The sequence below is a fragment of the Erinaceus europaeus genome, chromosome 7 (assembly GCF_950295315.1).
Source record: "Erinaceus europaeus chromosome 7, mEriEur2.1, whole genome shotgun sequence".
NCBI lineage: Eukaryota > Metazoa > Chordata > Mammalia > Eulipotyphla > Erinaceidae > Erinaceus > Erinaceus europaeus.
The window spans coordinates 28,529,090-28,817,447 of NC_080168.1; the positions used below are offsets into that span (position 1 = coordinate 28,529,090).

At 43.6% G+C, this 288,358-nt stretch overlaps 1 protein-coding gene across 2 annotated transcripts; it reads right to left on the reverse strand.

The window, feature by feature from the left end:
- Positions 1-77,016: 77,016 nt before the first annotated feature.
- NRP2 (neuropilin 2) lies at positions 77,017-220,546 on the reverse strand. Of its 2 annotated transcripts, XM_007520196.3 has the most exons (17): positions 219,390-220,545; positions 201,751-201,928; positions 175,114-175,295; positions 167,998-168,228; positions 166,566-166,721; positions 164,152-164,321; positions 162,143-162,298; positions 145,789-145,933; positions 143,874-144,223; positions 139,810-139,954; positions 134,887-135,003; positions 131,594-131,734; positions 118,757-119,019; positions 116,771-116,867; positions 115,661-115,681; positions 85,826-85,876; positions 77,017-80,322 (listed from the first exon to the last, which is right to left on the reverse strand). In XM_007520196.3, exons 1-17 carry the CDS (start codon positions 219,460-219,462, stop codon positions 80,018-80,020), a joined length of 2,781 nt encoding a protein of 926 aa, XP_007520258.1. In that variant the 5' UTR covers positions 219,463-220,545; the 3' UTR covers positions 77,017-80,017. The 2 variants fall into 2 exon arrangements, with proteins under 2 accessions (XP_007520258.1, XP_007520261.1); XM_007520199.3 differs by lacking the exons at positions 77,017-80,322; positions 85,826-85,876 and adding an exon at positions 102,161-105,820 and having other exon boundaries at positions 219,390-220,546.
- Positions 220,547-288,358: the final 67,812 nt, after the last annotated feature.

A 288,358-nucleotide genomic window follows, 5' to 3' on the forward strand; every position in this document is an offset into this window, starting at 1 on the left:
TGTGGCCCTAGAGGCTATAGGTTCAGTCCCTGGAACTACCTTATGTCAGAGCTGAGCAGTGTTCTGGTCTTTCTCTTCTCTCATAATAAATGAAAAAAAACCTTTGAAAGTCTTGTATTTGCAGCTCTTGCCTAGCCCCCTTCATCATTTTAATTAGGACAGGGATTTGACTTATCTACCTCCTAGGTTCTATCTTTAGAAGCTAGTTTTCAGGGCTGGGGATGTCTCTGATATCTGATTACTGTAAAAAATGGCGACTAATCCCTAGCACTGCAAAAACGGTATCATCTGTTTTCCATCTACACCATGCCTCGGCCTCGCGTGAGCTTAATGTGCAGCTTGACGATACGAGAATCCGGCTTGAAGCCCAGCCAGTCTATCTTGGCGTTACTCTTGATCACACTCTGTCATTTCACGAACATCTCATAAAAACTGCAGCAAAGGTGGGCGCGAGGAACAACATCATTGCAAGACTGGCCAGCTCCTCATGGGGCGCGAGCGCTTCCACACTACGATCATCATCTCTGGCATTATGCTATTCCACTGCAGAATACTGTGCCCCAGTATGGTTCCGTAGCCCCCATGTCCACTTGGTCGATTCCAAATTATATTCCTCCATGAGGATAATTTCTGGAACCATCCGTTCCACCCCGGTTCCATGGCTGCCAGTTCTTAGCAGCAACGATCCGCCAGATATTCGTCGGGATGCGGCATCATCTAAGTTCATTTCCCACGTCTACGCTCGAACGCTCGACCGGACCTGCCAATATACACGGATATCTTCGCCCACCCTGTCCGTTTGACATCTCATCATCCAATCTGGTCCCCTACGCCTACACTGAACCTCTCTGTTCCAGACTCTTGGAAACAGAGTTGGCAGTCAGCTGAGGTAAAGAACAAACACCTCATCACAGACCCCTGCAAGCGTCAACCTGGCTTTGACCTAGCACGTTATGATTGGGCCCTCCTCAATCGCTATCGAACAGGCCATGGCCGGTGCGCCGCTATGTTCCATCGCTGGGGAGCCAGAGACGACCCGAACTGCCCCTGCGGCTCCAGACAGACTATGACCCACATAGTCAACGACTGTCACCTCTCCAGATTCAAAGGAGGTCTTGAAACTTTACATCAGGCTCAACCTGATGCTGTTGACTGGCTACGGAAGAAGGGCAAACGCTAGAAGAAGAAGAGGGCTGGGGAGTTAGCATAATAGATATGCAAAAAAGATTTCTCTGCCTGAGGTCAAAAGTTTGAACCTTTAAGCCACAAGTGAGTGGTTCAGGGATTAAAAAACAAAGACAAACAAGCAGAGAGTAGATAGTTTAGTAGTTATACAAACATGACTTTCATGCCTGAGGCCCTGAGGCCTCAGGTTCAATCCACAGCACCACCATAAACCAGAGGAGGGCAAAAAAGTAAAAAAAGCAAGTTCCTTTTCTCCTTCTTTCTTTCTTTCTTTCTTTCTTTCTTTCTTTCTTTCTTTCTTTCTTTCTTTCCTTCCTTCCTTCCTTCCTTCCTTCCTTCCTTCCTTTCCTTCTTTCTTTCTTTTTACCAGAGCACTACTCTGCTCTGGTTTATGGTGGTGCTGGGGATTGAACCTGGAACATCAGAGCCACCTTGGGTATGAACTCTATTTGCATAATCATCCTGCTGTTTCCCCAGTCCGGTGCATGCTCAACCAGGTGCACCACCACCTGGCCCCCTCCCCAACCCTAAAATCCACTTGCATAACCATTACACTGTCTTCCCAGCCCTGTGCCTTTTAAATTTTATTTTTTTAAAGAAATGTAGCTATTCTTTAATTCTTTGGTAGAACATATCAGTAAGGACATCTGGGATGCTTTTAAATGGGAAATTGTAAAATGACTAGTGACCTGACATGTTTGGATCTATTCAGAATATTTATTTATTTTTGAGTAAGTTTAGATGTTTATGTCTTTCTAGGAATTTCTTCCATTTTGCCTACTTGTGACCTACTTGTGGGCAAGTAATAATTCATAATATTTTCTTAATGTCTTCCAGTTTCAGGTCTAGGATGAAAAAGAGCTTGGAAATTCCCTTTGCCATCCTTACGAAAATCCAACAAATAGAACAAACTGAAATCCTACAACTCTTCTCATGTGTGTCTCAGAACCAAGGCCACAGGTATGGCTAAAAAAAAAAAAAAAAAAGTATTGGTGGTGTAGAAACTTGAAAAATTGAAAAGCAAATCTAAAAATAAATGAAAAAAATGATACCAGAATATTCAAGGACTGAGACATTGTCAGTGATGTAACAAAAATTACTTTATAATTAGTTTTTATTTTTATAAAGTTAGCCAGTGCCAGTAGGGCCAGGCCAGGCTGTAAGGTCCAGGTTCATTGGGGGCTGTGGCCAGCTCCTTCAGGCCCACCCCCATTGGCTAGGGCCACTAGGACCATGACAGGAGCCTGAGGGCTGGGAGCTGGGGGGATGGGGGCATGGCTAAGGCCATTAAATTTTAATCATTAAGTCTCTTATCCCTAGCTTTTAGTCAGGGCTGGTAAAGGTTTATCAATTTTGTTGTTCTTTTCAAAGAGTCAACTTTCGTTTTGCTGATTTTTTTTTTCTTCTGTTGTTTTCCATGCTCTAGCTCATTCATTTCTATAAAATCCTTTGTTGTTGTTGTCACTGGGGCTTCACCATTCTCCAGCCTAACTATGGGGGAGGGGGAAGGGGCTTCTTCTTCTTCTTCTAGCGTTTGCCCTTCTTCCGTAGCCAGTCAAAAGCGTCAGGTTGAGCCTGATGTAAAGTTTTGAGACCTCCTTTGAATCTGGAGAGGTGGCAGTCGTTGACTATGTGGGTCATAGTCTGTCTGTAGCCGCAGGGGAAGGGGCTAATACCAAACAATACTAAAACTGTTTCTAGTGTGGTGGGGGCCAGGCTTGAATCTGGGTTGAACCCATGGCAGAAAAGCAGGTATACTATCCAGAAGTAAGCTGTTCAGCTACCTGTATATTCTTTATACTTCTTTCTTTCTTCCTCTCTCTCTCTCTTTCTCTCTCTCTCTCTTCCAAATTCCCAAGATGGAAGTCTAGATTGTTCATTTGAGCTGTTATTTCACATTTACCTATATGAAGATTGCTTTATAAGTTATATAAAACTGATATCTATAAGTTTTAGGGTGTTGTTGTTTTCGCTGGGCTGGCTTCACAGGCGGGCAACAGACGACCAGGGACTCATGACTGGGTCTTCTTCTTCTAGCGTTTGCCCTTCTTCCGTAGCCAGTCAACAGCATCAGGTTGAGCCTGATGTAAAGTTTCGAGACCTCCTTTGAATCTGGAGAGGTGGCAGTCGTTGACTATGTGGGTCATAGTCTGTCTGGAGCCGCAGGAGCAGTTCGGGTCGTCTCTGGCTCCCCAGCGATAGAACATAGCGGCACACCGGCCATGGCCTGTTCGATAGCGATTGAGGAGAGCCCAGTCATAACGTGCTAGGTCAAAGCCGGGTTGACACTTGCAGGGGTCTGTGATGAGGTGTTTGTTCTTTACCTCAGCTGACTGTCAGCTCTGTTTCCAAGAGACTGGAACAGAGAAGTTCCATGACAGGGTTGTACGCAGTATCTCTTTATTCATGCAGGACGCAGCGCAATCTATACCAAGCTAAGCTAAACTAACTACTACAAACTATCTTGTCCTTATAAATATACTAGCCCAGTAGGGTGGGAACAGGATGCGAAGCAGAGAGGGTGGAGAGAAAAATGACCGGTGAAAATCAGGGTATGACAAGGAGAGGGGGCGGAGCAGGCGAGAATTCTATCACTGAACCACCAATGCCCTGGAGGGAGGGTGGTGCTTGTTAACAGCAGTTATGTAAATAGAATGAAGTGGTTATGTAAATAGAATAGTGTTAAGCAGGGGGGATTAAACCAATGAAACAGAAGGGGCTTTTAGAAGCATACCAACAGGGTGTTATGTTTTATTTTCATTCATTTCACTATGTTTCCTTATAGCTCTTATAATTCATTTCTTTGATCAATTATTTAGGAGAATGCATTTGATCTCCACATATTCATAAAGTTTCCAAATTTCATCATATTAGTAGTTTCTAATTAATTTCATTGTGACTGAAAATATGTCCATGTCTCATATAGCCTTCCTTGTTAAGATTTCTAGTTGTAGATCCATTACTGAGACTGTACTGCTGAAGTTTGCTGTTATTATTGTTGTTATGGTCATTTTTGCTTCATGTATTTTGAGATTCTGTTGTTACATGCATACTGTTTTTTTTTAATTATCTTTATTTGTTTATTGAATAGAGACATACAGAAATTGAGAAGAAGGGGGAGATAGAGAGGGATAGAGGCAGATATACACCTGTAGCCCTACTTCACTTAGAAAGCTTTCCCCAGCAGGTGGGGAAAAAGCTTTCCCCCAGGTGGGGACCGGGGCTTGAACCCAGGTCCTTACACATGTAACATGTGCATTCAACCAGCCATGCCACCACCCAGCCCCCCTTTAGCTATTTTCTTCTTAAAAAAATTTTTTTTATATTTATTTATTTATTTTCCCTTTTGTTGCCCGTGTTGTTTAACATTGTTGTGGTTATTGATGTCGTTGTTGGTGGATAGGACAGAGAGAAATGGAGAGGGGAGGGGAAGACAGAGAAGGGGAGAAAGATAAACACCTGCAGACCTGCTTCACCGCCTGTGAAGTGACTTCCCTGCAGGTGGGGAGCCGGGGCTTGAATTGGGATCCTTACACCAGCCCTTGTGCTTTGCGGCACATGCGCTTAACCCGCTGTGCCACCGCCCGACTCCCCTTTTAGCTATTTTCTTAGCCATACTTTTTAAGGTATTTTTTTCCCCTAGTAGTTGTCCCAGGGTTTACAATATGCATATTATATTAAGATGTTTTAGATTTTCTTATATGAATATTTCTTTGGTTGATGGAAACCCCTAAGAAAATGTTCAGACTTTAAGTGACGATTTTGTGATTTCCAATAAATTTTATTTGGGAGAGTCTTTGACACTCCTTATTTATTCACTAATGCAAAAGAGCAAGAGAGAGAGGGAGGCAGAGAGAGAGAGAGAGAGAGGGAAAGAGAGAGAGAGAGAAAGAAATGTCACTCTAGCACATTTGGTAGCAGGGCTCAAACTTGGGGCCTCATGCTTTCAAGTCCACTGTTGTGCCACCTCCCAGCCTGCTACATAATATTTTTAATCTGTTTTATGTAGCAGCATCCAATATGGGAGCATTTGGGGACAATTTGAGCTGATTTCTGTATGTTTCTTGGTAAGAAAAGGTAATTTATTGTTCCACAGAGTAGAGTCTCCCCCTATCCCAGCTAACCACTTCAAACTAAAAATTTAGGACCACAGCCAAAACAACATGGTGATAGATGGTTTCTTCTGATTATTTCTTCATGATCATAGGTCTCCAGTGTTACCTGTTTTTACATTCAGAGGCATACTGATTTAGCTTTGTTTTGATCTTGAAGATTCCTTTCTGAGAGCATTCTGCATCTACTCCTTGCTCTGTGGATATTGAGAGGGTCTTTGTATATTAGAGTTTAGATCTATGACAAAATGCACATGCAAGAAACAATTAGTAAATAGTTAAGGAAAAAAAAATAACAGGCCCTGGTATGCTGGAGTGTAGTAGGTATTCAGATAAAGGAAATGTTAGCATAGGTTATAGTTGCTCATTGAAGCTCTAGAAGGTCTCAAAGTCAGGTCTTGAGGAGGGGTGGCATGAGACCACGAGTGTAAGGTTAAGATAAGGACTTGAACCGGATCCATCTTCTTTCCTGGAGAATATTAGTTTCCAACTGATGTTCATTATTAACGTGATTGAAGTGAAAGTTATGACTTGACCTCTTTTGATAGCAATTCCTTCAAAAGGAGGTGCTTTACTCAAATGGTAATTTGCTGGTCATAACTTCCACATTACGTTGTTATTATAAATGTGATTTCTGGGAGTCTAGCGGTAGTGCAGGTGGCATAAAGTGTAAGGACCAGCATAAGGATCCTGGTTTGAGCCCTGGCTCTCCACCTGCAGGGGAGTCGCTTCACGGGCAGTGAAGCAGGTCTGTAGGCGTCTATCTTTCTCTCCCCTTCTCTGTCTCTCTGTCTTCCCCTCCTCTCTCCACTTCTCTCCGTCCTATCCAACAACAGCGACAATAAGAATAACTACAACAATAAAACAACAAGGACAACAAAAGGGAATAAATAAATATTGAAGATAAATAAATAAATAAATAAATGTGATTTCTTAGAAATACAGACCCTCGGAATGAAAACCTGACTTACTGAATTAGAATTGGGTTGGGGGTGGTGGTATAGCAGTGTGCACGCCATCAAGTTCAACAGGTGGTTTCTACACATGCTACAGACTGAGAAAACTGTTCATCCTCAAGTGCTTGTTTTTTTCCCCGGGGCAGTAAGGGCATATTTGAAAGAAATAGCCAGTGGCTGCATCTAGGTCCTCACGGCATGACCCAAAACTGGACAGGCATGGATCACCCATTAGCAAATCAGGTAAATGGCAAACTGTGTGATGATATCCAGTTAAGTAAATAAATAGAAAGACGCCTGGCTTTCATCTCACACAGCTGCCTCACATTTTTTTAACCTCAGGCACTGGGCAGCAGAAGTAGTGGGGGGTGGTACTGGCTCTCTGGGATGAGGCAATTTGGCTATCTAGGGAGAAGAAGCAGTTCATTTAAAATGCTTTCATGAAAATAACTCACTATCAGCAAAGTTATTACTTAATGCTCACTCCACTGACAGCAAAACAGAACCATGACCAAGAATCTCAGTCATCTTGTCAACCTCATTTCATACTTTCCCCTTATTCTTTTCATTAACATTAGTTTGAGGGAAATTTTCCTTGATTCATTGAACCTTCAAGCCCACAAATCAGTCTTCGCTCTAACTCTAAACAGAATTTGCAGAGTGTGATGAGAACCACTCGAGTACTCTCAAAATAATATTGGTTTCTTCACAGTCCTCTTTAGCACAATAATGTTAAGAAGGGCTTAGAGGGGTGGGTCTCCAGGGGAGGTCAGAATTCCTTAGAAAAATGGCCTGCTCAGATGGATGGACTGGGCTTTCCGAAGCCTGGAGGTTTGGTTTCCATTGGTGGTTGAATTTTGCTGCCAAGAACTGAAATTAAGTAAGGTTTTGTTGACAGCCCATAAGAGGACACTCTGAAAGGCTGATTGAAAGGTACTGCCAACCCTAGACAACAAATTGACTTATATATATATGTATATATCTCCAGGAGAAATAGCATGTGAGAATGTGTGTGTGTGTGTGTGTGGCTATGTGTGTGTTACCCAAATAAATGTGTTTCTCACAGTCTTTGCCATGAACGCGGTGATCAAAACCAGCTGCTCAATGTAGTTCTTCATTGACAGGACTAGAGGGGTGGAGCTGGCAGTTGGGGGGACCTGCAGACACACTTCAGCATCAGGCCGACTTATCATTCTTCTGGAAATAGTTACCATGCCTGGCTCAAACCACCCGTCACATGGACGTGACGTGCCTCTGAGCAGTTCTGTAGATGACAGGTATTTACTTCACCCCCAGATCTGAGGGGCACAGGGTCACATCACAGGGGAAGCCAGTATACTTCTGAGCCAGTTCATTTGCGTTTCTCATTAATCCAGGCTAGACCCTTTTTCAAGTCGCTACCATAATCTATTCAGAACAGTTCAAACATTTGACTTTGTTTTGGTTGAGTTTACTCTAATGTGGTTTCTGCATAGCTCTCTCTTTTATGGTAATCAAATGTTCTGCCAACATTTCTCCCGCTATGTGCACCAGCTAAGGAAACCAGATGCTTTGGGCTGGTCTTTTCAGTGGATCTGAGTGTTGTTTTTGTTTAGAATTTCAGAGGTTTGGCGAAAGAGCGTTGTTTTATAAATCTGACCCTTGATGCACCCCATTTCCCAACCTCCTAATAGCTTTGGCTACTGTTCACATCTTGATTTGAAATTGTTCCCCATCACTATGCAGATTAGCATGTGGGAAGACAAAGCTCATTTAATTCATCTTCTTTGATTCGCTTAATTTTCTGTTGATCATTTATTCTATTTTGTAGGTTAAAGAGGATGGGTAGTAAAGGCGCATAGGGGGCCCAGAACCACACCCGAAATAGTCACTCAACCAATCACAGCCCAGAGAATTGTTCTTTGATGTGTGGCTTACTCCCCCCACCCCAACACCATCAGTGTGGGAAGGAAGCAGGCCAGCTCTCGTGGGAGTGTTGGCTTAAAATGCAGACTGAAAGTGTTTCAGAAAAGTAACTTGGCATTGAATCAAACTAATAAGTGGAACTGCCTGTCTGTATGGATTGAAAGAAGACTTACTCCAGAGTTTGTGGGAAAGGGCTGAAGTGAACTATGTCAGAGGGAGCTTTGTAAAACACAGGGCTTGAAGTCAACCTACTAGGAACAACCCCTTACAAATGTATGACAAAGCATCATAACAATTTGAGACCTTGCACCCTTTTTAGTCCTGGACTCTCTTACTTGGTTAATATGATTCTCTAGGGAATCGGGGGGTAGTGCAGCGGGTTAAGAGCAGGTGGCGCAAAGTGCAAGGACCAGTGTAAGGATCCCGGTTCAAGCCCACGACTCCCCACCTGCAGGGGAATCACTTCACAGGTGATGAAGCAGGTCTGCAGGTGTCTATCTTTCTCTCCCCTCTCTGTCTTCCCCTCCTCTTTCCAGTTCTCTCTGTCCTATCTAACAATGACATCAATAACAACAATAATAACTACAACAACAACAACAACAACAATATGATTCTCTGGTCTGATTGAAGACAGTAGATGAAACTAGAGATCAGTAACCAAAAAGATAAAGTGGTCCCTTAAGCCTAGGCATGGGGGACTGGGAAGCATATAGATAGAAGTCATGTCAAGGTTAAAATCAGGTAGTTAAAAATAGTTTTGTGATGGAAAGCAGAGAGGGAGAAATAGACCTAAAGTAGACTTCTAGGTTTTCTTCCAGCCTAAGATCCCTGATCTCATCTGCTGAGTTCCTACTTTTTGGTTCCTGTTAATTAACTATTTTGTCTTACTTTATGTCTTTTCACTTTCCAGACACCAAGTTGCAGATGTTACCTTGATTCCATCCTGACTTCTCTGGGCAGACAACCTCACCATCGTGTCCTGGAACCTCGCCTCTGCCAGAGCCCTGCCCCACTAGGGAAAGAGAAACAGGCTGGAGATATGGATTGACCTGCCAACGCCCATGACCAGCAGAGAAGCAATGACAGAAGCCAGAACTCCTACCTTCTGCACCCCCAAAACAGCTTTGAACCATACTCGCCGTGGAGAAGTGATAGGAGGAAGAGCATAAGAGGGCTCTGAACTCTAACTCCATCAGGTCCAGAAAGAGAAGATGAAAAGGGGGGAGATATAGTAATAGGGTTATGTGTGACTTGGAGTGAAAGAAAGGATTGGACCTGGAAGAAAAAAGAGGCAATTATGTACAAATGTAGATTTAGAGATGACAGTTCACCCATATTTACAACACTGGGAGAACTACAGTGTTTGCAATGGAGGGATTTGGGATTCAGAACTCTGGTGGTGTGGAATTTTGCTCCTGTTGACATATAATTAAGGCTTTTTTAAAAATTATTACCTTTACTTATTGGATAGAGATAGCCAGAAATCAAGAGGTTAAGGTGAGATAGAGAGGGAGAGAGACAGAGAGATACCTACAGCACTGCTTGACCACTTGCAAAGCTTTCCCTCTGCAGGTGGGATGGGGGCTCAAACCCAGGTCCTGGTGCATTCCAACATGCAAGCTCAACCAAGTGCGCCACCACCTGGCCCTTGACATGTAATTTTGTAAATCAATATTGAATTGCTAATAAAAATTTTTTTTAAAAAAAGAAATTGATCTGTTATAATCTTGTAACAAACTATTAACAACACATTAAAACATTATTAAAAAATACAGTAAAACATAAAAAAGAAAGAAAGTGGAGAGGAGGGGGTTGGATAGCGGCGCATCACGTTAAACGCACATAGTACAAAGAACCTGAACAAGGATCTGAGTTCCAGTCCTGGCTTGCCACCTGCAGAGGGGTCACTTCACAAGTGGTAAAGCAGGTCTACAAGTGTCTCTCTGTCCCTCTCCCTTTCTATTTCCCCTCCCCTCTCAATTTCTTTCTTTTTAAATTGTTTTGTATTATCTTTATTTATTTATTGGATAGAGACAGCCAGAAATTGAGAGGGAAGGGAGGGATAGAGAGGAAGAGAGACAGAGACACCTTAACCTGCAATACTTCTTCACCACTTTCAGAGCTTTCCCCCTGCAGGTGGGAGCTGGGGGCTCAAACCTGAGTCCTCGAGCATTATGTAACTCAACCAGGTGTGCCATAACCTGGTCTCCAATTTCTCTCTGCCCTATCCAATAAAATGGGGGATAAAAGGCCACCTGGAACAGTGGATTAGTAGTTTGGGCACTGAGCCCCAGTGATAACCCTGGAGGCAAATAAAAAATAAAAAAAAATGAAAAAAGAAAAGGAAAGAAAGCAGGTAGGGCAAAGGGCTAGACTTGGGCTAAATAAAACTGAAGTGCGATGAATGAGACCAAGTTGAAATTCTAAAAAGCATAAAGTCAAAAAGTATAAATAGGATAAAGTAAAAAAAATGTATGGGGGCGACTGTTAATGGTTTAAATATCGTTTAGGGCTATGAGTCTAAAGTCCAAATAAAAAGGGCTAGACATTAGTTTTTCTAGAACAATAGCTATAACTACATACACAGAAATTCAAAAGAATGACAAATCTGAACTCTTTAGGGAAGAGTGTTCAGAACAGTCTTGGCATTTGTTCCAGATGTTCTAAAGGCTGTACTTTTCCATTCTAAGTTTGTATTTCTGTGAATTCCCTTGACAATGAAGTGGGACAATTGAACTATGTCCCACACTACCATCACAAAGGGTAAATACTTATTAGGTTCCAGTTATATGCCAAACAACGTGGAAAAGCTTGGAGAAAGAGTGGTAGGGATGAAGGCCTTGACCTCTACAAATGGGTATAAGAAAAGGTAAGCAGAATTATAGATATTTATTTGGCAAGCAAGGTCGGTTAAGGATAAAAAGGAGAAGACTCACGGTTCCACTTATTTTAAAACTAAGTGAGTCATTATGCTTCTAGATTTTAGTTCTAGAAAATATTGACTGAACTCAGATCTTGTTAGACTTTTCAAGTATACTTTTGAAAACCTAGGCACATTTTATTTTACTCATGGATTTTAATGAATTTAGCAAGGGAAACAAACCTATTTAGCTTGAGAAGAAATGATGAAGTCTGACACTACCTTTATCAACAAGATCTGGATTAATGAGCTTTCAATAATTATATATGCTTAATATAAGTAGTCAGAATTGACCACACAACATGAATGGGTGGGCTCTGGTTTATGGTGGTGCTAAGGACTAAACCTGTGACCTCAGAGCCTCAGGCATGAAAGTCTCCCGGGTTGAAGATATTAATATGTTATTTTCAGAGTTTTCTAAGTTTTGTTTAATAATGGATAATTGATGGCTATTGTGTTGTTCAACTTTGCCCATTTTCTGTCTTTTTAAAACATTTTTATTGATTCTTAAGATGTGGCACACCAACCTGTCCATATATGTACAAATATTTGTGGAGTAACAGGATCAGAGATTTTTACAAGGGGTTGAGAGTGTCAAGGTGACATTTACAGAAGGGAAAAATAGGTCTCATTTAAGATGACTTATAGGAAGAAACTAATTCCTAGAAATGTAGAAGTTTGAGCTGGTGAAATAGCTTCTTGAATAGTGTGCTGCTTTGCCATGTGCTTGACCCAGGGTTGAGCCCAGCTTCAACTTCAGTGCTATGGTATCTATCTATCTATCTATCTATCTATCTATCTATCTATCTATCTATCTATCTATCTATCATTTATCTAAAAAATGTGCAGGTTTGTAAGGAAATGATTTTAGTACCATAATAGAGAGGAAAAAAAGATTGAGATTAAGTTGAGATTTTAAAGAAGGCGAAGTTATGGTTTTAAAGTTTTAATTTTAGGCCACCTAGGGTCTTGTAATGCTGACAAAATCACTACCAAGGCCAAGTAAAAGGATCAAATTTTTCTCTACATGTACATAATGTAACACATTATGCCCAAGTGTTGTGCTGGATTGATTGGGAGATTGGCAGATGCATGAATATTCCTACACGATATCAGTCAAGTCAGAACTATATAGATATAAAACTATCCACAGTACTCATAGACTCTGAACATAAAAGTTGGTTAGTGCTTTAGATCTAGTGTTCAGATAATCTGCAAGCTATTATTACTGTGACAGTGGGCCTATCTCTTGCAAGGAATTAATATGTAAAGAGACAAGAAGAAGCTGGAACAGTATATATTGTTGATAGGAAAACTACACGAATAGGTGATCCATTTATTGGAAAGTCTGTCTAGAGAATTAAGAGGGGTGGCCATTAGGCAGGAAGAAAACTAGGAATCTGCAAGAGTTCATACTGATGGGAAGGTGGTGGTGCACTTGGGTGAATGCACCCATTGCCATTCTCAAGGAACTGTATATTTTTTAAAATTTATTTATTTTCCCTTTGGTTGCCCCTGTTGTTTTATTGTTGTTGTTATCGATGTTGTTGTTCGATAGGACAGAGAGAAATGGAGAAAGGAGGGGAAGACAGAGAGGGGGAGAGAAAGATAGACACCTGCAGACCTGCTTCTGTGAAGCAACACCCCTGCAGGTGGGGAGCCAGAGGCTCCAACCGGGATCCTTATGCCAGTACTTTTGCTTCGTACCATGTGAGCTTAACCTGCTGTGCTACCACCCAACTCCCAGGACCTGTATTCTTAGCCCTGGCTCCCTACTTGTATGTGTGTGTGTGTGGGGGGGGGCTAAATAGGAGGGGGGCACTTCATTAGTGGTGATGCTGGTCTGTAGATGTTTATCTTTCTCTATTCTTCCATATCTCTCTCCCATTTTTTTTTTGTCTTACCTTATTAGAAAAAAAAAAAAGCACTGAGAGTAGTGGATTCCTAGTGCAGGCACTGAGCCCCATCAACTCTGATGATGATGAAGGAGAAGGAGGAGAAAAAGAAGGGGGAGAAGGAGAAAGAAGGAGAATGAGAGAAAGGAAGGAAGGAAGGAACGAAGGAAAGTTGGTTGGCTGTAGATGATTTGATGCATGGTGGCATCTCTGAAGTCATGTTGGTTTCAGCCCTAGAAAAAGTGGTAATAAAATCACAGCTTTGTAGGGAGATTTTTACATAGGAAAATTATTAAGTCTGACCCAAATGAAACCATATAGGATGATGATTAAAAATCATATAAGATGTTAAAGATAGAAGAGGAGATAAATTAAAGTCAACAGAATTTCTTATGTAGTTAAAGCAAAGATGACAATACAAGGCCATTAATGAAGTCTTTGTAATGACAATGTTGCAAAGTCAACACTTGACCTGAGATCCTTCAGCATTTGTAGATATTCATTAACTCTGTGAAATTCCTCTGTGAGATAAAGTTACACATTCAAGATTGGGAGCAATTTATGAGCCAAAAATAACATGGCTATCATATTATTTTACTTATGTTACAGATGAATAAGTTTAGATATCAAGTAGTTATATAACTTGCCCAAAGTCAAACAGGAAACCTGTAATTGAATTGCTGAAAGACCCCAGTTATGCAAATAAACTTCTAATCCACTAATTTTTTCATCTAATGAGTTAGTTAGAAGTCAGATTAAGTTCACTTATTTATTGATCCTTTTACTTAAACAAAACAAACAAAAAAGTTATGGGAGGTCCTAAATATCAAAATTTTTTCACATCTGATGTGTTTACTTTTCATCTTTTTAATTTAATTTAGTTTTTCCCACTACTTTCCCCCTATTCTTACCTTAAAAAATATTTTGCCCTTTTAAATTTTGATTTAATATTGACTTATAGGACTCAATTGGAGGTGGGGCTACAGAGCAGCAGCAGCTGTGTTTCCAGCCTGTTTTACCAACAAAAAGACTGCTGAAGGGAGGAGAGGACTTCCCTAAGACTCACCAAATGCAACTGTGAGTCTCCAGTGCTACTGCCCTCAGAAGCTGGAGACCCTGTGCTGACATCAGGACAGAGAACTGACCAAGAAATTCAGGAGAAGATCAATACCTCAGTGGCCTAGGAGTAAGGCTGTGTGGTGGGAGCCTTTCCACACTGTTCTCCTGATGAGAACATGATGAATAATTGCCTCAGAATCTACAGACTATAAACGGGATTTGTTTGAAACTCACAGGGCCCTGCAGTGCTGCCCAGCTTGGGAGAGAAGCTGAATTGAGCCCAGAGCTTTGAATTCTTGAGGTGTGAGAGTCTCTTAGATTTTTCAGGTGTGGGAATCTCTTTTCATAACTACTATATTATCTCTCCCCCTACCCTGCTTTATTTCTTGGTCAGGAGTGAGTGATTAAGCTAAAAAGCCTACTTATAGTTTAAAAGCCCTCAGGATCCCATAGCCTACAGGGAAAAAAAAGAACAAAAGAGGCTTTAAAAGACACTGTGCTCCAACTCAGGGATTGAAATAATATTGAAAACACTGTTAATTTCCACAACTGTGGACTCTTTAAGTACTTATGTAGACACAAATCAATCCAGGCAAGAGTGATAGTAATTTGAAAAGTACTAAGAGAGGGACCTCATAACATACTATTTAGAATGGTTAAACCAACAAGAAGAAATATTGGAGAAATGAACCAGGATAAAAGTCCAGCTAAAAGCCCTCCAAAGGTGGAAGTACAGAATATTGATGTCAATATCCAAATGATAGTTAAGGAAATAATAACACAAGTGAGTAAAGAGTTTGAAAGAATTGTCATCAGAAATGCAGAAACAACAAATGAGACTGGAAGAAAACACTAATTATCTCAAGGTTGTTAGAGAGCTGAAAGCTAAAATAGCTGAGCTAAGAACACTATTAGCTGAACAAGCTAAAACAGTATCAGAACAGGGTAACAAAATAGATGAACTACAGAAAACAATAGAGGGGAGAGACAATAGAATAAATGAGGCTGAAAGCAGAAATAGCAAGATCGAGGACGAATTAGAGACAATTAAAAAAGAAGTAAGAGATCTCAAAAAGAGATTAAGAGATACTAAAAACAACAACAGAGACCTATGGGATGACTTAAAAAGAAATAATAGACACATTATTAGCTTACCAGAGGAAGGAAGAGAGGGAGGGGAAGAAAGCATTCTACAGGACATAGTAGTTGAAAACTTCTCTAGTCTAGACAACATAAAAGACATAAATGTTCAGGAAGCCCAGAAGGTCTGAAATAGAATTAACCCAGACTTAAGAACACCAAGACACATCATATTTAGAATGAAAAGGAATAAGGATACAGAAAGGATCCTGAAGGCTGCAAGAGAAAAACAGTCACCTACAAAGGAAAACCCATAAGGTTAGCAACAGACTTCACACAAACACTACAGGCCAGAAGAGAATGGAAAGATATATGTTGAGTGTTCAATGAGAAAGGCTTTCAACTAAGACTGTTGTATCATGCTAGACTGCCATTCCTACTAGATGGAGGCATCAAAACCTTCTCAGACAAGCAACAATTGAAGGAATCCACTGTCACCATGCCTGCCCTGAAAGAAGTTCTGAAAGGTCTCCTATAAACAGTCAGGCCACCATAAATAGACCATATATCAGAACACTCTAAAACTCTACAAGAATGGCATTAAAATATCTTCAATCTTCGATATAAATAAATGTCAATGGCCTGAATTCACCTATTAAAAGACACAGAGTAGGAAGATGGATCAAACAACACAACCCATCAATATGGTGTCTACAGGAAACCCACCTAACTCAACAAGACAAAGACAGACTCAAAGTGAAAGGATGGAAAACTATCATACAATCCAATGGCCCACAAAAAAGGGCATGTATAGCTATTCTCATATCTGACATGGTAGACTTTAAAATAAATAAAATTTAAAAAGATATGAATGGACACTACTTAGTGCTCAATGGATCAATCAATCAAGAGGACTCAAAAATTATTAACATCTATGCACCCAATGAGAAGCCATCTAAATACATCAAACATCTACTGAAAGAGCTAGAGCAATATTTTAACAGCAACACAGTCATAGTATGGGACTTCAACACCCCACTCTCTCAACTTGACAGAGCATCCAGGCAGAAAATCAATAAAGAAATGAAGGAGCTAGATGAGGAGATAGATAAACTAGAACTATTGGGTATTTTCAGAATCATTCAACCCAAGAAACTGGAATACACATTCTACTGAAGTCCATATGGGACATTCTCAAAGACAGACCATATGTTAGGGCACAAAGACAGCATCAGCAAATTCAAGAGCATTGAAATCATCCCAAGCATCTTCTCAGACCACAGTGGAATTAAACTAACACTTAACAATCAACAAAAGATTAGTAATAGTCACAAAATGTGGAAGTGCAACAGTACACTCATTAAAACTAGTGAGTCAAAGAGCAAATAAAGGAAGAAATCAAAATTTTTTGAGAGTTCAATGAAAATAAAGACACAAGCTATCAAAATATTTGGGACACAGCTAAGGCAGTACTGAGAGGAAGTTCCTAGCCATACAAGCACACATTAGGAAACAAGAAAAAGCACAAATAAGCAACCTGATTGCACACCTTAAAAACCTAGAAGAAGGAGAAGAAGGAGGAGGAGGAGGAGAAGAAGAAGAAGAAGAAGAACAACAACAACAACAAAGGAACCCTAAAGCAACAGGAAGGATAGAAAAAATTAAAGTTAGGGCAGAAATAAATAACATTGAAAATAAGAAAACCATAGAAAATATCAATGAAAGTAAATGTTGGTTCTTCAAAAGAGTGAACAAAATCGACAAACCTTTAGCCAGACTCACAAAATGAAAAACGGAGAAGACCCAAATAAAATGGATCATAAATGAAAGAGGAGATATCACAGCAGACACTGCAGAAATTCAACATATCATGTGAGGTTTCTATGAATAACTATATGCCAACAAGCTAGAGAACCTGGAAGAAATGGATGATTTCCTAGATACCTACGAACTTCCAAAATTAAATAAAGAAGAACTAAATAACATAAACAGGCCCATCACAGCTAATGAAATTGAAATAGTTATAAAAAAAACTTCACAAGAATAGAAGTCCTGGACCATATGGTTTTACAAATGAATTCTATAAAATCTTCAGGGAAGAGTTAATACCTCTACTTTTAAAAGTCTTCCAGAAGATTGAAGACACAGCAATACTCCCTTCCAGCTTCTATGAAGTCAACATTACTCTGATATCAAAAGCAGACAGGGACACAACCAAAAAAGAAAACTACAGACCAATATCTCTGTTGAACATAGGTGCTAATATATTGAACAAAATTCTAGCCAACTGGATACAGCAGTATATTAAAAAGATTGTTCACCATGACAAAGTGGGGTTTATCCCAGGGATGCAAGGTTGGTTTAATATACATAAATCAATCAACATGATCCATCACATCAATAAAAGCAAGAAAAAAAACCACATGGTTATATAAATAGATGCAGAGAAAGCCTTTGACAGAATACAATATCCCTTTATGATCAAAACATTACAAAAAATGGGAATAAATGGAAATTCCTTGAGATAGTGGAGCCTATATATAGCAAACCTACAGCCAACATCATACTCAATGGTGAAAAACTGGAAGCATTTCCCTTCACATCAGGTACTAGACAGGGCTGCCCACTATCACCATTATTATTTAACATAGTGTTGGGAGATCTTGCCATAGCAATCAGGCAGGAGTAAGGAATTAAAGAGATACGGATTGGAAGAGAAGAAGTCAAACTCTCCCTATTTGCAGATGACATGATAGTATACATAGAAAAACCTAAAGAATCCAGCAAGAAGCTTTTGGAAATCACCACGTAATACAGTAAAATGTCAGGCTACAAAATTAACATTCAAAAGTCAGAGGTATTCCTCTATGCAAACACTAAGAAGAAGATGAAATCCAGAAATCAATTCCTTTTACAATATCAACCAAACCAATAAAATATCTATGAATAAACCTAATAAAAAAGTGAAAGACTTGCATACTGAAAATTATGAGTCACTACTCAAGGAAATTGAAAAAGACACAAAGAAGTGGAAAGATAGTCCATGTTCATGGGTTGGAAGAATTAACATCATCAAAATGAATATATTACCCAGAGCCATCTACAACTTTAATGCTATCCCCATCAAGATTCCATCCACATGCATGAAATGTCAACACTTCAGCCTCATTACTCAAGTGAGACCTTTCTTTTCATAGGATTCCCTGATTCCATTTCAGGTGGTTCACTTCCTAACAAAGTCTCAAAACCTAGATATAGACCAGGTCTCATGAGATAGATCATACGTTCACATGTATCCATAAATTATTGCAAAATATATACCTGAAAGCAAAAGTACACAATAGTCTGCAGTGAGTCAGTATAAAGTTGATAATGAAATAGTGTCTACTTAGACTTAAATACCCTCCTCACCTACTTCCTATTACATTTCCCTCACTCACTCCAAACCTAATTTTATCAAAGTAAGGACTGCAAGAGCTGAATAAGGGCAAGAGACTGGCATACTTTAACTATGACTCTTAGTCATTATCAGGCCATTCCATCAACTGGGGCTCTATTCAGGGAGTCCTGAGATTCCCAAAGAGACATGATAGGACTTGACCTTGAATAAATCCCTCTCCCCAATGTTACCAGTCATCTTTGTCAGGAACAGAACAGCACAATAGACCCCTTTGTGGGCCCCCCATAGGATCTTGCCCTCAACTTGGATCAACAATGGTAGAGAATATTCCATCCTCTGAATGGAGGCTGGATAACATACCCTACCTTCCACCTGAGGAAGATGGGTCCTTAAATTGGGGCATCTTGGAATGTTCCTACTCATGACCACAGAATGTGTTAACTCTCTTCTCAGCCACCAGGTTCTAGATGCTACCATGATGCCAACCAGACTTCCCTGGATAGACAATCCCACCAATGTGTCCTGGAGCTCTGATTCCCCAGAGCCCCACTCCACTAGAGAAAGAGAAAGACAGGCTGGGAGTATGGATCCACCTGCCAATGCCCATGTTCAGCAGGAAAACAATTACAGAAGCCAGACCTTCTACCTTCTGCACCCCATAATGACCTTGGGTCCATACTCCTAGAGGGATAAAGAATAGGAAAGCTATCAGGGGAAGGGATGGGATACGGAGTTCTGGTGGTGGGAACTGTGTGAAGTTGTGCCTGTCTTATCCTATAGTTTTGTCAGTGTTTCCTTTTTATAAATAAAAAAAAAATAAATGTAAAAAAAAAAAAAAAAAGAGATTCCTAGTCACAGATGTCCTGGGTTCCAGTGGAATTTGGGTTCATCCCTTTGGTCATCTTCCCCTAACATTTTCCCCTTCCAGAAACAAGGGCCCTAATTCTTTTTGGAGTGCAGAAGGAAGGAGTTCTGGCTTCACATATTTTACCTTCTATATGAACATTTTTGGTTTCTTTCTGTGTTTCCAGAGAGACCACACTAGATCCAAGTCACAATAGCTACTAGATTCATATTGACTTTTCATATGCAACAGTTTAGGGCAATTTCTTAGGCTCTAAAGTCTAAGATTTGTAACTGTTGGGCAATATTCCTTTGATTTATAGGTAAGTCTAGAATGAGTAATGTGATCATCATATTTGGGAAACACTCGGGTTAAATCCCTTCCTGATGTTGACAATTATATTTATCACTTTGAGGATAAATTTATTTTCCAAAATAAACTTAGACATTTGTCCATTTTTCCCTATTCTTGGCTAGTCTTATTAAAGTATGAATCACCTCAGAGCTTTCTACCTTCAGATACTCTGTTTTATACCTCAAATAAATGTTTTATACCATGATGAATGTTTTATGCCCCCTAAAAGTACTGTCTAATCAACCAGTCTGACAGAGAAAGTTATCAGTTTCTTTCCCTATTTTTACTAGAGATTAAGTAAACCGATGAATATTAATGGCCATATGTACTCATCTGTGAAATGACATTGCATGTGAGGTGCACTAGTTTTGCAATCTAGTTTTCAAGGCAAATGACATCTTGAGAAATTATGGGGAGAATCAAAATGGTGGAAAAGACAGTGAAGATGGTAGTTAGGCAAGAAAGCAACCAGGAATTTGGTAAAATTTCTAGGAAAAAAAAAAAAGAGAAGAAATGCCAAAATAGAAAGCAAACAAAGTGGAAAGGCTTGGCAAAGGTGTATTGATTTTCATATTTCAAAACAATTTAAAAGTTACAAGTAACTAGATGTGCCTCATACATAGACTATGTCATTATTATTGTGATATGAACAGCTAAACTAATTCTGAAGGGTTGGAAATACATCATGAAAATATAAATTTAGTGGTCCGGGAGGTGGCGCAGTGATAAAGCTTTGGACTCTCAAGCCGGAGGTCCTGAGTTCGATCCCCGGCAGCACATGTGCCAGAGTGATGTCTGGTTCTTTCTCTTTTCTCCTATCTTTCTCACTAATAAATAAATGAACTCTTTAAAAATATACATATATTTTTATATGTATATTTATAATATAATATATAATGTATATTTATATAATATATTATACATGTATTTCCTGAAACAGATCTTGTAACCTCTTTTCCAATAGGGGAAGTCAAGGTAGAAAATGGGCTTCACTCTAGGACATGAGTGAAATTGGCATGAGTCCGGGCGATGAAAATGACACCTATTCTGCGTTTCCAATTGCTTCTAGGGGAAGACCACTTGTGCTTGGTATTTTAATAATAATCCGTGGTATGTTATTTCCTTATTCATTTATTTTTTAAAAAAAGTTTTACTTATTATTATCTAGGGAGAAAGAGAACCAGAGCATTACTTTGCACTTGCAATGCTGGGGACTGAACTCAGGACTTCAACCATGAGAGTTCAAGTCTTGAGAGTCACACTGCCATCTTCTGTGGCACATGAGATGCCAAGGATCTAACTTGGGACCCCAAGATTTTAAATCCAGTACTTTCACCACTGTACCAAGTTCTGGGTTACAGATGGTGTGTGATTTTCAGTTGTAATGGCTTTATGTATTTTCTTTTATTATTATTATCTTTTGTTGCTGTTCTGCATTGACATTTTCAGATTCAAAGAGAGAAAGAGAAAAATAGAGAGAGATGAAAGCTCTGAAACTTGCTCCAATGTGGTGGGGACCAGGCCCAAACCTGCTTTAAGCATTTTAATTGGCGTTGGGATGTGTTTTTTCACTTGGGCTGCAAAGGGCATAGTTGAATGTAACAAAAAAAGAAAGTGCAAAATTACACAGAACGAGCAAATGAAAATTAAAGGTGGGAGCAGGGAGTAGGGTGGGCTAAAGCACACCTGACTGAGTGCATATACAATACACAAGGACTTTCAAGCCACCAACCCCCATCTACAGGGAGGAAGCTTTTGGAGAGTGTTGGTGCCACTCTTTCTTTTCCCCCCTCAACCTCCTCTTCCCCACCTAACTTCTCTCTGTCTTATCAAAAATATACAAATGGAGGAGTTGGGCAGTAGTGCAGTGGGTTAAGCGCAAAGTGCAAGGACTGGCATAAGGATCCAGGTTCGAGCCCCCAGCTCCCCACCTGCAGGGGAGACAATTCACAGGTGGTGAAACAGGTATGCCGCCGGTGTCTTTCTCTCCCCCTCTCTCCATTTCTCTCTGTCCTACCCAACAACGACAACATCAATAACAACAACAATAACTACAATAATAAAACAAGGGCAACAAAAGGGAATAGATAAATATTTTTAAAAAGTAAACAAATGAACTAATTAATTAAAACAAAAAAATAAAATGAAAGGCAACCCTGGAATGCTTGTCTTCCCATTGTGTGCTCTAGCCATTGGAAATTAATGCCTTTTCCAAGCTCCCTCCACAATCTTCTGATTCCTTTCCTCCAACCCCACCCCCCATATTCTGTTGTCCCCAGCTGCCTGGCGTTTTGTGTGGATTTGGGCCACTTACAAGTTTGCTTTGCATTCTATCTCATGCCCGCCTCAAGTAACAGCCATATCATTTCTGTTGCTTTTCTCTGGAGATGAGTTTCAAAGCTACCCCCGTAGTCCAACGTGCGTTGTGTGTTGTTGGTGTTTGTGTGGCGTGCTCAGGCACGTCTCCCCTCCTCCCACCCTGAGAATCCACTGCTCTTTTCATTCCTTACATGCAGTGCAGTCCCCAGTCTGCTTCCTCCCTGCCCTGCCTCTGCAGCCTTTTAAGCTCATGTTGGAATCTTTTCATCATATTGCCTCCATCTGAAAGGATGCCCATTTTTTTTTCCTGCTCCTTGCTTTGATTGATGGTTCTTGTCAGGCCTTCCCTCCATGGCCTCTGACAGCCTCTGCTCTTCCTAACATCAGATTCATTGCTGTTCCTAAGGTCCTTTAAGATTTTAATGCTAAGTCTATAAATTTAGCTTCCTTTCAGCTTTAACCTTTCTTTAGACCTTCCCATTGTCTGATGGGATGTCCCCAGGCGTTGATTTGCAGCTCCATTCCTGCACTGCAGGGAGAGATGGAGGGGGTTGGCTCAAGTAGATGGAGGGGGAAGAGGGGAATGCAGCTGATGAATTTAGATTTCCATCAGCTCCTCCAATTCTTCGGGGTTTGGTGGGGATTGACATTTTCCTTCAAAGCTATGATTTGCTGAGGACTTGTGGTGACTTTTCATTAAAATCGTATCTGAGAGTTTTTTTTTTTTTTTTAAAAAAGGGTTGGCTGAACAGATATTCAACCTCTCTTAATAAATGCATCTGAGCTTACATTTTTCCTCTCTGATGTGTCAGCTGGGGATTCTCTTCCATCTCCAGCACACATGGGCACTGCTTAAATCACTCTGATTCCTCTCCCAGGCAGACTTCTGCACAAGAAACTTTTCTCACCTTAAGATAATAAAGCCCCCAGCTGAGAGAAGTGGAAATGGCAACCCACTTGAAATTTCAGGGGAGAAGAGTAGGTCATGCAGAGAAAGGAGTCTCTAGTTCTGGCAAGCACAACGAATCCATTGGAAGTAGGATTTTTTAATTCATTTTGTCAGTTCGTTGGTCTTGGAGGTGTTAACAGTGTCGTTGCTCTAGCTTTTTTTTTTGTCTTTTCTTTTCTCCTTTTTTTTTTCAGAGCAGCTGTAATGAGAGGGAAAGTTGGCATAAAGGAGTGGAAGAGAAAGAGAAGGAAGACCTTTGTGTCCAGATCACTTTGATTACATAGCCTGTTCAAACTCCGGGTAACAGTAAAAGTCTATGGGACAAGCCAATGGAACAGTGAAATCTCACCTCTATGGAAGTTTGCTTCCCTAAGACAGACTTCAGTGAAGTCAAAGCCTTTATCATTTGGTAGTTGATGTTCTCTAAGAACTCAATTTGCTTTCTTTTTCTTTTCTTTCTCTCTTTCTTATTTTCTACTATATATGTAAAAAATTACACCTCGGGGCTCAGTGGTAGCGCACCTAATTGAGAGCACATATTGAAATTGCGCAAGGTCCCAGGTTCAAGCCCCATCCCCACCTGCAGGGGGGAAAGCTTTGTGAATGGTGAAGCAGGGATGCAGGTGTCTCTCTGTCTCTCTCCGTCCCTATCACTCTCTCCCCTCTCAATTTCTGGCTGTCTCTATACAATAAATAAATAAAGATAATAAAAAAAATTACACCTCCCATGACATTTTCCCCTCAGGTTCTGATCAAGTTTCCCCTTTCTTTGAGCTGGTTTTACTTGTGTGATTGTCATCCTCACTTCCCTGTTTTCTCACTGTCCTAAATGTAGTGTCAGGTCTCCACTCCAACTGCAGAAGCGGTTCCCCAAACTCCCACTAACGAAAGACTAGCACTTTGGGGGTCCTGATGGATGATGATGGGAAAGGACCCAAGTTGGCTGTCGGAGTGTTCTGCAGACACCTACCAAAGAATCTGTCTATACTCATGTGTCAACAACCAGACTGCAAAACCCTTAGCTCCCCAATAAAATAAAAGCAGGAAGCCAGTTTTGGATAATTGGATGTACAAATAAAGGTGGCTTTGTGTAGGCTATGGCAGAACATGGTCGATTATTCACTTCACCCAGTTTCTAGCTTCTCTACAAACTGCAGTTTGTGACCAGGGGTCTTGTTCTGACCGTTGGAATGGTCGTGATGTCTGCTACTGGTAGGCCCAGCCCATGTAGTGTCTACACAAAGGACATGGAGATGTCCTCTCACTCCCTTTGGCTGATAGTCGGATTTAAAATCTGCCAGCAAGTGTTGTGGCACACCTGGGAACGTGCTGTTTGATTCTACACACCTTGCTGCTGTCTCCGAGCCAAACCATACCATCTGCTAAGCAGTAGAGAAACCCAGCTCAGTTTATAACTATCCACTTTGATCTCTGTTCTCTACAATTTTATGATTTACCTTGAGTAAGTTGGGTGATGTTTCTTAGAAAAAGGATTGTTTGGGAGTTGGGCGTAGCGCAGTGGGTTAAGCGCACGTGGTGCAAAGCACAATAACAGGCATAAGAATCCAGGTTTGAGCCCCCAGCTCCTCACCTGCAGGGACGTCTATTCACAGGCGGTGAAACAAGTCTGCAAGTTTCTTTCTCTCCCCTTCTGTCTTCCCCTTCTCTTTCCATTTCTCTCTGTCCTATCCAACAACAATAATAACTACAACAACAATAAAAACAAGGGCAACAAAAAGAAAATAATTATTTAAAAAAAAAAGAAAAAGGATTTTTTTTTTTTTAGAAAGAGGTTCTTTACTCTAAAACACCACAAAAAGTAGTTGGAAAGGATGTGGAGGAATTCTTGCCATTTAAGGAGTGAAGAATGAAAAGATACATTGCAGGGTTGTCGCCAGTGTTTTCGCCCTTTCTCTTATCTTTGTATTTTACCATTCACCTATTCATTTACTTATTTATTCCCTTTTGGTTGCCCTTGTTGTTATATTGCTGCCCAGGCAGCATGGCCAATGGAGGGCCTGTCCCTTTCCCCAATATTGGAGCTGAGACTGAGCTTTGAGTCTGCACTGCATGTTCCTCCAGCTTCTCCAAGTCCTCTGGACAATGATGGAGAGATAAACCACTCTAGAGCCACCTTGCTGGGTCTAGATGGTTAAATTAAACATTTCATTTCATATTTAATCACTTTTACTATATTGCTGGATCAAACCCATTTATCTAAAAACAAAAAAAGCCTAAGAGTTCTACCCTCTTAGTTAATCTCAAATAAACTATAAGCACCATGCTGTACATTAGATGCCTAGAACTTCTTTATCTTATAACTGAAGGCCTGTCCACTTGGACCGGCCTTGCCATGTTTACTCTCAATCTCAGGCTCCTGACCACCACTGTTTACTCTCTGCTTCTGTGATTTTGACTTTTTTTTTTTTCTATTGGAGGATTAATGTTTTATAGTCCACAGTGACTACAATAGTTTGTACCTGCATAACATTTATCAATTTTCCACACAACAATACACCCCCCACTAGGTCCTCTGAGTTTGACTTTTTAAGACTGTGCATATAAATGCGGATCATGCAATTTTATCTTTTGGTTCTGTTCTATTTCACTTAGCATAATGCTCTCCCGCTTCATCAATACTGTCACTCGACTTTGCAGTTCCTTTCTGTGGTGGTTGAGTTCATTTCTCTCTCCTTTGTCCTTGAGCTCAGTAGTGTAACTTACTTTGGCCAAAGGGATGTTTGTAGTCATGATGCCAGCCAAGGCTTTGGATGTGTTTGAGCTCTGGGCATGTCCTCTTGTGCTCCTGCCACAACCCTGAGAAGAACATCTCCTGTCTAGTTTTTATTTATTTATTTATTTATTTACTTATTTTGGGGGGCTGGGGTGGGGAATGAGAGGCATGTGGGGCTGAAGCAAACACAACCTGACCAAACAGGGTCATCAGATGACACACAGACATCCATGGATGAGGATACAGAATCATTTTATGAATCTGTTGACTACTTCAGTATTTTAACCATTTTTAAAGTATACAATTTGGTCACATTTAATACACTTACAATGTTAGGCAACCATCACTACTCCCTAATTCCAGAGCAGTTTTATTACATCCAGAATATCCCTTATACCTACTATTCCCTCTCTTAGAGGGAACCACTAATTTCTATTCTGTCTCTATGGATTTGTCTTTTCTAGATATTTCAAATAAAGGCAATTATATAATATGTGCCCCTGAGCATAATAATTTGGAGTTTCATCTTGAAATAGCTCCTTTTTTATGCCTGACCAATATTCTATTTTCTGGGTATACCACATTTTGTTGTTCAGTTGGTGGATCTTTATTTGTATTGCACCTTTCAGCTATTGTGAAAATGGCTGTTATAAACACCTTCACAGGTTTTGTTTTAACACCCACATTCAACTACTTGGGGTATGTATCTTGAACTGGAATTGTTGAATCTTATTAGCTTTTGTGAAACTACACAACTCTTCTCTATTGGTCCCGCCTCCCACACCCCAGGTGTTTTCTTTTTTAAGCCTCCCTCCCTCCCTACCTCTCCCAGATGTCTTCCTTCTCCCTTCTTCCTCTGTGCCCATGGGTAGTGAAAATGAAGATTGTTTGTTCATGTGGCTGAAACCAGGTCACCAGGGCTTTTCCAGACCTGATTTGTCTCTAACATTTCTCCCTTTGGGCGGGGGGGATGTTGCAGAAGGAAGAAGTTCTGATTTCTGCATTGGGGCTTATGAGTCACATTCCCAGGTCTCTCTCTAATTTTTCTCTAGGAGAGTAAGTCCTTGGATAGGTGCACTTCTAGAACATTTCAACACATGGTCTGTCTGACTTAATCTTCTTTCTCTCTCAGCCTTTCCCATAACTATGTTGTGCCAGGAGAGCCTGAGGGTGCTTCTTCCCGAGCAAGTGCTCTCTGGGTTGGAGAGAACTCAACTGGAGCCAACCTAGGCTGCTGCGTGGGAGAGGGATCAGGAACTCGTGTCACAGGAGATAGCCTCTGGAACTCTCAGAGCCGGAAGCAATCCCAAGTGTGTTAAAACAGAAGAGCAGCTGTATATATACTCGCCAAGTAGGGTGGAAACAGGATGTGACATAGAGAGGGTGAAGCGAAAAGAGACTGGTAGAAATCAAGGGTGACTACTAGAGGGGGCGGAGCAAAAAGACATCATGAACCAGTGGGGATTAAACCAATGCCCTGCAGGCAGGGTGGTTCCTAGGTAACTGGTTATGTAAATAGATGGCAGGGATAAGCAGGGGGAAGCTGGCGTACTGCCCAACAATGTTGACTCTTTGTTGCTAGTAGGTGCTGGGACAGTTCTTTCCTTTTTTTCTTTCTTTCTTCTATTTCTTTTTCTTTTCTTTCTCTTCCTTTTTTCTTTTCTGATAATTTTTTTTTTTTTTTTACCAGAGCACTGCTCAGCTCTGGCTTATGGTGATGCAGGGGATTGAACCTGGACTTTGAAGCCTCAGGCATAGAGTCTTTTTGCATAACCATGATGCCATCTACCCTTGCTCTTCTTTTTTATTAAAAAAATGTTTTTATTATCTTTATTTATTTATTGGGTAGAGACAGTCAGAAATTGAGATGGAAGTGGGTGACAGAGAGGGAGAGAGACAGAGAGACACCTACAGCACTGTTGCACCAATTGCAAAGATTTCCCTCTATAGGTAGGTAGGGACTGGGGGCTCAAATCTTTGTGCATTTTAGTATGTGTGCTCAACCAGGTGTGCCTGGAACAGTTCTTTCCTTATAGTGGTGTGGAAGGATCCCTTTGTTATTCCTCCCGAGTGTTCCCTTCCTCCTATTCAGCTCCAGGGAGCCAAGGAGGCAGATTCTTCTCAGAAGGTTTTTCACTGGGACAGGAGAGATCCTGCCCAGGCTCCAGGTCACATCAGAGGGTTGGCATGTGGCATTATTAGAACACTTAAAGGGTGAGTCATACATATCCTTTACCTGAGGTATAAAATAAGGAAAGGTTCACATCAGAAATGGAATCAAGTCACTGTTTTCCTCCCCTGCTCATTCATTATAGAAACTGTTGTAGAACCACATAGAAAGAAGACAAATGGTCCATTCCACCTCTTCCCATTCCTTTATTTTTATTGTCAAGGTTTCATACAGCAGCTCTGCTTTCCTGTTCCAGCGTTGACATCTGATAACAGCACAACTGATTTATAGTGGGAGAGCCTGGAGGTGAATTATTTATTCGCTCCATGTAAAGGATTAGTTATTTCTACTTTTAATGGATTTTTGTTGCAGTGTGTTTATGAATTTTTAGATGGATTGAGAAGTCCTCTGACCTCTAATATCATATCACGCAAAGCTATTTGCAAATCACATTCAAAGTCTGAATTTAAACCGATGAAAGCAAAGAAATGAAGAGCTGTAATATCAAGTCTGTGACCTAAGATATATTTTTTCCTAATTTATACTTTTATGTTCCAGAAAGAATAGAGAGATGTGGAAACAGGGCCACAACCCAATAGACTGCTTTAAGATACTCAGTACAAAATCGGGTGAATACTCTTACTAGGTTATTAGACTAGCTCTTCTTCTTCTCCTCCTCCACTACCTCTTCCTCCTCCTTCTTCTTCTTCTTTAGTGATTTAATGATTGACAAGATTGTGGGATAAGAAGGGTACAATTCCCACCACCAGAGTTCCATATCCAACCCCCTCCATTGGAAACTTCCCTATTCTTTATCCCTCTGGGAGTCTGGACCAAAGATCTTTATGGAGTGCAGAAGGTGGAAGGTCTGGCTTCTGTAATTGCTTCTCTGCTGGACATATGTTGCAGGTCGATCCATACCCCTGGCCTGTTTCTATCTTTCCCTAGTGGGGTAGGGCCCTGGGGAGGTGAGGCTCCAGGACACATTGGTGAGGTCATCTGACAGGGAAGACTAATTCTCCTTTATTCCTCGAAATAAAGTTGTATCTATCTATTTAAATAAAGGTGTGTTATTCCTCGAAATAAAGTTCTATCTATTTAAATAAAAGTGTATTCTATTTTTTTTTGCCTCCAGGGTTATTTACTGGGGCTCGGTGCCTGCACTATGAATCCACTGCTCCTGGAGGCCTTTTTTCCCCGTTTTTGTTGCCCTTGTTGTTGTCGTTATTGTTATTGTTGCCATTGATGTTGTTGTTGGATAGGACAGAGAGAAATCGAGAAAGGAGGGGATACAGAGACGGGGAGAGAAAGATAGACACCTGCAGACCTGCTTCACCACTTTTGAAGCGACTCCCCTGCAGGGGGCAGGGGGGGGGGGCTCGAACCGGGATCCTTATGCCAGTCCTTAAGCTTTGCGCCACGTACGCTTAACCTGGCTGCACTACTGCTCGACCCCCAGGTGTATTTAAAGCTTTTCATCAATACTTGCCACCTTTCCTCTTTATGATGGTCATGCCTCTTAGCTTCCTCCATATCTTTCCTGAGTAGTTTCTTTCTCCCTTTCTCTGATAGAGACAGAGAAGGCAGAGACAGTGAGACAGATCACTGCACCAAAGGTTGCATCAATGACGTGGAGCCTGGGCTCAAACCTGGGTTGCATACACAGCAGTGCAGCACACTATAAAAATTCCAACTCAAGGGAGTCGGGCTGTAGCGCAGCGGGTTGAGCGCAGGTGGCGCAAAGCACAAGGACCGGCATAAGGATCCCGGTTCGAACCCTGGCTCCCCACCTGCAGGGGAGTCGCTTCACAGGCGGTGAAGCAGGTCTGCAGGTGTCTATCTTTCTCTCCTCCTCTCTGTCTTCCCCTCCTCTCTCCATTTCTCTCTGTCCTATCCAACAACGACAACAACAATAATAACTGCAACAATAAAACAACAAGGGCAACAAAAGGGAATAAAAAAAAATCCCAACTCAAAAGGAAGGAGTTATTATTATTATTAATAAATTATCATTAGATAGAGGTTGAGAAGCAGAGGGAGAGACTCTGAAGGAGAGAGAATAAGGAGAAATGCTTAAGCACTGAAACTTACCCCACTGCAGGTGGGGACCAAGGGCTTGAACCCAGGTCCTCATGCATGGTAATGAATGCAGTACACCAGATGAGCTAACACCAGGCCTCTATCCCCTTCCTGAGTTTCTAAGTGTAAAACAAATACAGGTATAATTACAAAAGTTGGAATGTTTTAAATACTTTTTTAAACTTGATATGTTTTGGAAATTTTCTTGTAAGAGAATATGGAAACTATTCTCATTCAAACTTCATTTATTGCTATTATTCAAATTCTATGCTTGACCAAGTTTTATTTTTTGTTTTCATTTTGCCATTTCAAGTAAGACTGCAGTAAAGAACTTTGTAGATCTTGTATACCACATGGGTGTGAGTTTTTCTGTTGGATGCATTTTCCAGTATGACATGCTGGGCTGAAAAGAATTTGTAATTTTTATTCGATGTGCCTAAACTTACCTTTTAAGGAATTGTAGTGATTACACTCCCATCAGCAATGCCTGGAAGACCATCTTCTTATTATGTGTGGGAGTGGTGGTGATGATAAAAGGTATGTTTTAAATTTTATTTATTTATTAAAGAGAAAGATAAAAGGAGAGAGAGAAAGAACCAGACATCCCTTTGGTACATGTGCTGGTATGGATTGAACTCAGGACCTCATGCTTGAGAGTCTAATGTTTTATCCACTGTGACAACTCCTGGACCACTGTTTTAAATTTCTTAGAGAGCTGGCAACAGTTCTATTTTTATTAAAGGGTGGAATGAGAGAAGAAAATGTCAGAGGCCTTTAAAAAGTACTTTTATTTATTTAATTTTAATGACAGAGAGATACAGAGGAAGATACTGACAGAAAGACCAGAACACTGCTCAGCTGTGGCTTATGGTAGTGCTGTGGATTGGATGTGGGGCCTCAGGGCCTCAAACATGTTTTAAATTTCTTAGAGAGCTGGAAACAGTTCTATTCTATTATTCTGTCCATTCTGCTGCATCCCTGGCCTGCATAGACATCTTTGAGTTTCCAGAATGTGAATGAGAAGCAATGGTGACACGAGGTGACAGCATCAGAATGGCTCATCTTTACAATATTAAGTCACTGTTAGGTATGATTCATTGTGACTTAGCTTGATTTTGAGTTTCTTCTTTTTTTTTTCAGGAACAAGAGCTACTCTCTGCCCTAATCCAACTTAAAAAAAAAAATTTCTTTATTGGGGAATTAATGTTGTACATTCGACAGTAAATACAATAGTTTGCACATGCATGCATAACTCTTCCCAGTTTTTCATATAACAATATCACTAGATCCTCTGTCATCCTTTTTGGACCTGTATTACTCCTCCATCCCACCCCAGAGTCTTTTACTTTGGTGAATATGCCAATTCCAGTTCAGGCTGTACTTGTGTTTTCTCTACTGACCTTGTTTTCATTTTTTTTAAAAAATATTTTATTTATTTATTAATGAGAGGGATAGGAGGAGAGAAAGAACCAGACATCATTCTGGCACATGTGCTGCCAGGGATTGAACTCGGGACCTCATGCTAGAAAGTCCAACACTTTATCCACTGCGCCACCTCCCGGACCACATGACCTTGTTTTTCAACTTCTGCCTGAGAGTGAGATCATCCCATATTCATCCTTCTGTTTCTGACTTGTTTCACTTAACTGTTTTTGAGTTTCTTAAAAACAAATATTGAGCCTTTACTTGGTGTCCCTGCTAGTTGTCGGAGGATGTAATTTCTCTTGACAGAAATCCTATCAAATGTCAACAGAAAGGGAATGTGGGAGGGGAGAAGGGAAGCTCATCCCTGTGTAGACTGAGATGACATGGAGGATACCACAGAAGCCCTGCAGTGTAGGTACTGTGCAGTGTCTCTTCAAGGAAATTTGCCTTGGACTTGCCACACAAGGCAAAGTGTGGGGTGGGCTTACCCAACAGATGCTGATGCAGAGAAATGCTTTACTACATATGTGTGCTGATGGTCTGCTTTGCTTCCTGTTTCTTTGTTTAATAATTACAGTTGGGGGCCCAAGGGGGAAGAGGGGGAAGAAAAGTGTGATTGTGTGTGTTGGTGTGTGCATGCTCTGTAATACTGAACTAAGAAATAAATCCAGTTTAACTACATATAAGATTTAGTCAATAGCTGGCAGTTATAATTAGTACATGCAATGTATTACTGCAGTAGAATACTGAGAAGGCAAGAAAGAGAGAATATAAAATGGAAAATATCCTCCAAACCTTCTGGCAAATAGACTATTGCCGAGTGGCAAAAAATAAATAGAAATAATAATAGATCAAAACATAAAATAGGGAGCAGGGCTGTTGTTAAAATTTCCTGAGGCTCTGGCCGGGCTGGCTTCACGGCGGGTAACAGAGACGCGGAGACAACGGCTGGGCAGGGCAGCTGTATTTCTTTATTCAGGAACAACGATTCACAAACTAAGACAAACTAATCACCAAACAGAACTCTGCTGTCTCTTTGCGGCGGCGCAAGCACTCTCTCTTACTCTGGAACTCAGGAACCCTCTCCCTTACTCTCCAACTCAGAAACTCTCGCACCCTCGCACTCTCCAACTCCGGAACCCAGGAACTCTGTCACTGGGGAACTCAGGAACTCTCGGACTCAGGAACCCTCTCCCAGGGTCCCTTGGGGCGGGGCCAAGCAGGCCCGCGAAATTAACAGGACTCATCCAATTCTCTTGGAGGGGGAGGGCTAGAACAAGTCAATGTAAAGCATACGACAATTCCCCCTTTTCTTTTTAACTAAATGACTATAGTATCAAGGGTGTGGGGTGAACAGAAACATATATAACCAAAACCAGCATGTTGCCAAGGGAAGGCCTGAGGGGGCCATATCTGAAAAAAAAAACATTTCTTGCCTCTGGGGGGCTACTTGCCTCGACGGGCATTTGCATGGGGGCGGGGAACGGCCTAGGGTCCCACAGGCAGCTGGCTGCAACTTACTTACTATGAAACAAAACTTGTTATTAGCATATCTACTGCAGGATCCAACGTTTCTAATAGAGAAGGAATTTGAGACTTTTACATATCAACAACGTCTTTTAACCTTTTGTTACACCCATTCAAGATGGAGACACACCCTAGGTGTGGGCCAGAGAGGAAACCTCAGGCATGAGAATAATTAGCATAGCCATTGTGCGATCTACCATTTCGAATAGAGAAGGTAGTGTTTTACATATCAACAAATCTATTTAACCTTTTGTTTAGACCAACTTAGTTGAAATATATTGATTGTTAACTAATTTTTACCTCAGACTTTAAATGTAAGTTAATTTTTATCTTTATGAGAATTACGTTGAAAACCTTTTTCATTTATCTTTGACTAGTAAGAATTTAGCCTTAAAGCTACTGTTTACCAAACTTTAAACATACACATAAACATAGTCATTAATACACGAGGAGAGAAACCTTTGTTACGAAGACATGTCATTTTAAACACGAATTTAAATCTATATTGTCTTAGTTGTTGGGGGGGGGGTTCACCATCCGGAGGTGGCTTCCCGCGCAGCTCCACTTCTAGGAATTGCAGGTTGCGATCTCTGCACGAATCTCTGCGTACTCCAGCTTGTCTGTCTTCAGACCGGACCGGCGGCTGGAGATCTCGTGTGCCCAGTTTCGGCAGGGAGCCCGGGGGTCCGGGAGGCCCGGGATGGTTCCAGAATTCATAGAAAGAGGGCAGGCAGGCCATCTTTGTAGAAGGCGTGGGCCTAGGTGCCCAGGGGTGGCGGCCATGATAGAACGCCGTGGCCCTGCCCCATGGCCCTGCCATGTCTGCTGCCCTGTTCGCAGTGGCCGAGCAGCGTGGAGGGATCACGCGTCCAGTGCCCTGCACCACGCGGTGGAGAGCCGGCTCCTGTGGGCTGGCCTCAGGCTCCAGCATGTTGGCATCGGGCTCCAGCATGTTGGCCTCAGGCTCCAGCATGTTGGCATCGGGCTCCAGCATGTTGGCATCGGGCTCTAGCGAGCTGGCATCGGGCTCTTGCATGGTGGCGTAGGCCTCCTGCGGGCTGCGGGGCTGCGGGGTTGCTGGCGCGGTGCGCGGGGTTGTCTGGGCGCAGCCGGCTGGCTGGCTGTTTGACCAGGTGGAAACAGCAGCTCCGTGCCTCGCCTCCCGCCCGCTGGCTCTTCCCACTGGCTGTTCTGAGTTCGCCCGAGCGAGTGGAAACCACAGAGTGGTCCAGAGATAAATGTTCCAGAAACAGCAAAACAGTCTCGTGAAGAAAGAGCAGAGGCCTTTGGAGATCTCTTCACAAGCAGAAGAGAAGGCCATAGTACATAGGTAGCCAAATTGTCTTTACTTATCTGAGAGATGTGCAGGTCAGGTCCACGTGGGCGCCATTTGTTGTTAAAATTTCCTGAGGCTCTGGCCGGGCTGGCTTCACGGCGGGTAACAGAGACGCGGAGACAACGGCTGGGCAGGGCAGCTGTATTTCTTTATTCAGGAACAACGATTCACAAACTAAGACAAACTAATCATACCCTATATACATTTTACACAATTTTGAAGCAGCTTATTTCCCTTCACGCTGCTGGTTTTTCATAGACTAATCCTGAGTAATTCATAGACTTTACAGACTGTTGCCTTGAGGACTATACAATGCCAAATAGCCCCTCTGTTTGGTGGGTCATGCCTCCTGCCGCCCCCTCACTATGTACCCTTGCCCTTTTCCCCACTCAAGCAGGGAATGTTCCTTTACACACCAATCCTTCCCTTCACACCCCACTGACTTTTACTTCTCCCCTTCGTGTCCCTTCCTATTTTGTTATGTCATTTAGGCTTATGTCCAAAAGGTTTCTGCCCCATGATAGTCTTTTATAGACTTTGTACATCTTATGCAATTACTAGATAGAAAGATAGAAAAGATGTAGAGATACTGTGAAGAGATGGTTGAGCAGGCTGCGCTTAAACCTATGAGATGAGTCTCTCCAGGTAAGTCTCTCTCTCTGAAGAGGGGTTGAGCACAGGAGGACATTTAAATCTCACAAGGTTGGCAGCCATTTAAGCCTTCCCTCCTCCACAGAAAGTCCTACATCTTCCCACCTGAGCATGGCATTCCTCTAAAACATTTAAGCATGCTCCATTTTTCTTTACTGTGTCCATTTAGATATAAAGGGATAGGAGGAGATGTTGCTGAGGACTTATTCTGATGCAGTCTCCGCCCCCAGGTTTTTCTATGCCCCGCTAAATCCTAGAGTGCCCCCTTTCAACCAATCCTGGCTCCGCCCCCAGGTTTTCCTATGCCTCGCTAAATCCTAGAGTGCCCCCTTTCAACCAATCCTGGCCCTACACGTCACCCCTGGTTGTCGCCCAATAAAAAGCCCCCTCACCCCTCCCCTCGCTCTCTCTGGGCTCTCGGCTCTCCCTCTCTGAGGTCTCGCTCCCTGCTCTCCCCCCGCGGTCGGCCATTGCTGGCTGGCTCCACGTGGTCTGAACCAAACCTCCCCCCCCATCCTATAATAAAGATCTGTGTACCCCTTTGCTCTGGACGTCCGCTCTCTTCTCCGCGGTGCAGCCCGACACCAGACCACCTCAACAACAAGGGCAGTGGTGTAATGGGTTAAGCACACAAGGCGCGAAGCGCAAGGGCTGGTGTAAGAATCCTGGTTCGAGCCCCTGGCTCCCCACCTGCAGGGGCATTGCTTCACAGGTGGTGAAGCAGGTCTGCAGATGTCTATCTTTCTCTCCCCATCTCTGTCTTCCCCTCCTTTCTCCACTTCTCTCTGTTCTATCCAGCAGCGACAGCAGTAACAACAACAACGATAAACAACAAGGGCAACAAAAGGGAAAAAAAATTAAAAAATAGCCCTACCATACCACCATAATCCAGAGCTGAACAGTGCTCTGGTATAAATAAATAAATAAATAAATAAAATCAGAAGCCAGAACTAATTAATATTGGAAGCTGGTTCCTCTCATTATTTTCTAGTTTTCCTCACTTTTTTTTTTTTTTTTTTTTTGCATTTGCTTTAGACAGTCTTCAGCATTACTCCAAAATGTCTTTACTGCTATCTCTGGTATCCAAGGACTTTACCTCAACTGGTCAAGCTTCTTGGCTTCCAAACCCAAGCTATTTTCTGGTTCTGGAAGATAACCCCATCCCACCCCACCCCCCTGCTGCGAGCTATGGCAGTTATCCTGATAGGCTACACTTGTACTCAGTTAAGCAGACAAACAGAGCTATCAAGAGTCAGATGCAAATGTTCTGCTTCTAATTGGAAGCCATTTTCAATTACCGTGAATTATTCTCCCCATTAACAATCCTTTTGAAATACAAAATTCTTTGCATCTGACTCTAAAAAACTGGGTTAAGTAGTACTTCAGTCAAGGTCCAGTCAGGTGGATATAAACCATGGTAGTTATTTCAGGATGAGAGGTCTGGGGTTAGAGAGATGGTATCAGGAATCAGATCTGGAAATAGTTTGCCTCAGGTTAGCCTCAACTCCCCATCTAAATGGGACAGGTAACCCTCCTGTGCCAAAGATCTGCTTGTCTCCTTAACTGAGTAGCAGAATACCAGGGGTGCGATCTTGAGGTCCCTATGGAAAAGGAGTTTGTAGCAATGGGATGAAGAGATGTTTCTTGACCGGAAGCATTTCACTTTGCAGCTGTTTTATAGGCAGGTCGTAATTAGCACTGATGAGTGTCTCCTAGAATTTCGGGACCTATGTTTTTTACTCTTTAAGAATAGGTCAAGGTCGTCCTTTCTGCACTTGCCTTCATCACGGGGGCACCAAGCAATCAATCCCTTCACCTGAGAACAATGCTGGCAAGTTCACGGATATGTACATGCCACGAAGGGTTCCATAATAACTGCACCGTTGTCTCCAAGGACACCATTCATCTTGATGGAAGTGTCCCTTGGCCAAGGCTGACAGTGTGTTGTCTCAAAGAAGTTCTGAAAGGAAAAATCACAGAAGTGGAATATTCGCTGTCGATAAATACCTAACCTCCATAGGTTCAAGGTCTTCTCTTGTTCTCAGGTAATATTCTTTCTCATTTACACAAGGGCCTTAATTGTGCAAAGACTATTTTATGCCAGCAGCCTAGTCTTCTGTTCTGAGCTCCGGGCCTCATGAATGTTTTGAAGACAACATATTTAAGCATATGTCCATGATGTTCTTATAAAACCTGATTTTTTCCTAATATACTCCCAGAGACAAGAACAATCACTTTGCCAGTGGTTCATATCAGACTTCTGACAGTCATCTATGAGCCCTGCTCATTACCCCATATCCAAACCATTGCTAGATGCTCTTGATTTTTCACCTCCTCTCTTGAGTCCATCTTATTCTCCTGTTTCTCTCCCTAACACCATACTCAAAGCTACCATCAACTCCTCCCTCAGTTAATAGTGCTGACTCCTAACTGGTCTGTCTGCATCTGTCTTGACTTCCCTCTAGTTCATTTTCCAACTGAATCTAGGGTACTCTATTCAAAGGGATATCTCATGTAAATGCATTATTCTCTCAAGGATGCTTTCTCTGAGCTTCACATCACTTATCACTGTGACAGCTTCATAGTTCTCAGTGTGGTTCTTCAATTACTGTCTGCCTTTCCCTGGAGACTGTCAACTCCTGGGAGGTGGTGGCTGTGTCTGGTTTTGCTTTTTTTTTTTTTTTTAATAAATTTCTCCACCCTGGAAGGGTGATGTGCAACACATAGCAGGCTCTTATTTAGTAGTTTCCAGAATACTTAGTGTAGAATTTTGCATATTTTGCATTTAGTGCTCAAACATGGAATTTTTTAAAAAAAATTTTTATTGGGGGATTAATGGTTTACAGTTGACAGTAAAATACAATAGTTTGTACATGCATAACATTTCTCAGTTTTCTACATAACAATTCAGCCCCCACTAGGCCCACCTCTGCCATCATGTTTCAGGACCTGAATCCACTCCTGGCTCCAGAGTCCTTTACTCTGGTGCAATACACCAAAATCTTTCTAAATCTTATCAGTTGAGTACATTTAATTTGGAAAAGAGGTTAATAATCGGTTACCAAATTTTATGAAAACAGGTTTGTGGATATTTATTTTCCCCCTATATAAAAGAAGGCCTATCAGAGTTTTTAACAGCAAGTTAGAAGATTGAGTTTGGGGAGTCGGGCTGTAGCGCAGCGGGTTAAGCGCAGGTGGCGCAAAGCACAAGGACCGGCATAAGGATCCCGGTTCGAACCCCGGCTCCCCACCTGCAGGGGAGTCGCTTCACAAGCGGTGAAGCAGGTCTGCAGGTGTCTATCTTTCTCTCCTCCTCTCTGTCTTCCCCTCCTCTCTCCATTTCTCTCTATCCTATCCAACAATGACAACAACAATAATAACTATAACAATAAAACAACAAGGGCAACAAAAGGGAATAAATAAATATTTAAAAAAAAGATTAAAAAAAAAAAAAAAAAGAAGATTGAGTTTGGCTGACTGTGCAAAGGAGTTTGTTAAAAGGCTTAGGGGCATTCATAAGCTCATTGATGAGGCCAAAGATGTATGTGGGAGGCTAACTTCCAGGAACACAACTATAACTGTGCTGTCACACTGGTCTGATGAGAAAGCCACATCTATCCTACCATAAACTTCACACTATAGTTGGCTCATCCAGGGATTAGACTCTCTCTTCCTAGCAGCACATCTGATTGACAGACCAGATATCATATGTTTACACTGCAGCTGTAAAGGAGACAGAGTCAGCACCTCCCTAGAGGTAGGAAGCATATCTACAGGGTGTCCGGCAACATGACCCATGTCGTCTGACTAATGGACAATCATAAAGTCAGTCTACATTTGCTCCCAGCTTATAACTGGGCATCTGAATATCGGCAAGCACCAATAAGGGTAGTTTTATAGATTAATGGCAAGAGCTTGACCTAGAATACCTTAAGGTAGAGGATTCTACCATTGCAGCTGATTTTGCATTTTGCCATTAGATGCTTTAGTTTAACCACCTAGAAAATTAATGTAATATTACCTAGCAAGTGCTGAGAATCAGCAGTAATAGTAATGTATTTTGAAGTTCTTAGATAAAAAGCACTCCAAAGATTTACTGTATCATTATTTAAAATAGATGATTTCTAATGAAAATGCTAAGTTCAGAGAGCTTGATGGCTTCTCAGAATGCAAAATGGGCAATGCCTGGTATGTTAGCTTAATAAACCAGTCCTGATGATGTTTGCCTAACTCTGCTGCCCGCTCCTCTGTGGGCATTAGAAGGCAGAAATATGCAGGAATGGTAATGGGTGTAATCAGTCACAACATGGGAGCTTATTATATTGGCTGCTGGCACAGTTGGAGTCTTCCAAAGCTAATCACAGCCCTTTTGTGAAGTTCACCAGGTTGGGCTTTCTAATACATCCTCATCCCAGGTAGGCTGAGTGGTAGAGAAATTCCCAATGAGGCCCCTGATAGCATCATTTACCCATGTGTTAGTCAGTGTGTAAGAATCATGTGTGAGGCACATAAACCTCTTTTACTAAACACTGGGGTCTCGATTTTTTTTTTTTTCCCTCAACAATTGATTGCTTCTTACAATCCTCCTTTCTTTTTTCTCTAGTCTCCCTCGCCCCTACTTTTGTCAGTCAGTTCTTTGTCACTGACTGGTCCATGAAGAATAGCAAATCCCAGCCTTTTAATCCCTCTTAACCTCTTGCAGTTTCTGCCTTCTTCCGGGCATTGCTCTCCACCTCAGAAATGCCCTCATGACCCTTCTCCTTCTCCTAAACACTCTTCCCTTCTTCCTCTATTCATCTGTCAAGTCTCTGCACATTTCCAGGATCAGGTCACAACACATCTGTGTTTCTTCTTCTTTTGGTGTGCAGCAAACCCTCACCATTTTCTCTTTCACCTTATCTCTCCTCAGTGGGAACAGAAGCATTTCTCTCTTTCTTCCTTTCTTTCTTTCTTTCTTTCTTTCTTTCTTTCTTTCCTTCTTTCTTTCTTTTGAATTGGGAGGATTAATGGTTTACAGTAAACAGCAAATACAGTTGGTGGTACATGTACAAATAAATTCTCTGTTTTCTGCCAGACATACTAATCCTTCACCTAGGTCCTTCTCCACCATCATGCACCTAGACCTGAACCCCCACCCCCATCCTAAGACTTCTTTACTTTGGTGAAAAATAATAAATCCAGTCTGAGTTCTGCTTTGTGTTTTCCTTTGTGTTCTTTCTTCTCAGCTTCTGTCTATGAGTAATATTATCTCATATTCATACTTTCCTTTCTGGCTTCTCTCACTTAACATGATTCCTTCAAGCTCCATCCAAGATGAGGTGAAGAAGGTGAATTCATTATTATTATTTTTTATATTTATTTATTTATTCCCTTTTGTTGTCCTTGTTGTTTTATTGTTGTAGTTATTATTGATGTCATCATTGTTGGATAGGACAGAGAGAAATGGAGAGAGGAGGGCAAGACAGAGAGGGGGAGAGAAAGATAGACACCTGCAGACTTGTTTCACCACCTGTGAAGCGACCCTCCCTGCAGGTGGGGAGCTGGGGACTCAAAATGGGATCCTTAACGCCAGTCCTTGTGCTTTTTGCATCACGTGTGCTTAACCTGCTGCGCTACCGCCTGACTCCCGAATTCGTTACTTTTAATACATGAGTAGTATTCCATTGTGTATATATACCACAGCTCACCCAGCCACTCATCTGTTGTTGGGCACCTGGGTTGCTTCCAGGTTTTAGCTATTACAAATTGTGCTGCTACAAACGTAGGTGTATACAGATATTTTTGGATGGGTGTATTTGATTCCTTAGGCTATATCCCCAAGGAGGAATTGTAGGGTCTTAGGGTAGGTCCACTTCTAGCCTTCTGAGAGTTCTCAAAACTGCTCATCACAGTTAGGGTTGGACCAGTTTACATTCCCATCAGCAGTGCAGGAGGGTTCCTTTGCCCCCACAGCCTCTCCAGCATTTGTTGTTGCTATTGTTTCTGAAATATGACATTCTCAAAGGAGTAAAGTGTTATCTCATTGTCTTTATTTGCATTTCTCTGACAGTCAGTGACTTAGGACATTTTTTTCGTATGTCTGTAGGCCTTTTGGATCTCTTCTTTGGTGAACATTCTGCCCATATACTCTCCCCACTTCTGGATGGGATCATTTATTTTTTTGTTGCTGAGTTTGGAGAGCTCTTTATATATTTTAGTTATTAGCCTTTTGCCTGATGTATGGCATGTAAAGATCTCCTCCCATTCTGTAAGGAGTCTCTTTTGTTTGGGTGGTAGTTTCTTTTGCTGTACAGAAGCTTTTTAGTTTGATGTTGTCACATTGGTTAATTTTTATTTTAGTCTTTCTTGCAATTGGACTTGTATCACTGAAGATGCCTATAAAATTTAGATAGAAAAGAGTGCTGCAAATACTTTCCTCTAAGTATTTGCTAGTTTCTCATATAACATCCAAGTCCTTGATTCATTTGGAGTTTAATTTTGTGTGATGAGTTGCATTGGTTCATTTTCATTCTTCTGCACATTTCAGCCCAATTTTCTCAAAACAATTTGTTGAAGAGACTCTCCTTTCTCCATTTAATAGTTTGGACTCCCTTGTCAAAAATTAGATATCCATAGGTGTGGAGAACAGATTCAATTAACTCTCTCTCTCTCTCTCTGAAGTAGACTAAGGCTCTATAAGCAAAATGAATCTAATAACATGCCATGTTAAGAGGTGCTTCACATGCACTGTTGTCTTTGTCTCTAAAATGGGGCACATATGCATTGAACACCCAGTACATGACAAAAGGGCCAAAACTATCCATTGGGGGAAAATAAAGTCTCTTTAATAAATGTCACTGGAAGAAGAGGGGTGGCAGTGCACCTGGTTGAACATACTTGCTACAATGTGCAAGGACCCAGGTTCAAGACCTTGGTTCCCATCTGCTGGGGGAAAGCTTTACAAGTGGTGAAGCAGTGCTACAGGTGTTTCTCCTCTTTTTCACTCTTATCTCTTCCTCCTGTCTGATAAATAAGTAAAAAAATCTTAAAGTAAATAAGTAAAATCTTAAAAAAATAAATGGTGCTAGGAAAACTGGATAGTCACATTACATATATAAAATGAACCTAGACCACCCCTTAACACCATCTACCAAGATTAACTCAAAATTGCTCACACTGCCTCACACTCTCTGAAGGGAGGCTGGGTCATCGGATACTGCCACTATGGGTCATCCGATTCTGTCACTAAAGGAAAACTGGCCATGAAATTATTATAGTCTAGAATGTTTACAACTATGACCATGGTCTGTGGACACAGATTGACAGGGACTCGGAGGTTATATAGGTTCCTGTGTTAAATACGAATATACATGAGTCCCAGGTCAGAATCATGTGGTAAACACAAGTTAATTGTATTTGCATATTTTCTTCAAGTTTGCGAGCTCCTCTCTGCCATGATTCAGCTTTCTAGTCCTATTCTCAATTCTGACACCATCTTCCCAGACAATATTTTTAGTCCACCTGCAAGTTAGCTATCAAGCTCCAACAAAAATTACCAAAGTCATGGGCCCTAACATATCTAAAATAGACTTCCTAGCTTCTCTCCACCCTAAAATCATTATTCCCATCTTCTCTATTCCTACTTTATGGTTCCTGTTCATTAAACCTTTTGTCCTGCTATATATCTTATTGCCTTTCAGTCACCACTTTATGGATGCTACTGTGATTTCGTCCTGAACTTCCTGGGCAGATGACCTCACAAATGTGTCCTGAAATTCCACTTCTCCAGAGCCCTTCCCCACTAGGAAAAGATACCAATAGGTTGTGGGGAAAGATCAACCTTCCCATGTCCTGCAGAGAAGCAATTAAAGAAGCTAGATCTTCCTCCTTCTGCACCCCGTAAATAATTTTGGTCCATACTCCTAGAGATGTAAGTGTTAGGGAAAGATGACCAGAGAGTTCTGAACTCCAATTCCATTGGGACCCAGAAAGAGAGAGAAGAGGAAAAAAAGGGGGGAGTGCATGGGTGGGGGGGAGGGTAGTATAACTACTACTCAGAAATAGTAGATGTGACTTAGACAGGAAGAGAAGGCAGGACCATTAAAAAATGGGCAAATACATATATGGAAAGATATACAGATAGCTATAGAAATAATAGTCAACCTATATATAATTTTGGGAGAACTATTGCAGCTTCCAATGGAGAAAAAAGGAACACAGAATGCTGCTGGTGGGAAAGGTATGGAATTATACCCCTGTTATCTTATAATTTTGTAAATCAATATTAAATCACTAATAAAAATTTTAAAAAATTGGGAGAAGGTATTCACATATCAAACATTTGACAAGAGACTGATGTCAGGTTTCTCATATGATTCAACAACAAACAACCAAATAATTAAAATTTGGGCAAAATGTCTAGATTAACAATGATAAAAATTCTCCACTTCACTTATCATAGAAAAATTCAAATTAAAACCACAAAAAGATATCACCTTACATCCACGAGAATGACCTACATCAGCATAGCAGGAAATGCTGCTAAGTGTGGAGATGCAAACAGCCCTGTATGGTAAATTCTCAAAGAAAGAAAAATGGATTTACTTTATGCTTCAGCAATACTCCTCTTAGGCATATATCCAAATGACATGAAAACATTAATTCTAAGGGACATATGTACCCATATATCATAGGTGCATTTGTCACAATAACCAAGGAATGGAATCAACCTAAATAAATGTCCATCAACAAATGACTGGGTAAAGATGTTATGGGACATATATTCAGTAGAATCATACTCTGCAATTAAGAAAAAAGATACATTATGTTCTTTGGGGGCAAAAGGGAGGGAACTGGAGCTGATTATGCTTATAAGTAAGTAAAAAAGTGAAAGACAGCTACCAGCTTGTTCTGTGCATATGTCCCGGCTCTCCACCTGTAGGGGAATTGCTTCACAGGCGGTGAAGCAGGTCTGCAGGTGTCTATCTTTCTCTCCACCTCTCTGTCTTCCCCTCCTCTCTCCATTTCTCTCTGTCCTATCCAACAACAACATCAATAACAACAATCACTACAACAACTTAAAACAACAAGGGCAACAAAATGGGGGAAAAAAAGAACTGAAACACAGCAGCCTGCAAAAAAAAAAAAAAAAAAGAAAGTAAACTCTCTCTAAATCTTTGTAAGAACTATGTTAATTATATTTGGATGGGTGGAAGGGGGAGCACAGAACTTTGGCAGTGGTTGTAGTATAGAACTGTATCACTGTAATCTTGTAAACCATTAGTAAATAATGACTATAAAACAGAAAAAATAAAATGGGGCACATACATGTACCACACTGTACTAACTGAACAGATTTCAGCCTGGGAATGATTTGGACAGACTCTATCAAGCCCAGTGCACCTAAATTAAGTTGGTGGCATGCTTATTTGAAGAGGAAAAATCCTCCCCTCAAGAAAGGTGATTCCTTTTTGTCATTAGATGCAGGTGCTTACAAATGATTTTTTTTCTGAGCTGTATCTGGCCTCTGATCAGCCCCTGATTGACTATGACAAGAAAGGAAAATGCACAAAGCCTCCCCAAATGGCATACAAATCACAGTGGAGTGGCCATAGACTGAGAGGATATTGGAGGAAGATTGAGTGTTTATTAAAATATCTTTTGTCAGCCAGATTTATTTTCATCTTTCTTTATAAGATGTGATAGTTTTGCATCAGTGCATCTAAATGAAATAATTTGCTAAAGGTTAAATGAAATTCCCTCCAGCCAGCTTTCATTTACCTTCTAATTAATAACTAAATGTTCACACATACACTAGCCTAAGGTTCATGCATAAAATAATAACTACCATTTATTGAACACCTATTATGTGGCAGGCATTTGGAATACATTATCTCAAGTCCTCACATACCCAGAAGGTAGGGATACCCCTTTGATAGGGGAGGAAAATGATACCTAGAAGGCTAAGTAATTTGCCCTTGGTCATGCAAATTAGTGTCTGAAGCCAGATGCACAGTGCTCTCTCATATTGTGCTCTAGGGCAGAGTCTACCTATAAAGGTTTGGTGACTTGTGTCATCTACTGTTACAGATGAGTGGAGAAACGAGTGTCTGATACACAGGACTGTGACTTTTTGTATCAAGCACTTACCCACTGGAGGAAGTTGTGTTGTCCAAAGACTCCTGAGGGTTGACTTGGTGCTAATAACTGGGTAATTGAGCTGGAAACCATGGAGAGAGGGGCCAGAAAAACCTAGGAAGTGATGACAGCTTTAGGAAATAGGTCCTCTTAGAGTCCTTTAGCTCCACTGAACCAGTTTGGATTAATTTTCTCTTAGAAAGGATGTATCTTCAGTTATGATCTAGGTACATTTTACTTCTCTGTGTGAATGGGTACATTGCTGGGTCAACGAAAAATGGATCTTGTTTTGAAGAATTTTCTCTAATCCAGCTTTCTAGCCCTATTCCCAACTCTGACACCATCTGCCCAGACAATATTTTTAGTCCACTTGCATTTTAGCTATCAGGCTCAGGAAAAAAAATTACTAAAGTCATGGGCCCTTTGGAATATATCTAAAATAGACTTCATAGCTTCTTCCCACACGAAGACCCTTAATTTCATCTGATATATTTCTACATTTGGGTTCCTGATTATTAATCATTTAGTTCTGCTTTATAGCTTATCACCTTTCAGCCACCAAATTGTAGACATTAGTATGATGTCATCCTGACCTCCCTGGGCAGCTGACCTCACCAATGTGTCCTGAAGTCTCACCTCTCCAGAGGCCTACCCCATTACGGAAAGATAGAAACAGGCTAGAGGTATGGATCCACCTGCCAACATCCATGTCCAGTAGAGTAATAATAAAAGAAGCCAGATCTTCCATTTTCTACACCCCATAAAGATTTTTGGTCCATGCTCCCAGAGGGATAAAGAATAGGGAAATTTCCAATGGAAGAGATGGGATATAGAACTCTGTTTGTGGTAACTGTGTGGAATTATAACCATGTTGTTAATCTTAATGATTAATGTTGTTGATTAATCATTATTAAACCACTAATAAAATTTTTAAAAAAGAAATGAAGGCAAGATCATAGAAAAATAGCAAATATATAAAAATAAAGACATACAGTTAGAAATAATAGTCAACCCATGCCTGTGATCTTGAGAGAACTAATACAGTTTCCAATTGAGGGAAAGAGGACACAGAACTCTGGTGGTGGGAAATGTGTGAAGTTATACCCTTGTTATCATATAATTTTGTAAATCAGTATTAACAAAAATTTTAAATAGTCATCCTTCTAACTTTTCTGTTGGTCTACAGAAGCCCTGGAATTCTACAGGGGGAACTGGCAAAATTTCCTGATAGTATATGAAAGTCTCATACTTATTGAAGAAAGGAGAGAAGATTTGTGCATATATGGGAGTGGGTAAAATGTTGCCTTGTACAAAGATCCATTTCATTCAATTCAGTTTCCTCCCATGTTCTCTTAGCTGTGAGGCAATGCAGTTAAATTAGAACTTGATTTGACCTAGTAGGGCAAATTTGGACACGCCTCATTCAGATATGGATAGGGGAAGGGAGAGGTTTGCAACCAAATGGTGGCTTCTCAGTGTAGGCATTAACAAATTGGCTTGGTTCATCATCGGGACATCCCTGTCAGAGAGACACTGGCAGAATTGAAAAGTAGGTAAAATAGATTCTTTAGTTCTCCTACCTGTTTCTTAAGGCCTGATTCCATGCCTCTTACATTTTGAAACTGTAGTAAATTAGTCACACTACAAATCTTATTTTTCTCCCTACAGTATTTTCTGAGTATTTAGTTTGTAAAAGTCATCCAAATCTCTTCTCATGCTCTAAATGCTGGAAGTTTGAAAAAACAAGTAAGCCTTGAAACATATGTTGAGTTATTTAATTATATGTCAATGACAAAAATCACTGCCCTTTGACCTCTCAGAGTTCTTTTCATTATGCCTCTAATTTTGATAAATTTCCATCTGGTGGTGATCCCTTGCTCCAGCTGTGTAATTCCAGGATATTGCCTGACACATAAATCATAGAATAGCACCTTAAAAGTGAAATGTAAATCCTCTGCATCAAACTATCTAGGACCTTTGCCTTGTTAGAATAATAGATACCTGAACCCCAACCCTACACATACATAATTATCTCCACTTCCATCCCCACCAATCTACTAATTTTAAGAAACTTAGTTCAGGAATCTGCTAGAAATCCTGCCTGGTGATTCTGATGCAAATAAGTCTTGAGAACCACTCATTTCCAGAAAACAGAAAAAAAAAAAAAAAAAGAAATACAAATAATAAAATCTAAATAGGGGCCGAGTGGTGGCACACCTGGTTGAGCACACATGTTACAATGCACAAAGACCCAGGTTCGAACCCCTGGTCCCCACCTGCAGGGGGAAAGCTTTGCAAGTGGAGAAGCAGGGCTATAGGTATCTCTCTGTCTCCCCCTCCTCTATGTTCCCCTTCTCTCTCAATTTTTAGCTGTCTCTGTCTGTTATTTATTATATAAATAAATAAAGATAATAAAGATAATAAAAAAATTTAAAAAGAATATAAAAAATTAAAAAAAAGAAAATCTATATATAACTCAAGACAGTAAGAACACTATACAAAATGATACTCAGTTTAGAACAAGATGCAGAGAACTACTGTAGAAAAATCTGTGTTCAGGATAAATTCTCTGTCCTACTTGATTTTGATTACTGTCAATCATTCTTTAATTGTAACTGCGCATTTATTTATTTTTCCCTTGAAGATTTTTTATTACTAACCCCCCAGACCTAGGGACAACTAAGGAGGCCCAAAACATTAAATGGAGAAAGAAGAGCCTTTTCAACAAGTAATGCTGTAAAAATTGGATTGAAATGAGCAGGAGAATGAAATTGGACCACCACATATCACCATGCACAAAAGTCAGTTCCACATGGATCAAGGGCATGGGCATTAGACCAGAAACTATCAAATATTTATAAGAAAACACTGACAGAACTCTTCATGAACTATTATTCAGAAATTTCTTCAAAGAGTCACATCCAACAGCAAGGAAAACAAAAACAAAAATAAACTAATAGGACATACATCAAAATGAGAAGCTTGTACATAGCAAAGGGACCATTGCTGAAACACAGACACCCTACAGAATAGAAGATGTTTACCCAACTTACATCAGATAAAGGGTTAATAACCAAGATACATAAAGAACCCACTAAACTCAGTAAAAAACAACAAAACAACCACATCAAAATGGAGTGAGAGCATGAACACAATCTTTTTTTTTTAATTTCTTTATTGGGGGATTAATGTTTCACATTCAGCTGTAAATACAAGTTTGTACATGCATAACATTTCTCATTTTTCCATGCAACAATACAACCCCCACTAGGTCCTCCTCTGCCATCATGTTCTAGGACCTGAACTGCCTCTCCCCCGCCACACCTACCCCAGAGTCTTTTACTTTGGTGCAATCTACCAATTCCAGTCCAAGTTCTGCTTAGTGTTTTTCCTTTCTGATTATTTTTTTCAATTTCTATGAGTGAGATCATCTCATATTCATCCTTCTGTTTCTGACTTATCTCACTTAACATGATTCCTTTAAGCTACATCCAAGATGGGGTGAAGATGTGATCTTCACAGAGTTTTCTAAAATGCAAAGTTTCTCAATTGGGTAGAGCTGGAGGTCTGGGCAGAGTTGTGGTCTCTGGATGTTCTGGTGATTTGGTTGGTTACCAAAGTAATTCTAGTCTTGTCTTGTTGCAGTCCCAGGTGGTCTCCTCCATAAATAGAATCTTTAACAAAAAAAGAGAGCCAGAGGGCCAACAGACATATGAGAAGTCAGTGACTATCAGAGAAATGCAAATGAAGACAACAGTGAGATACCACTTTACATATATGAGAATGTCCTACATTAGAAAGGACAGAAACAACAAATATGGATGAGGATGGGGGGGGGAGGGGCCATTCTATACTGTTGGTGAGAATTCAAATTGGTCCAACTTCTGTGGAAAACAGTCTGGAGATTACTCAGAACTCTAGAAATTGACCTACCTTATGATCCAGTAATTTTCTCTCCTGAGGATTTAACCAAATGAAACAAAAATATCTGTCTAGAGAGATCTATGTACACCTATGTTCATTGCATCACAATTTGTAATAGCCCAATCTTGGAAGCAACCCAGATGCCCCAGAAGAGATGAGTGCTAAGAAATTTGTGGTATATGTACTCAGTGGAATACTACTCAGCTGTTAAAAATGATGAAGTCCTCTGCCTCATCTTGGTAATATGTATGTTTAACCACCTGGGTCTTTTTGCCTTACCTTGGATGGAAACTGAAGATATCATGTTAAGTGAGAGAGATCCAAAAAGAGAAGGACAAATACTGGATGGTTTCACTTATAGATGAAACTTAAGAAATAGACAGGGAAAACAGGAAGTGAAACCTGGTCTGGGCGTGGTTTATAGCACCAAAGCAAAGGACTCTGGGGAAAGTGGAGAAGAGAGGAAGGGGTATAATACAGTTGTTGACACACAGGTTCTCTTTTCTCCATGACAGGTGTCTCTGCACACTACTGCCACCCTCTACTTTGGTCCTTCTCTCTTAATACTCTGACCTCCTTGAAATGCCTCATCACCTGACCAACATTCAGTGAATCTCTTTATAAAGAAAGCTTGGTTTTGCTGGTCTCAGTGAATCCCTCAAACCACCTTTCTCCAGTTCCCTTGCTCTGAAATAGGGGTGGAGATAGAGGAGAGTATTATTTGCATAAAATGAAGCCTTTCTTTTTTCCTAATAAGTTGCTCTTTTGGCACCTAGGTCACATCTTCCCTCTGTAACTGGGTTCTCCAGATGTGACGAAGGGATCCTTTTTGCTTAGATGGGTGATTATTCTTCAACTAAATCACCAACTCCATAAACCCCAGCTGTTTCCATTTCCTTTATCCCTACTTTGGGTATTGGATTTATAAAAATGACCAGACCTCTATTCTATCTCTTAATATTTTAAACTTGAAGAAACAAAGTAGGCTTTAAAGCATTTATTGAATAATTATCTAACATTACCCAAATACATTTAGGGATTCAAGAGCAATATATTAAACTCATCTGCAAAATGTTCCTCTGTTACTGCATGAGTGACATTTTGTTTTCACTTTCCAATTCTTGATGAGGAAATTTGATATTGATTCTGTTTCATCTCCAGCCTCTGCCTACTGGGGATTGAAGATCTAGCAATGATCAAAAAGTGTCAATAGAATAAAAATCATCTGAATATTTCATGGGTAGGCTGCATAAAGGGTTGAATTATCAGAGAGAGCTATTACTTGCATAACGGGGCTACTGAGGAGTACGCTTGCCTATCATTGACTGACGTCCTTTATCATTTCAGCAAATATATATATGCCTATGTCTTGAAGGGTGTTAGGCTCTTGTTGAGAAAGACATTTAAAATGGATACTCGCATCACAGTAGTCACCACAATTATTTAGTGAAGGACAAATATAAGACAATATTGATGGCACAAACATGTATACAGCTCTTTTTTTTAATATAGATTTCTTTTTCTGATGTCTCAGACAATCCAGCAAATGAAAAATTTCTAAGGGAATATATAAAACTGGCCCTACTTTATAATATATATATTATATACATTTTAGCCATTTAACATTGTTTCACAAAATTATAAGATTTTAGTGTGTGTGTGTGTGTGTGTGTAAGGCACCACACCTACCACCAAAATCCTGTGCCCCTACCTTATTGCAATCTTATAAATTCTAAGATTAGTGATTTAATATTGATTTACAAAATTATATGATAACAGGGGTATAATTCCACACCATTCCCACCACCAGAGTTCTGTGTCTTTATTCCCTCCACTGGAAACTGCTTTCATTCTCTCAAGATCACAGTAATGGATTGACTATTTTTTTTTAAATTAAGTTTTTATTTATTTATTTATTTATTTATTTATTTATTTATTTATTTTCCTTTTTGTTGCCCTTGTTGTTTAACATTGTTGTGGTTATTAATGTCGTTGTTGTTGGATAGGACAGAGAGAAATGGAGAGAGGAGGGGAAGACAGAGAGGAGGAGAGAAAGACAGACACCTGCAGACCTGCTTCACTGCTTGTGAAGCGACTCCCCTGCAGGTGGGGAGCTGGGGGCTTGAACTGGGATCCTTACACAGGTCCTGGCGATCTGCGCCACGTGCGCTTAACCCGCTGTGCCACCGCCCGACTCCCTGACTATTATTTTTTTAACTATCTATAATTATATATATTTGCCCATTCTTCCTATGGTCCTACCTTCTCCTCCTTTCTTTTTTTTTTAATATTTATTTATTTTTTCCCTTTTGTTGCCCTTGTTGTTGTAGTTATTATTGTTGATATTGATGTCATCATTGTTGGATAGGACAGACAGAGATGGAGAAAGGAGGGGAAAACAGAGGGGGAGAGAAAGATAGACATTAGTCCTTGCGCTTTGCACCACCTGCACTTAACCGGCTGCACCACCACCTGACTCGACCCTTCTCCTCCTTTCTAAGTCACACCTACACCTGTTACTACTTCTGGGTGTCCTTCCTTTTTTCCTCTTCTCTCTCTGGGTCCTGATGGAGTTGGAGTTCAGAGAGCCCTCTGGTCATCTTCCCCTATCATTATTCCCCCTTTGGGAGTATGTGCCAAAATTCTTTTTTGGGGTGCAGAAAATGGGAGTTCTGGCTTCCGTGATTGCTTTGTTGGTGGACATGGGTGATGGCAGGTTAATTCTAAGAGATATTTTGGTAACTGTTTTTCCACAAGTTCATTTGTTTTTAGTCATCTGTGTTCCAGATATAAGCAAAATAGTAGTTGCCTTTATATCTTTACTTAATTCATCTAGCATGATATCTCCATTTCATTCATTTTGTCCCAAATGGCACAATATCATCTTTCTTAAAATTAAACAATTAATTATCAAGAGAAAAACTAGAGGATCACATTAGCACATGTGATGCTGGGGATTGAAATTGAGACCTAATACTTGAGAGTCCAGCATTTTAGTCACTGCACTACTTCCTGGGCGACAAATATCTTTTTATTTCATTATTATTTTAAACATTATCTTTATTTATTTAGTGGACAAAGACAGCCAGAAATCAAGAGGAAGGAAGAGATAGAGAGGGACAGACAACAGAGATACACTTGCAACCTTGCTTCACCACTTGCGAAGCTTTCTTCCTGTAGGTGGGGACTGTCATTTTGAATGTGGGTCCTTGCACATTGCAATATAGTGCTCTCAACCAGGTGCACCACCTTCAGTCATCAATTGTTGGGATTTTAGGTTGATTCCATAATTTTTGTACCTAATTTTGAATGAATCTAGAATTTATCCTCAGCTAACGAATGCCAATCTCTGCTTCCTTTCTTAACCTTTTTGACTGTCGTTATTTTACTGATTTATCTGTACTATTGGAACTGATTGTACATCACTCTCTTCCTCCTCCTCCTCCTCTTCCTCTTTTTTAGTGCTAAGAGTAAAATTGCTTTTTAAAAAATTTCAATGATTGTTGGTATTATTGTTAGGGTTCAGTGCCTTCATGCTAACTCCACTGCTGTCACTCACTACTTTTCTCCTTTGTGTGTGTGTGTCTGTGTGTGTGTGTGTGCTTGCTTTTGTTTTTCCTTTTTTTTTTTTTCTCATTTGATAGGGCAGAGAGAAATTGAGAGGGGAGGGAGACGTAGAAAGGGACAGAGAAAACGAGATGCCTCTAGCACTGCTTCATCTGGTCCTGGTTCTTGGTAACTATGTGCCTAACCGGCTCCCACCTCTTGCCCCGTCCTTCTTCTTAATTGTCTTAACTTCTTGACTCACTCGGACAGCCTGCCAGTAAATCTGGAGAGAGTTTTTCCCAAGAGCTCTTAAGTTTTCAAAATTTAAACAATGTCTTCCAGGAAAAGGGGGTGCAGGGCCATGATGTGATCTCAAGTGGCGAGGTCCATTTTACTTGATGGAACAAAACATTTGATAGTAACATTTACCCTTATAAAGATCCTTACTTCCAGATCAGCCATTTAGTGTTCTGTACTCCAGAAAACTCTGTCGAGGTCTGGAAAAACAGCCTAAACATGTTAGAGTATGGGGTCCACATGCCTGTACCAGCGGTCCCAGGTTCAATCATAATTCAGAGTTGAATGATGTTTTGGTCTTTGTCTCTCTCTTGATTTCTCTCAGAATTATTTTTTTTCTTAAGAAAAAAAATTCTGTAGAATGAAACAGTTGACAAGAAAGATAACACTTTTCTTTGACATTATATAGAGCATTTACAGACGTGGGATTTCCCTTTTATGTGGCTAATGGCTAGGAATGTAGATGTTGGAGTCAGGATGTCTTTATTCCAATCTGGCTCTGTCCTTTACTCACAAGGTAATTTTGGGCACTTGTTGACCTTAAGAGACTTCAGTTGCCTTATCTATAAAATGAGAAGCATTTTCTCAGGAGAAACCAGGAGAATTCAATGGAAGATTCACCTAGCTAGTTGTGGGTAACTGCTATGCTTATTTGGAGTTTAGAAACATCTCATATTCTGTTTCTATTTCACTGCACTGCACCATTCTGGAGAAATAAATGTGTTTTGTTAAGATTGAACCATCTTGTATTTGTTGATTAGAGAGTAACATTCATTTAACCCATGTGTTTAGGGAGATGTAGAGTCCCTTTGCCCCCAAGCATAATACTCATTAGCCTCTGGGGTAATTGTGAAGGTTGACCCTAACTCGTGTTCCTGAGCAAAGTCAAGGAAGGTGAGGAGAAGCTCATGGAGATCACAGAGCAAGAGAAGGTTTTCTAGCTTATTTGGTTTCATAGAATTCTAAGCTGAATGGTGTAAATCGAGACAGCTGTAACTTTACTCATTACAATCAGATGCTTTTGTTCTCTTGGCATCTTCCCATCCCAGGGGCCTCCAGGGAAGAACATGTAAACTCTGAAGATATGTGACTGGGGGTCCATATCTTATTTAGGGTTTTATGGGTCCTTGAAAACACAGCATGGATTATTTCATTCCTTGAGTGGGTAACAGACACAGATTTGAACAGAAATAAAACTAGGTGTGTAAGTGTAGTGGGGATTCTTCTCCTTTGACCCTACTCCTTTCTCTGAGTTCTCACTCCCCCAAGGTCAGCCTCATTATTTGTGTATTTTCTTTTGCCTCCAGAGTTATTGCTGGTGCATGGTGCCAGCACTATGAAACCACTGTTTGCAGTGGCCATTCTCCCCACCCCCATTTTAGAGAGAATTTGAGAAACGAGGGGGAGGTAGAGAAGGAGAGAGAAAGATTGACACCTGCAGACCTGCGTCACTGCTTGTGAAGTATTCCTGCTGCAGGTGGGAAGCGGGGGCTGGAACCCAGGTCTTTGCACTGGTCCTTGCATGAAGTACTGTGTGTGCTTAACTAGGTGGACAACCACCCAGCCCCCTCATTATTTATGTGTCACCTGACATTCCAAGTGCATTGCATGGTGCACACTCACAGGAGCATGGGTATGGAGGATGACTACACGGTCATGCTGGACCCATGTTGTAGAGGCCCCATGTGTGGTTTAATGCTTTGCTTCTCCTGTCTGGAAAGCCTTGCCAATTTTTGAAGCCTGAAATTTCATTTTGCCCTGGGCTCTGCAAGTTATATAGCCTGTACTGTGTGCTGGACAAGATTTTTGTCTTTGCTTTCTTTTTTTTCTTTTTTTTAAAATATATTTATTGGGTCTGGGTGGTGGTGCACCTGGTTTAGCACACTTGTTATGATGTGCAAGGACCCAGGTTCGAGCCTCCATCCCCTTCTGCAGGGGTGGGGGAAGCTTTGTGAGTGGTGAAGCAGTGTTGCAGGTGTCTCTCTGTCTCTTCCTCCTTCTCTATATTTCCCTTCCCTCTCAATTTCTGGCTGTCTCTATCCAATAAATAAAGATAATAAAATTTTATATGTGTCTGTGTATGTATATGATGTATATATGTGTGTGTGTGTACATGTATATGATGTATATGTATTGGATGGAGACAGAGAGAAACTGAGATGGTCTTGGGGTGGATAGAGAGGGAAAGAGAAAAAGAGATACCTGCAGCATTGCTTCACTGTTCATGAAGCCCCCTAGCCCCTGCAGGTGGGACTAGGGCCTTGAACCCAGGTCCTTGTGTATAGTGTGCTTAATGGGGTGTGCCACTGCTGGGTTTCTGTCTTCTTGCTAAATTATATATATATATATATGTCTTAAAAGTCTTTTTATATATGAATATTAAGAATTTTCTCACAGTTATTTTTTTCACAGTAGCTCAGTAGTCTGTACTTGAGCATTTTAAAATGTCTGTGGCTACTTTAGAAAGCCCTTTAGGGATCCCTTCTCTGACTTTCCAATCCTTTAATGCTTCCAGACTTGGGAGAGAGACAAAGATTGATGGAAAGATGTACCAGAAAAATTTCCCTCAGACTGAATGCCTCATTCTCCTGGCATGATTTTAGAAGCTCCCAGAAGCAACTTTTGTTTCTTCACTAGCTTCCTGACAGGCTATATCCCTGTGGCTCTTCCCCTGAGACCCACACCCCACTTCAAATTTCCACTCCTGGTTACTGAGATGTTTAACAAGGCATCATCTGGGCTCATCAGTCAGATGAAACTCCTTCTGTTTTTACCCAGATCTGGAGACAAACACTTTGGACCAAAGAACCTAGTGGTCACCAGAGACCCACTGTAACATTTCCCTTCCATTCTTTCTTTTTTTAATTTTGCCTCCAGGGTTATCTCTGGGGCTGGGCGCCTCCACTGTTCCTGGAGACCATTTTTTTCTATTTTATTGGATAGGAAAGAGAGAAATTGAGAGTGGAAGGGGAGGTAGAGAGGGAGGGAGAGAGACACCTGCAGATCTGCTTCATTGCTTGTGAAGTGACACCACTGCAGGAAGCAAGTCAGCAGCTGGAACCCAGGATCCTTGCATGGGTCCTTGAACTTTGTATTACATGTGCTTTATTAAGTACTTTGTACTTAATCTGGTATGCCACTGCCTGGTTTTCCCTTCCATTCTTTCTTCTTTTTAAAATTTTTATTTATAAAGTGGAAACTGACAAGACCATGGGTACAATTCCACACAGTTCCCACCACCAGAACTTCATATTTAATCCCCTCCCTTGATAGCTTTCCTATTCTTTATCCTTCTGGGAGTATGGACCCAGAATCATTATGGGGTACAGAAGGTGGGAGGTCTGGCTTCTGTAATTGCTTCCCTCCAGAACATGGGCATTGGCAGGTGGATCCATACTCCTAGCCTGCCTCTCTCTTCCCCTAGTGGGGCAGGGTTCAGGGGAAGCAGGGCTCCAGGACACAATAGTGGGGTTGTCTGTTCAAGGAAGTCCAGCTGACATCATGGTAACATCTGGAACCTGGTGGTTGAGGTTCCCAGTTTGAAAGCAGCTTCCTTGCAGAGCTCACATCAGGTGTTGCCTCCAAGCCGCCATCTTGGCTCCACTTCCTTCCTTTCCTTCCTTACTCCAGCCAATAGTCATTTCTGGAGAAATCGGTGGGCAGAGTTCAACAGTTTGATCTTGAAGAGATACTCTAACTTCTTCCTTCTAAGGCATCTCTTCAGTGCCAGCAGACACTGAAGTGCATAACTCATTCTGAAGCTGTCAATAGCTCTACCTCCACCACAGTCCACAGACCTCTGTCACCCTTACCTTCCAAGTCTTCCCTTGGGGTAAGATACAACCATTCACTCCTTTAGACAAGTCCAGATTCCCCAAGAGGCTAGTTCTGAGGATCTGGTTCATGAGTCCCTGGCTTGTCTGCCCATGCTCCCATGGATGTGGTGTGGTTTGAGGGCCTGGATTAAGGACTAGAGCACTATACTTTGCTTTTCTGGTGTGAGCAGCAACTCTGATGGTGGCCCTCCCTCAGAGTCTGGTGTCATGCTGGTAGCTGAAGCCATGTGGCCACCACTGGACATAGGCCTGTCTAACAGGAGGTGATGCACCTCAGGCTGGGTGTCTGTGGCTTACATGTAGAAGTAATTGGTGTGGCAGGTGGGTGGGAGAAAGTCCACAGCCTGGTGGTGTTGCCATCTCTGGCTTAGAAGGCAGAAGACACGACCAACCATCCCATGGCATATGACTCCTTATGTCAATCAGTCTCTGCACTAAGCACCTGGGAGGAAGATTAGCTAGATGCCCAAGGTGCCCTTTTGGATTCCAACTCCACTGCCAGGGAAAGCCTTCAGGCGCCCTGAAACTCCACCCAGAGAACACAAAACTGCAATTCCAATCAAGCACCATATTGAGTCCTTTGGTCTCTATACGCTCTATTTGTTTAGTTTATTTGAATATTTGATAAGAGAAGTGCTGGTGTGGTAAAATAAAAATTAAAATAAGAAAGCTCTTAAGAGAGAAAGGGGGGCTGCTAAGAAGCTATAGATGGTTTCTCTCCACACCTGCCAGCAATTAATTAATCACTAATCTATGGATTATTTTCAATTTAGGAATGTCTGTCCCCTGGACAAAAATGAAAGGTTTATTATTATTATAAATTTTTTATTTAAGAAAGGATTAATGAACAAAAACATAAGGTAGGAGGGGTACAACTCCACACAATTCCCACCACCCAATCTCCATAACCCACCCCCTCCCATGATAGCTTTCCCATTCTCTATCCCTCTGGGAGCATGGACCCAGGGTCATTGAGGGTTTCAGAAGGTAGAAGGTCTGGCTTCTGTAATTGCTTCCCCGCTGAACATGGGCGTTGACTGGTCGGTCCATACTCCCAGTGTGCCTCTCTCTTTCCCTAGTAGGATGGGTCTCTGGGGAAGCTGAGCTCCAGGACACATTGGTGGGGTCTTCAATCCAGGGAAGCCTGGCCAGCATCCTGGTGGCATCTGGAACCTGGTGATTGAAAAGAGAGTTAACATAGGAAGCCAAACAATTTGTTGAGCAATCATGGATCCCAAGCTTGGAATAGTGGAGAGGAAGTGTTAGGGAGGTACTCACTGCAAACTCTAGTGTGCTACTGCTTTCAGGTATATATTTTGCAGTAGTTTATGGATACGTGTGCACATAAGCTCTCTCTCACAGAAACTGGTGTATATCTAGGTTATGGGACTTTGTTAGAAAGTGAACTACCTGAGATGAAATTAGAGTGTACTATAAAAGGAAAGGTCTCACCCGAGTAATGAAGCTGAAGGGTTGTCATTCCACACGTGAAGTCTCTGGACACAGTCTGAAGTGAAGCATGTTGAGGTGGCAATCGTTGCGTTGGTTAGGTTGTGATCGGCGGATGCAATATTATTTGGTTTGGATTGGGAGATGCATACGGGAAAGTGGGCCCTATCCAAGTTTTCCAGGACTGGGGGAAGTAGGGGCTGTATAGTGGAGATGTGAGGTTCCTGCTGTCTTAGGGTTCAAAAAGACAATCCATAGTTAATGTTATCATCACATTATTTGTTAAGTGGGTTAACTTTGAAAAGTCCTTTTGTTATGGTTTGCTGTACAGTATCCAGTATCTTGTATATAGCTGTGCTATTGGATGCTTCTAATCTACTTGGTCTAGGCTTTTGAGAGAGTCCACATATCAAATACATAGCCTATATATTAAAAGGATTCAGTTTGTGATTTGAGAAACTTTGAGACATACAATTGATTTTCCCCCTCTCATATTAATTAACTACTGATTTATAAGGTTTATTATTTTTAAGTGGCCAATGAAAACATGTTGGAAGACAATCTTTAAAATGGGTTTGGTCAGAGCTAATCACATCCATGCCATGGCTGGCAGTTGCTGAAGTGCTCTCGTGGGGCTCCTGGCTTTGGGGATAATTTTTTCATCTTTTCTCATCACAATGCTGAGCCTTTGAGCCCTGTTTTTCTTCCAGGCTCCCCCTGTGCTGCCTCTTGCCCCGGAAGCAGTAAGGACAGGGCAAAAGACCAACACACTTCTGCATCTCATCTGCTTTCTTGCAGTGGAGCTTGGGCAGGAGGGAGAATTTCCCTTGCCAGTGGCCTGGGCTGTTGGTTGGAATATACATATTTATGGCAGCCTTATGAAGATATTAACTCACAGACTCTAAAGTTCACCCTGAGTTACACTGTCACCCTCTCCAATGAACTCAGGGAAGTTCTGCACCTCCCCTTGAGCTGAGGACAGAGGGACAGGCTTGTATGAGCAGCTCTGTGCTTTTCTATCTAGTCCAGATGCCAAGTGCCTTGTCCAACCCAGAGCTAGTGGTCTACACAGCTGCCTTACCCACCCTCCTTTTTTTTCCCTCTCTTTTTTCCCTATTACCTACTTGTGCTGCTTCTCCGTGTAAGCAGTTGAGAATCTTTACCCCAAGTGATTTACAGCTGTGTGTGTTGGACAGGTGTGACACTGATTGAGTCCCTTATCTTCCTCCTGGGTCCTCTCTGGTGACAGACTCCCCCAGGGGGCAATCATTGCATCAGTGCCTACTTCTGGGTGAGCCCAGGGCTGTCAGAGATACCTTGTGACTAGCATCTTCATCTGAACTACCAGCTGCCCTTCATGGCTTCAAGCATCTTTACAGGGTGCATGGGGAGAAGGTGTGTGCATTCTGGTCCCCAACCAGCCTGTCCTGATGTGGGACAATTCCATGAACTCTGGCTCCATTTCAGGAATACGGCTTCTGAAAGGCAGTGCATTTCTGAAAGGGAGACATTTACTTGTATCAGATGCTTAACTTCCAAACAGCTGGCAGGAAGTAGATGGGGTTTGATGGCAGGTTCACTTGACAACCCCTCTTTCACCTCCCCTCCTCCTCCTCCTCAAAAAAAAAATCAACATGATGCTCTCTTAGCAGGGGTAGCAGTCACAAAGCAAGCTTTGAGTTCTAAGGCTGATGCTTTAGAAGGCGAGTAAGGGACAGACAACAGAGGGGAGACATAAAGATGCCAAATGAACACAGGAATGGTGGTAGTGGGGCGGGAGAGGAGACAGTCCCAGAAGGCTCCACGGGAGATGAAAACCCACAGTGATGTGGGGAAAGTGAAATAGAACATCCGTCTAAGCCTGGCTTTTGAATTGGCCCCAAATGCAGTGACATTTTCTTTTTTGGCTGCTTTGAAAAAGGAGGAGAGAAGAAAATGTAGACTCTGACATTAAAGATGGATGGGGCTTAGACAAATTGAACAGTTTTGAAGGTTTTCCCAGTGCTGGGAAGGCCGAGGGCAAGACTCTTTTGGGAGAGTCAAGCTCTTCTTTTCCTTAAGCCCAGAGAAAGCTGCACAATGAAATGACAGCTTGCAGCCCAGGCCGACAGCAACAGGAAAGTTTAATATTTAACATCGTCCTGGCTGGTGAGCGTGCAGGGGTTCACTCATCCACTTTAGGCTGACATTTGCAACAGGAATGGGACCTGGACTCTTCTTGGTGAGAAGCAGGACTCAGGGGTGAGGAAGCCAAGGCTGGTGAGTGTGCAGGGGTTCACTCATCCACTTTAGGCTGACATTTGCAACAGGAATGGGACCTGGACTCTTCTTGGTGAGAAGCAGGACTCAGGGGTGAGGAAGCCAAGGCGTGGACCTTCTGGTCTCCAAAGAAGGCACCTGTGGGGAGCCCCCTCCCTGGCAGAGTCTGGGTGGCCTGAGCCTACCCCTGCATTTGACTTTAAAAGCAGATTCAGCTGGCTGGACCCTCTGCATGTGAACGGCATCTAGACGAGCAGAAATCCCATTAAAGAAGAACTATTGACACAGCTGTCTGCGTGCTGTTGACTCGTGGCTAACCTTCCATTTGTGGCTTGTGATTCTAGAGTGTGGGAAGTGGTAATTGGAGAGGAGAGATTAGAAAAAGGACTGAGGCAGTGACTGCATGGGGGACGCTGAGTAGCAAGGACCTAAAGGTCACTTAAGGGCACTCTGTTGCTGTCGCCCCAGAATTTGTTGATCCACAGTGGTTCCCAACCCTCTGTGTTTTCCTAATCTCAACCAGTTATTCTTTGTTCTGTCTCCTTCATAGTTTCTCTCTCCCTCTCTCTTTTAATAATTTATTTATTATTGGATAAAGACAGAGAGAAATTGAGAAGGGAGGGGGACAGAGAGGAAAAGAAAGAAAGAGAGAGAGACACCTGCAGCTCTGCTTCACTTTTCGTGAAGCTTTGCCCTTGCAGGTGGAGACCAGTGGCTTAACCTGGGTCCTATAATGTGTGTGTGCTCAACCAGGTGCATTACCACCTGGGCCCCCTCCTTCATAGCTTCTCTAGCCATACCTATCAATTGTATGTCTAGGTCTAGGCCAGCAGAGGTTAGTTAGAATCCAAGTTTATCCTGATGGGGGGGCACAGTCAATGGGATAAGGACCAGACACATCAGCATGGAAACACATGCGCTAGGGTGGGAAGTAAAGTAAACATATCAGCTGAAAGGAAGGACTCACCGGTCACACAGGTGACAGATGACAGTGGTCTAAACCCACACAGATGGGGTAGAAAGAATTTCCCACAGCACGCAAGTCAGATTCACCTTTGTCGGCTCAGGCTGGCCCTGGTGACCTTCTTTTTGATTAGTCTAGCTGAATTAACTTCCTCCCACCTTGGGCTGTGCTCCCACCAAGCAACAAAAATTGAAATATAGTGGGGTGGCAGGCGGTGGCAGTAGAGGCTGTGCTGGGGGAGGGACCACAGAGACCTTCCATCTTGTTAATGTAACACTTCCTCGCGTGATGGGAGCTGAGAGCAGCCTGTAATGAATTTTTCCTCTGGTAATCATTCACCAGTGCATTGTGACCCATGTGTTTTTTGCTGTGCTCTACATTTCCAGGCTTTAGCAGTGACTTGTCAGCACCTCGCAAAAAAAATGAATTGGACGCGACCCATCCCTTCGTGCGATGCCCTCCCCAGCTGCCTTTTGTCTCGCTTGAGAGAAGGAGTAGGTGGGACCACCTGTAGTGGCAGCCAGAGACTCTGGGCCTGTGGTCTGCTTCCAGGCCCATCTCACAGGCAGATTGTGTAGGCATGGCCAAGTCTGTGGGCGCGCCTGTTAGGCTGAGCCACGTTGGCTGGTCCAAATGGTTCCACAGTGGCCTTTGCCTTTTGCACCTGTTGTTTCTCGCTGCACGATGAGCTGTGCAGGCAGTTTCTTTCATTGAGAAGGCATGGGTGCAAATGGTGGTACAATTAGGCATCTGGGCACCCCATGGGTTCTTACCAACTCTGGTGTGAAGATGCATCGATGGCGGGGGCCAAGGCCATGCTCTGAGTCACACACACAAACGTCGCCATCTGCAACTGTAATTTGAGCCACGTGGTCAGCCGTAAGAAGGGGTTTATAGCCAGCTTTTACTGCATCTGTGGCTCATGATGATTAGACAACAGATGGAAACCCAACCAAGATTTTTAATCTCTACCTCTTCACTGATGGAGTGAGCCAGGGCTGAGGGTGTCACTGTGTGGCCTCTGAATAGGATTGACTCTCTAATTAGGACAGCATCCCCTCCTGGTTTTCTGTATGCCTTTATGGTACATTCATTCTTCTCAAGACCCCAAGCACAGATTTCTAGCTTGGAAAGGGTGGTCTCTGAATCCTGGAAGGGTCCAAAGAAGCCCACAGGGAAGAGAAAACCCCTCAGTTAGAATTAAGAATACCCAGTACTGTTTGGATTTCAGAAAAACACAGAATACAATTTCAGTTTAGGTATGCTTCAACTACTACATAGGACATTTTCTTTAGATATAAAAAGGCAAGCTGCTTTTTAAAATGAAGACAGAATACACATAGCATAAATTTAGCATTCTAATCATTTAAAAGTATAATTTAGTGAAGTTGAGTATATTTATAATATTATGAAACTAGCACCATGATTCATTTCCAGAACTTCTTTTCTTTAAATCATCAAAAACTTGTACTCATTCAACAATAACTCCTTAGTCTGCCTTTGCTCAGCCCATTAGTGGTATTTTTTTCTTTTTGTGGTCATTGGGGCTTCACTGCTCCAGGCTGGCTTGTTCAGATAGGAAGACAGAGACAGGGACTGGGTGGTGGTCCTCCTGGTTGAGTGCACATATTACAATGTGCAAGGAAGGACCCAGGTTTGAGCCCCGTTTCCACCTGCAAGGGGAAAGCTTTGTGAGTGGTGAAGCAGTGTTATAGGTATCTCTCTGTCTCTCTCTATCTCTCCCTTCCTTCTTGACTCTGGGGTGGGTGGGTGGGTGGGTGGGGAGAATACAGGTCCATGAAAAATGATGAATGAAATAGTGGGGGTTGTATTGCTAAATGGGAATCTGGGGAATGTTATGCATGTAAAAAAAAAAAAGAAGTAGAAACGCAAAGCAGAAATTGACTGAGTTTGGAGTATGGCACCAAAGTAAGAAAGCAGAAGTATACTAGAGTTTGCAGTGAGTACCTCCCTAATACTTCCTCTCCACTTTTCCAAGCTTTGGGTCCATGATTGCTCAACAATTTGTTTGGCTTTGTATGTTAACTCTCTTTTCAGTCACCAGGTTCCAGGTGTCATCAGGATGCCAGCCAGACTTCCCTGGATTGAAGACACCACCAATGTGTCCTGGAGCTCAGCTTCCCCAGAGACCCATCCTACTAGGGAAAGAGAGAGGCAGACTGGGAGTATGGACCGACCAGTCAACGCCCATGTTCAGCGAGGAAGCAATTACAGAAGCCAGACCTTCTACCTTCTGAAACCCTCAATGACCCTGGGTCCATGCTCCCAGAGGGATAGAGAATGGGAAAGCTATCGGGGGAGGGGGTGGGATATGGAGATTGGGCGGTGGGAATTGTGTGGAGTTGTACCCCTCCTACCCTATGGTTTTGTTAATTAATCCTTTCTTTAATAAAAAATAAAATAAAATAAAATAAAATTAAATTAAAAAAATAATAAAAAAAAAAGATATACTTGTAGTTAAAAAGGCCTCAGGCTCCCATAGCCTTCAGGGAAGATAAAGAAGGTAAGAGGGTTTAACAGCCGTTGTAATTCACTTCAGGGATTGAGATAACAACTGTTAATTTCCACTTTGGTCTTTGTGTTCTTGTAGGTGTTCTCTGCTGGGTCCTTGTGGGTTGTAATGTGTGTGCTCAACCAGGTGCACCACCACCTGGTTCCCCTTTGTGTGTGTGTTGTTGTTGTTTGTTTTTAACTCTGTCACTTCACTTTTAATTTCTTTGAGCACTATTGCAGATTTTTAAGTCTTTTTATTTTCATTTATTGGGTAGAGACAGAAAGAAATTAAGAGGGGAGGAGATACAGATGGGGCAGGGGAGAGAGAGAGAGAACCCTTCAGCCCTTCTTTACCACTTGTGAAGCTTTACCCCTCCAAGTGGGTACCAAGCACTTGAACCTGGGTCCTTGCGCACTGTAATGTAAGTGCATAAGCATGTACACCACCACCTGGCCTCAAGCACTATTGCAAATTTATCAGTAAATTTCCTCATTATTTTTCTAAGTCTGTTGTAGTCCTCCATACCTCTTCTCAATTCAGTGAACACATATCTAGGACCACAGTTTTGAGGTCTTCATCAGAAGGTTTATAAAGTTCTGTTTAATTTGGAGCTGTCTTTTAAATTAATTTATTATTATTATTATTTGCCTCCAGGATTATCTTTAGGGCTCAGTGCCAGCACTATGAACCCACTGCTCCTGGTAGCCATCTTTTCTCATTTTACTGGATAGGACAGAGAGAAATTGAGAGGGGAGGGGGAGATAGAGAGGGAGAATGATAAATAAACACCTGCTTCACTGCTTGTGAAATTGAAAACAGGAACTCAACAAAAGATAATTGTATACCAGTGTTCATAACAGCATTATGCACACTAGCCTAAAGGTAAAATCAACCCAAATGTTCATCAACAGAAGTATGGATAAACAAAGTGGTAAGTACACACAATAGGATATTATTCAGTCTTTTTTGTAAATATTTTTAATTTGTTTTAATGAGAGAGAGTAATTGAGGCAGGGGAGAGAAAGAGAGGGAGAGAGAGAAATGAGAGCACTGATGGTTCAGGAGACTGAATTTGGGACCTCAGGGCCTCAGGCATGGAAGTCCTTTGCATAACAATCATGCTGAAGATAGCTCCATGTACTAGAGCACAGGATTTGCATGCCTGAGTCTCCAGGTTCAATCTTAGGAACCACCATAAACCAGAGCTGAGTGGTGCTCTAATCTTTCTCTCTCACATAATAAATTTAAGAACTAACAATAAGGAGAGATATGTTACCACAGAGGTGAACTTTAAAAAACAATTGTGCTAAGTGAAATAAATCAGTTACACAAAGGACATATGTGGGGTTGGGTGGTGATGCACCTGGTTGAGTGCACGTGTTTCAATGCATAAGGACCTAGGTTCAAGCCCCCGTCCCCACCTGCAGGGGGAAAGCTTTATGAGTGGTGAAGCAGTGCTGCAGGTGTCTCTCTGTCTCTCTTCCTCTCTATCTCTCCCTTCCCTCTCAATTTCTGACTTCCTTTATCAAATAAAGAAATAAGATAGTAAAAAATGTAAAAAGTAAAAGTTTCAAAGGACATATGTTGTGTGATTCAGCTAACAATAGATATTCAGAAATGCAAATTCCTGGAAGGAAAAAAAAAGGCTGATTAGACGTTATCAAAGGGGACCAACAAAATAGCTCAACAGAATAGCTTACCTGGCTAATGGGCTTGCTTTGGACTTTCAAATCAAGATGGTGCTGGACTAGCAACCTCTGTTTGCTTTTGTCATTGCCAACACAACAAAAACTACTATATAAATATGAGTTTGGTTCCCAGATGAACGAGCACCAGGCCAGAATCTAGGTGCCAAGGACAGATGGACTCATAAACAAGGGGAAACTTGGCTCTTTTCATAGTCTTCTGTTGTTGGGCCACAGTCTCTGTAGGCTGCCACCATAGTCACTCACTGCGCTTTGGGTTAGCTCATCTGCTGTGGCTGCTGGCTTTTGCCCACTCTAACCACCCAGTATAAAAGTTGGCTTCCTGCTGCTGGATTCAAATTTGTGGCTTACTCAACCCACATGACTCCATCTTGCACAGCTCTGGTTCAAGCACCCTCAGCCCACTGTAACTCCACCTTGTGGAGCCGTCTGCCCTCCAGTTAGGTCCCCTGTTGCAGGTTCATCCCAGCCCTGGTTCGAGTTCAGCTTATTATGCTCAGCTCAGACCATGCTGAGTCCAGTTGAACCAGTTCTAGTTAAGCCTCCTGTTGCCTGGTTCAGACTACACCTGCTCCAGTTCGCCCAGTTCCAGCCCCCGCCCCCAGCCTCTGTGTCTTCATCCAGTTCCAGTTAGGGTCCTGCTATCCACTTTTAGTCACCTTTGTGGGGAATCAAACACAACGGGAAAATAATATAACTAACCTGTGGTGATAGACTAAGACAACAGTTCAGAGACAAGTCTGGTCTAGAGTGGTAGCATAAAGATTATGCAAAGAACATCTATGCCTGAGGCTCCTGTGTGCCACATCCAATCCCCAGTACCACCTTCAGCCAGAACAGAATAGCACTCTGATGAAAAATTAGTGGTTGTCCTGGAGCTCCGCTTCCCCAGAGCCCTTCCCCTTTAGGGATAGAGAGAGACAGGCTGGGAGCATGGATTGACCTGTCAATGCCCATGTTCAGCGGGGAAGCAATTACAGAAGCCAGACCTTCCACCTTCTGCATCCCACAATGACCTTGGGTCTATATTCCCAGAAGGATAAAGAATAGGAAAGCTATCAGGGAAGGGGATGGAATACAGAGTTCTGATTGGGGGAACTGTGTGGAGTTATACCCCTCTTATCCTATGGTTTAGTCAATGTTTCTTTTTTATAAATAAAAAATTAAAAAAATAAAAAATAAATAAAAATTAGTGGTCCTGGAGGTAGCACAGTGGATAAAGTGTTGAACTCTCAAGCAGGAGGTCCTGAGTTTGGTTCCCAGCAGCACATGTGCTAGAGAGATGTCTGGTTCTTTTTCTCTTCTCCTATCCCTCTCATTAAGAAATAAATGAAAAAATATTTTTAAAAAGCTACCTTCCTACTGAGGAAGCCTTGGTTTTTTTTTTTTTTTTTTTTAAATAATAAGTTAACTTAGGGTTATAGGAGAACATGGGGAACAGGAAGGCTTGCTTGCTTCTCCCCCCATTCCCTAAATTCGTCATGCCAGTGTCAACAAAGAATTGATGGGGAAGCATGATTTTTCAGGTAAATTAAACTTTATTGAAGACAAAACATGTTAGGGAAAGAGAGAGAGAGAGAGAGAAAGGGAAGAGAGACTTACATGGATGTGGTCAGGGCCATAGAATGCAAACACCCTCAGTTTCTGGGTTATAAACTCAAAACCCCACCTACACCTCCCAAGCCACCCCTGTAACCACTCCCATTTCCCCCATGGTAACTTCTGTGACTTCTCCCTGAGCATCAGGGGTCCAGGCGGTGGTACACCTGGCTAACTGCACATAGTAGGAAGCACAAGGACCCACACAAGTCTTATTAAACATGGTGATTTCTACATTTAAAATTTTGAGGAACTGCTGGATTATTTTCTACAGTGGCTGAGTGAGATATTTTAGTTTCTTAAATCTGGCAACCTTCCAACTTTTCAGCAGTATTTTTATCTCAATATGATATTTAACCTACATTATGATATTTAAGCAGAAATGAGTGTCGCCTATCTTTATATTGGAATTTGTGGGACATAATTTCTCAGCTCATTCTCTAGGAAACATCCACATTTTGTTTGTTTTGTTTTTTGTTTTTGTCATAGTGAAGCACAGGTAGCAGTAAAGGGAATTAAAATCTTTTTCTTCCTTCCTTTCTTTCTTCCTTCCTTCCTTTCTTTCTTTCTTTCTTTCTTTCTCTCTTTTTTCTTTGCCTCCAGGGTTATTGCTAGGTCTCAGTGCCTGAACTACGAATACACAGCTCCTGGAGGCCGTTTTCCCCATTTTTGTTGCTCTTGTTGTTGTCATTATTGTTGCCATTGCTGTTGTTGTTGAATAGGACAGAGAGAAATGGAGAGAGGAGGGGAAGATAGAGACGGGGAGAGAAAGATAGACACCTGCAGACCTGCTTCACCATCTGTGAAGTGACTCCCCCGAAGGTGAGAAGCTGGGGGCCTGAAATAAGATCCTTATGCTGGTCCTTGTGCTTAGCACTGCGTGCACTTAACCCACTGCACTACCGCCCAACCCCCTAAAACTCTTTTCATCTCTGCAAACTGGGCCATTTGATAAATGTCAGAAAGGAATTACATGACTGATTTAGTCACATAACGGAGGTTTAATGTACTCTTGGAGTAGGTGCTGCCTGTGAACTGTGGTTCCATTACCAAGGTGATTAAGAACAGGAACCTTTGCCCCATTTTTTGCTCTATAGTTTGGTTCCTTCTTAGTCTCTGAATCTGACTCTTGCTCCTGTCACTCTCAGTCATCCAACTAACCCTGGGATTTCAGCTCCCACTGGAATCACGGTGTTTGTGGAGCCTCCCCACCCTCACTTCTGCAGTTTTTTGCCCTTCGCTTTATAATGCCTGCTATGATTGCCATCATAGGCTTGTGTGGTTATCTGACTCATTTTAACTTGATATTTATTTATTTATTTATTTATTTATTTATTTATTTATTTATTTATTTATTTTTGCCTCCTGGGTTATCGCTAGGGCTTGGTGTTGTAGTTATTATTGTTGTTGTTGGATAGGACAGAGAGAAATGGAGAGAGGAGGGGAAGACAGAGAGGGGGAGAGAAAAATAGACACCTGAAGACCTGCTTTACCGTCTGTGAAACGACTCCCCTGCAGGTGGGGAGCCGGGAGCTTGACCCAGGATCCTTACACCAGTCCTTGCACTTTGCGCCACATGTGCTTAACCCACTGCACTACCGCCTGACCCCCTCTTTTTCTATTATTATTTGGATGGGACAGAGAGAAATTGAGAGAGGAGGGGGGAAGAGTGGCTGGTGGTGACACACGTGGTTGAGTGCACATGTTACAGTGCACAAGGACCCAGGTTTGAGTCCTCAGTCTCCACCTGCAGAGGGAAAGCTTCACAAGTGCTGAAGCAAGGGATGCAGGTGTCTCTCTGTCTCACTCCCTCTCTATCACCACCCCTCTCAATTTCTGGCTGTCTCTCTCCAATAAATAAATATTTTTTAAAAAGAAATGTCTTCTTTAAAAAAAAAAGATGTGACTGTATGGATGAATACATGCATACATTTCTCTCTCTGTCTCTCTCTCAGACTTGCAGGAGATAAGCAAGTCAGCATGTCAATTTCCATGTAAGTGGCCAGGAATGAAGTCTTCTGGTGGGGAAAAGAGGACTTCTGCTGGTAAGGAAGTTTGAATTTGAGTCAGTTTCACCACTGTATCCCATCCAGAAGATGTGGGCTCTGAGCTCTGCAGAAAGGACATGGTGGGGGAGTTGGGTGGTAGCACAGTGGGTTAAGCCAGGTGCCACAGAGTGCAAGGACCAGCGTAAGGATTCCAGTTCGAGCCCCTGGCTCCCTACCTGCAGGGGGGTTGCTTTGCAAGTGGTGAAGCAGGTCTGCCGGTGTCTTTCTCTCCCCGTCTCTGTCTTCCTCTCTCCATTTCTCTCTGTCTTATCCCATAAAAACAACAATAATTACAACAATAAAAAAACAAGGGCAACAAAAGGGAATAAATAAATAAATATTGGACAAAAAGGAAAGGACATGGAGAACACAGGGAAGGGGGAGCATCTGCAGAATTTTATCACTACTGTGCTGTACAGTACAGGTTCAGGTCGAGGTGGTGGCACTCCTGGTTAAGTGCACACACTGCAGTGTGTAAGGACCTGGGTTCAAGCCACTGGCACCCACCTGCAAGGGGATAGCTTCACAAGTGGTGAGACAATGTGCCTCCTTTTTCCTCTGCCCCCCTTCTCTATTAGTTTCTGCCTTTGTCCAATAAACAAAGAAATACTTTAGAAGAAAAAAAAAGGTCGGGGAAGCAATTACAGAAGCCAGACCTTCCACCTTCTGCATCCCACAGTGACCTTGGGTCCATACTCCCAGAGGGTTAAAGAACAGGAAAGCTATCAAGGGAGGGGATGGGATACGGAGTTCTGGTGGTGGGAATTGTGTGGAGTTATACCCCTCTTATCCTATGGTTTTGTCAGTGTTTCTTTTTCATAAAAAAAAAAAAAAATTCAGACAACCAAACAATCCTTCCACTAGATTATTACAGTTTCATATGCAAAATTATTTAGCCTACGGCATACATTATGGCTGAGAAATTTAAGAAGTGTAGGACAATCCAAGGTCACAGGACTCCGGGCAGAACAGAGAACCCTGCTTGGGGAACCCGTGTTCTCCCATCTCCTCGCACCTGTCCAGGTTCAAGGGAGAGAAGAGCAGTGATAGATTTCAAAACTCTCTGAAGGCTGCTTTGAACTCTCACAGGATTTAAAAATAGTTGGCTGGAAATAGCAATGCTAATGCTCAAGGAGAGGTGAGGTGAGGGGGTAGGAAAAAAGGTGAAGAAAGAAGGCCTATCAAGAAAAGCGTCCTGCCATGGCTCTGGTGTCTAGGTCCTGCCAGGGCAGTGATGTGAGAGGCTTGGCAATGCAGCCTTGGCAGCCCGTGGTGCTGGGAAAGGCTGCATTTCAGTTCCCAGCGGAGGCAGTCAAGGGCTTCAGAACTCAGATTTATTAGCAGAGCTGAGCTCCAAACCGCCACAGCCTGGCCCTGCACACGCTCTGAGGAGGACTGGGGTGGCTGTGGAGGCTACAACCCGTACCTCATAAACAACACCCAACAGCCTTCCAGGGTGAGGGGCTTGGATCCAGGCTGAGGAGGGTCCATGCCTGAACACAACTTCTAGGCCTTCTGCTTTGCTGGGAGCACTCCAAATCTCCACTCCCCATTCCCCCTAGTGACCAGCCTGAAGCTTCATCTCTGCTCTGGGAGGCCTTTTCTGAGTGTCTCTGTGTATGTGGGTCAGGCTGGTCCTCAGATCAGGGCTTCTCACCCCCTGGAGCCCTGCTTCCTCTTGGGAACTACCTGCTTACCAAGTGCTGCAGGCAGGAGGAAGGATGAAAAAAGGGGAGCACTATCTCTCAGAGGAAGGGTCTCTTTTCTTTCCTTCCTTCTTTTTAATTTTTTTTTTTAACCAAAGCACTGCTCAGCAGGGGATTGAACCTGGGGACTTAGAGCCTCAGGCACAAGAGTCACTTTGCATAAACATATGCTATCTACCCCTGCCTCAGGTCTCTTTTCAATCATGCTTGAAAGCTGCCAGTGTATTTTGGGTTCCTGTTTATTAAACAATCTGTCCTGTGTTATATCTTACCAGCTTTCAGTTACCAAGTTGCAGATGCTATCATGATTCCATTCTGATTTCCTGGGCAGATGACCTCACCAGTGTGTCCTGGAAACTAATTTCTCCAGAGCCCTACACAGGCTCCTGTGCTAAATACGAATATATATGGGCCACAGGTCCAGTCAATGAGGTAAACAGTTAATGGTACTTACGTACTTTCCTCATGCTTGGGAGATACTCTCTGCCCCAGTTCAGCTTTCTAGCTCCACTCTCAACTCTGACACCACTTTCCCAGACAATATTTTTGGTCCACCTGCATGTTAACTATCAGGCTCAGGCAAAAATTACTAAAGTCATGGGCCTCTTGGAGCATGCCTAAAATAGACTTCCTAGTTTCTTCTCACATAAAGACCCTCATTTTGTCAGCTCCATTCCTACCCTTGGGTTCCTGCTTATTAAACAATCTGTCCTACTTAGTATCTTACTGCCTTTCAGCCACCAAGTTGCAGATGCTAACTACTATCATGTCATCCTGACTTCCCTGGGCAGATGACCTTACCAGTGTGTCCTGGAACCTCACCTCCCCAGAACCCTGCCCCACTAGGGAAAGATAGAAACAGGCTGGGGGTATGGATCTACCTGCCAATCTCCATGTCCACAGAGAAGCAATTACAGAAGTCAGATCTCCCACCTTCTGCACCCCATGAAGAATTTTGGTCCATACTCCCAGAGGCATAAAGAATAGGGAAACTTCCAATGGAGGGGATGGGACACAAAAATCTGGTGGTGGGACCTTGTGGAAGTGTACCCTTGTTATCTTACAATCTTGTTAATCATTATTAAATCACTAATAAATTTAAAAAAATAAAAAGAGAAAGCACAATCAATTGGTTGGGGTTGGGGGAGGCGAAAAGAAGCTGGGGAGTGAGGTGAGTGCAGAAGTTTCTAATCCTCCTTTTTGGTCTTGCTCCAGTTATGGAAAGGGCAGCTCCCCTATCCTTGCCCCCTGCTGGCCAGCAAGGTCACCACAGTCAAATAAATCCCTGCAGCTCACTTTGCGGCCGCTTTTATGATCTTTGGGCTCTCATATGCCTCCCGAGATGCCAGCTTCTAACACTTACTGACCCTGGCAGCAATAACGGAGGTTAAAATGAAAGCAAATTTCTCCTTTGCTTCAGTTGAGCTATGGGGTATTTTTTAAGAACCTTAATAAACTAATAATATCTTCTGGTCTCTAGCCATCTACTGTTTACATAAGATTTTTCCCCCCTCTTTCTTTCTTATCTGCATCCTTCTGGAAATGTTTAGACAATCCTTAGGGGAGCCAGTGAAATGAAGTTGGAATGAATCCCACCCTTGAGGGAAACAAGACCCACCTAGATGGAGAGGCACCTTGCCCCCTGCCGTAGTGGTGATGGTGATGAGGGCGGGGTGGGGAGTGGAGTGGAAGGGAACCTGTGGAAGAAATGGGGCCATGACTCTGTTCCAGTTCTTCCAGGCTCTAATCCAAGGACAAGCAAAACAAAACTCCTGAGGAAAATGTTTCCTTAGAGAGTTAGGGTGTGAAGTGAGGGGGTGACCATCAGAGAGGAGATGCTCCCCATATGGGCCCTCAAAGCTACTTTTTGTCCACTCCAGGGTTTTACTTAACACCTATTCCCACTACCAAAGCAAAAAGGGTCCTACCCTAAGAAGCATAAGGACGGGGCAGAGGCTCAGCTTGACCTTGAATTCTTGGCCTAAGCCTTACAGCCTACACCCACTCCACCTGTCACGCCTGGTCCTCCTCATTCCTTCCTCTTCTCAATGGCCCTGAGAGTTGCTCCTGGTAGGACATGTCCTCCCTGAAGACTGGAGTGAGATTTCTATGGGCGCTGTGAGCCAAGATGTTTCTGCTGCTTATCCAGAGAAGGACACCTGTTTCCTCCCCTTCGCTGCCTGAAACCCCCAGAGGGAAATTGTGTGTGCAGGAGTGCCACTCCCTACACCAGCAGCTTTCTTTCTTTTTTTGTTTTTTAACAGTGGTTTGATAATGATTAACAAGATAACGAGGGTACAATTGCAATAACTAGGGTACACTTCCACAAGGTCCCACCACCAGATTTTTGTGTCCCATCCCCTCCATTGGAAGTTTCCCTATTCTTTATGCCTCTGGGAGTATGGACCAAAATTCTTCATGGGGTGCAGAAGGTGGGAGATCTGACTTCTGTAATTGCTTCTCTGTGGACATGGAGATTGGCAGGTAGATCCATACCCCCAGCCTGTTTCTATCTTTCCCTAGTGGGGCAGGGTTCTGGGGAGGTGAGGTTCCAGGACACACTGGTAAGGTCATCTGCCCAGGGAAGTCAGGATGACATGATAGTAGTTAGCATCTGCAACTTGGTGGCTGAAAGGCAGTAAGATACTAAGCAGGACAGATTGTTTAATAAGCAGGAACCCAAGGGTAGGAATGGAGCTGATAAAATGAGGGTCTTTATGTGAGAAGAAACTAGGAAGTCTATTTTAGGCATGCTCCAAGAGGCCCATGACTTTAGTAATTTTTGCCTGAGCCTGATAGTTAACATGCAGGTGGACCAAAAATATTGTCTGGGAAAGTGGTGTCAGAATTGAGAGTAGAGCTAGAAAGCTGAACTGGGGCAGAGAGTATCTCCCAAGCATGAGGAAAGTATGTAAGTACCATTAACTGTTTACCTCATTGACTGGACCTGTGGCCCATATATATTAGTATTTAGCACAGGAGCCTTTGTGACCTCTGAGTCCCTATCAGTCTGCTTTCATTGCATGGCTCTGAGTTCCTAGGAACACAACAAACTCTTAGCTGACACGTTATCTTCAGGCTTTCAGGTTCACTATGGATGCCCCAGAGAAGTTTTGCACAATCCTTCTTTTCAAAGAAGTGACCCTTGCCAAACTTAAAAAGAAGTTTCTAAGATGGAGAAGACGGTTCTGTGGTAGAGTATGCCCGAGGTTCTGAGTTCGATCCTCAACATCTTATGAGAGCAGCAAGAATTCCACAGAGGGTAGAGTGGTGCTTTGCTTTTTCTCGATTTCTCTGACCCCTTTCCTTCCTTCCTCCCTCCCTCCTTCCCTCCTTTCCTTCTTTCCTTTATTTCTTTCCACCAGGGTTACCAGTGGGTCTTGCTGTTGGCACTACAAATTCACAGCTCCTGAGAAGCATTTTTTTTCTTTCTAATTTTTATTAGATAGGACAGGGAAATTGAGAGAGGGTTGGGAGATGGAGAGAGAGGCAGACACCTGCAGACCTGCTTCACTGCTTGTAAAGTGGACCCCCTGTGGGTGGGGAGCAGGGGCTCAAACCCGGGTCCTTTTGCTTGGTAATATGTACACTTAACCAGGTGTCCCAGCCTTCACTCTTTCTCATTCTAAAACATATATATATATATATTAAAAGTCGGGCCCAGTGTCACTGTGCATTCATGAGACTGGGTTAATTTCCAGCAGTCTGTAAAAAAAAAAAAAAAGAAAGAAAAGTTTTCTTTCCGAGAGATGCTTTGTATTCATTATGCTGTATTCTCAGTGTGGTTTACTAAAAAAGCAGATATTTTATTTAATATCCTTAACATAATCCTCGCACATCAGAAATAGCCAAGTTTTGTGAGTATGAAAGCAAGTAACATAAACATCACACCTTTTATATCTAGTAATTTTCTACCAAAGCTACATGTTTATAGGTTTCCTTGTTATGACCAGTCCTTCTTATTGTATGTGTTTGATTTTATCTTTTCTGTCCCCTTCATTGGGATGTTAAGGTCCTAGAGCTAACAAAACTAGGATGTTATCAAAAACATCTTTTAAAAAGGTCTATTTTATGGCAGAGAGACAGAGAGAAGCCAGAATACCATTCTGGTGCACAGCTCAGGGCCTTCCATCTGCAAGTCTAGCATTTTACCATGGAGCCACAGCCTGGGCTGCTCAAACATTTTCTTTTTAATTTTTTTTAAATTATTTATTTATTTTCCCTTTTGTTGCCCTTGGTTTAATATTATTATTATTGTTGTAGTTACTATTGTTGTTGTAATTCATGCCATCGTTGTTAGATAGGATAGAGAGAAATGGAGAGAGAGAAATAGGATAGAGAGAAATAGGATAGAGAGAAATAGGATAGAGAGAAATAGGATAGAGAGAAATAGGATAGAGAGAAATAGGATAGAGAGAAATAGGATAGAGAGAAATAGGATAGAGAGAAATAGGATAGAGAGAAATGGAGAGAAGACACAGAGGGGAAGAGAAAGAAAGACAGACACCTACAGACCTGCTTCACTTGCTGTGAAGCGACTCCCCTGCAGGTGGGGAGCTGGGGGCTCGACCTGGAATCCTTAAGCTGGCCCTTGTGCTTTGTGCCACATGTGCTTAACCCACTGTGCTACCTACCGCCTGACTCCCTCTCAAACATTTTCTAATCGCTGAACTGAATTTCCTTTCTGTGAGTGAGCAGAGTATTAGGATGGGGGCATGTTCAACTCCTGTTCATCAATTTTCACTAATTTGAGTCTCTGATTTGTGTGTGTGTGTAAAGTTTATAACAAGACTTTTTCCTTCTCCTCACTTGCGTAGTATACCATTTAGCAATGTATTTGACCTGCTATCTTTCTCTGACCAAATTATAGTTCGTTTTGAATTCAATACTCAATAGGTGGAAAGATTCTTATCACGTTATGAGGTCAAACTTTTTTTCCTTTCACTCAGATCATAGATGTATTGCTATATATCTCTCTCTATATATATGTATAATATACTATATATTGTCACCAGGGTTATTGTTGGGACTCTGTGCCTGCATAGTGATGGCACTACTCCTGGTGACCCTTTGTCAGTCAGAGTTCAGGGCACCAGTATGTAGGGCTAGCTTCGCGACGGGAGACAGATGACCAGGGACACATGGCTGAGCTGAGCAGCAGTATTTCTTTATTGACGTAGAACACAGTGCAATCTAAGCTATCTCTAATCACAATCTTCTCCTTCTCTATCTTTCCTCTCTCCTCCAGCAGAAGAGTCAGGCACCAAGGAAGTACTTACTATATGGGGCGGGGAGAAGGAAGAAGCTCGAAAAGGCAAGGACTAAACCAAAATCTCCCAGAGGCAGGGGGAGTGAGACCAAACCAATGTAACAGAATGACCATGTAAAAAGACCACAATGTCAAGCAATGTAACAGAAGGGATCCCAGAAGCAGAACTAGAAGCATACCTACAACCCTTTATTCCTTCTTTTCTGATAGAAACAGAGAGAGAAACTATAGCACTGCTCTACTGCTTGTGAAGCTTCCCCTCTACAGGTGTTGGTGGACTTGAACCCAGATTCTTGCACCTGATGTGCCATCACTCAGGCTCTACACCGGAAGTTCTGAAACATTAAAATGCATTAGAACACTTTGGAGGGCTTGTTAAAACACAGCTCCATAGGGCAGTCTTCAAGATCTGGGCTGCAGCCCCAGAATACTCATCAAGTTTCCAAGTGACACTCATGCTGCTTGTCTAGGGACCTCACTTTGAGAAGCCCTGTCATGAACCTTGTTATCACCAGAGACATGGACAAGCAAGTTCTGAGTAGAAAGGAAGTGGTAAAGAGTTTAAAGTTGCAAGGGACTGGAGATGGTGAGGAAAGTACTCTATCTACTGGCCAAGTCTTTGAGTTGAAGCAGCCCATTTGCTCATGTAATGTAGTCTGTCACCCGCCCTGATCATATTTTTGTTTCTTTAATAAACTCACTGGTCAGTCAACCTATTAAATCCACTTTGTCCCAAGAGAATGACCAAATATCCTGGTTTCTTTGCCACTGAGTGTTTTTTTTTTTTTTTTTCCGACTTGGAACACCTCAGGCAAGTTGAGACGAGTGGGATCACCTTGGGCCTCAAGTATTTTTGTCATCAATAACACACAGAAAAAAATCTCTTCTGGTATAATGTTTATTTAAATAGTAATCTTAAAAAGGCTTTATACAAATAATATAAACACAGTTTGACATTGTTTATTTTATTTTTTTTTTACATTGAAGAATCACAGTACAAGCTCTCAAGTTCCCGTGATCTGGCTCAGCCAGAGAATGGTCGAATACCTTTAACTGCAAACTCTGGAAAAGTTAACCTTCCATGTGACAGCTTAACCTTTTCTCTTTTTCTTTTTCTTGCCATTCAAGCTCATTCCTCGGACCCTCATCCCTGTCAACTCCCCAGCTGCACATAAGAGAGAAAGCAACCCTGTGGCCCTGTCGAGAGCCTAGTCCGGAAGAGCGTGGAGGTAATTTGTCATTCAGTACAAGGCAAATAAGGAGATCAATACTGTGAAACTGGGCTTCCCAAAGGGAACAACTCAAGGAGATGGGTCAGCTAGCTTACCTGCAGATACAGACAACAAATGCACCAAGGTGTCCTGTGGTCCTGTTCTCCAGGGGCCCAGCTGCCTTTCTGTCTGATAACAGACCAGCCTCCCTTTAGCATTGGTGAGGTATCTACAAGTCAGCCCCGAGGAGCTTGCTTTTGTTCAGCACTCGGGGTCCACTCAGGGCCTCAAGCCAGCCAATGGTGAGGATAACTACACGACTGTTACAGGGATGCAGGCTGAGTTTACAGAAGTGAACTGCAGGACTGGTCTGTGGAGAATTATAAAATAGACTACTGGCTATGAGTGGGCTTGGATCTCAGCAACAAGCTTTTGAATTTCTCTTCTGCAGGCAACTTCTGGAAACCCTTAGGACTTGCTAGCTTCCTGAACACAGAGCTACAGGGGGCGGTGAAGAGGAGGATGGCTAATTAAAAACTTGCTTCTGCTGTGTGCCCAGCCCTTAGGCTTGACAGCTTTACTTTTCACCTCTAACTACCACTGTGCCAATGAGTGCTGAGATCAGCAGTTACACTTGGGGGGGCCCTAGGTCAAAATCACAACAACACCACTGAGTCCCACATGACCATTCACATACACAGTAGATACAGAGAATTCAAAGGTTCACAAAGACATACACACACATATATATATGAATAAATAGCTGTCAGTATGAAGTCTCCCTCCCTGCATAGAAAACACTGTGACATTGCCATTTGAACTAGCATTTCCATAAGTTAACATTTAAAGGAACCAGCCAATCCCATTCACCCTTCCCCTTTCACCTGGGTATGAGACAAATGAAATCGTGGGTGACCATAGCAGCAAAAAATGGTCTGACAGTTTACTACTGATTGATGCAGTAGGCCGCGCATACTGGTTGGGCTTTACACATTTCCAGTACACAGGAAATCTTTAGGAGTTAGAACAAAATCAAGACCTGCATCTTGATGCAGACAATCTTATCCTTCACACATTTTCACTCTATTCCTAAAGTCTCCCCATTTAGACAAGTGGGGAGGTATCTAGGGCTTTGACTACCATTTGAGGAGCAGGGCTCATACCATTAGCGGGATAATCGGTGAGTTGGGAACAGGGAGAGGTGGGGAACAGGAGAGAGAGCCAGTTGGGTTCAGGGAGGAGGAATGCCTTAGTGTGTATGGTGATAACTGGTTTCTACATAGAGGGAAAATACACTTTCTCTTCTTTTTTTTCAAGGCACTTAATAAAAAACACATAACTAGATGCATATGTGTGTGTGTGTGTGTACGTATGTGCACAATTGTGTAACAAATAGGTCTCACTGGGGTTGAAGCAGTGCCATCAGAATTTTGGTTCCTAGGCTTGCAGGCCTCTGGTTCGGCATGTGTACATACAAGTTTTGACTCTCTTAAAAGGCTGAGGTGGTTGTAACCCCAAGGAGAAATCTATATTTACTCAAGAGATCCTTCTCCTCAGCTTTTGTCCCCACTTGATCAGAGACTGTACTTCTTTCCCATTCTCCCCACCCCTCCCCACTTTTCCCCTTTCATCAGCGGTCAACTAAGACCTCACTAAGAGAGAAATATACCAATAGCCTGCGTTTCCTCATCCCCTCTCTGAGAATATCAGACAGGTTATTTTCTGGGGCTTAGCAACTAGACAAAAGTGAGAGAGAGAGAGAGAGAGAGAGAGAGAGAAGGAGATGGAACGTGTGTTAGAAGAACAAAGAGTAGGGGGAAAAAAGTGAAACCACACCAGAGGCCCCATGATGTAGCCTTGCAGCCACAAATTCTGGGTCTAGACTTGATAAATGGCTCCTATTCACAAAGCACATTAAGGCTTGTCCGCTTCTAACATGGAGAGGTGCTTCAATGGATTCTGATGTGTCAAGTTGCTTTCTGGTTTGTTTTAAATCACATAGAAGAAAGAGCTGTTGATGCTGACCCTAAAATGGCAAATTTCCCCTGGATAAAAAAAGTTCAAGGCAACAACATCCTACTTAAACGCTAGGACTGGAAATGGCAGCTCGTAGAGTGGGCTAGCAGAACCTACACCACAGAACCTCCTGGAAGTCATGAGATGGTCAGAAAGTGGAATAAACTGGACGGACTTTTTTTTTTTTTTTTTTGCTGAGCTTTTTTTTTCTTTTCTTTTCTTCCATAAAGATGAAAAGCACCTCTGCTTTTCAAGTGTTGATGAGAAAGTGGAGAATAATGAGCACTGCTCTGCTTCTCTATTGGGCACGTCATTCTCCTCTTCTCCCTCTTTGAATTGCTCATTGGCCGAAGCCATAAAATAGAATTAGAACCAACTCACCGACAAAACAAAACTGTTATTACCCCAAAGAGAAGAGCCCCCCGTCTTTATCCCAGCAATGATTAAGCCACCATGGTCCTTCGTGAGTCGGAACCCCTGCACGGCTACGTGTCCCCTCCTCCCTCGCCTCGGCCTGTCCTGTCCACACCTTCGGCAATTCTGGATCGGTTTGATCGAGATTATGGCGTTCGGTTTCCAAAGGAAAAACAAAAATGTAATCTTCACTAGCCCCTCCTGTTGGAATGAAACGTCAGATGTGATTCGAGTGCAATCCGTCAGGCCTCCGAGCAGCACTTCTGGTGGTTCATCTTGACCTTGTGCTTGAGGCCGTCATAGAGCTCAAAGTTGTAGTTCTCCAGCGTGGTGCAGCTGCGGGAGCTCAGGCCCGAGTAGGAGCAGGTGCAATAGAGCAGGAGGCCTGCACACGTGGCCCCCAGGAGGACCCCCAGCGAGCTCATGGCAATGATGGTGATGAGGATGGGGTCCAGAGTGTACAGCCAGTTCTTTTCTTTGTCGGTCGAAGGGGCCCCGGACCCGGAAGTCGGGGTAGAAGAATTGCTCCAGTCCACCTCGTACTCATCTGTACAAACAGAACATCAGAGGTTACAGATCCTGCTTACTCAGGGTGAATGACAGAATCTCCTTCCGTAGCATCGTGTGGAGTATCCTCGAGTACACTGAAGGCAGTGGGATTCTGGGAAGTCACGGCCTGGCTTCCATGCCAGCCCCAATACATCCTAGCTGTGTGACTTTGTGCAAGTAATGTGACCTCTCTTTGCCTTAGCTCTCTCATCTGTAAAATGGGAATACTAATACAAATCCATCCTGCTGGGTTGTTAGGGAGGTCCAATGAATATTTGTAAGGTGTTTGGTGCTAGTACATAGTAAATACAGGGCTAAGTACCTGAAATTAAAATAATTTGACTCATATTAGGTATGTCCTAATTTTTTATTTCATAGGACAGAGAGAAATTGGGGGGGGAAATAGGCAGAGAGAGAGAAAGAGACACTTTCAGCACTACTGCACTGCTTGTGAAGCTTCCTGCCTGCAGATGGGGGTCCCAGGGTTTGGATTCAGGTGTAGTGCATGATAATATGTGCACTCAACCTGGGGTGCTACTGCCTAGCCCTGATGATATTCTGATTTTCACAGAACCTTCTGGGAGGTTTGGAGCACCCAGAATGGCCCTGGACACCCCCCCACCCATTTAAAAAAATGTATTTTTTGCCACCAGGATTGTCACTGGGGCTTAGTGCCTTTATGACAATGTCACTATTCCTGGAAGCTTTGTTAAAAATATATATATATATGTATATTTATATACATATGAATTAATGTGTATATATAATGAATTAATATATATGTTTATATCTATCCTATAGGATATCCTATAGGATAGATATAAACATATATATTAATTCATTATATATACACATTAATTCATATGATTATATCTATCCTAAATGAATTAATATATATGTATATGCATATATATACATATATATTAATTCATTTAGGATAGATATAAACATATATTACTTTAGGATAGAAGCAGAGAAAAATTAAGAAAGAAGGAGGAGGTAGAGAAGGAGAGAGAGACACACACACTTACAGCACTATTTCATGACTCATGAAGCTTGTCCCCAGCACCTCGCATGTATGTGGGGCCCAAGTGCTTAAACCTGGGTCCTTACACACTGTAACTGGCCATGCTTGACTGGCCAGCCCCTCTAGCAGTGTTTTTATTGTTATTACTTTTCTTTCTTTTTATGACAGAGACAGAGAAATGAAGAGAGGGAAAGAGAACAAAAGGCATCTGCAGCAATGCTGCACTGATTGTGAAGTGCCCCCTTGCAGGTAGGGGGCTAGAGGCTTGAAACTACATCTTCATCTATGGCAACATTTGGATTCTACTGGGTGCTCCACTGCCTGGCCTGCTGGACACCCTTATTTCTTTGCCTCCTCATCTCTCACTTCTGTCTGCTTTAAATAAAGTCAAAAGACAGGAAGAACTAAACTTTGACCAGATGAATTCCCTAGTTCAGCATCATGCCTGGCTATGAAAGCAGTGGTTGTCTTTCAAGTCAACAGAACTCACTTGATATATATTGTACCTGTGGTTATGAGGCCCCCCTCCCCACCCTTGCCCTGGATTCATATAGTGAAGCTCTAAACCCTTAGAAAATCAGAACAGGACCTTCTTTGGAGAAAGGCTTTCAAAAGGGCAATCATGTTAAGATGAAGCCTTTAAGGAAGGCCTGCATCCAAGATGATTGATGTGCTTGTAAAAGTTGAAATATGGAGACAAGACTCAGATGAAAGAATGTTTGTGGACATGGAGACAGTCTAGCACTAGCCAAGGAGAGAGGTGTAGGACACATTCTTTCCTCAATGTCTTCTGAAAGGCTCAGTCCAACTGATACCTATCACTTCCAAAATAGTGAGAAAATAAAGTGCCGTTTCTTTCCTTTTTTTGCCTCCAGGGTTATCACTGGGGCTCAGTGCCTACACTATGAATTCACTGCTACTTTTTCCCTTTTGTTGCCCTTGCTTGTTAATTTTTGCTTTTATTATTGTTGTTGTTATTGCTGTCATCATTGTTGGATAGGACAGAGAGAAATGGAAAGAGGAGGGAAGACAGAGAGGGAGAGAGAAAGACACTTGAAGACTTGCTTCACCACTTGTGAAGCGATCCCCCTGTAGGTGGGGAGCTGGGGGCTTGAACCCGGATCCTTATGTCGGTCCTTGCACTTAGTGCCATGTGCGCACAACCTGCTACACTACCACCTGATCCTTAAAGTGCTGTTTCTTAAGCCATTCAGTCTATGGTACCCAAGTATTATGGCAGCCTTAGAGAATCAACACATCTCTCTAGTGCGTCCAAAGTCTGATCACAGCAATGGCTCTTAAAAGAAAAAATCCTCAATAATCCCAAGAAGACCTCAGGATAATATGTTTCGTTTATTCAGGGTGGACATTGAGGCTTAGAAAAATTAGGTGGCTAATAGCAATCAGGCAGGAGCAAGGAATTAAAGCCATACAGATTGGAAGAGAAGAAGTCAAACTCTCCCTATTTGCAGGTGACATGATAGTATACACAGAAATACCTAAGGAATCCAGCAAGAAGCTTTTGGAAATCATCAGGCAATACAGTAAGGTGTCAGGCTACAAAATTAACATTCAAAAGTCAGTGGCATTCCTCTATACAAATACTAAGTTAGAAGAAGTTGAAATCCATAAATCAGTTACTTTTACTATAGCAACAAAAACAATAAAATATCTAGGAATAAACCTAACCAAAGAAGTGAAAGACTTGTATACTGAAAATTATGAGTCACTACTCAAGGAAATTGAGAAAGACACAAAGAAGTGGAAAGATATTCCATGTTCACGGGTTGGAAGAATTAACATCACCAAAATGAATATACTACCCAGAGTCATATACAAATTTAATGCTGTCCTCATCAAGATCCCAAGCACATTTTTTAGGAGAATAGAACAAATGCTACAGATGTTTATCTGGAACCAGAAAAGATCTAGAATTGCCAAAACAATCTTGAGAAGAAAGAACAGAACTGGAGGCATCATATTCCCAGATCTCAAATTGTATTATAGGGCCACTGTCATCAAAACTGCTTGGTACTGGAACATGAATAGACCCACTGACCAGTGGAACAGAATTGAGAGCCCGGAAGTAAGCCCCCACACCTATGGACATCTAATCTTTGACAAAGGTATCCAGACTATTAAATGGGGAAAGTAGAGTCTCTTTAACAAATGGTGTTGGAAAAAATAGGTTGAAACATGCAGAAGAATGAAACTGAACCACTGTATTTCACCAAATACAAAAGTAAATTCCAAGTGGATCAAGGACTTGGATGTTAGACCAGGAAGTATCAGATACTTAGAGGAAAATATTGGCAGAACTCTTTTCCGCATAAGTTTTAAAGACATTTTCAGTGAAAGGAATCCAATTACAAAGAAGACTAAGGAAAGCATAAACCTATGGGACTACATAAAATTAAAAGGCTTCTGCACAGCTAAAGAAACTACTACTCAAACCAAGAGACCCCCTCAGAGAATGGGAGAAGATCTTTACATGCCATTCATCAGACAAGAGGCTAATAACCAAAATATATAAAGAGCTTGCCAAATTCAAGAACAAGGAAACAAATAACCCCATCCAAAAATGGGGGGAGGACATGGACAGAATATTCACCACAGAAGAGATCCAAAAGGCCAAGAAACACATGAAAAAATGCTCCAAGTCTCTGATTGTCAGAGAAATGAAAATAAAGACAACAATGAGATATCACTTCACTCCTTTGAGAGTATCATACATCAGAAAAGGTACCAAAAGCAAATGCTGGAGAGGTTGTGGGGTTAAAGGAACCCTCCTCCTGCACTGCTGGTAGGAATGTCAATTGGTCCAACCTCTGTGGAGAACAGTCTGGAGAATTCTCAGAAGGCTAGAAATGGACCTACCCTATGATCCTGCAATTCCTCTCCTGGGGATATATCCTAAGGAACCCAACACACCCATCCAAAAAGATCTGTGTACACATATGTTCTTAGTAGCACAATTTTTAATAGCCAAAACCTGGAAGTAACCCAGGTGTCCAACAACAGATGAGTGGCTGAGCAAGTTATGGTATATATATATGAATAGTACTCAGCTGTACAAATGGTGACTTCACCATTTTCAGCCAATCTTGGATGGACCTTGAAAAATTCTGTTAAGTGAAATAAGTCAGAAACAGAAGGATGAATATGGGATGATCTCAGTCTCAGGCAGAAGTTGAAAAACAAGATCAGAAAAGAAAACACAAGTAGAACCTGTACTGGAATTGGCATATTGTGCCAAAGTTAAAGACTGGGGTGGGTCGGGATGGGGTGTGGTGGAGAATACAAGTCCAAAAAGGATGACAGAGGACCTAGTGGGGGTTGTATTGTTCTGTGGAAAACTGGGAAATGTTATGCATGTACAAACTATTGTATTTACTGTTGAATGTAAAACATTAATTCCCCAATAAAGAAATTTAAAAAAAAAAAAAGAAAAATTAGGTGGCTAGGCACTTCACTCAAGGTCCTAGAGTGAGTAAGCAGTAAAAATAGACTCAGGATCAGACTTTCTGCACCTCATGACTTGCTGTTTCTACCTCATCATGTGCCTTTGCAGCTGGAGCCCCTGCAGCTTTCCTGAGGAGTCCTCTGCACAGCTTTGTCCATAAAAGGAGTGTTCAAGTGGATTTTGCAGGGGTAGTCTGCATTCAGTTAACAAGGTGCTGTTTGGGTTAGTCACTCTGTTTCTATAACCACACTTGAAATGTTTGATTAAGGTCAGGTTAAGAGCAGCGGCTTTATAAACTGCTCTTCTTAAAGGCATCAATCTTGGGCTTAGGCTGTTCTTTGAGTGGAACCTGGGTGTTGAGTCTCTTAGAGATCAACTCTGGCACTCAGGGGTCCACAGAGATCTGTGTTGCTGAGCTGAGGGAAGAAATTACATGTACATGTTTGCTCAGTGGCCCTCCAGTCAGGACTTTTGAATCATGGGAATCTGAAGGAGGGGGACTAGAAAAGAGAAAAAAAAAGTGAGATGGGCACAAGAAGAAAAGTAAAAGTAATCTAAAACTTGCTCCTGCTTGGAGTCTTGAGAAGTGTGAGAAAGGAGCCAGGAAACTGGAGACCACAGCAGACTGGGGAGAATATTCCTGTTTCAACTCATTTACGAAGGCCCTTTTGGGGGAGAAGGTCAGTGAGTTCAAGGAGTGTCATTATACTGGAGTCTGACTTGCACTCCTGAAGGGTTTCTCCTGACTTGAAGCTTTCCAATGTTGGAAGTTACCCAAGGAGGGGAGCTGTTTCAGATTAGGGAGAGGGAAACTCCATAAACTTTCTAAAATCTCTTAACTTTGACGTCAACAGAGCAATTGATAGCTTCTTCACTCCTCTCTGGCTCCTTTTCACTTCTAGTTCTGATGGATCTTTCTAAGTTCTGGTCCTCCAAGACATTATTTTTGTTGACATCTTTATCACCAGTCTTGAATTTCATGATTATCTTTTAAATTGTAGCAACACTCACCATCAATTTCATCTTCATAACCCTCTCTCCCATGTAGTTCTGGGATGTCCACTGTAATGAGAAAAATAAATAAATCAATCAAGTTACAACCAACTATACTGCTCTGGCTAAAAGACAGAGAATGACTCCCCAGTATGACAACCTGCAAAAGAACCCTGTCTGCTTCCAGGCCATTTGGTCAGTGTATGAGTGGGTTCTTTCCCCTTCAAATGATTTATTTTCACTTTTTTTTTTAAAGATTTTATTTATTTATGAGAAAGATAGGAGGAGAAAGAACCAGACATCATTCTGGCACATGTGCTGCCGGGGATCGAACTCAGGACCTCATGCTTGAGAGTCCAAAGCTTTATTACTGCACCACCTCCCAGACCACTTATTTTCAACAACCATCAGAAGAACAGAAACAGTGAGAACATTTTTTTAAAGATCTTTTTTTTTTCTCCAGGATTATTGTTGGGTCTTGGTGCCTACACTATGAATCCACTGCTCCTGAAGTTTATTTTTTTTCCTTTTGTTGTCCTTATTGTTTATCATTGTTGTGTTATTGTTGTCGTTGTTGTTGAATAGGACAGAGAGAAATGGAGAGAGGAAGGGAGGACAGAGAGGGGGAGAAAAGACAGACACCTGTTGACCTGCTTCACCGCTTGTGAAGAGACCCCCCTGCAGGTGGGGAGCCGGGGGCTTGAACCGTGATCCTTAAGCCAGTCTTTGCACTTTGCACCATGTGCACTTATCCCTCTGCACAACCGCCCGGCACCTACTAAGAACATTTTTTAATGCCAAGCAATTCCTTACTATAGTCTTATAATGACTGTTACTCATTACCAATATTAAGTCTACATTTGATCCGAGGAACTTCAGTGGCATCTGATCCTCATCATCAGTTGCCGTGACCAAGGTGATCATTCAGTATAACATACTGCTGTGCCTTCAGATGCACAGTGCACAGGAAGTGGATACGAAATACCAAAGAGACTTGGTCTTCAAATAGATATCCTATAAATGTCATAATACCTATCCACCTCCACATATTTGTGCTAATATCTCATTTTTCTTCTTTTGAAGCCATCCCATATGCCTCTGTTGTTGTTTTCAGCATCTCTCTTTCTATTTTTGAGATCTCTTACTTCTTTCTTAGTGTTCTCTAATTCATCTTTGATCTTGCTAACCCTGTTTTCTGCCTCACTTATTCTGTTCTCTTTCCCTCCTATTGTTTTCTGTAGCTCGGCTATTTTGTTATCCTGTTCTGGTACTGTATTAGCTTGTTCAGCTAGTTGTGCTCTTAGTTCAATTATTTCAGATTTCTGCTCTCTAAATTACCTCGAGATAATTAGTGTTTTATTTCAGAGTTTCATTTGGTCTTCCCCCATTTCTGATTATATTACTTTCAAAAGCTTTCCCTCATTTATAATATAACACTAGTGCTTGGATGCTGTCCTCATTCTTACATGTTTCTACCTTTGGGGGGCTTTTAAGTGGGCTTTTTTTTCCTCATTCATTTCTCCAATGTTTCTTCTTGGTTTAAGCATAGTATATGGTGTGCTATGAGGTCCCTCTCTCAATACTTTTCAATCCACTAATCACACTTTTCTGGATTGACTTGTGTCTAAGTAAGGTAGTAAGAGTTCACAGTTTTGGAAATTAACAGTTGTTTCAATGTTATCTCAATCTCTAAAGTGAAGCACAGTGGCTATTAATTCCTTTTATATTCTTCCCTGCAGGCTATGGGAGCCTGAGGACTTTTTAACTGTAAGTAGATTTTTTAGCTTAATCACTACCTTGTTTTTAATTTTCTAAGTCTAGTCTTTCTCTCTCTTTTTAATGTTTTTATTATCTTTATTTATTTATTGGGGGAGAGAGATAGAGAGATACCTGAAGCACTACACTACCACTTGTGAAGCTTTCCTCCTGAAGGTGTGGACTAAGAGCTTGAACCCTGCTCCTTGCACATTTTACTATGTGTGCTCAACCAGGTGTGCCACCACTCAGCCCCAGTCTAGTCTTTTTTCTTCTTCTTTAATTTAGGTCAAACACCCATATCCAATCTAACTATCCCAGATTAGAGTAGAGCTAAGAAAATTTACTCTGAATTTTCTTCAGCATTATCACTGTCTTATTCTTTTATTTTTTTCTTTATTGCCACCAAGCATATCAGTGGGGTTTAGTGTCTACACTATAGATACACCACCGTTGGGCACCATATGCTGGTCCCAGTTCGGGGTGCCAGATTTTGGGCTAGCTTCATGGGTGGGAGAGAGACAACCAGCTCATGGCTGAGCTGGGAATGCAGTTCAATCTTTATTGACGAGCGGGGATGTAGTTAAACAATCTTTATTGATGAGGAATGCAGTGCAAGCTAGCTCTAATCACAATCCTGTCCTATATATATCTCCTGAGGCAGAAGTGTCAGGTCAGAAGAGGATGTTCATAGAATAGGGGGTGGGGAGAAGGAAAAAGCTCACGAACCAATGGGGATTAAACCAGTGCAGGTCTCAAAACAATGATTATGTAAATAGACCACAGAGTTAAGCAGGGGGAAGCTGACGTACTGCCCAACACACCACTCCTGGGGGGGGGGACAATTCCCCCTGCCTTCAGTTTTACATGATAGGCCTGAAAGAAATTGAGAGGGAAAGGAAAGAGATGAAGAAGGATAGAGAAAGAGAGACATCTGCAGTACTGCTTCACTGCTTGTAAAATCTCTCCCTTGCCCTGCAGGGACCAGGGGGCTGGAACCCCTCTCCCTGTGCATGGTGATGTGTGTACCACTACTGCCTCCCCTAATATCTTTTTCTCTTTTTATGATATTTCCTGGGGGAAGGCTACTCTATTCACTGTGTTGTCTACCTTTTAGAAATCAGAGCCAGTGAAAATTACCTGTCTAAAATAGTCAAACATTAAGAAAAGAGAATCATATGTGGTGAAGAGCAGGGTCCTATAATTTCTTATCTCACAAGTTAATTATGCTTGTCCCCAGTGTTGGTCAGATTGAAAAGTTTAGGAGTTTCATTCAACCCAAAGACAAGCAAACAACACTGTCACCAGCACTACAAATTGATTTTCAAAATCCAAGTCCCCAAGAGTTAAAATATCATACAAATGGGGATAAAAGCAAACTTCAAGCAAGCCTGAATTCCTCTCTCATCAGCACAGAATTTCAGGGGAGAGCTACTTGGCCATGACCTGAACTGAAGATCTATCCATCACAGCCACACTTGAAATTCAGTCTTTTTCTGGAGGCTGTGGTTTTAATCATGTTCAAAATTCCATTTCTGGCTAAAGTGCCCTTGGTTGCTAGAAGGAGCACACACACAAATAAGTTTCCAAGACCCTACTCAAAAGGATCAACACCGTGTGGCACTAATCTGTACCAAATCCAGCCTGTTTCTGGCATATTTGAGGCACAGCAACTGGCATCTGCAGGCTATGCCAATTTCCTCACCTCAATGCCCACCCCCTGGATTATTCTCCGGGTCCCTACAATGCAGACCGACTGCTTCCTTGGAATGAAGACGTGTGCATGAATCAGTAAGAGGTAGGTGGTGTCTGTCATAAGGATCAGCTTGAGCTTGTGAAGGTCAAGGCAGTTTTCTTTTAACCTCATGGGGTTAAAAAAAAAAAAAAAACCTCATGGGAGAAAGCCATCACATTTCCAACAATTAATTGCTTTGATGGGATGCTCATGTCTTTTTTTTTTTTTTTTTTTTTTTGCCTCCAGGGTTATTGCTGGAGCTCAGTATCTGCACTATGAATCCAAATGCTCCTGGAGGCCATTTTTTTTGCTTTTGTTGTGGTTGTTGTTATTATTGTCATTGCTGTTGTTGTTGGATAGGACAGAGAGAAATTGGGAGAAGAGGGAAGCCAGAGGGGGGAGAGAACGGCAGACACCCACAGACCTGCTTCTCTGCTTGTGAAGCACCTCCCTGCAGGTGGGGAGCTGGGAGCTTGAACTGGGATCCTTGCACTGGTCCTTGCACTTCCTGTCATGTGTGCTTCACCGGCTGTGTCACTGCCCGGCCCCCTGCGCATACATCTTAACATCTTTACAGTTAAAAGATGCAGACCAGTAGATGGAGTATATGAGTCAGCCTGGGATGAAAACTGTAGGGCTATACAGCCAGTGACTTTGGGGCCAAATTCAGCTTTTGCTTTTAGGGCTTTGATCTCTGCCAAGAATGTGATGAGTTCTTGGAGGCTAGAATGCCATCTTGCTCCATCTTACAATAGGACACTATTGATCAAGGGGGTTGAAAAGAGGTGGATGGGGCATTGATCTTGGAGGAAAAAGGATAAGAGGATGATAATGACTATGAGGAAATTTTGTCTGAGGAGATCACAGTCTGTTGTCTCTGGAGGAAGAGGATTGGATGAGGTGACCTCCCAAGAACTGGGCCCTTTCTACACTTCTATGGAACTGATTGCCCAGATGCAGCTGAGGTTTCTGCACCTGGGGAATCAAAGGCTACTTAAGGTGAAGATGAACACTTTAGAAGCTTGGCTTATTATTAATATTTTTGTATAATCACTTCTCCCAGGAGTTTGGGTGAGTGGGAAGTGGTTGGGGAAAAAAGGTGGGGGGAGGAGATAAGTTAATCAACATTTTCCAAAGCACATCTGTTCACCAAACTTTAAAGTAAGAATGGTACACTGGGATAAATCCAAATAAAAAGGCAATTTACTTTGATAGGAGTTTTCTCTGGCCTTCTTGCTCACATTCTTGATATCTGTGTTCCATTAGGAGTTCTCTTTCTCAAAATCCCCTCTGCCCTTCACAGACCACTTTCCTTTGCTGTTGTTGGGTATGGTGGAGAAGCCACAACCTATTTCCTCTGGATGTTGGTGAGGGAGAAGTGTTGTTCTCCTACTGGTGTCTGTAATTGTAGCATAGAGGAGGCAAGGGCAGTGGAGGCGAGAGGAGTGATAAACTAGCAGTTCAGGACAGAGTGGAGACAGCCCCTCCCTGGGGAGGAGAAGCCAACACTGAAGGGTTGAAACCCAGCTGGGAAAGTGAGTGAAAGAATCTGAGACTTGGAATTTTGGACTTGGAATCTGGGACTTGGAATTTTGTTTTGATCTTATTTTGTTTTCAATAAAGAAAGTCTTGGTGAGGAATGTCTAGGTCTCTCTTTGAGTGTGAGATGAGAGATGAGGGTGTGGAATGAGGCATACCTCTAGGAGAACACAGCTCAGGAATGGGTCTTAACATCCACTAATCTTTACTTTTAAGTCTGTGCTAGAATGACCCTAGTTCCTCCTGGCCTCTTGTACACATTCAGCCTCAGGCCAGTTTGGCTGCAAGGCCTGGATTTCCGCCCCCCCCCCCTTTATTGGGGTGGGGGTGGGGGGAGGGATTAATGGTTTATAGTTGATGATCAAATACACATGAAACATTTCTCAGTTTTTCACTTAATACTATTAACCATCCACCGTAGGTTCTCTTCTTCCATCCTGTTCCAAGACCTGAACCCTTCCAGCTGACCCCAGAGTCTTTTACTTTGGGGCCATACACTAACTCCAGTCCAAGTTCTGCTTTGTGTTTTCCCTTCTGGTTTTAATTTTCAACTTCTGTCTATGAGTGGGATCATTCCATATTCATCCTTTCCTTTCTGGCTTATCTCACTTAGCACGATTCCTTTGAGCTCCACCCAAGATGAGGTGAAGAAGGTGGATTCACTATTTTTAACAGCTGTATAGTATTTCATTGTGTGTATAGACCACGGCTTTCTCAGCCACTCATCTATTGTTGGACACCTAGGTTGCTTCCAGGTTTTGAAAGCCTAAGTTCTGACTTTCAGTATTGGATTAAGGTCAAAGGAAATTCCACTCCTCTTTTCACCTCCAGTTCTACACTCAGGTTCTCTGGGTGTGGACAAGGAACTACCACTATATCATCACTGCCCCATCCTAAGAAGGAAAATGGTCATAGACACTAGTGGGCTGGGCACAGACGTATACAGTTTACCTACATTCTGGTTTTCCACTTAGATGGGAACTTGACAGAACTTCTCATGATCTTGAACCAATCTGGTGGTCTGAAGTTTGGAAATAATGCCCATCACATTCTTCATGATGGTCATTACTCAGCAAGGGAGGGCAGATTTACATTATTCTCCAAAGTACAGTTGTCATTAGCCAACTAGGCAACCAGTCAACTAGCCATCTACTGAGTTTTCTAGAGCAGGGATAGAGTATATGAGTAGGTAACAGACAGGACTTGTATGTGAGAGTTGCCAGGTTTCATCCTGGGTAAAGCAATGATTAGAGTTGGGTGCCTTTCTGGTCAGTAACAAAAGAGATTCCTAAGTTCCCAAGTGTCATGACAAGAATTTTGAGAAATGAACCTCCACTGGGGTAGGATTCTTCAATCAAGGTCCTTCAATGTGTTTAAGAAGCAAAAGTTGGGGACCAGGCAGTGGTGCACCTGATAAGAGTGCATATATTACAGTGTGCAAGGACCTGGGTTCAAGACCCTGATCCCCACCTGAAGCAGGGCAGCTTCACGTACAGTAAAGTAGTGCTGCAGATGTTTCTATTTCTCCCTCTTGATCTTTCCATTCCCTCTCAATTTCTCTCTATCTCTGTCAAAAGAAAGAAAGGAAGGAAAGAAGGAAGGAAGGAAGGAAGGAAGGAAGGAAGGAAGGAAGGAAGGAAGGAAGGAATGTGGGGGAAGGAAAAATGTCTACCAGGAGAGGTGGATATTTTTATGCAGGTACCAAGCCCCAGCAATACTCTGGGAAGGAAAAAACAAAACAACAACAAACAAACAAACAAAAACCCCCATGCCAGAACAGCATGAAAGAGAGTGGGGTATCCTGCAGGGAACTCTGAGGACAGAGCCCTGGGCAGGGTCTGGGCAAAGGAATCACTGCCAGGAAGGGAAACATGAGAATGGGGAGGAGGAGGACGCCTCAGAGTTGAGAGCTCTATTCTCTATTTGACTGCTAGGACTGGCTTCAAACATGGCTTCTGGGCCTCTTTATTCATACACTGAAGTTCTTGGTTTCAACTTGAATTCAATTTCAGCAACCCCGCTGAGGCATTCTCAGAGATTGCTTTGCCTAACCACAAATCTTCTGCCTGTACTTCTCTACCTGAGAGTCAGGTCTCTTTACCAGCTGCTGCAAAGAGAGCAAAGCAAAGAAGTCCCAAGTGACGAGGGCAGCAACGGAGAGCGCGAGTCATTAAGTGAGCAGAATACCAACAAACTATTGCCATGCAACAAAACCTGGGCATTTTCATATTGAGACTGAAATCTCAAGACTTTGCCCCCTCCAAGTCCCAGGGGCCCCTTCCCTGTGCATCATAGAAAGGAGGATTAGGCACATAGTGGAATGTGATTCACGGCCTCAACCACCTGCCAGTATCCTGGTATCCTGATGTTTCAGAGGTAGAGACCTTAGTTACTGAAATACTCATCAAAGTGTTGCTGGAATTTTCTCCATTCTGAAATATCTAAATCTCTCTCAGTAAATCACAACTCTATGGTACTGGTGTAGATACTGGAGAAGAGCTATCCCTAGCCACTGACAGAGTCTATTCTAAGGCTATCTAGCTCCTTCTCCCTGTGGGGTCTGCAACTCCACCTGGCAGTATAGGGCCACAGTGACCTGCAGGAAACTCCCCTTTGAGTATGGTTTAGTCAGACACAGACTTTCTTTTTTAGCCTTTCTCAATCTCTACACACACACACACACACACACACACACAATTTTTCTCTTGTCTTCTGATTTTATTTTCTCTCACTTAAATTAAGATCCTCTGGGGTTAGTCTGCTTTTCTGCAGCTACTCAGAAAAATTCTGACCTTCTACTTTCACTATTTCTGCTCTGCTGTGGTCTACAATGAGTGTAATGGTGTCGATAAGGTTCTGTTTATTTTCGGCACTGGAAAAGGAGTGCCGCAAGATTGTTGGGATAGTGAGAAGTTTGCCCCAAACCACTGGCTCCTCTTTGATAAATGACTTAAGGCAGCCCCTCCCCAGGTCACCGGCACAAGAACACTTCAGGACACTGACGTATGCTACATTTCTTTGAAGAGTCTTTGCCGAGCAAACTAAGCAGTGGATTAAAACATTTGGCTGAAGCAGTGGATTAAGAAGCTTGTCAGCTGGTTAGAGCAGGCAGTGTGATATCTTCAGAAAATGGCTTCATGGTCCCATACCACACATGCTCATCCCCTGATGGTCGCCATCTTAAGATGGGCATAGAAAGAGACGCGCATGGAAGGACAGGTAAAGGGAAGTCATGTGGTCTCATGCTTTCAATTCTTGAATATTTAGCTTCAGAACATCCAGCTAACTAGCAATCCAGGAACTGACAAAGTGACCGAATTTTGCCCTACCACTTACAGACTCCAATTTAACGAGGCAGGACAGATAAAACCTGAGGGAAAGTCAGTCTCAACCATGTCCATTTAACCCACAGAACTACAACCAGCCATTAAAGCAAGGAGCAAAGAGACTTTTCACAGACAGGAAATTAATGAAATCACTCATTTCACCGGCACCAGGTGTTACTGCTTCTACTTGGAAGAGAAAGAAATGGAGGAAGGAGAGTAGAAAAGTGCAATAAGTCTCTGAATAAATCGGCAAGAGGACTGAGAGGAAGTCACATTTTTGACACTGTTTGAGACTGTGATTTATTTAGGATAAGCACTTGGCCACTTAGATGCCTTGCTGAATTTGATTACACGTTCTCATCCTCCCCCCTTGAGTCAGCTAAATCACTGGATTGTTCAGATGGGAGAAACCCTCAGAAAATCCTCTCAACCATTTTGTTTTGATCCCAGCAGGAGATACAACATGGAGACCAAAATAAATGAGAAATAATGAAGGACTAAGGAGAGATTTCTTGGCCCTTCAAAATGCTTAATTTATTTAGCATTGGCAGAAGAATCCCTCCTCCTCACCGCACTTAATTTCTCTAATTCATTTTGTTCATCCCTAGCTACTATAAGGAGCCAGAAGTTCAGATGTTGATCTAAACTTTGCCAAAGCTCCTCCATTAGAGCGTCAGGCTACTTGAGAGCCATTCATCCCTTGCTGGGTTTGGCTTGAGTTTAGAAACACCACCAAAAGATCCTTTATCATGGGTTTTTATCTCCTGGGCTATAGCCAAATCTACACAAGGTCATGGAGAGAAATGCTTTTTGGAGTCTTCAAATGATTTCAAGCTGAAAAATAAACAGAGCTTTGGTTTGAGGTATCAGAAGGGTCTGAACTTAAATCTGGTCATTATCTCCTATTATTTTTAGGTAAATAATGAGGAGACAAAATTTAAAAGGAATGGAAAAACCTACTATGAAAGGGTTTTGAAACGACCTAGTAAGACTTTCATGTATGGAGGTAGAAGGGCTGCAGAGGTCAGAATGGCTCCACTGAGCCCCAACTGTGCTATGAGGAAAGACTGTCGCCAGAGGAATGTTCCTCTGTGAAGGTCCGATCCATGACTGTGTGGACTTCAAGAATCCTGCAACACTGGTGGAAGAAAATTCTTGAATCTTTCCTTTACTTTCCATCTTTTTTTTTTTTTTAAAAAAAGTCAAAGACACTTTCCATCGCTGGGAGTAGATATATCAGTAAGAAATAAATTTCTTTTCTTGGCCACCTTCCCTTAAGGTATGAAAGTAAGAAAGACACAGAATACATCAGAGAAAAGGATCTCCCCCACCACTGTGTTTTTATTTCCCCCAAGATGTTAGGGGGAAACGTATGGGAGGGGGGTAATTCCATATTCACATTTCAGGGAGTTCTTCCCTTGGCCCTAATAATCAAGAGAGGGGGGGCTTTAGGATCCTGGTGCATGACGGTTGTAGATACCAATCACAGGGAGATGAGAGATTTTAGCCCCATGCCAATAACTAGACTATAATTGTTCTTATTCGTTTTATATCTATTTATTTATTTTTCCCTTTTTTTGCCCTTGCTGTTTTGTTGTTTTTATTGTTGTTGTCATTATTATTGTTGTTGTTATTGATGTTGTTATATAGGACAAAGAGAAATGGAGAGAGGAGAAGACAGAGAGGGGGAAAGAAATACAGACACCTGCGGACCTGCTTCACTGCCTGTGAAGCGACTCCCCTGCAGGTGGGAAGCTGGGGGCTCAAACCAGGATCCTTATGCTGTTCCTTGCGTTTCGCGCCACATGCGCTTAACCCGCTGTGCCCGACTCCCTAGACTGTAATTCTTTAACCCCCCCAATAAAAAAGGGGGAGAAAAGGTGGGAGGGAGAGGGGGAGAAACACATATGTTGAAAACATCACTCAGGTGGATTTATTGGTACAGCCTGGCTCAACTAAGGTGAGGAAACTAAAGAAACAAAACTGCTTTTACTCCTCATGTGGAAAACAATGTCTTCTTAAAGACTGCCCTGGATACTGTGCAGGTCTGCTCTGTTCAGTGTTGTTGCTTCCTCACAATAAGAGAAAGTCCTAACTAACATGGAAAGCAATGACATTTCCTTCCTTCATTATATGTTGCCTCAATTAAGTCCAAGTTCCTAAGAATCTAAGAGCAATGCAATGTGAGGACTGACTATCTCACCCAGACAGCTGGCTAGACTTATGGGCTGGGCTCTTCTGAACACAGAGGTAAATCCCTCTGTGTTAAGACTTTGGGAACTCTGAAAAGGTACCTTCCTTCTGTCTTTTGAGGAGATAGTCTCCCAGAAACTCCCTGGTGAATGAGAATTGAAACAATAACATAATAGTATAATTTCACTGAGTTTAAGTTTGTTTTCCTGTAAGGATATAGCTACTGTGTGGAGGAATCTAGCCCTCTACTTTCTGGGAGAATATGGGTTTTTGTTTGTTTGTTTTTGGTGGGGGGGAGGATGTGGGAATGAGAAAGGCAGAGAAAGTGTAAAAACGTCAGAGGAGAAGCAGAGGGACCACCAAGAGAGGGAGAAAGTATAGGAAAGAGAGGCAGGGAGCTGAAAACAATAGCATCTGGTACAAAGTCAGGCAGGTAGAGATAGCTAGATAGAGAGGGGTTGGTGGCCATGTCAGAAGTTCGAGCATGGGGGTTGGCGGTAGCCCAGCGGGTTGTGGTTCAAAGCGCAAGGTCTGGCGTAAGGATCCCGGTTTGAGCCCCTGGCTCCCCACCTGCAGGGGAGTCACACGCATAACTCAAGAGTCCCTTTGAATAACCATTCTGCTATCGACCCCTACCTCACCCCAACCCCCACCCTTGGTTTTTTTAGACAGTAGAAATCAAGGGTGTGTTCTTGGGAGAAATGGTGTTTTCTTCATTGCTACTTCTTGCATATATGATTGTTTCACTAGAAAACAACCTTGCAGCTTAACGCCTTTCCTTGAGTGATTATTTGCCCCAAATCCCTGTGGAAAGCATCAGGTCACCTCCCCCCCCCCCCCAGCCTGGGTGACCTGCACCTCGAATCACCAGGGTAGGGACCTTGACTGCAGGCCCCTAGGACTGAAGACTTTCTGCTGGCATGGAGGTTTACTTGTGACTGCTGGACTATTTTAGTCTGCAGCACAATACTTGTGCACTGACCTTAAAGGATGTTTTTTACATGAATTTTTTAGTAGGAAACATAAATAAATAACAGCAAGGCACAGCACAGTCACTCTTTGAAGAAACCAAGTGGAACTCATTAATCATGGAGAACAGGGCTCTGGTGGCTGGACTCGGGGCCAGATTTGACTCCTGTGCCACCCGGGCCACAGCTCTGGAGTGTGGCCCCACCAGGCTACAGTCTCTACAAACAGGCAGGAAAAAAAAGTCCTATGATTAAAATCACCATTTAAAACTGTTCATATCAATTTCTTGCAAGCATGAGGCCTAATTTAGAAAGAGAGGTAGCCACAGAGATTATGTAACTCGTGCCAACGTGATGGGGCACAGGAAAGGTGCCTGGCAGCTTATTGACCCTCTCGAAATGGGACAGGTTATCTTTAAAAGGAAAACTGAGTCACCTGAAACACCTATTAAAGTGACAGCAGGCAATGAGTTTAAGACAGAAATTCTTCTCAGAGTTAACATGTGCCAAAAGAGGCTACTCCGAGGGTTACACCTTGCTTTATTGTTTATAGTAGTAAAAAAAAACTAGCCGAAATCCAAATGTCCACCAGTAAAGGAAGCCCTCAGTAAACTATAGGTATTCAACATGGTACAAAACTCTGTTAAGCAGCTAAAACGGATAAAGGGAATCTGTAGGTGTGCATTGGAGTTTTCTTAAGACTTCATCAAAAGAAAGCAGTTATCCAATAAGAGTGAACAGATGGAAAGTTCCGTTTACCTAGTATTCCCCTCCCCCAACCCTGGTCAAATCATACCACAGAACTGAACACAAACAGGTGTCTGTAGAGAGATGAAGTGGGGTCTATATCACATGACCCCGGTCATTTCTTCTGGTGTCTTATGGGATGGAGAATGGAGCTGGCTAACTACAAAATGGGATTTTTTCCCATTGTATTTGCACTTTTTGAGACTGGAGCTGTGTATGACTTCAAAGTTAAAGAAGAAAGTAAGTCCAGGTACAATCCTAAATCTTCCACATCAATGATACCACCCACCCCAAAGGTGATTTCCCCATTCTCGGTCCAATTCTGCCTCCAGGGCACTGATTGTTGATTCTTCAGCACTTTTTTCTTGGTTTGGTGCCCGTAGGCCTCAGGTTTGGTGGGGGTGGGGAGGCAGTGCCCTTTAAGATCACTAACATTAAATCCCACAGATACTTCATGCAGAAGAGAGCAAAACGGCTTGTCTCCTGCTCAGTGGACTTGAGGGGTATGGATCGACCTGCCATCGCCCATATGCAGCAGAGAATTCCCACCTTCTGCACCCCAAAAAGAATCTTGATCCATACTTCCGGTGGGAGAGAAATGACAGGGGGAAGTTGACCAAAGACCTCTGAACTCCATCAGGGCCCAGAGAGAGAAGAGGAAAAAAGGGAGGGACATTTGGATGTAGTAATAGGTGCATGCGTGACTTGGAAAAGAAGACAGGACCATAGGGGGAAAAAAGGGAGGGGGGCAAATATATACAAATATAGACAGATGGTTTTAGAAATAATAGTTCACTCATACCTGCAACCTTTGGAGAACTGCTGTAGCTTCCAATGGAGGGACTGGGGATTCAGAATTTGTGGTGGATACAGGGCGGAGTTGTACCCCTGTTATCTTGTAATTTTGTTTACTAGTATTAAATCACTAATAAAAAACATTTTAAAAAGAGAAATCTTCTTGGATTCTGTAAAATACACAGAATGAATTTAAACTTGTCTTAATAAAGCAAATATTTTAAGAATGTAAAAAAAAAAAAAAGGTTTCTGCTGGTGCCTGAAAGCTCACAAGTGCCCTCTTCTGTACTACTTGGGGTTGCTCTCTGGCTATTCCTCAAATCTATCTTCTGTGTGTAGCTCTGAGGCCAAACAACTCCTCCACACAGTGCAAACACACTCCGGCTGTCACCTCTGGCCTGATGACTTACTTCTAAAGGTGGAAGTTCTGAGATCTAACCTCTAAACACACTCTAGTGCCCCTCACCTCTGTCAGGCCTAATTAAACCCAACACTCTTTCTATATTTTAATGTATTTATAGAAGGTGATCCTTTCCCCTCTGCTGATTGCAAAACCATCAGTTGCTGCTCCTCTCGCCCCTCCTTTCGCCCTGGCTGGGTTTGTTGTGTGTTTTCTGAAGTAGATGAAAGGCAAATTGCAGCTGGGAGAGCCCCAGTGAAGCACACAATTAGAGCAAGAAAACAAGCTGCACCTACAGACCTGCAGTTTGGCTCAGAGGCAGAAGCCACAATGCAGACAAAAGTTTAGAATGGAGCTCTTTTCCTCAAAGATTCCAGGCAGGCCGCCATATTTGTTTCAGACAACTGCAGTCAGTGGAGGGTGTGAGAAAGGCAAAAAAAAAAAAAAAAAAAAAAAGCTTGAAAGAGAAAGGTATAAACAGAAGTTGAGAAAGAAGAACAGAAAGGGAAACACGAAGCAGAATCTGACTGAGTTTGGAGTAGGGCACTGAAGTACAAATCTCTGGGTAGAGCATGAGGGTAGATGCTCAGCTTCACTGTGTGGGGGGTGGGGAGAAGAGAGGGACACAGACCTTTGGTGGCAGGAATGGTGTTAATATGCACTCCTATTAACTTATAGTCTCACAAATTCTTTAAAAAAGTTAAAAGAAAAAAAGAAAAGGCAAATACTGGGCCATAGAAGACTCAATGGGCTTTGGCTTGCTGGGCTGAGAGGGTGGTGTCTTACTTCAGCATGAAAAACGCACATTTAAATCACCATAAAAGGGGCAAGTGGCCCGGGAGGTGGCACAGTGGATAAAGCATCGGACTCTCAAGCAGGAGGTTCTGAGTTCAATCCCCGGCAGCATATGTAGCAGAGTGATATCTAGTTCTTTCTCTCTCCTCCTATCTTTCTCATGAATAAATAAATAAAATATTTTTTTAAAAAAGGGGGGACAGGTAGGAACCTAAACAGACTATCCTGGGTCTTGACATCTGGTATTTATGATCCCTGGAAATATTTATGCTTGAGGTAGCTTGGCCTGAAATATCACACTGATAACAGCATTGTGTTCAACATCTAAGATAAGAGCAGCACTGCCATTGCTCTTCTGAGAAAGAAAGAGAGAACCTTCAGGACTAAGCTTGGGACTAGAACTAAGATGGCAACAGCAGTGATGAAATTCTCCAAGGTGATTCCAAACACAGTAATGCTAAGGAAATTTAAGTAATGGCTAACTCAGTTCAATCCAGTCCTTTTTGGTTCCCAGGAAGGTTTCAAAATACGTTGACCAAGCCTGGGTCTTTGTGTGAAAGAAGTGCTTTGGAGATGTGTTCATTTCAACCATCACTAATGAGAACAAATGGCTTAAAGGAAAGCCAAATATTTAGAAAAAACAGGCAATTATGTTTGTCATTAGAGGAACAAACAATGTTCTAATCACGGATCTTCTACTCTGTTCCCCTGCAGAAGATAGATAGTGGCAGCGACTTAGAGCCATCTGTACTAACAGAACTTCTTGCAAGAACTGAAAACAAAAAAGCCTGTTTCTTTTCAGCACCAATTGGGCTAGTTAGTGATAAAACACACTCCTTCCTGGATCTTAGGTTTGGAAAGGAAGGAAAGTTGGAAGCTGGCAGGAGGTCAGTCTTCTGACAAGTGCATTTTCTCAGGACCTATAAAGATAGTTCTTGGACCCTTGAAGAAGGCTGAGTTGATGAAGTGCCCGGGACACACCCCATAAAAGGACATGAGGGAAAACTCTTCTACTACCTCATTTATATATATATATATAATTCATTATTATTAATATATATTCATTATTGGACAGAGACAAATTGAGATGAGATGGGGAGATAGAAGGGGAGAGAGACACCTGCAGCTTTACTTTACCATTCGTGAAGCTTTTCCCCTGTGGGTGGATATCAGGGGCTTAAAACCAGGTCTTTGCACACACACTGTAGTGTGTGAACTTAACCAGGTGCCTGGCCCCAAAACCTCTTACTGCCCATAGTCTAGAAGCATCAACACCTAGGATGTTGTAAATCTGAGATATGTTCTCCCTAACTCCCCTCTGATAGGATTATTTTATATAACTAGGTCCCTAACGACCACAAAAGAGATCCAAAGAAAAATGTTAGATAAATTCTGGCTCCACCTCCCCACCAGCGCCGCCGCCCCCCCCCCCCCCCCCCCGTCCCAGCTCTTCTCGTCAACAATTTTTATAGAGTGTTCCTTTTCTAAAGTTTGCTATCTGGATCATTCCAGGTCCATTGTAATCATACAATTAACTTCGTTAATTGCTCTAAAAGGAAACCTGGAATATCTCTGAGCTTTGAACATGCTACAAATTCCCATTTTGTCTGGGAAAGTGCTCATATATTGGGGATCAATGTCCCCGTGGAAGTAATAATTTGGTAGGCAAGTGGGAAGATGTCACTGCTTCTCTTCCAAAGGAAGCTCTCTGTCTCCATAGAACCAAATACATGATTCAGCCTTGCTGGTCCCCCCGCCCTCCCTTCCCGGGTCCTTTGAAAGTAGAGTCTAATCTCTGGGGATTTGCCATCAAGAGAAATTCTGTGGAATCACATTGAGCAATTTAGCACTTAGCAACTTTTGCAAAATCCCACACCAATCATAAAAGTTGTCTCAGCTGCACAAATTAGATGAAACTTCTAACAAGCAGTAATAAAAATAAAGAGGAAAGCATTCAGCCTGAAGGAGAAAAATCCACCTTTCTCCCACAGAATGGCCTGTTGCTTGGATGACCATACCTCAACTTTGTAAACATCCATTTGTTCGAAGCCCACTTTGAACTTTGTTCTCAGAGGCAAAGGGAGAAGAAAAGCCCAGATGTTTGTATAAAAATATCATCCTTTTATTACATTCCACACAATACATTTTCAAATAGTTTCCAATGTCCACAAGTTATTTTTGACACACAGGCAACTGAGCGAAGCAAGAGATGTCACAGTTGTAGGGGGAGGAGATAAGAATAGGAAGTAAAAATGTTTAAGTTTTCTTGTTCTGTTGTTGTTCTTTGGTAATTCTGAATTATCTAGGTGTTTGCTTGCCTGCTAGTTTCAGTGAGGAGAGGGTCTTTTTAAAGATGGTGTCAATCCATCGCAGAAATATTACTGGCTTTCATCCCAAAAATGTGGGAAGAGGGTAAAACAAACATTTCACTTGATTTTCAATGTTTTGTTTTATTAATATAAACCCCTCCCCTCTGTTTTTTTTTTTTTTTCTTCTTCTTCTTGTCTTTACCAGCAACTAGGGGACAGTAGCATAATATCAAAGACGGGATTTTTTTTCCTTCACCCTAGAGATAAGGGTTTCCCTCCTGGAGCTGTTGACTTGAAACCTCTAAGGCAAAAAAGTGCCACCAGCCCACATTAGACCTTTAAGTCACTCATCCATTCATGTATATTTTAATAGTTGTGATCACCTCTTTGTCATCTGAGAAGCAATTCTAAACACATGCATGCATGAATCATTCACCTGTCCAGTAAGAGAGTGATTCTTCCCTCCCTCTACGAAATGCAGAAAGCTGCAAGGCATGACATTTTATAGAAGAGCTGCTCTTTTAGTGCAGTACCTGGTTAATAAACTATGAAAAGCTTCTGGGACTGAAGGAGCAGAGAAGACGAAGGGAGGGCAAGAAAGGAAGAGAGAGAGGGAGAGGGAGAAGAGAGTGTGACAACCTCAGCTGAAGCACATTGTCGGATTCATATGATTCGAGTAGTCACATATTCTCAGCCATGGCGTGTACACAAAGATGATGCCACGTGGGGCATCAGATAAAGATACAGAAAATTCACTAAGTTGTTGTTATCTTCTTTTAAAGAAGGGAAATCCTCCAGGGTTTATAGTAACTCACTGTTGCTACTCTGGCTGGATTTTCCAGATGTAATTTCCTACCACCACGCCTCAGCCTTTAGGGGGCACTTGCAGGAATGTCAATCATTTTGAGGGCATGCCTGGCCCCAAACACAAGACTGAATGTGGACATCTCAGATTAAAAAAAAAAAAAAAAAAAAAGCCTGTAGTGACTGGTGTGGAAGCCATCACGTGGTCTCCTGCCTGCTCCTCCCTCCCCCACCCCTCCACTCGGAGCATCTCTCTCTGCCTTGAGCTGGGGTAGGACACTTCTTGAAATCTCAAGGTGGCTCATGCTTCAGTCTTTCATCTTTTCTTTTTCTTGGCAGGCAGGGCTGCTGTGGTTGAGACAGAGTTGCTCTTTGAAATGGAATAAGAGTGACAGAGCACCGTTCCTTCAGCAGGATGAAACAAACCAGATGCAAAAGCAAGTATGTGTTGGAGGGACCTAAGTGAATATTCCCAAAGAATGTGAAAAGTTTCTCCCTCTCTCTAGTCTCTCTTTCTCCCCAGCAGCCGAGAAATAATATCACCAGTATTTTGTTCTCAGAAGGTACCTGGACATTTTCAGCCCAGACATCCACCTTTGGAAAGAATCATAAGACTTCCCCCATGGATTCCTGGCAGGAAGGTGAGAAATAAACACCCACTGAGGCAGAGCCCCAAGTATATAAAGAATCTCCTGAAAAATATGCCATTTCCTACCAATGAAATTGACTTCATTATTGACTCTCTATCCTTTGAGCAGTATGACGAGGCAATTTATCTCTAACATTCCACTCCCTGCCTGGCTTAGAGGACAAGTGGACAACCATGGAGTTTGCTTCGTTATACCTTCTGATGAGGCTGCAGCATTTGGAAACGCCGGGCCAGACTATGAGGGTGTGTTTACCAGATGCTAAAAGTACTTTAAGAGATAGCACACTGGTACATTAAAAAAAAAAAAAAAAGTAACATTTTTTTTTCTCCCATAGTAGTTAAAGAAGTCAGATGGACAGCCTTCTGTTTTAGTGGCTATAGGTCCAGGCACACATCAACACCGTAAAAGGAGAGCAATGACCCATCCCTTTTCCCCATGTGCTACAAATTCGATCACAATGACCAATACAATACTAAAAGAACATGGGTTTAAAAGCTTTCCCCACACACACAATGCATCCCCCCAAGTGAGGAGACATTCAAATGACAACCATTTCAGTCCTTCCTTCCCTCCCACCTCCCCCCCCCCCTTGGGTCCCCACCTCCTCCTCTTGACTTAAATAGGTTTCTTGCCAAGGCTTCCATTCCTACGTCAGTCTCAGATCCGTTATTTTCTATGACTTATTCCAAGGTTGGACTTAACTGATAAAAGCTAAACATTCATTATGAGCTTCTCTTTTATAAGGCAACATGAGACAGATTTGCTTCAGGGCTGGAAGTAGAGATGGTTCCACAAGCACCCAAAGTCTGTTATCTTTTGCTTTCAAAGACAACCTGGAGACATAACAAGGGGGTCACGTCCGAGTGCTTTAGGGGAACCTTCCTCTTGGGGTGGGGGTGGGGTGGGCATTGGGAATGGGGCTAGCGATGCAAAGGGCCAAATTTCATGTCAGGCGGGCTCAGAGTTAAGGTTCCTGGAGATGACAATGTTAGCCAACAGAAACCCAGCCAGAGCTAGATAAGGCAACAAAAAGCTTCAATCTCTTCTCCAAGTAAACAAAACTAGTACAGTATATTATTTCCTTATAAAATGTACCCCCCGGAGAAGTAACACAAGAGTTAAAGGGGGTCCTCTCTGAACAAACCCACACCCACCCACCCACACACACCCCCTCAACAATGAACCAGTCTCTCTCTCTCTCTCTCTCTCTCTCACACACACACACACACACACACACACACACACACACACACACACACACAGAAAGCTATTCACACAAGCAAATGTATACTATGTACAAATGCACAGCCAGGTTTCCCCTCAAGTTGCCTGGCAGACTCCACTGAGAGGCGGTATGGATAAGGCAAGGGGAAGAAACAGGGAACCAGTCTCAGGAAGAAAACCAGCTGAGCCTTGAGCTGTGAAGTGCTTAGGGAGGTGTCTCTTCTCATATTCCAAGATGCAGCATTAGAGTTGGGGTTGGTTGGTTTGGAGTCAACAAAAGGAACAACAGTAACAACAACAACAACAACAACAAAAAAAAATCAACTCAAGGAGAATGGTCAGGATAGGTTAAGAGTGCACAAGGTCTGGACCCCAAGAGAGAGAGAGAAGTGTCTGAGAGTTCACACAGAGACTAGACGAGGAGAAAAAGTGCAAAATCGAGGCAACGTGTTTGCAGTCTTTCTTGTTTGGGCGCTGTCCTTGCTTCGGCCCTCAGCAGTGCGAGCTGCGGTCTTGCTCTAGTTTAATGGTTAGGGTGGGCTCCACTGCCAGAGGGGCCCCGTTGGTGTAGTGGGAGGTTTTGTAGGTGATGGAGTGGTCAGTCTTCTTGGCCGCATAGCGGAACCGGTGGTAGTGGAGCACCAGAGCCAGGGCGACGGAGACCAGCACCAGCACGGCACCGCCGGCGGCCATTACGTAATACCAGTAGGCTGGGATGGGCTGCACTGGCACCGTGTCCACTGTGGGCTCGGTCCCTGGTAGGAGGGTGCCCCCTGGTGGAAAGACACAGAAGAGTGTTGCTAGGCTGAGAGCATGCAGACTAATAAATAAATCTAATTTTTTTAAAAAAAAGAAAGAAAGAGAGAAACATACACATGCTTTGTAGTAGATAGGGAAGGGGGCAGGGGAGTGAGATGGTCCTGGGTATTTAGTTTGAGACAAGCATTTCAAATTCCTGGAATTATTTCCTATCCACAATCTTACAGGGCAGGTATTATCAGACCCATTTTGCAGATGACGAAGGGGGTTCAGAAAGATTACGTTAACAGTGGTTCCGCAGTGAGTAAGTGGTAAGTATGGAATTCAACCAGGCAATATGATTACAAGCTCTTCTCTCTCTCTCTCTCTCTCTTTCTGCTAAACCACAATTATTCTACAGTCTAGAAAAGTCTTGTCACTCACACATACAGACACAAACACACAAATACACAAATACACACAAGCTAGTAACCGATGCTAAACTGACTTCTGGGGCTTAGTAAAGGCGATTCTCCAAATGGGTGGAAATACAATCATTTTCGTTGGCCACCATCCTCAAACAATGTATTAATTAGGCTGGCTAGACTTGAAGGTAAATTCCACTGGAGCTTGCCAAGGCTTCCATGCCCACTGAAATCAGACTGGTCTTGTCTAAACAGGTCAGTTACCACTGTTGAGCCATGACTAACTCATCTCCGTGCTTTTTTTTTTTTTTTTTAATTTGGAGGATTTGGAAAGTGGATTAGAAGGGGCACAAAAATGACAGTGGGTATGAGAGAGAGAGAGAGATAGAGATAGAGAGAGAGCCAGCCAAAGGAGGGAGATCATTCTTAATCACAGCAAAGACAAAGAAGGGAAAAGAAGCTAGCAGAGGATTTGGAAGGCAACCACATTCACTGGCCAGCCTCTGGTTGCCATGGAGATGATGTAGTAGCTATAAGCCCCTGGTAACTCTGGGGAAAGACTGGCTATAGATCCACTTGATGCAAAACAGTGCTACAACTTGATTCTCCCAAAGATTTACATCAGATGAGAATCTGGTCTAGAATGGGACTAGGAACTTTTGAGCTTGCCAGAACCAGACATGATCTTTACTTCTGAAAAATGATGTATGCTTAACCCATAAATATTCCTGCCTAGCTGCTTACACCAAGTGGTGGTGGCCAGAAAGATGTATCTTCTTTATCGGGGGGGGGGGGGGGGATACGCCAGAAGGGGAGTCATGGGTAGGAGGGCTGCTGCCTTCCTCATGCATTGTGGGTCCCACTCTCTGGGCACATTTCTTCTGAAGAGTCACACATGGGCTCATTTTATGTTCAGGCCTCCTCCCCCATCAAGCTGGGAATTCCTCAAGCAGAACTACTCTCAACTTGGTATCTACCTCAAGGTATGCACACAGAAAGTGCTCAGGCACAGCCCTTGATGGAAAGACCTAGGTAAAGACTTCTATTTCTCATTAGAGTCCACCAACCTCTGCAAGCCATCAGAAACACCTCAGAAGTCAGAGAGCTATGACAAGGCCAGACCCCCTCAGGGTAGACCCCAGTAGCAGTACTCAAGGCCCCAAGTGGCCAGTTCTACAGTCCTCTCTCTTCTTTCTCATCTATTCTACATGTCTCTACCTCCTCCAGCCCCTCAAACCATTTCTATCCTTTCAGAATTTCAGTAGGGCTGGAGAGATAGCATAGTGGGTACTCAAAAGACTTTCATGCCTGAGGCTCCATGACCCCTTGTTCAGTTCTTAGCATTACCATGAGACAGAGATGAGCAGTACTCTGGTTTAAAAAAAAAAAGAATTTTATTATTTTCATTTATTATTGGATAGACAGAGAAATTGAGAAGGGAGGGGAGAGAGAGAGAGAGAGAGAGAAAGAGAAAGAGAGATACAGAGAGATACCTGCAGCCCTACTGTACCACTCATGAAAGTTTCCCCCTGCAGGTGGGGACCAAGGGCTTGAACCCAGGTCTTTGTGCACTGTAATATATGTGCTTAACCAGGTGCACCACCACCTGGCCCCCAAGAAATCATTTTATTACTGAAGCTGATAAAGTGCTCGCTCACTCTTTTTGTGACCAGATTGAAAATTATTCAAAGAAACAGAGAAAGAGAAAACCAGGCCTTGCAAATGGATCCTTGAAATGTCCAGCGTTTGAGTCACAGTGAACTGGTGTCAACTCATTATTCAGGTCACCGAGAATACTCGCTGCCTGGTAACCACCCTGCAGTTGGATCTTTATGTGGGCTTGCAGGAATGCAAGAGAAACATGGAAGAGCATGGTGACAGCCATATGTGCCACTATCCTCCTCCTCAGAGGCACCCTCCAGCTAGCCTCTGACTCCATAGGGGAGGTCTTGCTCTGGGAGGCAACAGCTTACCCAGGAGAGAGGAGGAAGACCCTAAGCCTGCAGACTGTCCACTGGAAGCACCTGACTAGACCACAAAGTCAGGAACATAAGTTTAGATTTGTGTCAAGCAGAAAATGATCCCAGCTGCCACATTCCCCCTACCTACTACCATAACCATAGGCCAAAGGTTCCGTCTCCCTCCGCCAAAATGCTCACTTTTGCTATTAATACACCATCTAGGACTCAAAGTATCAAGGCTAGAAGAGGTCTTAATGCTGTCCGCAAAGAGTTTCTTCTAACAGAGTCAAAGCTGGGGACACAGTAAGGAGCATCCAGGGGACCAACTGGAGGAAGGAGAAATCATAACAGGTAGCCTATGTAGTTAGAAGCAGAGAGAAAGAAATACAGGTCTCTGGTGTCATTGTTGTGCTCTGCGCTGGAGGACAAACCTTACTTGGTGTCTAGGAATGTTTTCTCCTATCCTATAAAAGCTCCCCTCTCCTGAAGTTATCAACATGCAAACTTTATTTTTTGTAGTCACAGTAGTCATTTCAGGGACATTATATTGGTTCTTTAAATATTTCCCTTGGGTGAAAACAAACAAAAAAATATATATATATTTTTTGACAAATGAGAAAACATTCTGAAGTTGGGTTTCTGATCACAAGACAACAGTGAGGATACCACTCACATCTCTCCAGAAGCAATGTTTGGGTGAGCTCTAGTCAGGGGGACTAGAGCTTCTTAGAACTTTCTCCACAACATCTCTTTAAAGAGACTCAACTCTGAAAGCAAGTGGATGACTAGGCTGGATCCAACTCCGTGGTGGCCTTCAGGGATTGCACAGTGATAAGACTGCGGTTTGTGGGTCAGAGGAAAGGAAGGTGGGAGAACAACAGAGGCTAAGTTCCTTTCAAAACACCAACCCCACAAATGTCAGATGAATGGACAGATGGATGGAGGAATGCATTTTGGATCAACATCCATTCAAATCCCTGTAGCATATTGATAACCCCGTGGCACTTTGCAGAGTAGTTACATTCAGAGATGGCTAGAGTTTCTGCCAGCATTTACCTTATTTCTAGGTGAAATAACTGCCAAAAGGTGCCTGCTATGAGCAGATGCCAACTGTGCCATGTGCCCAGGCTGGTGAGTAGCTCTGGGCTCTGTAGGATTGGTCCACTGGCTTCCTCAGCCACATGGGATGTCTGGGTCTGTATTTTATAATAAGAAAATTCTATGTCCCTTACTATGAGGGAAAGAGAAAGAGAGAAAGGAAAGAGAGGTGCATAGTCACGGCAAGTGAGACTCCAACTTTGCCCAGAATTGGCCACTTTCTGACTTAACACTCCCTTTGATGGCTTTGACTGCTTCCAGTTACAAACCTTTCGTCTTGCCAACTGGAAATGGCTTTTAATCCCAGAGCTATTCTTTTCACTAATTTCCACCCAGAATTCTCCACAAAGTCTTCTCATTGTGTGAGGTAATGAGAAGCAGATATTTAGTGAAAAACAAAACTCCAAGTCTATTTGCAAGGCCGAGCAGCCTCCCTCCCAGCTGTAAAGTTCTGAGCCCTCAGAGAAAGGGGCATCATGTATGTTAAGAATTTGAATTTGAATCCAAGTTGAGGTCAAGGTCCTATGGGGGTCCACAAACGGATCTATTCTGTTGTTCCTGATAGAGATGGATGGTAATATTAGGGAACCTCGTGCACCCCATAATGACCCTGGGTCCATACTCCCAGAGGGATAAAGAATAGGAAAGCTATCAAGGGAGTGGATGGGATACAGAGTTCTGATGGTGGGAATTGTATGGAGTTGTACCCCTCTTATCCTATGGTTTTGTCAATGTTTCCTTTTTATAAATAATAAAAAAAAAAGAATTTGAATTTTGAGAAATAAGAAATTCCGAGCTAGGCATAGGAGGAAAACAAAGGACACACACACACACACACACACACACACGCACGCACGCACGCACGCACAAAATCTTCCTTCCATTCCTATTGTGAAAACAGGGTGACTGAATTTTGTTGTTACGGCCATAACAATAGCTACACTACTGGACATCTCCTGTGTGCTGGACACGATACTGGCAATGAATCATCTTGGTTCTTCCCCATGTCCCTGAGATGGGAAACTTGGGATCCTCAAAGGATGTGTAATATTTCCCTGAATTTACATGGAAGAAAACTGAGGTGCAAGTGTGTGTGTATGTGTGTGGAGTCAAACAGTACCAACCGGGACCTAAGAGATGACCCTGGCCCTCAAAGGTAGTTCACACTGCTGGAGAGTGACAGGGTCAGGGCCAGAAGTACTGGACCAAAATCCTCAAACAGTCTCTGAACTCTGGGCTCAGATAACCAAATCTGGCCCATAGCCTGTTTTTGTCCATTTTAGAACCCAGACACTTTCATCACGGCTGCTTTGCAAGAGCTGAGTACTTGTGACATCAAGTTCAACATATTTACTCTCTGGCATTTTACAGGAAAAAGGAAAAAGAAAGAAAGAAAGAAAGAAAGAAAGAAAGAAAGAAAGAAAGAAAGGAAACAACCAGTGTGCTAACCCCTCCAGAAATAAGTGGGAATGGAAATGAATGGCTGCTTCTTTCTGTCTGAAAGTTGTCTCAGTCAGTCAGGTTCTCACTCAATCACTGAAAAAGAGAAAACACCTCCTACAATTAAGTGTTAAGTTTACAAAAATCACAGGACCTGGAGGAGTTATCCAGGCTTCCAAAAGAAATGTTTTGAAAGACACCCAATGGTGAGTTGTCTCAGAAGGAAAAGAAAAAAGATTTTTTTTTTTTTTTGCAAGTAAGAACTGTTTTTTAGCCTGGCCTGTCTGCAAAGTCTGTTCTGTACAGGTTGAAAATGAAGTGCTAGTGAAGGGGCATTCGAGATAAAAAGGTTTATTTAATCTGTGAGATTAAACAAACACAACACACACAGACACACACACACAGACACACACACACACAGAGACGTTAGCTCCTCTAGAAAAGTTTACAGAAGATAGAAAAAGAATGTGGTCACACTCACCGATCTGTTTGGAACAAGAATGTGAAGGAGAACATATTCTTGAGAAATGACTTGAGATTTGCCTTCCAAGTAGAGGATGAGGGTCACTGGAGGGTTTCTGCTGGGGGCCAGCAAAACCTGCTCTGACACACCCCCCACCACCACCACCACATACACACACCATCTACTTCCAAGGCCTCTAAAACCAGACCTGTGACTGGCTGAGGTCACCTGCAACTCTCTTTTCTTTGGCGACACTTATGCTAATTTCTTAAAAGTCCGGCTTCTCTCTGAAAAAGACTTGCTCCTCCTCTCTGAGAGACTGATGCCAGCAGCTACCTGTATGACTGGCCAGGCTGCAGAAGGGCATCAAGGGTCAGGCCTCTGTGACGGCAAAGACAGCATGCACCAGGGAAACTCACAAAGAATGCCTCAGTATCCCCTCAGGCAAATGGCAGCCATATCTGATCTCCATGTTTCCTTGCTCAGCAACACCTAGCCTGCATCTGGCAGCTGGAGGCAGCATGGGAGGGGGAGTGAGGAGACAGTCACAAACCACAGCTGCCTATCCGGAATCCTGGCAGGGCTGAGCAATACTCCTCAGCCTTTTCTTCAAGAATCCTGTTTAACTCTCACAGAAGCTTTCAGTGGAGCGCCCAAGGGGGAAAAGGCAATCTAGGAGTGGAAAGATCTGGGGCCTGCTCCCAAGTCCTGTGTCCTGGGGATGGGAAAGGAGAGGTGGCTGAGAAGCCACAGAGAGAGACCAGTTGGCAGCAAAGAGACAAAGTTTATAACCCCAGGTGGCTGAGCTAGCAAAATAGCTCACTTGGATAGTGTGATGCTTTTGCTATGTGTGTCACCCAGGGTTGAGCCCAGCCAGGGCCCACTGCATTGCAGGAAGCTTCAGTGCCGCTGTTCTCCATGTAGAAGCAAAACAAGTAAAAGACAAATCCAAGGTAGGTTCTCCCACTGTGCCATCATGGGTCTCTCTTACATCTGATCCCCTCTGCACCTAAGAAACAATCTTTGATGTTCACTTTCTCCCGGCTCTTCCTAGATGAAAAACTGCTGAGTGTCCAGAGAGCAGGACCCAAGAGAAGGGTCTAGGACATGAAAGTCATGTGCACAGGGGCTTATGGGAGATATGGCTGTTCTCTTCTATATCCGTCAGTGGTAGACACAGCAGCCAGCTGTGTCTTGATTCTAACAAGTGTCACCACACGTGTGCATCTCCAAAGGGGAGGGTTGCACCGTCTCCCCAGTCTCTCTGCTTGGCTCTGTTCAAAGCCCACACTCTTTGACATGAACAAGAACTTCTTCTTCCACTGTGAGCTGCTAAAAATAACCACCTGGTCAACCCGGACAGAACTCTGATTTGGGGCTTTATATATTTTTACTGGCTCCTTTGTCACTCTTTTATTGGGAAAAAAAAAAAAAAGGAAAAAAAGTATTGGTTAAGAGGAAATAATCCATCACCTTAATTACACCACTTTTCAGGGGTTTACCTCCTTCCTTTCACACACAATTTTTCTTTTGTTAAGGCTCAGATGCTAGAAAAAGATACATGATGGTGCTGTGTTGACAACCACTGCTTCAGAAAAAGAAAAGAGAGAGAAAAGGTACACCTGGACTATCCTGTTTAAAATGACTCGCAGCAGCAGCAGCAACAACAACAAAGATCTTCTAAAAAATCACATGACAGCTCAGCTTATTCATTCTCTCTTCTCTGTGTCTCTCCCCCACCCCCACCAGCCCCTGCTTCTCTTTCTCTTGTGGTTTGTTTTCTGTTCATTACTAACTCACACCCTGATATACAATCAAAGCACACAACACTACGCAGAAAAACACAAGGCAATTTGAATCAATGGAAATGTTTCATGGCAAGAAATAAGTAAGAGGCAGAAAATGAAAGACTTCAAAATACAAAAGATCAATAATACCTCCTAAGCCCGTGTCCAGAGACCACTTTCATTGTATTTCCTTAAGGATTTACCTACTCTTTCCTCACAAATGAAATTGCTTCAGTCTCATGGCTAATTTAGAATGGAAAAAGAAAAAACATCCCCAATTCAAAAACACATGAACAATGTAAACACCTATGATTGTTTCACCATCAACTTTCCATGTCCTGCCTGCGCAAACCTGATTTCTCTTTTTTTTGTGAAAAGACTGGTGTAATCCCAAGGCACTCATGGCATGACTAAGAGAAGCCCTATGCCAGTCCCTAGTTTAAACAGTGCAAGTGGTTCTCTTTCCATTCCCGAAGGGAAGGCATTACTTGGCTCTAAACGTAGTGCTGCCTACTGTGATCCAATGGGTCTCAGCTCAAAAGAAGCCCCTTCCTTGGCCCTTCCTGAGTCCATCTGACTACAATCTTGATCTCCAATGTAAAACCCACCAGTATGACATCTGTTGGCTATTCTCAACTCTGATCCTGCTCTTGGTTCTGTTTTCTTGGCCAAACCTCTGCTCCCAAACATTTGGTATCCTCCATTCAAAGATACCCATCCTTTCCCAAGACAATAGTCCTGGGCCAATTCATGCCATCCAGCCACTGTCTTTGTTTAACCCCTAAACCAGCCTGTTGGGAGAACACTGGGAATTCTTACCATCAAGTCACTAAGCCCAGTGTTTATTTTGGCTAAATGAGCACTACAGCTCGATGATATTATATATATACTTTTTTTTTTTTAACCACAGGAGAACATGACTGGACTGTGAAGTCTCAGGGTAAACACAGCCTCAAGGAGAGCACATGTGACCTGGTTTGTTTATCCTCCTACTGAATCAAAGCACTTAGCCACCGTACTTGTCAGTCAGGGACCGAGACATGAGTGCCCACACATAACAGTGTCTGCAGTAGTTGTTGTAAGCCTTTAACCAGCCCTTTTCTGGGAGCTTTGAGTCTCAACAACCAACACGAGTCAGATGAAACAACACAGCAGCTTTCACTTTCCCAGTGTAAACATTACCTTGGGTCCTGGAGGTTAGAATTCGAATTCAACTCTAATCCAAAGTGGTTCAGTTGTGATCTCAGCTCTCCTTTCAATACTTTCGATTCATATATTGACATAAATCTCACACTCAGAGAGTTCCCACACGTGCACACAAGTGCTGTTAACCCATCAAGATGTACAGTGGGGAGCAGGGGCTGAGGGAGCAGGGTGCAGGGAGGTAAGGCAGGGGAAGTAAGAGAGGAAAGATAATGTCTATTGGTCTGTCATTCTCTGTCCTGTCTCTCTCTCCTCAACTCTGGTCTTAGAGCTGTGACCGGTGAGTAGCCAATTAGACAAGATGATCTGGAGTCAGAGAGTGCATCTAGGTGGCAAGCCGGGAATTCATCTCTTTTTAGCCAGGAGCTGGGGGCAGATTAACGAGAGTGAAGATAACTAGTCTAGACTTCGGATATAAAAATGTCTTCCCTTCTCTTTGAAAAGCTGTCACCTAAGGGGTTAAGGCCAGCCAGTACAAAGAAGGCATAACTACCCTCACTACTGCCTATGAAGTCAATTAGAAAAAAAAATAACAAAACAAACAAACAAAACTGTCACTGGGTAATGGCAGGCGTCCCAAGCATGAGACATTTAGACTGGCTTCTCATGCTGGAGCCTGGATAGACCCCTCAGCAGTTCTAAGTACTCAGCCTGCCAAGAGCACTGAATGTGAAATCCTCACCAGAGTAACAGCACAGATGTTATCATCACCCAAGGTTGGAGACATTTTTCCCCCTCTTGGATAAGGCAGACACACTAAACTCTTCTCTCTTCACCCTGCTACTGACAGTGTGTGTGTGTGGGGGGGAGGTACTGGGGATATCATTTTCTGCTTTGTAACCCTGTACTTGAAGTGCTCTAACTCCAAATGTCCACTGTGCCTCTTATTCTCTTTATCAGATACAAGCTCCTGAGCTCAGCAATTTCTCTGTCTTAGGATAGTGCCTGTTCCTTTCCCTAACTGTTACCCCCCACCCCAGCCCCCATGCTACTGCCTACTGCTGTACCTCCTCACTGAGGGTTAATTGAGACTGCTGCCTTGGTAGCCTGTAACTGGAAAGAAACCATCTCCAGGCAAAAATAAATCATTGCCACCTCATTTCACTTTTAATTTACTACCGATTTTTTTTTTCCTTCAGTCTCCCTGCAGCTTCTCCTTTCTCACCACTCATGCATTTTCAGCCTCATTGCTCCCCGTTGGACAATGCAAGGCTGAAAGGTTTATCTGTAACCTATTTGTCTCTATTATAGGTTTCTAAACTTTAATTAAACAAGAGACAGTGAGGATCTCAATCTCTCCTCACCCCGCATCTACAGGTGTTGCTGGCGCCATCTAGCGGTGGGAAGGTGTGGCGTGTCTTTTTCTTTTCAGGATTCCTCAAGTTTGAAGGCTGATTTTCTCCCCACCCTCCCCCACCCCCACCCAAGTTACATCTCATGGGAGGGGAAGAAAAGGCATGCAAAAATACATAATTTTTTTAACCTTTAAAATTCTCACCTGCAAAAGCTGAGATGGGTTCTGGAAAAAAAAGAAAAGAAAGATGAGAATTAGATAAAAGAAAAAAAAATCCAGCCAGCAGGGTGTGACAGACATTTTCAGTTGTGTGTGTGTGTGTGTGTGTGTGTCCCATAGCCTCTACATGCTACCAACCATGTCTAACACATCATCGCTGTGAGGGATGGCTGAGTGGGGAAAGACTCTCCAAGTTGTTTTAGAAAACTTTTATAGAATAATGGGTCCCCTAAGCATTGTAATCAGTCACTCACTGCTGATTACTTTCTCAGAGCTTGGATGACTTTTAGATGCCCAGGGCCTCAACATTGCCCGAAGGGACCAGGGTGGTCCCAGGTGCTTCTGACATCACCAGGCACACAGGAACCCAGGATCCAGTGCCAGGAAAACCCTTGATAAGTGACTACAATAAGGCTGGGAGTGGGATCCCCTCCTGTTCATGGTCCCCTTTCTAATGTCTGTGGCCCTGATAAGAGATGGTCAGAGCAGCCTGGGCACAAATGGCTACTTAACACTTTCGTCAAAGGGGACAGCTACGGGGTTCTTCCTGTACAGTGTACCTGGCGTGCAATACCTAATCTTACAATAACTCTGGGATCTTGGGTATTAGAGGTACTAGCTTGAAAAGCAAAATCTGAAACTCCCACTTCACATGCCAGGACTTAGCCTGTAATTCATTCATGTAAAATAACTACTTGGGTAATTGTGCTATTAGTCTGATATAACCTATGTACTATTTTTGCTCACTGGTGAAGGCTTCCATTAGGTCCACCAAACCTTTCCAGCATGTAATTCTGACTGGCAGTTGCTCTTGTCCTCCAGCATTTCCTTTGCTAAAAGCTGGGGGTGTCTGGAGCACCCTGAATCTCTATAAACTTAGTGTGTATCTCTTTCTGAATGGACACAGGCAGATCAGACGTCTCTTCAGCTCACATTTCTCCCCTCCAGAAGGCAGCCTAGGGAGTAACTACACTCACACCTGCCTCCTCCAGAGGCTGCTGCCGCCCTCCCCACAGCCGCATTTGGAAATGGTGTGCTGCCTCCTCTTGTATAACCCACCCTCAGATTCCCACAGAAATATAGAGATTCACGTACCCATACAGTTCTCTAGTGGGACATCGGTACTGATCCGAATGTCATCGATGGCAATTTCTCCTGAACGTCCTTTTCCTATCACTCCTTCAAACACAATCTAGAAGCCAGGAAAACACAAACCATGGTTAAGCAGCTTCCTGATCCAGACAGGGAAAAGATTCCCAATATTCTGTTCATTGCTGTTTAAAGCACTGTGTGTGTGCGTGCTACTGCACCTGGTACACATCTGCTGACCACATGGTTAGAACACTTGAAATCTTAATTTAAGAAGAGTTGGTTAACACCTTGCCAGAGCCCTACCCCACTAGGAAAAGACAGAAACAGGCTGGGGGTATGGATTGATCTGCCAACGCCCATGTCCATCAGAGAAGCAATTATAGAAGCCAGAACTCTGACCTTCTGCACCCCATAAAGATTTCTGGTCCATACTCCTGGAGGAGGAAATAGTAGGGAAGTTTCCAATGGAGGAGAATGGGACACAGAACTTTGGTGATGGGAACTGTGTGGAATTGTGTCCCTGTTATCTTACAATCTTTTTAATCATTATTAAATCACTAATAAAAAAAGAGCTGGTTTAAATCAATGCATATTTGAGGAGGATAAAATACACAAGGTGTTGAATATTGCTGCATTGATTAACTAGTTAGAATGCATTGACTAAAAGGATCACAATCAGGATGTGCTTATCGGAAGTCTCCCTAGCCAATTTTGAGGGTTCTTTCTCATAAATCTTTCAAAAGACCAACTGAGGTATTTAAAAATTCAGAGGACAGGAGCATGTAACAGTAAGGCAAGACATACACTGTGCAGATCTGGGTTACTTTGATAGTGTGTGGGGACACACAACACTATATTACGGCACAATTATTGCAAGTAGGAGGGAAATGATTCACCAATCAGTTGAGCCCCTACTATGTGCCAGGATCAAGAATAGTTCCAAATCCTAGTAAGAAAGGCCTTTCCATCAGGAGGTCCCCAACCTGGCAGGTATGGCAAAACATCAGGTACTTTCAACCCCATGCACAAAGACTGAAGGCTGAGAAGTGATAATGCAGGTGGGGGTGGGGGGGTGGACAGGGTCTCCAGACACCCCACGGCCTGGAGGGTGATTGCACACTGCACGCAGAAGCCCTTCGGCTCTGTGGTCTTCAATCGCTCCTCCACTGTGCCCTTCCCAGGTTCTCTCTGCAAACTAGCACATGTCCTCTGGCAAGCCGAGCGAGCAGTTGGCTGCCTCACCAGCCATCTGTTGCTACTTCTTGACTGGGGAGGAGCAGGTTAACGCTTTGGCTGGTTCTCCATCACCTCTTCCACAGTGTATCTATTCCTACCCAAGTCACTGTCACAGCTGTGCATCCCCATCTGTGCCTTGGTCTCTTCGAGGTGGTGTGTGTGTGTGTGTGTGTGTGTAGTGTGTGTAAGGGGGGTGGTGGCAGATCCCAGAAAAACTCCAGGAGCTGTTGGGAGAAGCCCTATCATTTTGGTGGTTCTCTGTTCTACTGGCCAATAGAGGCAAGCAGCACCCCCCCCCCCCAACCCAGCACACTTGCTGGGGTAGGTCTGAGAGGTTGAGGTCCTCTCCTCCTGGGGTCTGAGGGGTCTGTGTGTGAACGGTTTATTTATGTTTATTTCTCTGGGTTTTTGTGTGTCTTTTTGTGAGTCTACCTGATAGCAATCTGAAATAAAAAAATTAAAAAAAAACGAAGAGAAGAAACATTTGTTGCAGAAGATTTCAGCAATATAAAAGGCAATAGGAGGAACAAAGAAGCAAGACTGGGTGTAGAGATAGGCACATTCTGAATAACAAATACGAGTGTCATTTAGTTGCCATGGCAACCTGAGAAACACAATGAAAACAGCAGTGGTTAACCACGTTCCCTAATGATGAATGGGCACAGGCCTTTGCAACGTAAAGTCGTAGGAATCCAGATCACAATGGTCGGGGAGTCTCCCCCCCACCCCCCGCCGCCCTTACCCCACCCGCACCTGGTACTCCATGTCATAGCTGGGCAAGATGATCCGCCCGTGCTTCCATTCGCTGCCCTGGTCCTCGCGGATCATCCAGAGGAGCTTGCTCTCCTGGCTGGCCTCGCGCACCACCTGCAGCGCCACCCCGCGGCCGCCGGTGGCTTGGTACTGGAACTCCATGCACACGGCATTGCGGGGCAGGTGCACAGGTGGGCTGATGAGCCGCGCATACTGGCCCTCTCTCTGGCCATCGCTCTGCAGTCGCAAGAAATTCCTGTCATCTGGGGGTGGGAAAGGAAGGGAACAAAGCAGAACAGAGGGTCCTGGTAAACACGTGGAAAAGACACTGGGTTTTGCAGTTGCCAACTCTCCAGCCCCTTCCACCCGCAAAAGCAGGGACCAGACTTGGAGTGTCCTGTTTTTGTCAAGTCCTTGTTCAACCTCCTGCCTGTTAGGGTTCTGGAAGAGCCTTGATTCCGAGGCTGTGTCCTTTTGAGCCTTTTCTTTTTAAACATTTTATTGATGGATGGGTTGATTGGCGAGAGAAGTTGAGAGAGAAGGGAGGGGTGGATAGAAAGAATGAGACACCTGCAGCTCTGCTTCACCATTGCTTCCCTGTAGGTGGGGTCTGGGGCCTGAACCTGGGTCCTTTTGCACTGTAACATGTGTGCCCCACTACCTCTTCCTCTGAAGGGGGGGTGCGCGCTGTTAGAATGGAGGATGTTTCAGGCTGCCAGAGTGGAGGGTGATTCACCCGTGGGTTATGCATTGAACCTTTGTCAACTTATCTAAAACTTTCTGGTCTTTCCCAGGGCCACAAGATGTTGCCTGGGCTCTAGTAACACAATTCAGGAGCAGTGCTACCTTCAAGCTGAACCGGGCATGGTGGTTGAGTAGGGGTAATTTGGGGGAACTGACACCCCCTCAATTCCTGCTCTGCATCACCTTGGGTAGTTTGAACTTGGCTAGGCAAACACAGCTGACCATAATAGACTCTTATCATTATCCCCAGTGAAGATAGTGCTTAAGAGAGAACATACACATGTTGGGAAATGAAGGTTTCACTCCATTCATTGCTTGAGGAATGGACCTTTGGGCTGATTTGTCTGCAAAATCACACCAGGCAAGATGTAAAAGACCAAATTATTGTTGCTGCTGGCAGATCCCATGCCGTATCGGTGCAGGTGTGGGGACCTACACCTGCAAATTCAACTCATGCCAGAGCCTTCTGGCCATTTGTCTGAGAGAGCAGGGTGGCATGTGAGGAGGGAATCTCACTGTTTCTTTTTGAAACATCTTGAGCTGAGCAACACTTCTGCAAGATGGCATTAACACCGTTGCACCAGGCACATAGCACATTAGATATCTTAGGATCACGTTAACTTGAGGCATGTACACAGAGCTTTCTTATCAAAAGATACTGGGAATATGCTTGTTAGGGAAGGGCAGGGAGGAGTCCAGAAGATTGGATCAATTCAGCATTTCCTAAACCTTTGGTTTGCTGATCTCTCTCTCTCTCTCTCTCTCTCTCTCTCTCTCTCTCTTTCTCTGCCAGAGCACTGCTCAGCTCTGACTTATTGTGGTTGGGGGATTGATCCTGGGACTTCAGGAGCCTCAAATATGACAGTCTTATACATAACCATTGTGCTATCTCTCCAGCCTTGCTTATATCTTTCTAATGAGAAATGAGTCTATGAGAGTCCTCCTGTCAAGTGGTCTGAAAACAGCCTCTCCTTCTCTCCCACCCACTCAGCTCCTTTGAGTTAGATTCTCTGGAATTGTTGTTCCAGAAACCACTCTCCTTTGTTGGTGAATTAGATCAGCTTAGAATACAAAGCTGGGATTCCAGTAGTGCCTCCTCAACCATGCAGAGTTATGCCTGTCCAATGCCCCACAACAGGAGACCTTCTCAAGACCAAAGTCAGCAGAGGTAACTAAGCGGTTGTTTGCCGCAGAGACTTCTAATGATAGTGGTCCCTGAGGGAGAAGACATTGGTGCCACAACCAGACACCCAAAGAGCTTCTAAAATCTGTGCTTTCCCTCTCAGATCTTAATTACTGCTGGTATTCATGCTAATAATTATGTCCTGTTTGCATAAAGCTTTACAGGTTACAAAGCACAACCTTATGCATTATTTCATTTAATCTTTGCTTTATGCTTTCGAGCTAGGTTTTATTAATCTTACTTGGGACAGGATGAAGAAACTGAGTCTCAGAAAGGTTCGAGGGACTTTCTGAACTATAGGGACTAGGAAGCAGTAGAACTGAGGCTTTACTTTAGGCTTTCCAGGCTTCATGCAGAAGGCTCTTTGCTTTAGCTATGCCTCAGGTACCATGTCCCCAACCTAAGCAATCAATCTCATCCTAGTCAGAGTAACTGGGCTTAGCTTCCCCCATATCCTCTCATCTGTAATCCTCCTTCCCCTTCCATTTCACCTACTCCAACTCTTTTGCTGGTTTTTCTCCTGGCCATTCTGACATATACAGCAGTCATTTTCCTCTTCTTTTAACCACTCAAGCATTCACTAACTAACTGTACCATTAAAAAAAAAAAAAAAGGACTTGAAGCCATTTTTTCCCCAAGCATTTCTGCAGTTATAACATCCACTGCCATGCACTATAACTTAACCATTTTGTGTGTGCTTATATTTTTTAGAGACAGAGAGACAGAGAGAGAAAGAGAGAGACTATAGCAGGCTCGTGCACATGGCAAAGCAACACACTATCCAAGTAAGCCATGTCACAGGCCTTTGTGTGTGCCCTATCACCTCAGTTAGATGACAGGTTTTGGTCTAATAATTCAAGGGCTTGTATTGCTTCTCTGGCTTCTCTTTACAAGAAAATCTTGTTCCCATGGATGAATGAATACATGAATGAATGGCAAACACATGGATACAGACAGATTCGAGGCAACATTGAAACAAGGACAGAGGGAGAATCAGCTGGCTTCTAGTAATTCTGCAGATTCTTATAATCTCTACACGATTCCCTCCTACCCTCCTGAGCTACCAGCCTCTTTCAGAGGTGAGGCAAACTAATAATAGCAAGGTGACTCAAGGAAGGAGGTGTCCACCTAGTCAACCTTGAACACCCCCCCCCATACTCCAGTAATTCCCAAGTCCTTATTATTTCCACCTCATATAAAGGAAACCAGATTTCAAAGACTTATTATTCAGCCTTCTTCCTTCACAGTTTCACAAATACAACCCATTTGCTGCCTGAAAATTGCTTGGCAGAAATACTGTCACTTGTGTGAATTTACATTCTTAAGCTGCAGGGGAATCATAGCATAATGGTTAAGGATTTAGTAAGTGAAATGTGTGTGGAGGTGGAAAGAACCAGGCCGACTGTTCTAGTCACCCATTCTGTGTGAAGACTTCAGCACCATCAGGCCAAAGGTCTCACAAACTGTCTCTCCTGGAGCCCCGAGACAGTTCCCTCTCCTCTCTCCCACGGTAAGATGATAATCACGGCGCGTGATTTAAAGGACCACTGGCAGACCAGGCAGTTAATGCTGGTGATGTGTTCAGCACAAGCAGCTGAAGGGTCATAATTCCGTGCTGACATCTGAGCTAATCCACTAGTTTGCAGGATCTCCAGACAAGCGGGCCTCAGAATCTCACTTAGTTAAATCATTTGTGCCCCACTTGTCTGTTAAGTGCTATGAGCTCAAGGGAAGAAAGATGATATGTAAATTTAAGGAATTAGCAGTAGACGGCAGTCAGAGGGATGTGGTGTGGCAAAATGTCCTTGTGTGTCACTGAGCTGATTAGAGCCAGGACTTCATGAAGGAATACGTCCAACCAGGAAAACTGAGAGGGAACAGGAAACCAGTGGCACAGCAACAGATGCTAACTAAACACCTACTATCTGCCAGGCAGTACGTACCTGGGAGGCTTGATCTGCCTTATTGTAGGTGTGAGAGCCAATTGTTTTGAAATTAGTTATTTTCTCCATTTTTGCCAAAAAAGAGAGAAAGGAAGGAAGAAAGAGAGAAAGAGAAATTGAGGCCCAGAAAGAAAGAGAGAAAGAAAGAGAGAAAGAAAGAAAGAAAGGAAGGAAGGAAGAAAGAAAGGAATTGAGGCTCAGAGAACTGAAGTCAAATAGCTAAGGTTACTGTGAGTGATAGAATTATATAAGCCCAGAATGGATGAATGAAATATATATATTATTAGAGCATGACCTCTCACTTGGATTTGCCTACTGGCCTAATGCTCAGTCCTTGCAAAGTTTCAGTCTATCCATCTGCAAAAGGGGCAGTAACAATACTGCATAGTACTGGGGGTAGGGTGGGCAGAGTTAACGGAACAAGCCACGCAAAGTGCTTTGCACAGTACCACAGACAGAGTCAAAGCCCAGTAAAAGCTATGGTTCTTTTGCTACTATACAAGCTGCTTTCTGAACCAATCACCCCCTTTTCTTCTTAATGAGAGAAAATGGGTGAAAAGAGCAACAATAAACTGTGGAGACTGATAGAGATTCAACAGGAAGTATAGTTTGACCCGAAGACAGTAAAGATGTCTTCTGGAATAAGACACTTGCCAGATTCATCTTAAGCCTAGAAATCAAGCCACCCCAAGCTGTGCACCGTTGTTGTTTACCACCTCATTCTTATCCATCTACAGCACATGAAATACAAGAATGAATGATCCTGGAGTGACCATGGGACTTCAAGAGACAGTGTGATGCAGGCCAGCCGTGCTGTCCAGAGGAACCATGATACAAACATCCCTGAGCCCACAGCTGTCCAGCCATTGCTTTCAATTCTCCAGAGAAGGGGTTTTCATGGACCATATGTATTTCCTGGGTCACAACCTTAACTTGTCAGAAACTTCACAGATTCTGTCTTCAGTTTCTTTTCTTTTTTCTTTCTTGTCATTTTTTGTTTTCATTTCTTGTCTAGACAAAGGCCCTCCTACTAGCTTTGATGGAGCACAGCTAGCTTCTGTCTTCTGACTTACAGACATTTCCACTGGTAAGAAACTGAAAGCCCTGGATCTTTGCTTCCTGAGGATACACAACCTTGTTTTGTTTGTTTGTTTGTTTTGTTTTTTGCCTCTAGGGTTATTTCTGGGGCTTGGTGCCTGAACTATGAACCCACTCCTCCTGGAGGCTATTTTCCCCCCTTTGTTGACCTTGTTTATCATTGTTGTTATTGCTGTCATTGTTGTTGGATAGGACAGAGAAAAATGGGGGGCATGCAGAGACAGAGAAGTGGAGAGAAAGATGGATACCTGCAGACCTGCTTCACTGCTTGTGAAGGGCCCCGGTGGGAGCCGGGGGCTTGAACCGGGATCCTTGCTCTGGTCCTTGTGCTTCATGCCACATGCGCTTAACCCGCTGTGCTACCGTCCAACCCCTACAACCTTGCCTCTTAAATGTACCCAATTCCCAGGCCTATAAATGGTGCATCTTCACTGAGGAATTTTTGTAGGCTAAGAACTTCTGTCCTTTTGAGTCACAGCATCCGTATTTGAGCTGTGAGTGAACTATGTATGTTATAAATGAAATTGGTTCCTCTGGCACATTTAAACTGTCAACCATTGTCAAAAGCTTAGAAGATTTTAAGAACACAGTGACTGACAATGATCTGATAGAGGAGAAGGCTGATGGGTAGGCCACCTGACTGGTTTACTTGAATGTTAAGGAAAAACCTTTTGTATAGTTAGGCAGTTGCCTGAACATGAACAACTGGTCAGCTAAGAGCCAGCCCAGCCCTCTCTCCTGGAAGTCATCTTCTTCCTGAAGTTGATGGCAGTAATGCCTGCAAGGCAATGGATAGCTTCCATTTAAAAGACAATGGGAGGGAAGTATGTTGAGTTGCTGAAAGAGAATGAAGAAATAATGTCCCAAAGATGTACTCCCTCTCCTCAATCCTTGACATGTTTGGGAGGCATTTTGCTAGGTCTTTGACTCAAAACATCTGTTTGCTGCCCATGATACTGGGAAAACAATCACATGGGGATGAACAACAGGAGTTCAAAAGGGTGGAGAGGAAGTGCAGAGGACAGAGTTGTTTAGGCATTTTAACCTGCTGCTGTCCCTAGGAAGGGTCTCCTGATATTTTACCTGGCGATTTATGGCTGCACCTGGCGTCAGCTGCATCAGTGCTACATGGACACATGATTATGGTTGGGCCAACAGCAATGAAAGCAACTGTGTCCATACCTTAATCAAACCTTGGAATAAATAAATCACCAGTCTGATCCTCCTGGCTAGTGCAAAGCCAAACACGCCATCTGTCCAACACACACATCTATCTCCTGGCTAACATCTTGCCCTCCTGCCAGAACACCATCTGAAAGAATATTTCATGCTGCAGGAGAAATAGTCTCTCTGGATTAAAACACGAGTTTTAAAACACGAGTCAGGGGAATCGGGCGGTAGCGCAGTGAGTTAAGCACAAGTGGCGTGTTGTATGCTTTACATTGGGTTGTTCTAGTTCTCCCCCGTCAAGAGGATTGGATCAGTCCTGCTAATTTCGCGGCCCGCTTGGCCCCGCCCCTAGGAACCCCGACAGAGTTCCAGGGTTCCTGAGTTCCAGAGTAAGAGAGAGTGCTTGCACCGCCACCGCGAGAAAGAGGCAGCAGAGTTCTGTTTGGTGATTAGTTTGTCTTAGTTTATGAATCGTTGTTCCTGAATAAAAAAAATACAGCTTCCCTGCCCAGCCGTATGTCTCTGGTCGTCTCTGTTACCCGCCCGTGAAGCTAGCCCGGCCAGCTAGAGGCCACCGAATTTTAACAACAGTGGCGCAAAAAGCAAGGACCGGTGTAAGGATCCCTGTTAGAGCCCCCAGCTCCCCACCTGCAGGGGAGTCACTTCAAAGGCGGTGAAGCAGGTCTGCAGGTGTCTGTCTTTCTCTCCCCCTCTCTCCATTTCTCTCTGTCTTGTCCAACAGCAACAACATCAGTAACAACAACAATAACAACTACAACAATGAAACATCAAGGGCAACAAAGGGAATAAATAAATAAAATTAAAAAATAAATCAATAAAACACGAGTCAGTTCCTCAGCTGGCCTGCAAAGGTCTGCCTATCTCTGCTAAGGTCCTTAAATTAAAAACCAGTAAGGAGAAACCTTGTCTTTGGTTGGACTCAGCAGCATGTTCTTAAGGTTTACAGTGGATCATTTTGTAGACTTCTGAAGACTTGGGTCTGGTCTTTGAAGGAGTCTATCAAGAATTGTGTTTTTGGTAAGTCATCATGCAGGTTTTGCAACTGTGGTCATCAGATTGTATGTAATTTTGCCTCTTATGATCAATGAACACACTACAGGGAAATTCAACTTATCTCCGCTGTTGTCTCTTCTACCAAGTCACAAATGTCCTACCTTCCTTAAAGAAGGTCTTTCTGTTTTCTTCCCTCCATTCAAGTTATTCCTTGAAATTGGCTTTCTTTTAGCCAAGCTGTCCCTCCTCTTTAAATATCTTTCATGGTCTAAGTTATAGAAGTTCCTGTCTTAGTATTTCCAGTGGCTACAAAGCCCCTGCCAAGCCACAGCAATCTCTTACTGAAGCTATTCGTGTTCATGCCAATCCAGAACCTGGGTTGTCTGTTGCCATGAGTCTCACTTATGGGGAAGGCCTTCTGAGTTCAGAGAGTTGCTTTTTAATTCACAGAATCAAGCCCATCACAAGCAAGTTCATTCATCAATTATTTTCTTTGATTTCTCTGCAACCATCCATCCACCATACCACCCATATTAAATCTTCTCATATGTGATGAATCACAGTTCTCATTATCCTGTTTCCTTTCTACCACTTCTATGATTTGGAGTCATATTTTAATCTTATTTCATGAAGTAAACAAATACTTATGAGAGAGAGACCAAACACCTGAGGATTCTGAAGCTCACCTGACATAGGTTCTCTCTCTATGGTCTTTTTGTTTCACTGCTGAAAAGGATAACAATTAAATTATTGGTGTTCCTTACTATTTTCTTGGACGCTCTCTTGAATGAAATGACATAGTTTCTTTCTTTCTTTCTTTCTTTCTTTCTTTCATTTATTTACTTATTTTTATCAGAGCACTGCTCAGCTCTGGTTTATGATGGTATGAGGGATTAAACCTGGGACTTGGGAGCCTCAGGCATGAGAGTCTCTTTGCATAACCATTATGCCATCTACCCCCCACTCATAGGTTCCTACACTATCAAGTGTTATGCTATTTGCTTACTTTGTTACTGTTGCCCACAGAGGTTAAAAAAAAAATGTCCATCAAGAGGGCTGACAAAATAGCTCACTAAGCAGGTATTTGCTTTTCCAAGTGTGCCACCCACTTGGCCCTTTCTCTACTGGGAGGAGCTTCAGTGCTGTGGTATCTCTCTTCCCCTTCCCCTCTGTTTCTTTCTTTGTAAAGATATCTTTTTAAAATATTTATTTATTTATTTATTCCCTTTTGTTGCCCTTGTTGCTTTACTGTTGTAGTTATTATTATTGTTGTTATTGATATTGTTACATAGGACAGAGAGAAATGGAGAGAGGAGGGGAAGACAGAGAGGGGGAGAGAAAGATGCCGATACCTGCAGACCTGCTTCACTGCCTGTGAAACGACTCCCCTGTAGGTGGGGAGCCGGGGGCTTGAACCGGGATCCTTACACCGGTCCTTGCACTTTGTGCCACCTGCGCTTAACCCACGGCGCTACCGCCCGACTCCCCCTCTGTCTCTTTCTATCTAAAGAAGTCAGCTGGGAGCAGTGAAATCCCGGTGAAAAAAAAAAAAAAGCACAGCTACTCATTGAACATTTCCATCAACCAATTAAGAGAAGGTACATCTCCTTAACCTTTAGTCCCTTGGTTTATACCAAACCAGGGAGCCCCAGCATCTGTAAGGACTTAGGAGGTTGCTCTCATGTTACTTCCTAGAGGTGTTGGGGCAGTGCTGACCAAAGTGACATTTTGTGTTGGTGGATATATTGTCACTCTCCCAGAGGCAGCTTTCCTGCCTACCTCAGTGACAGACATTTTCAGCATGTCTTTCTACCTCTCAGCCCAACCACAATAATGTAAGTTAGCATAACATTTGATAATGTAGGAGCCATCCAATAGAGTGAGATATTAAGCCCTGAGAAAGATGCAGTGGAAAAACTGAAGTTTTAGCTGTACTTAATTTTAAGTCCTTAAAACTAAAACTAAAATTAAAATAGCCACAAGGGTCACCCTGTTAAAGAATACAGCTCTAGTCAATACACTCATATCATCTCTTGGAATGTTTGCTCTTTTCCTTAAGGACCTGAAACCGACCTTCCTCAAAACTCTGTTTATGATCAATGCACTTGACAATAACTATTTAAAAATCCAGTAGCTTCCCACTAGGGAAGACACCTTCTGTGTCATTGCAGCGACAGAAAAAAGGCAAAGCAGCTTCTGGAACATGGAACTGTCTCCTCTGACTGACTCCTGAGGGGTTACGGAATTTGGAACAGAGTCCCCAGTGACTGGAGAGAACATACTCCATCCAGGCTTGTAAGCCACAAGCAAAGAGCTAAAAAAAGAAATTCTGAGTGGCTTGAAAGACTATCTGGAAAAACAAAAACAGTGGAATGAAACCAGTGGGTGTCTTGTCAGCCTCAAGCAACTATTACCACTAGCTAAAAGAACAGAACTAACTGCTTACTTAAAAGAAAAAAGAAAGAAAGAAACAACTAGATCAAAAAATATCTAAAGAATGTAAGCAGTTTCCACAGACACTCCTAATCAAATAGTCTGTATATGATATTTCGACTAGGCCATTTCCATTTTGTTCCCCCCTTCTCCTTCCTTTCGTCTCTCTATTCCTCCTATGCTTGATGGCGACACCTCCTCTCTTAAATTTAATTAGCTGTGTTTACGCCTCCAATAAGGAGATAAAGCAGATGGCACACTTCTCTCAGAGTAGACTGGCCTTCTCTTTGTGCAGTGGCAAAGGGTGGACACACAGCCCCAAACAGACTGCTTTCAGGTTTGACTTGGCTGGTCCCAGCAAGGGAACCATTAGCTTTTGCCCTGCCCCTAACCAAGCACAGCTGTTTCCTTTCTCTCAACTGCTTCCCTTGGGGCCCTGTTTTTTTTTTTTAGGAAGGACCACCCTGAACAGAAAGGTCTTTCTATTCCCTCTCTCTTTCTCCCTATCTCTTTCTCGTCTTGTGAGGAGAAGGAAAATGTGAAATAATGATCTTTAAAGTCCTCAGAGGCTTGTGGAGGGGCAGGGAGAGAAGGGGAGCTCAGAGAACAGGAAGATGATTTTGTTTTCTGGTGACAGGTTACGAGTACCACTTTCTTAAGCTTCAGGGACTCCTTCTCTGGAAGAAGAAAACCATTATTTTCCTTCTCAATCGCTTAAGGGAGAAACAGTATTAAAGCTAGCAGTTCCTTATGGCCTTAATTTTCTTTCTGTCCCCATCCATTCAACCAAAGGATGGAATCCTGCCCACTTTGTGAGTTTGCTCTGAATAGCCCTCCCAAACCACAGGGTGTAATGAATCAACTGGAATGAGGGCAAGGACTAGAATTCCCATCCAGTAGCAGGGGTTGACTGGTGGGGGCATTCAGGTGAAGACAGGGGCTTGGCCAGAAGCAGGCAGAGGTGAAGGGGCCAAGGGGCAGAAGTAAAGGCCAGCACCAAATGGAAAGCAACTTTTGTTCTCCCAGAAGTGTCACTTGCTCATTGATGGCTTTGTAGCCCGGACAGGGCTGGTCTCAGACATTCTTAGAGAAAACAGGGGAGGAGGCTGGGATTATTAGAAAGAATCTGAAGATGGATGTTGAATAAGAGCCAGTACATTTCCTCACACCATGTCACTTACATCCTTTTTTTCAAGTGCCTCTGCCAAGCTGTCCCCTGATCAAACACACATCCTGTATAAGCCACAAACATACAAACACACCTATACACAAGTATGCAGATTATACACATACCTACAAATCTATGCATATAAGTATATATATATTCACAAACACATATGCTTGCTTTGTGCTTACACAGAAAAATATTATATGCAAAGAAACCATGAAACACAAGCATTCTCATGTGTACACACATACACACACCCCCCCAACTCACAAATACACACACTATGGAGATACACACATATACTACAAACCGTCTTTATGTGCTACAGAAAAAGTGGGGGGGTTGGGAAAAGCAACCAATTAATTGGACCAAGTCTCAAAGGAGAGGAAATGAAATGAAAAAGGCTGGGTTATAAAAATAAGTATTTTTTTTTCCCAACATGCAGGAGGCTCATTATATTAATTAAACATTATTGCAGTGAACGGGGGTGGGGTGGGGGAGGGTGATTATGGCTGGGACAGGGCTAAGTGATCTCTCCTATTGCCTGAGGCCACAGTGATCTTCAGATATTAATCTCTCTGAGCACTCAAATGTTGAAGAGATAAACACTTGAAATATGAAAATGTTTTTCTCCAAAGCAGACGCTGCGACCCTCTGGGAAAGCAAGGGTGGGCTGTGTTGGGAGGCCAGCCCTTAGTGCTCTCTCAGTCTCTGTCCCACTGCTGTCCCATGAGGACCAGTGACACAGCCAGTCCTTGTGTTGGGGGCAGAGAGAGAGCAGCTCTGGGGAATCCCACAAAAGGGGAGATCCCTCTCTCACTTTCATTCTCTAGTCAGGAACATTTGTTGTGCTAATTTCCAGAATTAACCCCCTCAGATCCTTCAGGGACATATACTAGACTTGCCGGCTACAGTGTGGAGAAAAAAACAGTGGTTTCTTGGCTTGTGAGAACCAGAAATGAAATTTTCTTTCTGCCCCCCCCCCACTCTCAACTTCTGTCTCTATCCAATAAATAAAGTTTATAATAATTTTAATAAAAAAAAAACCTAAATACTACGTTAAAAATAAAATAAAAACCTATTAAAATCTCAGGACTCACATTTCCTGATTATTTTAGCACATTTACCAGTCTCTAGGCTGCCAAAGTGGTGTGTACTTATTGCGTCTATACAATGGAAAGAGGACAAGCCCAGCAACTGGATGTGATGCCACTCTTTGCAACTTCACCTCGGACATCATGTTCGTAGCTTGAGTTCAATTACAGAAAGTGTGTTTACACCACTGAGAGGGGCAGCAACTACAAGTGGGTTTACACATTTCTCTAGGGAAAGCTAGCTGTTACCAGAACACCAGAACACCAACATGAAAGGACAGAACAGCAGAGAGAACAGACACCTCTGGCTACTATCCTATTCAGAAAACACTAAAGGCAACCAACCACTCTCTACAAATGGTGCCCAGACAGGCTTCTGAAATCCAGCCTCTAGGAACCAAAAGGGAAGGGCAGCTGAACAGCATTTCAATAACTGACAGCCACACTGTGCTTGGGGCCAAGGGCTCAGGAACTCTGCTAGTCACCCAGGGGTGTGGTGGCACTTTACTTCCTAGACTTGGCTCACTGCAGAAGCAACGATGCCTTCGGAGAAGGAAACTGGAGGCCAATGTAGTCTCATGAGTCATTTAGGGAACAATCCCAAGCTGAAAATCCACAAGAGACCCTGTGAGGGTGGCAGCAAGTGGTGGTTATGGAGAACAAGGGGACGCTGACCCAGTTCATCTCCTAGGCCCTCCCGATTGCTTTTTCTTTTTCCTTCTTTCCTTTTATCTTAGCCTCCCTTGCCCCTGCCCTCCTCCCCACTCCCCGGCTTCCAGACTGTGCTGCAATCACAAGAGGGCTAGGAACCGCCAACCAGCTATTCTGTGGGGGTGACGTGGTGAGCGAAGACCATAGTGGTTTGTGGGTGGATAGCGGAGGATTGCTCTGTGGTGGGAAGTTATGAAGCTTGTCAAGAGAATCTGGAACTGAAAAATGTGGAGGCACTGACACTTAACTCTTTGGTTGCTCAGCTCCCAGCCTGCTTACCTGGAAACGTCCGGTCGTTGGGGCTGGAGGGGCTGATCCAGGTGCTCCTGAGCCACTTGGCATGATCATACATCCAACCGCAGGCCTCCTCGGGGAAATCAAAGTTGCAGTTGAATCCTGAAGGGAGCTGCAAATCTTTGTCTGAAAGGGGTGGAAGGAAAAAGAAAAAAAAAAAAAGAAAGCAAATGAAATGGGCTCAGAGAACAGCCACAGTGGTGCTATTTAAATGGCTGGCAAGGTCTAAGAAGAGCTGAGAAAGAAGTGGCTCCCTTGCTTATTCATTTAACACATCTTGGCGATTGCTGGCTTTCAGGTCAGCCTTTGGTCTCGTCTGTCCCAGGCATGAAAGCCAAGTCTGCCAATGGTTCCCATAGTCAGCAATTATAAATGAGGCCACCAAATGGCTTCGGGCTCTAATCAGTCTCTTCTGTCCACCTCAGAGGGCAGACAAATGTGGAAAAAAAAAATACAAACAAACAACAACAACAACAAAAATGTTGTTCCCTAAATGCCAGAGAAGAATGTCTCCCCAGAGCCTCAATGCAAGGCTGGCTCCTGCCAACCTGGCTCTCAGAAGTGATGGGAGAGCTCATTAGCATCCAGAGAGGCTGACATGCTGGGGGGGGGGGGGGAGGTGACCTTGGTAACAAGGAAGACTTGTTAGTTTGGCCTGGTTGGCTTAGCAGCTCCACAGGGTGGCCTCATTAGGTGGGTGATTTGGCACATTGCAGCACAAGAACCAACCAGTGGACCAGGGGGAAGAAATAACTTCCTATGATATTGGGTGCCCAGTGGTCATAATCCCAGAGAATCCCAGGAGCAGAGAAGGTGTTCCCCAAGGGAGCCCTAATAGTGACTACAACAGTGTTCTGCCTTATCTGTTGAGAGAGTTGGCTGCTTAAGCTCAAAGACTGAAAGTTCTTTTGGGGTTCCACCCAGTTCTACAAACCCAGTATGAACTGATACCACAGAAGTGACTAAGTGAATGGGGATGTTTGTGGAGATAGAGGAAAGAGAGGAAAGAGAGGAAAATTCTGGAAACTGTCCAGAATTTGGACAGTGGGGAAAATGCACATGGATACTGGAACCCTGAGAGAGAGAGGCCTTTGGCCTTCTCACTTCCCTTCTCAGGGCTCCAGAGAGGAATTTCGTGGTGGAGGAAGGAAGGTCTGGACTGGAGGTTAGGAAGTCTACAGGGAACAACAGACAAATTGCTCATGCCGTGGGGGTCCTCAGCAGAGGAGAAAGGCACTGCTGCCCACGTGGGCAGACTGCCACCAGGCCCTGTTTCTGTTCCCCGTCCCAGGAGAGAATAGTTCATGTTTGCCCACCCTTGGCCAAAGTCAGCTGGAGTGGAGAAGAAACACATGGAATTGATTACAGAAGCATCAACCTGTGGCTTGGAAAAGTCAGCGCTTACCCCTCACCATCTCCTTCTCCCAACAGTTCCTGGATTTCTATTTTTCCGTTCAGAAATACGGAGTAATTCAATATCCCATAATTCCTCTCTAATGTTTACATGCACACTGTATCTCAGGAACTAGATTCCACAAAAAGAACGACCAGAGAAACTTCAAATGAAACAAACCACTAGAAAAGGGAGAATTACATCAAGCTTCTAAAAATTTGCAACAGAACCCAGAAATTTTCCTTTGGAGTATCTTCTCAATTGCCTTCCACCGAGCTAACTCTGCTAATTCAATACCCTATATCAATTCCCTGTACATTCCACTTTTGGCTTTTTTAAACTCTCTTAAACAATATTTTGGAAGATTCTCCAAGACTCTTTCTTTCCTTCATAAAACAAAAACAAGTCCATTAAAATGTCAGAATTCTGAATTCAACTAACCCTGACCAATGGTGTCCCCCCCCACCCACACAATATACAAAAAAGCACATTCCAAAAAGCATATGCATTAAATTATCTTTTTTTTTTCAGTCACATAACTTCAGCATTTATTTTTGGCTTGTCGCCCATTCTTCTTTGTAGCCATTTTTTGTTTGTTTGTTTGTTTTTGGAGTTGTCCACCCATCTGCACAGTTATTCCTGCTGTCAAGAGGCTGAGCACAAAGGCTCGACCGATCTTACCATCTACCCACCTACTGGGTTGGTGCTGCCTCTTTATGTCTCCATCACTTTCCAAGTCTCTTCACCAGTCCTTCCTCATTTTGCTTAATGAATATTTAATAATGATCAGTAATTTGCTTAAATGGAGACTGTCAAGCAGCAAATGGTAGCCAAAAAAATGCCAGGTGTTCCAAAATTTGTCACTTCTTAGAAATTCTAAATCCGGGGGTCAGGCTGTAGCACAGCGGGTTAAGCGCACATGGCACGAAACTTGAGAACCAGCATAAGGAGCCCGGTTCAAGCCCCCGGCTCCCCACATGCAGGGGGAGTCAATTCACAGGTAGTGAAGCAGGTCTGCAGGTGTCTATCTTTCTCTCCCCCATCTCTCTCCATTTCTCTCTGTACTATCCGGCAACAACATCAATAACAACAATAATAACCACAACAATGATAAAAACAACAAGGGCAACAAAAAAGGAAAATAAATAAATAAGTAAATAGAAAGAAAGAAATTCTAAATCCTCACACTCAGTAACCTTAGCAGTAGGATGTGAAGCTACTGGATGTAGCCCTCCCAGGTTTTGACAGTTACTCTTTTTAATCTAGCCTGGTTACACACAGAGGACAAAAATGAAAGCAGTCCAGATCTCTCCAGGGCAGCAACGTGAGTTTTGAAGGCACGTATGTACAAGCCAGAGGAGGCTTTCCTTATTGACCTGCACTCACCTCCCACAGCTTGGGAAGTGTTACCTCAAGGAGTCAGTCAGTCTTTACACTTTCTCACCCGTAGTGGTGATAAGCACAGAAATGTACTGAAGTCCTGGCTAGCTGCTGAGATAAGCTGACTATCTCAAGCTACTGACCAAGCTGCCTGACCATACAGCGAGGACATAGCTTGGCAGGCAGAATGGATATGGCTAGGGACTGTCAGGATGAGAATGAGGATGTGGAAAGGAGACTTCTCAAGGGAAGAGGCCCTCTGGGTGTGTCCAGATCTCAGCTAAGACTTTGCAGTTTACATCTGCTTGTGCTGGACCGTTTGTTCCAATGCTATAAGATTAGACTGGCTGGAAACAGTCACCGTGCCCAGAGCCCGCAAGCCCACCTCTTCTTTATCTGAACTCCAAGGGACCCCAGGTCCCTTCCCCAGCCTCCACACCACTGGTTGGTTGGTTAGCACCCTGGGAAATTCTGGATGAAATGTGAGTCTGATCCCAGCCCTCACCATCTTCAAAGCTGCAGTTGTCTCCACATTCCGTGGCCTCTTCATCAATGGGGTAAGGGGTGGTGGTCTCTTCACTTTTCACAGTGGGTCCCAGTGTCTCCACTGTTGGCTTTGAGTCTGTGCAAAGGCAAAAAGGAAAGGGAGGAAAAAAAAAATACAGTTGAGCGCCACAGAGGAAGGACCATGTAGAAACCCAGCATGTGAGAGATGCCAGAATCAATAAGTTTCTATTCTGAAGGAGAGGTTTGCAGAGAAGAAAAGCAAGTTGGGGGTGGGGGTAGATAGCATAATGGTTGTGCAAAGAGACTCTCAAGCCTGAGGCTCCCAGGTTCAACCCCCCTGCACCACAATAAGCCAGAGCCCAGCAGTGCTCTGGTAAAAAAAAAAAGAAAGTTGGACACGAGTGCCACAAATTCCTGTATGTGCCGTCAATTGAATCAGGAGCATCTTCTGAAGCAACCAGAACATAGTCACACAAAGGCTTGGGGCCAGGCAGATCCCCAGGCAGGGTCTAGCCCAGGCTCTGGGTCTTCCCTCGGACAAGACATGTGTAGGTAAAGCATGCATGACATACAAATGAATGGCACTCCTCACAAACAGTCTGAAAAGACCTCGGGGCTTAATGAAGTGGCCTTCTACTGTGCAGAAAATGCCTGTCTGTGCACAGCTCCTTGGGTGGCTGGACTGTCCCTGCTGTCACATGGAATAGACTCTCTTTCATCAGTGATCTGAGTCAGAGGGAGCTTTTTATTTTTTGAACCAAAGCTAACTTGACCTAGGAGGCCCACCTATCACACCATAATCAGAAGCACAATCACTAAAGCCAAAGGCAAAGCCAGAGAGCTTGGGAGGGGTGACCTCAGGCATTGTTTGTATCTGCACAGAAGTGAACGGATTCAAAGGCTCAAAGACTACACTTGGGATAGTACTTCAGGGCTGCACCCATAGGTCAGGGTGTGGTTAATTCAAATGCTCTCTAGGTGAACCATCTGGGATGGGAGGCTGACTGGGGTAGGGGTGGGGGAGAAAAGTATGACAGAGGAAGTGGCAGGGTGGCTCTGGAAACATCCACAGCTTGAGGCTCATGGGGACAGTGGTTCCATGTGGTCAGGTCTTTTCGTGTGGGGAATGAAAAACTAAATCTCTTGCTTTGTCAATGTTGGCATATGATGCAAAGTCTTTTAAATAATTAGCATGCAATAATAGCAGTCTGGGTCAAACCTGGCTGCAGGCAGTCAGTTTTGACCTGGGTCCTAGGTGATTCATTCACTCATCCATTTGTTTGTTTTTGCCAGTCATTCATTGGGCAACCATTTACAAAATGAATGGAAGTGTGAGTCAGGGCCTGGGTGGAGTAGCTGGGGTTCTGGTAACTAGCCTTCAAGTCCACGTGTGATAGGGTGGAATCTTCTTCCTGGGGCCACCCTCCAAGGACACTCCCCGAATAATAAGCCTGAGCATTGTTCCTCCCATTTCTATACATGTCCCCTTACACTGTTGTATGTGATTAGGCGCCTTTATCAGGCACCATTATGATACCATTTAATAAAGCCAGGAGCCGATGGAGTTGCTAAATACGCTGAATAGCTTGTTCACGGTTGACTCCCCATCTTTCTGCTATTAAGTACTCCGTATCTAACCTTTCATATTTCCCTTTGCCGTGCCTGCCTCTTGCTCACATGAAATAGCAAATAACCTCAAAGCGTCCTAATTTGTAAGTTCAAATCTGTCACTGTGTCACAGAAAATCAAACTCGATTGTAAAGCAAACTCTGGTGGCATGGCAAGAGGTAATCACTGGAAACACAAACATATAGGTGAGGCAGCCCTGTCAAATGACTCAGCTGCAGCAATTCTACCTGGGGCCATTATTTTAAAACCTTCCTCCCCTCCTGGGGGGCTAGGAATGAAGACGTGAACCAAGGAGGGGCTTGTGAGGGGAATGGAATGGGAATTTGAAGAAGAGAAGCCACATGGTCTGGGAGAACAGTTCTCAGAAAAGTTAGAGGCACCCAATTGAGTAAGCTGGTTGGTGGAAGCGGTGTTAAACCCAGCGGCACAGGGGAGTCCAGCGAGGCAACAAGAATGCAGAGCATGTGAATGAAAGTGAGGAAACGGCAGCTGGCCTCCGTGTCCACCGTGTGTGTCGGGGGCTCAGAGGTAACTGCTCATCAAACTGCAATGCTCCCCCGCAATTGAAACCAGATGTCAGAGACTTCAAAGGGACAGCGGCTGTGTAGAGGGTAACAAGCCTTAACTCTGATCTTCCAAGGAATTGGTCAGGCAGGACTTTGAAACGAGAAACCTGTTGCTGGCCATTGCCAGTACTTTTTGGGCCAAGCTGGGCTGGGGGAGCAGTGGGTGGAAAAGGCCATTAGCAACTGTCTGGCTGGCTATAATTCAAGCCCTGTCTGGGACAGGCAAGTCAGAGGTTAAGAGAGGAGTACAAATCAGCTTCCTAGCCAGCTTAGTGACCTCTGGTGACTTTCATCCTCTCTCTATGGGTCTCAGTTTCCCCATTTATAAAAGAGGAGTTGGTTTAGATCTGTGACTTTTTTTCATCATCTGTCTCACTCACTAGCAGGCTGTCAACTCTATTTTATAGTCATGACTGGCATTTTTATTTTTTATTCTATTCTACTTGTTTTTGCCAGACTACTGTTCAGTTCTTTCTTTTAAAAAAATTATATTTATTTATTACTGGATAGAGAAAGAAAGAAATTGAGAGGGAGAGGAGAAGTTAGAAAGAGAGAGACAGAAAGACACCTGCAGCCCTGCTTCCCTACTTGTGAAGCTTTCTCGATGCAGGTGGGGGGCCAGGGGCTTGAACCTAGGTGCTAGTCACATGTAGTGTGTGTGCTTAACCAGGCACATCGCTATCTGGCCCCTCACTGCTCAGTGCTGCCTAACGATGGTAAGGTGGATTGAACTGGGGACTTTGGAGCCTCACACCTGAGAGTCTCATTTCATAATCATCATGCTATCTTCCCCACCTCATGTCTGGCATTTTAAATGATGGACTAGAATATGCCAGAATGCACTCACATGGGAAGGAGAAGCCTTGCTTTGGGAATTTAGATTTTTCCAGTCACATTTAGTTATTTTAACTGGCTCACTAGGTGTCAGCCAGTGGACTAAATACATTATATGCATCATTGTAGTCAATCCTCCTAACATCCCAGGAGTACAGATATCCTACTGTCTCCCTCATTTTTCAACTAAGATAGCTGATCACCTTGTCTTGATCTTAAGCAGTCAGTGATTGGCAGAGGAAGGATCTGAATTTGGCAATCTGTCCCCTTAGCTTAGGTCTCATAATAATACTAATAGTAATACCCTACACACACACACACACACACACACACACACACACACACACACACACACATACTGTGTGTGTGTGTTTAAGTCAAGTAGGTCATGATACAAATTGATTTTCAGCTGTGGACAAAGGTCAGAAAGCTTTCAAGCCACTGATCTTGAACCTCCTGGGTCCCCACAGCTCTCAGACCTCTGACTCTGAGTTGGCCATCAGTGAAGCAGCTTGTGTCACTGCTGCAGAGGGTTTCTAGCACCTTCGAGTGGACAGGTGATACACACTCAGCAGGCCACAGGGAAACTCAGCCTCACCTCTACCCGTTGGGGAGTCAAGTGTCTTTCCCCTAGTGTGTGTTTGATGGGGCTGCCTTCAATTGGAAGGTGAGAGTGGCTAATTTGGGCTGGTTCCTGCCCTGCGTGACTCCACGGAGCTTCTCTGCACCATCATGGCAAGCACACAGGCAGCACTTTTCTCCCTGGGAGCCAAAAGCTCTTCTCAGACATGCCCTTATTAATCCTTCACAATCCCCCACTGGGGGAGCTGCTGACAGGTAGGCCTCAGGAAAGAAAATGGAGGTCTCCGGGGTCCAGTGGGGAGAGAGCAGGACGGCTGAGCCTGCCTGCTGGGGTGGGCTCCTTGGCTCCTTCTGGCAGGCAGTGAGGGGCCCTAATGCCAGCTCTGCCCAACGAGGAGGAAGGGTGGGGCCTGACTCAGCAGGAAGGGCAGCCCTGCTGCGGGGGACTCATCTACATGAAGGAGAATAAGAGATGGTGCTTCCCAAGCCTGGCTGCCAGGCGGGCACAGGACCCAACATGACTCCCACCACAAGCTGGGAGAAGCCCTGTTCCTGTCAATTCCCTTGCGACAGAGTCTCTCCTGAGCAAATAAATGCTTTTACAGATGTGGCTTCAAAACGAAAATGAAGTCTCTTAGCCACTGACATCTGGAGGCCAGATTCAGACATAAACTGATTACTTTATTATCATGAGGATTTTTCTTTTTCTTTCTTTTTCTTTTTTTTTTTTAAACCTCCTCTAAATCAACAGTCACAGCCCTCTGGCCTGAAGAGGCAAGGCCTAATTGAATTTGGGTGGGTGATCATGATTTATTTTTGTGAAACTTGGATTGGAGAACTGAGATGGTCCTTTAAAAAAAGGGGGGAGGTGCTCAGTGGTCCAGGAGGTGGCACAGTGGATAAAGCACTGACTCTCAAGCATGAGGTTCTGAGTTCAATCCCTGGCAGCACATGTACCAGAGTGATGTCTGATTCTTTCTCTCTTCCAATCTTTCTCCTGAATAAATAAAATACTTTTAAAAAAAGAAAATATATTTTAAAGGGGCGATTCAAAACATATCCTTTGAGAAATCATCTCAAATCTAGAGGTTGCGATGCCATGTGGTTTGAGGGGGGAGAGCACTGCAGGACTGGGGTGGGTAAGGGCCTGCCTGAAGGCTTTTAAGCTGAGAGGGCTTCACCAGGGATGCCTCCCACCATATATCTCCCCATCCTCATCACAGTCAGACCCTCACTCTCTGGAACATCCCTGTAAAGCCAAGGTCAAAGACCTCTGGGTGAGACCAACGACATGGAAAGCAGGATCTTACCTGTCCAGTCACAGCCCAGCACCTCCAGTCGCATCCCAATTCCCGCGGGTGACCACCGCTCGGGGTACACACGAACATACTGCGCTGGGATGGGTTCGAACCTTCGGATGTCTGGAGTGTCGTAGTGCATGTTCCCTTCAAACAGCTGCAGGGGAGAGAGGTTGCTCAGACCCTTCTAATGTGGGATCCCCTCCTCACTCCTAACCCCAGGGCATTGCAACCTGAGAGATCTCCATTCTCAGGCTGCGGTTTTTGTTCTGAAAGGTGGTTACAAAACAGGGAGTGTGGGGGGCAAGGGAAAGTGGTGATTTCCAGGTTCTGTCATATATATATATATATATATATTCATTTATTTTCCCTTTTGTTGCCCTTGTTATTTTTATTGTTGTAGTTATTACTGTTGTTGTTATGTCGTCGTTGGATAGGACAGAGAGAAATGGAGAGAGGAGGGGAAGACAGGGCGAGAGAAAGATAGACACCTGCAGACCTGCTTCACCACCTGTGAAGTGACTCCCCTGCAGGTGGGGAGCTGGGGGCTTGAACCGGGATCCTTACGCCGGTCCTTCTTGCCCTTGTGCCTTGTGCTCTTAACCCTCTGCGCTATTGCCTGAGCCTTAGGTTCTGTCTTCTATCTTGGGACTGAAATGCAGAGCCTGGGGATTTGAAACCCCCAGTGAGCCAATCTGGACTTGACTAGAGAGAAGAAAAGGAGTTTGGGCCTTCTCTGGAGTTCTTAGCTTATTAGAAGAGATCCCCCTCCCCCAAAACCTAGACATAAATAAGTGGTAGGAGCTGACTGATTGATCAAGAGAAGCTGAATAGAAAATACCCATTTCTTTGGGGCTGGGTTGTAAAAAACCTTATTGAAAGCTGCAAGGACCCAGGTTCAAGTCCTCAGTCCCCACCTGATGGAGGGAAGCTTCATGAATGGTAAAGCACCACTGCAGGTGTCTCTTCCTCTCTCCCTCTCTCCTCTCCTCCTCTCAAGTTCTCTCTCCCATAAAATTAAAAATAAATGAATAAAATTTAAATATTAACTTGGGGCTGGTGAGGCAGCATAATAGTTATACAAATATAAATAATGGCTATTTGTGCCTGAGGCTCTGAGGTCCCATGTTCAATCCACAGCACCACCATAAACCAGAGCTAAGCAGTGCACTGGTCTTTCTCTTTGTGTCTTTCTGTGAATCTCTCTCTCTCTCTCTCTCTCTAATAAAATAAATAAAATATTTTTAAAGTACCTCTGTCCTTCTCTATGGTAATAACAGTTTCCTGTGGTCTCACGCCAATCCTCTGAGACTGTTTAACTCAAGTTGTGTGTGTGTATTTATTTATTTTGCCACTAGAATTTATTGTTGGAGCCTGGTTCCTGAATCACAGTTCCAAAGCTCCAGGAAGACACAGTCTTCTTTTCCTTTTATCATTTGATAGGATGGGGGGTGGGGTGGGGGAGAGAAACACCTTGCAGGTGTGCACTTTACTGGGTGTACCGCCATCTGCCCCTCCAGTCCACATCCAACTGAGAGCCACTAATCTAGTGGTCTTGTTGGTGTGGGGGCAACCAGAAACTGTCACTAGTCAGCACCAGGACTACTGAAGGAACACCCTATTTTGCAAGTCTACTATTCTAAAAAAGGGGGTGCTGCCATAGAGATGGCAGGTCTCAACACTGACTTGACATCTTTTCCTTTCCCAGGCCCCCAGAAGGATCATGAAGAGCCAAGGTCAGCTCTCTCTGGAGAAGTCTGTGGTGCAACTTCTGCTCCATTCACGAAAGGCTGTGGTTCCTAAGCTCTGTGTCTTTCCAAACCTCTGGAATTATGAGCTGGGAGTTGACATCATCATTGCAAAACCTCATACCTGGCTCTTGCCTCTGCAGTAAAAATGGAAATAACTGCTCAGCAAAGGGCTAAACCAAGACGTTTTACATCTTCCCCTTTGTTCCTGTTCTTCTGATGAAAAACGAGTAGCAGAAACCAGGAGCAGAGTAACTAGATAACAGGAGGGGGGCTGAGGCAGGCTGTCTGTCCCCTGTCTACAGGCTCCTCTGTGCCCAGCTCTGAAGCAGGAGGGAGTGGGTTGCAGCGGCCCACACCCACACTTCTAGTCTGCAATTACTTTCTCTTGACTCTCCCAGCCTCAGCCTAAGAGGTGGGGAAAACAAGAATCTGAGCGCAACTAAGAAAACATAAAGGAGAGTAGCAAGAGTTGGAGAAACACAGTTGTTTTTGGAAGACATTCTCTAGTTTCCAGAATTTAAACTCACATTGAAAACCCACATCTCCTTTGGACATCTGGCCAGTTCTAAGGAAACCATAGGAAAGGGGGTCTGGATGGCACTGAACTGTAGAGAAAGGCAGTGCTGAGCAGTGGTTCCCTTGTGGGCTCTGGAGACAGACTTCTGAAGTCTGAACTATGAGTCAGGACAACATTGTAACCTTAACTTTGGATATCTCTCAAATAAGGGTGGCAAAAAGATCAACCTTCTAGAGATACTGTAAGGATTTTAATCATGAAAATTAAAATAAGGTGGTCCGGGAGGTGGTGCAGTGGATAAAGCACTGAATTCTCAAGCAGGAGATCCTGAGTTCAATCCCTGGCAGCACATGTACCAGAGTGATGTCTGGTTCTTTCTCTGTCTCCTCTTTTCTCATGAATAAATAAATTCTTTTTTGGGGGAATTAAAATAAGAGGGCAGGACAGTAATACACTGGTTGAGCGCATATATCACAGTGTATAAGGACCTGGGTTCAATTTCCTGCCTGCAGGGGGGAAGCTTGACAAGTGGTGATGCAGTACAGCAGGTTCTCTCTCACTCTCTCTTTTATGTTTTAATTAAAGACTAATTATATTTTTATTTATTTGCTAGAGACAGAGAGAAATTGAGAGGGGAAGAGAAGGTAGAAAGAGAAAAGACAGGGAGTCGGGTAGTAGTGCAGCGGTTCGAGCCCCCCACCTGCAGGGGGGGTCGCTTCACAGGCGGTGAAGCAGGTCTGCAGGTGTCTATCTTTCTGTCTTTCAGTCCTCTCTCGATTTCTCTCTGTCCTATCCAACAACAACAACATCAATGGCAAAAATAACAATAAGGACAATAACAAGGGTGACAAAATGGGGAAAAAATGGCCTCCAGGAGCAGTGGATTTGTAGTGCAGGCACTGAACCCCAGCAATAACCCTGGAAGAAAAAAGAAAGAAAGAAAGAAAGAAAGAAAGAAAGAAAGAAAGAAAGAAAGAAAGGAAGGAAGGAAGGAAGGAAGGAAGGAAGGGAGAAGACAGACTGCTCATGAAGCTTAACACCCTACAGGTGTGGACTAGGTTTGAACCTGGGTCCTTGAACACTGTAATGTGCCTGCTTAACCAGGTGTGCTACCTCTAGCTCCTTCTACTTGTACCTGTACCTCTGTTTCTCTTTCCACTCAATGTCCTTCTGTCCTCTAGAAATGAACTGGCTGCCAGGAGTAGTAGAACTTTTTTTTTTCCCCTCCAGGGTTATTGCTGGGCTCAGTGCCTGCACCATGAATCCACCGCTCCTGGAGGCCATTTTTCCCCCTTTTTGTTGCCCTTGTTGTTGTAGCCTCGTTGTGGTTATTATTATTGCCATTGTTGATGTTGTTCGTTGTTGGATAGGACAGAGAGAAATGAAGAGAGGAGGGGAAGACAGAGAGGGGGAGAGAAAGATAGACACCTGCAGACCTGCTTCACCGCCTGTGAAGCGACTCCCCTGTAGGTGGGGAGCCGGGGGCTCGAACCGGGATCCTTACACTTTGCACCACATGCGCTTAACCCACTGTGCCACTGCCCGACCCCCGTAGTGGAACTATTATGCAGGCACTGAGTCCCAGAAATCACCATGGTGGAAGTTAAAAATAATAATAAAATAAAATAAGGCATTTAGCATAACTTAGCACAGAGTAATCTTTCAATGGACAATGTTTTACTGGATGACTGGAAAAGGGTGATGTTTAGATGGCAAATTAGTCAATCTGCCTCCCCTGAGCCAGGCCCACCCCCACTGCAAGCTTGCTGTGTGGGGTGAGCTTACAGATTCCTCCAGGGACAGCCTACCTTTGCCTGTTGGGTCCTGGGGTCCTGGATATATTCCCAGTCCTTGCCGTTTAGGCTGTAGGAGACTTTGAACTTGCGAACAAACGCCCTGGCTTCCACTGCAGTGATGCTGTCTCCTCCGCGGGCCCCCTGGATGATGACGCCCTTCACGGACTTGGGTGCTCCCAGGTCCACCTGAAGCCACTCCTCACCTGGCTGGGCCTGTGGGGTCCGGGGGAACCAGCCAGAGCGGCTGCTGACCAGGCGGGCAGCACTGGGGCTCCAGAGGTACTCGCGGGTAGAGGAGGCAGAGATCTGAGAGTCAGGGATGAGGCCAGAGAGCATGCCCAACATGTTGGAACAGGGTGCATCTGTATAAAGGTGACAAAGAGACAAGATGTGATGGTGGTCTCCCTAGTGACTCGGGACCTCATGAGTAGGAAGCTGTAAAAGACCCCCCAAGTATCAAATACTTCATTTTTTTTTAATGATGGGTGACTTTGGGCAGTGCTACTCTGTCCCATTCACCTCCCAGGGGAGCAAAAAACTTAAAAGGAGATGATGTGGTCATTTTTCCAGCCATGACATCATTTCCCCAGACAATAACATAAACCCACCTGCATATCAGATTTCAGGCTCAGGGAAAAACAAACAAACAAACAAACAAACTAGTACAGTCATGGGCCCTTTGGAATATAACTATTTACAAAACTGAAACCCCCCCCCAACTCTTCATCTGCACTATTCCAGCCTTTAGGTTCATGATTAGTCAACAATTTGTTTGGCTTTTTATAACTCTCTTCTCAGTCACCAGGTTCCAGGTGCTACCATGATGCCAACCAGACTTCCCTAGACAGACAACCCCACCAATGTGTCCTGTAGCTACGATTCCCCAGACCCTTGCCCCATTAGGGAAAGACAGAGGCAGGCTGGGAGTACGGATAGACCTGTCAATACCCATGTTCAGCAGGGAAGCAATTACAGAAGCCAGACGTTCCCTTCTGCACCCCATAATGATCCTGGGTCCATACTCCCAGAGGGATAAAGAATAGGAAAGCTATCAGAGGAAGGGATGGGATATGGAATTCTGGTGGTGGGAATTGTGTGGAGTTGTACCCCTCTTATCCTATGGTTTTGTCATGTTCCCTTCTTTCTCACCAGGTAACACTTGTCTGCTCTCTGCCTTCAGCTCAGCCATCAACTTGGCCCCCAGCTGAAGCAGTAGAAAATCTTACTTGAGAGCAGGAGCCTGGAATTTAAACTGTCTAGATTCAAATGCTGGCTCGACCACTAGGGGCTGAGCAGTCTTAAAGTACTAGTTTCCTCATCTAGAATGTGGGGAGAAGAATAATAGGCATAGAGTCTGGTGAGGATAATGAACAATAACTCACATTAATAGCTAAGGATGGATGTGCCGGCACAGTTAGCATTCAATAAATGTCAGCGGGGGGGGGGGGGGGGGTTAAGCACACATAGTACTATGTGCAAGGGCCTACACAAGGAACTAGGTTTGAGCCCCTGCACCCCACCTGCAGCAGGGACGCTTCACAAGTGGTGAAGCAGGTCTGCAGGTGGCTACGTATCTCTCTCCCTATCTCCCTTCTTCCCCCTCCAATTTCTCTCTGTCTTATTCAATAAAATAGGGGGAGGGAAATGGCTGCCAGAAGCTGTGGCTTCATAGTGCTGATATTGAGCTCCAGCAATAATTTTTTGAAGGCAAAATAGGATAAAATAAAATATTATATAATATAAATGCCAGCTGGGAGAAGTCATGGATGTTTAAATGAATGAATGAATGAATGAAAAGATCTTTGGCTAAGACTGGAGTTCCTGAGCTAATGCTTCTGGAAAGGTCAGGAAACACAATCATGCCATTTGCAGAGGGTTGGAATGGGGAACAGAGCCTGCTCCCTGACCTCACTGAACCCCACCTCACCTGTGACCCGGCAGCCAGAGAGCTCCAGGCGGAGGGCAATGCCCGAGTGCCAGGTCTGAGGGCGGACCCTGACAAACCTCGTCAGCAGAGGCATGTGCAACTTGTTCTGAACAACTTCGGTGGCATCACTGTTGCCTTGGAATATCTGAAACAGAAGACAAAGAAGCACATTTCTGAAACCCCTGTGCATTGTTTAACCACTTGTACAGTCTTTAAAAAGGGTGGGAAAACCCTGTGGGTTTGTTGTTTGGGTTTCTTTTAGAAACACCATGTAATAACAACAACAACAACAAAAATAATAATAACTTCTCACACTGCTCTGACTTGAAAACAATAAAAGGTCCTCACAAAGACTTTTGGAGGGAAGGAAAAAATTTTCCTCTGGGCTGCAGAGGAAGGTGCCTTAGAAAAGAAAACAATTTAAGAAGCTGAGGAGAGAGAGACAGAGAGAGAGAACACATTTTAAAAATAGAGTGGCAATAGCATCCTTTAGGGCTGGCAGGCTTCACTCATTAGCTTAAACATATCTTTCTCTTTCTTGTGTTGCAGGCAAAGAGGAATATTCACAGAGTACTTACAACTACAAGGGCTTCAAAATTTTTGTTAGCTACTTAGAGGGCTCCCTGCTCTATGAATGGTTGAAAGGGGAAAGGGGCACATCTACTCCCAATGCCCTCCTGTCAATTAGTGCTTTCTTGGCCCTCTCTGGTCTTTGTTGCAGGGTTAAGGTTGTAGATAGCCCCTTAGAGTCCTGCTCCGGCTTCCTTTCACTGTGGTCCCGACCCTGTAATGAAATCCATCCCCATCCCCATCTGATCAACGTATCTCTTATGGGAGGAAAGGCTTTTTGGAGGAGCTTTAATCCAACATGGTGGGAAGAAGTCTGAGCCCACCAGATGGCCCAAATCAATAAATGCCATATGGACCTTGTGCTTTTCTGAGCTCTCCACGAAAGGAAAAAGTTGCCAGATAGAGCAAGTGCATAGGAGTTTCTGTTAGTTTCCCTGAATAAAAGGTGGAAGGAAAGGTTGACTAGCTAACCATCACTTCTAATTTATACCTGTCACAGCACTTAACAGCCAAGTGATTCATGGCCAACTCTGAAACAGCTTGCAGTTTCTCTTGCTTGGGTAGACTAGATGCTTCAGCTTACAGTACCTGTGACATGTTTTTTTTTTTAATATTTATTTATTTTTGTTGCCCTGTAACATGTGCTTTGGCACTGACAGGGCTGGGACAAGAGGGGTAGGAAAACGGGTATACTCAAATACTCAAATAACTTTGAACCAGACACTGTGTGAACACTGTCCCTACAACTATCTGTCTAGTAAGTATTATTATCTCCACTGCAATGGGGAAAAAAAAAAGGGCCCAGAGATAACTTTCTGGAACCTAAACTCTTGTCATATTTTAGGTGTTAGGCTGTAGTTTGTAATATAACATTTTTTTTTTTGAATCATCATCATGGGTGCTTCACTACTTTGGATCAATTTCTTTTTCTTTCAGATAGAGAGACAGAGACAGAGAGTCATTATAACCCCTAAGTTCCCTCCTATGCAGTTGGGACATGGTTTGAACTTGGATCCTGTGAATGGCAAAACAAGAGCACTAACCAAGGGTTTTTTGTGTTTTTTTTTTTGCCTCCAGGGTTATTGCTGGGGTTCATTCAGTGCCTTAAATCCACCACTACTGGAGGCTATTTTTTTTTCCTTTTCTTGCTCTTTTTAATGTATTTTTTGACATTGTTGTGGTTATTATTATTATTGTTATTGATGTTGTTGTTGGATAGGACAGAGAGAAATGGAGAGAGGAGGGGAAAACAGAGAGGGGGAAAGAAAGATAGACACCTGCAGACCTACTTCATCACCTGTGAAACGAGCTCCCTGCAGGTGGGGAGCCAGGGGCTTGAACCGGGATCCAGTCCTTGCACTTCGAGCCACATGTGCTTTAACCTGCTGCACTACTGCCCAATCCCCGAGGTTTTCTTTGTCTGACCAGACTCTAACCCTTTTAAAATAAATCTTTAGCACTTGTGTTGTTGACTAGAAAAGGGAGCCCCAAAGGGCAGTGGCTGAATGGAGGCAGAGTTGGTACTCAGTGATGTTTAGAATCCCAACTTAGAATGCTCTGAGTAACAGCAAAAGACATTATGGGAACTTCCAGCTGGCTAATCAATAATTAACAATGTGGCCCTTTCTTCTCCATGAACTATGAGGAACCTCTGCCAAATGATGATTCTGGAACCTTCCTATTACCCACTTGCCGAAGTTAAAAGTTTTAGGAGTTTCACAGCACACAGCTAATGGTGGGGGTGAAAGGTAAGAGATACTGTATCTCTTGCAACCAAATGAGAAGTGGCTTTCTCAAGACAGAGGCAAGAAGGAAACAGATTTTGTCTGGCCCAATATAATCAGGTCAACCCCCTGTTTCTGGCATTCCACACAATGTGCTCAGCTTCCTTCTCCCTTCAGTGTTCTCTTCTGTTGCCTTGTGGTCCACAGAGCAAAGTCTGGTTGACCAGCACTCCCTCCTGGCTTTGGTTTGGCTGCTTCCTACACAGTGATGGAGGCAAAGAGAGGGGAGGAGTCAAACATAGAAGGAGACAGAGGAGTGAGGGGTAGGAGTGGGACACATGGGGAAAATTTAAGGAAAGAGGTAGAGGAGCTGGACTCCTTGTAATCTTAGCTTATTAGAGGGACATCCAGAAAGAGAATAGGCAGCAAGTCTGACCGTACTTTGTCTATTCCTTGGCTTCCTCAATGTTTATTCAAGACTCTGCAGCAAAGGGAAGGAAAGGAAGAACTAGTTCCAAGGAAAAGAAATTAATCAGTTCTAGAATTCAGCATGAAGCAGGTTTTGTGTGTGTGTGTGTGTGTGTGTGTGTGTGTGTGTGTGTTTTGTTTTGACAAAGAAGATGCAAATACAGTGCTTTACTAATTTCAATGGTGCCATGAGCAGCAGGAGGGCACTGCTGGCCTGGTCCCTGAGAATGGGCACAGGGTCAGTGCACGGCCTCCATCAGGAGATGGGAACAGTTCTTGTGGGGCAGGGGAGCTTGGTTTGCCCTGTGCATACATAACTGGAGCGTTGAGTGGTTCTCAACTTTAACACAGTTGTGTACACACACACACACACACACACACACACACACACACACACACACCCACACCACGCTGGCACCATTTAGAAACACAGCATGCTTTATGTGTTTTTAATATCCAGTTCCATCTCCTTTGACCCCTTCATTTCTTAGTCTTAGAAGAAAACACCAAGGAACCCTCCCCTCGTTAAAGAAACGGCTGTCTCTGGACCACATTTGGGAGGCTGGCTTGTGAATGTGTGTGGGTATGGGAGTGCACACATAGCGCACAACGTATGTACACATCCGGGGAGGATGTGAGTCTTCCTTTGATGTAGGATTTGGGCAACTTTCCTGGAGGTCAGACTACAGTGGCATCAGAGAGGGAATCAGGTGCCTGGCTTACCTCTCCTCGGCCACCTTTATGGCTGCTCAAATGAAACTTCCTTCTGCCGTTTCATTTTGTTCACGGCTCTCCTACTCACAAAACCAAATGAGGACTTTTTCACCATGGCCAACAATAATTTCTCATCTTCCAAGCCCACTGCTTTTTGGCTTTGGACCTTGAGCTCACATTATTTGCCCTCTGTCTTCTGACTTTGTTACATTGTCCCCTCACCTCTCACTCTGTGTGTGGTGTAGTGTGTGTGTTGGGGGGAGGGGGGATCAAACACCAATGAACCAGGACCTAGGAGATACTTTGAAGCTAATTAGATACTAAGTATGGGTAAAAATCTCTGGCAACCATAGGACCCAATGAGCTGATTTCTGTTAAATGAGTTGATTTCTAAGATCCTTTCTGACCCCCAAAGTGTTCTTCATCAGAGTTTCCAGTGTAGCTTGAGTTTGAAGTCCTGCAAAGCATCTACTTTATCATGGTGCATTTCAGTTGCCCATTGTCCCTTCTAGCCTAAGTGCTTCTATGGACAAAAGGTCCCGATTGATATACACTTCAAACAGTGCCAGAACACCTGGTGAATGCGCCACTCAAAGGGAGATTATACTTTGTTGGTGTTTTGGTTCAAAAACAGTTCAAATTACTAATCATAAAGAATAATGAATAACAATACCTCAGTCTTTACATATATTGTCTTTCACCCAAAGATACCAAAGCACGATTTATGAAAATCCATTTTTAATGAAATATTAAGCAGTTGCTGTTTCTCCTGACCCAATGGATTTACAAGGTCTCTATTTTTCTCCACCGCACTTCCCTATTTATAGCTGGTAAATGCTATCATATATTATACATCTTTATGAGTTTCTCAATGCTTCTGTGGTTTCAGAATCACCCTTCGCATGTTTTCTGATCAAATTCTTTGAGATGGATTCTTGGCTTCCAGGCTGGGCACTGCAAGGTAAGGGACTGTATGCATGAGGAATAGTGCCAGGAAATTGGTATTATTCCCTACTCCCTGCCGACTCACTGACTCACTACAGGTGAATCAATAAAACTTAGATACCCTGGTTTTTCCTTCCGAAAAATAAAGTCAAAGCAGGCCTGCAGACAGACACTAACATCTACCATCCCTTTTTGCTGGCTCCAATGTCTGCACAACACCTAGGACAGATATTACAGGGGAGGCTGAGCCACAAGTTAACAATGAGTCTTGTTCACTTAGGAGAGAGTTCAAGTTCAGAGAGCCCTTAACTCCCAAGTCCTACTCCATGACCAAATATTTTCAGGCCACAATTTTTGTAGTGAGGTGAGAAAACCCAATGGGTTGTTAGTATATGGTATACCCAGACAGGCATATATTAAAGGTAATGATGGAATTAAAACATCTGCTTTACAAACTGATGTCACAGATGGTAGACATTTATTATTATTATTTTTTGCCTCCAGAGTTATTGCTGGGGCTCCGTGCTCAGTGCCTACACTATGAATCGACTGCTTCTGGAGGCTACTTTTTTCCCTTTTGTTGCACTTGTTGTTTATCATTGTTGTTATTGCTGCCATTGTTGTTGGGTAGGACAGAAATAAATCAAGAGAGGACAGGAAGATAGACAGGAGGAGGAGAAAAAGAGACACCTGCAGACCTGCTTCACCACTTGTGAAACCACTCCCCTGCAGGTGGGGAGCCCAAGGCCTTTTTGCCGTGTGTGCTTAACCCACTGTGCTACCACCCCGGCCCCTGACATTTTTGTTAATTTTAAAAAATATTTATTTATTCCCTTTTGTGGCCCTTGTTGTTTTATTGTTGTAGTTGTTATTGATGTTGCTGTTGGATAGGACAGAGAGAAATGGAGAGAGGAGTGGAAGGCAGAGAGGGAGAGAGAAAGACAGACACCTGCAGACCTGCTTCACCGCTTGGGAAGCAACACCCCTGCAGGTGGGGAACCCAGGGCCTCGAACCAGGATCCTTATGCCAGTCCTTGCGCTTTGTGCCACGTGTGCTTAGCCTGCTGCTACCGCTTAACCAATTTTTTTTAAAGAAAGTATGCTAATATGTCACTTCAGTCACTCCCTCACCAAAAAGAAAAAAAAAAAAAAAAAACAGGAGTGAGTTCAAAGTAACTCTAGATTTTTAAAAATTTATTTTTAATTTATTTATTTTTCCTTGTTCTTTACTGTTGTTGTAGTTATTATTGTTGTTATTGATGTCGTCATTGTTAGGACAGAGGGAAATGGAGAGAGGAGGGGAAGACAGAGAGGGGGAGAGAAAGATAGACACCTGAAGACCTAATTCACCACCTGTGAAGTGACTACCCTGTAGATGGGTAGCTGGGGGGCTCGAACCAGGATCCTTATGCTGGTCCTTGTGCTTCGCACCACGTGCACTTAACCTGCTGCCACTGCCCGACTCCCATAACTCTAGCTTTTTAAAGGTATGGGCAGTTCTGATCATGCTGTAAATGTGTGTGTGTGTGTGTGTGTGTGTGTATGCGTGTGCACATGCGCGCACACGCGGTGGGTTTTAAGAAAAGCCAGAGTGTAGTTTTCTATGCAAAAAAACATCATGACTCTTCCAACAACCCAGCAGATAGCCATACACACACACACACACAGAGATTTTAAAGAAGAGATGTTTTTCAATATGCAGATTTTTTTTTCCAAGTGTATCTCTGTGAACCAAGTTTGTAAAAACAATTCAGGGCATGAAGTGGTTTAGCTGATTCACTTGGAGCCTTGCTGTATTCTGAACATAATCCAACACTTTTCCAATTGATTCTCGAGACCTCTGGTTTATTTGCAGTAAGGCAGAATCTGAAACCAGCAGCAGCACTTCATGGATTTTCTGATTTGCACCTCTGGGGGAGGGGGCAGACATCTGCCAATTCAATTGGCTGCTATCCAACATCCCTGTTTGGTGATTATCTACCCCCTACCCCACCACACACACACACACACACACACACACACACACACACACACACACACACCCTCCCCCCCAGAAAAAAAGAAAGAAAGAAAGAACATCAAAATGTTTTGACCAGGTCTGTGAGCTCCTAAGGCGTGGGCTATCCTTTCTGAAATAAAATAATAGACACAACCTTGTAAGACACATTAAGTCAGAAGGTATCTCTGATGGCTTCTGAAGCGATCATTTCTATTTTCACTCCACTGCTAGCCATAGCTTCCTCTCTCCTTTCATCCTTATTTCCCTTTAAATAATATGCAGTGATGAGGCCAGGCGGTGGAGCACCAGGTTAAACACACATAATACAAAGCGCAAGGATCCCGGTTCGAGCCCACCACTCCCCACCTGCAGAAGGGTCGCTTCACAAGCGACCAGGTCTGCTGGTGTCTATCTTTCTCTGCCGCTCTCTATCTTCCCTTCCTCTCTCCATTCCTCTCTGTCTTATCCAATAAAATTGAAAAAAAAAATGGCTGCAGGAGCACTGGATTTGTAGTGTAGGCACCAAGCCCCAGTGATAACCCTGGAGGCCAAGAAAGAGAGAGAGAGAGAGAGAGAGAGAGAGAGAGAGAGAGAGAAAGGGAGGGAGGGAGGGAGGAAGAAAGAAAAATAGAATATGAAGTGACTTTGGCAATGCTGGAAAACATTTTAGCCTGTATATTTTAGAGGTTGCTAGTCAGGGTGTGTGTGTGTGTGTGTGTGTGTGTGTGTGTGTGTGTGTGTGTGTGTGTGTGTGTGTGTGTGTGTGTGTGTGTGTGTAGGGAGGGTGCCTGGTGTATGTGTGTGTGTAGGGAGGGTGCCCGGTGTGTGTGTGTGTGTGTGTGTGTGTGTGTGCCTGGTCTAAATCCCTTTCCTAAGCACCACTGACCACTGCTACCCACACTCAGGTGCCCAGGAAGGTGTCGAGTTTTTTGGTTGAGAGACAGGGTCCAGGCTCTGTTGAGAGCCAACTGTTTAACCTTCCTCTGAGAAAGCTGAAAGGAGTTGACTTACATTGTGTGCACTGCCTTGGATTTGAGAAGGGCTTCAGTATTCAGTCTGCACACACCTTGCTCTTCATTACCTATGGTGTGACCTCCAGTTTATTCCTATTTTGCTGTAACTATCTGAATGAAGCCAGCTCCAGGGACTGCAAAAAAAAGCAGGAATCTTTTTTTTTTTTTTTTTAAGACAACACAGTGCTGGGGCCCTGAGGTAGAAATTGTGCATGAGGTGTTCTTCTTTCTAGAGATAAATATTTCTCTCCACTAATAAATGTTTCATTGCATCCCAAGTCCTCCTTTTTCAATCCACTTGGCACAGATACTCAGGGAGGAGGAGTAGAACAAAGCAGGTAGAAAAGAAAAGTGGCAGGAATGGAGGGCAGGAACAGGGGAAACCAGCAGCACATTTGAAAAATTTGTCTCAGAAACAATCGCAAGGACTCATCCCCACTGCAGAAGCCAGTGCCTGGCCTCCCTCTCCCTTCCCCCTGCATTTTCTCTTAACACCAGCCACTGGGTCTAAGCGTAAAAATAAATTGTTAATCAATGAACGCCATCCTGTTTAATTAATTTGTTGCACCAAACAGGCTGGAGGTGGGGGAGAGGCTGCAGCACTAGAAGACAATGATGTTAAGGTTAAGCACATGTTTTTTACTTACTATTTGTAAATCATGGGCCTGACTTCTCTCAGAAAATTCTTCCTTAAAGACTGTAAAAAAATTTTTTTTTCTTTTTTTTAGGGAAAGGCAGTTCCCTAACTACCAAAAAGCTCAGTTACAGTCATTTGTGACCATGATTCTCCCCCTGTCACTTGAGGACAGTTTGGGTGGGTCATCTGGGGGTGGGGCATGTGCATCCCCATCTGCATCTGCCTTGCAGGGCCTTTAGATTTACTGCGGGATTACGTTACCCCCATGGAGATGCTGAGCCCCCCAGCACAGCACACTAACAGGATTAGGGTTTCAGGATAGGAGACAGGAAAGGGAGGGCAGGAGAGGACAGCTCAGGGACTTGGGATTTGGGGAGAGAAGGAGTGAGGAAATGCAGCCCCCCAGAATACTGAGGGGCTGGGAGGGAAGGTCACATCCTCCTGCAAAGGTGGTGGTGGTGGGGGGAAGAAACAGACATTTCACTTGAGTGAGAAGGTTCTCCATGGTACACAAATGTTCCTAACACAGACAGGGTCACACCCGGTAAGGAGCCACCTTAGTTGATGTCCAAGTGGGCAGAAAGAGCCAAAGAGCTTGTGGACTGAGCTTGTCTCCCACTTCATTTAAAAATGCATTCATTTTACATTTCTTGCCACCAACGTTATCTTATTATTTTTTATAGAGAGAAATGGAGAGGGAGGGGCCAGGCAGTGGTGCACCTGGTTAAGTGCACACATTACAGTGCACAAGGACCCAGGTTCAAACCCCTGGTCCCCACCCACAGGAGGAAGGCTTCTTGAGTGGTGAAGCAGGGTTGCAGGTGTCTCTCTGTCTCTCTCCCTCTCTCCCCCACCCCTCTCCATACAATAGTACTACTGCCTGACTCCCACATGAATGTTCTATTGGGTGTACCACAGCCCAGTCCTTGTCACTCCATCCATCTTCCCATGGGACCCAAGCAAACTGCAGAGCAAGTAAGCAGCAGTGGGAAAGAAGCCAAAACCCCACCCGGCAAGGTGTTTACACCAGTGCTCATTGAGAGACACTGGGCAGAAGGCAGAGGAGGACTAACCATCTCCAGAAAAACCCCAATTTCTTTCCCCTACCCTCCTTACTTGCTCCGTTGCACTGACCACTGAGCACAACAGCCATGGTTTGGGAAGCATGAGGAATTCAGTATGAAGTTTGGAAGAGCCCAGGAGGCTGGCCTCAGCTCCCAGAGACAATGCAGCACCCATGGGAGTCACTGAAGCCATGGGAGCCTGAGAGAGCAAAGGTTCCAAGCTTATGTATAATGAAATTTTCCCTTGAGCTTCCTAAGTGGAGAGGCTAAAGGTCTGTCTGAGCTCATCCCATGGCAAATGGAACAGGGACTAACCTAATTACCCAGGGCACTGGATTCTTCCTAGTTATAATGGAGGGGGACAGACAGAGAGGGGGACTTGAATTTGGAAAGGATGCAGGCCCTCTTGATCATACAGAATCACACTAAGACAATACACCCATACCCAAGACTTCTCAAGGCTGATGCCCATGGTAGGCTGAGGGTTTGAGTTGACCTAGCCATACACAAAATAAATAAAACCCTGCAACAGGGAGTCGGGCAGTAGCGCAGTGGGTTAAGCGCACATGGCGCAAAGCGCAAGGGCCAGCGTAAGGCTCCCCACCTGCAGTGCAGGAGGTTGCTTCGCAAGTGGTGAAGCAGGTCTGCAGGTGTCTATCTTTCTCTCCTCCTCTCTGTCTTCCCCTCCTCTTTCCATTTCTCTCTGTCCTATCCAACAACAACAGCTATGACAACAATAACAACTGCAACAAGCACAACATGGGCAACAAAGTGAGAAAAATAGCCTCCAGGAGCAGTAGATTGTAGTGCAGGCACCAAGCCCCAGCAATAACCCTGCAGGTAAAAAACAAACAAACAAAAACCTTCAACAGAAAAAGGACTAGGTGGAGCCGGCCATCCATAAGGAAGTTAAATAAATAAATAAATAAATAAATAAATAAATAAATAAGGGCTGGGTGTGGCACACCCAGTGATTCAGTGCACACGTTACCATATGTAGGACCTGGGTTCAAGTACCTGTCCCCCACCTGCAAGAAGGAAGTTTCACGAGTGGTGAAGCAGTGCTGCAGGTGTCTTTCTCTCTCCCCATTTCCTCTGTGCCCCCTTCCCCTCTCAATTTCTCTCTGTCCTATCAAAATAAAGACAGAATAATCAAAATTTTAAAGATGGTTCCATTTTAAACAGTGAATAGAAACAAAAGCCCTCAAAGTCGTAAACTGGAGGAATAAGTCCATTCCTAACCTAAGGATGAGGCTGGGCAGGTGATGTTTATCTGAGGCCTGAGGCAACTCCAGTTCAGGCCCCATCAGCTGCAGGGAGAGGTCTGGATGACATATCTTAGTCCCTTCCAGACCTATGATTTTAAAAGAGGCAGATAAATATCCCATGGGGCCTTGTTACTCTAAATTGATAACTTGCTTCTGCTGAAGAAGAGCTTTGTGGGTCTAATACATTAATTATATCTACAGAGAGCCTTCCATCTACAGATCCCACAGTGCTCTGCCCACAGCATCACTCCATTTGGGCCCATGGAAACACTGAGACCCAGGGATGCTGAGGGAGTTGGCTAAGGTCACAGAGGGCATCCGCTAAGAAGGCCTGAAAATAGACACCGTGAACTTCTTGTCAGCCCACTGGTTTCTTGCTTTCTCATCCCACCTTTTCTTTCCTAAGTTGCTGATAATGACACCATCCACTTTCAGCTTCTCCTCTGGGTTTCAAAATGATTTGCTTTCATTTAGAAAATAAATATAGAATGAAGGAGTGTTGAAGTAGGGGACATTTATTTGCTCTGAAGGAAGGGAGGCTGCCAAGTCAAACAAACAGCGACTTCTTCCAATGCCTCAAATTGTAGGCTGGAGCCCGAACTCCAGAGTGTGATGAGCCCAGTGCTCTAAGTCAGGCTGCCCAAAACCTTGACTGCAAAGGGGCTTCTCCAGGATGGCAAACACCTTGCCACTGATAGCTAAACAACCAGGAAACCAACTACCCACTAGGCACAGGATAAGCATGGCCAGGAGCAGTCAGAGGGCACTCCTGTCCACCAATGTTGGGTGACTGCATGTCTTCCATGGGAACTTCTCAGTTCTCTGTGTCTCTAGGGCAAATTACTTCAAGACAGAGAAGTTCAGTTCCATAGTCCTGGCAGCACAACTGAGTTCTGAAGCAAATAAGCTGGTGCCTGAGGGTTCTGAGTCCCTTGGAGACCATCATTACAATGATGAGACTGGTATGTTTCTCCCACTCACACATGGGTAATTCTCTACTCTTTTTTATTTCTTTATTGGGGGATTAATGTTTTACAGTCGACAGTAAATACAATAGTTTGTACATGCAGAACATTTCCCAGTTTTCCACATAACAATAAAACCCCCATCAGGTCCTCTGTCATCATGTTCTAGGACCTGAATCTCTACTCTTGGACCCCGGTTGTATCTCATCCATCTGTTCTCATTCTGACCACCAGGATCTAACTAACACTTGCACAAACTCTTTTTTTGTTTAAATTTTTATTATAACAATGATTAACAAGACTGTAAGATAACAGAGGTACAATTCTACAGAAACCCCATTACCAGAGTGTCTGTGTCCCATTCCCTCCATTGGAAGCTTCCTTATTCTTTATCCCTCTAGATGTATGCACCAAAATTCTTTAAAAATTTTTATTTATTTATTTATTTATTATGGGAATAAGACAGAGAAACTGAGAGGGATGAGAGGGGAGAGGGAGATAAAGAGATAGAGAGACACCTGCAGCCTTGCTTCACTGCTCATGAAGCTTTCCCTTACAGGTGGGGACCAGGGGCTTAAACATAGGTCCTTGCACACTGCAATGTGTGTGCTTAACCAGGCTGCTACCGCCTAGTGCCTGGACCAAAATTCTTTATGGGGTGCAGAAGGTGGGGGTTCTGGCTTATGGAGTTGCTCTTCCACTGGACATGGACACTGGTGGTCAATCCATACCCCACCCCCAGCCTGCACAAACTCTTCTCTTTTAGCACAGATTTCTTTCACATACAGCAAACACTGACCAAAACCAAGGTAGCCAGAATTAAGTCAACAAAAGATGCCCCTGTGCACCAAATGAAGGGAAGGCTATGCTAGCTAAGACAATGGCCTCTGTCTCCCAGCCACGACTTCAGTTACAGACTGATTCCCTACAGGACACACACAGGGCACCAGAACCTCCGGAGTGAGCAGGAGGGTGGCCAAGACCTCAACCCTTCCATCTCCTTCCATTTCACTCCACACATCTTGCCCCCGCTTGATTTATGTGTACACAATTGCGCTGATAATTATACACACACTGGAAACTTCTGCTGTTGCATTTACAATGCCATGTCTATGTCTGGAGTGTTATGAATGCAGCTGGTGAAACCAAAAGCAGTCTTCTCTGTTTGTGGTTTCTGAAGAGATATATGCGAAACAATGAGTACGATCTATGGGAACACATGGATGAGATATGGGCTCCATCAGGCGGATGAGCTCCCTGCCTTGCTGTCCTGCCATAAATGTACCTAAGGAGGCCCTGCCCCTGCCTGAAAATCATAAGTTCGATATCTGTGGCAGTGGAATTGGATAAAGATTTGGGGGTTGGGAGGCCAGGCAGTAACACACTGGGTTAGGCACACACAGTGCGAAGCACAAGGATCCTGGTTCGAGCCCCTGGCTCCCCACCTGCAGGGAGGTTGCTTCACCAGTGGTGAAGCAGGTCTGCAGGTGTCTGTCTTTTTCTCCCCCATATCACTCAATTTCTCTCTGTCCTATCCAACAACAACAGCAGCAACAACAATAACAACAACAACAATGAAAAGAGGTGGCCTCCAGGAGCAGTAGATTCATACTGCAGGCACTGAATTCCAGTGATAACCCTGGAGGCAAAAAAAAAAAAATTGGGGGCATGTGCGTACATGTGGTTTACATAACTGGTCTGCACTCTGCCAGGACGGTGTGCTGGCAATACACTGGCCAAAGGGTAATCAGCTTTATATAGGCAACATCACCATGGTCGGTAGGCTAAAGAGAGATTAAGACAGGCTGCTCACTACTGGGGAGAAGCTAGCAAAGGGCTCCCTAATCTTCCTCACCTCCTGGCTGCAATATGGAAGTCATCCCTCCTATTTGGACCCTTGCCTGGGTTCGAATTGTAAATGATGGTCTGCAAGGAAATAGCACAGCCATCACCCCCGTTTCCCTCCAGCCCTCTCCACAACCTTGGGTGCTCATTAATCTTGTTTTTCTCCATTTTCCTCAATTTCCTGAACTTTTGGTACGGTGCACTGGTGCTGACAGTGGCTGGGGAATTGAAACCAAGTTCAAACATTTCTGTCCCAGTATGCTGCGCACAAAAAGGGAGTCTGTAAACCTGTCCTCCTGCTCCACAGAGCAAGCCAGGCTTCTGCCTCCACTCCTGTTTTGCTTTGCTCATGGTCCTTCTTTCTAAGTTCTGCTTTCAAGCCCACTACTTACTTAGCCCCAGTTAGCCTGGCAAGGTGCCCACCACAAAGAAAAAAAACTCAGTGGTAGCAGTCAGTGTAGGTGAAGTTTTTCCCCCCACCCCCCTCTGGCCCTCTAGGTCCCTCCCTCACCCTGCCTCTCTTCATGGCACCAAATCAAACTGCAGCAGACTTGACAAATCTATTTGGCATGGTTCACTCAACTATTTCAACCCGAATAACCCAGAGCACTGCACTGATGCCCCATGCTTGGTGTGGCATCTGCACGTTAAACACAGACATCTGGGAGGCAGATCTGCTAATGAAGGAGCAGCCATGATCCCCCATGGGAGTGATGGGTGGGCAGGTCTGCCCCATTGCCTGACACACCCACAGTGGGACAAGGGAGCTGGGAGGGGGGGTGGGGGAGCGGCCACATGTAACTGGCAGGTTTTTATTCTCCTGCCTCCATCTAGCTACGGAGATGATGCATTTTGAAATAGGGAGAGAAGTGCTTTGCCTTTGCCCCAGGACTTTATATGGGCAAGACTGAGCCACTGAAAACAACAAAAGACATCAAGACCAACCAACAAGCTGCAAGTCAAATTACCCCCGGGCTACTGCAGAGGGAAAGGAACTTAGCCAAGAGTGAGAAACAGAGACAGAGGAGAAAGAGAGCAAGAGGTAGTCAATATAACAAAAATTAAAGCCAGGAAGAATGATTTGAAAGGAGCTCAGAAAGCAAAATTCAAATCTTTGGAATGTCTTTCCCTACAGAATGAATGCCAGGGATAAAGCCAGGAGGGCAGCATTCTATCAAAATGTGCAGTGCTAAGGTATTTCCAAAAGCAGATTTCCTACAAACGGTGTTTTAAATAGCATCCTGGTCCATCTGTGTGCTTTTAAAATCAGCTTATGCTACCGTATCCCTCTGGCCTGTGCTGCTTAGTCATTGAGCCTGGACAGGGAGGCAGTCAGGTAGGCTTCCTCATTCTCCCCCAGGACCCAGCCCAACCCAGGTGCTGGCCCTCTCTGTCAGGAACTACTCAGGCCTAGCTTCTGGGTTCCCCCAATCCTCACTGAGAAGGGTAGGTGGAGAGGGAAAGCATAAGTGGAAAATGGAGTGGGGTGGCATGAGGACTCATTCCCAGCACCCAATGCCAACTCAGGCTTGCCATTCCCAGGTGTCACTTCCAAGTAATGTCTGGAACCTGGCAAGTAATGTCTGAAGCAAATGAAGCCAATGACAAGTCAGACCAGGCCCACATCAGTAGGGTAGGGAAGTCTTTCTATGGCTAAGGAGAACACTTGGAGAAAGGGGGATTGTGTGTGTGTGTATGTGTGTGTGTGTGTGTGTGTGTGTGTGTGTGTGTGTGTGTGTGTGTGTGTGAGAGAGAGAGAGAGAGAGAGAGAGAGAGGCAATAATTTTCAGATGAATGATGCCATTTTACTATGATGACTTAAAAATTATTTATTAGGTTTTCTTAAGTGTTTGTATGAGAGAGAGAGGGAGAAAGAGGCCAGAGCAACATTTGCCATTCATGATGCAGTTTTAGTCTTTCTTGTCTCTATGCAGAGCTAGGGATCAAACCTGGGACCTTGCTCGCTCATCTAGAGCACATACTATTCATCTGAATCAACTCCCCAGTTCTGCTATGGCAATTTTAATTTTAAAAAATAATAATAATCCACTTTTTCAAAAGCTTGCATTTCCCCAATGAAATTGTGCCAACCTGAGAGTTTAGGATTTTTTGGATCCAAGCTTTCCAGATGCACCAGCAAGAGCAAGCTGCCTTGAGGCAACAACAGGAACTACTCAGGCTCCACTTGGAACAGGCCTTTGGCTTCTCTAGGTTTGGCCAAGTGTAGCACTTTGATGATTCCCCCCAATCTGACCAAGCAGGACCATAGCTTTCAAGAAGAGAGATAAATCTGCTTTCCATTTACCTCCCACAGAAGGATAAGCAGTCACTGTTAGTCCCCAGCACACTCAAACTCTCTTTTCAGATCTGAGAACCAACTCACAAGGGACAACCCCCCCCCCCACTAATACACAAGGTGAGAACACCAGCCACTCACAATCATTCCCCCATATTTAAGTGTACCTGTCAACCTGTTTCTACCAGACATCCAGCCATATGCTCAACAAAAGCTCCCCCCACCATCCACACAGACACACCTCTGGGAGCCACTGAAGGTACCAGCCGAGAGAATTCAATGCCACACTGCCAAGTGTGACTGCTCCTTCAGATTTCAGCCATGAAACACTGAATCGCCCCTCATTACTTATTGTCCTCTGTCTTTTTGGGGACACTGTGATTGCCTCTCAGGATTTGTGCCCTTTCATTTCCAGACCTCAGTACCTTCTAAACTGCAGTTTCATGTGGTTTTGTGATTGTTAACCCAGCATGTGGAAGGGACTCAGGCCATAAATGCTCAGTGAATCCTGTGTGGAGCAACACAGGCTAGGAACACATTTTCTCCTTCATTTGCAATCTGAGAGCACTCTGCAAGCTCTCTCTCTCTCTCTCTCTCTCTCTCTCTCTCTCTCTCTCTGCTGTGCAAGATGCAACAGCAGTCAGGCTGTCAGAGAAATGGTGGTTTTTTTTGGATTGCTTTAGCATAAGAAGAATATTTTCAGGGCCAGTATCTCCCGTTTCCATCAATTATCTGCATCTCATTGAGCCAGGATTCCTCTCCTGTGAGATGTTACTCTGAAGTCCATTCTGCCCCACCCTGCTCCTGTACCACCCCAGTGTGCCCTTGAGGGGGCAATGGACCTACCTTGTGGTTTTTGCCATGCCGGTACACCATCCAGTCTTCACCATTAGTGCTGACTTCTAACTTGTAAGATTTGACATAGTAGCCATTCTGGGTTTCCCTGGAAATGGCTCCCTGGGTTGCAATGGCTGTGAGCAGGGTTAGAAAGCGTAAGTCCACCTGAGAAGAAAGGTGGAGAAGTAAAGGGACCATGGCTTCAACACAGATTGCTTTTTCTTCAAAAGCCACAGTTGTCACACTCAGTCCATAGCCTGTGTCTGTGATCCACTCCGATGTAGGGGTGATTCTACATACTTGCAGTTCTACTGGAGAGACAAAATGCTTTGATGCTAAATTGGGCACCTCTGAAATTGTGATTTGGTTACCTTTGCTTTTTTTTTCCCCTCTCTCTTTTTGAAATCTGAATAGATAGCATCAAGCTGATCTTAAAGGAACCACCGAGCATCTAAAGATATGAACCCTAGAGCCTGCCTTGGGCCATGCGCTAGATGATGCTGCATCCACTCCACTCCACTTTAGTTGAGCTCAATCCAATTCACTTATGATGCCCCAGTTACAAAAGCCTCAGCTTATGGCTGTGTCCCCTCCCCTCAGTCTCATTCCATTGTGTATCTTAGCTGTTGAGGACACTGTGGGTCAAAGGGCATACAGAGTCTGCCCAAGCAATTAGGCTTATGTACCAAGTCCTGACCTTTTGCTCTCTAAGAAGGATGGCCAATATTTTGAGGCACCTCTCCTCCCATGACACCAAACCCATTTGGAAATTGCTAGATGTCATTCTTTTGTGGGCCATGGTTTCTTAACAGCAACCTTCATGTGATCAAAATTTAGCTAGCAAATACTGGTGACTTGGGATTCAGTAAGCATTCACTGGCTACCTACTATGTGATCAGCATCATGAAGCATTTAGAAAAAAAAAAAATTCAGTGCTGTATCTGTGCTTGAGAAACAAGGGGTGGGGGGGGAGTATCTGATTTCAGATCAGAAGTAAGGAGTGCCATCAATGAAATGGTGACTATAAAGGAGACCAGTCTAGAAGCTATCCTGGTGAATAAGGATTCTTGGAGCAGCAAAAGACAGACAAATAAACTTAGGGGTTGCACTGTGAGAACCTCTTGGGCTTCCTAGATTTCTAAGTGGTCCTTCTTTCTTCCCTATTGTCTGCAAAATTCTTTGCAGAGCAGAAGTCACTGTGTCACATCAGAGCTAGGACAGGCTTGTCAGTGGGTCACAGGACTATCTGCCATACGTCATAAGAGCAGCAGGTGCCCTGGCATGGTACCAGCAGCTTTCTCTGCCCTGGGGGTGAGGACTCCACTGATCCACAATGCAAGGATCATTCATCGTGAGCTATAAGTCTTGCTCAGGAAAAAAGCAAACAATAGTCTGAAAAGATGCTGTGGAGCATCTAGGTGACTAGACTTTGATTCCCAGTAGTGACATTTTCCCATGTGTTCTTCTGATAGCTTTGTGAAAAACCTTTCTGGCAAGGCCCCTCCCAGCCCTCCCTGCCACTGTCCCCCCCCCCCCAATAGTAAAGATCATGAGAAGCTGCCATACTGCTAGCAACTTAAGAAGCCTTACCAGAGGGAAATATGCCTCCACCCCCAAGTCTCTGATGTCTCTCTGTGCCAAGAAATAGGAGCATCTGGAGCTATTGCTAGAATGTTCTTTGGATATCCAGAATGATAGGGCAAACAGTATACTGGGCGCAGCAGCTTCTCCAGGCTTAAGTACTGGAGGATTGGGAAATAGCCACAGTACACACCATTTTATCCCAGCACCTAACCCAGTGCCTGGCACCATCTATTTGTGCCCGGCCCATGTCTGCTTGGATGGATGAATGAATAGGGATCTGTGCTTCATTTGTGTGTGTATGTGTGTGTGTGTGTGTGTGTGTGTGTGTGTGTGTGTGTGTGTGTGTGTCCTTTATCCACTCCTAGCTGAGGAACCACCCATTGTTGCATCAACACCCTCACAGGCTGCTGCTTCCCTAGTATCTGGGCAGGTACCTGCAAATACTCCTTGCTGGAATCCAAGTTGGGTGTCCAGCCATTGTCATCACCATGAAGCCGGCTCTGCTGAGGGGTCCACCTCCCGTCAGAGTAGGTTGATGAGGCACTGATCTGTTCATTGGCAATCCGGCCAGACTCCATTCCCAGAGGGAGATTGCACTGAAAGTCTGGAAAACAGAGATGGTCATGGGCAGAAAGTCAGGTAGGTGTCTCCACGGCACACCCTAGGGATCCCTCAAACACTGTTTCCTTGTAGGGACAAGTCCTTGCAGGCACACCTTTGTCTCAAAGAACTAATTGTACGCTCGCACACACAAAAAAAAACTACATCAAGTTATGCAGCTTGACAAACCCTCTGGGTGTAAAGGAAACAAAATTGGACCTAAAAGAAATCAGGCTATGGGTAAATAAAAATCATCATACAAATTAAAAATATAATCTGAAGATAAGAGCTGTTAGTGCCAGAGGCTGCGGATGCCCAAGGACATCAGATGCACCATTACTGAACTACAGGTGAATGTGTGAGAGACTTGTGGCAATCTGGGTGGGCTGATACATCTTGGGAAGGCTGTTTTATTAATAAACGCCCAGGAGGTACTTTGGCTTCTGCCTTTTCTCTCTCTCTCTCTCTCTCTCTTTCTTTTTCAATTATTTTAGTTAGGAGTTCTGGCACAGAAGACAGACATTACAGAGCAATAAATACCTGTCCTTGGAAGATTTCTCTCTGAACACATGTATGTCACTCCTTATTCGTTTAAATCACCTGTCTGGGCAAATAGACTTAGATGTCACTGACTCAGGCCCTGTTCCGTCAGTTTAATTGCTACCTATCTAGTGGATCCCACAGACACTGGTCAATATTTGTGTGTACATGCGTCTGATAAGAACCAGCAATCTCTTCCAGGTATCAAGCCTATTCTTTAGCCCTGTGACTGCACTGGCCACTTGGAGGGCCTCATGCAATTTGCAATGCTGTTTTCTTGTCACTCAGTCTTCAAGAGGTCTTGGAGGAAAACAAAAACAAAAGCAAAGCCCAGCAGCTTTCTGGCGGCTAGGCTGCCATGTCTGTGAGTCTGCATGTAGGAACCTATCTGCAGCCATGGTGGGATTTCCCCGGTCTGCCAGGCTTGGCAGGTGTGCTTCATCCTCATAGCCACCATTTAAGTTTCTAAGTGGAAAGGACAGCATGTTTGGAGCACATATTGAAGAGCACCTGAATTGAAGATGTTTACCTGTTGGAAATGTGAATCCAAAGTCCAAACTATTGTTCCAATGTAAGGATGAAAATTCCACCCAGGAACAGAGAAGTTTAATGTAAAAATAATAACAAATATGGAAAGAGATGGGGAGGAGGGATTTAAAATTGCTCAGTTTTGTGACAGTAGCCACTAAGGATTGGAGAGAAAAAAAAAAAAGGCTCCTTCTCGATAGTGTGATTGCTTTGCCATGAGCTCAACCCAGGTTCAAGCCCAGCCCCCACTGCGCTGGGAGAAGTCTGGGTGCTGTGAGCTCCCTCCCCCTCCTGCAGTCTCTCTCTCTCTCCCTCTCTCTCTTTCTGTGTGTGTGTGTGTGTATATATATATATATATATATATATATATATATATATATATATCTCTGAAAAAAGTCATTCTAGAACAATGAAGCCCTAACAATGACACTACCCCCCCAAAAAAAAAATTGGTACAAGCTTCAAGAGATGTGAATTCAGGATGCAAATCTACAGAGATAATCCTAGTTCCCCTTCACTCACAGCTGAGAAAACTGAAGTTCTGACATGATCCTTTGAATTTCCCTCGAATCCCAGCCAATTCATGGTGCACATTTCTTTTTTTTAGCCCCCCCTTTCCTTCTTCTCTTAGAAGTGAGCACCTAGGGCCGAGGAAGAGCTTTCATGACAGGCTTCATGTCTGATGATCCTAGCAGCCCAGATTCAAACCCTGACACCACACAGAAGTCCCAAGGCACTGGGGCAAAGCTCTGGTGTCGTGGTGCCTCTCCTGTGAGGTCTGTGGCCACAAATACAAAAACTAAAAGGAGTGGTCCAGGAGGTGGCGCATTGGCTAAGGCACTAGACTCTCAAGCATGAGGTCCTGAGTTCAATCCCTGGCAGCACATGTACCAGAGTGATGTCTGGTTCTTTCTCTCTCTCCCCTATCTTTCTCATAAATAAATAAACAAAATCTAAAAAAAAAAAAAAACTAAAAGGAAAGAAATGGGTATTTGGATTGGTTCTATTTCATTGGTTTCTACCTATCCAGAGGTTACAGCTTCCATTCCCAGAACATGGATGCTTACTGGGACATCTGTATAATTCTTATCATCTTCTCTCACAGAGGTTAGCTCCTTTTCAGTGTACACTCTCACAGGCCTGATGGGAAGGAAAGCAGGTTCCCAACCACACAACTCACTCTCCAGCGGCTCCTCGTGGACCAGGTAGTAACGTGCAGAGAAGCCATCCTTGGCCACTGCCATGTCTGTGTGAAAGGTCAGAGAGAGGATCCCAGTCGAGGAACGGAGCTCTGAGGGGGTTTTGGTTCCACAGTACTTGCCAATCAGGGGGCCAACTAGAAATGTAGGACAAAGAGAGGTCAGCAGAAATAGAAATGTGCCACCCTCCAGCTTTAATACATTTAATACACTTCCCCTTCCCACAATCGCAAGCTGTCCAACAGAGCATCGCCATGTGCACCTGGGTACAAAAGAACAGCCAAAGATATGGGTTAAGAACGATGTCTAATATTTTCCCTGAACATTAAAAAGTACTTTCACTGCCTGGCCTCATTCTGTTCTTGCAGCCCTGGGAGATGGGCTGAAAAGCAATCATTATAATACCTGCTCTGCAGAGAAAGAAATTGAGGTTCAGAGAGGTCACATGACTTTTTCCTTGTCCACAAGCTAAGAAATAGCAGAGCTGGGTCTCAAACCGACTTTTCTGACAAAATCTCTAGCTTTCCTCGGGAAATGAAATTGGTGTCTCCATCAAGTCTCCTTTGACCATGGAAAACTACTTCAAAATGACTACAGAAGTGACTAGTTTCCCTGCTGATACAAGACCTATATTGATCTTTATCTCAAGACACAGCTTCTTCTTTCCCTTAGGTGATGCACTGGCTTGACAACAATGACCATGATGATGATGATGATAATAATGTCAAAGTAATAACCATAATGAAAATGACAGCAGCTTATTCATGCAGATAAGACATTGGGTGGTTGAATAACTTGACCAATGTTGCAGGACTGTTCACAGCAGAGCCAGAATTCCACCTTAGTCAATCTGACTCTAGTCAGCCTCTTATGTGGACATGGGGGTGATTATTAAATCACCCCACTCTGGGGCTGGGTGGTGGCTCACTTGGTTAAATACACATGCTATATGTGCAAGGGCCCGGGTTCAAGCCCCCAAGTCTTCACCTACAGGGGGAAGCTTTACAAATGATGAAGCTGGGCTACAGATGTGTGTCTCTCTTTCTCTCCCTTTCAACCTCCCCCTCTCCTCTCAGTGCCTCTCTGTCTTATCAAATCAGAGAAAAAAAGGAAGTGAAAAACTCAATTAATAAATTACACTCTGTAGAAACTCTGACAACTTGGAGCAAAGCCTCACTAGGTTCCTTGTCTCATCTATCCTCTAAAGAAGCATCTTTAAGGAAGAAAAATGGCTTTTTGCAATTTCTCTGAATTCACCCTTGGTGAAAGATAAGAAGAGAAAGTCACCAAAGATGATACAGAAACTCAACAGAACCTTGAACTTCTTTCTCCTTTTTCATTGTTACCAAGGCCAATTAGCTATACAAGCAGAAGCTACAGGAGAGTGTGGTTTCCAGCAGTAAAGTCACTCACCGTGTGGAATGCCATCCCAGATGTCCAGCCAGTCGTATTTGCAGTCTCCCTCTCCCACCTGCAAAGGGTCGTGCTCAAGGTCAAAGGTCAGAAACTGCAGAATGATCTCCATCTTGGGCTTGGCCAGGATAGTAAAGGTACAGTCCAAGTTGTGGGGGTACTTCTCAGGAAATCCAGGGGATTCAATGGTCCCGTTGGGGCTCGTGAAGTTTTTCGAGCAATCTTCGGAGCCTGCATGCAAAGGAAAACTATAGCTTTACCAAAGCAAAAGAAGGTGGCTTTCTCTGTTGCTTCTGTTGCATGGGTTATTTAAATGTTTGGGCCCAAGTCCCCCTACTTACAGGGTTTTGTTTCCATTGGAGTGGCCCTTGAAGCAACATACACTTCACATCCACATTTCAAGCCCTTAAGCCAGTTCCTCTTTAGACTAGAAATTAGGGAGGGGGAGTCAGCTTGCCTACATATTGGTGTAAGAGCAGCAATTGAGAAATTGTGAAAAGGAAGAGGGGTGAGTTAGAAAGAAATGTGTGTACGAGATAGAGACAGAGACAGGGCAGGAGAGAGATACTGATTCTCTTGAGAAGAGGGACAGAGTCTTCTTTCTCAGTTACTCAGCTGCTTGCTCCAGAAATGTAAGTTATTTCAATCCTTAAGGAAGGCTTGCTGATTGCCAGCAGGGAAAACAATGTTACCCCTTATTTATTGCTGACCTCAACACTAGCCCCTATTGTACCAGAGCCAACTCTGTGCCCCCTTCTCCCTCCAGGATCCAAGGGTGCCTCAGGGGAGGGGCAAAGGGGAGCTTGGGTCTCATTCATGTCATGACTATATTAAAACGAGCTGTTCTGTAGTGGCCAGACAATTAACAATAGTCGTTTGTAGCTGGTGGATCACAGCAGGGCTTCGGGATGTTAAAGGCCTCTCCAGCAGCAAGTTTGGAAAAAGGCGGCAGTGTATTGACTTTTGGAAGGCTTCTGACTTCTTTGTGGTGGGGTAGGCCTCACTTCTCTTCCAAGAGAGGCGTCTGCTTTTTTGGGACCCACGGAGGTGTCCTTAATAAACGCTGCACCCTGGCATCTTGGTGCAGGCTAGGGAGCCAGAGGGCAGGCACTCAAAAGATTACAGCCTCTAGGTGGAGTTGTATTCCAAGAGCCATGGTGTGCTGAGTCCCTCAGAGTCCCCAGGGCATTGCAGCTGGGACTGAGGTCCCAGGACTCACGCAGAGTCTGCTGTGACAAAGTCATTGTGGCCAATATAAATGCTGCACAATTAGAACCAATATCATTACGTTCCAATTTTTTTTTAAATGGTCACAGGATTTATGAGGGTTAATAAGCACTCAAAACATGAAGGAGGAAAAAAAAAAAAGAAAGAAAAAAAACCACAGAGAAATAAACCAGGTGTTTACTGGCAGGAAGTGTCCTCTGGGGATTGCACTGAAATAAAACTATGTGATGTCGATACACTGATCTTAGCCTCCAGCGATATCTTTATCCACCGAGGCTCCTGCATAGGCCCCTCTGCCAGGCCCTTTATTGATGATGGCTTTCTGGAAAGTGGCAAATGTCTGACTTGGAAGCTGTGCTATGCAAATAAGTGGGGGAAAGGGAGGTGCGACTTTGTTTAGCATTCAACAGGAAATTCCCATAGCCTTATCTACCTATGGATCTGCCCTGCCCCTCTGCCCAGCCTGGGTAGGTGACAACCCTGGGCACCTGGGGGCAAGAGCTAGCCTTTTGGGGGTTTTCCTGGAGGCTGTCAAAGTGTTAACTCTCCAGGCTCCGCATGCAGCCATTTGGGGGTGGGGGGGGCGGGCAGGGCCACCCACTGGGAAGTCAGCCCCAGAGAGAAGAGCTGGTTTGTTCACCCCCAGGTCAGATCAGTCCCCCACTCCTGAGGGCCTCCTCTGTGGTCCCAATTGAGGCATTTTGGCAAAGCCAAGCCAGCAGGCAGATCTTCAGGGGGTCGAGAGGGATTTTGAAAAGGTTAGGGTTTATGGCAGCCGGGTAGCTTTATTCATGTGGGCCACTTAGCCCTAGGAAATTAATTCTCTATTCACAACTTGTTTCCAGGGCTAGAAAAGGCATCTGACCATCCCTCCAAGATGAGTTTGCTCTATTGTCATTCCCAGGATAGGCTAAGGGAATCCTCTCCATGCCCACCACTGCAGGGAGTGGGGAATTTATGGTGGCATCTTTCTTTGGTTCTTCCATCCACAGGGACAGGAGCTTTCACAATGGTCAAGCCCCAAGAGGGACCTGAAGAATCTAAGAATATAAAGACCACCTCCCTCCCCTCCCCTCCCCCCTCTTCTCCTCTCCTCCCCTGTCCTGTCCTGTCCTCTCATCTCCTCCCCTAGCAATTTCTGTCTGTCCTATCAAATAAAGAAGAAAAATAAAATACTTATTTTGTCAAGAGTTGGGCGGTAGCACAGTGGGTTAAGCGCACATGGCGCAAAGCACAAGGACCAGTGTAAGGGTACCGGTTAGAGCCCGGCTCCCCACCTGCAAGGGGGGGTCGCTTCACAAATGGTGAAGTAGGTCTGTAGATGTCTATATTTCTCTCCCCCTCTCTGTCTTCCCCTCCTCTCTCCATTTCTCTCTATCCTATCCAACAATGACATCAATAACAACAACAATAATAACTACAACAATTAAAAAAAAAGAACAAAGGCAACAGAAGGGAATAAATAAATAAATATACAAAAAAAAAAGAATCTAAAGAGCCCACAAACTTCCAGGGTCCTGAAAACTTGCATTGGATTGGAGTGGGTTTTTTAATCTTAGACACTAGGAAAAGAGAAAGAAAAAAAGGAGAAAGAAAAAGAAAAGAATGAAAAAGAAAGAAAAAAGCCATATGACCATAAATGGGGCATATCCTCTGGCTGATATTAAGGTTAAAAAAAGATTTATTTATTTATTTTACTTTTATGCAGGAAAAAAAATCAAGCCTGTCTGTTACAATCAGACACCTGTAACTGTGACATCTCATTGTGTGGACTGGTGAAAGTGTCAGAAAGCAGAAGGCTGAATCCAACATGGGAGAAGAGATCTCTGAAAAGAATGACCATTCTGGGGACAAGAGCTGAGCCTTGTTCACCTAGTCTAAGATTCTTTTTGGCAAGGTGCTCAAAAGATTAGAGATTTAACATAATAGCTCAGAAAAAATAAATACTCAGGGTCAGCCAGTACTATGATGGTTCAGAGAAGCTGTGATGAATAATTTCATACTGAAGGCCTCAGATAGGAAACAGTCCACTCTGCTTTCCCCCCATAAACTTTACAGTAAACTCTCTAAGCGGAAGAAGAATCTACAGGCAAAAAAAAAAAAAAAAAATCTACTGAAAGCAGAGTGGCTTTACCCAAGGCTGAGCTTGGCCTGAGCCCTGAAGGTGAATGGAGTTCTTGAATTCAGAAAGTGGGAGCTGGGGATATTCCAGGTTTTCTCTATTTGTGAATGAACCCCAGAGATTTCAGTTTCTGAAATGTCTCTGGGAATCAGAAAAGAAAACTTGATCTCGAAACTCTGGTTAAGAGGTGCATCAAAGAGCCAAATAAAATAAGTTCCCCACTTTTTTTTTCCCCAGTGAATTGGTTTCAATATTACTTTTAAAGTTATTTTAAAATTCCATTCTCTGTTCTGCTTCTGATTTGGTGATTTGTGATCTTTTAAAGTGTTCGAGTTGTTTTGGTTTGCCCCTTTTGTAAGCTGACACACTGGTAACATATAGACTCTTTTATAAACCACTTCATTCAGGGGAGACATAAACCCTCCAGCCACATCCCCTGTCTGTAGCCCAATTGTGGGTTTATGTCTGTGGGTAGAACCCGACCACAGAATCCTTCCAGGACAGGGGGTGCTGTGAAAGGCTTCTCACTGTAGGGGTATTTATGTGTGTTTACAGTTACCTCTTCTTTCTCTTTATGAATCTGGCTCATCAACATAGTTGTGTTTGTTTGGATTTCTTCAGCATGCTCCAGCATTTCTTTCATGTTCTGTGGATGATGTACACTTTGTGTATTTTCTCTCAGGACTCCAACAATGAAAATGTGGGTACAGGACATGGCTCCTGGAAAAAAGTCCTTCTTCTTGAACTTCCCTGCTTTGAATTCTGTATGTTATGTGTTATAGAGCGGGTTGACTCTCCAAGCTGAGAGCAGCTCATTCTATGGGCATGGCGGCAGCTGGAGTGGCCACCATCATCATCATCATCATCATCTTCTTCTTCTTCTTCTTCTTCTTCTTCTTCTTCTTCTTCTCCTTCTCCTTCTCCTTCTCCTCCTCCTCCCCCTCCCCCTCCCCCCCCCTCCTCCTCCTTCTTCTTTTTTCCTTCTGACATTCCCTAGAACTATAGCTGTTCTTGGCAGGGCAATCTCTCCCACAACAATAACCTTTGTCTTTATTCCACAGGTACCCCCAGTCAGCTGCCACAAATTTCTACAGCCAAGCCACCTTATTATTACTATTATTTATTTCTTTGTTTATGACTGGAATGATTGCTTCTAGGTGATCCACAGTTGTGCAGCCTCATCCCAAACCCTACTTCAGTGTTTTCTTAGAATGGCACCTTCATGTGTGTTTTCTCTTTGAATTGTGTCCCTTCCAATCTGCACGGTGGGTACAGTCAACACTCACTTATTTTGGGGGGCGGGTGGCTTTCTGGAGAATGTTGGGTCACCTTTTGGAGAAATACTAAGTTAGGAGGCAAGAAACTGAGAGGAGGAGCTGTGATGGCCTTGTGCACTCTAGTTGTCAGGTGCTATGGACAGCTCCTTTGGAAGTCCTTGCTTGGAGTTGTTCTTCCAGTCACTACAGTGAAGCTGAGTGACAGCTTTAGCTTTGGAGACCTTGTTATCTGACAGACTTCCCAGAGCTTCCACTTATTCCCTCATTTGTTATTACTACTACTTCTACTACTCCTACTACTATTACTCCTCCTCCTACTACTATTACTCCTCCCACTATTACTCCTACTCCTATTACTCCTACTCCTGCTACTATTACTCCTCCTATTACTCCTACTCTTATTACTACTACTCCTGCTACTATTACTCCTCCTATTACTCCTACTCCTGCTACTATTACTCCTCCTATTACTCCTACTCCTCCTACTATTATTCCTACTTCTACTACTACTACTCCTACTCCTCCTACTATTATTCCTACTCCTACTATTACTCCTCCTACTATTACTACTACTCCTACTCCTAATACTACTACTCCTGCTACTATTACTCCTCCTACTACTACTGATATTTTATTAACCCTTTGTTAATCAAACCTTTGTCTAGCACTTATTCTTTCTGTCCCAGATTTCAATTTACATATACAAATGTATATATATATATTCATTGTCCATCTGGTACATACTCAGGGTCTCCCTACTAGAAGAGAGTAAGTACTCTGCTTTGTCCTTTCTCTCTTTTTTCTCTTCTCACTACTCTCCAGCAGAGAGGATGGCACCTTCTTCACAAGGATCAAGGGAATACACAATGAATTATTTGGGATTTTCACATCACATCAGCCCAGAGACACAATCTGCGAGTCCCTGTGACATGACAGAGTCAGGGTCATGAGATCCTGTAGTCACTAGGTCTTCTTGTTCTTGTGCCCTGTGACAGGTAAGGCTCTGGCTCCAGCTCACCAGAAAGTCTCATTGGATTCTACATTCTTGTTCTCAGGCAGACAAATCAGGCAAATATTTAGACGGAGGGGATATAAAAAGCGCTTTCAGCAGCTACCACTTCCTTTCAAGAATTGCTTAGTGAAAGAGAAAATATATATGAATAGTTCCCCTCACACTGAATTCAACAGGCGCCAGTCTTGGGCCTCTCGATGACAAGGCTGACAGCCTCCCTTTTCACCAAACTCTGTTCACAAGTTGGAGCTCAGGTTGCTACAGAGAGAACTTGCCTACAGAGTGCAGTAGGAACCACGGAGGTGGGGGAGAAGGCCGGGGGTGAGGAGAGAATTGGAGCATAAGCTTCTCTTAACCTCAGCCTCAGAACTGTGAGTTCACACATAGGAAGGAAGGATATGCTGGCTGCTCAGAGCACATAAGTGAAGACACTCTGCCCAGTTATGGGAATAAGCATTGGCTTGGAATCTCAGGAACTCAGATAATCTCAGAGTGTCCTAACGGAAAGCATGAAGTCAGCTTCAAAGAAGTATAACATTCTCTGCTTCTATTTCAGCTTCTTTTCCATTGCTTCTCAGGGAGAGCAGTTTTATTGGATTTAGGGATCCAATGGATAGAGCTCAATGGGTAGAGTATTGCCATGAAACAGCAAGGGGAATTTCTAGGCATCTCTTTGAAATCAAAAGCTTTTGCACCTGATCGTGTGTGTGTGTGTATGTGTGTGTGTATGTGTGTGTTTCATAGCACCATTCTTAGAGACTCTAAAACACTGAAGATGATATCCTGTCATCCCATGAAACTCCACAGAAAGGCAATATTAAACCAAAAAGTGATTGGGAAGAAGTTAAACCAATCTGTGCTTTTCCCAATGGAAGATTATTGTGATTAAAATCAAGTTCTTTCAAAGTGTTTCTCTGTTTGTTTGGTACTCTTTTTTAAAAAAAATTAAATTATATTTCTTTACTGGCTAGAGACAGCCAGAGATTGAGAGGGAAGGAGGAGAGAAGAAGAGAGAGACAACCTGCAGCCCTGCTTCACTGCTTGTGAAGCTTTCCCTCTGTAGGTGGGGACAGAAGGCTTGAACCCGGGTCCTTGCGCACTGTAACACCTGTGCTTAACCAGGTGTGCCACTACCGCCCCCAGGGTACTCTTGCTCTTTCAGTATGCCAAGCAATGCTGTCTGCCTTCTGGGCCACACTCAGCCTGCAAGTTGCCCTCTGGGGTCGATGGTAACTTACTCTGGCCTTCATCTGGGGTGCCTGCCTCCAGGCTCACCTCTTTCCTCATCACCGTGCACAGGTTGGATAGGACTGTAACCCTTTCCACCCGTCCCAGCCCACTGGCTCTGTCTCTAAGCACAAGGATGGTCCAGTTGCCTTACAAAGTCCTTACATCCAGGCCAGACACAAATGGTGGTGGCCCATCTTCCCTGCCATGCCCAGCTCCCACTCGCCCCTCCCTGCCATGACCACACTGACCTGTCTTGAAGATCTCATAGCGCAGGGAGAAGCCTGCCCCCTGCCGGGCATAGTCAGAGGTGAATTTGATGTACAGCACAGAGCCTGAGGAGATGATGGTGGGGGGGGCGATGTTCCCACAATGCTTTCCTAGGAGGTCTGCGGCTTCGCTGTCCCCATCTCGAATTTCAATGAAGTCATACCTAGGTGAGGAGAAGGGGTCACTCTAAGGAGATGTGAAGGACCATCCTCTTCCTCTAATTCACAAGTCTGCCTTTCAGTTGCAGATACATGTCCCTTTGCTGCTATGGACTGGGAGACAGAGCAAGTTGTCTTGCTATCTGAAAGCTCCAGAGAGAATGAGCACCTCAGTGGATGGTTAGATTTTAAGGACTTTTATCTCTTACTCACATAAGAGCAGTGGCATCATTCTTTCAAATATCTCAAAACAAATGTTTTCTTTCCTCTGTGGTACCATTTTTATTTCCATTATGATCTCTCTAAATCTGAGTCTTTTCTCCCAAGCTCTGTGTCACTGCAAGTAACTTAACCCCTTTGAACATCAAGTTCTTTATCTTACACATGAAGACAAAAATACTATAGAGGATTAGACTGAAGGTGGAATGAAAGTGTGTGTGTGCGTGTGTGAATGTGTGTGAGTGTGTCTGTGAGTGTGTGTCTGAGTGAGTGTGTGTGAGTGAGTGTGTGAGTGTGTGTCTGAGTGAGTGTGTGTGAGTGAGTGTGTGTCTGAGTGAGTGTGTGTCTGAGTGAGTGTGTGTGAGTGAGTGTGTGAGTGTGTGATGTGTTGTGAAAGGCCCAGAGCCAGGCACAGTGGAGAATGTTTCAGAGTCATTTATTTATTGTCCTGCCCCACCTCCTGTTTGTTTTCTCTTGAGTGATCTTCCCATCTCTTTAATTATTAGTGACAAAGTCTCCTCAACCACGAGCCACTTCTCTCCCTTGAGATGACTCTACGCAGTTCACATCAGCGGTGTCTAGTCAACAACACTTTTTACAAATGAATCAGCATCATATTAGATAAGGCAATAAAAACCTTTCCAAAAGTGTGTGGGGGGAGTGTATCTTCAGGGGGTCGGCATCTCTGAGCACAGAACAGTCAGGCTCAGTGAGAGGTCTCATTCCAAACACACTGGCCTGCAGTTGGAGAAAGACACTGCGAGGACATCCTAACCTAGGCTCCTGAGAGTACTCACATACACACCAGACCCTTTATTTGTGCACGCACACACCCACTTCCAACCTTGCTTGTGCCCTGGTAATTTCACCATTTTGTGCCATGTTTGTGCTATCTCTGTCCCTGGGTTCCCAGTGAAAACTCTGTCACATAACTGGTGAGATAGAAAACTTCATCCCTGCTGGCTCCTTTCAAATTGCTATACCAAACTGCTATCAACCTCTCTCGTGTACTGAGGGCAGGGTAGACAGCATAATGGTTCTGCAAAGGGACTCTCTTACCTGAAGCTCCAAAGTCCCAGGTTCAATCCCCCTACCACCATAAGCCAGAGCTGAGCAATTTTCTGGTAAAAAGAAAACAATACTGACCACCCCACCTCCACATACACAGCCCACCCCAGGAGATCTGGAGACATGTGTCCCAGTGCAGAAAATCTCTTTAGGTCTATGACTTCACTGTGGGTGATGATGTCAACTTTGAAATCATGCTTTCTCACATCCAAAACAAAAGTGAAGGGGAAACACACACACATTTCTGCTCAAAGGAAATCCCCAAAGTGTCTGGAAAACCCCTCCTTGCTGTCTCCACACTGCTGGACAGTCAGACTTAACTGAGTAACAGTGATGTCTATCACCACATGTGCAAAGGCTGAGAAGCACCGTCACCAGCATTCAGAAGCTGACTGACACTAATCACCCAGAGTGGTGAATGCAGGGTCAGGGGCTAAGAAATCCCCCCAGTATGGGCTCGGATCCCTGGCAGTCATATTAGCTGGGTGCCTCTGGGCAAGTTAACCTTTCTTAAGTCTCAGAAACAAGGAAAATTATAATAAAATAGGGATAGTGGAGCCTTTCTCCTAAGGCTGTGAAATTTAAGTGACTAGCACAACCTATATAGTGCCAGTACGCAGCCTGGCAGTCAGTGGGTGTGTGCCTGGTAAGTATTAACTGTGATTCTGTATTTTTTTTTAATTTAAATTAAAATTTTTTTTTAACATTTGTTTATTTATTTATTTTCCCTTTTGTTGCCCTTGTTGTTTATCATTGTTGTTGTTATTGCTGTCATTGTTGTTGGATAGGACAGAGAGAAATGGAGAGAGGAGGGGAAGACAGAGAGGGGGAGAGAAAGATAGACACCTGCAGACCTGCTTCACCACCTGTGAAGCAACTCCCCTGCAGGTGGGGAGCCGGAGGCTCGAACGGGGATCCTTATGCCGATCTTTGTGCTTTGCGCCACCTGCGCTTAACCCGCTGAGCTACGCCCAACTCCCAAAAAAATTAAATTTAAGGGGTTGGAGGGAAGTGCAGCAGGTTAAGGACCCGTGTAAGAATTCTGGTTCGAGCCCCCGGCTCCCCACCTGCAGGCGAGTCGCTTCACAGGCAGTGAAGCAGGTCTGCAGGTGTCTATCTTTCTCTCCCTCTCTGTCTTCCCCTCCTCTATTTCTCTCTGTCCTAGCCAACAATGATGACATCAGTAACAACAATAATAACTACAACAACAAGGGCAACAAAAGGGAAAAAATTAAATTTATTATTGGATAGAGACAGGGAAATTGAGAGAGGAGGAAGAGGTAGTGAGTAAGAGACAGAGAGACACCTGCAGCCCTGCTTCATCACTTGTTTCTTTGCATAACCATTATGCTATTTACCCTCCCCAAGATTTATTTTTTAAGGCTGTTTTCAAATGTGTGTGTGTGTGTGTGTGTGTGTGTGTGTGTGTGTGTGTGGTCTCACAGAAGAATGTCTTTCAGACATTTCATATGTGCACTAAAGTATTAATGATAATAGGTTCCATGAATGGTGGGATAATTGGTAATTTATACTTGCTTCTATTAACTGAATTGTTTGTGATGAGCCTGCTTTCTTTAATAAAGCAAAAACATATAAAATAGTACTGCTTTCATTAATATTTTCTTTCAAAGTAGAAGAGAAAACTAATCCAGCTCTCACAGGTTAGCAGATGGAAGAGTAAATAGCATGCATCATACAGAATTGCAGTGAGGACTGAAGAGGACACACTGTATTAGGGACACCAGAAAGGCACCAGGGCAACAACAATATCTATCTATCTATCTATCTATCTATCTATCTATCTATCTATCTATCTATCGATCTCTGTCTAGTCTTTGTGTTAGTAGTTTCTCTAGGTAGCACAAGGAGAGGCCCTAGCAATGGACTGGCTTGTTCCATCTGACGTGGGAGGGTTTTTTTCTGCCTGGGTAATTACCCATGGATTAATTTAGGGGATTAACAGAATCAGCAATGAAGCAGGACTGCTCACCACGTGCCATCGCTCTAAGGTTGCCTCAATTTACTTGATGGCTATGCTGTTCCAAATCCTTTTCTGGGTAACTCTTTCAGCCAACAAGATATTCTCACATTTTCTACATATACAGACAGTGATGGGGTACATTTCTGAAAAAGGTTCATGTGAAACAACTGTATTAGGAAATTTTCTCTCCGAGTTAGCCCAACTGGTGTATCCTTTTGTCAAGCAAGTTTTTCTCAAAAAACAAACAACAACATCACAACAACAACAAAAAACTTGGATTCTTCTAACAGGTTGACTTGAGGAAGAAACAGCCTACAGTTATAACTGGGTGGTAAACTCACCACCCTTCCTTATCTCTCTGGGCTGTGTGTCCCGTGGTCCAGCCTCTGTTAACTACAAGGTCTTCTGGCTGGGCTTTTGTGTAAAGGACACACTGTAAATGTGTGTCCTTACACCATGCCTCGGCCTCGCGTGAGCTTAATGTGCAGCTTGGCGATACGAGAATCCGGCATGAAGCCCAGCCAGTCTATCTTGGCGTTACTCTCGATCGCACTCTGTCATTTCACGAACATCTCATAAAAACTGCAGCAAAGGTGGGCGCGAGGAATAACATCATTGCGAGACTGGCCAGCTCCTCATGGGGTGCGAGCGCTTCCACACTACGATCATCATCTCTGGCATTATGCTATTCCACTGCAGAATACTGTGCCCCAGTATGGTTCCGTAGCCCCCATGTCCACTTGGTCGATTCCAAATTATATTCCTCCATGAGGATAATTTCTGGAACCATCCGTTCCACCCCGGTTCCATGGCTGCCAGTTCTTAGCAACATCGCCCCGCCAGATATTCGTCAGGATGCGGCATCATCTAAGTTCATTTCCCACGTCTACGCTCGACTGGACCTGCCAATATACGCGGATATCTTCGCCCACCCTGTCCAACGCTTGACGTCTCATCACCCAATCTGGTCCCCTATGCCTACACTGAACTTCTCTGTTCCAGTCTCTTGGAAACAGAGTTGGCAGTCAGCTGAGGTCAAGAACAAACACCTCATCACAGACCCCTGCAAGTGTCAACCCGGCTTTGACCTAGCACGTTATGATTGGGCCCTCCTCAGTCGCTATCGAACAGGCCATGGCCGGTGCGCTGCTATGTTCCATCGCTGGGGAGCCAGAGATGACCCGAACTGCCCCTGTGGCTACAGACAGACTATGTCCCACATAGTCAACGACTGCCACCTCTCCAGATTCAAAGGAGGTCTCGAAATTTTACATCAGGCTCAACCTGACGCTGTTGACTGGCTACAGAAGAAGGGCAAACGCTAGAAGAAGAACTGCAAATGACATGCTGACTTGACAGAGAATGTCTCATTTACCTCCTGTGTGACTGATTAATTTGAGGAGTATACATATATTATTAGGAATTTACTCCAGCAGAAGAAAATCTCCTTAGAAATTTCAACATTGTCAGGTTCGTTTGTGAAGAGCTCATAGAGGCTTAGGAAGTTTGTGGCCTTGAAATAAAGCTGGCTTTGCATCTAGCGTCTAATACCCAACATTGGTTTGGTAAAGACATCTGGGATACAGAGTCAGAGCTCACCCTCAATGACTGCCAAGTAGGATAACCTGAAAAGCTGCTCTTGGAAGTCATTATTAATTTTCCGGAAAGAAACTTAACAAATACATTAACTATTGTGTTTGCATTTCATGATGCAGAATCTCTCTCAAATGAAAAAAAAAAATCTTTTCAAAGTGCAAACATGAGCATTTATTTATTTCCCAAGGCTGCAGTAGCCCTCTCTGCTCTCAGCTCTCTCTCTCTCTCTCTCTCTCGTGGTTCCCTATGTGCCTCTTACATTGCTCCTCATAGATCTACATCTGCAGGTTGAGCATTTGTCTGGAGAATGCTGTTTGTACTTTCTTCCTTGACTTCAAAGTCTCAGTTTCTCTACCCAAACCCACATTTGGGGCGTGGGAATCTTGACGGTAGAATTAATTTTAAGAATCCACAGGAGAGATAGGAAAAAAAAAAAAAAAGCAACAGTCTTGTCTCTCTCAATCATCACCAGCTAACATGAAAAGAGGCTTCCTGGTTTCCATAACTCTCTCTGTGCCTGACACTTCCCAGCAGGGCACCGAAGTCTGGGGCAGCCAACTGAGCCTGCCACACCCTTCCTGCGGGCAGCTTAACATGTAGCCCCTTCCAAAGACTACCTGCATGGATGCTGCATAGCCTGTGAGGAGGTTTCCGTGGCATAGGTAGAGGCTTGATTATTCTGAAGAAAAGCACTGTGCCCATTCTACAGGATTTGGGTACGTACTTGGAGGCACCTGTGCCAGCCCAAGTCGTAACACCATTACCATTGCCAACCAAAGGATGCCTTCTTTTGTTTCTACTGGCATCATAAAATGCTTAGGACATCACAGTTTACAGAAGTTAGTTCCAGACTCTGGGCCTTTGAACCTGTTCTTTCTTCTACCTGCAATACACACTGTTGGCTTTTCCCCCATACCTGTTGGTACTCTCTCATTCTTCAGGTCTGAGTGCTGGTGTCACCATGCAGATGCCCACTCTCAGATGGCATATGTACTACACGTTTAAAGATGGGCTGGGTCCTCAGCTTAGATGCTGTCCACCTACTGCTTCCCTGCCATTCTCATAAAATGTCTTGTCAATATGCTTGCTCATTTGTCTGTTTATTTATTATTGGGTAGAGAGAAATTGACAAGGGAGAGGGAGATAGGGACAGAGACAGAGAGACACCTGCAGCTCTGCTTTACCACTCATCGAACTTTCCCTCCTGCAGGTGGGGACCAGGGGGCTTGAGCCCGGGTCCTTGCACATGGTAGGTAATGTGTGTGCTTGCCCAGGCACTCCCTCATTTGTTTAACTAATTAATAGGCTAATTAACTCATTCATGTGAAAGGGACAGAGAGAAAATGAGGAGGAAGAGGAAGACAGAAAGGGAGAGAGAGGGAGAGGGACACCTGCAGCACAGCTTCAGTAATTGCAAAGCATTCCAACTACAGGTGAGGGCTGCGGGCTTGAACCTAGATCCTTGTGCATTATAACACGTGTGTTCTTTGTTTTTAAATACTTATTTATGTAGTTATTTCATTTTTGTTGCCCTTGTTGTTTTTATTGTTGTTGTAGTTATTATTGTTGTTGATGTCGTCATTGTGGGATGGGACAGAGAGAAATGGAGAGAGGAGGGGAAGACAGAGAAGGGGAGAGAAAGACACCTGCAGACCTGCTTCACCACCTATGAATCGACTCCCCTGCAGGTGGGGAGCTGGGGAGCCAGGGGCTCAAACCGAGATCCCTATGCAGGTCCTTGGGCTTCACGCCACATGCGCTTAACCTGCTGTGAGGTTCTGCCCAACTCCCAACACATGTGTTCTATCAGGTTCACTGCTGCTCAGCCCCAAGATATATTTGCTAATTTGTTTAAGATCTGTTTCCAGCACTGGCCAGCTGGCGCCATGAGGGCAGAGACCTCACTTTTTAGTACTGAATGTACCCCACTTGCTGGTGTCTGGCACAGAAGGAGGACTCCATCTCTTTGTTAAGGGAATACATGCAATGAAGAACTTGAGGTGCTACAAGCTCGGAAGAAGGCCATCTATAGGGGTGCTTTCCAAGGGGACCAATAGGTTTGGTCTGTTTTACACATGTTGCCTTTGTGCTCAACACATTCACTGAGCTAATTCTGGTTATATCTGGAAATGAAAATGGTGCCTTGTGACTCAAAAAAAAAAAAAAAAAACACAAAATACAACATTTTGAGTGGAAAAAAAAAACATCTCAAATCATGCTGACAGCATTTTCACTATTAGCGGCAAACAAATCAACTATAATTAAAATGCTGTCAAAGTGATTTGAGATTTTTCTCACACTTTCAAAGTTCCATATTTCATGAGTAGATTATCCAGGCCAGAGAATTTATCACCTCCTGGAGTGCCTTTCTTCCATGGAAGCTCAAAGACATCTACAAACAGTGTCTTATTAATCCTTTACATTAAAACCTGCAGTGGAAAGAAGGAGGCAAAAGTCTCCACTGTCATGCACAGCTTCCCCAAGAGGAAGTCACTGGAGACACAAGAAATTGAAAGGTCTAACTGTGCTGGAGTCTCTGGTCAAGTCAGTCTGCCTACTTGTTAGGTTCAGTAGTGACATCAGCCTTTATGGAGAAATCAGCCTGCTGCCAGGTCCGGATTTTATTTACTAATTTATTTGAATGAAAGAAATAAAGTGTGTGTATGTGTATGTATGAGGGGGGTGGGAGGGAGGGAGACAGAGAGAGAGAAAGAGAGAGAGAGACTCAGGTCCAGGTTTTTTTTAAAGACTTCTTTTTTCATTTTTTTAAAAATTTTATTTATTTATTATTGGATAGAGACAGAGAGAAATAGAGAGGGGGTGGGGGAAAGAGAAAAGGAGAGAAACAGAGAGAGACAGCTGCAGCTCTGTTTCACCACTTGTGAAGCTTTCCCCATGCGGGTGAGGACCAGGGACTTGAACCTAGGTCTTTGCACACTGTAGTGTGTGTGATTAACCAGGTGCACCACTGCCTGGCCCCTAAAGACTTCTTTAAAAAGATTTTATTTATTTATTAATGAGAAAGATAGGAGAAGAAAGAGAGAAGCAGGCATCAATCTGGTACATGTGCTGCCGGGGATTGAATTCAGGAGCTCATACTTGAAAAGTCCAGTGCTTTTTTATCAACTGCACCTCCTTCTGAACTACTCAGGTCTAGATTTTTGTTTAATGTTTATTTATTTATTTATTTCTTCCCTTTTGTTACCCTTGTTTTATTGTTGTAGTTATTACTGATGTTGTTGTTGTTGGATAGGACAGAGAGAAACAGAGAGAGGAGGAGAAGACAGAGAGAAATAGACACCTGCAGACCTGCTTCACTGCTTGTGAAGTGACTCCCCTGCAGATGGGGAGCCGGGGGCTCAAACCAATATCCTTATGCTGATCCTTGCACTTTGTGCCACCTGCGCTTAACCCACTGCGCTACCACCCGACTCCCTCAGGTCTAAATTTTTAAGAAGCAAATAGCATTTCCTTGAATTTCTCCTTTCCATTGGTATAAGAATCGGGTATAGCAGCAAAGGCAAATGATCACATTTTCTGAGCATTTACCATGGATTAGGTCCTTGGTTTAGTTATTACTTCATTTTATTCTCCCATTATGATTCGCATTCATTTGCAGATGCTGTAACTAGTACTCACAGAGGGTAAGTGATCTACCCAAAGTCACATGATGAGGAGATGCCAGAGGGATGCTTAAAACTCAGATATCTCCCAGATACATAGATTCTACCCTTCCCTTCCTTTGTCTCATTACTGAATGAAGATCTAAGAGCAAAGATGGGCCAGTCAGTGATACACCTGGTAGGGTAAATGCTTTACCAAGATCAAGGACCTGGGTTCAAACCCCCAGTCCCCGCCTACAGGGGGAAAACTTCATGAGTAGTAAAGCAGTGCTGCAGGTGTGTCCTTTCTCTCCTCCTTTTCTATCTCTTCATTTCCTCTAGACTTATCTCTACCCAGTAAATAAAAAAGAAAACCATTCTAAAAATTTTTAAAAGATCTAAGAGCAAAGGAATAGCCACACTGCTACAACACAGTATTATGAGAAGGCACCAGGTATAAAGAGATTGTGTGATATCTCAGAGACCTAGCAGAATCTTGCTCTTTGTATTTCACTGTTCTGTTTAAACAAAGCGTGTGGGGTTTGCCAAAATTAATGGACAAATCGCCAATGGAAGCAGTAGCACAGTAAGAATTCATAGTTTCAAGGTTTGCCTAGTCAATTTCTACCTTGTAAATTTTCAGATGGGTAGTATATTAATTTTTTTGAAAGTGAAGTATTTTTATAAGCACACATACACTCATATGTGAACATATGGTCCATCGAGTGAGAAGACAGCCTCTTGTGCATTTATAAGCTTGTGAGGTATCGTCTAGAGCACATATTCTTTTTTTTTTTCCCTCCAGGGTTATTGCTGGGCTCGGTGCCTGCACCATGAATCCACCGCTCCTGGAGGCCATTTTTTCCCCCTTTTTGTTGCCCTAGTTGTTGCAGCCTCGTTGCGGTTATTATTGCCATTGTTGACGTTGCTTTGTTGTTGGATAGGACAGAGAGAAATGGAGAGAGGAGGGGAAGACAGAGAGGAGGAGAGAAAGATAGACACCTGCAGACCTGCTTCACCGCCTGTGAAGCGACTCCCCTGCAGGTGGGGAGCCGGGGTTCGAACCGGGATCCTTATGCCGGTCCTTGTGCTTTGCGCCACCTGCGCTTAAGCCGCTGTGCTACAGCCTGACTCCCTGTGCAGAAATATTTTTATGTGGGTGTTTACTCTGAATATAAAGCATGGGATTTTATTTTATTTTTTCTCCCTTGGCTGGACTTCATTGTGCAGCCTGACTTTTTCAGATAGACAGACAAAGACAGACACTACAACATCAAAGCCTTATCTAGGACCATAGATACTCTCTCATTGTATACTATGGATTTGAACCTTGTTCTTGTGTTACCCACATCACAAAGCAGGGACCCTCTTAAGAGAGCTATTTTGCCAGTTCCAGTGCATGGACTTTCTAGACAGACCTAGTTTCCAGAACTCACTAGCGGCATGACTACAGGCAAGGCACTTATCCACTCAGAGTTTCACTTTCTTCATCTATAAAAAGGAAATAATAACAACCCTCACCTACAATAAGGATGGCAATGGTAGCTGCCAACCTGGCACAATGCTAGTGACTCCATTAGTGCCTGGGAGACATCAGCTATTCTTGTTATTATCCATGTATTACAAAACAGGATGATAGGAGAACTTCATACATGGGGGCCAGGCAGAGGCACACCCGGCGGAGCACACAGGTGGCTATGTTGGTGCAAAGCCCTGGTCTCCACCTACAGGGGGGAAGCTTCATAAGCAGTGAAACTGCTTCAAGTGGTTTCTCTCTTTTCCTCTCTATCTTTGCCTCTCTCTCAATTTCTCTTCATAGAAAAAGGGCGGTGGGGGGAGTTGTAGATGGGGTATAGCTATCAGGAGCAGTAATAACCAAGAGGTAACCCTAGTGGGAAAGAAAGAAAGACAGAAAGAAAGAAGGAAATAAAGAAAGAGAGAGAGAAAGAAAAAGAGAGAAAGGAAGGAAGGAAGGGAGGAAGGAAGGAAGGAAGGAAGGGAGGGAGGAAGGAAGGAAGGAAGGGAGGGAGGAAGGAATATACACAGCACTTTGGAAACTGACAATGTCAGGATGAAATGGAAAGTCATGGAGGTGGTGGCACACCTGGTTGAGTGCACATGATACCATATGCAAGGACCTGGGTTCGAGCCCCCTCTTCCTATCTGTAGGGAGGATGCCTCAAGAGAGGTGAAGCAGGTCTGTAGATGTCTTTTCATCTCTCACTCTGTTTCCTTCTCCCCTCTCAATTTCTCTCTGCCACAGCATAGCTAATAACAAAGAAAGAAAATGGGGGCACATGGTCCAGGGAGCTGCAGATTAGTAGTTCAAGCACCAAGACCCAGTGATAACACTGGTGGCAATAAAAAAAAAAAAAAAAAAAGGAAAATTCACACTTATAGACAGTTTCGAGGCATTCCCTTCTCCCGAAGAGCTCAGGAGGGTGCTTTCTAAAATCCTCCCCCCTGTACCAACTCCATCAACAGTACTTCAGTCACTTGCATTTTTGATGTTTCACTTCTGTTTCTGGTTTCTGACCTCAGGGTCTAGAGCCAGTCTGCTAGGGTGGGTTCAAAACCAGCCCCTTGTCCTCCATAGGACCTTGCCTCAACTTGGATCAACAACGGTAGAGAGTGTTCTATCTTCCGAAGGGAGAATGGATAACATACTCTATGCTACACCTGAAGAAGAAGGGTCCTGATATTTGGGCAGCTTGGAATGTTCCTACTCATGACCAGAGAATGCGAGCTCAGATCTACAGGGATGCAGAGGTCAAAAAGGCTCCTAAGCTGAATATGGGCCCCAGACCAAATCAAATCGATGGGGTTTACAGTCAACAATATTTCTATCCCTTTCCCATATTAGTGAGCTACTTTCTTCCCTGATCCAGCTTTCTGGTTCTTTTCCCAGCCATGACATCATCTCCCCAGACAATAACTTGGATCCACCTGCATATCAGATTTCAGGCTCTGGCAAAAAAACAACAACAACAACAAAAAAAACTAGTATAGCCACAGGACCTTTGGAATTTAACTAAAATATGCCTACTAGCTATCTACAAAATGGAGAACCCCCAACTCTTCATCTGCACTATTCCAGCCTTTAGGTCCATGGTTGATCACAATGTGTTTGGCTTTGTATGTTAACTCTCTTTTCAGCCACCAGGTTCCAGATGCTAGCATGATGCTGACCGGACTTCCCTGGGCAGATGACCCCACCAATGTGTCCTGGAGCTCTGCTTCACCAGAGCCCCACCCTACTAGGGAAAGAGAGAGGCAGGCTGGGAGTATGGATTGAACAGTCAACACCCATGTTCATCGGGGAAGCAATTACAGAAGCCAGACCTTCAACCTTCTGCATCCCACAATGACCTTGGGTCCATACTCCCAGAGGGATAAAGAATAGGAAAGCTATTAGGGAAGGGGAGGGGACAAGGAGTTCTGGTGGTGGAAACTGTGTGGAGTTATATCCCTCTTATCCTATGGTTTTGTTAATGTCTCCTTTTTACAAATAAAAAAATAAAATTAAAAAAAGAATAGAAAAGCTATCAGAGGAGGGGATGGGATAAGGAGTTTTGGTGGTGGGAACTGTGGAATTATACCCCTCTTATCCTATGGTATTGTCAATCTTTGCACTTTATAAATAAATATTATAAAATTTTTAAAGTAAAAAACAAACAAACAAACACCAAAACCAACCCCTTTCCACTGAGAGCTTCTGAACAGCTAGATGCTCAGATTACCATAATTTGTTAGAAGCATGTCACCCAGTTCTGCACAGTGCCTGACACATAGTAATTGCTCAATAAGCAAATGTTACTTGTTGTTGCCGCTATTATTACTATTCTATTCTTTCTTCTCTACCTTAAATGATTCCAACAGCAAGGGCCCTGATGCCCCATTTGTTTGTGTACTGACATTGGTATCTGGTGCCTTTTTAACAGCAACAGTTCACAGCTTCATCTTCTTCTTTCATTTCTCCCCACTACAAGCCTCTAATATTTGGAGCTTATTTGAAACCTCCTCACAGCCAGGGTCACTAGGGCTCTTTAGCAGGGAGGAAATCTGACCACCCAGCAAAGGAAGTATGCAAAGAGAACAACCCAAAACAAACGGGAGGAATTATTCCAAAAAACCTTGCAGGCAAGAAAATGGAAACTACAAAATAACATCTATTTATAATTGTTGGTTGTTTTTCTGCAGGAGCCCTGGGATGATGGAGAGGGCCCTGGCGATCTCATTGTTCCTCACAGAGCAGGCTGCCAAGAACGCTGCACAAAAGTGAGGGAGGGGGCCACTTCCAGACAGGGTGTCTGATGAGTCTCACTGCAGATGAACTTTCAGAGGGTGAAGGGCAAAGAACAAAGCCTCCACCAACTTCTCCCTGAGACTCTGGCTAAGTACGGCTTCCCCCAATGACCAGGCTCCCCAGCAAGGCGCATTCCTGAGGCTGTATGGCCACAGATCCTCTCAGCTCCTGGACCAATAAACAATCTGGAGGCTGACTTGGATGGAACGTTGTTTGCTTATCTAAGGAATGATTTTCCAGGCAACCGGTGCCAATGTGAAGCTCAAGGTTTGGGGGCAGGTCATGTTCAGCATGACTGCAAAACTATCTTTCTTTCTCCCCCCACCCCACCCCCACCCCTGGTTCTAAAAAAGAGACAAAGAACCAAAGCATAACTCTGTCAGAGGTGACGCCATAGATCGAACTTGGGACTTCATGATTGCTAAGTGGTGCTCTACCTACTATGTCCCCTCCCAGGCCAGCTGCATTGCCTGTCTGTCCTATACACCTATAAAAATCCTCACTGTTGAGGGCTGGGCAGTGGTGCACCTGGGTAACTACACCTATGAATATGCCTATAGGACCTGGGTTCAAGCCTCTACTGCCCAACTGCAGGGGGGGATGCTTCATGAAGCAGGGCTGCAGGTGTCTATCTTTCTCTGTCCCTCTCTTCTAAATTTCTCTCTGTCCTAGCAAGTATAACAGGTCACTTTAAAGTACCCTGTTGCCAACATTTTGAGAGCTTGTTTGGAGGTTCTAGCAGGGGAGCGCAGCTACTTGTACACCCTCCACCTAAGACCGGTCATCTCTATTTGGGGAAGGCCGTCCTCTTTGTGAGGGACAAACATGGAGCGGTGAGGGAGGGAGGGGACACCCGCCTAGCCAGCCAGATCAGCTGGATCAACCCTGGCGATTAGTGGGGTGACGGATGTCGCAGCCTGATCGCCCTCCCATCCAGTTGCTAACATTTTGTAATGATGACAGAGTAGAATGTAGGTAGCTGTAGCCCCCCGTTTATGTTCAGTCACTAGCAAGTGAGGGTGAACTCCAGCTGGACTAGAGACTAACCTAACCAGAGTTGAACTAGATTCCTTGAGCTCATGTGCCTGTCTGCCTCACCTCATACATGGGAACGGAGATTACGCTCTGAGGGAAAGTCAAGGGTACATCATTCTGTGGCCTCATGTGTTGGCAGCCTCTCTGCACTTGGCCTGGCAAATGGTTCCCTCAGGGACACACGCTCACTAACCCTGACTCCCAGAAGGTCTAATTGTGACAGCGAATCATAGCCTCTCCATCTGTCCAAAAAATGGAAGCCTGCTAGGAACGAAGTGTCCTGGGCACCTGGGAATCAATCACTACCCTAAGGAAGTTCTTTACGCTCTTCCAGGCTCCCCGTCATTTTCTTGTATCCCTTTGCCGGCATCCAACCTTCGTGACAAAACTTGGAAAATGTGAGACTTGTCAGAAAGGCATGTCAAGCAGAAGTGCAAGCAGGGGACAGCTTAGAAGTAGGTATGGTGGGCCTGGCCTTGGATTTCATTCATTCAGAGCTTCAGCTACAGAGCTCAGTTTCTCCTGGCTCCAAGGGCAAAGCTATCACCACTGTGTAAATAAAATAATAATAATAAAAGAGAGGGAAAAAAACGTGGTGTGGAAATGACGGGCCTGCACTAATGTCCAAGCACCAAACAGGGAGGAGCTGCTGCCACGCCAGGGTGGAGATTCTGAATATAGCACTCAGTGGCCAGTCAATTGGAATAGCTTCCGCCTCCCTAACCACCACTTGGTAACCACGCCAGCCTCCATGGCTGCATTCAGAAGGCACCTTGAGAGACTCAGGCCTGCTCAATATGATGCCTGTGAAAGCGCAGAAACGCTCCTCCCTGTTCTGAAACAACTGACTGAGGTTTGTTGGGAGTGGGAGCAGAGAATGTTCTGGAATATTAGGGTCTCTTGGCTAGGAGGTTCCCAAGAGCAGGAAGAAATGTGTCTAGGAAGGACACAGCTTTTACCAAAAGGGGAACCAGATTGCAGTAAGTCTTCTAGCAGGATGGGAATAGTGTGAGTCAGATCTCAGAGGACTTTTATTTATCCTGTACTCATGACTGGCCACTTAATGTTGCACCAGGAGTTGTTGGCTGGCTGGTCACCAAACTGTAGTGTCCAGCAGGGCCTGCCCAATGGTGTGGGAGGGAAGATCAGTGCCAGGGATCAGCTATGGGGGTCACACAAAGATTAAGGGTCCAGGTGATCAGTAGAGACCCCCTGGAAAAGAGTCAGTGACCCTACACTTCAATCCAGCAGTCTGCCTCTAAACTTGGACTGAATCCTGCATCTGCTTGGACCTTGTTTTCCCAGTGGTTTGGACCAAAAAAAAAAATAATAATAATAATAACAATACTTTCTTCTCCTCCTACTGTTCTCAAAGGAATGACACATGGATAAATCACTTTGAACTTTTAGATGAAAGGTGCTCTATAAACCTGAGGTCTCATCAACTGTAATTGTTACAGTAATTATTTTAATGATAATAATGATGATAATGGGAGGAGGAGGTGGGGAGGGGGGGAATGAAACCTCCTACTTTTGAGACAAAGAAAAACTCTTCCATTGAAACCTGCATCAAGATTCCTTCTTGCTCTTAGCTCTCAGCTATTTCTTTCAAACTGCCAATTCCTGGGCTGAAATATTATGTACTCCTTTCCTTTTGCAATAAAACAATTATTTGTTCCACCGTTTTCCCTCTCACTCACTCTCTGGTGTGTCTAGCTTGACTCTGACAGCTCAGCCATGGACTGTTTACATGTCTCGCTCACCCTCCAAGACTCTGGTTCAGCTCCATTGACACTGAAGGCAGCAGAATTCTCTCTGTGTGAGGAATCAATTACTTCCGCTGACACTCTATTACTGGCCCTCACATCTTCGGATTCTAGATGGACAGTGAGGTGGTTGGGGGCTGGCAGGGAGTTTGAAGAAGATGGTGAGGGGACAGGGAGTGGGAGGGAGGTGGCTGACAGGCAGACAGAGGCTATTGACTAAAAGTCAGACATCCAGCTCACATTTAAAGACACAGAAAGCTCTCTCTCCCTGACTGCCCTCCTGGCACCTGCAAGTGACCATATGGCAAGAAGAGGCAAAAAAAAAAGTAATAATAAATAAATAAATAAATAAAAGAAAGTAAAGTTAAAGAAACAGCAGATGATAGCTCTAGTAATATGGATACACTAGCTCAGAAGGCAGCTTTGGGTGGCCAGCCTTTGAATACCAACCCTACCTGTGTGACTTCTCACAGTCTCAGTATTCCCATCTGTTAAATAGGAATAACAGTAATATCAACCCTATGGGTTTTTTTTGTTTGTTTGTTTCCCTTTTTCCCTTTTTCAGAATCCTGCTCAGCTCTGACTTCTTAGGGTGGCTCTGGAGATTGAACCTGGGACCTTTGGTTCCTCAAGCATGAAAGTTTTCTGTTTTGTTTTTTTTTCTTAACCATTGTGTTATCTCCCCAGCCCACTTACCCCCATAGTTTTGTTGTGGGACTAAGATGTAGGAGACCACTATACTGAGAGCCTGTCAGAAGTCCAGTGAAAGTCCTCTATTACAGTATATTACTTCTCTATGACAGTCCATACACACCAGCTTACAAACACGCAACTGATCAAGAATGGGGGAAGATGAGAGAAATAGACAGGGAGTGTTCCAAGGTTCTTGGCTACAGAATTGGGAACAAATGCATTAAACCGCTGTATATTCTCTATATCACGTGAGTGAAATCATTTGCTGCCCTCCCAACCCTATGTCCCATTCATATGTTTCTCTTTACATTTTTTCAAATTTTATTTTGACCCAGCTAACACTTTTCAGAGATCTCCTTTCTAAGAAAAAAAAAAACTTTGATTATGTAAATTAAATACAACCATCTAGTTTGCAATCAACCGAGATTTCTGAGGCACTAGGTCTCATAATGAAGGACGATTATGGAAACTTTGTTCTAGAAGGAAAGACAAGGGCAGCTAATACATATATATTTTTTTTCTGCAATGATTTATCCAGGCAGAAGTAGGAGAACAGAATTAAATTATCTGTTGAGTTTCTCATAATCCAAAGCTTTAAGACTTCCTGCCACTGAAAAGAAAAAAAACAAAGAAAGTATATTCCCTCCTCCCGCTGAACTCATAACTACAGATCCCTTTTTAGAAAAATCTCATTTCTTTACGTGGTCTATTTCCTTCTCTTTATCCTTCCCTCACCTGGAGTTCCCACTGAATTTCTCAAGACCGACTCTAACCCAGTGTAATTAGATGGGAGAATTACACGGAGTTACATGGGGTGAGATGCTGCCCTCTGGGATCTCTGGATTCAGAGAAGGTGCCAGGGTAGAGAGGCAGAGCAAGTGGGATTGTGTATTAGAAAATCTCAAGTGATTTTCTCCATCAGAAGATAAAAATGCATTGTTAAGAGGGCCATCCACAGTGAAGCTTGCATTTGAAGAGTTGGGATTGCAACATCACGGATTTAAAAACAAACCACCCAAAATAACTGTTGCCCCAACTGCTCTTTAACCTTGGAAGGAGGAGCAGCAGAACAATCTGTGGTTATTATTTTCCCACTACTCTGGACAAGTTAAGTTACTGGGTGGAGCGCTTGGTCAAGGCTGGTGCGTGTTGAGGATGCTGCCAGCTGAGTGCAGTGCCAGTCGGCAGGCCGTGCCCCACACTGCACCACACACCTGGAGGGAGATCGGTTTCTGTCATTAGCAGGGTTGTTGCAGCACAGAAGAGTGCCCCTGCTCATTGGCTCCTTAGGGGAAATTGGAACATTTCTGTGGTTGGGCAGGCAGCAAATCTGTAATAATGTCAGGAGTCATCAACCTGAGGGTCTCTTCTGACTGCAAGACACGCTTTGAACCAGAGAACACTCACTCTGCTTTGTTTGATTTCCAAAGACTTAGGCAGATCCCAGATGAAGCCACACCTCCAACTGGGCAACAGGCCAGCCTACCCTCTAGTTCAGGAAAGAGACCTGTGTTCAGAGAGTCCTGTGCAGAGGTGAACAGACCAGAAGGTTGAATCCACAGTGAACTTCTCCAGGCCAAGCCCAACTTTCAAGTTTAAACTGGGGGATGAGGAGGGGGTGGAGGGGGATGGTGCAAGGAGGAGAGTTTCACAAATGGTAAAGCAGTGCTGTAAGTCTCTCCTTTTCTCTCTACCCCTCTCAATTTCTCTCTATCCTGTCCAATAAAAATAGAAAGGAAAAAAAAATAATCCAGGTACTAAATCCCCACTTTTAGTAATGACACAGCACTCTCTGGCTGTCTTCTGTCCCATCCTCATCCCAAGCTCTGCCCCATCCTCCATTCTAGAAAAGTGGCCCTATTACCTCAGACCCATCCGTGCCAACCACCTGATGCTAATCCCACATCCAACTAGCCCTAAATTGTCCTGTATGTGCTAAGGACTTTTTTTTTATTCTTCAATTCTGCTAAACCAAGTGGTCTGGATTCCAGCAGGCCATTGCCTTGCCTGCTTCTCCTGATGTCTCTGTACCTTGTGAAGTTAAGCCATGTTGTGGTCCAGTGGATAAAGCCCTGGACTCTCAAGCATGAGGTCCCAAGATCAATCCCTGACAGCACATGTACCAGAGTGATATCTGGTTCTTTCTCTCTTCCTATTTTTCTCACTAACAAATAAATAAAATCTTTCTGATAAAGAAACAAACAAGCAAAATAGTTTAAGCCAGAGATTCTGTATTATAATACTGTATTGGCTATAACCAAATAGAGTGAGAACAGTAGAAAGTTTCCATAATCTGACTCTTTTCTGCATTCTGACCACAGACCTTCCTTCTGAAAATGGAAGGCACCTGGTTAGGAAAGAAAATTAAATGGCATTATTCCAGGATGGTTTTTCCTGAGAGAAGGGTTCAGTAAGTTACAAAATAACCCTTCAATTATGGTGATTTCTGTAGGCATCAAATTCTCCTCTCTTGTCTCTGATATGCTGGTTTCCACATAAGACCAGGAGTCATTCTCCTGTTCCCTGGCTAATTTTCTCATGATCTATGTAGACATCACTTCCTCCAGTGACCCTTTTATAGCCTTCCCAGTTACTGTGGGCTCCCAGTGCTGTGAACTCGCACAGTCAGTATGTCTCCATTATGTCCTAGGTCATGAGTATGGGGATCTCTGGGGAGGCAATATAGAGGGAGTAAGAAGAACAAGTCGTAAAGTTTGGTATTCTGACTTCCAGCCCCTTCTGACACGTTTAAGAGTAGAGCTTTGAGTCTGCTGCTTAACTTCTTTGAGCCAAAGTTCCTTCCATCTGTAAAACGGCGAGAGTGATGATGGTGTCATAGTTTCTTGTTGCAAGGATTCAGTGAAACCGTGTGATGTATGTGACGTATTTAGCAGCATGCCAGGCTCTTGTGAGAGTGTTGTTCCAGATGTGGTATTCATCAATAACCATAATTTTTAGCTGCTTCCTCCAGACTCTTAAAAACAAAAAGTATGATTTACTCATCCTGCCTTTCTAATGCTATCACTGTGTGTGGGCCTTATGAAGTATTTAATAACTATTTCTGAATGGATGAATGTTTAATTGCCATGTTTTCTGTAAGAGACCAAGTTACAGGGAGCCCATGTCTTGTCCTATGTTTGTAACAGCACAAGATGGACCACTAGACAAGACAGTTCTGTCTGCTTTCCAACACAGGTTCATGCTATGCTGACCGAGGTCCTGACATCTGAAATGTAAAAATATCATTGAAACCTCATTTACAAACATCTCTTCCATGTGTTCCAGAGCCAGGTGGTGTGGGAATATAGAAATGAAATCCATGGTCCACGTCCTTTGAGAACTGACATGCTCTGATCTTAAGGTGATCACGCATGAGCTGAAGCTAAGCAAATCAAGTCATTGGTCTGGCCAAAGGGCCCGTCAGAGAGAACTGGAGGCATTAAGGGTCTTGTGGGAAAGAGGTGGGGAGTGTGTGCCTGACACTGTGGAGAGGCTGAGTGCTGGGCATTCACATCTACATCCACAACTGAGCACTGGGATCTATTCACACAGATGTGAGCTTGTACTTAGTCATCTGACTGGAATCAAGGTGTTTACTGAGCTCAGGAAATCTTTGTTGGCTGGATGATAGGAACTTTGGTTTGTCCCCTCTGATTATTGTTGTCAACTTATCACCCTGGGGAAGCAGCTCCTTTTCTTCTAAAGCATTATTTTCTAGTTTGGGTGAAGGAGACACCTCTTCTAAGATTCAAATCAGGCTCCTTTAGTATGAAATAAACGTAAGCGCATATTGTCTTAATCCAGAACACTTTGTTAGCAGCTAAACATTCCCCAAACTTCCACTATTCAGAACCTGGTGTTTAGATGCAGTTTGCAGAGGAAAAGATCAAAAGCAATTTAATATCCAGGATCCTGTGCACTGATAAACCATTACCCCCCACCCCCTGCAATAAAGTTATAGTTTTTATTGAAAGATCTTTTGGAATGCTAAAGGAATAATTTCACTTAGACCTTATTCCTCTAGGCGACATGCTAGATGACACTGTCACAGAACACACACAGAATCATTGTCCCTAGGAGAGCACCCCATCACACAGGCTCTGGGATCATACTGGTTTAGGGCAAAAGCTAGATGCCTCCCTCCTCCCTCACCTCCTCCTCTACCACATCAAAACTTCCCAAGAGGCAGCAAAACCATCTAAAGCAAAATCCACACCCTTAACAAAAGTGTGTGTGGGGGGAGAGAGAGAGAGAGAGAGTCTTTAAGGGCCCAGGGGGACAATGGCAGGCTGACCTTCCATACAGGGCAGACTCTGGTCCTTAGGGAAAAGGCATACTCATAACAGGAAACAGCAAGAACAGTGATAGAATAAATAAATAAATAAACAAACACACAACTCCAAACGTCCCCCCAAAGTACAAAGATACTAACACAGTGACTAATTTACTGTGCATCTACATAAACAAGACACAGCACTCTTGCAAAGTGGTTGAATCTGTCCCAGTTTTATAGCTGAGGAGACCAAGGAAGTTTGAAACGGTTAACAAAAATCCAAACCAATCTGATCCAAATGTGATACTACTTAGCCTCCATCACATGGAGTAATGTTTAGACTGACAAGTCTGAATCAGGATGGTACATGAGTTGGCACATTTTTTTTTATTTATAAAATGTAAGTATTGACAAGATCATAGGATAAGAGGGGTACAATTCTATATAGTTCCCACCATCAGACCTCCGTATCCAATCCCCTCCCTTGAAAGCTTTCCTATTCTTTGCCCCTCTGGAGTATGGACCCAGGATCATTATGGGGTGCAGAAGGTGGGAGGTCTGGCAGCATATTTTTTTAATCAGGCACCCTTCTGATAAAGGACTTCTGGAAGCTGGCAAAATAGCTCTCTTGGGTAGTGTGTGGCTTTGCCATGTATACAACACAAGTTCAGGCCTGACCACTTTACACTGAAGAAAATTTCAGTGCTGTGGGGTCTGTCTGTCTGTCTGTCTGTCTCTCTCTCTCTCTCTCTCTTTCTCTCTCTCTCTCTTTACGATTGTATTTATTGATTCATGAGAAATGATAGGAGAGAGAAAAAACCAGACATCACTCTGGTACATGTGCTGCCAGGGATTGAACTTAGGACCTCATGCTTGAGAGTCCAATGCCTTATTCACTGCACCACCTCCTGGACCACTCTGTCTCTATCTCTAAAACTTGAAACTCATATGTCAACAAATGTATTGTAAACCATCAAACAACCCCCAATAAAGTGATAATTTCTATTGAAAGATCTTTTGGAATGTTAAAGGAATACTTTCACGTAGACCTTATTCCTGCTAGATCATACTGTCACAGAAGGCACACGCAGAGAACCATTAGTCTGAACTTTCCTCTTGGCCTTTGGCCTAAGAAAGGTTCTCTTTCAAGTCTTACTAGTGATTTCTGCACTTTCTGTAACATTTTTTTTTTAAGATAACCCATCTGGAAAAGACCAGTTCTTAACAGGACCCAGACTTTTGGTTTGGGATTTATTTGGTTGAGTGTCTGGGCTGTGGTGGAACGCCATGCCTGATGGAAGAGTCGTGATTATGCTGTGGATCATATGCAGGTGGGGAGGTTAAAATACAGTTTTCAGATTTCAGAAATGGAAACATAAATGGTTGACTTTGTATATGTTTTTAAGACCATAATGTTCAGTTTGTAAGCCCGTGACTCAAATGAAAGGCAGCAACATTCTCTTTCCCTACCGCAGGGAACAAAGTGGCTTCTCCCTGTTTGCCCAGATGGCCACAAGTCGTGCCCTTTTGTCCTTGGGGCATGCCAACCCGGCGGTGCCACAGGGGCTTCTGGCTTCTGCCTACAGGCAGTGAAGAGGCCCGGAGCAGCCTGCAGGTTCAGGGGGTCTGAATTCCTGCTACAGGCTAGGGGGAGGAGTCCAGATTTCACCCCAGATGGTGGCCTTGGAGAGCACTGACTCAGGCAGAGCTGAGACCTATGAGCCAAAGTTTCCAACCAGGCAACAGGCTTAGATGGGGAAAAAAATTAACAAGCAACAGTTTGGAGAAATGGTCTGTCTAGGGTTTATCCAGCAGTGGCCTCTCCACCTTTGGAATGCTGGCTGGGGGGGGGGGGGGGGGCTTTAAAGTTCCAAGGTCCAGTGGCAGGATGACCTCCTATATAGGGCAGGCTTTGGGCCACAGGGCAATCTTTGAGGGAGGAGAGGGGAACATGAGTGCAGGCATGCTGACATGCCCCTTCTCTGTGGGGCTGACTTCTTTTTCCTGACTTTCTTACTCACTTCCTTTTTGCAAGGTGGGGGGTGGGGTGGGGGTGTTTGCTGCTATGTTCTCTCATCAGGACAGTTTAGGCAATTTTCTTGTGGTGGTGAGCACCCACCCTCTGGGCCTCAGAGGGCCCAAGCCAATTCAAAACATGCAGGCAGAGTGGAAGGAGGAAAGAGGCTAATTTCCTTTGATATTAAGTGCTTTCCAAAACCCAGGAGGTCCCTTGGAAGGAAAAGTGTTGGGGGATGGGGGGAGGAGGCACAAGATAGAACTTCCAGGACCTCAATTAGATTAATTGTTCCTTTCACAGAAAAGTGAAACAAGACTGGGAGAGGCTGGGGTGGGCATTTATTCTGAGTGCAAGTGGCCAAGAGAGAGAGAAAAAAAAATGTTAAAAATACCTTGCAGAGTGTGAGAGAAGGCGAGAACCGGATGCATCTCTCTAAATACAAAAAACTGATGAGAGAGAAATGGGGAGTGAGGGAGACATGGGGGAGGGAGGGAGAATTAAGGATGAGGTTAAATGGTTGAGGCTTGACCCTAGCAGGGCCTCTCTGACAATTCTGCAGGAGAGGAAAGAGACCTCAGAGAGACTTTTTTTTTTTCTTTTCTTTTTTCCCTGACCTTCCTGACCTTGCCCTGCTCAAGCCAGAAGCTCAAGCATGGAATGAGGAGTGGGGAGAAAAACAGGAAGTCACTTAGTAAGGATGATAGCCAGAAGATAACCTGGAAGCAGCCTGTTTCCCCTCTGCTAACACCCCAGGAGACAGTGCCTTTGTCCCTTCCACTGCTACAGGAGGTGGCTGCACCCCCAGCCCTAGGGCAGAATCCTGCCAGGGAAGGACACCCGTGGAGCTGGAGCACGCCTCTGTGGCCTTTGGCCATTCCCGACATGTTTTATGTTATGTTCACAAACTCCCGAGATCCTATTTCCACAAGCCAGGCCTTCTCTCTCTGCCACCATGAATATACATAAGATGACCTCTTAGTGATTTCCCCAGGAGATGTGCTGGCATAAGCATAACAGAATTTGGCCCTCAGTCCAGAGAGGTGCTTAGTCAAATTTCTCTGGAGCTCAGATCCAAGCTCTGGACAGTACATTATGCTTCAGCTTGTGCCAGCCTTCTGCAGCCTAGCCAGAGAAACCACGCACACACACACACACACACACACACACACACACACACACACACACACACACACACACACAAAAACAAAACAAAACAAAACAAAAAAAAACCTTATAAAGAAGCTCTTCTGACAGAAATTCTCTGGTAAAGTTCACTGGCAGGGAATCAGAAGCCTTGAGAATCTGTGCAAATGCATCCAGCGTGCCCAGTTAACTTAAAGAGGAAATCTGAAGTTTAAGATACATCTTCTGCTGAGTCAAGACTGAATCAGGGATCAGAAACTCCATCTTATGACTCTTTGTCACATGAGCGCTCATCTGGGAAGCCCTTCCGTTTCTAACAGACTATCTCATGCTAGGAGAAAACTGTTATGTAGGTGCAGAGTAATCCCAGGAAGATAAGAATGACATTGGTTTATGGCACCTCAATGTCTGGCACTGGCTAGAGGGGTCTGTCCCTTCCGTGAGCTCAGGCTGGGGCCACCAACACCAACTCCCTGTGTCCTTCCCTGCCAGCTTCTTTCTCGTTAGCTCAGTATTTGCAATGCTTTGGGCACCAAGAAATATGCTCAAACTATTTGTTACAAGGCGGCCCTGGATACCCAACAAAGCAGTGGTTCATCCAGAGGTGGGCTAGATAACTGGCACATTCCTGACTGCACAGAAACTTATTTTATTCCAACAAGGAAAGACTTTAAGCTAGAGCGTGGTGCTGCTCAGTACAAGGTGTGTGACATTCTTGATGTTGCAACACTGTCTGGCGCTTAACTTACAAGGCCCTGGCTGTTAACACGACATTTATGTTTCCTTTTGTTCCTGAGGCTTCACTGCTTCAAGCTAACGATATATTTATGGAGAGAGAGAGAGAGAGAGAGAGAGAGAGAGAGAGAGAGAGACAAAAGGAGAGAAAGTTACTAAGATACCAAAACTCCCTTCAGTTCAGTGGGGGTGGGGGGGTGGGATTGATCCTGAGTCTCACTCACATGACATGCCTTTCCTTTTTTTTAATTTATTGTATTTATTGTTGGCTAGAGACCAGAGAAAAATTGAGGGGGATATAGAGAGGGAGAGAGACAGAGCTTGTGACGCTCTCCCCCTGCAGGTGGGGACCAGAGACTTAGACCTGAGTCCTTGTGCACTGTAATGTAATTTTAGTGCTTAATCAGGTACACCGCTCCTTGGCCCTTGGCATTTTTTTAAATGCTTATTTATTGATCTATTGGATAGAGACAGTGAGAAACTGAGAGGAAACAAGGTATAGAGAGGGAGAGAGATAGAGAGACACTTGCAGCCCTGCTTCACAGCTAGTGAAGTTTCCCTCGGCAGGTGGGGGCTTGAACCCGGGTCTTAGCACCTTGTGACACATGGGTTAAACCAGATGCACCACGGACTGGCCACTGTGTGTTATTTCTTTTCTTTTAATTGTTTTTTAATATTTATTTATTTATTTATTCCCTTTTGTTGCCCTTGTTTTATTGTTGTAGTTATTAATGTTGTTGTTGATGTCATCGTTGTTGGATAGGATACAGAGAAATGGAGAGAGGAGGGGAAGACAGAGAGGGGGAGAGAAAGAGAGACATCTGCAGACCTGCTTCACCACCTGTGAAGCGACTCCCCTGCAGGTGGGAAGACAGGGGCTCGAACCGGGATCCTTACGCTGGTCCTTGTGCTTGGCGCCACCTGTGCTTAACCCACTGCGCTACCACCCGACTCCCCCACGTGGTATTTCTAAAGCACTTACAGATGTTAAATGGCCACCTGGCATCTCCCAAGTCACACATTTCCAAGGTGGCAGAACTACTATCATGTCACCAGCTGAGCCCACCTCGGAGGACTTCACCTCTTCCAGCTTTGTTGTTCTCCTCCTGCAAAATGAAGGCTATCATGGCACCAAGTTGTCAGGGCCATGGTGAAAACTGAATGGGTTGGTATTTGTGAAACAGTGACAAGAGGGTTTGTTAAATGAATCCATAACAACAGCAGCTGGGTACAGCACACATACCCAGAACCAGTGCAAATCTTAAAAAGTTATCAACCCAGGTTTTAAACTCTCTTCCTATCAACAAAACAGCTGCTGCTTCATAGAATAGCAGATTGAACCTCCACAGCTGGATACAGAGGAAGTCCGGGCTTGGGGATCTGGCTACTGTTTTAGAAAGGAAGCTGATGGGGATCCTCCATGTCCTAGCAGTGCTGAGAATGGGGAAATGTCTGGAGAGATCTCTGAAGGGATGGGAATCTCTAAGTCAAGAGCTGGCATTTTGTAACCCACTCCCTGGCCTCCATATGGAATTCTCCTCCACCATCAGCTCTTGAAGACTGGGTACTAATCTTAGGTGTTTTTTTAATTTATTTTATTTATTATTGGCTAGAGACAGAGACAGATTGAGAGCCGAGGAGGAGATAGAGAGGGAGAGAGACATAGAAGAAACCTGCAACGCTGTTTCACCACTCACAAAGCTTTCCCCCTGCAGGTGGGGATCTGGGGCTTAAACTCAGGTCTTTGTACAATGAAACATGTGCGTTCAACCAGGTGCTAATCTTTACAGGCTTTGTTCAAAGCCTCCTTCCCATTGTGGGATCAACAAGGCCTTTCTTTCCCCTGAAAGAGAATGTCCTCTTCAGATTCCCTTGGGGCCAGGAACCACCACTCGCTCTGTAAGAAGTAGTGGATTAGGAGGTGACAGCAGAACTGAGATTCCTGGGTATCTGGATCTGTGGTGGTGGTGGTGGTGGTGGTGGTGGTGGTGGTGGTGGTGGTGTGTGTGTGTGGGGGGGTGCTTACTTGCAGTCATGCTTCTCGATTTCAAAGTGTGGGTTGAAGTTCAGGACAATCTTCTGGTTGGGCTCAGGAGCATAAACAATCCATTCGCAGTTCTGATGGGATGGATAATCCTGGGGGTAACCTGGGGAGGTGATGTAGCCAGCATCTTTGGAATTCAAGCGACCTCCACAGACTGGGTCTGAAAGAGAAGACAAACTTAACTTCCTTACAGTCTTCCCCGCCCCCCCCACCCCCCCTTTCCCTGTTTCTCTTCTCTACCAGTGGTGGATTAAAACGGTTTTACAGACCTTTTATGGCAGTCCAAAAACTCCTTACTCATTCAGTGGAAGCAATTATTTCAGCCCCCCCCCACTACCTTCCCCAACTAAACACTCTCTCTCTCTCTCTCTCTCTCTCCCTCTCCCTCTCTCTCTCTCTCCAGATGAAAATATTTCAGAAAAATGGCCATAAATATCCCCAATTACATGCAAGAGATTAAGAAAACAAGGAGGCACCAGAAAGACATATGCCTACTTGCCTTTCCCTGTCTCCTCTCCTTGGCCCATCATGTCCTCATCCTCCTCCAAACCTCTTGTCTCTATCTTTACCTCATAAATCCTTCATGTTACTTGCTGTCTCCCAGCCCAGCCCGGGCAGGGAGCAGTAAAGGCTCCAGGAACCAACAACAGTGGTTTTGTGGTGTCGACCCACAAGTGAGTCTGGTAACAATTACACGTGATGTGGAGGAAGCATTTGCAGCTTTGGACCAGAACAGGCCCTGGAGGGTGGTTTCAGCGTTTTTGTTTTTTTTTTTTAAGAGATAAAAAAGCAAACCCTCCCCCCTCAACATTTAATTCCACATACACCACAAATCTGATTTATTATTTCATTATACGCAGAGTGGAAAAAATCTGCACCCAAGAATCCTCCACTGGCTCTGCCTCCACTGGCTCTGCCTACTTTTTAACAAAAGTGCTTTGTGCTGAGTGGACGCCTATGTGACCAGCCCACCGGCCCTCCTGCCTGGTCCCCACCGCCAGAGTGTGCTGCTGCTTTGTCCAGCTAAGCAGAGCCTGCGAGATGACTGCAGGGACACTGCTGCCCCCAGCCCTCCCCACTGTGCCTGGCTGGAGGGAAACTGCTTCATGTGGAATTTGGAGGGAAGGGGTGATCTTCAAAGGTAGCAGAGGTGGGCCATGACATTTGAAGAATCTCATCTATCTGGGAGTCAAGCTCTGCAATCCCCAGGAGGGGGCTCTTGCAAAATAGGGTCTTTTTCTTTAATCCCTCAGTGGGACAGAAGACAGGGGAGGCCTGAGAGACCTGGAAACATTCAGAAGCCTCCCAGAACCCTTCGTGAGCTAGTGCGCCTCTGCCTCTCTGAGCATCAATCACGAGTTAATGCCGCCATCTGCATGGAGCAGCGTGGGCCCGTGAATTATGTATTACAGCACAGCAGCCGCCCTGCAGGATGGGGGTCTTTCTCCCATGTTCACTCTTTGAGGGAAGGGGTCATGCATTTTTTAACTCTACAGGTGCACTTTACTACTCCCTGTGTCTGTTGCGTTCCTGTCTCCCAGACCTCTGCTTTAGATTACCAGGCTGACAGGCTTTCAATGCATAAAAGATGGGCACACAGCACAATGACAACTGGGACACACAAATCCACACAAGTAGCCTTTTAGGCATCGCGCCTCCAAGAGCTCAAACTGTGCAGTGTTGAACTGCCCAGAATCTAATGGATTCGGGTTCCATTCCCTACTGGGCAGAAAACAAAAGCAGGCCGTTTTCCTCTGGCTAGAAGAGGCCACATTATCCTGGAACTAATGATCCTGCTCCCTCCCAGGTCCAGGAGGACAACAGGCCCAGCCCTCCCACCAGAGGAACATCAGGCTGGCTATGAGGAGGAGACAGATACTGCCAGTCTCCGGAGGCTCTTCAGGGCCCCCACCACTTTCCCCATGCTGGGCACCTCACATCTGCCAGCATGCCAAGCTGACTCGTGGGTCCTGGCTCATGCTTGTGAAGTGGGACTGAGGTCCTCAGAGAAGGGGGAGGTTGGGTACTTTAGTCACCTACTGTCCTTACTAAGCTTGCAGCAGAGGGGGACTTTGTCTTGGGGACAGCTCCTCTGCCAGCTGTCACCAGTTGAAAACTGCTGTCACCCACTCACTCCAAATCACAGTTTTTGGCTTAGAACTCACAGAGTGTGGGGGAAGGGGGTGGGTGGGCCACAGACATATAGCTTACTGGGTAAGGCAGGTGCTGGGCCATGTATGAGGCCCAGGGTAGAATCCCATCATCACATGGGAGATGCTGTGGGACATGGGAAGCTCGGGTGCTGTGGTATCTCTCCCTTTCTCTGGATGAAATGCAGTCCTGAGTGATGAGTCTGTACATATGGAAGGTCTCAGTTAAGATAAAAAGAAGGGGGGTGGTGGCCGGTTCTTCAGTGGGCTAAGTGCACATGGTGCAAAGCACAAGGACCGGCGTAAGTATACTGGTTCAAGCCCCCAGCTCCCCACCTACAGGGAGGTCACTTCACCAGTGGTGAAGCAGGTCTGCAGGTGTCTATCTTTCTCTCCCCCTTTGTCTCCCCTCCTCTCTCGGTTTCTCTCTGTCCTATCCAACAACAACAGCAGAAATGATGACAATAATAACAACAACAACAAGGACAACAAAATGGGGAAAATAGGCTCCAGGAGCCATGGATTCTTAGTGCAGGCACTAAGCTCCAGCAATAACCCTGGAGGCAAAAAGAAAAAGAAAGAAAAAAGAAGGAAGGGAGGGGGGTGGAGAAAAAGAACTCACAGAGCATCTGAGCTGAGCTCCTATTCAGCGGCCTTACTGATTTCTGCATCATTCCTAACTTAACCCCATTCCCCTGCTTCTCTCTCCAGTTTTTCTGAAAAGAATAACTTCAACTTCTCTCTCCTCGTACCCTCTCCCCCTGCCAGTCAAGCTCAAGCTTTTAGTAATTCAAACAGGCACACACAATCAGCAAGAAAGACAGGAAACTTCCTCATAGGAAGGTTTCATTTCTCATCCACACCAGGAAGAATAATTTCCTCACTTAAGATTTATTTTTAAAACTATTCATAAACTATAGCTGACACATGGTTGTCTCTGGTTTCTGCTGTTAAAAAAAAAAAAAAAAACTTAAAAAAAAAAAATTTAACCTAAGGAAAAGGCCTAGTTATGCCATCTCTTTGTCCTGCCTTTTCTTTATCTGAAGAAAATCAAGACACTTATTAAAACAGCTGAGAAGTCATTAGAACTCACAAAATGACCTTGGTTGCCTATAGTTAAAACTTTGCAATATCCAAACTCACTTTCTTGTTTGGATGGCAATCATGCTTAGAAACACATACAAACATGGGGATCTATCATACATTGGGCACATATACATATTAGAAATTCACGCTTTAGTCCTCTGCACACGTTCACACCTTCTCATAAAATATCACACATCATTTGCACAGACATATATCCACTAAAATAAATACTACAATTTCTGTCCCTATTTTTCTTGGAGAGAACTGAATTCTCAAAATACATCAGTAAAAATCGTAAAGTAAACACACTCAATCTTTCCACACCTTCTCTCAATAATGGAGCTCTTACTTCCAGGGTTGGGATCCTTTCCTTCTTTAAAGATAAACATGTTCCCAATAGAAACTAGCTAGACTTTCTCCTGAAGATTTATTCCATCCACTACTTTGGGGACCTTTATTAGATCCCACAAGGAACTGCCTGAATGCTCTCCCATGTCAGAGTCCATCCAGACCAGCCAGAGAGTTGAACTCAAGGGCAAATACCTTTAGGCCACTCTCCCTATACAACAAGGGAAGTTGACCCCTGCTGAAGTGTGAGCTACAGAGCCTGTTTGGTGAGCTGACAAGGGACTTCTTTCTCCAACAATGTCATGAAGACTGTTTACCTGGGGCCAACTCATTTCCCTAAGGGGGAAAAAAATGGACAAATCCAGACCCCAACAGTTCAGAACAATTTTCCCCCTATGTCAGGAAGTAAAAGCCTAAGGAATGAACCAGGTCAGACCAATTAAAGACCTCTGAGGAGGCCCTCAAGTAAAAGAATTCAATGAACATCTCTAGATAATATTTAAAACGAAAACCATTCTAAGTTGTAATGTCACCATAAGTTCTGATCCCTTCCCCCTCACAATGACTCCTTGGGTATTTTTATATATTATATAAAAATGTCAGATTATTTAAAATACTCCTATCTCTTTCCCTTTTGTTTTTGTTTTTCCTCAGATGCCACTCAGTTCCCTTGCTGGTGGCCTAGACACTGTCTGGTGCTGTGTAGGGGAACCTGGTCCTGGATCAGGAAAAGGGATTTGTACCTAAAAGTCTAAGGCTCTCTTCCAGCTTCAGAAGGAACACACCCTTCTGTATAGAAATCAACCTGGGAGGTCGGATGTAGCATAAGGGGTTAAGCACATGTGGCACAAAGTGCAAGGACTGGCATAAGGATCCCAGTTCTAGCCTCCCCCGCCCCCACTCCCCACCTGCAGGGGAGTCACTTCACAAGTGGTGAAGCAGGTCTGTAGGTGTCTATCTTTGTTTCCTCCTCTCTGCCTCCCCCCCCCCATTTCTATCTATCCTATCCAACAATAACGACAAGAATAAGTACAACAAAACAACAAGGGCAACAAAAGGGAATAAATAAATAAACAAAAATTAAATTAAATTAAATTAAAAAAGAAATCAACCTATGGCAAATTACTAGCTCCTTAGTAACATTTGGTTTTTAGTAAGCACTGAGAAGTCATGGATTTATTTACTTTTAAATCCAAATCATATTTCAAATCAAGGTGTTTTAATGGAACTGGATGTGACAATATTAGCTAAGAAATGGCCAAACTGTAGTAGTGAATTTTCTTTCAAAGCTTCTTCCATGTCAGAAGTCCAAAATTTCTCAAAGAAATTGTCTAGAACTACAATGGCTTAATTTCACAAAGTATAGGGACATCGGGAGAGACAAGGCAATGGCCTGCTGGCAGCCAGACCACTTGATTTAGCAGAATTGAAGAATAAAAAAGTTCCTTAGTACATACAGGACAATTTAGGGCTAGCTGGATATGGGAATGGAGTCAGGTGGTTGGCACGGATGGGTCTGAGGTAATAGGATCAAGTTTCTAGAATGGAGGATGGGGCAGAGCTTGGGCTGAGGATGGGACAGAAGGCAGCTAGAGAGTGCAGTGTCATCAGCAAGAAGTGGGGATTTAGTACCTGAAGTTTTTTTCCTTTCTATTTTTTTAAATATTTATTTTATTTATTTATTCCCTTTTGTTGCCCTTGTTGTTTTATTGTTGTAGTTATTATTGTTGTTGTCGTCGTTGTTGGATAGGACAGAGAGAAATGGAGAGAGGAGGGGAAGACAGAGAGAAGGAGAGAAAGATAGACACCTGCAGACCTGCTTCACCGCCTGTGAAGCGACTCCCCTGCAGGTGGGGAGCCGGGTTCGAACCGGGATCTTTATGCCGGTTCTTGTGCTTTGCGCCACCTGCGCTTAACCCGCTGAGCTACAGCCCGACTCCCTTTCCTTTCTATTTTTATTGGACAGGACAGAGAGAAATTGAGAGAGGATGGGAAGATAGAGAGGGGGAGACAAAGAAAGACACCTGCAGACGGCTTCACTGCTCATGAAGTGTTCCCCTTCAGATGGGGAGTAGGGGTTTGAATTCAGGTCCTTGGGCATGGTGATATGTGTACTTGACCAGGTGTGCCACCGCCTGAACCCTAGTACCTGAACTCTTTTTATTTATTTATTTATTTATTTGTTTGTTTGTTTATTCCCTTTTGTTGCCCTTGTCTTGTTGTAGTTATTATTTTTTGTTATTGATGTCGTCGTTGTTGGATAGGACAAAGGGGAAGACAGAGAGGGCGAGAGAAAAATAGACACCTCATCAGGATGCCGGCCAGGCTTCCCTGGATTGAAGACCCCACCAATGTGTCCTGGAGCTCAGCTTCCCCAGAGACCCACCCTACTAGGGAAAGAGAGAGGCAGACTGGGAGTATGGACCGACCAGTCAACGTCCATGTTCAGCGGGGAAGCAATTACAGAAGCCAGACCTTCTACCTTCTGCAACCCTCAATGACCCTGGGTCCATGCTCCCAGAGGGATAGAGAATGGGAAAGCTACTGGGGAGGGGGTGGGATATGGAGATTGGGTGGTGGGAATTGTGTGGAATTGTACCCCTCCTACCCTATGGTTTTGTTAATTAATCCTTTCTTAAATTAAAAAAAATCTGCAAAAAAAAATAAAATTAAAATAAATCAAATAAAATATTTTATTAAAAAATAATTAGAATGGCTTGAAACCAGATCACACCACACTGAAGGATGCTTTTGTGCTGTGATCTGTTTCACTTTCTCTCTCTAATTCTCAAAAAAAAAAAAAAAGAAAGAAAGAAAAATATACCTGCAGACCTACTTCCCCACTTGTGAAATGACTCCCCTGCAGGTGGAGAGCTGGAGGCTCGAACCCAGATCCTTACACCAGCCCTTGCACTTTGCGCCATGTGCACTTAACCCACTGCACTACCGCTCGACTCCCGTACCTGAACTTTTAACCTGAGTGGTCCTCCCTGGATCTCAGCTCCTAAATGAATTCAATGAGTTATTTCATTTACATGGTTAACTTTCAGGGCGGGAGTAGATAGCATAATGGTGACACAAAGACTCATACCTGGGACTCCAAAGTTCCCGGATCAATCCCCATCACCACCACTATAAACCAGAGCTGAGCAGTGCTCTGGCTTGAAAAAAAAAAAATCATTTTCAAGATGTTTCTTTTTTCTTTAAGCAAATGTTACCCAGCTCCCTTATTTATTTTTTTAATGAAAGGAATAAGAGAGAGAGAGAGAGTCAGATTATCACTCTGGTACATGTACTATAGAGGATCAACCTCAGAATCTCACACTTGAGAGTCCAACATTTTATCCACTGTACCATTTCCCTGAACACCCTCTTGACATTTTTAAATGCCAAAGAAAAGAGAGAATAGTTAGAGGATCTGTGTCTACATCTCTATCTACCAGTAGGCACTTAGTAAGAAGTCAATCTCATTTCCCTTAAAAATAATACACTTTATAAATTATCCTTCATCCACAGCATGATCCCACACTCAGCTCCTGTTTCCACAGCATTGCTTTCATTTAATTATTTATAGTAAGGTGGAGAAGGGCCCCTTCTCCTACTGCAAAAGTGAGAAGGATGGAGAGCCAGAGGTTGGCACAGTGGATAAAGCCTTGGACTCTGAAGTGTGAGATTCCAAATTCAACCCACAACATCCCATGTCTCAGGATAATGTTCTGGTTTGTTTTCTCTCTCTCTCTCTCTCTCTCTCTCTCTCTCACACACACACACACACACACACACACACACACACACACACAAATCTTTTAGGGGCCAAGTGGTTGCACAACTGGTTGAGCACACATGTATAATGCTCAAGGACCTGGGTTCAAGCCCCCGGTCCCCACATGCAGGGGGAAAGCTTTGCAAGTGGTGAAGTAGTGCTGAAGTAGAGTCCCTCCCTCCCTCCTTCCTTCTCTATCCCTCCACCTCCTCTCAATTTTTGGCTTTCTCTATTCAGTAAAGATAATAAAAAATAAATTAAAACAAATAAACCTTTGAAAGAATAAGAAACAGAGACACAGACATACGGTTGTCACTTTTCCATTTAACTGAGAAGCCTGCGTTCATTTGGGCCTCACCCCTGCCTAGCTGTGTGACTTTGGATAAATTAAAAAACAACTCTGAGCCTTTTTTTTCCCTCTTCATCTACAAAAATAAGGGGAGTGATTCCAAAGGCCAGCTCCAGTTCTAAAATCCAAATCCTGCATAATAAATGAGCTGAGGAAAAAAAAAAAAAAAAGCCTGTCACATACAGAGTCAGTAATTAAAAAGATTCCCTTTCCCTCTAGCCACTGAGTCAAGGTGTTGCTCCTGTTTCATCTGCTGGGCAAGCCTGAAACAAAATTCTAAGGTTCTTTGGATGAACATGTCTGTCTTGTATTATGGAGAAGTCAAATGTCTCTTTTAATCACATCAGCTCTCCTGACGTGAGTTTCTTTTCTTAACCAAGGCTGGCTGCATATTTATAAATATTACGGATACACAGTTCTGTGTGCAAGCAGGTCAACAACAGTCATGCCTGAAAAGGAAGAGCAAGAAGAGTTTCAAATCATCTAAGGTCTCTGCTCAGTTTGAACCAATTTTTTCTTTTTTTCCTCACTAACCCTGGGTAAGCTGCTTTTAAGAGTCATTTCTGTGAGCTGAGGCTGGATTTTGTTTTATTCAAAGTGACTTCAGCTTGTCACAAGACAGTCTCATAAAATCTGTGTCTTGGCTTAAGCTGGGGAGAAATGAGCCAATCCATCAGCCTAGGAATGCGGCTGTTTGACCACTTCCTAAGGCGACTGGGAAGGGATGCAATCTATCCAATTTATGGAGCCTGTACGGTGAATGATGCACTCCTGAAGGCACAGCAAATGGAAATCCCTGTGAACTTTCACAGTGATAAAGTTCAAAATCTGAATAGAAGAACCAGGGGAGTAGGGAAAGCAACGGGGGGGGGGGGGGGGAGAGAAAGAGAGAGAATAGAAGAAGGAGGAGAAGATGGAGGAGGAGGAGGAAAATTAGAAGGAGGAGGAAGTAAAGAACATGAGTGTGGACAAAAAGCATATGAAACCAGGCAGACAGATTCCTTCTGAAACACCTCCAGTGACTTCACAATGAGAGAACTGGACCCTGGGTCTGAAAATAGAGCCTGGGCACAGTCTCCACTGCCTCGATCTGGATTCTAAAAATGAACCTTCCTTTAATCGTTGAAATGTAACTATGATGTGATTACCTCCCCTGACCCTGAATCATGCCACCTGTGGTAACCTTGTTATTTGCCATCTTATATCATAAACAAATGCAATTCCAATAGGGCAGCCAATATAATGTCATTAGTTTATATTTATGTCCGCTCTTTCCAGCCCTCATTGCTAATGCAATTTTGATACCATTGATGAGAGATCTGGGATTACAATTCCTGACCATTTCAACAGACATTTGGGGGAAGGACATACAAGAATAATTTTGAGGTATCTCAAAATAAAATAAAAAAGGAAATGAAAGGAAGAGAAAAGGCAATATGTATGTTTTATTTTCTTTGATCAACTAAAAGCCAATGTTGAAATGTCAATGACTCCCCATTGGTTAGTAAATATCAAACCTCTGGGCCTAGCGATTTGGGTCTTGCACTTAGCCCCAGCTATTATTTCCATTCTCATTTGCCTCCTCTTATTTTGAACTGTAGCTTCCACTCTTTCCTAAGCAAAACCAGCATCTATTTCTCTGCTCCCACCACCTTTTTGCCCCAGGCCTGCCTTTCTTAACTCAGAAACCCACCACCCTCTGGATCCAGACTCAGATATCCTCTCCCTCCTCTCTGATCTCATACACTGTGAGTAATCTTGCCCACCTTCCGAGGCTCACTTTTACCAGCATTTCATTACTAATGTGTGTGGTACCTTTGTGCCTACCTGCAACACTAGAACATGACTCCTTTTTTTTTTTTAAATATTTATAAAATGGAAATATTGACAAGACCATACAATAAGAGGGGTACAATTCCACACAATACCCATCACCAGAATGTCGTATTTCATCCCCTCCCCTGATTGATTCCCTATTCTTTATCCCTCTGGGAGTCTGAACCCAGGGGCACTATGGGGTGCAGAAGGTGGAAGGTCTGGCTTCTGTAATTGTTTCCCCGCTGAACATGGGTGTTGGCAAGTCGATCCAAACTCCCAGCCTGTCTCTCTCTTTACCTAACTTGACTCCTGTTTGATTCACCTTGGAGGAACTTTACAGGATCAAGCCCCATGTCTTTTCCAAAAGTCACGCTCAATGTGGTTTGACAAATAAATGACTGAAGTAACAGCAAAAGAATCCGCAGGCATCACAAAATCTAAGACACCGGAAGTGGTTCTGCTTCTCTAGCTACTAGTCTTCCTTCCTGACACACAGCCCGTTATAAATGAGTAAGGCAGAGCTAGCTAGTGATCACCATGTTTGCTTGACTCTCTCAACTCAAGAAATAATGGTAAAGCTCAAGGGCCAGGTGGTGTGGCACACCTGGCTGTGTTCACACATTACCATGCTCAAGGACCCCGGTTCAAACCCCTGGTCCCCAACTGCAGAGGGTATGCTTCAGAAGTGGTGAGCTGGTGCTGCAGAGATCTCTCTTCCACTTTCTCATACACACCCTCTCTCTCCCTTTCCCGCTCAATTAAAAAGTGGTCAAATAAAAGTGGTCCAGGAGGTGGCACAGTAGATAAAGTCTTAGACTCTTAAGCATGGGGTCCCAAGTTCAATCCTCATACCAGAGTGATGTTTCGTTCTGTCCCTCTCTCTCCTACTATCTTTCTCATTAGTAAATAAATAAAAATCTTTAAAAATAAATTAAATAAGATATTTAAAAATAATAAAGTTCAAAATATACTTCCACTTTACTTCTAGTAAAGGCAAAGTTCCATAATCTGAGGATTTACTTGCCCCCTCAACCCCCAAGGCAAATTATAGGTATCTATTGTCAGTAGCACTATACAAACTCTGACTTCATCACTAGACCATTTGCTGGTACCAGATTGTCTGTTGCCGGGTTTGGTTTCACTATGTTCCAAGCACCCATCCACTCCACCCCACTTCCCTCCCACCTCACCCCCAATCTGCCTTTGGGGCACATCTGTTTTATTTTTCCCCTTTATCAAACACTTATTACCGCTTGGTTCAGTGATTTGAAATTCTCTTTATCTTCTTCCCTGAAAGACTGGCCAGGACCTGGATCACTGGTTATCGCAGGATCTTTGAGAGGCAGTGAGCAGGGCATCACTGGACATTAAGCCAGCCAGCAGCTCCTCCCACTGAAGGCTACTGGGGAAAGCTTTCCTTTTTGTTATCCCCAGCCCCTCTTTCTTCCTTTCCCTTTTCTTTTTTTTTATTTTATTTTGAGATTAGATCATGACTCTTATGAAGATCCAGAGGGAAATGGGATTATTAAGAGTCTTGCTGGGTAAAAGCTATTGTGTTTTTATGATGACTTTTTTTTAAGAGTTCAGCTGCTAAGGGGCCTTCATGCCAGAGTAGAAATTATTACACATTTGGGGGACCACCTTCACCAGAGAGTTCCCTGCTGAGCACATTTTCAGTGATGAAGGATGGAAGAGGAGAAGAGGAAAGGGCAGAGAGTAAAAAATAAGTGCAGGCAAGAACATGGGGAGGGAGGAACTGTGAAAAAGTGACATAAATCTAAGAGGAGAATCCAGCAGAGAATATCTATCCTCAAAGAATAGTGTAGTGAGAGATACTCTGATGCTTATAAAACACAAAGGTTTACTGGGGTAGAAGCTGAGAATGCGTAATTATTTACTTATAAAGAAAAGCATAATAAAAATAACATAAATTTACCACAATGGTTAGGGCGTTTACTATGATCATGAGAGACTGTTAAGCCTCCCAGCTGTCTGAAAGATTAAATGACCTCAGTCTAGGCTTAAAAATGTCCTAAGCAGTATTCTATATAATCTGATGTAGTGCCCTACGAAGTAGTTATTATTATCCAATTACTTTTTTTTTTCTCTCAGATAAGGAAACTGAGGTACAGAAAGATTAAGTACTCTGGATCAGAGCTGGCAAGTGGTTAAGCTGGATTTTAAACTCCAGAAGTCTGATACCAATGCTTCACAATCTGGGACCTCTGATGAAGGTCTTCCCCTAACCTAAGTGGTAAACCAAATTTAGTGGCATTTATGGCAAGACAAATGCATTGCCTGTTGGAAAACTTCTTTTTCTCTTCCCATGCCAGTAATCTGTCTGCTTAAACAATGAGAGTTGTGTTCCATGCTGGGGTGTGAGTGGGCTGGAAGCGCTTAACACCTTCTCCACTCTCTGCACCCACAGAAACCCTGCTCCTTGTCATCCCAGCTCTCTTTCCTATGTTCTGGCAATAGCTCTCTCTCTCTCTCTCTCTCTCTCTCTCTGTGTGTGTGTGTGTGTGTGTGTGTGTGTGTGCGCGCGCGCAGAAGGATCAGGTTTGAAGCCCTGTGTTTTAACATGGGAAGGTTTGTTGTTGGCAACTCTCATCTCTCCCTATTCTCAATCCAGTTCTCCTCTGTCCTGAATACCACATTGTTATTGTTCTACTGGAAAGGGGCAGCATTTTCAGAAATGGGGGGATTTATTTTTATAGCACAGCTGGTCTGCCAAAGGTCACATAATTTGGCAACATTCCCAGTGGTTAAAAATTAATTTCTCTGTATTAATACAACCCAGGTCCCATAGGATCGAAGCTCAGCCTTATCTAAACTTGACAGCTTCCTAAACCATCAGAAGATGCTTTCTCCTGTAGGGCCAGCCATGAAGCAAGGCCACAGTGTCCTGGATTCTAACCCCAATGAATCCTGTTAGGTAGTGAAACTACAACCTTCTTGATGATTCCTTATCAAAGAAGATGAAATTTTGAAAGAAAAAAAAAAAAGGAGGACAAACAGTCTCAGTATCTTCCAGGAGTGGGTTAATTAAGTTCTTACTCAGAAGCAACAGTAGTTCAAAGAGACTTAACTTCTGAGGATCAAACACTTGTTTGCCACTCAGAGAGGATGCTTCAAATATCCAGTGGCAAATGATGGTCAGATGACAGAATACTTCAAATATGTTAATTATATGACCAACCATTGCCCAGTCACTTTTTATGTCCTTTCTAGTTACTGTATGAAGTTAAAAAGGTATACTTTTTACTTCCCTCTCTTTGAGAAAAAAAAAAAATCTGGGTGTGTGTGGATCTCATCTCTATTTTGCAAAGTCTTTGCAAATAAACTTTCAGAAAATATACTGTTAAATGAACCTGGTTCTGAGATCTGTCAGCTCAGGACTGTCACACATGGGCTACCTAAAGTAGAGTGAAATGAAAAACCTCCAGCAGAGTCCTCAAGATCTTCTAGCTCCTGGAGGTGTCTCCCTAGAATAGGCCCCCACTTACACCACACACACATTCCAGGCTCCTCCCAAAGTGTTATTTACAAATTCATGTCTCTTGGGCATTTGGAAACCCAGCTTTTTCTGTACTTTGAAGATAGGAAACAGCCTTTATGTTGCAGAATGTGGACTTTACACTCAATAGTGGAGGAGGGCCATTTGGCTGACAGCAGGAGTCCTGTCTAGATAGCCCCGGGAGGGATCCAGTCACCACTGCCTCAGCTGTCCTCCCCCCTTTTATTTTACTGGTAGGGGTGCTCTGAGGCTTAACCAGAGGGCTCCAAGGAATGGCAAGAAAGACCAAACCTGCGGTGGTGCTGCTGCCTAGGCATTCAGTCCTGCCAGGCACATCTTGGGCAAGAAAGGGCTTGTCCTGGAGCCCTCCTGGTGAGCTCTCCTCTCTCCACGGGTTTGCACCCTGTGCTCTGCTGGCACCTAGATTCACCCGGCTGTTTATGGGGTAAAGTTGACTGGGCACCGAATGAATGCAGGCAGGAGACCTAGAGCCCAGAGAGGGTTGTTTGTGCAGAAACTAGGAGTTTATAGTTCTGCTTGTAAATTATTATGCCTGCCCATCGCCATCTCGAATTCTAAGCAGGCAGGCTTAGAAACCACCTTCAAGACCTTATCCGGCGCCTAGACCATCATCGCTTCTCTTTCAGGATTTGTTTGAACCCAGACCTGTCTCTCACAGCCAATTTACACCTCTTATCTGATCTTCCAGTCCAGACACAAGGTTGAATTGACCGCGTCTGCCCGTGTCCATGGCAATGGTGTTAAACCCCAGCACGGATCAAAGCTCTGCGGAAGGAGGGAGTGAAGAGGGGGCTGGGAAACTGACGGAGGGTAGGGGTGAGGGAGTGGGTCAGAGGAACCTGGTGCTTTGGGCTCAAAAGCGTTATGTCCGGGAAGTGGGGACCTTGGGGCGGGCAGTTGCCAACGCTTGAAGAAACCCATTGTCAGGGTTTGAATGATTTCCTGAGCAAAATCCAGGCCTCCGAGGACCACGACTAAGTTTTGCAAACAAATGGCCGGGCGCTGACCGGGAATGGCTAGCGCCAGGGGGCTCTCCTCTCAGTCTGAAACCGAAAGAAAGGGGGTTGGAGGCGGGAGCGCCGGGCAAGCCCACGCCAGCAAACCACACCAGCAAACCCGAACGTCTCCTCGCCCTTTTCAGAAGAAATTCAACAGGAGCTGCAGCCAGCTACTCGGTAGGGCTGGTTCTCCCTAAACCTCCAGCTCTGGAAAGGAGATCCCATCCCCAGGTCCCAGATTCCCAGAGGGGCAGCTGGTTCACTCCACCACCACCAGCTGCAGCCCCCCGCCCCACCCAGCTCTCCAGCTCCCGGACGTGCGCACCGAGGGGCGCTTGGAACCCCGGGATGTGTGTGGGGGGGCACTGCTGCAGTCGCCCGAGGCAAGGGGTGGAGGCAACCACCAAATCACACCGCCCTCCTCGCCTCCTTAAACGAGTGTTAATATTAAAAAGAAATCAATCAGCGAAAATGAAGCATCGCGGGCGAGTATTTCTTGTTCTCACGCAGCAGCGTAAAAGCGCGAAACAAGGCTACGGGGAAAGGGAGGCGGAACTGGCCCGCAGCTACAGAGCTTCCTATCGGGGAGGGAACCACAGCGGCGGCTGAACTTTTAGGCCACGAGGCCGCGTGGAGCAAAAGCCGCAAGCTTTTCTGGGGGTGGGGCTGGGGCTGGGGGTGGGTATCCTTAAATCCCGAGGAGGAGGAGGGGCCAGACTGGAGAAATTGGAGGCGGCCAATTTCCACCAGGCTTGAACTCGTTGTAGCTTTCGCTGGGAATATTTTTGCCCAGTAGAATGTTTATGGATCACTCGCCTCTGCTTCTGTGGCGTTAGAGACTGCATGGTGATGGTGGAAGGGGGGGGGGCGTCCCGCCAGCCCGCAGCACCGCCAAGTGGATGCCCGCACTCTGCGCGCTTTCACCTGCCTGGGCGCACCCGGCGATCGTTGGAGCTGCTGGCAACCGAGCAAGTTGCGCGCGTTCCCGCACTTCGAGCGGGCTCCTGGCGGTCTTGCAGCCCATGGCTCCGGAATCCCACCCTGGCTTCCAGTCACCCAGCAATGCGGGGCGCTGGGCCCCGAGCCACAGCCCCCCCTCACCGCAGCCCCCTCTTGAGCCGGCCCCCAGGGACAGCAGAAGGAATGCAGCACGGAGTGGAGCGCGCGAAGCTGGAGGGGGCGCTCTGGGCTGGGTCCACAGCACAGCCCCCAGAAGCCCAGCAATCTGGCGCGGGGTGTGTGTGGGGGGGGAGGGGGCGGGTAGGGCGAGGCGAACGCGAAGCAGCCAGGTTATTCGCTTGGTGTTCCTCCCACACACACCCACCAACTCCGGCCACGCACACCCCCGCATGCACCTTCTTCACGCCCATTCCCGACTCTTCCCGGGAACGGGTTCTGGCCACTGGCTGCAGGGCTGAACCCGTCCCCTCCTGGCCGGGTGAGTCAAGAGGTCTGCTGGGCCTCGCCCTTTGCCACCCTCTCTACCAGCTCCCAGGGTGCTAATCCGCTGCTCCTACGGAAACGCCGAGCGCTTGGGAGCTTGCTACTAATTTTTCGGGGAGCTGGGGGTGGGGCGGGGCATATGGCTCCCGATCAGGTGCCAGTTCCAAGTCCTACCCAGAGATCTGACCCCTGGGCCCTCAGGCTGCCAGCAGCCGCGTGGTGAGTGCCCAGTTCCGCGCCCCACAGCTTCTCCAGAAGTGACGCAGCGCGGCCCCGGGCTGGGGCGGGAGGGGGCTCTGCGGCGTGCGCAGGAGGCAGGTGGCAGAGCGGGAGCGAGTCCGAGCCGGTGTCGCACTCACACGTTCGCATTGAACACACAGAACTCGGGGACAGCTGTGCGAACATCTGGGGTAGGAGATGGGCCCTGAGTCTTCACGCGATCCCTCTCGGCTCCTCGCGGCACTCAGAGCCTGAAGTTATGCGTGTGCCTGTGTTTGTGCAAGCTCGCACGCTGGTGTGTGCGGTAGTGTGCGCGCACTCGTGCGGCGAGGCCTACTGGAGTCCACGTCTGAATACAGAAAATACCCTGGGCAATCTCACCGCGCCTGCTATACACACACATACATACATACATACACACACCGCGAATCATACAAACATCCATAATTTATGCAATATCCCATTCTGTGGGAAGTAATTAAATTTAGCTTCAAGCTGGGAATTTAGAATTAAGGCTGGAGGGATTGCAGAGGCGCAGGCATTTCCCCCCCGCTCCCCACAGTGGGTCCCGCACCCATCTCTGCAGTTGACCTTAAGGCCAGCATGGCAATGGAGGAGCAGCAAATCTGTGGACTTGTCTCTTATCTTCCTGTCCAGAAATCACTCCAGCTTCAAGCAGGTACAGGGATATGAGAATCCCAGTCTCAGATGCAAGGCTTTGGCATTAGTCAAACCAGACTCCCGGACCCACTGGTGCCCAAGAGACTGTGGGGGTCAGCCCTAGCACTGTGGCCATAGCTTTAAGAATGCATCCTGGTAAGACCATTTCAGAAAGGCTTTTCTCCTCTCCTCTCCTTCCTTTCCTTTTTTTCCTCCATAGATGGTCTCACCATTCTCAGTCACCTGTAGCAGCTGCTAAGAGTTTTGTTAGATTCCTGTCACAATTCCCAGTGGGGTGAGAGGCTCACCCCAGGAAAGTGGTCTGCAGGAGGAAGAACAAGCCTCACTGGACTCCCTGTAACTAGAGAATCCATCTCAGGAAGTATAACCCTTTGCCACTTAAAGCTCCCCCACATACACTGGCCCCAGACTGGGACATGGCCCTGCTTATCTCTGCAGTCAGTCCACACACCCTTCTTGGCAGTGGTTGAGAGCAAATTCCACTCAAAAGTTTCTAACTACTTCACAAGAGTGAGAGGGACCTTAGAGGGCTATGCAGTTTGTTTTAGCTAATTTTTTTTTTTAAGAAAAGAACATATGATTGACATTCCCAGAAAACATACAGATGTGGGAAAGGGCAAGGATGATAAACCATCTTGGTTGCCAGCAGCACTCAGACCCCAAGCCCCCTGCTCAGAGGCAAGCCAACTCACTCCCTCATCCTGAGCCCTGGATTCTGCAGCACATCAACACATTCTAAAAGAACCTCCAGCACTGGAAAAAGCAAACTAGACTCATGTCTTTCCCAAGCCCTTCAGTTAACATTGCTCAATGTAGCTAAGTGGAGGGAATGCAAATGATTTATATTTCGCTGGCTAGGTTGAAGAAACTCAAGGGAGATGTGTTCTGCTTCAAGACAAGGGAAAAAAAAATTCCCCCAAAACTGTAATGCAAAGGCTTTGTAGTATTTTTAAACCTTTGATTCAGTCCATATGTGACATCTGAACACCGCCAAAATCTGTGTTTCAAAACACACACACACAGACACACACACTAGCAGGAGAGAAAAGTTGGGTTTTTAGCAAGGCTGGTGGTGTAGAGAGAGGGCCGGCTGGGATCTCTCTAAATTAATCAGTATTGAGAGAACCTCCTTCTATGCCATTCTCTGCAGTACCCCTGCACTAGCAGTCACATTTAAAAAGGAAAACCATGTAGAAATGAATGGGGGGGGGCACTTTCTCGGGCTTACCTGGTTGGCCTCTCACTCCATGTCCTGAAAAGCAGAGAGCTAAGAATACCCAGGTGAGAGCAAACATGTCCATTTTGGAAGAGTCTTTCTCCAGAGCTGGGCTTGTGGGTTTTTTTTTTTTTTTTTTGTAGAATTATGCCTTTTCCCCCCTCCTTCTTCTTTCTCACTCTCTCTCTCCCTATAGCTCTATCTCTTCTGTTCTTCTTTATACAGTGGCTTCTACAAAAGGTCAGAATGTTTTCCTTCTGGGTCCCGGCGGCCTGTCTTCACCTGTATTCTTGCCGGATCCCCCACCTCACCAGGAGAGCAGCTCTCAGAGTCAGCCAAGAGGGAACAAGCCGGGAAGAGGGGACGGGTTTCCTCTCTTAAAAAACAAAAAACATTTCTGTCCTCTCTAGTTCCTCAAAGTCTCGTTTCCTTCATCCTACAACATCACGAATGTTTCCGGAAAGCCGAGCAGACAGAAATGATAACAAGGAAAGCCAAAGCTAGCCTTGGACATCACCCAGCTCCGGGCAGCGGAATGGGCTCAGAGGCGTAGACTGATACGCATCCCCCGGGCACCGGGACGACAGGCGGATGGAAGCAGTGGCAGCCGGACGGCCCGAGTGGGAGGCGGCCGGCCCGCTCCTGCCTTCGTCCGGCTCCCCTGGCGGGAGCCTCCCCCAGCGGCTACACCCGCTTGGCCGGCCGCTGGAGTGGGGTCTGGGGAAGGAAGCCGCCGCCGCGGCGGTTGCCGGTGTTGCTGTTGGTGCTGCGGGCGGTGCGGAGGCGGCCCTGGGACCTCCCGGGGGTGAGCGCGCCCCTCGTCGGCTAGGCTGCGCCGTCCGCCCGCGCTCACCTCCACCTCGCCCCTGGTCCGCGCGTCTGGGGAGGTGCCGGGGGCAGGCTGCGGGCTGCTGCCTCGCTCGGCGTCTCTGCTCCCCCTCAGGCTCCCTCCTGCCTTTTCAGGCCGAGCAGCATGTGGATGTCAGAGCCACCGCGGCTATCCGATTACGCGCCGGCTCAGGGCCCGCCCCTTCTGTGTTCCTGATTAAAGAGGCAGAGCGGAGACGCGCGGCGCACAGGCTCCCAGCTCGAGAGGGGCGGGCGGCGGCTTCCACAAACCCTCCCTGTCCGCCGCCGCGGGATCAAAGTTAAAGCACCTCCCACCCGCTACTCCTCTCCCACCCCGCACCTCCCGCCCATCCCCGGCGCCTCTTCCAGGCTCCCCCGCGACGTGCAGCCCCGGTGCGTTACGCCCCGGGGAAGGGTGCGCCCTCCCGGGCACCTCCTGGGCGTGCTGCCCTCGCCCTTGGCCACGCAAGCCCTCGCCCGAGGGAGACTCCGCGGGAGACGGAGGGGGCTCCTCGCCCACCCGCCACCCCCGCCAGACTCCTTGACTTGGATGCCACACACGGAGAGCCCGACACAATGCCCCCGCGCAATGGCGTTGCGGGAGGAGCTGGGTGGCGCGCTGCTGGCGGCGGGGAGCCGGGTGGGGCTCGGCCGGGAGGCCGTGCAGGCAGCGGTGCGTGGCGGCGACACACTCGCTCAGCCCTGCTGCAAACCACCGTGAACGCTCCCGGCCTTCGCTGCTTGGCTCCTTTGTTGTGTCCCAAGCACATCTCTCTCCTCTCTGGGGGAAGGACTGAGTTCTCTCGCACCCCTAACTTGTAACGTATCAGCAAAGACTTTACTTCGCCAAAGAATTTCTTCTTCATCCACTGGATTCCTCAACCTCTCTCCACTCTACCCCCGCCTCAGGTCTTTCACCAAAATAAATGAACAGATAAATAAATCCACAGGTACTGGCAGTCTGCTACTGTTATGGCTTCTCCCAGCCCCATGGCAATGTGGTCACCAAGTGAGGAGATAGAAAACACCATTATGCCAACTAGTTTAATTTTAAAGACAGGAGTGAAGACAGTTGAGAGGGAATTGCAAGCTAACAGTTGGGAAAGGCTTGTATCTTTGGCTATGTGGATTCCTGACTGTCTTGCTTCGCTAGACACCTATTGCTATTTGGTCATAAAGAACAGTTTAAATAACATGGTGCCTGCTCCTTTTTCTGCCACTCCACGGATTAAGAAAAATAAAGTTTCCGTGACAAGAAACACACACACACACTTTCTTTGTTGGTACTTGAGGATTCTTCTGGGTGGTTTTCCCTCCTTATCTGGACTTGCCATTAGCTTTGTTTATCACTTTTAGTGTTTGAAAAATCTGTAACTCCCACTTAACTGTTATTTACACTGAGATAACCCAAACAAAATTGAATCAGAAGTGATTTGCAAATAGTTGAGCCAAGCCATGGAGAGATTTCACAGTGCTGTGTAAATGCACAGGCTGCATATCGCTCTGTTAATCTTAGACGCCTGGTCTGAGGCTATTTAACAGAGGTCTAGTGAGTTCTCTCAGGGAGCACACCCCCTTCCCCAAAGTCTATCTTTCATTCCATTCATTCTCTCCCCCCTTCACTGACTCTCCCTCTCCCTTGCTCCTTCCTAGGCTTGAAAAGCACATCTACATAATTTTAAACGTCAGATTTAGCCCCTCCCAATTTAGATAATAATTCTGAAGCATGACCATCACCCCCAGTTATTTAATGAAATAAGGAGGCCGATTTCCTTTTGAACCTCAAGCAGAAATCCCACTTCTGTCTCTGCCAAGATACTAACCTGAGGGCAAGTAACTATCTACAGTGACAGTGTCTGAATAAAGGGGGGGGTCATTTTGTATCACATACATTCACCACTCACCAGACATTGCAACAATTCTAGCCAGAGTTGAGATGAAAGCTCAGAGAAGTGGGGGAAGGATAAAATAAACTAAAATCTGTGGTGGGGGGGAGGGGAACCATCAGAGTGACAACTGTCTGAATTTCCAGTCTTGGAGTATCAGAGTTGAGAGTCCCCATCAGGTTGCTTCCAGGGTCTTGATTGTGATGGGGGAAGGTCGGTTTCTATGTTCTGTCCCAGCATCTAACTGATCTACTATGAGTTTTAACTTTTCAGAGGTGTCCTAAAGAAGAACCCCCCCCTACTTCCTAGGATTCTCTGGAAAGGCTGCAGCAAGACACTTTTTCTCATCAGTCCACTTGAGCCAAGGGTTTAATATCTGCAGTTGGGCAGAGATTAGAGTTTGGCCTTCCAGAGCCAAGACCATTTTTTTAGTCCTCTAGGGGGCAGCACTCAATAAATAATGGTAACAGTACTTGACCTGGCTGGCACTTCTGGTGGAGCTTTTACTTCTAGGAGCTCAAAAACACTTTATATTAAACCAGAGAAGAGTCAGCAAGACTAGATCTCCCTCAGCCCACTCTGAACGCACCCCCAAGACCCAGTCCTGGGAGGACATAGAATTGTATTCATACAGGATTTCCAAGTACTCTTGGGAACTAAGTATCAGGGAGCATGTGTCCTGTAGAAAATAAATCTTTAGGGAAATTTTCAGCCTGAGGCTGGCTCAGACCTGCCATCCCAAGATTTTGTCTAGACTGGAATCTCAGGGGGTTGGCTGTATTTGGTTTGGTATTCACCAGAGGGGCGGGGGTGAGGAACTAGGCACCATAATTCTCATCATTTCATGAGTCCACAACTTTGATCTACTTAGAAGCCTGCCAACTAAAAGTATGGTAGCATTGACAGAAACAATAGGCTTGTTAACAGGAACTCCAAACTCACCAGAATGTAGCAACTGGTGGAGATTTCTGGCACCATCACTGACTCACCTAGGACATTTCACATCATTATCTCTAATTGTGAAATAATACTAGATAATCCCATCCTACATTCCATTCCTTTGACAGGATGGGAAGTGGAGAACATAAAATAGATTTGTAACAGATGCTAAGAGAAAGTTGTTACCTAGCCACACCCCAGTGAAAGAAAAAAAAAAAAAAAGAGAGAGTTGCCAGCCAGCCAGTCTCAAACCTGAGGGTGTGATAGAACCCTTAAAGGCAGTGCTAAGAATTCAGGTCCTTAGCAGCCATTCTTCAGCAGACTGACTCTTTGGGTCTCCAGAGGAGTTTGGAACACATAGCTTATGTGATTCTGATACAAATGCTCAACAAAGGTACTCAGGACAAAGGTTCTATTCTTCTGTATTCTGTTTACATGAAGCATTTAACATATATACTTTCACAGAAAGGTACCTGGACAAGTGGATAGGCATTTCAAGTTTCTAAGAAAAACCAAGTGTGTGTCCCTTAAAATGCCAGTGTGGTGGGGTTACCAGATCTACCCTGTGGTCTTTATCTACCACCAGCAGCAAAGAACCTATTTATACACAACAAGAACCTCACCAAAATGCAAGAGGGCTAGACACTTAGCAGGATTGTGCTCAAAATGCCAGCTGATGGGTGCTGGAGCCTAGTCTCTCACCACCAACTCACTCAATTAGTTGTTACTAGAAGTTTGCTTCAGGTATGGACTTCCATCTGTGTTCCTCACTTTGTACTTATTAGACGCTCATGGAAGCATGACTACACTCCAGGAGGTGCACTAGCAAGTAAGACTTTTGGGTCCCGCCTCCTGGGAACACAAGATCGAAAGCTTCCAGAAGTTTCATGCTTCCACAATAGATGCCACCTGTCATAGGGTTCTTCCCCTTTTTCTGAGCTCTAACATTGGCAAGCTCTCATCCTGAAACAGGGAGATAGAAGGCATAATTGCATCTTAATCTGTAATTTGCTACACTGTCTAGTTAATATTTAGCTGCATCTGGCTCAGAGGCAAAGCTTCAGTTAAAATGTAATAGGTCCTCAGTTTTGGTCTCTGTCTTTTGTTTGAAAATAAAGTCCTGGATTCTGGTTAGTAGGTCAGTTTCTTTATTCATGCTTTAAACAATATCCTCCCCCCCCCTTTCCCATAAACAAGTGACCACTGCTTCACAGTTACTTCTTGTTGTGCTTCTGGAATCCTTATAGGTTTCCATAAAACATTAAAAATCTCTTTCATTCTACAGTGTCATAGGGGATTCTCATCTCTTTCTCAAACATAGACACTAGAGCAGGTAGGCTGGGACCTTATGAATGAAAAAGAGAGGAAAAAGAGTATAATTCATTCACACAACTCTGGAATCCTTGGAAAGGTAACTAAAGAGGCCATATTGCCTCCTCTCCTCTGCTTAGATTAAGCATGAAATGAATGTCCCTGTATAAAGTTTTAAATGTTTAGCCTTCCAAAGGACCCAGCCAACCGTTACCCTTAGAAAAACACTGGTCGATACAACTTAGAGCAGCTGAGGGGATTTATCTGTGCTTTCCACATAGTGACTGGGCATTCAAGTCATGCCTAATGTGACTGAGTAAATACATTTAGAATTGTATTTAATTTTTTTAGATATGATTTCCTAGCCTCTCAAAATTGTATAGATTTTACATGGTTGACGGCTACTAGATAGCTTTGGACACTCAGGAGACTATAGCTGGAAAATTTCCAGGATACCACAGAAATTCACAGTTGCAGTCCAAGAGGTAGCACAGTGGATAAAATTTTGGACAAGTAAGCATGGAGTCCTGACTTCAATATCTGGCATCACCTGAGATGGAATGATGCTCTGGTTCACTCTCCCTCTTTAACTCTTTAAAATGCAAAAAAAAAAAAAAAAAAAAAAAGCAAAAAACCAGTATGTGGGGGGTTTCACTGTCTTTTAAATATTTGAAGGCACCTCATTTATTCATCTCTAGTATTCCTCCTTGCTAAGGAACTATAGTATCAGTAGAGACATCACTTGAAAAAGCTTGGTGCTTATTTGGCAAGGAAGAGAAGAATGAAAAGCGTTGGGTTGTATGATTAACTTCCATGCCTTTCCAAGTGTGAATTTTGGCATAGGCTCTTTTCTAACTCTCATAAAATTTAAGCTGGTTTCAGTCCTAAGCTCATGGACACCCCAAGTAATTGAAATTAATGATCATCTATCTCTCCAGAGGATGTTAACACATAGGTAGGGCTTAACTGGATATTCCCATCCTCACAGTATCTGTATTGGGTATCATTACTTAGGAGTAAGAGTGAGTATGTCAAGCATCTTGGTGGTGTTTACAGGGGAGATATATTTGAACAAAGATTTTTTCCTAGCATCCCCCCCCAAAACCTAAATACAGATTCCACTATGAAATTAATGAAGACCAAGGGCTTTATTTGTAACTTCATGGTATTGATATGTGATGTGGTTAGAAAATTCAGAGTTACAGTGATAAAAATTTTCATCATTCAGGAAAATGTCATTCTGAACTGAAAATTCCCACTCTCTAACTAAATCCATAGAATCATGTTTTTTGGGACAACTTTAAATCTCTTTATATATTTATTTTTAATTTCTTTACTGGGGGATTAATGGTTTACAGTGGACAGCGAAATACAATAGTTTGTACGTGTATTACATTTCCCAGTTTTCCACAATTCAACCCCCACTAGGTCTTCCTCTGCCATCATGAGAACTTTGATCTCTTATCCAAGAGTGCACATTCCTTTTCGTTCATTCACATACATATAGACGTTCACAGATTTGTAAGGCTTGTTTTTGTTACTGCTGTTTTTAGATTTGCAACCTATGATTTAATAGGTTTAATAATTTAATAGTGCATTAATTAGACATCTACATGTCAGGTGATGGTAACATTTTGATGGCTATTGCTGTTCATTTGAGCAGGAAAGTCCTGACGGAAGAGAAGAGTCAGGATGCTGACCTTTTGCTACTGAGGAGGCTCCAGGGTAAGTTAATTCACACCCACCATCCATCGTCATCAGCTCCAACTCACTTCCTTCATGTTCACTTCCACGCAGTTTATGAAGCTGCCAGTCAACCTGCAGTATCTGGTGGAGAGCAGCAATGGGGAAGGGGCTCGGAGTGTTGCCTGCTTTCCTCAAGAACCACAGAATCATTTGTACAGCAGTCTGTTTCCTTTTGCATCTCCAGGCTTGGATTTTATATCTTTTCTAAATTGAAAGGGAGAACGTGTTGTATATGTACATCAGGAAAACAAAGTCAAGCAGCACAAAAAGGCATCTGGTGAAAAACCCAAATCTCTTCCTGCCTTGTCCCCTGGTTTTTCAATTTACCTGCCTATTGATGTTACAGGTCCGGTGACATTCAAAAAGCACTGACATTATGTCCCAAGTGAAAAGCAACAAACAGCACATTCCCTGCCAGTTCCCCTCTGCAACTGGGTTTCCCAGCCTCCCTCTCTTCTAGCCCAAAGCTGTAATGATATTGAAAACCATTAGGGGGCACCTGTGACCAAAAAAGAAAACTTTAGAGGGGAAAAAAAATAAAGAAATGCAACCTCAAAGGCAGAACTGTTAAGGAAATGAAAGGAATGCTAAGGAGAGAGATCAGCAAAAGAGAAAATGAAAAAAAGAAAAAGCATAAGGCATTATAGACTAAAAGGAAACGGAGATGGAAATTATCATATTTTTTTGAAAAAGCTAAAAAGGAAGTTTGTATTAAGGTGAAATTTCCAAAAATCAGGGTTACTATTGTGCATGTATGTATGTATGTATGTATTCATTTACTTACTCATAGCAAACCGTAGAACCTAATGGTCCCGTGTTAACAGAATGCAAGTGGGGGTTATCTTTTCCTGAACCGGAAGACATTTATCAACTGGACTTGGCACTCTGAGGGCCCGTTCCAATATGAAGGGTCCCAGTTGCCCTCTGTCCATCTGGGCCTGAGGCATGGGGGCTGGGGTTGTGGACTTCTGAGTGCTTTCAAGTCTACTGAAGGCGATGAAATTAGCCTGGATAGAAGGGTGCAATTCTATTTCTCAATGCAGCAGAGCTGAGAACTAAGGGAAGGGGCTTTCTTTTGAAGCTGATGCCATAATCAGAGTGCTTTCAGGTGTGTATTTCAGTCAATCCCCCCGATCTCCCTCCCCCACTTGTTTCAGCAGGTTAACTTCATTAGAACTGCCAGCTACTACTTTAATGTTTTCTCGGCTTCCCTCCCGGGAGCATTAGGCAGAAACAAGCTCTCCTGGGAATTCTGTACCCTGATGTTTTGCATTGTGAATGGAATGTAGGGGCAACTTTTTGTGGGGATGACATGGACTGGAAAACCGCTTCCAGAGCACAATAAATAAGATCGCTTTTCCTTTTAAATTTACTTTCTCTTTCTAAATCAAACTTTCCCTTTCCTATTTTAATTTTTATTAATTACATTTTTGTTTGTTTGTTTTGAGGATCACCTCAGATATGTGTCATTCCACCTCCCCCAAGCCTACTTTTTCATTCTTTTTGTTTCAGAGAAAGAGCAAGGTGGGGGTGGGGTGGGGTGGGAGGGCTCCAGAGCTTCCGCATAGCTCCATGACACTCCCTTGTGGTGCTGGGGTTCAAACCCAAGTCCTTGTATGAGAAGACACACACCTGATCAGGTGAAATATCTCCTAGCTCCATTACTCCCCAACTTGAAAATATATAGATAACAAAACCTAGAAAATCCTCATCTAGAGACACCAAATAAAACATGGAATGCTTAGAGATCCTGTATTTACTATTATCAGATTCAGAAAAGGGAATACTTCTAGGCTGTCCCAAACTTTATACCAAATGTCACTCTGCAGAATCCAGTGAAAAATTTAGAATCAAATGTTGTCAATTACCTGCCACACTATGCCAGTTCCATTGTTTTTAATGAATATATATATATATATATATATAGAGAGAGAGAGAGAGAGAGAGAGGGAGAGAGGGAGAGAGAGAGATAGAGAGAGACAGGACTAGAGAAAAATTGAGAGGGGTGGGGGAGACAGAGAGAGAGAAAGGAGAAATATAGACATCTGCAGACCTGTTTCTCTGCTTGTGAAGCACCCCACCTGCAGGTGGGGAGCCGAGGCTCAAACACAGGTGCATGTTTGCTTAACCAGGTGCGCCATGCCCAGCTCCCATTAAATTCCTATCTTTATCAAAGATACAGGATGGGCACCAGGCACTGGGACATATTAGGCATAAGTAACATTAAAGAAAAAGCCTAATAGATACTTGCCATAAAGGACCACCAAATCCTCAGCTGACGAAGCTGGAACTTTTTCCTCAGGCCACCAGAGTTTTGAGGTATTGGAGTAAGTTGCCATCCGAATTGTTTCAAACAGTACGGTGGTAATCTTTCAGAATTTGTAGTTTCCTTTGTAACCTAAATTTGGAAACTGTCTCTGATTCTTTTTTTTAATTCGTTTATACTTGACAAGGAATCATTGGAGTTTTGTTTCTAGGAAGTTTTAAAGTTCATGCTGGAAACTTGGCCAGACAAAAATCTTTGACCAGAAACAATCTGCTTCCCTTGAAGTTCTCCAAAGTTAAATTACAAAGCAAGTGTGATCCTTTGTTAGAATTTGGCAAGGGTCTAGGATGAAACAAAACAAAACAAAACAAAAAAAAACCAAAAACCTAGTTCCCATTGGTTTAGTCATAATTTAGAATAACTCAATGCAATTTTTGAACTTTCAATATGTCTAGAAGAGTGTTTTTTTTGTTGCTATCCCCAACTGACAGTAGAAGACAAATAGCACAGCTTCTCTAACACTGAGCTCTCCTAGCCTTTAGAAAATGGAAAAGTTGCACTTTAGGGAAGAAGAACACTCTAGGACCAGTTAGACTAATAATGTTAATAATTAGGTCAACAATGTAAGATATGTCTGAAGGAACTCAGGGCCCTGAGCTGGGCCTGACATTTTCATTGACACTCCACATGCCTCGTGTCAAATCCTACTGCCTCTCTGTGATCTTGTCTCATTTATGAAAAGCATGTTGCTACCCCACAACGATCCCTCTACCAAACTCTCTAGGTCAATCTACAAATGATACAAAGCAAAGACCAGTTTAGAGCTCTTGTTGATTCAAAAACTATTTATTGACCAGGTACAATGTACCCAACTCAGCATGGGTAGGACATAAGGAGATCATCAGTAAAGACAGCTGTTGCCTAGAGTTCTACTTCCCAGTGGGAGAGACAGATAACACATCAAAGTCAACAATGAGTAGGGACTTTCAGATGCTGATAGTGAAGTCTAAGAAGCAAACAAAGTAAGCTAATTGAACAAGACCAGTAAACTAGAAGACAGGAAATCTGGGTTAATTCGACCACTGACTCTCTAACATAAGCAAGCAACCCAACTCAAGCTCTATCTCATCTTTAAGCTAAGGGGTTGTGTCATTCTGATGTTTTTCTGAATGTTCAGGTTGATATCCATTAATTAGTAACTTATAAAACCAACTTAGAAGTTTGTGATCAACATTAAAAAAGACCATTGAGAATAATGTCATGAAACTTGTTTTCATGTGTATAAATCTATATACTACTAAACCTAAATGCACCAATTACAGACAAAGAAATTGAAACAGTTATTAAGAATATTCCCAACAACAAAATTCCTAGACCAGATGGCTTCACAAATGAATTCTATGAATACAATGGACAGAAGCTGAAAGTATTCCCCCCTCTGATCAGAGACTAGACAGGGCTGTCCACTATCACCATTACTCTTCAACATACTATTGGAAGTTCTTGCCATAGCAATCAGGCAAGAGAAAGAAATCAAAGGAATACAGATTGGAAGGGAAGAAGTCAAGTTCTCACCATTTGCAGATGATATGATAGTATACATAGAAAAACCTAAAGAATCCAGCAGAAAACTACTGGAAGTTATTAGGCAATATAACAAGGTGTCAGGCTACGTAATCAATGTACAAAAATCAGCGACATTTCTTTATGCAAACAATAAATCTGAAGAAGAAAACATCTAGAAATCACTCACATTCACTGTTGCAGCAAAATTAATAAAATACCTAGGAATAAAGCTGCCCAAAGAAGTGAAAGACTTGTATACTGAAAACTATGAGTCACTATTCAAGGAAATAGAAAAATGATACCAAGAAATGGAAAAACATCCCATGCTCATGGATTGGAAGAATAAATATCATCAAAATAAATATTCTCTCCAGAGCCATATACAAATTTAACGCAATACCCATCAAAGTTCCACCAAGCTTCTTTAAGAGAATAGAACAAAAACTACAATCATTTATATGGAACCAGAAAACACCTAGAATTGACAAAACCATGTTGAAGAAAAGAAACAGAAGTGGAAGCATCACACTCCCAGATCTCAAACTATATTATAAGGCGCCATCATCATCAAAACAGCATGGTACAGGAACAAAAATAGGCACATAGACCAGTGGAACAGAACTGAAAGTCCAGAACTAAACCCCCACACCTAAGGATATCTAATCTTTGATAAGGGGATCCAAAGGATTAATTGGAAAAAGGAGGCTCTCTTCAATAAATGGTGCTGGGAAAACTGGGTTGAAACATGAGAAGAATGAAACTGAACCACCTTGTCTCACCAGAAACAAAAATCAACTCCAAATGGATCAAGGACATGGATGTTAGATCAGAAGTTATCAAATACTTAGAGGAAAACATTGGTGGAACACTTTCCCACCTAAACCTCAAGGACATCTTTGATGAAACAACCCCAATTGCAAGGAAGACTAAAGCAGAAACAAACCAATGAGACTACATCAAATTGAAAAGCTTCTTCACAGCCAAAGAAAGTATCACAGAAACAAAGAGACCCCCTCACAGAATGGGAGAAGATCTTCACATGCCATATATAAGAAAAGAGACTAATAAGAAAAATATATAAAGAGCTCACCAAATTTTTGAACAGAAAAAACAAATGATCCCATCCAAAAATGGGCAGAGGATATGAATAGAACATTCACTACAGAAGAGATCCAAAAGGCTAACAAACATATGAAAAATTGCTCCAGGTCTCTGATTGCCAGAGAAATGCAAATTAAGACAACATTGAGATAACACCTCACTCCTGTAAGAATGGCATACATCAAAAAGGACAGCAGCAGCAAATGCTGGAGAGGATGTGGGGACAGAAGAACCCTTCTGCACTGCTGGTGGGAATGTAAATTGGTCCAGTCTCTGTGTAAAGCAGTCTGGAAAACTCTCACAAGGCTAGACATGGACCTTCCATATGACCCAGTAATTCCTCTCCTAGGGATATACTCCAAGGATTCCATAACACCCAAACAAAAAGATATGTGTACACCAATGTTCATAGCAGCACAACTCGTAATAGCTAAAACCTGGAAGCAACCCAGGTGCCCAACAATAGATGAGTGGCTGAGAAAGTTGTGGTATATATACACAATGGAATATTATGCAGCTATCAAGAACAATGAACCCACCTTCTCTGACCCATCTTGGACAGAGCTAGAAGGAATTATGTTAAGTGAGCTAAGTCAGAATAAAAATGAGTATGGGATGATCCCACTCATAAACAGAAGTTGAGGAAGAATAACAGAAAGGGAAACTCAAAGCATGATCTGACTAAATTGTAAGTAGGGCACCAAAGTAAAAACCCTGGGTTGAGGGTGAGGGTGGATGTTCAGCTTCATAGTCCACGGGTAGGGGGAGGGGAGGGGAAATGGGATGGGACCCAGTCTTTTTTTTTTTTTTTTAATTTTTTATTTAAGAAAGGATTAGTGAACAAAAACATAAGGTAGGAGGGGGTACAACTCCACACAATTCCCACCACCCAATCTCCATAACCCACCCCCTCCCATGATAGCTTTCCCATTCTCTAGCCCTCTGGGAGCATGGACCCAGGGTCGGTGAGGGTTGCAGAAGGTAGAAGGTCTGGCTTCTGTAATTGCTTCCCTGCTGAACATGGGCGTTGACTGGTCTGTCCATACTCCCAGTCTGCCTCTCTCTTTCCCTAGTAAGGTGTGTCTCTGGGGAAGCTGAGCTCCAGGACACATTGGTGGGGTCTTCAATCCAGGGAAGCCTGGCCAGCATCCTGGAAGCATCTGGAACCTGGTGATTGAAAGGAGAGTTAACATACGAAGCCAAAGAATTTGTTGAGCAATCATGGATCCCAAGCTTGGAATAGTGGAGAGGAAGTGTTAGGGAGGTACTCACTGCAAACTCTAGTGTACTTCTGCTTTCAGGTATATATTTTGCAGTAGTTTATGGATACGTGTGCACATAAGCTCTCTCTCACAGAAACTGGTGTATATCTAGGTTATGGGACTTTGTTAGAAAGTGAACTACCTGAGATGAAATTAGAGTGTACTATAAAAGGAAAGGTCTCACCTGAGTAATGAAGCTGAAGGGTTGTCATTCCACACGTGAAGTCTCTGGACACAGTCTGAAGTGAAGCATGTTGAGGTGGCAATCGTTGCTTTGGTTAGGTTGTGATCGGTGGATGCAATATTATTTGGTTTGGATTGGGAGATGCATACGGGAAAGTGGGCCCTATCCAAGGGTTCCAGGACTGGGGGATGTAGGGGCTCTATAGTGGAGATGTGAGGTTCCTGCTGTCTTAGGGTTCAAAAAGACAATCGATAGTTAATGTTATCATCACATTATTTGGTAATTGGGTTAACTTTGAAAAGTCTTTTTGTTATGGTTTGCTGTACAGTATCCAGTATCTTGTATATAGCTGTGGCATTGGATGCTTCTAATCTACTTGGTCTAGGCTTTTGAGAGAGTCCGCATATCAAATACACAGCCTATGTATTAAAAAGATTCAGTTTGTGTTTTGAGAAACTTTGAGACATACAATTGATTTTCCCCCTCTCATATTAATTAACTACTGATTTATATGTCTACATTTTGCTAGGAGTGTACATAAACACCATTAACACCACCAAAGGACTGTGGCCCATCCCTCCTGCCCACTCCCACCCCCCACTGGCCCAGGAAGCTACATGTCTACCCCTCACCACTGGGTTTTTACTTTGGTGCCCTACTTACAATTTAGTCAGGTCCTGCTTTTAGTTTCCCTTTCAGATCTTCTTACTCAACTTCTGCTGATGAGTGGGATCATCCCATACTCATCTTTATCTTTCTGACTTAGCTCACTTAACATAATTCCTTCTAGCTCTGTCCAAGATGGGTCAGAGAAGGTGGGTTCATTGTTCTTGATAGCTGCATAGTATTCCATTGTGTATATATACCACAGCTTTCTCAGCCACTCATCTGTTGTTGGTCACCTGGGTTGCTTCCAGGGTTTAGCTATTATGAATTGTGCTGCTATGAACATAGGAGTACACACCTCTTTTTGGTTGGGTGTTATGGAGTCTTTGGGGTATAACCCCAGGAGAGGAATTACTGGATCATATGGAAGGTCCATGTCTAGCCTTGTGAGAGTTTTCCAGACTGCTCTCCACAGAGGCTGGACCAATTTACATTCCCACCAGCAATGCAAAAGGGTTACTCTGATCCCACATCCTCTCCAGCATTTGTTGCTGCTGTCCTTTTTGATGTATGCCATTCTTACAGGAGTGAGGTGGTGTCTTAGTGTTGTCTTAATTTGCATTTATCTGACAATCAGTGACCTAGAGCAGTTTTTCAAATGTTTGTTAGCCTTTTGGATCTCCTCTGAGGTGAATGTTTTGTTCATATCCTCCGCCCATTTTTGGATGGGGTCATTTGCTTTTTTGGTGCTAAGTTTGCTGAGCTCTTTATATATTTTGGTGATTAGTTTCTTGTCTGATGTTTGGCATGTGAAGATCTTCTCCCATTCTGTGAGGGGTCTCTCTGTTTGTTTAATAGTTTCTTTGGATGTGCAGAAGCTTTTCAATTTGATGTAGTCTCATTGGTTTGTTTCTGCTTTAGTCTTCCTTGCAATTGGGTTTGATTCATCAAAGATGTCCTTGAGGTGTAGGTGGGAAAGTGTTTTACCAATGTTTTCCTCTAAGTATTTGATTGTTTCTGGTCTGACATCTAGGTCTTTGATCCATTTGGAGTTGATTTGTGTTTCTAGTGAGATAAATTGGTTCAATTTCATTCTTCTGCATGTTTCAACCCAGTTTTCCCATCACCATTTATTGAAGAGAGCCTCCTTTTGCCATTTAATCCTTTGGGCCCCCTTATCAAAGATTAGATGCCCATAGGTGTTGGGACTTACTTCTGGGCTTTCAATTCTGTTCCACTGGTCTGTGTGCCTATTTTTGTTCCAGTACCATGCTGTTTTGATGATGATGGCTTTATAATATAGTTTAAGGTCTGGCCTCCATTTCTGTTTCTTTTCCTCAAGATGGTTTTGGCAATTCTAGTTGTTTTCAGGTTCCAGATAAATGATTGTAGTGTTTGTTCTATTCTCTTAAAGAAGCTTGGTGGAACTTTGATGGGTATTGCATTAAATTTGTATATGGCTCTGGGGAGAATATTAATTTTGATGATATTTATTCTTCTAATCCATAAGCATGGGATATTTTTCCATTTCTTGGTATCAGTTTCTATTTGTTTGAGTAGCGACTCATAGTTTTCAGCATACAAGTCTTTCACTTCTTTGGTCAGCTTTATTCCTAGGTATTTGATTGATTTTGCTGAAACATTAAATGGGAGTGATTTCTGGATGTCTTCTTCTTCAGATTTAGTGTTTGCATAAAGAAATGCCACTGATTTTTGTACATTGATTTTGTAGCCTGATACCTTGCTATATTGCCTAATAACTTCCAGTAATTTTCTACTGGATTATTTAGGTCTTTCTATGTATACTATCATATCATCTACAAATAGTGAGAGCTTGACTTCTTCCCTTCCAATCTGTATTCCTTTGATTTCTTTCTCTTGCCTGATTGCTATGGCAAGAACTTCCAATACTATGTTGAAGAGTAACGGTGACAGTGGACAGCCCTGTCTAGTCCCCGTTCTGAGGGGGAATGCTTTCAGCTTCTGTCCATTGAGTATGATGTTGGCTGTAGGTTTGCTATTTATAGACTCCACTATCTTCAGGAATTTCCCATCTATTCCCATTTTTTGTAGAGTTTTGTGCATGAACGGGTGTTGGATTTTGTCAAAGGCTTTCTCTGCATCTATTGAGATAATCATGTGGTTTTTGGCTTTGCTTTTATTGATGTGGTGAATGACATTGATTGACTTACGGATGTTGAACCAGCCTTGCATTCCTGGGATGAATCCCACTTCGTCATGATGAACAATCTTTTTGATGTGTTGCTGTATCCGGTTGGCCAAGATCTTGTTTAATATTTTGGCATCTATGTTCATCAGAGATATTGGTCTGTAGTTTTCCTTTTTTGTTCTGTCCTATCAGCTTTTGGTATCAGGGTGATGTTGGCTTCATAAAAGGTGGAAGGGAGTCTTCCTGTTTCTTCAATCTTATGGAATAGATTGAGAAGTATGGGTATTAACTGTTTCCTGAAAGTTTTGTAGAATTCGTTTGTGAAGCCATCTGGTCCAGGACTTTTGTTGTTGGGGAGATTCTTAATAACGGTTTCAATTTCTTTGTCTGTTGTTGCTGAGGAGTTATTCTGATGCAGTCTCCGCCCCCAGGTTTTACTATGCCGCGCAAAACCCTAGCATTGCCCCCTTCAACCAATCCTGGCCCTACACGTCACCTCTGGTTGTCGCCCAATAAAAAGCCCCCTCACCCCCCCCCTCTGGTCTCTCAGCTCTCCCTCTCTGAGGTCTCTCTCCCTGCTCTCCCCCCGTGGTCGGCCATTGCTGGCTGGCTCCACGTGGTCTGAACCAACCCCCCCATCCTATAATAAAGATTTGTGTACCCCTTTGCTCTGGACGTCCGTTCTCTTCTCCGCGGTGCAGCCTGACACCAGACCACCTCAACAACATCTGGCGCCCATCGTGTCCCGTACCCATACCACGCCTGGCCTGAGGTGTCCGAAACCACCCAGACATAGGTAAGTGGCATCTGCCCACTTCTGTGGCCCTGCGTTTCCCTCCACCATGGGAAATTTCTCATTTTATGAGGAGGTGTCCCAGTCATTATCTCTTGACCTGGGACAGATTCGCGCTGTCATAAACGGTTTAATTTTCGCTACCCCTTGGATTTTTTTAACTGTGGTTGCCACTTTCAAGATATGTAAAACATGGTATGCCATAAGGATAAGTGACCTTGAGGCTGAGGTACGAGAGTTAAATCACATGTGCTTAAGACTTAGACGTCCTAAGCGATCAGCGGCTAAACCCAAGAATTCCGTTCCCACAGACACGCACATGTGTTCGGACGCTCCTCCTCTGACCCCGCCCCCTTCCGCCCCGGTTTCAGCTCCGCCTGAGGTTTCTGCGTCCCTGACCCCGCCCCCGGCCCCTGCCTCCCCAGTTTCAGCTCCGCCTGCAGCTTCCGTTTTCCTGACCCCGCCCCCGGCCCCTGCCGCCATGCGGTTTCAGCTCCACCTGAGGTTTCTGCGACCCTCAGGAACCACCCCCCTGCCCCTGCCGCCCCGGTTTCAGCTCTGCCTGCATCTTCCTTGTTCCTGACCCCGCCCCAGGCCCCTGCTGCCCCGGTCTCAGCTCCGCCTGCAGCTTCTGCATTCCTGACCCTGCCCCAGGCCCCTGCTGCCCTGGTTTCAGCTCCGCCCCCGTCCCCTGCCGTTGCGGTTTCAGCTCTGCCTGAGGCTTCCTCGTGCCTGACCCCGCCCCCTGCTGATACGTCACCATTAAGGGACCTAGTGGCTGAGATACGAGAGCTAAAGGATATTTTTTCAGCATTTAAGGATTTTAAACCATGTGCAGTCCACCCCGGGAGCTCCGTCCCTTTAGATATGTGTTTAGTCTCCCCTGCAGCCACTACAGCAGTTTCTATGGCACTTTCCACTTCTGTAGCTCCCTCTCCCGCACCATCGGACCAAATCCACACATTCCCGGTAAACTTGGCCCCTTCTAAACAAAACCCTCAGCCGTGGCAGCCATATTCCTCTTAAGAATTGGAACACTCAGACAAGCAGTCAGGGAGGACGGAATGCATTCTCCATGGACCAAGTCCGTCTTGAGGAGCTTTTACCAGCATTTAAATACACCACAAGACTGGAAAGATCTGGCTCGTGCTGCACTCCCAGACCCACTCTATCTTCAGTGGCAGGCATGCTTCCGTGATGAGTGCTCTAGACAATCGCAGGAAAATAGTAACAAACAGGTAGAATGGAATTCTGATGCCTTGTTTGGAGCAGGAGCTTATGAATCTGGAGCTCAGCAGGCAGAAGCCAGGTTTCCAACCAGTTATTTTGAACAGGTACGCATCTGTGCAACACAAGCATGGGAAAGGGTGACCAGACCTGATGTAGATCCGTCAGCTCCCATTAACTCTTTTCACCAAGGCTCTGATGAATCATTGGCGAGCTTCATCTCAAGGGTGAAGAGAAGCTTAGAGAGAAAGGTTTATAATCCTGATGTCCGCAAACTACTCCTGCGCTCTATTGTCTGGGAAGGCATGACACCACAATTCTGTCAGGTATGCCTTAATATTAAACACCTACACCCAGATAATTGGATTCTAGTGACACAGGAACTTACATCAGGCAATTATGGAGCACCCGCTACGACACAGGTCTATGCAGTTGCCCCACGTAAGCAAAACGGGGCCTGCTTTCAGTGCGGTCGCCAAGGACATTGGCGTAACCAATGTCCTGATAAGTTGCGACCACGCCTCCAATCAGGGAAACCACGCCTCCAGCCAGAGCAACCCCACTTTCAGTCAGGGAGCCAGAGACCACGTACTGTTTGTCCAAAATGTCGTAAGGGGTTTCATTGGAAGAGAGATTGTTGGTCCCAATTTCATAAAGATGGTTCGCCCCTGAATGGTACAAATTCAGGGCATGAGATATTGTGGACCACTCCTGTTTTAGAACGGGGCCACCCTTCTATGACAGTAAAGATTGGCAATATTCCTTTTAAATTTTTGATTGACATGGGGGCAGAAAAGATGATTTTAAGGCAAGAAGAGGTTCCCCAAGATTGGGAACTTATCCCTGGACCCAGTTTACATGGAATAGGAGGGATGACCAGAGCATTTTGCACACGAGACTCGCTCATGTGGGAAGACCCAGAAGGTTCTACTGGACACTTCCGCCCTTTGGCAGCTAATATTAGCACCAACTTACTGGGCAGGGATCTTCTGGAATGTCTTGATGTTAGGATATCCACAGACGCCTCTGCAGAGCATAAAACTCATTCCCGCGATACCAGGTCTATTCAGCACCCCCAATACTAAATGCCACTGTTCATAGCCAAACACCCCGCTTAAGCTGGCTTTCTAATGAGCCTGTCTGGGTGGAACAGTGGCCTTTACCTAGGGATAAGCTAAAAATTTTAAAAGAGCTCGTCCGAGAGCAGTTGTCCTTGGGACACATTCGTCATTCTTGAAGCCCATGGAATACTCCTGTCTTTGTGATTAAAAAGCGCTCAGGAAAATGACGCCTCCTTCAAGATCTCCGTGCAGTAAATAAAACCATGCAGGTCTGGGGCTCCCCCCAAAGGGGTTTGCCTCTTGCTTCTGCAATTCCCACGGGAATTCCAATCATAGCTATTGATATACAAGATTGTTTTTTCTCTATCCCCTTGCATCCGCGAGTTTGTAAACGTTTTGCCTTCTCTGTTCCGTCTATTAATAATGCCAGCCCTGCTGATAGATAGCTTATTTGAATGGGTGGTGCTGCCCCAGGGTATGGCCAATAGTCCTACAATTTGTCAGGAGGCTGTTAAATCTGCCCTTGTCCCATATATTCATAAGGGCCTTAATATTTTTCATTATACAGATGATATTTTAATATGGGGAAAATCAGATACAGATCTCTATGCCTTACGTGATTTTCTCATTCCTGCATTAAAGAAAAGTGGCCTTAATGTAGCCCCTGAGAAGATACAGCTAATCCCTCCAATATCCTTCCTAGGTTCAGAGATTTCTCTAACGCAAATTCATCCCTTAAAACCTAATGTTACCTTCCCTTCTAACCTTACTCTTGCTTCTTTACAAAGTTTTCTAGGAAATTTAAATTGGCTTAGGCAGTATCTCTATCTGCCCACAAGCTGCCTCCAACCACTGTTTGACCTGTTGAAAGGAAACAAACAGCCCTCTTCAAAACGTAAGTTAACTCCTGAGGCCTCCTTGGCACTAGAAAGGGTTAACCAGGCCCTCCAGGACATGCACCTTGTTCGATTCTCCCCCTCCTTTCCGGTAAACCTTCTAATCTTCAACTCCACCCCCACAGTAGTAGGGGCACTGTGGCAAGACCATGGGGTTCTCGAATGGCTTCACACGCCAGTAGGAGGAGCTCCAAGACTCCTCACTGAGATAGATGCGTTAGCATTCATGGTTCGCCAAGGGAGAAATAGGTCTGTGCAGGTCTTAGGGAAAGAACCGGATTTAATCATTCTGCCCTTTTCTCTCACAGATACAGAGTGGCTTATACGCCATCATTCCCGCTTTGCCATAAGCTTCGTGGGGTTTCCAGGATAAATAGATAACCATTTTCCTTCTAATAAATTGATAGCTTATTTACCTCTTCTGCCTCTACTAGCACCTAAACTTTTCTCTCGGGATCCCATTCCCTCTGCTCCTACAATCTTTACTGATGGCGGAAAAAGGGGAGCTGCTGCCCTTATATATTACCCAGACAAACAATCTCCTAAACCTCTCTTTACTGAGCTTCCTGATAATTCCCCTCAGTACAAAGAACTTTATGCTGTTTTTCTTGCACTAAAAGCTGTACCAGAATCCTTCAACCTTTTTTCTGACAGTGTGTATACTGTTAACTTACTTCCATGGCTTGCTCGTTCGTATGTGAAAATTGATGACAACCCACTTTCCCCTCTCTTGATTCAAATCGCCTCTATGCTCTGTTCTCGAACCCAACCACTGTATATTCGACATCTTCATTCCCACAGCCCTCTTCCTGGTTCCCTGTCCGAAGGGAATGCCGCAGTTGACCGTCTTGCCTCCACAGGAACTTTCCCAGTCTCTGTCTCTGATCCTGCTAATTTTTATTCTCTAACCCATGTTAATTTTAAAGGCCTTCGAGCTCGATTCCCTGATGTTCCTGTACCACAGTTAAAACATATCCTTGCTACATGCTCTTCTTGTGAAAGTCTCATAAAGACACCTGCTATCCAGACCCTTGGGGTTAACCCCCGAGGTTTAAAAGCTAATGCTATTTGGCAAATTGATGTCACCCACATACCAAACTTTGGCAAACAAAAATATGTGTTCGTCTCAATTGATACCTTTTCTAAATTTATGTGGGCTACAGCTCAGACAGGAGAAAGTGCTAAAAAGCTTGTAAGCCATATGCTCTCTTGTTTTGCCGTTATGGGGGTCCCATTATTTTTGAAAACAGACAATGCACCTATGTTTACAAGCAAACAATTTAAAGATTTTTGTTCCCTCTGGAATATTACTCATACCACGGGCATTCCCTACAATCCACAGGGACAAGGCATTGTTGAGAGGGCCCATCAAACTCTGAAGGCTCAACTAAATAAAGATAAAGGAGGAACATATCCCCCCAATATCCAGCTAGCAAAAGCCTTAACTACATTAAATCTCTTTAATATTTACAATAACTCGGCCTTACCCCCTATTATTCTTAACTGGCAAACACCATCTACCCTCCCATCTATTAAGGTCAAATGGAGAGACCCACTCGATAAAATTTGGAAAGGTCCTGACCCATTATTGACCATGGGAAAGGGTTTCGCATGCATTTTCCCTCAAAATTTCTCTAAACCTGTCTGGGTTCCTGCCCGCCATGTCTGACAATACCCGCAGGATGGTGCTGTTATTCCTGAAGAACAAGAAATACTACAAGAGGACCAGATGCAGGATACATCCCAGGACCCGTAATACGACATGGCAGAACCTGAAAAATCTGGCTCACAGAGACCTCTCTCCTACCCTTTCCCTGTATGTCTTATGTTATAACTGGCCAGTTGTTTTTGTGAGTGAGTGTGTTGAATGACAAAAAAATTTTTTTTGCATGACCCATCTGCTTGGAGTACTCTAAAAGGTAATTGAATTTATATAAAAATGCTGGACACAGCCAAAGTTTCTGGAGACGTCCAGAAACATTCCAAAATTTTTTTTCTTTCTCCCTCTTTTGAATTTTATATATAGTTTTGGTATATATGTAAGTGTTTAGTCTTAAACTGTGTGACTAATGACGGATTTAAATTTGTTTTTAAATAATGTGTTTTTATAACAAAAGTTCTTTTTCCTCCAGTTTGTTATAACTAAATGTTTATGGGTATGTCTCAAGTTTGGTAACACTAACTTAACGGTCAAAAGTGTAACCCTACAGCTACACTTTTACCAGACAAGGTAAAAATTAATTTGTTAATGTAACTTACTATTTAGGTAAAAGTTTAAATGTTCAACGTGACTATTCATTCCCAAAACTAAACTATATAAATTTTATATACAGGACACCTTTGAAGGGCCCCCAAAGGTGCCCTGTAAACTATCTTGTGGAAATTAATCCACAACAGATCTGGCATCAATCTGGCACTGTAAATGTTAAAATCATTGTCACGAATATGCGTTAACTCTCTAAGCAACTTGAGTCTGTTTAAAATACATATTTTAGCTAAAATTGGTCTCAAGATCCTGCGGTAGAGGCTGCTACAGGAGGTCACATTAGATGACCTTTAAATAAAATCATAAAGAGATTCTAAACCAATTATAATCATCGAGGTATCAACTATAACAAACCTATAACTTGTTACAAGTTCAAATTAACCACGAGAAGCAGATTGTTTGTGTTTCTTTCACAGGAATCCCGGAAAAACCATCTGAACCCCTGCACACCCTGACGTCACCCACTACATGGCACGACTACCGTGGCACACCCCCCGAAACCCTAGATGTCACTCAACGCGATCTGAAGAACCTGATACACAGACTCCAAGGACAGAACTTTCTTCATGCCTGGTTACTGTTCCTGCTTCTGACCTGCTTGTCACGTGTTGGCAGTTCCAGCTGGCTATCTACAAAAGAACAACATTCCAGCGGCTGACCTCCCTCATGCAGCGTTGCATCCCCTGCCAATTTCTTCCCCTAGCCATCTACTTTGGACTGAGACTTGTATCGGACTTTCTGACATACCCTATATACATTTTACACAATTTTGAAGCAGCTTATTTCCCTTCACGCTGCTGGTTTTTCATAGACTGATCCTGAGTAATTCATAGACTTTACAGACTGTTGCCTTGAGGACTATACAATGCCAAATAGCCCCTCTGTTTGGTGGTTCATGCCTCCCTCCTCCCCCTCATTATGTACCCTTGCCCCTTTCCCCACCCAAGCAGGGAATGTTCCTTTACACACCAATCCCTCCCTTCACACCACACTGGCTTTTACTACTCCCCTACTTGTCCCTTCCTGCTTTGTTATATCATTTAGGCTTATGCCCAAAAGGTTTCTGCCCCATGATAGTCTTTTATAGACTTTGTACATCTTATGCAATGACTAGATAGAAAGATAGAAAAGATGTAGAGATATTGTGAAGAGATGGTTGAGCAGGCTGCGCTTAAACCTATGAGATGAGTCTCTCCAGGTAAGTCTCTCTCTCTAAAGAGGGGTTGAGCACAGGAGGACGCATAAATCTCACAAGGTTGGCAGCCATTTAAGCCTTCCCTCCTCCACAGAAAGTCCTACATCTTCCCACCTGAGCATGGCATTCCTCTAAAACATTTAAGCCTGCTCCATTCCATTTTTCTTTACTGTGTCCATTTAGATATAAAGGGATAGGAGGAGATGTTGCTGAGGAGTTATTCTGATGCAGTCTCCACCCCCAGGTTTTACTACGCCGCGCGAAACCCTAGCATTGCCCCCTTCAACCAATCCTGGCCCTACACGTCACCTCTGGTTGTTGCCCAATAAAAAGCCCCCTCACCCCCCCCTCTCTCTGGGCTCTCAGCTCTCCCTCTCTGAGGTCTCGCTCCCTGCTCTCCCCCTGTGGTCGGCCATTGCTGGCTGGCTCCACGTGATCTGAACCAAACCCCCCCCATCCTATAATAAAGATTTGTGTACCCCTTTGCTCTGGACGTCCGCTCTCTTCTCCGCGGTGCAGCCGGACACCAGACCACCTCAACAACAGTCTGTGATTGGTGCATTTAGATTTTGTAGTTCTTCTTGGTTCAGTTTTGGAAGTGCATAGGTTTCTAGGAATTGTTCCATTTCTTCCAGATTCTCTAGCTTGGTGGCATATAGTTCTTTATAGAAGTTTCGCAGAATTCTCTGGATTTCTGTGGTGTCAGTTGTGATATCTCCTGTATCGTTTACAATTCTATTTATTTGAGTCTTCTCTCTTTTTTGTTTGGTGAGTCTGGCTAGGGGTTTGTCAATTTTGTTTAATCTTTCAAAGAACCAACATTTGGCTTCATTGATCTTTTGTATGGTTCTTTTATTTTCGATGTTGTTTATTTCTGCTCTAACTTTAGTGATTTCTGTCCTTCTGGTTGCTTTAGGGTTCCTTTGTTCCTCTTCCTCTAAGTCCTTGAGGTGTGCAGTAAGGTTGTTCATTTGAGCTTCTTCTTGGTGTTTAATATGTGATTGTATGGCTATAAGTTTCCCTCTCAGTACTGCTTTAGCTGTGTCCCAAATATTTTGATAGGTTGTGTCTTCATTTTCATTAGTTTCCAGGAACATTTGAATTTCCTGTTTGAGTGAGTTTCAGACCCAGTGGTTCTTAAGGAGCATGTTGTTTAGTTTCCAAATTCTGTGTCTTTTAATAATTTTCCGTTTGTTGTTAAATGTTAGTTTTACTCCACTGTGGTCTGAGAAGATACTTGGGATGATTTCAATGCTCTTGAATTTATTGATGATGTCTTTGTGGCCTAACATGTGGTCTATCCTTGAGTATGTGTTATGTGGATTTGAAAAGAAGGTGTATTCCAGTTTTTGGGGGGTGGAGGAGTCTGAAAATGTCCAAGAGGTCTAGTCTGTCGATCTCTTCATTCAATTCTCTTGTATCTTTACTGGTTCTCTGCTTTGTTGATCTGTCTAAGTGTGAGAGTGGGGTATTGAAGTCTCCCACTGTTATTGTATTACTATTGATGTATTTTTGAAATTCTTTCAGTAGATGCTTAATGTATTTATATGGTCCCTCGTTGGGTGCATAGATGTTAATAATTGTTAAGTCTTCTTGGCTGATTGATCCTCTAATCATTATGTAATGTCCTTGCCTATCTTTTATTACTTTATTTAACTTAAAATCTATCGTGTCTGAGATGAGAATTCCTGCCCTTTTTTGTGGTCCGTTAGCCTGTATGATAGTTTTCCATCCTTTCAATTTAAGTCTGTGTTTATCTTGTTGTGACAGATGGGATTCTTTCAAGCAGCATATGGTTGGGTTATGTTTTTTGATCCATCCCCCCACCCTGTGCCTTTTGATGGGTGAGTTTAAGCCATTGACATTTATTGATATTATGGATTTAATGTATTGTAGTGCCATTGTTCTAAAAAAAATTTGTTTGCTCTGATATATTGCAAGTATTATAGTGATGTTCTTGTTTATAAGAGGTCTTTTAGTACCTCTTTCAGGGCTGGCTTGGTGATGGTTGCCTCCTTTAACTGTTGTTTATGTAAGAATGTTTTGATCCCTCCATCTAGTTTGAATGAAAGTCTAGCAGGATATATTATCCTTGGTTGAAACCCTTTTTCATTCAGGGCTCGATAGATATCTTGCCATTCCCTTCTGGCTTTTAGAGTTTGAGTGGAGAAGTCTGCAGATAATCTTATGGGTTTTCCCTTGTATGTGACTTTTTGTTTCTCTCTTGCAGCCTTTAGGATCCTTTATTTATCCTTACTTCTTCTCATTGTGATTATGATGTGTCTTGGTGTCTTCAGGTCTGGGTTGATTCTGTTTGGTACTCTCTGGGCCTCTTGAACCTTGATAACCTTTGTGTTATTCAGGTCTGGGAAGTTTTCTTCTATTATTTCCTCTAGAATGTTTGCTTCCCCTTCCTCTCTTTCTTCCTCTGTCAGGCCAATTATATGAATGTTACTTCTTTTGAGATCATCCCATATGTCTCTGTTGTTGTTTTCAGTGTCTCTCAATCTCTTTTTAAGCTCTTTCACCTCTTTCTTTGTTTTCTCTAACTAATCCTCTGTCTGACTAATTCTGTTTTCTGCTTCTGTTAGTCTGCTTTCCCTTGCCTCAGCCTTTCCCTTGCCTTTCTTCATTACAGCTATTTCAGCTTTCAGTGCTCTGATTGCCTCAAGATAATCAGTATTTTCCTTGGGGGTCTCAACTGTTGTTTCCATAATACTGCCATTCCTTTCCTCCAATGTTGTTTTCATTTCTGTGATTAATAAGTTTATTATTGCTTGCATACTTTTCTTATCTATGGTTACTTCTAGCTGATTTGTAGTTTCTTCTGGACTCTTGTCTTCATTCATTGGAGTAGCAGTTTTATTTGTTTTTGATCTACCCATTTTTTTGATTTATGTGTTTCTTTTTTTTATGCTCTGTTGTTTCTCAGTTGTTGTGTCTTGAGTACAAGTAACACTGTACTAAATACCTTTATGACAATTGCACTCACCAACCTCCGGAATTACAGTAGCAACTGAAGTAAGTATTGAAGTAGTTTAATCGTTACCAGTTAGCCAAACAATTTCTCCAGTCAATGAAAAAATAGTAACCAAATCCCAGTGAAGAAAGAGAAAAGGAAGAGAGGATAGCAAGAATAGACAGTTATGCAAATCTACTATCCACTGTATATTCTAGGGGTAACAAGAGGGAAAAGGGAACTAGAGCAGAGATACACACATAGAGAGTCCACTCTGAGTCATATTTCTTCCCCAAAATAATTCACAAATTCAGAAAGGCAAAGAAGAAGGAAGAAGTGTATGACAAGATTAAAAAAAAAGAGAGAGAGAGAGAAGAGAGAGAAAAGGAAGAAGATAAGAAAAAGAGTTGTAATTAAAGAGCAGTGCAAGGAAATTCCCAAATGTGTATCAGTGAATTCAAGAAAACCCTGTTTGGTGGTGTGGGGTATCCTGCTAGGAGCTGGTCCCCAGGGACTGCTTATGGGGGGCGGAAGGAGGTATGCTTGAAAATTAAAAGGAAGAAAAAAGAGTTTTTTCCCCCTACTCTAATTCTTAACCCAAATTAAGTTATAGTCACCTCCTTGGTGTCACCACTATGACCCCTTATTGGCTGGCCTGCTAAAGGCAGAAAATCCTACTGTTTCTAGGAGATGTGTTCGGAGCTCAGCGGCTAGCAGCTTCTCAGTCCGCCATCTTCCGGGAAACCCCCGGGACCCAGTCTTTTGGATGTGGGAATGGTGTTTATGTACACTCCTCTTAATTTGTAGTAATATAAATTACCATTTAAGTAATATGAGAGGGGGAAGACTGATTGAATGTCTCAAACTTTTTAAAGCACAGACTGTCTTTTTAATACATAGGCTGAATCTTTGATATGTTGACTCTCTTAAAAGCTTAGTCCAGGGAGAACAGAAGCAATCGGTGGCATAGCTATATACAAATAATGTCAAAGTGTTGTTGCGGTGGTCCGGTGTCAGGCTGCACCACGGAGAAGAGAGCGGACGTCCAGAGCAAAGGGGTACACAAATCTTTATAATAGGATGGGGTGGGAGGTTTGGTTCAGACCACGTGGAGCCAGCCGGCAATGGCCAACCACAGGGGGAGAGCAGGGAGCGAGACCTCAGAGAGGGAGAGCCGAGAGCCCAGAGAGAGAGAGGAGAGGAGTGAGGGGGCTTTTTATTGGGCGACAACCAGGGGTGACGTGTAGGGCCAGGATTGGTTGAAAGGGGGCACTCTAGGATTTAGCGGGGCATAGAAAAACCTGGGGGTGGAGACTGCGTCAGAATAAGTCCTCAGCAACATCTCCTCCTATCCCTTTATATCTAAATGGACACAGTAAAGAAAAATGGAGTGGAGCAGGCTTAAATGTTTTAGAGGAATGCCATGCTCAGGTGGGAAGATGTAGGACTTTCTGTGGAGGAGGGAAGGCTTAAATGGCTGCCAACCTTGTGAGATTTATGTGTCCTCCTGTGCTCAACCCCTCTTTAGAGAGAGAGACTTACCTGGAGAGACTCATCTCATAGGTTTAAGCGCAGCCTGCTCAACCATCTCTTCACAATATCTCTACATCTTTTCTATCTTTCTATCTAGTCATTGCATAAGATGTACAAAGTCTATAAAAGACTATCATGGGGCAGAAACCTTTTGGGCATAAGCCTAAATGATATAACAAAATAGAAAGGTACAAGTAGGGGAGAAGTAAAAGCCAGTGTGGTGTGAAGGGAAGGATTGGTGTGTAAAGGAGCATTCCCTGTTTGGGTGGGGAAAGGGGCAAGGGTACATAATGAGGGGGAGGCGGGAGGCATGACCCACCAAACAGAGGGGCTATTTGGCATTGTATAGTCCTCAAGGCAACAGTCTGTAAAGTCTATGAATTACTCAGGATCAGTCTATGAAAAACCAGCAGCGTGAAGGGAAATAAGCTGCTTCAAAATTGTGTAAAATGTATATAGGGTATGTCAGAAAGTCCGATACAAGTCTCAGTCCGAAGTAGATGGCTAGGGGGAGAATTGGCAGGGGATGCAACGCTGCATGAGGGAGGTCAGCCGCTGGAATGTTGTTCTTTTGTAGATAGCTAGCTGGAACTGCCAACACGTAACAAGCAGGTCAGAAGCAGGAACAGTAACCAGGCATGAAGAAAGTTCTGTCCTTGGAGTTTGTGTATCAGGTTCTTCAGATCGCGTTGAGTGACATCTAGGGTTTCGGGGGGTGTGCCACGGTAGTTGTGCCATCTAGTGAGTGACGTCAGGGTGTGCAGGGGTTCAGATGGTTTTTCCGGGATTCCTGTGAAAGAAACATAAACAATCTGCTTCTTGTGGTTAGCAGGGCATCTGATTTGAATGCTTTATAGAAAAAGAGGTTTGGTGCCTTGACCAACTGAGTATTGGGGGATGTATCTTTCCTATTCATTTATGATTATATTTTATATTATTTGTCATGGTAGTCAGCCATTTATCTGGAAGGTCCTGGGTGATTCATGGGGAAAAAGACCTTATCTTTTAACAAAGACTCTAAGGTGTAGGGAAGCGGGAACTATCTTATCACTTTTTTTTTTTTTTTTTTTGTATCTTGCCTTTTGTTGCCCTAGTTGTTCTTGTTGTAATTATATTGTTGTTATTGCTGATATTGTGGTTGTTGGATAGAACAGAGAGAAATGGAGAGAGGAGGGAAAGACAGAGGGAGATAAAGATACCTGTAGACCTGCTTCACCGCCTGTGAAGTGATTCCCTGCAGGTGAGGAGCCGGGGGCTCAAACTGGGATCCTCAAGCCAGTTCTTGCACTTAGCGCCACCTGCGCTAAACCCGCTGCACCACCGCCCGATTCCCAGGAACTATCTTTTAACATAAACTCTATGGCCATGCCAATAGTAACCTTGAGGGCACATGTGGCTCCCCACATCAAAGGACATAAAATATGGTGATGGTGTGTATGATACAGCAAATCCTAACAAAGGGATTTTTCAAAGTTAATCCAATTGCCAAACAATGTGATGATAGCAATAACTATCTATTGTCTTCTTAAACCCTAAGACAGCAAGAACTTCCCCCTTCCTCTGTAGAGCCTATATTTCCCCCAGTCCTGGAACCTCTTGGGTGGGGTTCACTTTCCTGCATGCTTCTCTTAATTCATACCAAATGATATTGCATCCGCCAATCCCAACCCAATCAATGCAATGAGTACCACCTCAGCATGCTTCACTTCAGACTGTGTCCAGAGATATCAGGCATGGAATGCCAACCCTTCACCCTCATTACTCTGGTGAGACCTTTCCTTTCATAAGATTCTCTAATTCCATTACAGGAGGTTTACTTCCTAACAAAGTCTGAAAACCTAGAATATATACCAGGTCCAATAAGATAGAGCATATGTTCACATGTATCCATAAATTAGGGCAAAATATATAATACCTGAAAGCAAAAATACACAATAGTCTGTAGTGAGTCAGTATAAAGTTCATAATGAAATAGTGTCTACTTAGACTTAGATACCCTCCTCACCTACTTCCAATTCAGTTCTCTCACTCACTCCAAAGCTAACCTCATCAAAGCAAGGACTGCAAAAGCTGAATAAGGGCAAGAGACTGGCATACTTTAATGGGGCCCTAATCAGGGAGTCCTGAGTTTCCCAAACAGACTTGATGAGCCTAGAACTCGAATAAATCCCTCTCTCCATTGTTACTGGTCATTTCTATCAGGAAGAACAAAATAGACCCCTTGGTGGCCCCCCATAGGACCTTGCCCTCAACTTGGATCAACGATCGTAGAGAATGTTCCATCCTCCAAAGGGAGGATGGACAACATACTTTATGCTACACCTGAGGAAGATGGGTCTATACTGGGATGGAATGTTCCTACTCATGACCACAGAATGTGAGTTCAGATCTAGAGGGATGTAGAGGTCACACAGGCTCCTAAGCTAATTATGGGCCCCAGATCACATCAAATTGATGGGGTTTACAGTCAACAATATTTATACCCCTTTCCCATATTAGGGAGCTACTCTCTTCCCTGATTTAGCTTTCTGGTCCTTTTTTCAGCCATGACATCATCTCCCCAGACAATAACTTGGATCCATCTGCATATAAGATTTGAAGTTCAGGGGCAAAAAGAAAAAGGAAAACAACAACAACAATAACAACAACAATCAAAAACTAGTATAGCCACAGGCCCTTTGGAATTTAACTAAAATATGCCTACTAGCTATATTCAAAATGGAGGACTTTCCAACTCTTCATCTGCACTATTCCAGCTCTTAAGTCCATGACTGGTCAACAATTTGGCTTTGTATGTTAACTCTCTTGTCAACCACCAGGTTCCAGATGCCAGCATGATGCCTACCATACTTTCCTGGACAACCCCACCAATGTGTACTGGATTTCCACTTCCCCAGAGCCCTTCCCCACTAGGGAAAGAGACAGGCTAGGAATATGGATCGACCTGTCAACACCTATGTTCAGCGGGGAAGCAATTACAGAAGCCAGACCTTCCACCTTCTGCCTCCCACGATGACCTTGGGTCCATACTCCCAGAGGGTTAAAGAATAGGAAAGCTATCAGGGAAGGGAATGGGATACAGAGTTATGGTGGTGGGAACTGTGCAAAGTACTACCCCTCTTATCCTAAGGTTTTGTCAATGTTTCCTTTTTATAAATAAAAAAATTAAAAAATTTAAAATACCAAATAACTTACCAATCAAAATATCAAAAAATTATTGTATTTTCCAAAATGCTTGACTTACAAACAAAATTACATTGTCCTTGTGATTTTAGGAACTGCTTTTTCTTAGAATACTCAGAAACTCTGTTAAGATTTAAAAAAAAATAATAATATGTTCTCTCAAGCAAGGAAAACTGTCTTCCTTTTACCTATAACTATCATTTAATAAGGCTTTAGAATGCTTAAAGAAATAAAGTAATTACTGGGGACATTTTTTATTTCTCATCTTAGGGGATCCAAATAATCCTGCCTTCCTAAAACTGACCTTGGGAGTTTTCATTTCTTAGTTACCTTTTTCAAAACAGCAGTAACCCTTCTTCATCACAGAATTTTTTCTCTTAGCTCTGGCATAAGTAGAATGTGTCTCAGTTTCATATTCATTTTTTAACATCATGCATTTGATTAGAATTGTCTTCTATCCTTTCTCTCTTGGAACCCCTGTTGATGTCTACTGGGATGGGAGAATTAGACTAGATCCCATTGAGGAATCAATGATACATCATCCTTGTGAAAGGCAAGAGTCAATAGACCCCACTCAGGGTCCAACACACATGTCTGTGAGTTAATTTTCAAGCCCATTTCCTTAATTGCCTGAAAACCCATGCCCAGTCAAATTGGCTTAGAACTTAGGGTTGCTACACCAAATCTTTTATATCCACCCTCCTCCTATCTCTCCCCCCCCAACAGAATGCATACACATATGCAAAGAAAAAAAGTATCAACACTCTCGTCACAGTACAGCTGCTTCCTTCGTCAGTGCAGATCAAAAAGATGACCAAGGTTTTGTTTCTGCGAAGGCAGACCTTTGTTCGTGCAGAAATGTGCTTCTGTGTGATGATATGGGAAGTCGTATATTTTTTAATCAAAATACATTGTAAATAATCTAGAAGAAAGTATTATTTGAAGAAATCCTAGATTTTAAAATAAATAAGCATCTCAGAATTGATCAAGCTGATACTGAGATTGACTTGAAGCTACCTAAAGAGCAATTGCTTGGAATTGGTTCTGAAACCAATTAGATTGTTTAGACAAACTGTTTAGACAAAAACCAAAATGTTTTTGTTAGATGAAAACAAACTTCAACAACTAAAATGTGAGAAAATCCTGAAAGGCTTTTGCTTTCTTTCATGGTTGTTATTCATATTGTTATCGTTGTTATTAATGCTCTTATTACTAATTATGAATTAATGTATTCACATTTTCTTTTTTCCATTGCCAAATACAAATGTCAGATGCACATCCACCCCATGACTGTCTCTAAGTGATTCCAGTTTTTAAAGAGTCTTCCTTGAAGAATGTCTCACTGGTGGTAGCTCAGTGGGTTAAGTGCATGTGGCGCCAAGTGCAAGGACCAGTGAAAGGATCTTGGTTCAAGCCCCCAGCTCCCCACCTGCAGGGGGGTCACTTCACAGGTGGTGAAGCAGGTTTGCAGGTGTCTCTCTTTCTCTCCCTCTCTGTCTTCCCCTCCTCTCTACATTTCTCTCTGAGCTATCCAACAACAACAACATCAATAACAACAACAATAAAATAACAAGGGCAACAAAAGGGGAAAAAAAGAATGTCTCATGGGCTCATATTAACTATGATATTCTTTAAAGATATGCTAAGATGCATATGGTTGTGTTTTTTGTTTGTTTTTTTGGTAGCTGAAGTTAACTATGTTCATCACTCTGAGACAGGACACCTAGCCAAATACTGGGGAATCGCAGCTTTCAGTTAAATAAGTGCAAAACTGTATTTAGAATTTTTTGCACCACAGTAATGAGGAGAAATCAAAGTCTCTTGTGCTATTGTTAAAATATTCACCAGGGCAATTCATTCAGAAATATTGTTATAATAGTTTTTATGTTCTGGTCCTTTCTGTCCAAGGATAACATGTTCCAAGAAATCCCAGATCCAATGAAAATGATTTTTCAAAGTAATTTTGAACAAAAGCTGTTCTGATATTTCTTAGGGATATTTAAAAAAATGCACTCCATAAAGATCCTGGGTCCATACTCCCAGAGGGATAAAGAACAGGAAAGCTTTCAAGGAAGGGGATGAGATATGGAGTTCTGGTGGAAATTATGTGGAATTGTACCCCCTTTTATCTTATGGTCTTGTCAGTATTTCCATAGCATAAACAAACAAACAAAAATCTGACTCCCGAAATGTGGTGTAGCTTTAGGAGGGGTACATATAACATGGGGGTTTCAAGTCTGGAATCCTGGTTGAACGCTTCAGACAAGATCCATTTACCTTTTGCTAATTGCAAAATAAATAGATCTCTGCTCCAGAGTTGTGTAGACAGTCCTTCTGCCAATGGGTATATAGACACCATTAGTTTATTTATTACACAGGAAATTAAACGCTAAACTTTTAACACCAAGTTAACATTCAGATTCTAGGCTCTGCCCAAGTTGCCTCTTGATTCACAGGCCTACAAAAAACAAACAACAACAAAAATTGATGGTAGATTCTGAAAGATAGCCTGCAACACACCACAAATTAATATGAGCTGGCTCAACTGGAAGACTGTCACCCAGATGCTGGTTAAAATAATAATAATAATAGTTATCACCTCTGTAGTGAAAACACATCACCCTAGCATTTACTAAGTACCAATTACTCCTGGGGCAACTCTGGGCCACACAAAGACAGCTCCTCCTTCAACACACCTGTGAGCACAGATCACAGAGTTTTGTCTATTTGTGAGCATGAGAAGGATCCAGACAGGATGTGCCTGGGTTGCTAACCTGAGTGCTAACCTGAGTGTGGTTCATGTGGCAAATTTTCCCAGGAAGAAGGAGACAGGGTTTGGGAGGGGACAATCACTGGATAGTATTTCAAATACCACTGGCTGGCTTACAAGTCAATAAACCAACTCCAGTTGTTAACTAAATGGGGACATGCTGCCATTACAGCCACATGACAATCTCAAACAAAGAAATATCTCAGATATTTTTGGTTAGTTTATTGTGTGTGTGTGGTGGAAGGAGGTACTGAGGTTAGCACTCAGCAACCTTAAAAGAAGATTCCTTTTGGAAACAGGCTGAATGAACATTGTTTTACTGAATAATTCCACTCTATTCACTCTGTTCACTTGTGAACAGGTTTTACTTGTCATACTAAGTTTCTCCTCCTCCTCCTTTTCCTGTTACTCCTCCTTCTCCTCTTCCTCCTCTTTCTCTTCCCCCTCCTTCTATAAAATGAAGGGGCCTAAATAGATATGGGTTTTACAGCACTTCTGGTCTTTTGTTTGTTCTCTGTTCTATGAAGCATGAGTTCATTGGACATTTGTATCTACAACTCTGTCTCCTTGTGTGTTCTTTCATGAGTGTTCATCCACACTTTTGAAGAAACAGCGTAACAATTTAAAGGTTAAAACTGTCTCAAAGCAGCAAGATAAGGCATAGACATTGGGGGTGAGGGCTTTTCATCAGGGGAGACTGAGTGGTTATAAGCAGAGCTCAGGCTGAAGTTTTTTTTTTTTTAACGGAAGATTTTTAAGTAACTATAGACTACAGAATGTAAATTTGGCACACTGAAAGGTCAATGTCTGGGTTGGGAGATGATTTAGAAGTGTCCATGTATTTCAGTCACCCTGGCTACTTCCCTGAAGTACGAGTAGAGATAGGGATTTAAAAGTTGTCTGAGATCCTGGAGTAATAATAATAACAGTGCAGTGTGGGAGAAACACAAATGGACCTGTGGACAGAGGGATTTAAAACTGGGTATCCAGAGCTGGTACTCACAGGGGCTGGTACTCACAGGGGAGATACTTCTTTTGGAAAAGAGAACATGTGGTGGGGGCCTCAGGTTACAGCAATTCAATGGTTGTGGACAATACCCTGTATTGGGACCCTATTTGATTGAGTGACAGAACCAATTCCACTTATTACTGGAAATAAATAAACAAGCCCTCCACTACCCCCAAAACCTGAGCATGAATACATATACACTGAGAACTCTTAGATACGTAACTACTGGGCACATCTCTCAAGAATAAGCTAACAGGAAAGTAATCTGTAGCTCACCAAAGGTTGTAATGGAGACAGATACCCTTTGAGCATAAGAAAAGGTATAAAAGCTCCATCTCTGTCCTTCTCAATCTCTCCTTACCCTCTCAATTTCTGTCTCCATCCAGTAAATAAATAAACAAATAAAGATAAATTAAAAAAAAATTTTTTTAAAAGAATATCTCTTGTGTCTTGAGGTAGTCTTGAAACTAACAAGACCATTTCTGCCTCTAGATTTCTCTTTCTTTTTTTTTTCTTTTCTTTTCTTTTTTGTAACAATATAATCCCCACTGGGTCCTCCGCCATTATGTTCCAGGACCCCAACTCTCCCCCCACAAAACCACCCGAGAGTCTTTTCCTTTGGTGTAATACACCTACTCCAGTCCAAGTTCTGCTTAGTATTTTCTCTTCTGATCTTGTTTTTCAACTTCTGCCTGGGAGTGAGATCATTGCATATTCATCCTTCTGTTTCTGACGTATTTCACTTAACATGATTTCTAATGCCTCTAGATTTCTAATGTTTGTTCTCAGTTGCCCATTTTCTGTTTTTATTATACATGTACCTCATATACATATATATTAATATGCATGAGTACATGCATCCTTTTTTGCATTTCTACAACTGAGATATATATATGTATATATACATATATACATACATAAATATCACTGATAAAGATACATGATGGAGTATAAACATAGTTTTAAAAAGGTATAAAAGCTTTGTTAGTAGAGAGAACAGGAATTTTATTTATAAACTCAGGGAAATCTATTGGCAGGAGCTATTCATGCAGTGTGAGATAGCTGATTTACTTTAAATGTGCCCATAACTAAAGAAATAGAGAGAGAGAGAGAATAAGAGTATATCAGCTAGCTGCCTTTTTAAAAAATTTATTTATTTTTATTTAAGAAATAATAAATTAACAACTCCATAGGGTAGGAGGGGTACAACTCCACACAATTCCCACCATCCAATCTCCATATCCCACCCCCTCCCCTGATAGCTTTCCCATTCTCTATCCCTCTGGGAGCATGGACCCAGGGTCGTTGTGGGTTGCAGAAGGTGGAGGGTCTGGCTTCTGTAATTGCTTCCCCACTGAACATGGACGTTGACTGGTCGGTCCATACTCCCAGTCTGCCTCTCTCTTTCCCTAGTAGGGTGGGTCTCTGGGGAAGCTGAGCTCCAGGACATATTGGTGGGGTCTTCAGTCCAGGGAAGCCTGGCCGGCATCCTGATGGCATCTGAAACCTGGTGACTAAAAAGAGAGTTAACATACAAAGCCAAACAAATTGTTGAGTAATCATGGACCCAAAGCTTGGAATAGTGAAGAGGAAGTGTTAGGGGGTTACTCACTGCAAACTCTAGTGTACTTCTGCTTTCAGGTATATATTTTGCAGTAGTTTATGGATACGTGTGAACATATGCTCTCTCTCACAGAACCTGGTCTATATCTAGGTTTTGGGACTTTGTTAGAAAGTGAACCACCTGTGACAGAATTAGAGAATACTATGAAAGGAAAGGTCTCACCCGAGTCATGAAGCTGAAGGGTTGTCATACCAAACGTGAAGTCTCTGGACACAGTCTGAGCTGAAGCATGTTGAGGTGGCAATCGTTGTGTTGATTAGATTGCGATCAGCAGATGCAGTATTATTTGATATGAATTAGGAGAGGCATAGGGGAAAGTAGGCCCTATCCAAAGGTTTCAGGACTGGGGGAAGTAGAGGCTCTATAGTGGAGATGTGAGGTTCCTGCTGTCTTAGGGTTCAAAAAGACAATCGATAGTTAATGTTATCATCACATTATTTGGTAATTGGGTTAACTTTGAAAAGTCCTTTTGTTATGGTTTGCTGTACAGTATCCAGTATCTTGTATATAGCTTTGCTATTGGTTGCTTCTGATCTACTTGGTCTAGGCTTTTGAGAGAGTCCGCATATCAAATACACAGCCTATATATTAAAAAGACTCAGTCTGTGTTTTAAAAAACTTTGAGACATACAATTAATTTTCCCCTCTCATATTAATTAACTAGTGATTTATATGACTACACTTTACTAGTAGTGTACATAAATACCATTCCCACCACCAAAAGACTGTGACCCACCCTTCCCACCCACTCCCACCCCCCACTGGCCCAGGAAGCTGCATGTCTACCCCTCACCACTGGGTTTTTACTTTGGTGCCCTACTTACAATTTGATCAGGTCCTGCTTTTAGTTTCTCTTTCAGATCTTCTTACTCAACTTCTGCTGATGAGTGGGATCATCCCATACTCATCTTTATCTTTCTGACTTAGCTCACTTAACATAATTCCTTCTAGTTCTGACCAAGATGGGTCAGAGAAGGTGGGTTCATTGTTCTTGAAAGCTGCATAGTATTCCATTGTGTATATATACCACAGCTTTCTCAACCACTCATCTGTTGTTGGGCACCTGGGTTGCTTCCAGGTTTTAACTATTATGAATTGTGCTGCTATGAATATAGGAGTACACACCTCTTTTTGGTTGGGTGTTATGGAGTCTTTGAGGTATAATCCCAGGAGAGGAATTACTGGATCATATGGAAGGTCCATGTCTAGCCTTGTGAGAGTTTTCCAGACTGCTCTCCACAGAGGCTGGACCAATTTACATTCCCACCAGCAATGCAAAAGGGTTACTCTGATCCCACATCCTCTCCAGCATTTGTTGCTGCTATCCTTTTTGATGTATGCCATTCTTACAGGAGTGAGGTGGTGTCTTAGTGTTGTCTTAATTTGCATTTATCTGACAATCAGTGACCTAGAGCAGTTTTTCAAATGTTTGTTAGCCTTTTGGATCTCCTCTGAGGTGAATGTTTTGTTCATATCCTCCGCCCATTTTTGGATGGGGTCATTTGCTTTTTTGGTGCTAAGTTTGCTGAGCTCTTTATATATTTTGGTGATTAGTTTCTTGTCTGATGTTTGGCATGTGAAGATCTTCTCCCATTCTGTGAGGGGTCTCTCTGTTTGTTTAATAGTTTCTTTGGATGTGCAGAAGCTTTTCAATTTGATGTAGTCTCATTGGTTTGTTTCTGCTTTAGTCTTCCTTGCAATTGGGTTTGATTCATCAAAGATGTCCTTGAGGTGTAGGTGGGAAAGTGTTTTACCAATGTTTTCCTCTAAGTATTTGATTGTTTCTGGTCTGACATCTAGGTCTTTGATCCATTTGGAGTTGATTTGTGTTTCTAGTGAGATAAATTGGTTCAATTTCATTCTTCTGCATGTTTCAACCCAGTTTTCCCATCACCATTTATTGAAGAGAGCCTCCTTTTGCCATTTAATCCTTTGGGCCCCCTTATCAAAGATTAGATGCCCATAGGTGTTGGGACTTACTTCTGGGCTTTCAATTCTGTTCCACTGGTCTGTGTGCCTATTTTTGTTCCAGTACCATGCTGTTTTGATGATGATGGCTTTATAATATAGTTTAAGGTCTGGGAGTGTGATGCCTCCATTTCTGTTTCTTTTCCTCAATATGTTTTTGGCAATTTAGGTGTTTTCAGGTTCCAGATAAATGATTGTAGTGTTTGTTCTATTCTCTTAAAGAAGCTTGGTGGAACTTTGATGGGTATTGCATTAAATTTATATATGGCTCTGGGGAGAATATTCATTTTGATGACATTTATTCTTCCAATGCATGAGCATGGGATATCTTTCCATTTCTTGGTATCAGTTTCTATTCCTTGAGTAGCGACTCATAGTTTTCAGTATACAAGTCTTTCACTTCTTTGGTCAACTTTATTCCTAGGTATTTGATTGATTTTGCTGAAACATTAAATGGGAGTGATTTCTGGATGTCTTCTTCTTCAGATTTAGTGTTTGCATAAAGAAATGTCACTGATTTTTGTATATTGATTTTGTAGCCTGATACCTTGCTATGTTGCCTAATAACTTCCAATAGTTTTCTGCTGGATTCTTTAGGTTGCCTTTTTTTTTTTTAACCTATTTTTATGGTTGGGTAGATAGAGAGAAATTGAGAGGGGTGGAGGAGATAGAGAGGGAGAGAAACACCTGCAGCTCTGCTTCTCCACTTACTTATGAAGCTTTTCCCCTGCAAGTGGGGACAAGGGGCTTGAACCCAGCTCCTTATACACTGTAGTGTGCGCTTAACCAGGTACTCTACCACCTGGCCCCTAGCTAGCTGCATTCTGATACCTAGTTCATACCGTGTCTTTCCTTCTTTATTGCTCTCGAATGACCCCAGGCTTTTCTCATATACCACTCATCAGAGGTGACAAGAATAGGCCAGAACAGCTATGCTTAATTAAAGGCTTCCAAAGCACAAGACAAGTTTCATTTACTTATTATTAAGATTTGTTTCATGCACATCTCTTCTTTAGAAAACTCTCTGTTTAGTCTAAGACAGGTTTTAGAAGGACAGCAGTGGGCTCAAAGGTGAGTGAGGGGGCTTGGGCAAAGTAGAATAAAGAGCCAGTTGGTTTGTGTGTGAAAGTGCAGACCACAGCATGCATAAGGGACAAGAAATTCCATAGATGACTCTCAAAACTGCCGGAAGGAATAGCAAGCTGATGTCCCCCCAAATCCAACAGCAAAGCTCCATGATACTTGATAATTCAAATAAAAGAGCTGACTTTTCTCTGGGTGCCCACTCCAACCCTTAATGCCTCCAACTGGGAGAGACTGGAGGGTTAAAATACTCATCTTATTCACTGTCAGAGGAAGATGCAGCTCTCGTTTGCTCTGTGGTGTGCAGTACCTTCTCAAAGTCACGGCTCCACTTTGTGAGCTTCAGATCTGACCATGAGATGTGCTTTGGCTGTTGGGGTGTGAGTGGAAATGACCTGCAAGCAGACGCTTGGAAAGGCATCACGGAGTTTGGACTTGGCTCTGTCTCCCTCTGCCCAGAGAATGACATGTAGTAGCCAGTGGCTGCCATGCCAGCCTGGATCCCAGCATGACAAGGACGTGGGAGCAAAGCCCAGCTGCAGGCCAGTCATCTGACATGTGTTGTGATTGAGACGCAAACCTTGTGCCTAGTGCCTAGTGCCACTGAGATCATGTGGTCACAGCTGCACTAGTGAAGTGAGTGAGGCATTTGCAAAACCACTTCCTGTTGACTGGATGTGTCCTGCAATGTGAAACAATGTGATAACAGGGGCAGGACTTACTCTTCTTCCAAAGGCGGGCTTGTCCTTATGGGGAGGAAGCTTCTTTGGTCCCCAAAGAGTGGCTGAGGAGAGACTGGAGGTTTCTAACAGTCAAACTGGCTCAGCTCTATGTCCCTGCTCAGGTCTTCCCCACAAAAGAAGAGCAGTAGTCACACATACACCTTGCGGGGATCAGAAGAAAGTGCCTCATTTAGGTTGTGATGTGCTTAAAACAGAGATAACTGGGGGACCAATAAGAAAAGGGGAAGTTTGGGGGGAGGGGATTTTGTAGAAAGAGTCCGGGAAGTTCTGGTGAATCAAAGTGTGGCTGACAATAGATGGGCAACTTTTTCTTTCTTTTTAATGTATTTTAAAAAATATTTATTTATTCCCTTTTGTTGCCCTTGTTATTTTATTGTTGTAGTTATTATTGTTGTTATTGTCATCGTTGGATAGGACAGAGAGAAATGGAAAGAGGAAGGGAAGGCAGAGAGGGGGAGAGGAAGATAGACACCTGCAGACCTGCTTCACCGCCTATGAAGCGACTCCCCTGCAGGTGGGGAGCTAGGGGCTTGAACCGGGATCCTTACGCAGATCCTTGCACTTTGTACCACCTGCACTTAACCCTCTGCGCTACTGCCCAACTCCCACCTGTATTTTTCAAAGTTTTAAAAAACAATTTTATTTATTTATTATTGAATAGAGACAGAGAAAAATTGAGAGGGAGGAAGATAGGGAGAGAGACAGAGAGACATCTGCAGCCCTGCTTCACGACTTATAAAGTTTTCCCCCTGCAGGTGGGGGCCAGGGGCTTGAACCTGGGTCCTTGTGCACTGTAATGTGTGTGCTTAACCAGGTGTGCCACCTCCAGGCCTGGATGCGCAGTTTCTATCGAAAGATAGAGAGGAGGTGGAGCTGGGCCTCAGAGAGCACAACTTGCTTTCATAGGGAATTTACAAAGGAGAGAAATAGAAAGAGAAGCTAGAAATGCTCAGGGGAGATGACTACTGAGAGAAAACTAATATTTGTTCAAGAGTGGCAGTCTTCTCAGATAGACTCAAACTTCTTTTTACATGTTCATGTCATTTAAAAAAGGGCAGGGGCTTCTCATACTTCAGTTAATTTGTTTGTTTGATATGACAGAAATTGAGAAGGGAAGAGATGATGGAGAGGAAGACGGAGAGAAACCTGCAGCACTGCTTCATCACTCCTCTGCCTGGTGGGGATTAGGGCTTGAACCCGGGTCCTTGAACATTGTGAGCTGTGCTTCCAACCAGGTGTGCCACCACCCGATCCCCAATGACCATCTCTCGAGAAGAGTTTTGCATGATTTCTTAGTATCTGCTATGGAGAGGAGGTGGAAATATAGTTCACTAGGCAGGGCATGGAAGTGAATCTCTTGGCTGGGATGACAGCAAGTGCTCTATTCAACTGTTCAACTCAAAGTAGATTAATGTTTTTGATCGGATGCTATAAATTATGACAGTGAAATGCCAAAAACTGACTGAATTAGGGCAAATCCAGACAGCTAAATCTGAAATGCAGCCATACAATTCCCTTTCACTCCCATAATCTACATCAAATCATTAGTGGGAATATGTCAAGGAATAAATAAGTGAATGAGTGAGCAGTTGTTAGCTCACAGCCTAATGCTATGTTCACATGAATGTGAGTGAGTTGTACCAAGTTACGAGAGGTTCCAGAGTGTGGAAATGGAATCTTTCACGATAGGAGGAAAGGCTAGTAGATCTGGGTGAAGAGGGAAGAGGTCTGACAGGGTGTGTAAGGTTCATGAGTTCCAACACTTGTATGAAAAGCTGAAAGGGATTCAAAGCAGAAGCAGACCATTAGGGGTTCCCAGCCAGCACGGTGCATTCCAATGAGAGATGTGCCACGGCTATAGCTTTCCATTAATTTCTTTTTCATCCCAAATGTTCATTTTAGTCTCCTGAGAGGATTTTTTTCCCCCCGGTGTGACAAATTTTTCAATTTTGTAATGGAAGCCAGGAGCAAATGGAATTCTCTTTATAGAAATCCATTTTGTAGCCAACTTTCTTGAGATGCAGCTACCCCTGAAAGCAATTTCCCTTCATCCTGTAGAAGTGGCTGAGGTGTTTAGGGCTGGCTAAGTGGATCGCTGACAATTTGTTCCTAAAGCTTGTGGGAGATTTAACAGCAAGGACTTATGGGGGAGAAGTGGTGAGGTCTGGGCTTCCTCTCCAGGCCCTTTCCAAGCTGTTCTAAGTTGTGTTTTCAGAGCGGCAATTTCACAAGAAGGAGGGAGGACCTGGGGCATTGGATCTGGGAGTCACTCCAGCACCTCAAGCCATCAGGCTGGCTATCCATTTGATGTGTCTAGCATGTTCTAGAACTGGGCTAGTAAGCTAGACACCTCACCAGCCAGGTAAATGAAAGGAAAACCAGTCAACAGGCTGGAGTGGCATTCAAGTACATCCCTGTCACAGATCAGAATGGCCACTGAGGGCTTATAGGGAAGTAGAAAGAATTCTTTAACTAGGACTAGAACTCATGTCTGGCTGGCTCCTCGCCCTGGCTGATGCTCCAGTACTGCCTCTTTGGGGGCACATTTGTGATTATGTAATGGCCAAACAAAGCGTTTGGTAGTAAATTAAATCAGTTTGATACTGTGTGGGTGACTTGCATGCAGTACATACCGCCAGGCTTTGATGCATTCCAGTATGGGAAATGTACTTGAAGCATAACAACTGGCTCTTCTCCATCTGTTCATGTTCCCCATTTGACTCATCCCTGCTCTGTAAATACTCTCTGACTTGTTAGCAAGTTGAACAAATTTCAAAGCTCTCTGAATGAAGTGCATGTAGGTCAGCAGTTACCTTGTGGGAGGCCTCCGAGGACACGTAAACTTGCCTTACCGTGCGGCTCATTTCATCTGTTTGGCGCTCTTGAACAACTAGATTGCTCATGAAGGCAAAGGAGATACAAATAGAGATCAGAGGAGGCCTGGTGGGAAGGGAAGTTGGCAAGAAAGTAGAATGTTTGTCCAAAAAGAAAGAGTGAAAACCTACAATTGGGACATGAGAAAGAAAAAGAAAATACTCATGGAGGTAACAAGCCAACAAAAACATTGACAAGCATACATAAAAGAGAGTGCTTTGTGTGTTTTTTAAAAAAACAATATTTACTTACTTAATGAGAACTCCATTCAGTCTCACTCCATCATCTCTGTTGTGAGAACTGAACCCAGAGACTCAAGCTCGCAAGTCCTGTATTGGAACCCCTGAATCATCTCCCAGCCACTTCTATGATTATTAACTGAGACTTGATGGGCATCCTTAGTGTTTTCTCACTAGTTCCCTTAATGGAGTCTCAGGACACCATCTGTGACTTGCCATGGTGGTGAAACACCATTGTAAATTTTCATGAGCATGCCACCTGCTGCCTAATCCCACAGGACAGAGATTCAGCATGGAGAAACACGCACCTGAGCTCAGAGGCAAAACAGAAACACGATGAAGGGCATCTTGTGTAGCAGAGAGAGGCCAATGAGGAGGCTGATCGATTCTGAATCTACACATCCACAGTTGAATGGAGACTGAGACTAGATTTCAGTCTTAGGAAGGTTAGCTCACTGCACTTATTGCATGTTTGCTATGCTCTGGGCACTGTGGGAGCTGGTTTACTCTGCACAGAAGCTGAGTTTTCACAAAAAGAGGTAGATTTATTTTTTTTGCATGCTTGTAAGGAGAATGAGACACAGAGAGGCAATAATTAGTTCAAAGTTACACAGTGTGTCAGGATTCAAAATCTCTGCCATCTGGAACCAGAGATGAAGCCCATAACTATGTATATGAATATGCATATACCCCAATAACTTATGAGTGAGTAACACCATACACACACACACACACACACACACACACACACACACACACACACACACACACACTGGAGTGCTATGTATACAATTACACCTAAATGTTAATACTAGTCAAACCAAATTGGTATCAGAATTAAAATATCTTACTTTTGTGATTTAGTTTCACCTTTAATCTAGCTAACAGCGTGTCATAGTTTTGGGGTCTCAAGCTTAATTTCAAAGAGATTTTCATCTACCCTCAGGTCAGCACCTAATCTACCAAGAATATAATACTAATGGCGGAGCAATGAGATGTGAATAGAAGACTTTTCATGGAGTAGGACGAGGTGGGGAGATTAGGCAGAGGAATAATATCAGGACTTGTGAACAACGTGGGTTAAATGGTAAGAATGCAGAGAAGATGGTCCTCAATCTTTTCACGATGCCCAATTGACTTGTAAAGAAGCTAATTGTATTTTCTTTAGAAAACACAATCTTTTCAAATCATCTTTTACAGTCCTCTAAAAGGATTCATGAAGCAACTCCTTTATCAAATCATGGATATTGGGGTTATGGGACTCACATTCTCTGCATGATGAACGGCTTGCTAAATCTTCTCAATCCTTCATTGGCAAGTTCATGTCTATATTAATTAAACTTTCTACTATTACAAGCCAGATATATTAAACTCTAATTAACTTGAGTAAAATGGGAATTAACTGACCCATATAATATGCAGACTAGGAGTCTAAGCAAAGTGAAATTCAAGAACCCAAATACTGTTGTCAAAGTATTGCCCTTGGGAGCTGGGTGGTGGCGCACACATTACGATGCATAAGAACCTGGGTTCAGGAGTCAGGTGGTAGCTTAACCCACTGCACATGGTGTGAAGCACAAGGACCGGCATAAGGATCCCAGTTCGGGCCCCGGCTCCCCACCTGCAGGGGAGTCGCTTCACAAGTGGTGAAGCAGGTCTTCAAGAGTCTTTCTGTCTTCCCTCCTTTCTCCATTTCTCTCTGTCCTATCTAACAATGACAAAAATCAATAATAACAACAATAATAGCTATAATAACAGTAAAAAACAACAAGGGCACCAAAAGGGAAAATAAATAAATAAATAAAAATAACCTGGGTTCAAGTCCCTGGGCCCCACCAGCAGATGGAATGCTTCATAAGCAGTGAAGTGGTGCTACAAGTGTTTCTCTGTATCTCCCCCTTCCCTCTTAATTTCTCTCTATCTCTGACCAAAGTAAATAAATAAAATAAACAAAAGCAAAGCAAACAAATAGAAAAAAGCATGACGTCATAGTATACATAGCCTTAGCTTGGCTCAATTCAGTTACATTCCCAAGCAGGCTTAGTGCAAGTGCTAAACCATCCACATCTTCCCAGATTTACAACTGCAGTGGAAATAAGACTTCTCTCTTTTCTCTCTCCCTTTTATTAGTGATTTAATAGTAATTTACAAAGTTATGAGATAACAGGGGTATAATTCCACACTGTTCCCACCACCAGAGTTTTGTGTCCCCATTCACTCCATTGGAAACTTCAGTAGTTCTCCTAGGGTCACAGATATGGGTTGACTATTATTACTATTTTTAAAAAAATATTTATTTATTCCCTTTTTTTGCCCTTGTTATTTCATTGTTGTAGTTATTATTGCTCTTGTTATTGATGTTGTTGTTTTTGGATAGGACAGAGAGAAATGGAGAGAGGAGGGGAAGACAGAGGTGGAGAGTGCCGGGATAGCCTGAGGGTGCTTCTTCCCGAGCTAGTGCTCTCTGGGTTGGAGAGAACTCAACTGGAGCTGATCTAGGCTGCTGCATGGGAGAGGGATCAGGAACTCATGCCGCACTAACTTCGCAGGAGATACACTCTGGAACTCTTGGAGCCGGAAAGCAATTTCCAAGTGTCTTTAATCAGAAGAGCAGCTGTTTTTATACTCCCTAAGTAGAGTGGAAACAGGATGTGACATAGAGAGGGTGGAACGAAAAGTGACTGGTGGAAGATCAGGGTGTGACAAGGAGAGAATCAGGGTGTGACAAGGAGAGGGGGTGGAGCAGGTGAGAATTCTACCACTAAACCACGAATGCCCTGGAGGGAGTGTGGTGCTTTATGTAAATGTAAAAGTGATTTATGTAAATAGACCAAAGCTTTGAAAGGGAACAAATCTCGTCACCCAATCTGGTCCCCCATGCCTACACTTAACTTCTCTGTTCCAGTCTCTTGGAAATAGAGTTGGCAGTCAGCTGAGGTAAAGAACAAACACCTCATCACAGACCCCTGCAAGCGTTAACCCGGCTTGGACCTAGCACGTTATGACTGGGCCCTCCTCAATCGCTATTGAACAGGCCATGGCCGGTGCACCGCTATGTTCCATCGCTGGGGAGCCAGCGACAACCCGAACTACCCCTGCGGCTACAGACAGACTATGACCCACATAGTCAACGACTGCCACCTCTCCAGATTCAAAGGAGGTCTCGAAACTTTACGTCAGGCTCAACCTGACGCTGTTGACTGGCTACGGAAGAAGGGCAAACGCTAGAAGAAGAAGAATCCCTATATAGGCATATGGTTAAGCAGAAGCCAGGGGGAGCTGGCATACTACCCAACAGGAGAGAAAGATAGACACCAACAGACCTGCTTCACTGCCTGTGAAGTGACTCCCCTGCAGGTGGGGAGCCGGGTGCTTGAACCGGGATCCTTACGCCTGTCTTTGCACTCTGCGCCACACGCACTTAAGCTGCTGCACTACTGCCCGACTCCCCACTCTTATTTCTATAACTAACTCTATATTTATATATATTTGCCTATTTTTCCCCCTTTGGTCCTGCCTTCTCTCTTTTTCTAAGTCACACCAACACCTATTACTACTTCTGAATGTCCTCCCTATTTTCCTCTTCTCTCTTTGGGTGCTAATGAAATTGGAGTTCATAGCCCTTTGGTCATCTCCCCCCTATCATTTCTTCCCCTCTGGGAGTATGGACCAAAATTCTCTTTTTTATTTAATTTTTAAAAATATTTATTTTCTCTTTTGTTGCCCTTGTTGTTTTTTATTGTCGTAGTTATTGTTGTTGTTATTGATGTCATCATTGTTAGATAGGACAGAGAGAAGTGGAAAAAGGAAGGGAAGACAGAGAGGGAGAGAGACACTACAGATGTGCTTCACCACCTGTGAAGCGAAGCTCCTGAAGGTGGGGAGCTGGGGGCTCGAACCAGGATCCTAATGTTGGTCCTTGCGCTTCGCGCCAAGTGTGCTTAACCTGCTGCACTACCACCTGACTCCCTGGACCAAAATTCTGTTTTGGAGTGCAGAAGGTAGAAGGTCTGGCTTCTGTAATTGCTTCTCTGCTGGACACGTGTGTTGGTAGGTCGATCCCTACCCCCTGTCTGAAATAAAATGTCTCTATCCCAACATCCGAACATCGATAATTGAAAAGACTCCCAACTGGCTCTGCTTGAGTTGATACTCATTCCATAGGTAGATTATGGAGGATTCTCATAGGCAGACCTGGAGCAGGAGCCCACTCTCCTAGGGAATGTGGAGGAGATTACATACGTGATCTCTCCCCTCCTAACCTCCCACCTTTCACACACAGATTTAGGAAGGAATCTTGAACTGGTAGACTAAGAGCTGTGGTAGGGGCATTGAGGGAACAGGAAAGAAGGTAGACTATCAGAACCATGACTGCTGTAGTCTATCTGATAGGACCCAAGAATGTCAGGTTCTGACCTTATCAATGGAATTTGGCATGAATAATAAGGATGCCACACCTAGAGATGGCTACTTCAGCTTGATTTATGACTAGGAACAAGTATGTCTTCCTGTAGCTGCAGGGTTCTTATGATGACTTGCCTCCTGCTATTAGCAGCCACTTAGACTTGTATAACTTTCATGGTTTACAAAGCACTCCCCCATAAAAAATCATCTCACTCCATTCACACAACATGAAAAGTACATGGGGTGGCCATAACTAGCCCCATTTTATAGATGAGGAAATGGGACCTCAGAGAGGCTAGAGGCTCAGCAAGGGTTGCATGACTTAAAGGTAAATTGTCAGTCCAACTGGGGCCCAGACCTTTCGGCTCTTCAGTGAGCACAGAAGAGATTGGGGAGCTTTATGTGCACTTTGGGATGTTTTTGAGGTCATACAGTGACTCAACCCCTCAGATAGGATTAGAGCTGGAAATCATGACTTTTCCTCCCAGGTTTTCATTACTAAAATGTTGGCCTCCTGTAGAAATTCCTGTCTTAAAACCTGTCCGGAGCTGATGCCAAAAAGTTGTGTATCAAAACGCAGTTGGTGAGGACTGTGCTGGCTGATTTGTCTCCAGCACACACTGGAATGCTACACATGCTCATTTGATTTCGAGGCTCCTTTTAAAAGGAGCCAATACAAGAGATTTGTGCTTATGAATTACTGCACTTGTAATGAAAAAAAGAATTACAATACATGCTTGAGATGCTCATGTGTTAGAGGAGCGTGTAGCTTGTAGACTGCTAACACAGCAGCTAACTGCCCATCCTGTTAAGACTCTCACTGACATATTTGGGGGAGAAGTCAGCTAACTTCCATTGGGGTCTGTGAGGTAGGAGAAGCCGTGCAAATCTGCTTCTAGAATTACTGATGCTAAAAGAGAAGGATTAGAAGCTGTAGTCACTGTAACTCGCTGCAGCTGCTAATTGGGCTCTCCTCTGACAAGTCCCTCATTGAATGAAAAACCAAAACAAGCAGCGCCGACAATTAGGGACCAAACAAAATTAAACAAGTCCTTATGGCTATAGGTATGGAGTGCAGTACTTTTCCATGCATTGTTAGCAACTCATGTATTATGAAGCACTTAGGGATGCTTGCTAATAGGGTCTCTCTCCCTCCTGGAGGGCAACTTGAACATTAGACTCCATGACTCAGGTGCAGAGACTCCACTGGATTAGTGCGGGCGGAATGATCCCTTCCTCCCTCACAGGGGTGTAGCAAGGCTTAATTAATTGTTGGGGAAGCACTTGGAGATTCTGGGATGAAAGGCACTATAGAATGATAATAATTTGCATAGACAAGGAACATTTCTTCAGTGGAATTCCAAGCACTTTACAAACATTAATTAATCCTCATAACACCCTGGCGAGGCAGGTAAGTTTTCCCAGGATACACTAAACAAATCCTCCATCTTATGAATAGGAGGGAGGTGATAGCTAGCAGCTCATTTGCCTATTTATTCTTAGTGGAAACTTCCAGAAAGGCGGATGCAGACCCTGCTTCCCATTAGTCCAAATGATTTCACCATTCACTTTTGATTACCCACCGATATTGTATTCTGCTGAAGTGCTAATCATTCTGCTTGGGGGACACGTGTCCTAAGCAAAGCGAGTCATAAACAGCTGTCATTCCAATGGATATTAATGCCTATTGTCTCCCATTCTGGAGCTCCGTGCCTCCCTCACACAGAGAGAATGGCGGAGGAGCGGGTGACATCTGTTTCCAAAGCGGTCTGCAGCCATACTGGAGAGAATGCACCTGGCTCCCACTTTCAAATCCATGGAAACTGGTGGCTTCTTGGCCTTTCTTTGTCACCAGCACATTTTGTATTTTACTTTCTGTTTTTTTTGTTTTTTTTTTTTTAATTTTCTTTTTCTACTTCTTCATTTCCATGCAGCATGGGAAAAGGAAATTGAGGAGGTGACTAGCATTTCCAGAATTAGGGGTCTGTTATAAATCAGCGGTACAGAAGCAACTCAAGCGTCAGGACTCAAATCATTCCCCTCCTCCTCTCCAATCCCCACCCCCAGCTCCAACCATTCTGCAACTGAAATCAACCTAAAGGGCAAAAATAATCCTCCAGCTAGACAAATGACTTCAACATGCTGAGGGGCTGACTTTGTCTTGAGGAGCTCTCCTTTTTAACTCTCTGTTCTATCCTCCTGGTTTTAATTCTGTGCACACTCATTGACTGCAGCTTTTCAGGTGGAAAAGGCAAAGAAAAAGAGCAAAGAAATGTGTTTATTGTCATCCCACACAGACACCAGCTCTAGGAGACAGTTTTCTCTCAGCATAGGCTGCTGAAGTGTGTGAGGCCTATGTGTCAACTGCCACCCTGGATACAGTGAGTGAGAGCCCTTAGGAGAGATGAAAGCACTGTTTGGAGGCTGCACATTCTAGTCAGGGGATAGACTGTGAGCAGAGTCACTCCCGCTACAGACCTGGCACTCTTTGAAGGAGACAACCTGGCTCCCTGGTTTGAGTTTCCTCCTCTGTAGAATGGAGTGATTTTCTTTGGTGACCTTTGGCTTTAATACTCTATGGTAAGATGACTTGGTTCAGGGGTGTGGTGGTAGAAATGGGTTGGGGGTGAGAGTGTTTTGTAGTGTTTCGTAGAGAGTGTTTTATCTCACCAATTTGGGGAGATAAAGAAATGGCATGTGTTAACAGTTGTACTATCAACCATTAAACCCCCCCCCCCAATGAAATGACAAAACAAGACAAAAAATACAGCTCCCATACTAGTTTTCATCTGCAGAGGCTTTCAACTGGTATACCTTGAGAGGACAAGGATTCAAAGACAAATAACATGATGACTTGACTGAAGTTATTATGTAGCAGCACTTCTTCCCTTTCCGCTGGGGAGTACTTAACACACACCCCCCCCCATACTAAGACATAAAAGAAAAGCAAGGAGCTCTTTTCTGCATGTTTTGGGGCCACAGATGAAAACTCAAAAGGACCACTCAAGGGACTTGTAGTATAAACATTCAAATAGGAAAGGCTTGTGCACAGGAGAACTCACTATCTTGGTGTAAGAGCTGGCTCATTTTTATAGTTCAACCATTTTGGGAATGCAATTCTCACAGTGCCTCCATTTCCTTGTCTATTAAATGGGTATAATGGTAGTACATATTTCAAAATATTATTGTGAAGGTTAGATGAATGAATGCATAGAAATGCTTTGGATAGTGCCTGTTACATAGAGAGCTCAGATAAGTGTATAGATCACACACACACACACACACACATCATGTGTACACAGTGCCATTGCACTACTCGGGATTAACATTTGCAGATTAGAAAGAAACACAGAGAAAGGGAGAGAGAGACAGCACAGCAATGAAGTCCCCCCACCCCATGCCACATGTAGTGATGGTCTAAGAAAAAGACACCCTCCAAAATGAGCTATTATGCAGGACAACACTATTTTTAAAAAACATTTTTTAAATTATCTTTATTTATTGGATAGAGATAGCCAGAAATTGAAAGGAAAGGAGAGACAGAGAGACACCTGCAGCCCTGCTTCACCACCTGTGAAGTTTCCCCCTCCAGGTTGGGACCGGGGCTTGAATCTGGGTCATTGTACATTATACTATACACTACCACCTGGCCCCACAGGTCAGTACTATTACATAATCATTTATAAATAAAAATTTTTGATAATTGTTAACAAAAACAATGGGAAAATGGAATAAACAGAAAATGGGAACTCTTCAAATAGGGCTTTTTCTTCTTTCCACCCTCTCCCCCCTTCCATTCCTTTCCCTTCCCACCCTCTCCTTTTCCTTTCTCCCCCCCTCTATTTCTCCTCTCTCTCCCTCTCTCTCTCTCTCTCTCTCTCTCTTTCTCGCGCGCACAAGCGCACTGCTTGGTTTCAGTTTATGTTAGTGTCAGGAAATTGAACCTAAAACTTCAGACAGAGCCTTAGGCAAGAACGTCTTTTGCCTAACCACTATGCTATCTCCCCACCCTTCTTCAGCTATATTCTAAGGAACAAATTTCCTGCTATGAGGTGGGGGTATAGCTCAGGGTTTGATCATCTGACTGCGAATTTCCTGCTACATTTAGAAATACATGCAGATACAATCCATGTCCAGATGGTACAAGTCCTTGTTTTTAGTTGATCATGAAACAAATTCTGCAAGGTAATGTCAATGTTTTATTTAAAAAGCATACATAGTCTTCTTGTACTCTTTCTATACTTGGACTGTGTAGGCATATCATGCTACAAGGCTAAGGCCTCTGAATTTTCTAAATACCATTTGATCTTTAGCATAAACCACTGTATTGTTTCCTGTTGCTACTATCACAGAAAAGTAGTTTAGAATGAGATAAAGACCCAGGACATGGCATAGTGGATAGAGCATTGGAATTGCAGGTATGAGGCTCTGAGTTCAATCCCAGAATTGAATATGCCAGTGATAGTCTCTTTCTCTCTCTCTCATTAATAAACATATTTTACAGGTGAATACCTGTAAAAAAATAAGTTGATTAGTTTTTAGTTCTAGAGATCAGAAGTCTAAAAATCAAAGTATGCATTTCTTCTGGAATTTTCCGAAGAGAATCTGTTTCCTAATTTTTTCCAGCCTATAAAATCTGTCTGCCTTACTTGGTCTACTGCCTCTTCTTCCATCTTCAAGAGTAAAAAATGTAATATCTTTTCTCCTCTGACTTCCTGCAGTCCTCTTATGAAGATCTTTCTGGTTACACTGGTCTCATCTGGATAATCCAATATACACCCCCCACCCATGTTAGATTCCTTAACTAGTCACTTGTTCCACCAAGGTAACAGATTCTAAGGTTCTAGGGATTAAGATGTAGTTTTTTTTGTTTTGGATGCCATTACTCAGCTTATTATAAGCATCTATAAATCACTCTTATTCTGAATACTTAGAACTAGCTATTATGTAAATTCTCTATCTCATCATGAGCAAGGGGGTGGAGGCAGCCAATAATAAAGAGGAGAGAAACCATGTCCTAGTACTTCTTTTTCTAAAATATTTTTTCAATATTTATTTATTCCCTTTTGTTGCCCTTGTTGTTTTATTGTTGTAGTTATTATTGTTGCTATTGTTGTCGTGGTTGTTGGATAGGACAGAGAGAAATGGAGAGAGAAAGGGAAGACAGAGAGGGAGAGAGAAAGATAGACACCTGCAGACCTGCTTCACCACTTGTGAATCGACTCCCCTGCAGGTGGGGAGTGAGGCTCAAATCAGGATCCTTATGCCGGCCCTTGCGCTTTGCGCCACCTGCGCTAGACCCGCTGTGCTACCGTCCGACTCCCACCGAGTACTTCTCTGTATCATCACTATGACAAGGTTATTGAGGGCAATAAGAGAAGGACATTCCTAGAATTAAAAATTTGAAAAAAATATCTTGAGAAAGGAGCAGATCTATGACTAATATTTAATGATATAAGTAAATAATGTATTTTGTTGACTCATCAGAAATTTTATAGAACTTCTATGGTAAACACTCTGCAAAACACTTCCTTTAGACTCACTCGTTTACAGATGAGGAGAGTGAGACATGCCAGTGTTAGAGGTTATACCCAAGGTCATGCAGTGAGAAATTTGGGTCCTTGGGTAGCACTGTGTTGGATCTAGCCAGTCTTGGATCCTCTTTTACCACTTTCATGTGTCATTGAATTCAAAGTTCTGTGTCTTGTCAAAGTGGTTTTTCTTGACCAGATGGTACAGTACAGCAAGAGAAATAATTTTAACCTGTCTTTATCTCACTTCTGAAAAGAAAGAGAGGAGGTACATTTATAATTCAAGAGCTGGAAGAGATCCTAATGATCATTCTGATCATCAAACTTATTCCAAATTTCTAACTCTTGGGGCAAACCACAATGACTGAGCTGACCAAAGTTGTCTGTTGCCTCAAGTAAAGAAAATATCTTTCAAGTCTCAAGTTTTAGCTTAAAAATTTATGAAGCATTTTGCATTCTAAATTTGTTATTTGTCAGTTAATGAACTTTTTTTTTTTCAGAAGAAACAAAACCTATCAGAACATTTTACAATGTATATCTGGTGATTTTGATCATCTCCCAGACCCATCTCTAAATTGGACACTCAATTTCCACACCTATGTAAGCATATGGCCCCATTCACTCATAAGTCAAAGTTGCAAAGTTATTGAATAGTAGTCTAGATCTGGCTTGAACACAAAGAGTAGGAGGAGGAGAAGGAAGAGAAGAAAAGGAAAGAGAAGAAGAAGAAGAAACACAGTTATTGCCATCTCATGAAACACTCAAGGCTTTGCTGTCCATCTAACACTTGGGGACAGAGTTCTTACTTTTGCTTCATATTTCATGGCAGATCATTCAAGCTGGTGTGAGAGAAAAATCAGCTGGAGTACACAGGGACAAAGGGACTCACTCTCTCTACACTTTGGACTTGACTGTGTTCATGGGAACAGAGCTATGACTTTTAATAGAGAAACATCAATGGTTTCAACCATGAGTGAAGAGTAGTGGTGCTGAATTCTCTTAGGCTATCAAAGATTATTATTTGTAGTTAGTGTTAAAAAGTAGGTAGCAGCTGTTTTATGGCAATGGATAGTTACACCATTCTGTTCATGTTCAGTGGCTTTTCCCAAGTGGAAATAGGAAGGAAGACAGTAGGGAACAGGGATGGAGGTTGTGGAATGTGTAAAATAAGGCACTGAGTCTGTGACAAGGTAACTAGCTCAGACATCTCCCACTCATGAAAATGTGATGGTGATGAAGAGGAAAGAAAAGAGCTCAGTGCATTGTCAGATTTTGATTCTGATGGAACTTGAGAATTACCTCACAAATGTTTAAGGATCCATAAACTATGAAGTCTCAGGGGTAGGTGGTGGCATACAAGATTAAGCGCCTATGTTAAGATGTGCAAAGACTTAGGTTCAAGCCCCTGCTCCCCACCTGAAGGGGGGATGCTTTGTGAGGGGATGCTTCATGAAAGGTGAAATAGGTCTGCATGTGTCTCTCTTTCTCTCTCCATCACCCCTCTCAATTTCTCTCTCCTATCCAATAAAAGAAGAAGAAAAAGAAGGAGAAGGAGGAGAAGAAGAAGAAGAAGAAGAAGAAGAAGAAGAAGAAGGAGAAGGAGAAGGAGAAGGAGAAGGAGAAGAAGAAGAAGGACAAGAAGAAGAAGAAGGAGGAGGAGGAGGAGGAGGAGGATGGAAGGAAGAAAAAAGAAAAAAGGAAAAAAAAAGGCCACTGGGAGCAGTGGATTCATAGTGCTAGCACCGAGCCCCAGCGATAACCCTGGTGACGGAAAAACAAAATAACAACAAACTATGAAAACTCATCCCAATCTCACCATATTTTGGAAAAGAAAAAAAAAGGAGTTGGGTTTTACCATGACCCTTAAGTTGGGAATGGGGAAATGGTCACCTTTCCCTTCTACTTGTTGTTCAGAGACTTATTTTTAGATCTGTTCAGAAATACATTTCTAATCAGGAATGAAGTCATAGAAGAAGGAAGAGAAGATATTTAAATCCTGAAGCTGTGATAGGGATCTTTTGGTTTCAAGAATCCACTTCCTAGAGACTTGAGAACGGAGCATTTCAGCTTGTTCTGCTAAAAGAGGATTCTTGACAGAGTAAACAGTCATTCCGAACGGTCAGAGAACCTTTTTTAAAGTCTTTGTTTCTCTAACTGACATAGTAATGGAAGAATCCAAAAGGGAAGGAACATAGTTTACAATAAACTGATGATTCAGAGATAGACACTAAGGACTAAGGCTACTGCTCTTTCCTGCCTTAATTTTGAGCGTAGCTGTCACAGGCTGCAAATTAAACTTGACTGTGGCACTTTGAAGTCTACTCTCCTTTCCAGTTTTGGTGGAGGGAGAATAGAGTGCATGAAAGACCTCTGGGGTTGGGCCTGTGGGTGGCTTGTTCTCAGATGAATGGACACTGGCAACACAGGGTAGCCTGTGAAGTCTTTAAGAAGAGCAGGGGAAGTAACAGAGCAGGCCTTTAGACTGTGGCTGCCCCCAGAGTTAGTCCTGGAAACAATCAGTGAAGGAAGTGTGGATAGAAAGACAGTTTTCCCCTGATATGATGACTCATTGTCTCTGTGTTTGCCCTTTTCATTAGGCATTTGAATGGACTGAGGACAGTAGAGGGTGTGAGCATGGAGAACAAGAAGAGACTTTGGCAAGATCTCCCTCTTTCCTAGACAGGAACTCTTTTCTCCTTCTGCATTTATGAATTAAGGGCTCTGACACTCCCATCTGGAACTACAAAGTGTTATCTCTCAGATTTCCTGACCTTAAGGGCCTCTCCCATCACCCCAGTACCTTAAAATCCTTGTTTATTTTAAGGACATTGAGGAAATCCTTGCTTATTTTAAGGACATTAAGGAAATCTACCTCTCTTTCTCCTGCCCTTACCCAAGAGAACAAAGGCCTCTGGGAGTGGTCTATTATCCTTGATTACCATCACTTCTTACACCATTACTTGGTTACTATCAAATAGATCACAGACTGTGGCCCTCATATGGGCTGAGTGAGGTCAATCAGACTCTATCATTATTTAACAATTAGAATATTTCACATTTCAAAATAAATATTTTGTTTTTTAAGTGCTGTGCCAAAGAGTGAACTCAAAGTCTCTCATATTTACTCTACCACTGATTCCTTCACCAGTTCTATTTCTTAATTACTTTTACGAATGAGTGGGATAGTCAGAGAAAGATAGATGGATAGATAGTATGCAAAGCACTCTTATACCACAAATGAGTTCTACTCAATTTTTTTTGTTTGTTTGTTTTGTTTTTTACCAGGGCACTGCTCAACTCTGGCTTATGACAGTGTGAGGGATTGAACCTGGGACTTGAGAGCCTCAGGCATGAAAGTCTCTTTGCATAACCATTATGCTATACCCCCACCCACGAGTTCTACTCATTTTGTCTTTTCTCTCTTGTTCTACAGTGGACTAAACCCAAAATCTCCGCATGCAAGACACTACTCTTTTTCTTTTTTTCCTAATGTTCCATCCCCTCCATTGTAAGCTTCCCTATTTTTAAAAAAATTCTTTATTGGGGGATTAATGGCTTACAGTCAACAGTAAAATACAATAATTTGTACATGTGTAATATTTCCACAAAACAATACAACCCCCACTAGGTCCTCCTCTGCCATCATGTTTCAGGAGCTGAACCCTCCTTCCCACCCCAGAGTCTTTTACTTTGGTGCAATGCACCAACTCTAGTCCAAGTTGTGCTTAGTGTTTTCACTACTGATTTTGCTTTTCAACTTCTGTCTATGAGTGAGATCATCCCACATTCATCTTTTTGTTTCTAACTTAATCTCACTTAACATGATATCTCCAAGCTCCATTGAAGATAGGGTAAAGAAGGTGAATTCACCAGTTTTAATAGTTAAGTAGTGTTCCATTGTGTGTATATACCACAACGTACTCAGACACTCAACTATTGGTGGACATCTGGGTTGGGAAGCTTCCCTTTTCTTTATCCCTCCAGAAGTATGGACCAAAATTCTTTATTGGTTACAGAAAGTGGAAGTCTGGCTTCTGTAGTTGCTTCTCCACAGCACATGGATGTTGGCAGGTTAATCTATACTTCCAGCCTATTTCTAGCTTTCCCTAGTGGGCTAGGGCTCTGGAGAAGTTAGGTTCTAGGACATATTGGTAAGGTCATCTGCCTGGGGAAGTCAGGATGGAATCATAGTAGTCAACTTGGTGGCTGAAAGGCAGTAAGATATAAAGCAGGAGCTCAAAGGTAGGAATAGATCAGATGAAATTAGAGGTCTTCATGTGGGAAGAAACTAGGAAGTCTATTTTGGGTAAGTTCCACGTGGTCCATGACCTCAGTAATTTTTTCCTGAGGCTGACAGTTAACATATAGGTGGACTAAAAATATTGTTTGGGAAGATGGTGTTAGAGTTTATAATAGGGCTAGAAAATTGCTTAACTCAGGCTTATGGTGGTGCTGGTGGAATGGAACCTGGGACTTTGGAGCTCAAATGAAGTTTACCACTTTCTGTTTCAGGTTCTATCTCCTTTCTCTAATAAGCCTCCTTGGGGTTGATTGAACAGCTCATTCACAGATGCTCAGCTGTCCTCTCTACCTCAGGGTCCTTTTTACATCAGCCTTAGAGTCCCACAGACCTCTCTCCTATGACAGCATTCATACAAGTTGACTTGCCCATGTCTAATCCAACTGCTGTCTCCAGACAAACAGAATTGCAAAAGGGATGTTTATTAAGGCAGACAGATGAACTAAGTTATTGGATACTCCCAACTGTCCTCAGAGATAAGAGTTCCTATCATTATTACATTACATGAACATCAAAACTGGCTCAAAGGCCTCAGAGATCTTCTCCAGTTCACACCCTCCTTAGCTATAGAGACATTCTACAGAGATGGGTGACTGGGATCCAAAACCAACTTCCTTACTCTTCCTAGACAGAATCTTTGATAGAGGCCAGAGAAGAGGAAAAAGGGAGAATAAAACTTAAGGAAAGTTATATATGAGCTAAAAAGTGAAAGCAAAAAGGAAGTAACAGAGAAATAGAGAGGTATTCCAACTCTCAATATTGGTATGAGAAATCACTGTCCCACACTCTACTATATAGAGATTCAGAGAATCCATTTTTCTTTTAACTTCACCAAAAAAGAAAACTGAATGTCCAGGACTCCCAAATAGTGAATAAAAATGTGGCAAACAAATAATTAAGAGATCTTCTAAAATGGAAGTGGTATAGCCATAGAAGTAGCACAGTGGGCAGAGCACAAGAGTTGTTTGCTTGAGGTTTTGGGTTTGATTCCTCGCATCATCCATGCTAAAGCGGTGCTGTGACCCCTTGCTTTCTCTCCTTTGCACTGTGTCTCATAAAATGAACACATCTTAAAAAACAAAGCTGAAGTGGAAGTGGCACAAACTTTGTTACGCTCTATGAATGGAAAATTGAGGACCTCAGGGATGAAATGACTTGCCCAAGATTTAAAATATTCATATATCAAAGAAGATAAAGGAAAGGGGACTAGCAGAATGACAAGTTCTGGCTTGAATGAAGTTGCAAACTGGGATTGCTCCACATTTGTGTTACGTAAACAAGAGCAGTATATACACCGTGTGCTCTGATGCTGCTTGCTATTTAGTCATGGTGAAAAGAGAAGCTTTGCTTACTGGGTCCTTGGAGTGTCATGCCCAGTTAAGCAGTTTTCTAGCTAGAAGTTCCTACAGTTTGGGGAAGAAGAACTTGGGCAAAGCTTCCCTTTGATAGTGAGGCCAAATCAGATTAGGCATCAGGAGGGCTCAATGACTTGGAAGAACCAAGCAGTGCACACATTAGGCGTTATGTTTAAACATGAATCACCATATAAGGACTAAGGTTCATGTGAGAACATTGGCCTTCCCCCACAGCAAATGGAGCCAACCAGCGTCTCTCCACACAGACTAGGAAGCCTCTGTGGTCTCCATGTGGTCAGAAGCATTAGTTAGGGTCTTGTCCACATCTATTCTGCGGGAGGAAGCCCATTTAGCAAATTAAAATAGTTTTTTATTTCCCCAGCTAATTGTTTTTTAATTGTTTAAGTAAAAGGTTTCAGTCTTGATTAGAGGCTTTTAGTAAATTGAATCCACTCACATTTTAGATCAGAGGCAGAAGTGGTTAGTGATGTTTACTATGGCAAAGGTTGCAGGGCAGAGACCTGGATGCTGAATAGGCCTTCAAGAGGATCTGGTCTGACACACCATCTTCTCACTCAAGAAAGGGAGGCCCAGAGAGGCTAATGGACTTGTCAAAGTTCACACAGCTTTTGAGAGGGAGAAGCTTAGACCAGAGCTCCCAAGGTCTTCTATCCCAGACTAAGCAGATATTTTTTTATGAATAATACCTCTGGCCAATACAGAAGGTTTTAATTAAATATTTAACCTTGAAAATAGCCTACACACAGACTAAATGAAGTGTGTCAAAGCATTCATTATTGTGTTTTACTTCTTAATGTAAATTATGTGTCTCACACTTCAGTGTAAACTGGTCAGTACTTGATACAAAGCTGAGAAATTGTTATGGGAAAACTGAATATACTGTTATGAGAATTGGAGTTAAGTCATAGAAAAGCACATAGATAAGCAAATTGCCGGGCTAGTGTGGCTGGAGAGAGAAGAGACCAGGAACTTGTGGCAGAGAGGGAATGCAAATCTTTATTTATGCGGACGTCCCAGAGTCATGTATGAGCATAGTGGGTTTAGGCCACATGGAGCTAGCAAAATGGCCACCTCCTGCTATGCACACCAGCCCTTCTCCAGGTCAGGACGTGGAAGAAAAAGAGAGAGAGAGGGAAGAAGAAAGAGTGGAAACAGAAGTGACTTTTATAGGAGAATTCTGGAAGTGGCAAGTTGGGACGGGATTGGCTAGGGAAGAGGGTGAGAAAAGAAAAAGGCATTCTGGGAAGGTAGAAAGCTGGTGGAATTAGCAATACCCTGAGGGGATAACGTGGTGGGGATATGTAAATAATACTTGCATGGAAATATAATGGTTTGCGGGCCCTGCCAATGTTCAACCACATCTGTGCAATATCCCAACAGCAAACAAATATTCCTTCAAGTAATATTCCACTATACCTCTCAGAATGTGTGTGTGTGTGTGTGTGTGTGTGTGTGTGTGTGTAGATGTTGATATAGTACAGAATTTCCTTAAGTGTGGTCCATGTAATGATAACTGATCTCATGAGGAGAAAATGATTTCATAATCTAATAAGGAGAAAAACACTAAGTTAAGCAATGTTAACAGATTTTTTTTCTTTTCTACTTTACTCCTTCTCTCTTTCTCCCCCTCTCAGCCCTCCTTTCCATCCTTCCTCACTTCTTTCTCTTCACCCCTACCATTTTAAAGATTTATTTTTCTAATGAGAGAGAGAATGAAGAGACAGTGAGAGGCAGCAGAGCACTACTCAGATCTAGTATATGGCAATACAGGGGATTGAACCTACAGCTTCTGGGGCCATGCAACCAACTGTAACCAGCCTTTAATATCAATGCATAGGAGGGACTTTAACATTGTGAGTCACTAGGAGGTGGGAAGCTTGGAAGAATTCCTCTTGGGTTCCAGACTGAATCTAGTTGAATACCTGAGTCACCAGGCATTTCTGTCCAGGCTTTGAACCTCCTTGCCTGGGCCTACCCACTGTTATACTCAAGAATCCCCTTGTCCTTAATGTCAACATCTCAAATGGGTCCTTGTTTTTTGATAAATGCATTGGTCAGGCTGTTCTTTCCTCCCCATCCAGTCTACTTGAAGCTTTTGTCACCATCAGGCTACAACTCCCAGCATTCTTTTAATTTTTAGACTTGAGGGACATCTCATCCTTCTAGAAAGCTCAGACACCTCCTGTTTTCATTCAGAGAGTGAGATGCATACCAATTTCCATGACCATTCTGCTGTACACAGTCCCACACCAGCTGCCAGTCCCATGAACACATGGTGCCTCCAACTCTCTCTCTCTCTCATCTCCAGGACGTATCTGTGAGGGGCCCAGTGATAGACACAAACTTTTCTCTGCCTTATCCAGTCACTTGGGTTATTAACAGCCTTGCAGAAATAAGCTCCCCTGTCTTGAAATATGGAATGCCTGAGAATACAGCCCCAGGATTTATGGCTCCACACGGCATGCAGATATAATTTTTAGTTGGCTGCAGTGATGACAAGATTCAGTGAGGCATTAGGCAAAGAAGTCTGAATTTGCTTGGCTAAAATATGGGATGGCCCTGGATGCTTAGCCTTCTGAAAGGATGCCTGATTAGCCTAGGCCCCTCTTGGGTAGGGGAAGGTTGGTGTCTAGTTTTTATTTGGTTAGTTTGGAATGGTAATGACCAGTTTGCCCAAGTCTTTCTACTGGGATTTCTGGAGGAATGTGTTAAAAAAGAAGGAGAAGCTGCATGTCTACCCCTCACCACAGGGCTTTTACTTTGGTGTCCTACTTACAATTTGGTGAGGTCCTGCTTTTAGTTTCCCTTTCAGATCTTCTTAGTCAACTTCTGTTGATGAGTGGGCTCATCCCATACTCATCTTTATCTTTCTGACTTAGCTCACTTAACATAATTCCTTCTAGCTCTGTCCAAGATGGGTCAGAGAAGGTGGGTTCATTGTTCTTGATAGCTGCATAGTATTCCATTGTGTATATATACCACAGCTTTCTCAGCCACTCATCTCTTGTTGGGCACCTGGGTTGCTTCCAGGTTTTAGCTATTATGAATTGTGCTGCTATGAACATAGGAGTACACACCTCTTTTTGGTTGGGTGTTATGGAGTCCTTGGGGTATAACCCCAGGAGAGGAATTACTGGATCATATGGAACATGTCTAGCCTTCTGAGATTTTTCCAGACTGCTCTCCACAGAGGCTGAACCAATTTATATTCCTGGGCCAATGGGGGGGTGGGAGTGGGTGGAAGGGATGGGTCACAGTCTTTTGGTGGTGGGAATGGTGTTTATGTATACTCCTAGTAAAATGTAGTCATATAAATCATTAATATAAGTCATATAAGTCATTAATTAATATGAGAGGGGGAAAATTAATTGTATGTCTCGAAGTTTTTTAAAACACAGACTGAATCTTTCTAATATATAGGCTGTGTATTTGATATGCGGACTCTCTCAAAAGCCTAGACCAAGTAGATCAGAAGCAACCAATAGCACAGCTATATACAAGATACTGAGTACTGTACAGCAAACCCTAACAAAAGGACTTTTCAAAGTTAACCCAATTACCAAATAATGTGATGATAACATTAACTATCGATTGTCTTTTTGAACCCTAAGACAGCAGGAACCTCACATCTCCACTATAGAGCCTCTACTTCCCCCAGTCCTGGAACCCTTGGATAGGGTCCACTTTCCCGTCTGGCTCTCCCAATCCATATCAAATAATATTGCATCTGCCGATCACAACCTAATCAACACAACAATTGCCACCTCAACATGCTTCACTTCAAACTGTGTCCAGAGACTTCACGTGTGGAATGACAACCCTTCAGCTTCATGACTCGAGTGAGACCTTTCCTTTCATAGTATACTCTAATTCCGTCCCAGGTGGTTCACTTTCTAACAAAGTTCCAAAACCTAGATATAGACCAGGTTTTGTGAGAGAGAGCATATGTTCACACGTATCCATAAACTACTGCAAAATATATACCTGAAAGCAGAAGTACACTAGAGTATATAGTGAGTACCCCCTAACACTTCCTCTCCACTATTCCAAGCTTTGGGTCCATGATTGCTCAACAATTTGTTTGGCTTTGTATGTTAACTCTCTTTTCAGTCACCAGGTTCCAGATGCCATCAGGATGCCGGCCAGGCTCCCTGGACTGAAGACCCCACCAATGTGTCCTGGAGCTCTGCTTCCCCAGAGACCCACCCTACTAGGGAAAGAGAGAGGCAGACTGGGAGTATGGACTGACCTGTCAACGCCCATGTTCAGCGGGGAAGCAATTACAGAAGCCAGACCTTCTACCTTCTGCATCCCACAATGACCCTGGGTCCATGCTCCCAGAGGGATAGAGGGAAAGCTATCAGGGGAGGGGATGGGATATGGAGATTGGGTGGTTGGAATTGTGTGGAGTTGTACCCCTCCTAACCTATGGTTTTGTTAATTAATCCTTTCTTAAATAAAGGAAGAAAAAAAAGGAGAAGAAGAAGAAAAAGAGAAAGAAGAAGAAGAAGAAGAAGAAGAAGAAGAAGAAGAAGAAGAAGAAGAAGAAGAAGAAGAAGAAGAGGGAGAAGGAAAAGGAGAAGGAGAAGGAGGAGAAGGAAAATGAGAATGAGGAGAAGAAAGCAAGCAAGCAGGCAGGCTTCAGAGATGCCACTCAGTGCTAGTCACTCAGATTTATTTATTTATTTATTTTAAAAAACAGATAAGGACTCACCTCCTTTGTGCTGTCCTGCTCACTTAAACTTTGCCTGATTTCTTTCCCATCCCCCCTGGAGATAGAAGGCGAGGGGAGAGGAAGGGAAGAGAATACTTTCTTTTCATGTTCCTAACCTCTAACCATTTGGGTTCATATCTATAAATCAAGGTGTAACTGAAAGGGAGACCAGGTTAGCACAATAATGCCCCCTTGAGCTTTGGGGGACCCCTCCAACTTGAAGAAACAACTGCATAGATGAAAACTTTTAGCTACTTGGTATCCTGAATCCAATCTGATTTGGCCTATCACCCACTGGCCTTTGAAATATCTCCTGCTAGACAAGAAATATTCAGCTTTGCAGAGACTGGAATCTCTCTCTGTCTCTCTCTGAGGGCATGGGTTGGAGGGTATCAGCTTTTATTTTTTTTCTTTCTTTCTTGTTGTTTTGTTCTTTTCCTGGGTTTCTGCCCTCACACTGCCACCCTTCTTTATTAGCATGACAATAAGGATGACTTCAACTGTCTTGAGTGTTTTTTTCCTTTTAGAAAGCAGGAGGGAGGGACCTAGGGAAATGAGTGCAGGGAGCCTGCCCCTGCTTAGTCACAGGGCTATGCTTTGAAGGGTGTCCTTAGGCCTCAGTTCTCTGACTGGCTGGCATTGCAGGAAGTCCTTGGAGGAAGTCGGCCCGCCTGAGACAAAGACAAAAGGCACATCCAGCACAACAGGGGAAGGATGTCCTTAACCTGGCCTCTGATCCCAGACCAACAGACAGACTCATGAAACCTTGTCATCCATCTGGTGGCCAAGGAGCATGAGAAGCACCACTGAGAATTTATCCGCTGGGGTACTGGTTGTAACTGGGAGTTGTGGCACCTTCTGATCACCTTCTGATCTTCGAATTCACTCCTTCTAAATCCTGTAGGTTCTGATTCAGCAGCTCTGGCTGGGCTGCAGATTCTGCCTTCCAGTGAACTCTCAGGAAATCATGAAACTGCTGCCTATGAACAGACATGCTTGGCACAGGTGCAGAATTTGTCGAAGGCTGTGAGGGTTGCTTTCTTCAGAAGCATTGCAGATACTTTGAGGGAGGCAGACGAAGGTGGCACTTGTTTTCTTACATTTACCCAGAATACGTATCCATATGTAGACATAGGTATAGATTTAGTATCAAGTCTTAGCTTCCATGATGGTGGAAAGGCTGCATTAGCCTAATGATCTCTCGGGCAATATATCAGAATGGCAAGGCTATGGACAACCTAAAACACCACAGGCATTGACTGAGGGAGGTTGTTACCCACAGGTGGGAAATGCTTCTTTCTCTAAGGCAAGCCAAAGCTTTCACACCTTTCAGATGAGTAATTTAGACCCACAAGAACAACCTCTCTAACATAAGGCAACTGATTAAGGACTTTAATCACATTTCCCAAATCCTTTCAGAGTGGCGCTGAGGATAGGGTCTGGTTGAAGAAATGCAGGCCAACAATCACAGTCCACTCCTGGTTCATCTGGCATACATATGCGTCTCCTTAAACCACGCTTGAGCTCCAAAAAACCCATTACTAAGCCATACTTCCACTCAGCGTGATAGTCCTGTGTAGCTCACAAACAAACGTGAACCGTTGTGAACTTTGTGCCATCCCTGCACTCTATCACCTTTTCACACTCATTTACTACCACTAATGATCTGTCATCCTTCACTTTCCTCAAATACTTTCCTCTAATCTTTTCCCCTCCCTCCCTTCTTTCCTCCCTTCCTCCCTCCCTCCTTTCTCCCTCTCTCTCTCCCTTTTTCTTTCTTTCTTTCTTCTTTGGCTCCAGGGTTATCACTGGGGTTTGGTGCTGGTACTACCAATCCACCACTTCCAATGGCCTTTTATTTTTTTCCTTCTATTTTATTCAATAAGATAGAGTAATTGAAGGGAGAGAGGGAGATAGAGATAGAGATAGATAGATAGATAGATAGATAGATAGATAGATAGATAGAGCCCTGCAGAACAGCTTAACTGATCATGAAGCATCCCCACTGCAGGTGTCGAGCAGGACCTTGTGCTTAGTACTATGTGGCTTAACCAGGTGTACCACTGCCTGGCCTCCTTTTTTTTCTCTTTTCTAAAAAGTGATTTTACAAGATTACGATATTACAAGATTTTAGGAGTATAGTGTCATACCTATAAAGATTGGGATATCAGAAAAGTCATGTTGAATTTCTGCATAGGAAAAGAGTGATTTTTCTGAGAAATATTTTTCTGCACCCCACCACAAAAGTTCGGTGCTGTCACAGCAAATGAGACCCACCCACCTAGTACCCTATTTTTGCCACCACTCCCCCATTCCACTGATAACACCATAGTTATCACAGAATCTGAATCAGTTGGGTTATTATTATTTTTTGAAGGTTCAATTTGCTTTAGATAGCTATAGTTTACACATGAGTGAAACCATCTGGTCATTGTCTTTCATTTCTTAGTTCACTTGGCATAATCACTTCCAGTTCTAGTTATTTGTCCCAAGTGATATAACAACATATTTATTTATTTATTTATTTATTTATTTATTTATTTATTACCAAAGCACTTCTCAGCTCTGGTTTCTGGTAGTGCAGGAGAACCTGGGACTTTGGAGCTTCAGGCAGGAGAGCCTCTTTGCATAATTGATTTTCTCTCTCTCTCCCTTTCTCTCTCCCTCTCTCTTTCTCTCTCTTTAAGCATAAGCAAGTGAGGATCCATTGAGAATATATTTCATAATTTCTTTTTCCAGTCATCTGTTGATAGGCATTTAGGTTGATTTTATATTGTGGCTGTTGTGAATTGTACTGCTATAGAGTGGCATATGAGCTTTCTCATTAGTGTTTTTGTATTCTTTGAACACTGGGAGTGGCATTTCAGGGTCATAAAGCACTTTCATTTTTATTAACATTTAAAAAAATATTATCTTTACTTATTTATTAAGTAGAGAAAGCCAGAAATTGAAAGGGAAGGGGGTGACAGAGAGGAAGAGAAACAGAGAAAAGAAAAACACTCACAAAGCTTTCCCTCTGCAGGTGGGGACCGGGTGCTCGAACTTGGATCCTTGCACATTATAAGATATGTGCTCAAGCAGGTGTGCCACCACCTTGACCCTTAATTCACATTTTTTTTTAAAGATTCACTTATTTATTTTCACAAGACAGAGAGAAAGATCAGAGAGCGTCTGAACTCTGGTACTTGGGGATGCTGGGAATTGAACCGGGAACCATGGGCATATGTGTCTAATGTGATACCATTTGATTCCCTCCCCAGATCTCCATTATTATCATTATTATTATTATTTTGCCACTAGGATTATCACAGGGGCCAGGCCCCTTGTCTGCATGATTTCTCTGTTCCATGTCTACTCTTTTTCTCTTGTTTTTCTAAGATAAAGGCAGAGAGGGACAGACAATGAAAGAGAAGAGACACCGCGGAACTGCTACACCACTTTTAAAACTTACCCTGTGCAGTCATGCTCCCATCTGGAAGGGTCAGGGGCCCTTGAGTACAGTAACGTATGTGATTTGTCAGATGAGACATCTTCGCCCTCCCCCTATTATTCTTATAAGGACTATTGATACCATTTGCCATGGGCACTGTACCAGTTTCGAACTGTACCAGTTTCGAACAGCCCTATCTCTAATCTTTCTATGGTCAATATTCCTCTTGGTTTATTTTCATTGTTTTCGTGATAGAAAACCAACTTGACAGGAAGACAGCTGTTGACATTTTGATTGATCTCCTTAAGAGATTTTTCCCCCCCTTAGGAATATCAGAACTAAATACTGTCCACAATAATAAAAAAAATAATAATCTCAGAGCTGAATCCCACTTCTATGGAAAACTTTGCAACTTTGGAGACAAGCCTAGAATCTATCAGTTTTTAACAAATTTCTCAGGTGCTTCAATACACTCTATTGTTGCACCACTCTGAAATTAGGAGAAAAGGAAAAGATTTTCAAAGACAGATCATCTTGGCCTTTGCTAGCTTTTTAATTTGTTGTTGCAGCAATCATGTTGAAAGGATGCATTGTCAAATGTTGAGAACAGCTGTGGAGATGAGGTGGGGTTCTCAAGCTCTAAAAGCATTCGTTTCCTGGACAGTCTGTTTTGGTAACCAGTTTGTCCCTAATGCAGGAGAATTTTCCCAGTTTCCCCAGAGGTTCAAGGAAAGGAGCCTTGCCAGTGCCATGTCTCAGAAGCTCAGAGAACCAATCTCATCACATCTATCAGTGCCCCATCACATTGAGATACAGTCATGAGATTCTGTTATTAGAATCCCCAGTACAGTAGAGAGAGAGAGTTGGATGGGCTGATAGTTCAGATTGCAATGTAATATTTGGTAACATGCATACAGACACCAGAGATTTATAAGACCTTTGCGTTCCTCTGGCTTTGCAGATAAAGGGAAGGGGAGGGGAGGGGAGGGGAAGGAAGGAGGCCAGAGGGACTCTGAAAGGCATATGATTAACAAAGAAAAGGAGGCAGGAGAAGTTTATCCTCATTCTCAAGCCAGATCAATCATAATTCCAAAATGATCTCTAATCAAAATCCAGCATATGGTTTTTATTAATTTGGGGGCAATTCCCCTACCATTTTGAGCAATAAAAAAGGATGTGGATATCATAAAAGATTAGAACATCCGTTATCAAGCTAGCAAACAAGAAGTGTAAAATCCATGATAATGAAGTAAATGCAGTTGCTTCATCTTTCTCTCCTGCTTTTTATTATTATTATTACTTTATTGCTGGAGGTTCTGAGGAGAAGGAATTCAAAACTGGGTTTTGAGTAGATTAGAAGACAGTATAAAGCTGACACTGAGGGCCCAAACAAACTTCTCTTCAACAGCCTCACTGGGGAGAAAGCAAAGCATTGACTTTAAGCTCTAATTTGTAGGCAAGATTCATCTATGTTCAACTCTCTGTTTTCTATAGATGGAAGAAAGCCTGACATTATTAGCTAGTCTGCTGTCACTTCATTTGACCATCTCTTGTTCTCCTTAGATGCATGTCACTTGCTCCGGAACTCTGGATCATCTGTGACTGTCCCACCAAGAACATTCTTTTTTTTTTTTTTCCTCAGGGAAAGCTGGCCATTAAAGCTTCTTGGGAGTGGAGCAGGCAGTGATGCACCCAGGTAAATGCACATAGTGCTAAGTGCAAGTACCTGTGAAAGAATCTGGGTTCTAGACCCTGGGTCCCCATCTGCAGAGGGTCTGCTGGTGAAGCAGGCCTGCAGATATCTTTCTTTCTCCGTCTCTGTATTCACTTCCCCCCTTCCCATCTCAGTTTCTCTCTGTCCTATCAAATAAAATGGAAAAAAATATAGACCAGGCACCCCCATCATTCAGGGCCCTA

Bases quoted from the DNA above. Each gene is read 5' to 3' on its own strand.
- NRP2 (XM_007520196.3), bottom strand. From the start codon at position 219,462: ATGGACATGTTTGCTCTCACCTGGGTATTCTTAGCTCTCTGCTTTTCA. The intron at 135,004-139,809 runs GTAAGATCCTGC...GCCTTTGCACAG, and splicing joins GCTGGGCTGTGACTGGACAG to ACTCAAAGCCAACAGTGGAG. The intron at 80,323-85,825 runs GTGAGTGTTGCT...CTGTTTGTACAG, and splicing joins TTATGAAGATGAAATTGATG to ATGAGTACGAGGTGGACTGG.